This window comes from Chanodichthys erythropterus, chromosome 24 (genome assembly GCF_024489055.1).
Source record: "Chanodichthys erythropterus isolate Z2021 chromosome 24, ASM2448905v1, whole genome shotgun sequence".
Taxonomy (NCBI): Eukaryota; Metazoa; Chordata; class Actinopteri; order Cypriniformes; family Xenocyprididae; genus Chanodichthys; species Chanodichthys erythropterus.
In genome coordinates, this window is record NC_090244.1 from 3,768,005 (window position 1) to 4,056,362 (window position 288,358).

Genomic DNA, 288,358 nt, shown 5'->3' on the forward strand with positions numbered 1-288,358 from the left:
TCCGTTTCAAAATACTATTTTTCAAAGTATAACCCTAGTGAAAATAATTATATAATTAAATATATTCCCTTTTTTTCTATAGTACATTGCAAATATACTAACAAAAAATTTACTATCTTTAAATATAGGCCTATAAAAAGTATATTAGTATTTTCACAATACAACTTTTAACACACTTTAGAATAATTGTACTTTAGTATATTTTCTAAAAATATATATTTTAGAAAAATATACTTAAACTGAAAGTTCAGTTTACTTTTTAAAAGTGTATTTATTTGCACTTTATAAAAATATATTTGAGGTATATTTTAACTGTGTGCTGAAAATTATCATTGTATGCACTGAAAGTATATTTAAAAAAATACATTGTTTAATATCCTGAAGTTGTAGTGTATTTAAAGTTAAATTTTAGTATATATTTTTTAAGTTTACTTGTTCATGTTTGGAATTCATTTTATTACTTGTGCTTATTTATTTCAGTATGACTAATGCATTAAAAGGCCATTTTTATATGAAGTGTAGCCTACAATTTCCAAATATGTGTAAATATGTTTAATAAGTTTACATTGGCAGAATAATTTTACAATCGTACACCCAAATCTATATTGAACAACACACCAGCAGCACAAGTAACATTACATATGTTGAGTAGTTAAAGGTGCTCTAAGTGATATCACGCGTTTTAGGCCAAAACATTTTTGTCACATACAGCAAACATCTCCTCACTATCCGCTAGCTGCCTGTCCCCTGAACACACTGTAAAAAAAAGCGGTCTCTGTAGTTGCCACAAGCTCCGAAAACGGCAATAAAAACAAACTGGTGCAACCTGGACCACTTAACATAATAAACATGCTCCAGCCAATAACCAACAAGCATGATTTTAAATGCGTGTTCATGACTGTTTCAGGAAGCACGGAGGGGAGGGGGAGGAGGAGGGAGGGTCTAGCTAGCCTCTGTTTTGTTTGACAACACTACGAACGTCAACAGGAAGTTACTCCGCCCAGGATCGCTTAGAGCACCTTTAAACTTGAGGCTTATCGGAATTCAAATGTCTCTTCAACTTGGTCTGTGACCAATAAGATTTTGTTGGTCACTGCCTTCAGCCAATCAGAGCTGCTGACGTCACGGTCCTCGTCTGAATCCCCCTCGCTCAGTCTCTCAGGGGGTTTTCAGGTGAAGTATAATGTCGCAATGTATAATTTATTTAATAAAACACTGAAAGCGCAATACATCGCTCAGTCTTGGGAATTCTGACCAGTTCAATCAAGTGACGTCGCAGCCTGACCTTGATGGCGACGACCACCGGCTAGGAATTTAATGGCCTACGCGATCCTGAAAGAACCGGAGAAGATTGTGCTGCTATCGGAGGTAAGTTGTAGACTACCAGTTAACAAACTTTTTTTTTTTTTTTTTTTTTTTTTTTGCTTTAACAAACGGAGAGCGATATTTCGGCTTGATATCTCGTTTTTGAGTTTGTGTGTGGTGGTTTATGGAACATGTTTGTATGAGCACCAAAACGCCCCGTTCATATGATTGGTCAAATCGGCCCGTATTCTGTACGATATTAATTCATAAAGTGTTGTATGCTTGACTATGTACCGAAAACAATATCGACATGCCATACTGATACAGTTCCCTGCTGCTAATCCTCATTTACTGTTCAAAAATAGTATTGGTTCAATGTAGGATTCAGACAGACTATTGTAAACCTGAATAAAAAGTTGAACATGCTGTCTGACCTAATATCTTTTGTATATTCTGTTAACAGATGTTGTTCTTCATGAGTTTCTGCAGTCTCTGTGTAAGCAGCCATCAGACACAATAATGAGAAGATCATCAGAAAATGGAATATGTGTAATCTGTATTTGTGTATAGAGGGTCACCATTGGTCCAATAGTTTTTTTTCTTTAATGAAAAACATTGTAAGTTTTGCTTAAACCATGTTAAGTTTAAATAAAAACCATTGGTCAATGAAATATGTCTCTTCATTAGTGATGTTGTTACATTTTATTTATTTTAATGGCCTTGAAAACAGATGCATTCAACTTTGGGAAAATGTGTTATTTAAATAGTAGCACAATTATAATACCGTATTGTGTGAGATTATGTAATTCAAAGTACAGTAGTCAACATTTGAAGTGGATCAAAAAAGTTCAGCAAAGTTTTCCTAATAAGAAGAAGGTTTTAGGACAACTTTGATTAAAAGGATTTGATCCACTTCAAATGTTGACTATATTATACAAAGTAGTAACAAAGTGTATTGTTATTGACTGCAAAGTGTGTAATTTGTAGTATTTGGAATAAGCCAAAGGTACTGAGCATACAGTATATATTATTACCTGTAAAATAATATATTCATTGTATATTGCTTGTGTGTTCGGAAGACACTCGTAATTAATTTGTAATGTACTTAAATCACAAAAAAGTATACTTATAACACTAAATATATTTATAACACAAAATGCACTTATTACACAAACGAAGTATACTTATAACACTAATTAAGTACACTTTAATATCACTAATCAAGCATGTAATTACTCCCTATACTGGCATATACTTAAAGTGTACTAAGTATAGCCTACTTGAAGTTGTTCCAATTTAGCACAAAAAAGTACACTAAATATACTTAAAGTTGTGTTTTTATACAACTTAATTACAACTACAATATACTTAGTACAAAATTAGTTGTTTCAAAATAGCACTTTAAGTTAACTAATCATTAACACACTTGAAATATATTGATAATTAGTCTTGCTGCAAGTATACTCTAGCATACTTTTTATCACTTGGGAATTCATGATATTAGAGGAAATAATGCATGATATTTCAGTTTTTACTTTTTACTAACACACAAAACGCCTGATGATGAGTAGAGCTGAACAAATTCAGACATACAGTAAATAAAAAGTGCAACTTATAGCCTAAACATTGCATTAATTTCAGGATTTTATATTTTTGTATTTCTGAGTTATGATTTCGGAAAGAAGTTAAATTGAGGCAAACAGAGGTTAACAGGTTTGTGAAAGTGTTTTGAATGAACAGGAACAAGATGTCATATAGCGCCATCTAAAATAAACACTTTTTTGCAACAAAAAAAAAAAAATATTTTTTTTTTTAATTATTTTGATGAAGAATCTGTGAACTTTTTTTTTCTCAGTTTTATTTCACATACAATGTTTTACATTTTTAAATAAAATTACAAGTTATAATAAAACATTTTAAAATTATTATTATACTTTAGTTTGCAGAAGCTATTAGAATTAAAACAACAGTGGATAAAAAAGTACATTGCCTTTTGGATAAATTCAGAGAAAAAACAAATCTCATCACTCTTATAGCTTGTGGCACTTTATTATAGGCCTTCAACAAGTTAGTTCATAAGAAAGTGAAATTAAATAGCCTTAGCAATAATGCATTTGCCCCAATTAAAAGCTACCATTTCAATTAAGACATTGTACAGCAGACATGTCAAATGGAAAAAGGGCAGTTTCCTGATTTTAGATTTTTCTTATGTTTTAGATTCACAAATATGTAATGAATATATATATGGTTTGGGTTTGCCACATCCTGAAGATCACTGCAACATCTCATCTTCAGTCTTCTTTACATTCTGTGGGTTCACTCAGAAAATATGAGAGAACTTTTGCCATAATATGCCAAACATGTGAGTGCAACAGTTTCATTTAAAGAAAACATGAAAAAGTTTCACTTTGATCATCGGGAAGAGCAAAATAATGGGAGAAAATATGACTATGAGGATATGCTTAATCAAAAAATAAATGAACTGCAGTCATGGGTTTTATTCTAGATTGCAGGTTTGCAGCACCACACCTTTTTACCCTTGAATTTCCATGACTTTTCAAGTCACTCGTCATTACTCCACGAGGATTTCATTTATCATTTTATAGAGATTGCAATCAACAATCTTGAGCTGAGTATATTGACAGTATTAGGCCTAAACTTTTTTTCATGACTTTTCTAGACCCACATTCTCCATGAGAACACCAAAGGGCATGTGTGTTTGATTTACCCTTTCATCCTGCAGCATTGTGTTCTCCAGACTTTATTTAGCAAGGTGTTCCTGAGTGCAGTGCAGCCCCTGATATACAATAAGGGTGTGGTGATCGCATTGAGACGTGCCAAAATGCGCACAGGGTCTGTGCCATCATTTTTAAACGGATAGCACGCGGCCCCCCAAAAAACGCACACAATTACATTAATAAACAATGGCAACCACGCGATCAGAAAACACATGGCTACTATTATGATGAGGTAAATGGACGCGCGCTTGTTGTCCCGTTCCGCGCTCGGCGGTTCGCGATCTAGCTGAAATCTGGCGATGAAAAACAGCTTGAAGTTCAAACCAATCATGATAATGACGGAAAATATGTTCGCCACAAAAGCACAATAACCTGTCACTTTCTTACCGACCCCCACAGTCACCAAATTATTAACAGCCACTATCCAAAAAGTATAAAGCCAGTAGGCCAGAATCACCAGCAGGGTTCTGTTTCGGGTCATGCGCTGCGAGTATTTGAACGGCGCTGAGACCGCGTGGTAACGGTCCGCCTGCGCGGCCAGAATCGCTATATAGGACAGACCCAGAAAAGTGGGTGCGATGTAAAGAGTGCGAGTCGGAGAGTCATAATAATCGCGTACATCCAGAACTCCAACATAATAATACGAGACGCCCGAGCAGATGTCACTGAGACACGTGCTGAGCATGTACATGAAGCGGTTCTCGCTGCGCAGGGATCTGTTCATCACGATGGACAGAAACACGGACACGTTGAGGAAAATGATGGCGGTGGCGAGGATTACATTGAAGAGAAACAAAAGAACGTTCTCGAAACTAGTAAGAGGCAGCACGGTGCCAAGACCCGCACTACTCTGAGAAATATTCATGAGTGATCACAGTGAACGCAGATGTAATGGAGCTCAGACATCGCTCACGATGAGAGCGCGCGACTGAACTCAGACGCGCGCGCGGGGCGTTTTTAAAATGAATTCACCGGGACTCACGTGGCACAGGTTCCTGGAGGTTTCAGGCCTGTTTTTTTAATTGTTTGCATACAGATATAAGCGCACATAACCATGAGTAATGAAATGCAATAGAAAAATGACTTGAATATATCTATTTTAGAGATTTTCAGATGTCCACTTGAGTGGACAGTATGCGTTTTTGGTTTATTCTGAAGAGATAGAGTATTAAACATAATACAGAAATAACAGCAATACTGTGTGTATTTAACAAACCACTCAATAAAATCATATATCTATATTGACCTATTGATGTTTTCAGACTGTGGAAAAACTAGCGATCAGGTGTTTTCAAATTTCATGTGAAATGAGCAATGTTGGGAGTAATGCATTACAAGTAACATGCATTACGTAATCACATTACTTTTTGATGTAACACGTAATGTAACATGCATTAGTAACAAGTAAAGTAATCTGTAAAGTAATGTTACAAGTAACGTGCATTACGTAATCGTACTTTTTGATGTAAGGAGTGAAGTAACACATTACAGGTAATGTGCATTACATGATCAGATTACTCTTTTTACGTAACAAGTAAAGTAACGAGTAAAGTAATCTGTAAAGTAACGTTACAAGTAACGTGCATTATATGGTCAGATTACTTTTTGACGTAAGGACAGAAGTAACGCATTACAGGTAACATGCATTATGTGATCAGATTACTCTGATGTAACAAGTAAAGTAATGAGTAAAGTAATCTGTAAATTAACATTACAAGTAACATGCATTATGTGGTCAGATTACTTTTTGATGTAAGGAGTGAAGTAACGCATTACAAGTAACGTGCATTACGTGATAACATTACTCGTTACATCAAAAAAGTAATGTTATCATGTAATGCACGTTACTTGTAATGCGTTACTTCTCTCCTTACATCAAAAAGAAAGGTTATCATGTAATGCACGTTACTTGTAATGCGTTACTTCTCTCCTTACATCAAAAAGTAAAGTAACAAGTAAAGTAATCTGTAAAGTAACATTACAAGTAACGTGCATTATGTGGTCAGATTACTTTTTGATGTAACAAGTAAAGCTTTACAAGTAACGTGCATTACGTAATCAGATTACTTTTTGAGGTAACAAGTAAAGTAACAAGTTACAAGTAATGCATTACAAGTAACATGCACAATGTAATCAGATTACTTTTCTGATGTAATGAGTAAATTAATGCATTACAAATAATGTACATTATGTAATCACGTTACATTTTTGATGTAACTACAAATTACATTTTAATACATATTACAGCCAAAAAAGTTACTGCACATGAAGTATTTTCAAGAACAACAGTCACAGTAATAATATTAATTGTAATCTAAAATCAGTACTTGGAAAATTTAACAATGATATGATTCAGATGTTACTTGACACTACAATTTATTTATTTATTTATTTATTTATTTATTTATTTTACCTGCAAGAGTCTCCTAGGATAGAAGGAAATGATTGATATTCTGGAGCAACTTGGCATTTTCGTCGGCCATATTGGTTCAGAGGGAAAAAATACCACATACAACATCTTTGCACTAGTGTCCACTGTACAGGTTGATGTCCAACTATGCCATCAAAACCCATACATACATAAGAAGATGCTTTTTAGCTGTCCACTGTGACCTCTATGCGTGTAAGTGTTTGCCATTTTACGGAGCCCAAAGTTTTTAAAAACATCTCATATATTTGGCCATTTTATGAAAAAGGCTACTATTATGGATCAAAATATCATACATGATCCACTAATCTCTTATTGCAGGCCCAAAATCTTTCCTATCAAACACAGCACAAGAGTCTCTGACAGCAAGCAAATAAAAATGTCTAGTGCAGACTACTATTCCCATGTGACATTATCTGAATAGTTCGTCTTTCAGTCTCATGGGATTGAGCCTCATCTACTTAAACACTGTTTAATCAGCACCAGTGTCGTCCATCAACTAAAGGCACATTACAATGCTCACCTTTAACCTAACCGTTCCACTCTCGGTTGACTTCTCGCGTCCTGAAGATTATTTAATATTTATTTTTCATATCCTGTTCGCCACAGGGTCGGCTTTCCTGGCAGGGTCAGTGGTCATCGGCATCATGAGCACCAGAGCCCTGCGCTCCCAGAACCGCTTCATCTTTATGTTAAACACCAGCATCAGTGACACGTTAACCGGCTGCTCTGTCTTCTACCTCGGCCTGTTTGACGTCCAGGAGGGTTACCCGTCCCGAAACGGCACTTATTACATTTTACCATCATTTCTAGGGGTGAACGTGTTGACATTTGTGTTTGCGCAGTTTGACAGATACCTGGCTGTGTGTCACCCCTTCTTCTACAAGCGGCACATCGCACGCGGGGTCGTGATTGGCGTTTGCGCGCTCTGTTGGATTTATACATATTCAATTCTTACTGTTCAAAGTGTCGTGCCAGTTGCACTCGCCGCGCAAATGAACGCGTTTGGGGTCATAGTCCTACAGGTGATCGTGGCCATCAAAGTGTTAATGACCATCAAATTGTACATGATCGCGAGGCATCAGCTCAGCCGAGAGCCGCCCAGCAGCGACAAGGAGAGCAAGAAAGAATCGCTGCGCATCATCATTTTTGTGGTCATTTGTTTTCTCATCTTGTGGGCTCCGTCTTTTGTGAACATCTCTGTAAAATATGTGACTAAGAACGGGGTGAGGTTCAAAAATGAAGCCACGAATCTTTTCGCGATCATGACGCGATTTAACGCGCTCAGCACGCCTGCGCTGTACATTTGGGGTAGTCCGGCTTTGCGCGCGGCTGTCTGGAACTCGGTGTGGAGTAAAATATTCAAGAGAAGAACTACAAGGTTTATTTTTGGGTCTAATTGTGTTACTGAATGTAAAATGTTCAAATCCATACACACACACAAACCTGTAAAAATAGTGTAATGCCAACTGTAATGGGCGTAGGTCTACTTCTGTAAGTACAGTTTTAAGAAAAAGTAAGTGAACCACTTGTGGAATCTGTGAAAATGTGAAAAAATGTAACAAAATAAGTGATATCATACAAAATGCTTGTTATTTTTTGTTTAGTACTGACCTGAATAAGATATTTTACATAAAAGATTTTTATAGTCCACAAGAAAAAAAAAAGCTGAATTTATTCAAATGACCCCATTCAAAAGTATGTGAACTATTGATTCTTAATACTATGTGTAGTTACCTGGATGATGTTTTTGTGTTTTGTGATGGTTATTTATGAGTCCCTTGTTTGTCTTGAGCAGTTAAACTGAGCTCTGTTCTTCAGAAAAATCCTCCAGCTCCTGCAGATTCATCAGTTTTTAAGCATCTTTTGCATATTTGAACCCTTTCCAGCAGTGACACTATGATTTTGAGATCCATTTTATCACACTGAGGACAACTGAGGGACTCAAACTCAACTGTTAGAAAGGGTTCAAGGTAAATTGTACTTATTTTTTCGTCTGGGAAACATACGAGTATCTTCTGTTGGTTCCGAAGGGCAGTACTAAATGAAAAACAACGATATTTAAACAAAATAAGAAAAAATGTGACATCTTCATCCTGTTCAAAAGTTTTCATCCCCCGACTCTTAATGCATCATGTTTCCTTCTGGATCATCAGTGAATGTTTGAACCTTTTTTAATAGTTGAGTTTGAGTCCCTCAGTTGTCTTCAGTGTGAAAAGATGGATCTCAAAATCATACAGTCACAGCTGGAAAGGGTTCAAATATGCAAAAGATGCTGGAAAACTGAAGATTTTTTGGGACCTGGAGATTTTTTCTGAAGAACAGATTTTTTTTTTCCGAACAAACAAGAGACTCATGAACAACCATCACACAACAAAAAAAACAGTCATAGATCATCCAGGAGGTAACCACACACAGTATTGAGAAATTGAGAATCAGTGGTTCACATACTTATGAATGGGGTTATTTTAATAAATTCAGCTTTTTTTGTCTTATGGATTATATGTAAACATCTTTTATGTAAAATATCTTACTCAGGACAGCACTGAAGAAAAAATAACATGCATTTTGTACGATCTCTTATTTTGTAAAAATTTTGCACATTTTCACAGATACTGCAAGTGGTTCACATACTTGTTCTTGCAACTGTATATGGTCCATTCCCTTGTTCCATTAAGAATTATACAAAATGTTTTAAAATCTTTTTTTTTAATCATTTAAAATTCTTAATTACATAATATGAATATGTAAGGATTATTCAATATAGTTTGATGGAATTTTACTATATTGCAAATTCGTACATTTTAAAAAAGGGCTTGAATTTTTTTTTTTTTTTTTTTTAGTGTTAAGGACGTTCCAAGAATGATGATCTGATCTAACGTTCCATAAACATTTTAAGAACGTTTGTCCTAACATTTAGCTACAGAACGTTTAAAAATGTAAAATTGTAGAACGTTCTGTGTTGGCCGGGTAGGGTGCAAAAATATGAGACAACCTACATTTTTAAAAATCATAAATCTTTACTATCTAGTTGAAATTATAGGGAAAATATTTTTTTTCAGTGTGGTCTCATATTTTTAACCCCGCCGCATGAATTAACCTTAGGCTACACATCTGAAAGCACGTAACACATTAACTAATCTGTTAAACATTTCCATTGTCAGTGTTTTTAATATTGTAATCATCAAGCTGATATGCAACCTTATGCGTTTGTGGGTGTCTTTTGAAACAGGGTGGACTCTGGCCATGTGAAACCCAAGAATGGAGGAGAGAGAATTCTCAGCATCACACAGAGTTCCAGAGAATCATAAACACTGAAGACTCGATTATCTGCTGAAACATTGAAATGATCCGAGCCATTGCAACAGAGCAGCTAATAATAACAGGTTTGACTCTAACAGGCTTCTTGATCTATAATGCCAAATTTCACGTATTTTCACTATATATTGTCTTAAGTTATAAGGCTCATATCTTAATGTCTTACAAGGATTTCAGCCCCTCCAAGCTTAGCTGTGGGTAACTTGTATCTTCAAATGATATTATTATTATTTTATATTATTATTTTAACATTTCATAGGTTATTGATACACTACGTCGTGAATTAACGTTACCTCATAAATTCGCGCCATTCCTGTCAACAAGTCCTTGTGCGCGCCATTTCGAATTATTGAGGAAAAACATATATCGATTAGAAATTTAATATAACAGGTTGACAATTACATATCTAATTTAACTAAATCTTCCTGAAATTACACCCCATACAAAAAAAAAAAAAAACATTCATTTTTCAATTCAGAACAACAATTTCGGTAAATAAATGGGCTGTTTGAATGTTTACATATGTAAGGACTTTTTTCGCTTTCCATTTATAAATATCAAGTAATAGAGGTCATTACATTCAGTTTCAACATTTATGTTCAATATATTTACTAGCAGCTATGCAAAATGCAAGTTAGGGGAGAGTGGGGTAATCGGGTAATGTGAGAGACACCCCATGTATCTCTGCAACGGAACACATTTGTGGTTATGTGACAATTATGTTTTAAAGCCCCTCACATTTCCCCTTGGCCATGAAGGAGAGGACCTCATGGTGCTGTGCTAAGCATGTTTTTTTTCACAAAAATAATTTTTTTTTTTTTGCATGTAAAAGTAAATTTTCTTGCGGTCAACTTAACTGTTGTGCCAAAGCAAAATGATTCAGGTAGAAAAACTTATATCATACATGTTGATGAATTATCAATATATAAAACCATGTGATGATGCTAACTGAAGATTAGCCTGAATTGCTAAGAGAGATAGTTTTTTTGTAAAATGTAGTGGTGGGGTAAAGTGAGACAAATGCTTTGGGGTAAAGTGAGACATGAGGCACAAGTTAAATTTAGCCTTAAACATATTTTAATGCAATATTACATTACATATGTTTTATTTTTAATGTCATAAACATTGTAGAAAAGCCATCATGCCAAGGCAAAACACCAGGAAGACAACCTCTGGGGCAAAACACCCCTCGAGGAGAATGTGGTGGCACATGTTCATAAAGGTGATGTAGTGAAGAAGCTGCCTCAACCTAAAAGGCCTGGAGAGATGGAGAGAGCAACTCCTCATCTTTCCCTATAACCCCTGCTAGAACAGTCCCAGGCTGTTCTAGCTGGTTCTGATTGTGCTTTGCTCTGACCTCCACACACTAGCTGGCTCTAAGGGTGCGTTCACACTTGTAGTTCGGTTTGTTTGGTTAATTTGGTCCGGACCAAAGAAGAAAAAAAAAACAAAACATTTAGTCATGGTCCAATTAGTGTTCAGATTGGCAATTTTATCACCGAACCAAAAGATACCGAACCTTGAGGCATAGGGATACATTCACAAGGTGATTGGTCAGATTATTTATGACGTATTGTCTATTTTGAACCGGAACATAACAAAAATCCCAAACAATGCAGTGTGCTGAGGTAAATGCGCTGCGTGTGATGGTATTTTGGCCAGCTGGGAACTCGTGAAGAGCTTATAACATGTGTAAAGTACTCAAAACAGTGGCAGGAATCCATCCGTCACACACACAAACGAGACGCGCGTCTGATGCCTGTGATAGGCAAACTCGCGACTATGACAAGATAAACCGACATGCATGAGGATGCTGTCCTTTTTAGGGTCTCTTTTTAGGGCAGCGTTCACATGTTCTCAAATGAACCAATTACAAGTGTGAACGCACCCTAAGGGTCCTGTGTTCTGACCCCCAGACTGTGTTCTAATCTAACTGGTTCTATCTGCCATTTGAATGTTAATTAAAATATTTTAAATTATGTTGTATTTGATTTTGTTCCGAGTTACTTTCAAGTGTTTAGAAAAAAAAATGTGCTTAATTGACCAATCCTCATGATTCTGTTACTAGTCCGTCATTAGTTCTGGAATGTGTGGTTGTCAAGCTAGCTGTCAGGACTCGATCTGTTACAACATTGTGTTGTTATGGTAGTTTCAGTGTGGAAAAAGTAAGTGGATCAGTTTTACCCCCTTGATTTCTCTGGTCTGTCTCAGTTTACCCCTAAGCTGGGGTAAAGTGAGACACAAGATGACTTTTTTAAAAACAATCATATTTTCACTGACCTTCGTCCTGAATGCATTCTGATAATTTCTATGGCTAGGAAACATCCTGAATTAATGGGAAATGCGTGAATTTTACTGATATATCATTTTAGCTCGCTTAGAGGGGAGCAAATGTAAAAAGTGTCTCACTTTACCCCACTCTCCCCTACTTAAAGTCAAGTCTGTGTATTTAATATACATTTTTTTTTTTCAATTTCAATGAATTATTGAATGTATTAAATTAATAAACTAAACTGAAGTTACAAGTCAAAACCAAAGTTTTTTTTTTTTTTTTTTCAAACAAACAGAACAAAGACCACGTGTACATCCTAAACTTTATTGGACTGTTTTAATAAAACTTTTTAAAAAATATTCTCAGATATAAAGATGAAGACTAAATACTGTAACTGAAGGGGTTAACAGCATCAGATCAGTGTTTATTCCAAAAAACGGAAACTGAAAGGTTAAAAATAATACAACACGAACTGAATATCACATCCAAATAAACGGAAAACGAATCAGGAAGTAACTCAAACTTGAGACAATACGGATCACAAAGCAGCAAGTTAAAGCCCATTTTCAAACTCAAAATGTCAAACGGCTTTGCAAGGAGTCAATGAGAGCTGTGAGAACAGCTGAGGACTCTTCCATAAAATTGGGTTGAGAATGAAGCTTTACAACACAGAGACCCTAAAAAACAGCCAACATGAACTCAAAACCGCTATGTAGAGTAAAACCAAACAAAGTTGTTAAACTGCAGGTTCTACGAAACCATTTGAATCTCTCATCACCTGCAGCCCACAAGTTCAATCTGCTCCAAGGCTGAGCTGATGGCCTGAGTGCCGTTTTGAACCGAAAATTGCGTTGAAGTTGGCAATGAAGCTCTTGCTGCATTACAGAGTTTTGTCACAGTATATAGGGATGAAGATGCGGCCGACCAGCAATCATCTCCAGTCTTCCGCTAAAACTCTTAGTATGCATGAAACACAAATGTAGGGAGTGAGAATGAGGATAATACGGAGGAGATGCAGGGTTTCACTCTCCCTTTGTGACCAAATCTTCAATGTAGGCGTCCAGCTCATCATCACTGCTGATCTCAATGTCCTGTGGAACAAAATACACACATGAACAAATTAACTTCCAAACATTCTTTTCCCACTGATAATTCTAAACAGTAGTTTAAACAGCTTAGTAAATTGAAAGTGTGCGTGTTTCAGACCTCCTGGACTTTCTGCAGAAGAGCGACGATGTTGGTTCTTAGTTTGCGGAGTTTCTCTTCAGATTCTCTGAGTTTGGCTTCTGCCCCGCTGCTCTTCTCCTCCACGGCTCGTGCCCGTGACTCCGCCCGAGTCTGGTAGGAATTACACAGACTCTGCAGTCCGGCCTCATACTGCTGGAAGTACTCTTTCTGCAATGCACAAGACACTCAAATAAGCACTCAAATAATTAAGGTTTGATATAAATATCTCTAAAAAGCTTCCGTACAGCAGCGACTATGGTCTGTACTCACGATGGGAAAGGCCACAAGGTCCTCAGCACTCATAGTGTTCACAGAATCTTTAGGGATTCGGAAGTCCGGAGGGAAAAAATACCGTAGCAACGTCCTGTGCCAAACAAACCATGAATGTGGGGATGAAATTCACACACACACAAAAAATGCACACATGATTAACAGAAACAAACCACAAACACACCTCATCATGGTCACAAGGCCTTCTGTCGTCTCTCTGCTCGGCCCGCTCTGAGTCGTGTCTGGCTCGGCAGCGGTGGGCGGAGTTACAGACCGCGCTGGACCCTGATTGGTGTCTGGACTTCGTGACTCTGGAGAGGCGGGACGCATAAGACGGACATCATCGCTGCCCTTAAACACCCTGAAAACAATCACAAATCAAACATTAGGGTCGGAAATTAATGTGGGTTTGGGATAAAAAAAAAAAAAAACATTTTCCAAATGCCAATGGGGGAAAAAATGCTCAATTAAACCAAATCTATTATATCTTTTGCAATTAAAATTTGAAACTTAATAAAACAATGTCAATTGTGGCATTTCATTTAGATGTGCTCACAGTCATTTTTTTGTATTGTCGAGGGCTTGGCATTTTCCATTCCACATTTTTCTACCATTTTCGATACTAGAGGAAAACTGCCATATAGATATTTATTTTCAATATTATCTCATAATTTTTTGATAATTTGGGTCATTTTGTTTGCAACAGCTTTCACAAAGCAAATAGAGGCTTTATTTGAAAGTTTAAATTTACGAAAAAGACAAGTAAACAGTCAGTAATAAAATAAGAACAAATAAATTGTAAACAATAGCACAAATAAATACAATAGATTAAAGACGCAAATTAAACCAACATGGCTTTAAGTTTTTCAGGTGAGTAAAAAATACTACAGAAAGTATACTACATAAGATAGGCATTTTGACAATTTTGTGTGCATTTGAGCGTTTAAAGGTGCCCTAGAACTTTTTTAAAAAGATCTAATATAAGTATAAGGTGTCCCCTGAATGTGTCTGAAGTTTCAGCTCAAAATACCCCATAGATTTTTTTTAATTATTTTTTTTTTAACTGCCTATTTTGGGGCATCATTATAAATTAGCCGATTCAGGGCTACTGGCCCTTTAATTCTCCTGCTCCACGCCCACGGAGCTCGCGCTTGCCTTAAACCGTGCATAACCAAAGTTCACACAGCTAATATAACCCTCAAATGGATCTTTACAAAGTGTTCGTCATGCATGCGTCGGATTATGTGAGTATTGTATACTGTTATATTGTTTACATTTGATTCTGAATGAATTTGAGGCTATGCTCCGTGGCTAACGGCTAATGCTACACTGTTGGAGAGATTTATAAAGAATGAAGTTGTGTTTATGAATTATACAGACTGCAAGTGTTTAAAAATGAAAATAGCGACGGCTCTTGTCTCCGTGAATACAGTAATAAACGACATTAGCAACATGCTAACGAAACATTTAGAAAGACAATTTACAAAGATCACTAAAAATATCATGATATCATGGATCATGTCAGTTATTATCGCTCCATCTGCCATTTTTCGCTATTGTCCTTGCTTGCTTACCTAGTCTGATGATTCAGCTGTGCACAGATCCAGACGTTAATACTGGCTGCCCTTGTGTAATGCCTTTCATAATGTTGGGAACATGGGCTGGCATATGCAAATATTGGGGGCGTACATATTAATGACTGTTACTTAACAGTCGGTGTTATGTTGAGATTTACATAAGAAGGACGAAACAATGGAGTTTGAAACTCACTGCATGTCATTTCCATGTACTGAACTCTTGTTATTTAACTATGCCAAGATAAATTAAATTTTTCATTCGAGGGCACCTTTAAGCGCAATAAGCCACAAAAAAAACTCAATTTGGTGCTTGTGGGCTGTTTGAGAGGCGACTTTATGTGCGCAACACTTGTATAGATAACTGGTGCGTGCTTTCAGTGCAAGTGCGGAACCTGCAGGAATGAGTAAAATTATGCGCAACACAGTGGCGAAATTCAGGCCCTGTAACAACACTATTAAACCTGAACGAATGAAAAGAGGCGGGCGAGTCAATTTGCTGTCAAAGAGAAGAGAGCACGTGCAGCTGGTATCGTGTATCGATACCTCTGGAAATTAGTATTGGATTAGTTTCCGATATTTCAGTATCCATACGTATTGAAATACTGATATTTTTAACAACACTAAATTGTAAGAGTTTCCCTTTCAGACGCAAAATTTATGGAAGGAGTATTTAAATAAGTCATGCAACATGCTTTATGCAACATGGTTAGCAGTAGTCAATTAACTGGTATTTGAGTGATTTTTTAACACCCCAAAAAAGCATGTCTTAAAGAGATAGTTCACCCAAAAATTATCCTGCGATTTACTCGCCCTCAAGCCATCCTAGATGTATCTTCTTCCAGACAAACACAACCTCAGATATATTTATACAACAAACTCAAGCTCCTTTTCTTTTACATTGAAATCCTCCGACATCGCTCTTTAAAATTTCTCATTTTAGACTTCTAACTCGTGACCGGTGTTTTGCTTTGCTCTATCCTCTGCGCTTCTGCGTTCGTCACTAAGTCACTCTTCCGCTGCAAATTGATGCATATATGGCTAGTTATTATAGTTAAGTTTAATAAATATGGATATTTTTCCTCTCACAAAAATCCATTGCTTCACTTCAGAAGGCCTTTATTAACCCCCTGGATTACTTTTATAATGGATAGACATTTTTTTGGGCTTCAAAATCTCGCCCCCCATTCACTCTCATTATAAAGCTTGGAAGAGCCAGGATATTTTTAAATATATCTCCGATTGTGTTCGTCAGAAGGAAGATAGTCATATACACCAAGGATAATTTTTGGGTGATCTATCCCTTTAACCAATTTTGTGCTTAACATTGCTGCAGTAGTGGCTGTAGGAGGAGGCACCGCAGAGAACAGAGAGCGTGTGGTAGAAGAGCTCCAGAGGAAGACGTTATCGCTGCTCTTGGCAGACTCCGTTGGTCATTATGGAAGTAAGCTGCAGCTTTATTTTGCGCATTGTCAGTAGATCACCTGCAGAACTTTCCAGTCCCATCTGAGCTTTTATGGGAGTGCTTCCTCACGCTAATTTAGTAAATCACGCCCTTGGTGTAGTACATGTGTCACATATTGATTTGTGTATGACTGTGCATGTACCAGCGGTCTCTTGGAGTGTTCATGGGAACGTAGTCGAACTTGACTTTCCAGCGTACATTGTCCTTTCCCGTCTCTACTGCGGTTACACGACCCGTGAACCACTCGCCGTTCACCTTTGCCTCTACCTGCATGCCTTTATCTACAACACACACCGTTTATTAGATCTCTAAATCATACCACACAATTCCATGCATCTCTTTATCATCCAAAATGACATACATATATTACCTTTCTGTGCATTTTTTGTCACATCTTTCTTCAGATCTTCATTAGTGCTATTCGTGATAACCTGAGAGAGAAATTCAGATCAATTAAAACCGTATTGAGTGGGAATGAAGTGGGAATGTGGTGTGAATGTGTTACTGTACCTCAGTGTTGGTTTGTTTAACTGCTGCTACTGCTGGTTTTTTTTCCACTGCAGTTTTCCCTCGAGCCTGAACAGATGCCGCCATCTTTGATTTTTTGGGTTGAGGTTCATCCTCTTCTGACGCACTGTCTTCATCCTCTTCGTCTTCTTCCTCTTCCTCCTCCTCTTCACTTTCTTCTTCTTCCTCATCCTCCTCTTCTTGGACTCTACCCTTCTTTAGGTTTCCTTTCTTGCTGGTTGGAGTTTGTTTGCTAGCAGTCTTGGGTGAGGATGGCTAACAGAAAAACACATCGGTTTGTTGTGATTTTTTTTAAAGCACAGTCAGTGTAAAAAAAAAGATATTTAAAGTTTGAGTTTATGTTTGTTTTTGAGCATGTATGCAAGCTGACTTACTGTAGCAGTGCGGCTCTGCATGGCAGTTCTGCGAGCCGGCGTCTTTGTGGGCGGCGGTGGGGGCGGGGCTACAGGTTTGGGGGCGGGTTTTGATGCCTTGGCTGCTGGAGCCGGCTTTGATTTGGGTGGAGGGGGAGGAGCTGGTGGGGTTCGCGTAGCTCGTGACGAAGGTGTTGGTTTAGAAGGAGGAGTTTTTGATATCTGCGGCTGACTGACAGCTTTTCTGACCACTGCAGGGAGAGGTGGTGAACGTGGGCGGGGTGCTGCTCGCTGGGATGAGCGGGTCGGCTATAAGGGTTAAAAAAATGCAAATGGAACAATGAATAGCTTGAAACCTGTCAATAACATGTCCAGGTCAAATCTACCCTCTCCAAAATAATATTTTGCATAAAGAAAATGAATCCTATATTTAGGCCAGTTATCATACTGTAATGCAAACACAAATATATCATTTAAAATAAGTAAATCAAGTATTTTTTTGAGGTGAAATATAACCTAGATGTTTTCTTCATCCACACACATGCTGTACCTGAGGCGTGCGCTCTTCTGTAGGTTTTGTACTGACATCTAGAGGGAGCCGTTTTATATCCGTTGCTGATTTTATTGTTGTGGTTTTCTGAATTAGGAGAAATAAAGCATTAAATTTACACAAAACAGACAGAAAAGCTCAGAAGAGAGTCGAGATGACAGACAGACCTGCAGAGCCTCCAGTTTCTCCTGCTGCTGACGGATTTTATCTGACAGATCTTTCTGTTTGTCCTCTGTTGTCTTGATGTCTTTTTTCAAAACGCCGATGGGCAAATTCTGCTTCTGCTCAGGCGCATCACACCTAACAGGACAGAACAGCAAACAAAACAATAAGAAAAACAAAAAACAAAAAAGCAGTCTTAAATCTCTTCTGGTGTCTAGTTTCCTAACCTGTCCTGGGTCCCATCTGGGTTCATGAGACACACCCAGCTGTCTGGGTACCGTTTGTCCACGGCATCCATCTGAAACGGCAACGTCCGCCATTTCAAACACTTATCTACAGGAAGATAAAAAAAAGAAAGGTAAGAAATTATATTTGTATGTCTTTTGAGGAAAATGAGAATGGTGTTCCTGGTCCAGACAATATGTTTTTGAATCAGTTATACATTTCCATCTGGGCAGAAGAAGTCATTTTTGAAAAAGAAAAAAAGAATAATCAAAGATGAGTCAAATCAGTGATTCTGAGAATTTAAAAAATTAAATAATACATAAAAGTGTAAAGAAATTCATTGATTGAGCCCAACTGAATATATTTAAAATATAAGATCAGATGTTTTATCAGGCTATTATTATTATTATTTTTTACATTTAGATACATATGTAAGGCAGAAGGCCATGTGACTGATAAAACATACTGTATGGGGGTTCAAGGTTTTCCTCTTTAAGTCTGGACCATTTTTGTATTTTGCTTAAATTAAGTACCTACTAAAAACAATCTTTTTTCTGGCTGAGTTAGCATTAAATCAGCAACCCTGAGTATGAGCAAAATATGCATTTAGGATGTTTCTAAATAATTGTGTTTCTGGCATGTTAAAGGACGTTTATGTTCGTACCACACTGGATGGTGACCGGTATCTCCATGGCTCTTCGTCGGCGAAACCGAACTTCGTTTGATGGTACAGAGTTCCAGTTGGCGGACAAATAACCAAATTCATCCCAGAATTTCACTATACCCTTCTGAGCTGTTGAGGGAGATATTCAATTCATGTTAAATTTATTAGGAAAATATAATATAATATAATATAATATAATATAATATAATATAATATAATATAATATAATATATATATATATATATATATATATATATATATATATATAGAAACAACAACAGATTGTCTTTAAAACGTTGAGTCGCTTCATTGAAACTCAAGAGTATTATGAGAGAGATCAACTAATCGAGTGCATTATCTGCATCTAGTTTATATTCTTCAGGTCAATCTTATATTCATAATCACAAAATCAGTTTGACTGTCTGCTGGGGAAAGTGATATCTTTGTCTTTGTCCTTTTAACATTTAAAACATTCCCTTGACAGCGTTAGTTAATGCATTTGTCAGTTGCATCACATAAGACAAAGTAAAAATGTCCTTGTTTCAGTCCATTTCAATATAAAAGTCTTTGCGACTGACTCACTCAACTCATAAAAACCGCCATCTAAAGCGTATTAATGTAACTTTCACTATAGACAAAATCACTAACGGACTCTTTCTCAATACCAAAAATATGCCAGGTTTTTTATATAAAATATTATTTATTGAACAATAATATTTAAATTAACAACAAATAGCCGGTAAAGAAGTAAAATAGTAAACAAACAAGCAAAGTTCAGTCATGTGTACAAAAGCAGCGCTCTAATTAGTACATGATTTACTTTCAATGTAAATATAAAGTTATGGAACTTAATATAGCCTTTAAGCCAAATCTATCAGGTCTGGAACAAGTAATATATTAATAAGACCAAAGATTGCCCAGTTGATATACAAAAAACTAATTATACTACATAAGGCAAATTCCCGGAGGATTGGCCGAGATGAAGCTGTTCTCTTTGGGGAAATGAGCACTGAACAATCGCTGATGACCTAGAACCCGCATCTCCGAAATAGTCTAAACAAATTTTCAAATAGGCACTATGTTTACATATAAATCGCATATCTGAGGTCTAAACAACTATATTCTCGCCTAAAAAAACTCCAAAACAACATAAAAATATGGTGGGTTTGCTCGTCCGCCATGACACTCGCAGTGAGAATGCTGAAAGCGGAGTGATTCAAACAGTCAAACGGTTCCTGTAGCGATAGTAGTAGAATATAGCATGGCTGGAAAGACCTCTCAGCCAATCAGATTTGGGAACCTGTTGTATAAACTAACTATTAAAAATCCATCATTTGAATGGATATTTAATATATGTCTGCACATGTTATCAACAAAAAGAAGACAAACACACAGACTGACCTATACCGATGTCCTTCCAGTACTGGGCGAGATATTCTCCCATGGCCCTCAGTAAGTGTCTATACTCTTTAGCGTCTGCAAAGTCCTGTTTGTTGTGTGTTGGCTCGAGCACTAGATAGGGAACATCCACCACTCCTACAACACCTCCACAGGCCCTGATACAAACACACACACACAGCGGTCATCCACACTGTTAATGCGAACACATCAGCTTGTCTAATGCAGTGTGTGTGTGATTTTCACTCACATTCCTCCCTCCAGCTGTGGTCCCGTCTTCTCGTACATCTTAATGAGACGACTACAGTTATAGACGAACATCCCATCCTGCTCTCGTCTCTCGATGTTCACGCCAAATATAAAGTTCAGCTCCTTGGGCTCTTTCAAAGCTCTGAAACGGGAAGAATTTGCTGCTTTGAAACTGTGTATTGTGAACACTATACAAATAATTCTCGACAATAGTCAACCAGTGTGTGTTTTCAAGGATATGAGGGTGTCATTATGCAGTAGACTAAAGTCAAATGTGATGAGAATTTAAAAAAAAGTAGTGTAAATAGTGCATTTGTAGCAGTGGATGTGTGTATTACTTTTGTTTGGATGCATGAATGGCTTGTTTTCTAGTAGCTTCGGCACGCAACGCTGCAGCCGAATCTTGTGCCTTTCTCAGTGAGGCCTGAAATCATATAAAGAGATCATATAACAACTTTACTAAAAACCTGCAGATCCAACAAACTCATAAGTGCAATTTATAAAGGTCTAAATTCAAATTTCTTTAATAAATAGATAATAAACTGATGAATAGTCCAGATTTCTGTTCTGGGTCTGTGTTGGGGTGGTCGTGGTCTTACTCTGGCTTCTTTGGACAAGTCATCACCAAGCTTTAACTCCAGGGCACGAGCTTTACTCTCGGCTTCCCGCGCCTTCTCCTCAGCTAGAGAGAAATTCAAACATATGCACAAGTCAAATCAAGTCACATTTAATTATATAGCACTTTATACATTACCTAAAGAAGCTTCACAGTCATAAACAAGAAAACAAAAGTAGGGATGCCCCCTAATAGTCGACTAAACAAGGCATTACAATTTTATTAGTCTGTTAGTCGCAGAAAAAAAAAGGAAAAAACTCCACAGGAAGTGGTGAAGTCATGCAGTCCGTAAGGGAAAGATCATTAACGACAGGTCCTTGTGGTAATTACAGTATGTCAGGAAGGAAATCCAAACATTCGCCTATAATCCATTGACCTTAAATATGGCTTATCATTTGAAACATGTAAGTTGTAGCAACTTTACTTGGCTGCTCACTTTAACATTAACCTAGAAAAATGTGCGATATTATTAGGCGCATATCCAAGTGTTTGTGCGGAGTGTGGAAGCTGAAGTATAGCGCGCTTTACTGCATTTTTTTACTACTCAGTGCTTCCCACACATAGACTTTACTTGGGCGGGCCGCCCAGGTATATCAACGGCCGCCCAAGTATATTTGGAGACACATTTTTACATGGATTATTGTTATCCTCTTATACTTTTTTTATCCGCCTGAGTTAATGAAACCATCTGCGATCCATTAACTAGTGAAAAATGCGCAAGAACTGTTTACTCCCGCTGACATTCCCACGTGTGCTGCAGAGATGCGGTGGATATTTCACAAAGGCGACGCTGTTACGCATTCTACAGGTTTGCGCAACAGTGCTTCAGACTGCTTCAAAGTGATTCCCAATCAATGTATAGCGCACAATTATGCCAAGCGATTGCTAATGAACTTGAGTTTTATGAATTATGCAGTGTCTACTGTATGGCTTTTATATAATATGTTTTAGAGACAGTTGAAGGAAAACATCTCTCTCTCATCTGAAGAATCAGCCCGCAATAGTGTAGACATTTCAAAATAAGAGTCCCGGTGTATTTCGAGATTGCTTATGATTAAAAGTCACACTCTAAGTTTTTTTTTTCTTTCTTCTTGGCATTACTGGTATTTTGGTTACAGAATAAATTGTATTTATTTTGATATCCATTTAATTCATAGTAAACTATTGTAGTCTCTTGCTGGGATGCTCCCCCATTGGAAGAAAAGCCTAAGAACATTATTTGACACATATTATTCAATATTATTAATATTTATTTTAATGTAATAGTAGCCTATGTAATTAAAATGAATTTCAGTAAATTAAAATATTGTTAAAAATCACAAATTATTTGTTCGTCACATGTAGTAGACCATTTTTGTGCCATGGGTAATAGGAGGATTTTTCACCTGGCTACCACCGCAAGTATATTTCAAACATGTGGGAAGCATGCTACTACTACTACATTTTTTCTGATAACAGCGGAAACAACTTAAAATACTCTGTCATTTTTGGTCATACATATAAGAATAATACATCATTTGAAACTGAACCAAAACTCAGCGTATAGACCTCACCGATGTGAGAAATACATCTATGAGTTGTGATTAGTCGACTAATGGCTTAAATGAATTTACTGCTAATGACTAATAGTCGACTAGAAAATCTTTAGTTGGGGGGCAGCCCTAAGTAACAGATAATAACTTTTTAAATTATAAAATGAATACAATTTCATCTGTAAAGAAGCTCTAAAAAGACAATAGTGTCATTATTCAGCTCGATTTAGTTCAATAAAAGTGTTCATTCACTCAATTCAACTCTAAAGCAGCTCTACAGAAGACAAGTGTCATTATCTATACAGCTGAGCTCAAAAGTTTACATACCCCTTGCAGAATATGCAAAAATGTTAATCATTTTAACAAAATAACAAAACTATTACAAAAGCTGCAAACATTCACTGATGCTCCAGATGGAAACACGACGCATTAAGAGCCAGGTGGCGAAAACTTTTTGAATTGGATGAAAAGGATAAATTATACTTTTTTGTCTTCTGGGAAACATGTGAGTACCTCAAAATAAGAAAAACTTGCACATCTTGTTCAAAAGTTTTCACCCCCCGACTCTTAATGCATCTTGTTTTCTTCTGGAGCATCAGTGAATGATTTAACCTTTTTTAATAGTTGTGTTTGTGAGAGAATTTTTGAACTAATTAATAATGAACTAACATTTATTTTCTTTTACAGGCCTAATAATAATCTAACTATTGAAATAGAGAAATAGTCACTAGGACTGAGTGTTGTGATTCAGAAACATTTTGCTGTGCTGGCTAGACAGCATCCTTTTGAGGATAAAAAAAATAGTCTTTTGAGGAATTGTTTTAACCTATTGAGTAATCTGAACTATTAACCCTGAGACATTTTTTGATGATCAGTTGTTCTAAATCTAAATTTATGCGGGACAGAGGAACTGAGATGTTTTTCTTAAATCTAAACCAATCGTTATTAAGACTGATGATAATGAGTAATAGATCATGCCATACTGACTGTGAAGTGTACCTGAAATCCTGTTAAAACCTGTGGTATTCCTTTTGTTCAGAGAGAGATTCTCTGGAATTGATAAGAATTCTCCCGGCCGTGAATAAAGCATATTCTGAGGCATAGTCTGGAATCTGTTTGGTTTTTAGGCTGCAGCCAACTAAGCACTAGAGATCTAACTTCTATACTATAGTGATAGTGTTTAGTGGAGGTGAGGAGCACTAAAGAACTTAGTATCAGGTGATAGTGCCCCAAAACAGGCAGAGACGTCGGCCGACTCGACCAGGTATTGAAGTACGCTTAGTAGAGTATAAATTTATAGATTTATAGGGTGTCTGGGACACCCGGTTTAACTAAGTCAGATGCGTAGGGAAAAATCTACCACGTTTGAGTCCCTCAATGTGGAAAGACGAATCTCAAAATCATACAGTCACTGTTGGAAAGGGTTAAAATATGCAGGGGCTCTAGGATGGGTTCTGGTCGTCCCAAACATCTTCCATTTAAGGATTATGGAGGCCACTGTGCTCTTAGGAACCTTAAGTGCAGCAAAAAAAAAATTGTAACCTTGGCCAGATCTGTGCCTTGCCACAATTCTGTCTCTGAGCTCTTCAGGCAGTTCCTTTGACCTCATGACACTCATTTGCTCTGACATGCACTGTGAGCTGTAAGGTCTTATATAGACAGTTGTGTGGCTTTCCTAATCAAGTCCAATCACTATAATCAAACACAGCTGGACTCAAATGAAGGTGTAGAACCATCTCAAGGATGATCAGAAGAAATGGACAGCACCCGAGTTAAATATATGAGTGTCACAGCAAAGGGTCTGAATACTTAGGACCATGTGATATTTCAGTTTTTCTTTTTTAATAAATCTGCAAAAATGTCAACAATTCTGTGTTTTTCTGTCAATATGGGGTGCTGTGTGTACATTAATGAGGAAAAAAATGAACTTAAATGATTTTAGCAAATGGCTGCAATATAACAAAGAGTGAAAAATTTAAGGGGGTCTGAATACTTTCCGTACCCACTGTATATCTATACCTATATCTCTCTCTCTCTCTCTCTCTCTCTCTCTCCATCTTTCTATCTATCTTTCTATCTATCTATCTATATATATACACACACACACAGTTACAATCTTTATCACGGGAAGGGTGACATGATGCATTTACAAACATGCCCATTGGCTGCAAGCCTTTGAGTTTTTAAAGCAACCAGCTACATCATCTGTCAACACTTGTGTTTCATTATTTGTAGATGTTAAAAGCAGAACTGGTCAGATAGAGGAAATGCTATCATAACCCACAAAGCCTGAGTCAGCTTCCTTTAACACCCCCCTGCAATTCTCATCCATTTTGAGCCTGTTTATGTGTGCTGGTGTTGAACTCACCAAGTTTTGAGAGGTGATCTGCCTTTTTGACCTCCTGCTCCGCACGGGTTTTAAAGCGCGTTGACGTGTATTTGTACATCCTAAAAGTCAAAAGAACAGAATGCACAGCTAAGATGAGTGTCAGGCTATTCTGTACAGGATTTGGGATTGTTTTTGCTACTAGATCTGAGAGAGTTACAAGAACGCTCCACTATGAAACAAGTACTTTTTCACAACATTAAAAGGTCAATTTGGTGTGAAAACACCCTGAGACTGTGTATATGTGTGAAGCTGATATTTTTCATGTTTACCTAGGGTTATACAAGCAACAGGACAACCGCTTGGTTCGAACTTTGTGACCCTGAATGAAGATCCTCATTCTGGGGTCGATGTACAGGACAGCAGCATATGCACGGAAGGACCTCCTCTCTGGCTTTCTGTTTGTAACACAAACATACATTCAGCATCATCAAAAAACATCCAACAATACATTAACATGCTAAAAAACGCCAGCTCAAGAGAAATATTAGGTGGGTTATGACAATCCTGCTTCTGGAGGGCCAACTTTCTGTAGAGTTTAGCTCACACCTGTCTGGAAGTTTCTAGTAATCCTAAAAATCTTTAAGTGTGCTTACTTAGAGTTGGGAATGCTATTGGAATTATGATTATTTAACACAATTATTGGTGGGTGATATGATCAAAGTCTTATTTCACAATATGAGTAATTTTAAATATCAGTGAAATTTCACATTCATCGATATATACACATTATATATGTGTATATATATATATACTTCAGTAAAAACTAATACTAGGTTAACTAATGTAAGAAAAAAGTCCTAAAAACAATAATATAAGACAAGTAAACAGTCAGCAATACAATAAGAACAAAGAAACTAATTACAAAACAAGGACAAATAAATACAACCGAAAGAAAATACAAACTAAATTAAAGAGTGTTTTATGTTTTTCAGGAAGATGTACTAACAGTGGCATTCAGATAAATAATAGCCTTCAACAAAAAAATGTAATTATCAAATGTAAAATAACACTGCATTTTTACTGATCACATTAAATATAGATTAATCCTTATTAAAGTGATTTAAGTTATTCAGTAAAGATCAGTGAGCGATTTCCCTTTGTTGTTTAATTATCATTAATGACAGAGATTTATTTGGCTGCTGTCACTTTAAGAGCTAATGCACGGCTCAAATATACTGTTATACACAATTTCTCTTTCTAACCTGTGTGCGTTTACTTAAAACTAGGGGTGTAATGACATTTTGTGCCTTGAGATCTTGCAATATTAAAATGTGATGAGATTTCTCATCGAGGTGAAAAGCTGTCCCGCGATAATCGCCATGACATAAAATTAGCATACCGCTACGTTTTCATTACGGTACCCACCGTAATCTTAAGTTGGATCTTAAGTTTGGGCTTTTAGGGAGGAACGTGGATGGAATGTGGCAGCGGCACAGTAATCATTTTACCTCGATTATTGTGTTTTAATAATCATTGGAAGCCAAAATCAAAAACTAAATCAATTACGATTACTCGCACTATTTAGAGAAGTAGCTAAGATCAGAAGAAACTGGACAACCCTGCTTATGATAATTTTTCATGAAGAATGAACTCACACTCCCTCTACGGGCGTCCCAGCCATCATAATGTCCTGGTGGTCCGTCTCCACATCCAACTCCGGCTCTCGGTTATCCATCAACTTCAAATTATAAACTACAACCAGTGTACCTACGAACACACAATGCTCAGATTTAACGGCCTCACCAGACACAGTCTGATTAACTGTGACGATTTCATTTCAGACAAAGTGCTTTAAAAACCAACCGCTGGGTCCTTCGATCTTCTTGAACTGCCGAAATAGCTGCTCTTCATTCTTAAAAGGAGAATACTTAAAGATGAGTTCAGTCTCAGTAGCGTACTTCTCAGTGTCTTGAGTCAGAGGTTGCTGGGTCTTCACGTCCCAACTGGGTAATGGGACAATCACCTACGAGAACAGGCCAATAGCACTTAGAGAGGTCTGCTCTTCGTTCAGAATGAGCGTTTGTTTATGATCAACTTCTTACCTCATCCAGACCCTCTTCTTCATGAAATGTTCGTGACAAAAACAAACACGTTAACTTGTCATCTTTTTTGGTGAAAAGAATGAAGTCCTTCCCTATACGCATGGAACCCCTAAAAGAGACCAGGACGTTTAGGTTTAAAAACCTAAATAACAAGATAATGGCAGTTCATCGGTTTGCAAGAAAAGCGCAATGATACTTACGACTTTAATCCATTTCCATACTGGCCGATGTGAGTAGATTCTGGGAATCGTTTGCTCGATTTGCCGAACTGGATGACATGTGTGGCTTCACCTATTCAAAACAGTTCTGTTGTCATCCCTGAGACCTTGTTGAGCGGAAATGCATGCATTTTGTGTTTGGTTTTCTTTGCTTTACTCACTGGGGTCCATTCCAGTGCCATCGTCAAGAAAACACAGCATAAACCCGCCTCTCAGATCTGGTCTCTTCTCTGATTGGCAGTAACAAATGATTATTAACATAATATTTTGTTATAATACAGATTTTTGCAAATTTATTTCTACAACTTAAAACCATCGTATCCAACCTGTGTAGATGTCTATCCGTGTAGCATTTGCATCTCTGTAGACAAGAAATGGAGTGGATGTTCACTTCAATAGTGCAAATCATTTTGATGATAGTAGCCCTTTTTACACCTGATATAAGATGCGTTTTGGTCGGATCACAAGTAGAGAGATACACATTCCTGTTTACATCTGGTGTTTAAATCCGTCTTCTTTGTCCACTTTCAACCACTTCTGTCCTGATTTCTTCCAGGGGAGGGTCTTTGGGCTGGTAAATGTATGTTTTTTTTTCTTCAGATCTTTCGATCTAATGGATAAGGTTGGGATTTGAGCGTGCCCGGAGACGATGGGAAAACATACAGAGAGCATCAGCTTTCATTTCTGCTCTGATTGAATGCAGTGATTGCATGTTAGAAATAAGGAATGGTGAGAGAACATTGTGCCTGGTACATTTTCCATCTTCAAACCAAACTTGGGTCTTCAGCCAACAAAGTTTAAATCCCGTCTGGCTAGCACGCTTCCAATAAAGCCTTTGGTCAGTAGTCGGAGAGTAGGCGGTCTTTAGTGGCCGTTCGAACACATTCGACCATATGAGTTTCCAATATGAATGCCTTTTCGACTACCTCTGGAAGTGGTCAAAAGTGGACAAGCTCAAAACGTTTACACCTGTATTTAGCGTCGTCCAATCGACCAAAACGCGTCTTAATACCAGGTGTTAACAGGACCTTAGTGTCAGTAATATTGTCAGTAATATTTAATATTTAAAAACTGTTTCTACCTTGAGTTGTCCACAAGTTCAGCCAAAGCTCCAAAAAGAAACTCGTGGGTTGTCCTGTTGGCCACAAAATAATCAATCAACAGCAAAAGAAATGACTTTTTTCATGGCCACTGTTACTTTTGTAGTTTATGGCGATAAATGCCCAAGTATGTGTCAAAATCGAGCTGTCGTACATAAAAGAATAATTCATACATTATTAGAACATTGTTATAAATGTCTAAACAAAGCAACATCCTCATTCAAAATGGTTCTTTGGTGTCCTATTCACAAAAACAGCCATCGTTTACATTCCCATTGATAAAGGGCGCACTTTGCCGATCCCTTGTATAAAATTGAGCTTGACATTGGCAATTTGACAGAAAATTTTACATATAACAATTAACATTTTTACATATTTAACTTATACTCAAGTAACACATACTATTCTGTAGTCCCAAAGCAGCATAATCTAAACACTTAAAACGAAGCATACAATCTTGAGAATATCACACAAATTCTTCCCAGAGTCCTTGTGGTGTAACATATCCTGTTTCAGGAAGTTTCTCTTATAGGAATGGTTTATCAAAATCCAATGCGGGAAAACAACAACACAACCCATTGCATCATTTTTTTAATCACCTTATAAGCTTTTTATAATAATGCAAAAACACAAGCATACACTCAAATTGATACTTACGAGTTTGTGTGCAGATATTCAAAGGTGAGCTGAGCTCGGTTTAGTGAGCTATAATTTGTGTAGGCCATCGTTTCAAAATAAAACAAATTAAAAAACAAAACTAGCTGATTGTATTCACGTCTCGTCTCTACATTCTTCCCATTTCATGAGAATCATGTGTGATTGTTTAACACCTAGAAAACAAACAAAAACAAACATGTAAGTACAAACTATCCATAGATCCAATGCAAAAACTCATTGGAAAAGACTATGTTCAAAATGAAATATGAACATACTGTTTACTAGGATCTATGGGATTTAAACTTTTTTAAAATTGTAAGTGAGAACAATGGGCAATATGCAACAATATGAAGCAGCATTATGCTTTGTTACTGTTAAGTCGCATCCAGTGACATTTTTTTGGAAATTAATGTTAGATTTTAGAGTGAAAATTCTTGACTTTGGGATGTCAAATAATGAGGCTGCATCTGGAATCGCATACTTGTCTACTACGTAATAGGCGAAAAACAGTATGTGACAAAAGTAGTGTCTAAATTCACAGTACTCATGAAAGAGTAGCCAAAAAGAACCCAGATAACCTACTACCAGTGCTGCCAATTTAGCGACTTAGTCGCTAGATTTAGCGACTTCCCTGCCCATTTTGAGACTTTTCAGAGCTGTATCTGAATCAGCGTGTCGAATCCGCAGTTCGGAGCGCCAAAGTCACGTGATTTCAGCAGTTTGACCCGAATCATAATTCGATACACTGATTCATTTATGCTCCAAATCTTCCTGAAGCAGTGTTTTGAAATCGGCCATCACTATATAAGCGGTTTTGTTTTTTTGGCAAACCAAAAATATTCTCAACGCTTTATAATATAAATATTGAACCACTGTACTCACATGAACAGATTTAAATATGTTTTAGTACATTAATGGATCCTGAGAGAGGAAATGTCATTGCTGGCTACGGAGGCCTCACTGAGCCATCGGATTGCATCAAAAATATCTTAATTTGCGTTCCGAAGATGAACGAAGGTCTTACAGGTGTAAAACGGCATGAGGGTGAGTAATAAATTACAGAATTTTCATTTTTGGGTGAACTAACCCTTTAAGTGTGCATTCGATAGACACTTTACTATCCCATGAGGCCACAGGAGAAGATTAGAGAATGGCGGTGAAGCGACGCAACTGACGCTAGTAGATCACATGATAATGACAGCATGGCGAATGTAGTACGTCGTTACTTTTTTATTCAAAATAAGTACCTACTCAAGAAAGTAAGCGATTTCGGACACAGCCAGAGTCAATATTTACAATGCATTCATATGGGATTCAAGTGCATTGTGGGATTCCTCAAAGTGGTATGTTGTATGCATACTGCAAAAATAGTAAAGTAGTATGTTTTTGTGAAAATAATCTTAGTACTCAAAAGTGTACAAAACTACAGCATTTGACATTTCATCTAATCATATTAAAAAGGTTTATACTTTTTGCCAATCAATACAAACTGTAAATGATGTGCCTAACCAAAATACTCGTTTGATATCATTTACTTTTGGAGGCATTTATGATGCAGTTGTTGAACCTTTACAGACTTTTGCTATTTAAAATGATAATGCATTTTTTTTTTTAAATAATAACAAAGCACCCAGGTGAGCTGGTTTGAGAGGGGTTTTTACAGTCTGTCCTTGAACTGATAAAATTTCACAGAAACGCACGCAAGGCCATCCCATGCTGCAAGGCCCTTGAGATCCATGCAACAGCAGAGACTGAGGAACTGCTAACACTTTCATTCGCCAAACACTCAAATCAGCATCTACTCTATCAAATTGAGCTCCTAACTCATGCAATGAAGCATGCACAGGAGCATTAGTCAAATAACTACGGCCTGCCCAAAAACAACCGTTCACATTTACAAAACCAACAGCCTTTGTACAGTAACACAAGCAGTAAATGTGATTTCAATAATGCAAACCATTTAACCATTCCTCGACCGCCGTTTGTTTTTATCCAACGATTTCTGCCTGCTGCATGAGGAAACCTACGAAACAAAACGTGTTTATTCCTTTTTCGTTCATAGAAAGTAGATGCAAGGCCTCGAATCGCTCCAGCAGCGCTTTCCCTCGAACAACACACACGAGCACCGACACAGCTTGTCCCGCCCTCCTTGCCGAGCTCAGCCAATCACATTGCCCGCTGCATCATCAGGCGCGTCTGATTAGTTGAAGTCGCCGTCGCTCATTCTAAAGCAGGAAGTAAGTTTGCTGGTCCATGAAGGAATGTGCTGTGGAAAAACGCGGGGAGGGAATCGTGCTAAAGCACAACACGACTAATCGATAAGCTGATCTGCTGCTATTGGTTTTTAAAATCATATAAAAGGTAATAATGATACGACAGCTTTTATGTGATATTAAAACACGGGTTAGCATGAATTCACTCGCGTTTTGTTAGATAAGTTGATTTTTCTAATGCATATATTCTTTTGTTTAAATGTGTAAAACGTGTAGGCTTTTTAGCAAATCGTTTCTGTTGAAAAAAAGGTGATGCTGATGATGAAGTTGTATGTAATGGACGAAGAGGACAAAATGTCTGCCGTCTCTACTGAACATAAAACAAGCTGTATCTCTTCAAACATATACAATTCATTGATTTCAAAGTGCTGTATGCGTTTTAATATGTATTCCACGCTTAAAATGGCCTACTCCAGTAATGGGTACGAAATCACACCTGTTTATGTGACGGCAAGTCTGTAAACCGCAAAAAAAAAAAAAAAAGAAAGAAAGAAAAAAGTTGGGGTAGCGGCCCGCACTTTTTAGCCAATAAGAAAACGCTCTCTTCCTTTTACGTGTTCGGATTGGATGATGTATCTATGGGGGCGGGGCTTGGATATTTACTTGTGGTTGATGGAGTGGGGTGTGTTGAAATTCTGTGATCTCAATATGATAACACTTAATTTTTTTTTTCTTCAACACCAGGCAATGAAATGGGTAACTATAACCTTTTAATATTATATATAATATTATACAGTTTAAACTTGTAATATGCTTTAAAGGATTAGTTAACCCAAAAATTAAAATTCTGTCATTAATTACTCACCCTCCATACCCATAAGACCTTTGTTCATCTTTGGAATACAAATTAAGATATTTTTGTTGAATTCCGAGTGAGGCCTCCATAGCCAGCAATGACATTTCCTCTCTCAAGATCCATTAATGTACTAAAAACATATTTAAATCAGTTCATGTGAGTACAGTGGTTCAATATTAATATTATAAAGTGACGAGAATATTTTTGGTGCGCCAAAAAAACAAAATAACGACTTATTTAGTGATGGCCGATTTCAAAACACTGCTTCAGGAAGCATTGGAGCGTTATCAGTTGCTGTGTCTCATTTAATTTAATTTCGAAGGCTGCATCCTCAAGAGGACGAATCCTGTGAAGGATGCGGTATATGGAGTGTCCTTAACCAGAAGTAAACGAGACGTCCTTCATAGGACACACAGGCAGGAAAGGAAACAGGAAGTATATTGTTGCTATGCCAACGAGTTCACAGCAGCCTCATTGCACTCTCAGCAAATGACTGAAAATTATTAATAAATTTGTAAAGTAATTTGAAAAGAAAATATATTAACTTGTTTTATTTTGGTTGCTTGAGGAGCTGTAACAGATATGTTACAGAGACAAAGGAGGATATTAAGAACAAAGTTTAAACAAAAACAAGCATGAAACTACATTTAAACATCTTTGCTTGTATGTACATTTGCCGACGCCACCATTTATTTTTATTTTTGTTCAAATAAATGACGGTTGTTAAAAACAACGCAAAGAATTGTGGGCTATCTGCAGCAGCGAAGGGTACACCTCATGCATCCTCCGAATTCCTGTGAAAGGACGTATTCGAAGGTCACGTTAAGTGTCCTACTTAATTTTCTGAAATGATACAGCCTCAATGACGTATGCAACCTTCAAATGCGACCTCCGGAGGACGCAGCCTTCAAAATGAAATACAGCTAGTGTGTCGAATCAGCTGTTCGGAGCACCAAAGTCACGTGATTTCAGCAGTTTGACACAAGATCCGAATCATGATTCGATACGCTGATTCATTATGCTCCGATGCTTCATGAAGCAGTGTTTTGAAATCGGTCATCACCATATAAGTCGTTATTTTGTTTTTTTGGCACACCAAAAATATTTGTCGCTTTATAATATTAATATTGAACCACTGTACTCACATGAACTGATTTAAATATGTTATTAGTACATTAATGGATCTTGAGAGAGGAAATGACATTGCTGGCCTCACGGAGTGATCGGATTTCAACAAAAATATCTTAATTTGTGTTCTGAAGATTAACGAAGGTCTTACGGTTGTGGAACGGCATGAGGGTGAGTAATAAATTACATTATTTTCATTTTGGGGTGAACTAACCCTTTAAATGCAAATGATCAGACTTGGCACAATTCATCTTTTAATGTCACATTTAGCTAAATCGTGATATGACTCCAGATGATGTTTTGCTGTCAAGCATTGCTTTCTTAGTGAATTAGTGTTCACTTAAAGATCATTCCACACATTCCAAGCTAAATTGTTGTCCACAAACGGTAAGTGCATGTTTTTGTATTTGAATTAAAAGACCAGAACACTGAATAATGTTCAGACACCATCACATTGCTCATTGCCAAAATGCCATATTTTAATACATTTTTGTTTTTAGAAAATTATGTATATTTAATGCATTTAAATAAAATTAACATTAATGCGACATAAAAAGAAAGCTTTCGATCATCAAACAGTATAGTTATAATCATATGTCTCAGGTCATGTTCTTTTGACTGTGTGTTGCAATCTCACATAGTGTTGCAACCAAACATGAAATAAAGTCACATTTAGATCTGTTCTGAATGGCACTGCAAGCAACCTGCATAACTGGTTGCAATATCTTAGTTGCACGAGAATTGTTAAATACTCAAATGCTCATTTCTTTCTGCAGCAAGTATCTTCATGCCTTCTGACAGTATGTAGTGTCAGTTCACTCTCAAATGTGGGTGTTCTGCAGATGTTTCTCATGGGCTCAGCAGCAATTCCTGTGAATTATTTAAAATGTTTAAACACTTTTCAAACGAACTCGATACATGTTATTTCATGCAATAAAAATGCAAATCAGACTAAAGATTAGAGAGCTCTTTAGAGGACATTGGTAAGCTCTGCAGTGTAAATCCACGGTACTACCTTTTGAAGATCATTCCCCTGGTAAGAATGTGGTGAATGTGAAGAGAAACTTCCACAGAGACTCATGAGGACGCAGATAACGAGCAGTGCAACACTGACCAGCAACAGGTGATACCGACACAAGGCTTTTTCATCCTAGTCAAGCAATAAAGAAGTGGAGAGGTTAGCTAGATGTTGCTTATGATGGCACACTTACAGTTATTGAATTGAAACTGAAATAACACTGAACTAATGAGCTGAATAATGACATTATTGTTGAGCTGCTTTATACAGTTGAAGTTGAATTTTACATTATTTTCCTGTTTAAAAGCTGCTTTGTACACAAAAATAAAGGCTTTCAGTGAACATCTAAAAGGAACATTTTTCCACTATGAAGAACCTTTTGTACAGTCGAATGATTCTATGGATGATGAAGGTTCTTAATGGAACCATTGATGCAAATAAAGAACCTTTATTTTTAAAGGATTCAAAATAATTTACTCACCTCCATGTCATCCAAAATGTTCATGTCTTTCGTTCTTCAATTGAAAAGAAATGAAGGTTTTTGAGGAAAACATTCCAGGATTTTTCTCCATATAGTGGACTTCACTGGGGTTCAACAGGTTGAAGGTCCAAATGTCAGTTTCAGTGCAGCTTCAAAGAGCTCTACATGATCCCAGACAAGGAATAAGGGTCTTATCTAGAGAAACCATTGGCCGTTTTCTAAAAAAAATAAAAATGTATATACTTTTTAACCACAAATGCTCATCTTGCACTGTTCTGCGATGCGCCATGCATTACGTAATCATGTTGGAAAGGTCACGCGTGACGTAGACAGAAGTACCGACCCAGTGTTTACAAAGTGAATATGCAAAGACTAAGTCAAATGCCCTTTACAAAAAAAAGGTAAAACAACGATGTTGGACAATTTTGAAGTTGGAGGAGAAAATGAGGAGTTTTTGCCCTATTGTGGTATTTCCGCCTACGTCACGTGTGAACTTTCCAATGTGATTACATAATTTGTGACACGACGTAGAGCGGTGCAAGATGGTTAAAAAGTATATTAATTTTTTTTTAGAAAATGGCCAATCTTTTAGCTAGATAAGACTCTTATTCCTCATCTGGGATCATGTAGAGCTCTTTGAAGCTGCACTGAAACTGACATTTGGACCTTCAACCCGTTGAACCCCAGTGAAGTCCACTATATGGAGAAAAATCCTGGAATGTTTTCATCAAAAACCTTAATTTTTTTGGCTGAAGAAAGAAAGACATGAACATCTTGGATGTCATGTGGATGAGTAAATTATCAGGAAATTTGAAATCTGAAGTGTATTAAGTGCTATATAAATGTGACTTGATATGGAATCTGCACACGTAGAGCACCACAGAAAGAATCCCCATCATTTGCAGTTTTTCTGCCATTTACATGTTCCTTAATTCAATATTTAGTTGATTCTATCTGAATGACTGCATTGTGTTTTCTACCTTAGTGAGCAGGACTGTCAGATGTGGATCTGGTTTGAACTCCAGACTGAAGCAGTGTGGGGAATTGTGCTTGTATGATTCTACAGCAACCGTCCTGACAGGTGAAGCGTTCTCACCTGCGTTCTCTGCGACTGTGCATTCTGGAGGTGACCTGAAAGATCAGTAAATTAGCTTGCAGGATGTTTATTCACTCCAAAAATGGCCTGTGTATGTATAAGCTTCTCACGGAGTTTGAGGGAGAACGTGGGTCAGGGCAGTGAAATGAAGACAGGTCAGCGGTTGTCTGGCCTTCGTCCCGGCAGGAGTTTGATTGTCGGGAACATCCGTGTGGAGGAGCAGAGATATGTTCACGGATGCTTTCGCTGCAGCCCCTGTGATATGAAAGGTTATGTTGGCATTAGTATAAGGCAAAACATAACTAATTCATTCCTGTTATGCAATACAAGTCCATGTCTCCATTTTATATATATGGGGGTTTGTAAATTATCAGGAAAATTTAATATAAAAGTGAACTAATCCTTTAACTTCTTGAGCAAATACATGCACACAAACCTTTCATGCCCAGCTGGCTGCCCAGCATTGTTGCACTAATGACAGTATCATCTGGGATGTCCCCTATAAACACCAGCGGCACCTGTAAAGAAACATGAGCAGTGCTCGTGGAAACATTTGTCCTATCTGCATGCTCCACCATACGGGGAGAGTCTTCCTCCAGCGGTGCATCCGTGTCGTTCAGATGTGTGCAGAACTTAAAACCCGCGATAGAGCCCAGAACCCCGTTCCAGTCCTAGAAATCAAGCATATGAGTTAGTCAGTAACCCAACTGCACAATCCAAACATCATAGCAGTGATCATCATCATACTCGCCACACTTATGTCAGGGTTCTTGATGTCGTGATTCTGAGAGTAAAGTCCAACGCAGACGAACGTTATGGAGAGGATCAGAAGACTGAGGAAGAACACAACCACTGGAGGGTGTCGAGATACCCGATCTCTCAGGTTAGACACAGGCCTCCACTTACCCATAATGCACTAGGAGTGAAGACACCACCTGTGATGTTTAAACCATGCAAAATATTTAAAGGATTAGTTCACTGTCAAATTTGAAATTTCCTGATCATTTACTCACCCCCATGTCATCCAAGATGTTCATGTCTTTCTTTCTTCATTCGATAAGAAATTAAGGTTTTTGAGGAAAACATTCCAGGATTTTTCTCCATATAGTGGACTTCACTGGGGTTCAACGGGTTGAAGGTCAAAATTACAGTTTCAGTGCAGCTTAAAAGAGCTTTAAATGATACCAGATATCGTTAGAGAAACCATCACTCATTTTCTAAATTATACCTTGGCATAGTTGAATAACAATAGTTCAGTACATGGAAATGACATACAGTGAGTCTCAAACTCCATTGTTTCCTCCTCCTTATATAAATCTCATTTGTTTAAAAGACCTCCGAAGAACAGGCAAATCTCAACATAACACCGTTACGTAACAGTCGGGATCATTAATATGTACGCCCACAATATTTGCATATGCCAGCTCATGTTCAAGGCATTAGACAAGGGCAGCCAGTATTAACGTCTGGATCTGTGCACAGCTGAATCATCAGACTAGGTAAGCAAGCAAGAACAATAGTGAAAAATGGCAGATGGAGCAATAATAACTGACATGATCCATGATATGATACTTTTAGTGATATTTGTAAACTGTCTAAATGTTTTGTTAGCATGTTGCTAATGTACTGTTAAATGTGGTTAAAGTTACCATCGTTTCTTACTGTATTCACGGAGACGAGAGTCATCGCTATTTTCATTTTTAAACACGTGCAGTCTGTATAATTCATAAACACAACTTCATTCTTTATAAATCTCTCCAACAGTGTGTAATGTTAGCTTTAGCCACGGAGCACTATCAAACTCATTCAGAATCAAATGTAAACATCCAAATAAATACTATACTCACATGATCTGATGCATGCATGCAGTATGCATGACGAACATTTTGTAAAGATCCATTTTGAGGGTTATATTAGCTGTGTGAACTTTGTTTATGCACTGTTTTATAGACTCGCGAGCTCTGAGGGTGGGGAGCACGTGAATTTAAAGGGGCTGCAGCCTGAATCGGCGCATTTATAATGATGCCCCAAAATAGGCAGTTAATAAAATTAATTAATAAAAAAATCTATGGGGTATTTTGAGCTGAAATTTCACAGACACATTCAGGGGACACCCTTATATTACATCTTGTGAAAAAACGTTCTAGAGCACCTTTAGCTAAATTGTCATATACAATATGCTAGTGTAAGTATATAACAATTAGTTCAAATTTTGACCTGTGGAGGGCAGTAATACACTTAGCAGTGTCTACACTGCTGGAATTCCAATAGAGAAGAAGAAGGAGAGAGCTAGTTCATGATGAGCATTTACGGTTAAAAAGTATATAATTTTTTATTTTGTTTTTAGAAAATGAGTGATGGTTTCTCTAGATTAGACCCTTATTCCTCATCCTGGATCGAGTAGAACGCTTTGAAGCTGCACTGAAACTGTAATTTTGACCTTCAACCGTCTGGAGGCCAGTGAAGTCCACCATATGGAGAAAAATCCTGGAATGTTTTCATCAAAAACCTTAATTTCTTTTCGACTGAAGAAAGAAAGACATGAACATCTTGGATGACATGGGGTTGAGTAAATTATCATGAAAAGTTTATTTAAAAGTGGACTAATCCTTTAACGTCTATATTCAGAATGGAATACTAGCTTACTGAATACGGTCTTTCCACACTATTTTATTTACAAAAATAATACAAAAATTACATAGTCAAAACAATAGGTATAATTTCATTTTATCGAGCCTAAAGCTAAAAACCTAAAATAATACAAGTAAAAAAAATAAAATAAAAACAGATGAAAAACTTCAACTAAATGCTTTGCATTATGAGATACAGCCCTATTCAGTGTGCTTCAGTTGTATACTTTAGCATATGTAGTGTGTAGGCTAGTATGCATCTGGATCCTTCATGTTTGTACACTACGGCAAACATAATAAGAGTAGTATGTCAGTATGCTATTGATAACATAGCCCATTTCTAACCCGCATAAAGTATAAACGTTAGTGTTATTTGCAATGACACATGACCCAAATTGTATAATCATAATTTGATCATATCATAAAGTTTACCAGCTACTTACCTTTAATTACGATCATTTAATTAGCGCGTAGGGACGTTGCACTGACAATGTTGAAATGTAAATAGTGATAGATTGCAACGCAAGCAACTTCCTCACAGGTGGGCTTCCTTCAAGACAGCTTTAATTCCAAAATAAAAGTCCAGTGGCGAAGACGCACAAATTACAAGTCTCCCATGTTAGATTTGAACTAAATCAAAATAACGCTGTGTTTAAATGCTACAGAGTTTAAATAATATAGTTCAAAGGAATTAAAAAATAGTATTAAACGCATTGTGTGTTTGTTATGTAAAAACGCCAGTCAGCATTAATAAAATCTAAATGCAAATCAGCAGTTTAAATTAAATGTAAAATGTGATCTGGGTTTCTACCACTCATTTTATGAGGAATAGATATTTTTCGGTCGAACCTTTTAGAGATCTTTTATTATGTAATCCAGTAGCGGAAGTGCTGTCCGTAGTTTCCTCCCGCATCCAGCCTGCTCACTCTTGCTGTTTGAATGACACCATTTAATTATTAAATTCATTTTCAGATACTTAAATTGGATAAAAGCAGTTGAAAGGTGAGATTTTATGCTTCCAGATTTATCGGTGAGTCTTATTTAAACACAACAGGATCCATTTCGAGCGTTTTAATTGATCTGTTGTTGCTTCATCAAGAGGCTAACCTGATAGCGCAGTTTACTGTGAATATATGTGCATATAATTTCCTAAACTAATGCATAATAAATAAACGTGCGGTGTGTATATGATATTTAAACACACATTCGACGTTTTACTCAAATCATATGAGTTATTTTAGTAGTATTTATGTACATTTATAATATTTAATAATAATTTGAATTTTATTTTTATTCACTTTTAATATTAGTTTAAGTTTTACTTATTTTGTTATGTGCTTTAGCCATTTTTATTCGTTTTTAAATAGTTCTATTTAGTTTTTAATTTGTTTTTGATCCAGTTTTAGTAAAATTTCTAATTTTCATTTAAGTTTAGGTGTGTATATATGACTGAAAACGATTTTAATAGTTTTAGTTAACAATATCAACACTGAAGCAGATTAGGTTAAAAAATAAATAAAAATTACATAAAATTGTGTAAAAAAAGTTATTTTTGGAAATTAACTCTTAATTTTTCCATTCATAATCGTTGTTCTCTGTTTTATTATGAAATATTATAGTAATAATAATACATGAAAGCATTTTTTATTCCAGGAGATTGACGTTTCTGTTTGGAGGCAGTTTTGACAACTGACAAAAAATGATCACAATGTAATTTTAAATGATCTCTTCTGATCTCTTTGATATTTCAGTCATGTCGTCAGATGCTGTGAAGAAGCGAAAGCCGAAGGTCATCCGAAGTGAAGGAGGAACTCCAGAGGCCAAGCGCGGACGAGGTGAAAGTGATCAGGTGAGCGGCTGTGAAATGCATTAGAGGTGATTTCAGCAGAGCCGTCTACTAACCCTCTAATATTCTCTTTCTCTAATAACTCTCATGTGCAGCTGAGTGCAGTCAGTTCACATGTCAAGTTCAGGAAGGTCAGGTTGAGGCAGGTGAAGGTACAATCCAGCATGTTCCACTCATTTAGGCTTCAGATGTCTTTCTTTCATGAGTTGTGTTCAGATGAGCTCCGGTGAGCAGATATGTTGATGTGAGACTCATGTGGCGTGTGTACGTAGGTCACGACTCCAGCCGGACCTCGTCTTATCGGGCAGAGGAAGCTGTTTACAGCAAAGAATCAGGTTCCTATGAGATCTGTCTCTCTCTGCCTCTCTTTTTCCCTCTCTCTGACAGCTGCAGGGTCCAAAATGAACACTTATCGAGCAACAAATATGACACACATATTGTAATTTTGCCATTATAATTTACAAATTGCAAAGAATGAAGTGGGAGATTAAAAATGATATTCTGGATAAATATCAAACAAAGTTAATGGTATAGCTCAGTGACAATATATTCTGATGTTTAGCCACCAAACTAAAAATATAATCTTGAGACAAGTTATATAGAAATTATATAGATTTTAACGTAAAAAAAGTAATAATATAACAAAAACATTATTATTAATAGCAATAAATTATATCTCTGTCTGTCTCTCTGTCTGTCTGTCTCCTAATAGCAATAATTATAATAAATATTTTAACTTCTTATATTCATTTATATAATTTGTATAATATTATTATTCTTTTATAAATTAATATTAAAATATAATTCAATTGCCAAATAGCATTGTTATAGTAACGAACAATATTATACTTATACCAAAACATGTATTATAATTAGTAGTAATAAAAAAGTTATTTTAAATTTATAATATTAGATCATTTATATAATAATAATAATTATACATAAAAAATAGCTCATTGCAAGAGTCAGTTATGCAGTTTAGCATCATTATAACAAAATACTTATTATAGTAATAGGTTTTATTATTATTATCAGTATTTTTATTTGCATAATACTATTTTTTTAAATGCATAAAATAATAATAATAATTATAATTATGTATTTTAATATTATACATTATAATATTGTTTTATTATTTTTAGCATTTTTTATTATTATTGTCTTTTTAAATGTGTATATAATAATAATATTGTATGTATTTTAATATTAGCATAATACTTTTATGTTTTTAAATGTATAAAATTGTAATAATAATAATAAAAAATTATGTATTTTAACATTATACATTAAAATATTTTATTATTATTATCAGTATTGTTATTAGCATAATACTGTTTTTTGTTTAAAATTATAATAATAATTATGTGTTTTATTATTATACATTAAAATATTTTATTAATATCAGTATTGTTTTTATTATTAGCATAATATTATTATTGTTTTTTTAAATGTGTAAAATTGTAATAATTTATGTATTATTTAATATTATATTATAATATGCGATTGACCAAGAATGAAATATTCCACAGAGTTGTAATAATCACTGCCAATGAAAAATTCTCGATTCATCCGCCATTAGTATGTAATTTTGAATCCTGCAATGCTGTCGACATCTTTTCTGTTGCACTTTCGGGTGAGGAGGGTCATATCTCACAGTTTTGTAGTTTCATCCCATTGTAAAGTAAGTGATTGGGAAGTGTTGGCTCACAGATCATGTTCAGCTGGTAGGCAGGGCTGTGTGTGTGTGTGCTTTCTGGTCACTCCGTGTGTGTGTCCTTCAGGAGGTGCGTGTGTATAATGAGGAGGTGGAGCTGGAGGGCAGAGACCCGCAGCAGGACTACATGCTGTATAAGGACACCTGTGCCGCCCTCGCCAAACTCATGGCGGAAATCCAGGAGCTGAAAGCCGGCGGCGCGAAAGACGGAGTGAGTTTCACGTTTGCCATGTATCCGAGTCGGACAATAGGATTGAATGGAACTGATCTTTTGCTTTATGCATCCTAGAATGTAGAGATCGAGGAGAGACGCAGACAGAGCAGCGTTCATTTCATTACCCTGAAGAAACTCAACCGCCTGGCACACATGCGACTGAAGAAAGGCCGAGACCAGACACATGAGGTGAACACGCTCAGGCATACTGTCTAAAATGCGGCAACAAACATTTAAAACAGTAGAATGCTACATGGTTTTCACATTGTTTTGATCATAACTTTAGCCCAGTTTTCTGTTTAACATGATTGTTTTAACCAACAATATTCCTCTCTGTCCGCAGGCGAAGCAGCGAGTGGATGTTCTCCACCTGCAGCTGCAGAACCTGCTCTATGAGGTCATGCACCTGCAGAAAGAGATCGGAAAATGTCTGGAGTTCAAGTGAGTGTTGGAGAGGGAATGTCAGGGAATTTTACAATGTATTTCCAGGCCTGGAAGTGTCTGGAGTAGACGTGGAAATATTAGGTAATGGATATAATGAATATGCACGATATTGTTATCGTGGGCACTTCAGAATACCGTAAATAATAATTTATTACCAATTAATAACATTTTTATAATGCATTTAAGAATACTTTCCCCATCAACCATTTAAAATGCACAACACCATTGCTGAATAAAAGAGACATGCGCTCTCAGATGTAAACAAGCCCAATGTGCATGAGAAGCACATGGAGGAACGAGTGAAGGAGACGAGCTGAATGAAAGTGCACATTCACTCTCTGACAGCAGATGGAGCAGCAGAAATGCAGCGGTTACCCTGGAAACCTAACAATGATTAGTTAGAAAACTAACAATTAGTTGTATTTTCCTAACTAACATTAACAAAAACTACTTTCTGTAACAAATGTAGCTATTGCTTAATCTTAGTTAATGCATTAAATAATGAGACTTTATTGTAAGTGTTACCTGTTGTTCTTTATAGCCTAATTCTTTTGCACTTTAATCTGTTAGATTTTAAATTTTACTTTATATATTTTTTGTGTATTGTAGTATTGTATTTAAACATGCAGAGTTATTTTTGTTATAAGAAAAAGAGTTCTTAAAAGTTATACTATAATAACCCTTTTTTTGCAACTTATTTCAATATCATGATAAAAGCTTCAGCAGTTAATCGCAACATGAAAATTTGATACCGTCACATGCCTAGTCTAGAGTGAATGAACATTTTTCTAATCATTCTCAGCTCTAAAAGTACTGAATCTGCTAGAATACTAGAAAATATGTTTGTTGAATATGGAAATATTTATTTAACTAATGGAATATCTTTAACTCTAAAGATATTTAATCTGCTAGAATACTAGAAAGTAGAGGTGTAACGGTACAAAAACATGACGGTTTGGTACGTACCTCGGTATTAAAGTCAAAATAATCAACAGATAAAGTAAAGATAATGAATATATAAGCTAATATAGTGCATATATTTAGTGAAATGCTGCCTTCTAGAGTTCATTTCTCTAGTGCACTAACATGCTGTGGACACTGAATGACTTGCCTGAGGTAAATGTAATGCTACGTGCAATATTTTTCTCAAGCTGTTTTATCGATATCTTTCTGCAGTTGAAACATGGTTGAGTGATTACACGCATATCTAGATCGTCTGTTCTTCTGCGCCTTCTCCTGTTGTGGTGGTTAGCAAACAGCATTGCATTACCGCACACGCCCGCTTATGGATTAGAGCGTGTGACTGACTGTATTCGTCATCGTACCGTGACGTTCGGGACGAATGCATGTACCATTACACCCCTACTATTAGTAGATTTTTATTAAGTATCCTGAACAACTGGAAAAAGTCATAGAAAATCTAAAGGTGTAAGAACTGATTATATGTCACCTGTCTAAATCAGATGTTAACGTCTCTGTGTTTCAGATCTCAGCATGAGGAGATCGAGCTGGTCAGCGAGGAGGAGTTCTTCCAGGAGGCTCCGGCCGAGATCTCACGCCCTCACGTCACTCGCGACGATCAGCACCAGCTCACGCTCGCCCGCCTGGACTGGGAGCTAGAGCAGAGGAAGAGGTAACACACATCAGCGACCCTCCATAACCCACCAATTCCTCGAAATCTTCACCAGGCGATGTTAAACATCTTTAGCGGTTCATGATGCAGGTTGGCGGAGCAGTATAAGACATCTCTGGCTAGTAAGGAGAAGATTCAGAGAGCCATTGAGCAGAAGAGAGAATATCTGAGCAGCCTACAACCTGGACTGCAGAACATCATGCAGGTGAATATTTAATGTATATAAATGTCACACTGCATCTGTCTAAGAACCGCCCACTTTAACAGGAAGAGACTGACTGACGGATCTCTCTGTCTCTCTCACAGGCGTCTCTCCCAGTGCAGGAGTATTTGTCAATGCCGTTCGAGCACATGCAGAAGCAGGCAGAGGTCGCCCGTCACCTGCCGCCCCCTCTGTATGTGCTGTTGGTCCAGGTGGGCGCGTATGGACAGGCCTGTGGTAAGATGCACATCTTTATTCTCCTGGAAGACCTCTTGTTTCTGATGAATCCTAGTTTATTCGATCATGCAATTGTGCGTTTCAGACAAAAATCTGTCTGTGAGCATCAGTGGAGACGTGGATGAGGCCAAAGCTCTGTCCAGACCCCCGGACGACTCGCAAGGTACCTGTGCGTCTTTGATTTGTGCGTGTGATGATCCGTGGAGGCTTAAATTTCATGTCTGTTTCTGTCTCAGATGACGAAAGTGATTCGGACGCAGAAGAGGAGCAACAGAACACGGTCAGAATCTAATTTTATCTTCTTCAGTTCATTATCTTGTGATCTGTGTTTGTGTGCTGATGTTCTCATTTCCTGTTCAGAAGCGCCGGCGGGCGACTGTTGGAGCTCAACTGGATGACAAGCGTAAAGGGATGCTGAGACGCCACCCGCTCTCCCTCTGCGTGGACCTCAAGTGTAAAGGTGCATGAAACTGACCCACAGTTCACTGATGCACCATAGCAAACTACTAAACCATATTAAACAACTGATTGAATTCATTTACATCATCACTCAGGGTTCTTGGAATCTTTTTGGTAGCCAGTTTGTTAAATCCTGTTGTTTATTGTTGTTTTTCATTCTTCAAGGCATATAGTAGCATTCAAAAGTTTGGGGTTAGTAAGATTTTTTAATGTTTTTGAAAGTCTCTTCTGCTCACCAAAGCTGCATTTATTTCATAAAACAAATACAGTAAATATAGTAATATTTACGGACTTTATATCTCGCAATTCAGACTTTATATCACGCAATTCAGACTTTATATCTCGCAATTCAGACTTTATATCTCGCAATTCAGACTTTATATCACGCAATTCAGACTTTATATCTCGCAATTCAGACTTTATATCTCGCAATTCAGACTTTATATCACGCAATTCAGACTTTATCTCGCAATTCAGACTTTATATCTCGCAATTCAGACTTTATATCTCGCAATTCAGACTTTATATCTCGCAATTCAGACTTTATCTCTCGCAATTCAGACTTTATCTCGCAATTCAGACTTTATATCACGCAATTCAGACTTTATATCTCGCAATTCGGACTTTATATCTCGCAATTCAGACTTTATATCTCGCAATTCAGACTTTATATCTCGCAATTCGGACTTTATATCTCGCAATTCGGACTTTATATCACGCAATTCAGACTTTATATCTCGCAATTCGGACTTTATAGCTCGCAATTCGGACTTTATAGCTCGCAATTCGGAATTTATAGCTCGCAATTCGGAATTTATAGCTCGCAATTCGGACTTTATAGCTCGCAATTCGGAATTTATAGCTCGCAATTCGGACTTTATAGCTCGCAATTCGGAATTTATAGCTCGCAATTCGGACTTTATAGCTCGCAATTCGGAATTTATAGCTCGCAATTCGGAATTTATAGCTCGCAATTCGGACTTTATAGCTCGCAATTCGGAATTTATAGCTCGCAATTCGGAATTTATAGCTCGCAATTCGGAATTTATAGCTCGCAATTCGGAATTTATTGCTCGCAATTCGGAATTTATAGCTCGCAATTCGGAATTTATTGCTCGCAATTCTGAATTTATTGCTCGCAACTCGGAATTTATAGCTCGCAACTCGGAATTTATAGCTCGCAACTCGGAATTTATAGCTCGCAATTCGGAATTTATGGCTCGCAATTCTGAATTTATGGCTCGCAACTCGGAATTTATGGCTCGCAACTCGGAATTTATAGCTCGCAACTCGGAATTTATAGCTCGCAACTCGGAATTTATAGCTCGCAACTCGGAATTTATAGCTCGCAACTCGGAATTTATGGCTCGCAATTCTGAATTTATGGCTCGCAACTCGGAATTTATGGCTCGCAACTCGGAATTTATAGCTCGCAACTCGGAATTTATAGCTCGCAATTCGGAATTTATAGCTCGCAATTTCGGAATTTATAGCTCGCAATTCGGACTTTATAGCTCGCAATTCGGAATTTATAGCTCGCAATTCGGACTTTATAGCTCGCAATTCGGAATTTATAGCTCGCAATTCGGAATTTATAGCTCGCAATTCGGAATTTATAGCTCGCAATTCGGACTTTATAGCTCGCAATTCGGACTTTATAGCTCGCAATTCGGAATTTATAGCTCGCAATTCGGAATTTATAGCTCGCAATTCGGAATTTATAGCTCGCAATTCGGAATTTATAGCTCGCAATTCGGACTTTATAGCTCGCAATTCGGAATTTATAGCTCGCAATTCGGAATTTATAGCTCGCAATTCGGAATTTATAGCTCGCAATTCGGAATTTATTGCTCGCAATTCGGAATTTATAGCTCGCAATTCGGAATTTATTGCTCGCAATTCTGAATTTATTGCTCGCAACTCGGAATTTATAGCTCGCAACTCGGAATTTATAGCTCGCAACTCGGAATTTATAGCTCGCAATTCGGAATTTATAGCTCGCAATTCGGAATTTATAGCTCGCAACTCGGAATTTATGGCTCGCAACTCTGAATTTATGGCTCGCAACTCGGAATTTATGGCTCGCAACTCGGAATTTATAGCTCGCAACTCGGAATTTATAGCTCGCAATTCGGAATTTATAGCTCGCAATTTCGGAATTTATATCAGGCAATTTTGAGAAAAAAAAAATTGAAATATAAACTCGCATTTTATTTCACTGCGGAAACAAGCTTCCACAGAAAACAGTTGTGCTGCTTCATACTTTTGTGATACATTTTCCTTTTTAAAATGCTTTAATGAATAGAAAGTTCTAAACTACAGCATTATTTAAAATGGAAATCTTTTGTAACATTATAAATCTCAATATTTTCATTTTTGGTTAATTTAATGCATCCTTGCTGAATAAAAAATATTAATTTCTTTAAAATTTATTTTTGGGTCAGATGTATACAGCTTTGTTTGTCTGTAATAGTTAAAACTATGATCTTTATATGTAGTTAAATGCATTGCCCCCTTAATTAGTTTTAATGTAATTCTCTACTTTTAGCTATAATTATATAGTTTATATAGTCATTTTTAACATTTATTGGTTGTGTTATCCCTCTCTCCAGACGGCAGCGTCCTGCATCTGTTTTTCTATTATCTCATGAATCTCAACATTCTGACTGTGAAGACCAAAGTTTCCACCTCTGCGGATCTGTCCGGGGCCGTCAGTGCCGGGTCCGTACTACAGCACCAAAATACACCTAAATCAAAAACGTACAGTGTGTAGTATGTTTTCTAACAGCAATTCATGTGTCTGTCACAGGGAGCTGCTGAACACAGAGAGTCTGCTGAACTGTCTTTATGCGTCTGATCACGGCAAAGAGACGCCCAACCCTTCCAACCGCTACCAGTTTGACAAAGTCGGGTAAGACAGACGTCTCCACTCTATATGAATATTATTATCGCCAGAGTTTGAGTAGTATGGAGCATCTAAAGAGACATGGTGGTAGAAAAATATGAGATGGGAGGAAAAAAAATTCAAAACTTCCTCCTAGAATTTTTTGTGTAAACTTTTGAGTTGTTTACGTTCGAACGGAAAAGCATTAAAGTATAATTTTTCCTCCCATCTCATATTTTCTTCCATCATTGTAATTTTAGGGGCTCTGGAGAATAATATTACCGACATGAATTAAATTACCTGAATAATACTAGCCAAAGTTTTATTCAGTATGTCAGTATCCATTTTTAATGGACAAAAATATATGGGAAAATTCTAGATTTTCTATCAAATATGAAACTGCAAGAGTTTATATAATTGCTATAATTTTACAATATTTGATGTATGAAAAATATTGTTTTGTTTTTGTTCACAAGTTTATTTATTAAAGCTTTATTATTATTATTATTATTTAAATGTATACTGCTCTGAGTTTGCCATTAAAATAGGCTTTGCTTCTGATATGGCATTAAATAATAAGCAAATAAAATGAAATTAAACGAACTTCCTGTGCAGAATCACTACATTTGCGGATTACGTGTCAGATCTCGGACATCCGTACGTTTGGGTGCAGAAACTGGGCGGCCTGCAGTTCTCGTCTGATGGTTCACAGGTGTGTGTGTGGCTTTTATAAATGTTTGTTACATTTTTTTTTAATGATATTTTTACTTTACACATTTAACGTACATTTTTTTTATGGTGTCATCATTAAACTATGTTGATGTTGTGTTAGTAAATGAGTCTTGAATGCACAACATTTCTGCAACCATATCGGTATTATCTTAAATAATGAGCCATCAGCGTGAAGTGGACAATATTGTAATGTAATGAAGTGTGTGTTTCAGTCGGGGCTGAGAGGAAGTGCTCTGAGCGCCAGTCACATGGAGAGGACCATAAAACTGCTGCGAGGAAGACTACAGGCTCGACTGTCCTTACACAAGCAGTTCAGCTCACTGGGTATGAACAACCAGAGACAGCTAGATTTACACTGCATTGTTTCTCTTGTTTTGCTATGCAGATACTGAGTGGTGTTTGTTTGCTATGTGGTTGTGGTACTCAGGGTGGTTGTTTACTGGCCAACATCAACAGGACCATATTTAGAAATAAGATACACCTAGATACAATCAAAAAAATTAATATTCAATCAATAAATATACATTATAATATAAATGTGAAGCAGTACATCTGTTTTCAACATTGATAACAGGGATGAGTAAAAAATTATATAAAATATATATTTCTTGATTTTAATTGATTCTCCTTTTTATGAACCGATATCGATTCTTGAATCCCAAGGATTGATAGTCTATCCTGTTTTCAGTTGATGACTGAACCGAAAATTGTAGTGCGCCTCCCATCCAATAAATCTCAGTAAGCTTTGTGCTTTGTTACTTTTGATATGAAAGGGATTCAAATTATGTCCATTTTATTATGAAATAAAAAAAAATAAATACCGTTTTGGTGCTCTTTAATGTGGCGTGACATCGCTTTAGCGCCTCAGTTCAAGATAAGCTGAAGCGCGTGCATGTGAAATGATCCTCTCGTCCGCTTTAATACCAGTTACAGCGTGAAATAAACATGAATGAACATCTGAAGATAAAAAAGATACAGTACAACTTACTGAAATCCGTATCACATCTCATGTAATCGCTCAGTGTTTCAACCACGAAAAGACGTCAATAAAACAGCTTACATCACGTAACTTAACCTCAGAAAAACATTTTCAGTGACCATAAACTCTTTAAATTTGCCATGTACTGTACCTGATATATATCCAAAACCGGAATCAAATCGCAAGCTTGTGAATCAAAATCACACTGAATCGGGGGATTGCGGTTCAAAACTTTTAATTATCTTAATTAATCCAAACTTTTGACCAGAAGTGTGTGTGTATATATACATAAAGTCAATAAATATATTAAGTGAACTGTGATGATTTTGATCGTTGTTATGTTTATATTAACAATGCAATGTATTTGTTGTGTCCCAGAGCACAGCATCATCCCGGTCTCCAGCGAATGCCAGCATCTGTTCCCCGCTAAAGTGATTTCTGGTCTCACACGCTGGACCATGATGAGCCACCAGGAATTCACTGTATGTTTCTTCCAATCTGGAAACACTCTTTCAAGTCAGGATGTTTAGCATATAGCTTAGTGAGATTTGGTGTCTTGAGAGTGATATTCAGTGTCTCGATGCACTTTTGATCTTGTTCAACAGGAGCTGGGCTTCGTACAGCACGTGTTGAAGGCCGGTCTGGTGCATGAGACAGATCTCTTCTTTATGGCAGTTGTGGAGAGAGGAACAGGTGGGACTTGTCACACTTTTCAATATGGACATGTCCGGTTTGCATTGCAGCTTATTCTGACCAAAAATTGCATACTTAGACAGGAAGAGACCATCTGACTGACAAGTAAAGTAGGCAATCACAGTTTTTATGTGACATTTAGGGATGTTTATGTCTCATTTACTTGCTACCAAGTGTCTCAATCCAAAGTCTTGAACATTTTTCAGAGCTGCTGTGTCATTAACTAAAACTATAAAAAATATTTTTTGTTAATTGAAATATAGCTGAAATATAATTTTAAATATTAGATGAAAAACCTAAATAAAAATGTTGCATTGCAGTGTTATTATAGTTAACTTAAAAACCTAAACCATTAAAAAACATTTTTGTTACTTAAATAAACATTAACTTAAATGCAATTTAGGCAACATCCAAGGGAACATTTCTCTTAAGTACTAAAATAACGAACTTAATAAAAAGTTAGGTTACTAAAACTTTCAAATTTAAATGAAAACAAAATATATGAAATATATGAAAAATATAAAAATAAAATCAAATTCAAAATATTAACAAAAATTAGTTTATCAATGATACCAAAGTAACAGTTACTTTGTTGCAAATAAATGAAATAAAATAAGTTTGATATTATAAGTTAAAGTATTAAAATTACTAGTAACAAGTAAAAAATTTAATAAAAGCTAAATAAAAACAAAAATTAATAAAAATGACAAAAGCACATTTTTAGGATGCGATTAAACAAACTAAAATGAAACAAAAATAAAATCTTATTAAAAATATTTATAAATACTAAAAGTACTTTATTAGTGCTGTCAATTAACTAATAAAAAAAAAAGGAACTAAATCACAACATTTTTCTGTAATTAATTACGGTTAATTGCATCCTAACATTAAAGTTTTTAATATATTTTTATATTGTAATAATTTAACATTTAATCTCCAAATGAATGCAGAAACAACATAAAGACAGTATTTTTAAATATTTGATCGAACAGGTAGGAAATAAACAGAAATTGAATAAAGGTATTAAACACTTCACAGTCTTGACTGCATAATTTATAAATTAAATAGATTAATCCTTATTAAAGCTACAAAAGTTATTCATTCAAAAGCAGTGAGTGATTTTCTCTTTGATTAACAATAATGACAGACATCATAGAAGCAGGTTTATTAGGCTGCTGTCCCTTTAAGACCGGCAGCCTATCTTTATCTGCATCATCACTGACTCAAATGCTTCTCTCATTGTATATCAGCACGTCTGATGGCCGCTGTGGTGTTGAACCCCCGTTATCCAGATGTCTCGCCCCTCTTCTCGCTCTCTCTGCTCTGGAAGGGAGAACGCAGCGGCCGCTCGGACGATAACCTGCGGGTAAGAGCGTCACCGCTGCAGCGTGTTGTAGATCTGCTCAGATATTCAACGAGAAACAGCTGAAACTCTGACTTTGTTGTTATGTGCAGGCGATTGAGAGCGAGGTGAACGTGTTCCGGTCCGAGCTGCAGGGGCCGCGTCCGGGCCTCCAGCTCCTGACCAATCAGATCCAGCGTCTGTGTGTGTGTCTGGATGTGTATCTGGAGACGGAGAGTCAAGTGTGTGACGGCTCAGAGGGACCCAAGGAGTTTCCCCGAGAGAAGATGTGCTTGCGCACTGCCAGGTAACGCACTAGGCCTACTGCAAATACACTTCTTGTTCTTGTTTTTATATTGCAACAACTTCCATTTTTATTAGACGCAATATTCAATATTGCAATATTAAGTTAAATTCACATTTTTGGAAAAAGGGAAAAAGCTTGTGTGTATTTAGAAAGAATTACAGGATCACATTTGAGATGTTTAACCTTGAATATTAACCAATATATTGAAGAATTCCTAATCTTTGTGATGGATAAAAACATGTGCTCATATGAAATCTGTTTCTCTCAGGGGTCCGAGTCGTCTGAAGCCCTTCAAGTACAATCATCCGCAGGGCTTCTTCAGTCACCGCTGAATCCAGATCTCCGGACGAGCGAGACTGCTTTAGTGTTGTTAGGAGAGGCTGTAACCTTCTCTCAGTCTGTGTCCTCTACCTTTTTACCTCTATTTTTCTCACCCGTGTTTCTTGTTTTGCTCATATAATGTGAATTAGAAAATAAAACATTGATTTTGATAAGAAAATATGTGTGTTTTCTTGGCTGTTTGATGATTCCACATCCTAACATACAATAACAACAACAAATAACAGACCAACAAACCAAAAGTGAACAAGAAGTATAACAATTACATTCAAATGTATGTATACATCTCTTGCAACATAAATATTTCACAAACAAAACACCTTGATTTTAAGGTCATATTTGTGACATGAATGAATCTTAAAGGGTTAGTTCACCCAAAAATGAAAATAATGTAATTTATTACTCACCCTCATGCCGTTCCACACCCGTAAGACCTTCGTTCATCTTCGGAACACAAATTAAGATATTTTAGTTGAAATCCGATGGATCAGTGAGGCCTGCATTCACAGCAATGACATTTCCTCTCTCAAGATCCATTAATGTACTAAAAACATATTTAAATCAGTTCATGTGAGTACAGTGGTTCAATATTAATATTATAAAGTGACGAAAATATTATATACATATTATATATTATAACAAAATAACGACTTTTCAACAATATTGTGATGGGCGATTTCAAAACACTGCTTCGGAGCTTTACGAATCGAATCAGTGACTCGGAGCGCCAAAGTCACGTGATTTCAGCAGTTTAGCCGTTTGATAAAGCACTATCGAGTGAATCGCCCATCACTATATTGTTGAAAAGTCGTTATTTAAAAAAAAATAATAATATTCTCGTCTTATAATATTGAACCACTGTACTCACATTAACTGTTTTAAATGTTTTTAGTACATTAATGGATCTCTCAAGGCCTGTGAATGCAGGCCTCACTGACCCATCGGATTTCAACAAAAATATCTTAATTTGTGTTCCGAAGATAAATGAAGGTCTTACGGGTGTGGATCGACATGAGGGTGAGTAATAAATTATATTATTTTCATTTTGGGTGAACTAACCCTTTAAACTCTTTGTGTGTATATCACTGAAATAAATATTTGTGTATATATACATATATATTTTTTAATTTGTTTACATATATTATACATTAGTACTTTTCATAGTACCATAACCTAAAAAATTATTTGTTGCGCTTATTCGTAAATAATGTATTAGTTCAGACTCTTATTTTGAATTCCGCGACGGTTTCTCTGTCACGTGACAAATGCACACAGTCTGTCAAACCTGCATGTCCACATCATCTCTGATGAAGATCATGAACGTTTATGTCGCAGATTAAACACTCATATTAGACACATATCGGTGAGTGATTGGATTTACTGCAGTAGATGAATTTGACAGATTTTATTTGTGACCATTTCGTGTTTCAAACGCCAAACAAGAGCATTTAATGCTGCATTTGAGTCATATTGTATCAGAAACACCCTTTAACAATGTTCTCATTGATAATGTAGTAGTGTTTGATAATATCATAGTGCTTTTACTTAAGACTCGAGTCTGCTATCTTTATAGCATAAACAGTGTATATATAGAGCATTATAATCCATATATGCTGTTCCTCAGACAGCAGAGGCGCTGAAATGAGAGCAGATCTGGCTTTTCTGCACGTCTGTTTGCTGCTTCCTGTTGTCAGAGGCACATTATCAAAGACAGATGCCAAAAAAGCCAGTAAGATCCAGGAGGTGGAGGTGAGACAGGTGTTTTCTGTGGCATGCACATGTTCAAATATGCTAATACTTCTGAATTTATATTTACAGTTGCAAGAATAAGATTAACAGAAAATGTGAAAAATTTTAATAAAATAAGAGGGATCATACAAAATGCATGTTATTTTTTGTTTAGTACTGTCCTGAGTAAGATATTTTACATAAAAGATGTTTGCATTTAGTTCACAAGACAAAACAATAGCTGAATTTATTAAAATAACCCCATTCATAAGTATGTGAAGCATTGATTCTCAATACTGTGTGTGGTTACCTGATGATCCACGACTGTTTGTGTGTTTTGTGATGGTTGTTCATGAGTCTCTTGTTTGTCCTGAGCAGTTAAACTGAGCTCTGTTCTTCAGAAAAATCCTCCAGCTCCTGCAGATTCATCAGTTTTCAAGCATTTTTTTTGCATATTTGAACCCTTTCCAGCAGTGACTGTAGGATTTTGAGATCCGTTTTTTCACACTGAGGGACTCAAACTCAACTATTAAAAAAGGTTCAAACATTCACTGATGCTCCAGAAGGAAACACGATGAGTTAAGAGTCGGGGGGTGAAAACTTTTGAACAGGATGAAGATGTCACAATTTTCTCATTTTGTTTAAATATCATTGTTTTTCATTTAGTACTGCCCTTCGGAACCAACAGAAGATACTTGCATGTTTCCCAGAAAGAAAAATAAGTACAATTTACCTTGATATTTGAATTCAAAAGTTTTCACCCCCCGACTCTCAATGCATCGTGTTTCCTTCTGGAGCATCAGTGAATGTTTGAACCTTTTTTAATAGTTGAGTTTGAGTCCCTCAGCTGTCCTCAGTGTGAAAAAATGGATCTCAAAAGGGTTCAAATATGCAAAAATGCTTGAAAACGGATGAATCTGCAGGAGCTGGAGGATTTTTCTGAAGAACAGAGCTCAGTTTAACTGCTCAGAACAAACAAGAGACTCATGAACAACCATCACAAAACACAAAAACAGTCGTGGATCATCAGGTAACCACACACAGTATAGAGAATCAATGCTTCACATACTTATGAATGAGGTTATTTTAATAAATTCAGCTATTGTTTTGTCTTGTGAACTAAATGCAAACATCTTTTATGTAAAATATCTTACTCAGGACAGTACTAAACAAAAAATAACATGCATTTTGTATTATCTCCCTTATTTTGTTCAAATTTTTCACATTTCTGTGTTTCTTACAACTGTATGTGTATCCAAAGACAACAGTGGCAGATCGTCCGGCGCAGGATCGGGGTCTGGTGGTGACGGACCCTCAGTGGAGGGACATCGTGAGAGAGGAGAAGAGGTTTTGTCCTCGGTGTGTGTCTACACAACACTTTAAAGGCAGTGTGCTGGGATACATCACACCTGTAAGTTACATATTATCTCTATCTATCTATCTATCTATCTATCTATCTATCTATCTATCTATCTATCTATCTATCTATCTATCTATCTATCTATCTATCTATCTATCTATCTATCTATCTATCTATCTATCTGTATGTTTGTCTGCTCATCCATCTTTCCGTCTGATCTCTTAGTGGAACTCCCGTGGATATGACATTGCTAAGTTGTTTGGTCCCAAGCTGACGTCCGTGTCTCCAGTGTGGCTTCAGCTGAGACGGAGGGGACCAGAGAGCTTCCACATCACCGGTCTTCATGACCATGACCCTGGTCTGAGCATTTCTGTGTCTTCAAATGATAAATGGACAATTTTTTTGTTTTAAAAAGATAATGACGCTCGTCTTTTTCACAGGTTGGGTCAAAGCCGTGAGGAAGGCCAATAAAAAAAACAAAATACGTGAGTGTGGATTTAATGTCGTTGTGGGTTTGATCATCACTAGCTGAAAGCATCAGGTTCTCAGTGTGTGTTTCTCTGTCAGTTCCTCGGCTGTTGTTTGACGGATGGTCCTATCAGGACTACATGAGCGTCCTGGACAGCGAGGATGAGATGGAGGAGTTGGGTCGAGAGGCGCTGGAGGTGGCGAAGGTGCTGTATTTACTGTGTTCACACCGTTACTGAATGATTGATGATCCATATTCCACTTTATGGAAGTCAGGTTTTCATCAGTCTAACAGGAAGTTTGTAGGGCGAAAGTCTAAATATCATATAAATGCATGTTAAACTGCTCTGATAAAATCGCTATTAACTGATTTTGCTCCTCAGGCTGAAGGGTTTGATGGTTACACACTGGAGTTATGGAGTCAGCTCGGAGGAAACAAGAGAACGTGAGTAAGTGTGTGTGTGTGTGTGTGTGTGTGGAGGGCAAAAAATTAAAAATGTTTGTTTTAGGTAAATGTAATATAAATATAAAATGAAGTTCAAAATTTCCTCATAATTTCCTCATCCCCATATCATCCAAGATGTTCATGTCTTTCTTTCTTCAGTCAAACAGAAATTTTTGAGGAAAACATTCCAGGATTTTTCTCCTTATAGTGGACTTCAATGGAGCCCAAACGGTTGAAGGTCAAAATTACAGTTTCAGTGCAGCTTCAAAGAGCTCTACATGATCCCAGTCGAGGAATTAGAGTCTTAAATAAAAAAAATGTATATACTTTTTAACCACAAATGCTCATCTTGCACTGCTCTGCGATGTGCCACGCATTACGTAATCATGTTGGAAAGGTCACGCGTGACGTAGGCGTAAGTGTTTCTCTAGATAAGACTCTTATTCCTCGTCTGGGATCATGTAGAGCTCTTTGAAGCTGCACTGAAACTGACATTTGAACCTTCAATCCTTTGAACCCCAGTGAAGTCCACTATATAGAGAAAAATCCTGGAATGTTTTCCTCAAAAATTTTCATTTCTTTTCGACTGAAGAAAGAAACACATGAACATCTTGAATGACATGGGGGTGAGTAAATTATCAGGAAATAATCCATTAAACGAAAATTAGAAATGTTGTCTTGGCAACTAACTGAAATGAATGTTTAAGTGCTAAAATTACTAAACTGAAGTAAAAATAAAGCTAAATAGAAATATTTAAAAAATGAATAAAAATGACATGCACATACAATTACCAAAATAAACAAAAATTAAAATGAAAACTGAAAATATAAAAATAAATCAATTATTATCAAAATATTAATAAAAACTAAAATAGTATATAAATAATGCTATACTGGTGGTTAATTCTGTTTATCTATACCAGGGATTCACAAGTTTTTTTTGTCATCTGAAAATATTTACTTGAAGTGAAATTTTAATTTGATATTTCCATCATTTTAATAACACATTTACATTTCTCTGATGTTTGTTAATGGTCATGTGACATGCAGGTGAACAAATAAAATATTTTAAAAAAATTTTAGAAATTTTTTATTTAGATTTTGTATTTAAAAAAAAAAAATTTTTTTTAATTTTTATGATTTGAAATTTTTATTATTAGCTTTTCAGCAACTTACCATAACTGATCAAACCTCACTTTTGGGACGTCTTTAAATAAATTTTTTTTGTTTGTTTTTTCCATCTAAAAATGCATAGCAAGTTATCTTTTAGGGTTAGGGTTTGTAGTATTTATAACTGGCTTGAGTTTTAAACATCAAATGACTATGGGATGTCATCATAAATATTAAGACTGGACCAATAAGATCAGTCCATAAGCATATTGTATTCTGATAATGGATCTGTTTTGTGTGTTTATGTGACAGAGAGCTGGTGCACCTGGTCACACACCTGTGTGAGGCTCTGAATGCTGGGAAGTTGACCTGTGTGCTGGTCATCCCTCCTTCTGTCGCACCGGGGTAAATAACAGTCTTTTTCTCTTTCCACCCAAGCCTTCATTATGCATCGAGTCTAATCTGTTTGTGTCGCGTTCAGCTCGGGTCAGCCTGGCATGTTCGGGCGGGAGGATTTTGAGAAACTGGCACCTGTGGTGGACGCCTTCAGTCTGATGACGTATGATTACTCGGGACCTGGCAGGTCAGACACACAAACAGGGATTTTGATGGATTTTACTTTCATTTTTGACTGGATTTCTGTGTCAAAAGCATGCAGAAACATTTTATGTTAAATTTAAAAAGAGGACAGAAAGTTTGGGTGATATAAATATTGTTTTTGTTATATTTTTTGAAGCTTTCGGTCAGTTGTGAGCATTAACATGGAGTCTTAAATGTGTTGTGTTTCAGGCCGGGTCCGAGCTCCCCGCTGCCCTGGGTCAGAGAGTGTGTGCTGCAGCTCGCCCCTCACACCCAGTGGAGACACAAGATCCTGCTGGGAATCAACATGTACGGACTGGACTTCAGCAGCCACGGCGGAGCGGAGCCACTGCTGGGCGTGAGGTACACGCTTCATTTACCATGATAAATCTTTCACTTTGAATTTAGTGGCAAAGCCGTAGTTCACTGATAAGCTACACAATATAGCGTTCATTATCGAAGGCAATACATCTGCGATAATGAACCCGATATTGCGTGGCTTATCAGTGAACTATGGCTCTATTAAATGCCGCTCCATTTGTAAGCAGGTGATGGCGATTTAGCGGTTATCAGGGAACCGGCTTTACTGACGAAATGCGCGTGACAATCTCATGTGATATATCACCCAGCCCTACTGTTCACGCCGTTTCGGGATGATAGGTGATCCATATTCCACTTCCTGGAAGTCAACAGTGCTCAAGTTTTTGTCTAACAGGAAGTTCCTAGGGTGAAAGTCTAAAGTCTGTCTATAGGCTATATATTTTAGGCAGTGTAATATCACTTTTAGGTAACCAAAATATTATACGTATATATGCATGTTAAACTGTTCTGATAAAAGTTTATGACTTTATTAGAGAAATTAGTTTAGAAATAAACTCAGAATTGTACAGAAAAAAACGCAATTCCGAGTTTATATCTCGCAGTTCTGACTTTTTTGGAATTCCCAGTTTATATCTCGCAGTTCTGACTTTTTTGCTCTTTCGAGTTTATATCTCGCAGTACTGACTTTTTTGGAATTCCGAGTTTATATCTCGCAGTACTGACTTTTTTGGAATTCCGAGTTTATATCTCGCAGTACTGACTTTTTTGCTCTTCCGAGTTTATATCTCGCAGTACTGACTTTTTTGCTCTTTCGAGTTTATATCTCGCAGTACTGACTTTTTTGGAATTCCGAGTTTATATCTCGCAGTACTGACTTTTTTGGAATTCCCAGTTTATATCTCGCAGTTCTGACTTTTTTGGAATTCCCAGTTTATATCTCGCAGTTCTGACTTTTTTGGAATTCCCAGTTTATATCTCACAGTACTGACTTTTTTGGAATTCCCAGTTTATATCTCGCAGTTCTGACTTTTTTGGAATTCCCAGTTTATATCTCGCAGTTCTGACTTTTTTGCTCTTTCGAGTTTATATCTCGCAGTACTGACTTTTTTGGAATTCCCAGTTTATATCTCGCAGTACTGACTTTTTTGGAATTCCGAGTTTATATCTCGCAGTACTGACTTTTTTGGAATTCCCAGTTTATATCTCGCAGTTCTGACTTTTTTGGAATTCCGAGTTTATATCTCGCAGTACTGACTTTTTTGGAATTCCGAGTTTATATCTCGCAGTACTGACTTTTTTGGAATTCCCAGTTTATATCTCGCAGTACTGACTTTTTTGGAATTCCAAGTTTATATCTCGCAGTACTGACTTTTTTGGGATTCCGAGTTTATATCTCGCAGTTCTGACTTTTTTGGAATTCCCAGTTTATATCTCGCAGTTCTGACTTTTTTGGAATTCCCAGTTTATATCTCGCAGTTCTGACTTTTTTGGAATTCCCAGTTTATATCTCGCAGTACTGACTTTTTTGGAATTCCGAGTTTATATCTCGCAGTTCTGACTTTTTTGGAATTCCCAGTTTATATCTCGCAGTTCTGACTTTTTTGGAATTCCCAGTTTATATCTCGCAGTTCTGACTTTTTTGCTCTTCCGAGTTTATATCTCGCAGTACTGACTTTTTTGGAATTCCGAGTTTATATCTCGCAGTTCTGACTTTTTTGGAATTCCAAGTTTATTTCTCGCAGTTCTGACTTTTTTGGAATTCCCAGTTTATATCTCGCAGTTCTGACTTTTTTGCTCTTCCGAGTTTATATCTCGCAGTACTGACTTTTTTGGAATTACGAGTTTATATCTCGCAGTTCTGTCTTTTTTGGAATTCCAAGTTTATTTCTCGCAGTATTGACTTTTTTGGAATTCCAAGTTTATATCTCGCAGTTCTGACTTTTTTGCTCTTCCGAGTTTATATCTCGCAGTACTGACTTTTTTGGAATTCCAAGTTTATATCTCGCAGTACTGACTTTTTTGGAATTCCAAGTTTATATCTCGCAGTTCTGACTTTTTTGGAATTCCCAGTTTATATCTCGCAGTTCTGACTTTTTTGCTCTTCCGAGTTTATATCTCGCAGTACTGACTTTTTTGGAATTACGAGTTTATATCTCGCAGTTCTGTCTTTTTTGGAATTCCAAGTTTATATCTCGCAGTTCTGACTTTTTTGGAATTCCCAGTTTATATCTCGCAGTTCTGACTTTTTTGCTCTTCCGAGTTTATATCTCGCAGTACTGACTTTTTTGGAATTACGAGTTTATATCTCGCAGTTCTGTCTTTTTTGGAATTCCAAGTTTATATCTCGCAGTTCTGACTTTTTTGGAATTCCAAGTTTATATCTCGCAGTTCTGACTTTTTTGGAATTCCCAGTTTATATCTCGCAGTTCTGACTTTTTTGCTCTTCCGAGTTTATATCTCGCAGTACTGACTTTTTTGGAATTACGAGTTTATATCTCGCAGTTCTGTCTTTTTTGGAATTCCAAGTTTATATCTCGCAGTTCTGACTTTTTTGGAATTCCAAGTTTATATCTCGCAGTTCTGACTTTTTTGGAATTCCAAGTTTATATCTCGCAGTTCTGACTTTTTTTGCAATTCCGAGTTTATATCTCGCAGTTCTGACTTTTTTGGGATTCCGAGTTTATATCTCGCAGTTCTGACTTTTTTGCTCTTCCGAGTTTATATCTCGCAGTTCTGACTTTTTTGGGATTCCGAGTTTATATCTCGCAGTTCTGACTTTTTTGGGATTCCGAGTTTATATCTCGCAGTTCTGTCTTTTTTTGCTATTCTGAGTTTATATCTCGCAGCACTGACTTTTTTGCTCTTCCGAGTTTATATCTCGCAGTACTGACTTTTTTGCTATTCCGAGTTTATATCTCGCACTTCTGACTTTTTTTGCTATTCTGAGTTTATATCTCGCAGTACTGACTTTTTTTCTCAGAATTCTGAAATATAAACTTGCGATTGCACGTTATAAAGTCCGATTTAAATCTCAGAATTCTGAGACAAGTCACAATTACCTTTTTAATTTTTTTTAATTCTGTGGCAGAAACAAGCTTCCATAAGATATAGTTTTCCTTCAGACTGAAAAATTATTTTTGTGATTACTACATTAGTCAATATTTCTTTCTCCGTTTTCTCATTCTGTTGTTAAATGTACAATTTATGATAATTTATATATAAAAAGTGAGTTCTTAATTATTAAAGTTTAATCTTAATTTTCATGCAGGTATATTGAACTGCTGAAGGAAGTGAAACCCAAACTGCAGTGGGACGAAAACACTGGAGAACATTTCTTCAATTATAAAAGGTTAAACACACACTGGAATGTATCATGATGCATTAAGCACACAAAGCTTTCCCAAACTGGTAAACTGCAATCTGATTAAAAAGAATAAGATGCCAAGTATCAAATTCTGATTGTCAAAAGACGCTTATTCACATTATGGTTGCAATAAAGTAAAACATTTAGATAGTATTACAGAACAAGTCTTTCTTTTGTTTCAGGAATAACGGAGTGAAGCATGTTGTTTACTACCCCACTTTAAAGGTAACTGTGATAACAGTAATAGTGCAATAATAGTACAAAATATCAAAGTGAATTGTGGGTATCATTCAGTTCTGGCCCTCTTTCTCCTCTAGTTTCTCCAGCTTCGTATCGCTTTGGCAGCTGAACTGGGAACGGGAATTTCCATGTGGGAATTGGGACAAGGACTGGACTATTTCTATGACCTTTTGTGACCGGTGATCTGACTTACATCTGTTCGATCGACTTCCAAATAATAAAGTGCGATTTATCAGAGCACTTCATGATATTTATGACAAATCTGTTGCTGAGCATGCTAATAAAGTTATTTTTAATTAGGTCTGTTATCAAGTGCATTCTTAAGAGAGAAGCAGCATTTTAATACAATTTTTATTAATTCATTTGTACAGATTTGTTTTTTCATAATACTGCATATTACATATTTGATCCCTTTTGTGGTGCAAATCAAAACATTGTTACAGCAGCACAGAAAATATTTTGGATGTTAAAATGATGTAAAAAAAAGTATTTCAGTACAGATCAGTTCCTCTTAACATCACAGCAGAGCTGCATTCATGATATTAAAAACCACAGGATTTCCTGTGTTAAACTCCTCAGTTTACACTTTAAAGGAATGTTGAAAACAAGTTACGCTTTACCAACAACATCTGACACTGTCAATAACCAATCAATATAATAATCACATTTACACTATCATTGGATGTCTGGTGCATTTAAAAGCTCAAATGTACAGCTTTTTAGTCATTGTACTAGTAATAATGTTCCAGGCTGATTTATTTTTTAAAAATGTAGTTAAAAATAAATCCTTTTATTACAGTGTAATGCTTGATATCCATTTACAGAACTTGTTTAAATCTAAAAATCATCTTGTGTTCCTTTCAAGCATTCAAATTAAACATATTTTGTAGACAGAAAAACAAACAAACCTAAATATACTTACATCAAATTTTAAGTCAAATTTCTTTGGGGTGTGAAATGCATTCGGAGTGAAGAATGTATATTTGTGGCTAACAAGTGCTTTCAGTAGTATAACACATCTGATAACACTTCTGGTTCCGTTGCGTGGTCTCTTGTTCTTTCACTTTTGATCAGCTTAAGCATTTATCTGCTACCATTACACAGAAGAATCAGATTATTGACAGCCGCTGATGTGGACTGCATGTTTTGCCCCGTCACAAGATGGCGGTCCAGGACCACATGAACGGCGTCCTCGATGCTCGCTGTGAGGGACAAAGTTAATTTAGTTAAAAACAATGCTTCACATAAAGACCAGTAGCATGTTGTAAAAAGGGATAGAGGTCACCCAAAAATGCTATATGTCACCATCTAATAAGGAACATTATTAATAGGGCTCATATTGATGAACCGATGTAACGTTAGATGGGTCATTCTACAGAAACGTCCACTTTTCTGTCCCTAGACTTTACAGAAATATTACACTTGAAAAACACTTTAGGATTACAATTTTTTTATATTTTAATATGAAACAATACGTTATTTGAACAATTAAACCTTCTTGAGCCATCAATGTGCCAATATTTGTTTTTTAATTAATTCTAAAAATTCCAAGCACCACAGAAGTGCTCGTCCCCACAGTCATGTACAGAGGGAAAGTACTTTATTTTGAGCTCACAAACAGGTTTTTCTACCATTTTAATTTCAATAATGCATGCATAACTATCAAATATATAATGTAAATAACATAAAAAAACCAAATGCCAAATAAATATTATAAAATATATCATGAATGTAGTTGTCCCCTGGTGTTGTGTCACTGGTGTTACCTTTAACAAAAATCTCTTATTTTGAAAGAAAAAAAATCACACTGATGGCATCACTTGACTTCCTTCTTCCTGTTTCCTGAAGATCAATGAAGAAAGGCAAATGGAAAGTCCTCTATCTCTTTTCAATTATCAGAAATTTTAATTAGAAAATCATAATTTCATACGAAGCTTTTAGTTGAAGTCACTGGTGTGACCTACTTTATTGCTAGGGAATTATAAAAAACTAGAATACAAATGGATTAAACTACTTGATTTAGTAAATATATCATGATTGACAACATGTGGGTTGACACCTTGCAGCAGCCATTTTGTAAAATGCATTTTTCATGAAAATTGTCACTGGTGTTACTGTCACTGGTGTTACTGTCACTGGTGTTACCTTTTTATGAAATTGTCACTGGTGTTACCGTCACTGGTGTTACCCATTTATAGATAAACTTTATTTAAAGCTATTCATTTAGTTCTTTTGCATAAAATAGCACTAAGATTACATGATTATAACTTTTCTTTCTCATTGTTAATCCTCCTCTGGTCAGATATGGCTAAATTAAGGGTATTTGGCTAAATTCAGTGCAGCGACTTTACAGACAGCGTATTTTACAGACAGTTTTAAAATGTTGTTTATGATCTTTTTCTGACTGTTTTCACTAAGTGTCAAAGATAAGTCTTTTATTGTACACCAAATGTAAAAAATTAGTCCAATCTACTTAATTCTAGTTGAAGAATAAGGATCTTTGATCTTATGTATACGTCACTGGAGATTCATTTTGTCACTGGTGTTACTGTTTTTTGTCTGTCACATTAAATAAAATGTGTCATATGTGACATGATAATAATTTTACATCCATTGAATTCTGCTACACTCAAGAATTAAGATTTAAAGGATTGCATCATTACTTTTCATAACTGTTTTTCCAAAATTTTCATTGTTATAGCAAATACATGGTTGCGAAATTGAATTATTATCATTCAATCACACTTTTAACTAACCTGATTAAAATAAAAAACACATAATCTCTTTATTTTTTGCATTATCATTATTATTCTGTAACTCTGACTGCATGTGCTGAAAAAAAATGAGAAATAATATTTCATAAAATTGTTTAAAAATGCCAGAGAAGTAAGGTAACACCAGTGACAAAAAAGGGGACATGCAGTCTTTAAATAAATGTACAAAAAAATTTAAAAAATCATTAAGCTGTCATTTATGTGTATTCATAAAGTCAAAGTGTAATATAATAATGTGGTCTAAGTTTAAATGTTAGAAAAATAAATACATTTTAAGACATTTTGTCATACCAAAAGTGGACGTTTCTGTAGAATGACCCAGATTCTTAAATCGATCTTTAGTGTATGCTGTTTTCAGCTGATGCCTGAACAAAACTTAAATAAACATTTTGTATCATGCCTCCCATCCAATAAATAGGAATAAACTTTGTTACTTATTTTATTGCGAAATTCGAACAATAAATACCGTTTTGGCGCTCTAAATATGGCGTGACATATTGCTGTAGCGCATCAGTTAAAACGGCACGTGAACCGATCATCTCTTCCTCTTTAATACAGCGCGAAATAAACATGAATGAACATCGGAAGGTATGTTGAAAGTTACAGTACAACTTCATTACATTTATCATGTCTCATGATCAATAAATCAGTGTTTCAACCGTGGAAAGACATCAAACGGTTGTAAACATGTCACTTAACGTCACTTTTACCTCAGAAGAGCTATTCAATGTCCATAACTCATTAGTATACTAGAAAAAATAACATTTTGATAAACATATGCACTGCATTACATCTTCATAATACTTTACCTGTTTTTATCAATATTTAATGTATGTTTGAATAAATCCATCATGAAAACAAATTATGACAGCATGCAGCCACTGTCTAAATGTTGATATTTAAAAAAAAGATAAACAATAATATCAACAGAAAGTTATTATGTTATTGTTATAAAAACTGCCTTATGTTTAAAAGTTTGAGTACAAATCGGTTGTTAATTTTAACCTTAAGCATTATAGTAATTTACCAGGGTTCCCTACCGCATTAGTTGAAGGGTTAGTTGTAAACAATGTCACGTAACGCTTTGTTGTGTTTGCGCAAAAAAAAAACATGATTTACCAAATTATTTACAAAATATTAATCTCTGATGTGCGTCCACGCAACAAAGTCTGTTCTCACGTCAACACAACACGAATGCGTCACAGTGATCTCGTGAACACGCGATTAAATAATAATATTTGTTAATAAAGTGGTATTTTTATGTTTGTTGTGCAAGTAAAGCACTCGCGTCGCTTCATAAAATTGAAGTTAAACCACTGGAGTCACATGAAGTACTTTAATGATGTCTTTACTACCTTTCTGGGGCTTGAAAGTGGTAGACTGTCAATGGAGGGACAGAAATCGCTCAGATTTGATCAAAAAAATGACATGGACTGTACTTGATATATATCCAAATGAATTAATATCAAATCACGATAAGAATGGAATCAAATTGCAAGTTTGTGAATTGAAATCGTATCCTGAGATTTTTGTCAATACCCATTCATGATTATTAACAACTTAAATGTCACACAAAACTATCAGAAGACTTGAAATACAGCAATATAGTCGATGACTTTTATGGTGAAAGTAAATCAAACAGATTTGGAATCACATTAATCTTCCCTTTAATAGATTTAAAAGAAACCTCACCTGTGTAAGATCCCCCACTGTCTTTGATAAAATCCTCCACAATCAGCGGCAGGTTGGCAAAATCAGGAGAGCGTACCAGCTCAAACACAGAGGGCTGTAAAAAACATCACACTGCATGAGCATTTCCATCATAAAGCTATAGTTTGTGGATTCACATGACATTATCACTCACCCCAGTCATGCTGTAGCCACTGAATATCCACTTCTTATTCACCTCTGATTCCTCCGTAGCGCAGCAGAGAGCAGCGACGCCCTGTCCCACAGCACACACGGGCTCTACCATCACACAGACGTGGATTAAACAAACCAATCTCACTTTTTTGTATCAAAACTCTGAGTATTTGAGATGCAGAGACCCTCACTTTGCTGAGAAATGAAGTGGGACAGGATTCGTGCGAGGGACCCGCTGTGGGCGAGATCATTCAGGGCTCCCGGACAGTCAGGAATCAACAGCGCCTGATAGCGGGCACCTGAAACATCACACACATCCTGATTAGCATAAATACACTTATGCACTCAGTTTCATAAGGGCGGACAGATTTCACACCATCGATAGACTCCAGTTTGGCCGGGCTGGCGTAGGGTTTGACGCTGAACTCTTGCACCCATCGGGCTGTGCTGTCATCCACTCCCGCAAAGTCGATTGTCTTCCCCTGTGAGATAAAAATGTGACACATCCAGCAAACTCTGTCTTATGTGGAAGAACAAACAATGATTTGTAAGATGATGCAGTGTGTGTTTTCTCACGCCAGGTGTCGCTGTCTGCAAGTTAAACACTGAGCTGCACAAATTGAAACACTGATGGAATGATCGAGCTGAAACTCCTGCAGGGAAAACAACACAGTTTAATGCTTTACATGCATAATAAACAGAAAACACAATAGCACAAAAGTGTCACTGTTTAACCCTCTGGTGCTCGTTTTTGACCACAAAATGGTACTTTTTTTTTTTTAATAGAATTTTTTTACTTAATTGGAATGGTACGAAACTTGGTAAAGGCATTGGAAATGAATGGGAAGCTAATTTTATCTAATGGAAGCGTTTGTTACTGCACCCAAAAACAAAATCTTACCAAAAGCTCATTTTTTGAGATATCAACCTCAAATTTGGAACACCTCTTGTTTAGATGTATGGCTTTGATTTTCGCACCATTTAAGATTAAAACATGTTTTGGAAAATATATATTTCATATAAAAATTAGTATTTTGTGCATCTTTCAGAACAATAAATAAAAACATCACATTTTAAAAGTTTATACTTTTAGCAATAATCTGCCAAGTGTCGTCTTAAAAAAGAGACCAAACTTAAGCTCCAAAGCATTCAAGATTTACGAAAGTTTAACCCTGTAAAACCCAAATATAGAAAAAAATGATGTAGAAACTAAAGTTTTTTCAAATTTTTTACATTTTAGTAAGTTTTTAGGGAAATGTTGTAATATTGCAATGTTGGGCCTAGTTAGGAGCAGAATTTCTGTATTTGTATTCACTTTGTCTGAACAGAGCATTTAAGCATTCATTTGCAGGGTTGAATGCTTACTTTGCCCCATAACAGTATATATCATTAGTAATAATCACACATTTTTTATGAATAAGCATTTATTAATAAAAATATTGAGAAAATTGAAGGGGTTAAGGGTTAAGTTTGAAAAAAATGCTCAAAAAGTTAATAAATGGATTACAAATACTGGATAAATATAATTTAGTACCATCAAATCCCCTAAAAATACATTATCGAACTAAAGTATAGTACAATTTCCTGAGCCAAAATAAAATAAATAGACAAAAATAAAAGACGCGTTTAAAATAATTTAATAACACAAACAATAAAATGACATATAATTTATTTACATAACATGCTAATTGTATATTCCACAGAAACGCTTACGACATTGTTTTAACTGTACACAAAATATGCATGTTAACGGTGATTTGACGTGATGTTTTGAGTCTTACCTGCAGATGCAGCACTGGCCACTATCAGACATGTAGGTTTAGATGTCATTATAGATACTTTTAATCGCTTAATTTACAGTTTTCTCTGTTTTTAGTGATTGACCATTAACGGGCGATAGTGGCAATACTTACGTCAACAATAACCTACTAAATATATGCATGAAAGTGTAATAAATCCAATGAATTAACAATAAAAAACATAAACTTAGATCATTTGATTAGCTGCTTGTTTTGATGGGTCCGCTGGTTTTAAAGTTCCGGGTAAAACAGTTTCTGCGTAAGTAGTTCCGACATGTGATATGCACATTTTACATCATTATTATTTTATTAATCATCCTTGGTTACAGAAAATCTACAAACACAGTAAACACCTTGAATATTACTTCCAACTGATGCAAATAAATGACAACAGAACAGATGTTACAAAGCATGTAGAAATGCATGTGTCATTTCAAGATTAATCTTCTAATAAAGATTACAAGCCATCTTAATATTGATAGTGTGCCATTAATTACCTCTGTAACTGGAAAGTATGTTTAATAATCAATGGAAGGAATATTGTTGGAAGTAATCCTTATTATTCCACTGATTTATCTGTACTGCAAAATTCAAACTTATAACAAACATTGCATCCATAATCTTTGCTTAAAACAAGACAAAGTAAAGTTCCCTTTCCAGAACGACTGTCCTGCAGCCAAGACATATTGACCTGTCATCTTGCATTATTGTGACATAATCATGACACACAGCACAATAAAACAGCACAGTAACAGACAGCAGGAGGCTTATTTGGTGTTGGTGGGAATAAAGCGTCTTCTTTCTCAGTATATTTCCTCTTTCAGACTTCGATACAGGCAGCAGGTAAAAATCATCCCAACAATCTGGAACAGACAGAAAAGGTAAAAGGTTCAAATCTCTGATATGACAAAAAATACAAATAGGAGTGAAAATATTTGCTAGATTTATATCAGAGTTGTTCACCTGAATAAATGCAATCCCAAGACCCACTGAGCCCAAAATCAGCAGATGTTGAAGAATAAAGTCCTCTAGTTTGGATATACAACCACCCTGAGAGACATAAAAAAGAGTTTAAAGGAGAGATTTCAGCAATGTCCCAAAATATTGTCAGACTTAAACATCACATAAAATGTGATACACTACCATTCAAAATTCATAAAAAAAACATTTATAATATAACAAATATATTTGCAAAAGTACTAAGGTGAAAAGTCTTAATAGGAACTCAAACATTTCTAATCAAATTCTTTCAAAGCCAAGAAGCAAAGTTGATATTTAAATGAAACATAATTGAGAACTGCATTAACAATAAAAGAACAATAAAATTGTAAGGTCAGTTCTGTCATGACAAATATAGGAGTGTTTGATATGGTAATGTATATGACAGTGTTGATAGGGTTGGTCTTGATGGAATAGATTATTGCTGCTGCTACTGTTGGTTATTGCTGCTGATGATGATCATTGCTGCTGCTGCTGCTGCTGTCGATTATTTCTGCTGCTGCTGATGTTATTGCTGTTGATTATTGCTGCTGCTGCTGTTATTGCTGTTGATTATTGCTGCTGCTGTTATTGCTGTTGATTATTGCTGCTGCTGTTATTGCTGTTGATTATTGCTGCTGCTGCTGTTATTGCTGTTGATTATTGCTGCTGCTGATGTTATTGCTGTTGATTATTGCTGCTGCTGTTATTGCTGTTGATTATTGCTGCTGCTGTTATTGCTGTTGATTATTGCTGCTGCTGTTATTGCTGTTGATTATTGCTGCTGCTGTTATTGCTGTTGATTATTGCTGCTGCTGTTATTGCTGTTGATTATTGCTGCTGCTGTTATTGCTGTTGATTATTGCTGCTGCTGTTATTGCTGTTGATTATTGCTGCTGCTGTTATTGCTGTTGATTATTGCTGCTGCTGTTATTGCTGTTGATTATTGCTGCTGCTGTTATTGCTGTTGATTATTGCTGCTGCTGATGTTACTGTTGCTGCTGTTATTGCTGCTGTCGGTTATTGCTGCTGATGATGATCATTGCTGCTACTTTTGATTATTGCTGCTGCTGATGCTGATGTTACTGTTGCTGCTGCTGTTATTGCTGCTGCTATTTCTGCTGCTGCTGTTGATTGTTATTTCTGCTGCTGCTGTTATTTCTGTTGATTATTGCTGCTGCTGATGTTACTGTTGCTGCTGTTATTGCTGTTGTCGGTTATTGCTGCTGCTGATGTTAATTATTTCTGCTGTTATTGCTGTTGATTGTTGCTGCTGCTGATGTTACTGCTGCTGTTATTGCTGCTGTCGGTTATTGCTGCTGATGATGATCATTGCTGCTACTTTTGATTATTGCTGCTGCTGATGCTGATGTTACTGTTGCTGCTGCTGTTATTGCTGCTGCTATTTCTGCTGCTGCTGTTGATTGTTATTTCTGCTGCTGCTGTTATTGCTGTTGATTGTTGCTGCTGCTGATGTTACTGCTGCTGTTTTTTGTTATTGCTGCTGCTGTCATTTATTGCTACTGTTGATGATTATTGCTGCTGCTGCTGTTATTTCTGCTGCTGTTTTTTGTTATTGCTGCTGCTGCTGTTATTTCTGCTGCTGTTTTTTGTTATTGCTGCTGCTGCTGTTATTTCTGCTGCTGTTTTTTGTTATTGCTGCTGCTGCTGTTATTGCTGCTGCTGTTTTTTGTTATTGCTGCTGCTGTCAGTTATTGCTGCTGCTGCTGTTATTTCTGCTGCTGTTTTTTGTTATTGCTGCTGCTGTCAGTTATTGCTGCTGCTGCTGTTATTTCTGCTGCTGTTTTTTGTTATTGCTGCTGCTGTCAGTTATTGCTGCTGCTGCTGTTATTTCTGCTGCTGTTTTTTGTTATTGCTGCTGCTGCTGTTATTGCTGCTGCTGTTTTTTGTTATTGCTGCTGCTGTCAGTTATTGCTGCTGCTGCTGTTATTGCTGCTGCTGTCAGTTATTACTGCTGCTGCTGTTATTGCTGCTGCTGTCAGTTATTGCTGCTGCTGCTGTTATTGCTGCTGCTGTTTTTTGTTATTGCTGCTGCTGCTGTTATTGCTGCTGCTGTCAGTTATTGCTGCTGCTGTTTTTTGTTATTGCTGCTGCTGTCAGTTATTGCTGCTGCTGCTGTTATTGCTGCTGCTGTCAGTTATTGCTGCTGCTGCTGTTATTGCTGCTGCTGTTTTTTGTTATTGCTGCTGCTGTCAGTTATTGCTGCTGCTGCTGTTATTTCTGCTGCTGTCAGTTATTGCTGATGTTGATGATTATTGCTGCTGCTGTTTGCTACTGCTAACACATACATGAGACGCTGCTGTGAGCAAGCAAGTCATGCTGCTGTAACACCGGTTATGTCACTTGCCCGCAGGGGCACTGCGCCCCACCGTCATTTAGATTTTTTATATTAATAAAAATCATTTAGTTCAGTTAGAAAACAGATACTGCAATTAAAAACCAACCATAATAACCCACCATTCAAGTAATTGCCACCCACGAATTGGCGCTATGGCCGAACGGGCATTCATAACTGTGCATGTCTACTAGCACGGACATTTGGAAGTATGGAAGTTGAGCTTCCATAGGAATGAACTGAAAACACACACTTTGCTTTGCACTGTTATGAATGCCTGTGCATGCGGCTGTGCGTATTATACTTTTGCTTTCAAATTAGAGATTTAAAAGCGAGGTCCAAATGAGGGAACCCCCCCTAATTCCCCCCTCTCAGTGATACCGGTATTACCGGTGTTGTCACACACTGATTAACTGGTGGGAAAATTTCCTCACTTTACAACCCTACAGCTATACAATATAGCATACATGAATTAGCCGTAGCAGATCTATACAGGTGGAGCTGGGGAAGGTGGAGGGTTTCGGAAAGCGCGCTGCACTCCTACAGCAAATGCTGACCAGTATTTGAAGGTTAAGCAGTGAGCTCATTGGCTACTGATACAGCAGGAACCAATCCACTGTGCTTTATAGAGAATGATGTGATTGCAAGCAGATTGAGTTAAGGACTTATCAGTCTGCACCATAGAGTTTCCTGACAGAACTTTGTATTTATCAGAATGTACCTCTACTTTGTAGATGTTGGATGGGTGGTCTCTGAGTCCACAGCGCTCTGTGGGGGTCTTACAGCAGCTGTCGGGCACCAGGCGTCTGTCAGCAAAGGTCTGTATCCAGGACCCGTCCCTCCAGTCCGCTGAGCTGTTACTGCCGCAACACTTCAGCTGCACCGTAAAACAGATGGAGAGGGAGGGGGCGCGGGAACAAGAAAAGAGTTCATTCTTGTGATGGGTGGATTGTTTTCCCATGGGCTAGTGGTGTCTGATGCTATGATGCATAAACTCACATGCTCACAGACTGAGAAATTGTGTTCAAAAGCCTTCATTGTCATGATTTTGTAAGACTATTAACTTTGAAGCAAAGTTTGTCACAGGCCTTGAATGTTGGCTTGACAAGCCTCAACATTACAAAATTTTATTTGAAGCAATAATTGAAAATCGGAGATAAAGACAAAGGTACAAGATTGCATACTTAACAGACTGTCTTACGTCTTGTTGGAGTTTGTCGACGGCTCTAGTGATGTGCTCTTGTCCAGGCTTCTGGTAATTTTCCACCATCCTCTCTTTCAGATCAGCTCTCAGCTCAGCGTTCAGCTGCAGTCACAGATAAAATCCATCAGACCACAAGCTATATCAATATATCATACTCTATATAGCAAATAAATGCTGGGAAAGCCTGTTTTCATAGATGCAAAGTAAATTTCCATATATTAAAGGAATCATCCAAAATGAAAATTGTCATTATTTTCCCTCAACATTTTTTTGTCTATATAATTGTTTACCTGGTAGCAGAGAGGAAAACACTGGAGGAAGAGGAGGAAAAGGAGGAAGAAGACAAAGGGTTTTTATAAAGATGGAAAAGCAGGAAAGTGGATGGAGAACATGCAAACATACAACACTCAACATGTGTATGTGGGTTTAATGTGAATCTGAGGAGTGGATGGCATATTATGATATTCATGGCAATATTACAACCATGTTTATCAAGTCGTTATTCGCATGCATACATAAAGATGTTGCTGAAAAATGAAGAAAAAAGGATGCATAAGGATAAGAGAGAATTCACCCAAATTGAACTAAAAGAAATATAGCATTTATTCCTCATCTTTACCTCCTGATAATAGACATAGGCCAAAATTCCAGCTGTGATCTCCAGTAGGAAGATTAACAACAACAGGACAAAGAACTGTAGGGACAAAAAGGGACAAAAGCTTTCAATAATACACATATTTGGACACCAAGTTCGAGGGTAATTTAAATTAGTGCATGATTGTTCTTCTCTCTGATGTCCATCAGCTGTTGACAAAGTGAACAAATGGCATCTGAGGAATTTTGCACAGCTGATAAAGGTCACAAGCACTATTATTTTCCTCTCAGTCTGTATTTGTTCTGTATCTCCCCTCTGTTTTCTATCATTTTGCAGCCCACCACTCTCATTTCATTCCTCTATTCTGGATTCACTCCCTTCTCATTCCTCTATACTCCCTCCCTCTCTCTCTCTCTCTCTCTCTCTCTGCTGCCAGTCATTCCTCAGCTGTGACTCAGTTTCTAAGTCTGACCTCTTAAAGATACACACGTCTTTATTTAAATCAGATATGATGACAGCTTTGAGACAACTAAGAGACACACATATAAGCACGATCAAACTAATTTAGAAAGCACAAATAGCGTGACTTCATGTTTCCAGAATAATTCCTGGCTTCTGTGTGCAGAAATCTACACGGTCTAAATCTGCCTACTATAATCCAATGTTTACATGACTCCGTACTCAAAATATTTCACTCAAAGTAAAGTCTGGCAGAGGTTTTTGAGCTGAATCTTATCACAGAGATGATTCAGCTTAAAGTTTCCAGAAGTATTAGTCACTTGCTTCCTTCCTATGTTAAAATGGCTTTTGTTGGTTGTGTTTCCTAAGACAAGCAACACTAGTATCAGACTCAAATGACACACTATACACTATGTACTTACGCACTCAACCATGTAGTGTATTAATTTTAGTTAATTTTGTAATGCGACTGCTGAGGGCATGAAGTGTGTAACATTCCACACCATTTTTTTGGTTAATTAGCTGCTCGTGTGTCGGTCAAAAATTACCAATTTTTTTTTATTTCAATGATATGAATGAATAATTTGATATATTTTAGTTCGATAATGATTTTGTTTAATATTTTGTATTTTTAGGGTATTTCATGGAAGTAAATTATATTTATTAAATATATTTGAGATGCATTTATTACCAGTTAACCGCTTTTTGAGCATAAACTTAAACTGGTAAATCTTTATATTATACTACAATTATTATTGTTTATTATTATGAAAAATACATAAAATTACTATTTTCAAATTTTATGTGAAATCTATATATTTTTCAAAACATGTTTTATTCTAAAATGGTGAGAAAATCAAAGCCATAAATCTAAACAAGTTATGTTCCTAAATTGATGTTGATATTTTAAAAAATGAGCTTTCAGTAAGATTTTGTTTGAGTGCAGTACCAAATGTGTCCACTAGATGAAACTCTTGACATGAAACCAAGTCTGCGGTTTTCCCACGGAATAGGGTTACTTTAACACTGTTGCAGCGGGTTGTTTTTCATGTCCGGGAATGCGAATTTTACTTGCGGAACCCTGCCAAAAATTTGGATTTTACCACACGCAACGCAATTTTTACTGGGGGACCCCTCTGAAATGCAACTGGGCTAGTTCTGAGCAGCAATTGGGCACATTTTGTTTCTAATCGTGTCCAGGGTTTTTTTGTGTTCACATAGCAAGTGCCAAAACCTTTACCAAGTTTTATATCATTTCAATGAAGTAAAAAAAAAAAAAAAACGTAAAAATTGTTTTGACCATTTTTGACCGAAAAACTAAAAAAATTTCAGTCAAAAATGACCGAAGATCGCGAGGGTTAAGTTCATTATCTGAATATTTAAAGAGTATTTTTCTATTTGCATAGAACAGTGCTTAAGTGCGCAAAATGGGACGCACCTTTAGCGCAAACCGCCATAAATATTATAAATATTAAACTTTCCCATGCAACTCATTCTACACTATTATAAGTAATCAGGGAGTTTTTTGCCTGGGGTTGGGATGTTTTGGCAACAAGCAACCACCTAACGACAACCCAGAATATCCTAGCAACACTTGAAAACACCCTAGCAACCACATAGCAATACTATTAAAACACTCAAGAAACAACACAAGTCTTCAAATCGTGGAAGTGACTTTTGGACAAATATGTCAGCTATCAGTGGTAGAGTTACCCATGATGCTCTCTCACCACTATAAGAAGTCCTCTTTGTTCCCTGATGGTGGCGCAGCATCCCAACATCCCAGTGAACATGACGACGGCACCCGCACCAATCAGGATGAAGGCAGCGACCATGTAGGTGCTGGAGGACAGAAGGCTGATGTAGTCGCTTTTATCCACCAGAGTCCATATTCCCACTGCCATCACAGCGCCACCTGCCAACTGGGAGGACATACAGATGTTTTTTTCTTCTACTTTTTAATTAGCATCAAAACAGTTATGAATTTCTTCTACAGCTGCTAAATAAAATAAAATAAACCAGTTTATGGTGGTTTTAGCCATTTTTATGTCAGGGATGGCAGAGGAATTTTGGCTAATAATGATCAAAATAAAGCACAAACTCACCCAAAAGAGAAGATTGAAGACGAACAGAAGGTATTTGAGGCATATTGTCCCACAGCTATTGTTTTTTTCCTCAGCATCTGCCATCCTGAAATGGTAAGAGATTTTACAAACCCTTTCAAGATGGCATCCACTTGACAGGTCTGAGAAAAACCATGAATCCCATCCCCCGAGAGGCTGGTCTTATCTACTACAGGACAGGACTAACCCTTCCTTTACACAGAACATACAATTATATGACAGCACTGACATTTGTGAGGCAAAGTTCAGTGAATTATTATTATTGGGTGAAGAACACATTCAGGTCATCTCGAAAGAAATCAGAAATTATCTTTTGATTAACAAAAATGAAGCAAAAATTACTTGTACATAATTACAGTAAAGTGTTTCATTATTGACTATAATTTACAAAAAGAAAAGAAAAATGACACATTGTGGTAATGAGGAAAAATGAGCTAAAAAAATATATACACTACAGTACGCTTTATTTAATTTTTTGAAAGAAGTCTCTACTGCTCACCAAGGCTGCATTTATTTGATCTCAAATGCAGTAAAAATTGAATTTATCTATTTTTATCTATTTGAATATATGTTAAAATGTAATTTATTCCTGTGATCAAAGCTGAATTTTCAGCATCATTACTCCAGTCTTCAGTGTCACATGATCCTTCAGAAATCATTCTAATATGATGATTTGCTGCTCAAGAAACATTTATGATTATTATCAATGTTGAAAATTGCTTAATATTTCTGTAGAAACTGTGATGCGCTTTTTAGGATTCTTTGATGAATAGAAAGCTCAAAATAACAGCATTTATTTTAAATAAAAAAAGATTTGTAATATTATAAAAGTCTTTTCTTTTAATCACTATCAATTTAATGCATCCCTGCTGAATAAAAGTATTATTAATTACCTAATAAATAACTTTTGACTAGTAGTGTGTATATATAAAAATGTTTTCTAAATGCAAAATTGTTTTTTTATTTTATTTTATTAGTGTATTCATATGACCTGGATTTTGATTAAAGGCACATTATGTAATTTTTCGCCACTATTCAAAACAAAGGCGTAGCTTGATGACGCCTTGATTTTGCGGAATCATGAGAGGTGTAGTCTTCATGTCTACAGCCGGTGGAAAAGAATCAGGATGGGACTCAGGCAGAAATCATGTCCATGGATGATATTAATAACATTACTGAAGTATGAAGCAGAGCAGGGCGAGTGATGTCGGAGCAGAAACAATTCCGCTGGAGCGATTGCTAATGAGAGACGAGCGCGACACACGTCTCGAGAGCAGAGGGACTTTTATTATGCCGCAGTCGCCGCTTCTGCTTCTTCCGGTCATTTGTATGTGGGGCAACGCAGCACAGTTTATCATATTAGATACATTTGAGTGTGTTGAAAGTTGTTATAATGCAAGTACACAAGTTAACAAAACTGTTCTAGTGGTTTTGGGATATTTCAATCCAAAAATCTTACATATTGTGCCTTTAAGTAGCAAAATATTGATAGTTTAAAGTTTGTGAAATCTGTTTTCACAGCCAGAGGGTAAATAAATGTGTGCAGTAAAGTTCAAACAGATGAGGAAACTCTGGGTGTGGATTCGGGCCTCGGTCCAGGAGTTTTGAGTCAGAATCCTGATCTAAAGCTCCTACAGTGACAGGATGAGTGACTCACAGAGAGAGGGAGAAAGTTTTACTACTGTAACCTCACCCAGCAGATATGAGTAACACCAACACGTCTTCAGTCTGGGAAACAGACGCCACTCGCTGTGACCGCCGTCCTCACATGAGCCAATACTGAGGGCTGTTTTTACACCTGCCTGCTTTCTGACACACTGCTGACAGTAAATAAATAGTGGATAATATTTAAACTGTATTATTTTATTCCGTTAATGAGGTGTTTTTGCAGATCCCTTTGTAATTGATCCAAAGATAACATTTCTTTCATACTTAAACCTACAGTAAAACATGTTATTTTATAACTTTGACTTGGCCAGCTAAATAATAATTAAAGTGTTTTTTTTTTTCAGTTAATGAGGTGTTTTTGCTGGTCCCCTTGTAATTGATCCATAATTGCTAAAAATATAAAATAATGGTTTAAAATAATATATATATATATTTTTTGCTGATCCCTTTAATTAATTCTTAATTGCTAAAACATATTTTTAAAATAGCATTGTTTAAAGGTATTTTTTCAGTTTATGAGTTTTCTGATCCCTTTGTAATTGATCCATAATTGCTAAAAATTATAATAATATTTATAATAAAATTTTTAAATGTTTAATGCTTAAAATTAATTTATATATATATATATATATATATATATATATATATATATAAAAATGCATTTTAAGCATTAATATATATTTAATGCACTTTATATATATATATATATATATATATATATATATATATATATATATATATATAAATGCTTAAAGTATTACACAAAACTTTTTATTATTATAATTTTGTAATAATAAATTATTATACATATAATTATTTAATAAATATGTGTTTTTTGGCAGCCAAATAATAATTTTTAAACAATATCATTTTATTCAGTTTATGAAGGTTTTTTTTTTTTTTTTCCTTTTGTAATTGATCCATAAAAGTATAATAATGTTTGAAAATAATGTTTTTTCAAATATGGACAAACCCCACCGTTGGGTTTAGAAATGGTTTGGTCTGTTCATATTAGACCCAAGCAAAGGTTGAAACAACCCAGCATTTTAAGGCTGTACACAGTATAATATCATATTTTAGCCAAATGTGTCTGAATAGAGATTCTGGTCATATCCATAAATTATTTTCAAAGCATCATCTGTCTCATATGAATTGTGTTCATGTCTCTGGTTCATTTTAAATCTGTCACACCTCACCATCTGAAGAGTTTGAGGAATTTGTTACAGATCCTGTTACCTGTAACTCACAGTTCTTGTCAAAATACAAGAATATAATTATAAAGTGCATCATTAAAGTGTATTAAAACACATTATTTGCAAGTTTCTGATGCTTTAAAAGAAAAACAAGTCTTCAACAGCACAATAGGCTAGAAAACAGTAACCTACTAGTTAAAAGTGTATTTTTAAAAAAAAAACCTCATAAATCACGCCATAATACAAATACTTCCCATTTATGACCTGCAAACTAAAGTTTTCAAAAGAATAATAAAAGTATTCGTGTTCAGAATAACGCACCCACCTGAAGGACGTGTTTAAATCAATCTCCCTGCTTTAGATCTTGTTTTTAAAACTGTGTTTGACAGTCCACTTTTACTCCATGTGTCCGTGTCCTTCTGCCCGTGCTTGTGGCCACTGCTCGCCTGGCGCGCGTACAGGGGGGCTTCTGTGTGCGAGGGCGCGCGCTGCGAGTTCACGCCATACTACGCACTGCAGTAATACCACAAAGCGCCGAGAGAGGGCGATGCAGGGCATTTGTTGCTCAGTCCCAAAAATTACAACAGAATAACTGTTAATGTGTGTGTTTGTGTTCCAAAATATGTTAATATCACATTTATTGTCCAAGCCCACAAAATAATATTAATAATTATTATTAAAATACAGACATATACAGTTTTAACATTACTCAACACATCATTTTGTGTAAGACTGCTTCATATCTTGATGAATTTTTTTTTTTTTTTTTAAATTCAGCACATTCAGAGGTAGCTTCTGAATATTTATCCGTTGTGAGAGTCCAGTTAATTAAAATACAAGAGTGACGCTCAGATTATTTGCAGCAGCGCCCTCTGTTGGCAGAGGCGTCCAGACGGAGCGCAGACTCGCACTGCTTGTCCTGCTGTGAGGCAAGTAACCTGAGACACATTCACAGAATTAAATTATTATTGTTTTGTCAATTAAATATACCTTTAGGCAATAAATACACAGTGATTTGATTTAATTTTATTTACTGTAGTGTAAAAAGACATGACACTTGTGGCCACAGAATTTGAAATAATGCTTTTTGTTTCACACCTGGTTAGGTGGTTCATGGCTTCTTCCACCTGGTGTCCACTCTTAGCACTGCATTCATAAAACTCAGCCTGGTACTGCTGTCAACACAAACCACATCAAAACTCCTTATACAAACAGTGACTCAGGCAAATGACTGATGATGAGCGGGTCGTTCATCACCTCCGCCAGTCTGCGGCCTTGTGCCCCAGTCACCTCTCGCCTGTCTGCACTCGCCAGGTCTGTCTTATTGCCTAGCAACATCACACACGCCCCCTCAGACATCTTTTCCTGCCAGTCGCACACACAGAATGATACATGATCTAATCCCACAAACCAATCACAGAGACATACACAGTCAACATAAACAGATTACAGCACATTCAAAATACACTCTCTTTCTAATTTCACAACAAACCTTAAATCAAAGTTACACACTGACGTGTATGCAAACAGCGTAAGCAAATCTTTTGCATACAAATGCTGCTGTAATGTATTATATAACCAGCCCAGGCAATTTATATCTCCACCTGTGAGGGTTTGTCCCAAGATTCAAAACACTATTTTTATTTGACCCATTTGTGAATGCTCAATATTGAGCAAAGTAGGATATTCAATGAGAAAATGTAATATATTATAATATATATATATATATATATTTTTTTTAATTGCCCCGCCAAAATTTTCACTGGCTCCACAACAAAAAATGTATGAAAGTAAAAGACAAGAAAATGGGCCTATAAAATAAGCATATTTATTGTTTTTGTTGTCTTTGTTACATTTAACCTCAATAAATAGGGTTATGACACCAAAAGCTACTAGATTAACTCACTTATATTTTAAATATTGTTACAAATAAACAGTAAGTAATAAAAGAGTAACAAATAATCAAATTACGAGTAATAGCACAAATAAATACACCAGAACAAACAATAAATTAAATAAATGGTGCTTTTCAAGTAGGTTTAAACAGGAGATTTTCAGGTACAGAAATTGTAATCTAATGTATAACTATATAACTATAGAATAGATTAAAATGTATTAAAGTTATTCAGTCAATAGCAGTTACAGATGCATAAAAATGTTTTTAATGTTGAAAATATAAAACTTTAAATATTGTTACTTGAAATTATTTTAAAAAATGAAGACACTTTAAATGTGAAATTAAACCTGCCAGTAGGTGGCAGCGAATCACTGATAATGAGCGAATCATTGAGATTCAACCGATTCATTCAAACAGCTGATTCGTTCGGGAAGTGTTGCTCAGAGACGCAAAACAATTCTGTGGACTTTGCAACTATTTTCGTTGGCAAAATACAGCGAAACAGATGATTAAATCAACAATTACGATATAACACACACCCTACATCACTTGCCCGATCAGTTTTATATATAAAACTGATCACAAAACTCATGGTTCGGATCATATTATGGTTTTCGAGTGACGGATCTGATCATTTTTCAGATCAGCAAAAAATAAATAAATAAATTACAAATAAAACGACAAATTTAGCTGCTTTGATACCACAGCACAAACTCATAACTAATAAAGTTCAAGCATCATTAAAGACAAGTAAACAGACGGTAAAAATAAGAATAGCGATAATAAATACTGTTACAAATAAAGTTAGGTCTAGCAGTAGTATTCATGTACACAAATGTGAAAATATAAAAATAATTGTATTTACACATAGTGTTATAAATTAAATCTAGATTAATCATTATTAAAGTTGTTTGACAATTAATGACAATTATTTTTAGGCTGCCGTCACTAAATGCACGGAACCAATGTACAAATGCACGGAGCCAATATGATGAAACACATCCGATTTCTTTCTCATGTTATCTCAACTGTTTAGGTTCACTTAAGACTTTATAAACGACTGTATACAAGAATACTTGTCGAGACGGGGATTTTGAGATCATTTTGTGTGTACGTGTCCGTTCAAGCTGAAGGAGTCGCGAAACAGAGCTCGATTATGTGTTCGCGCGCATTCTGAAAGGCGCCTCACAGAAAACAACGTGCGATTGCGAAATTTCCCGCTTCTTGCATTTTAACGCTTAAATGTTTTACATGGGTAAGACTTAGAAACACGTGAAAATAATACACTTTCATTATATAATGGCTAAATGCAGTTAATAAGCGAGTCACATGCGTTCCGAACCGTGGGGCCTGGTTCGTACGGATCAACCGCGATCCCACACACGCAAAAACCTGATTTTTGAATCAAGCTACCCTCACCTGCACCTGGTCCAACCAATGGCGGACAGCCGTGAACGACGTCTCATGTGTGACATCATACATAGCGATGATTCCATCCGCCCTGCGAAAATACTGCTGCGTGACGCTGTGGAACCTGATGGGGCGACATGGAGGTAAATAAAGCTTCTTCTAGGGTACTTTAGGCATGGTTGCCAGGTCTGCGTAACAAAACCAGACCAATGGACAATCAAAAACAGCCCAAAAGTAGCCCAGTGACTAAAGCCTATGTCAAAACACTAAATTGCCACTCTAATTCCTAAAATACATTTTTACAGTCACTGTTGTGCTATATATAATATAATATATAATTTACGCCACATTAGAAAAAAAATAACGTTTTGGTAAATCTTTTTTATTATTATTAAATCTTTATTATTATATGTCATAATTACAACATAAAAAGTCTAATGACTACTGAATGAATTATACGAATGAATTACGAATACTGAGTTTCGACTTTTTATAATTTTGACTGCTGTAATGATGAAAAAGTGAAAATTATGAGAAAGTCAAAATTATGACATGCAAAGACATTATTATGAGATAAAAAGTTGACTTATAAAGTCATAATTTTCACTTTTTAACTCATAATTTCGATTTAATTTATACTCTTTATGTCATAATTTTGAATTTTCATCTCATAATTATGATTTTGAAAGGCATGATTTTTTTATGTGGTGGAAATGAGCTTCCATAGTTCTAAATTTCAAGTTGAAAAATCACTATATAATATATATATATATATATATATATATATATATATATATATATATATATATATATATATACAAGTTTGTGTGTGTGTTATATTAATATTATATATTTTATATACTATATAGTAATCATAAACACTATGTTTTCCCAAAGGAACTCAATGGAGCTCAAAAGCTTTAAAGCAGCTTAATCATTAGTAGAGTATAAAATATTTCAGTCCAATATCATTAATGCAATATGTCAACCTTTAACCAGCAGGCGAAAAATAACCAGTGGTAACATTTGATAAAGGTTTAGCCCAGAACCCTAATCTAACAAGAAACATTTTAGTGAGATTCATTTTGCATTGTAGCTTCTTTAAATCACTTTATTTGGTTCTATAAAGCCATTTCTGGGACATCTGACCTCTCCTGTCCTGCAGTGTCCCACAGCTGCAGAGCGACTGGTGTGGAATCAAGCATCACGCTCCTAACCTGAAAATCCACTCCTGTCAATCAAACATCACGTGACTTGTCAGTACATAAAAGGCTTTAACATTAAGTGGGAGCATAATTAGGCATAAATCCAGCGTCTCACCCACAGTTGAGGCCATGTTGTTGGGGAAGTGACCGCTGCAGTAGTGATGGATGAACGAGCTCTTTCCCACCGCGGAGTTTCCTAAAAACACCACCTTAAACACACGCTGTGGGTCACACATTACGCTCTGGAGGAGGAAGAAGACAGAACGTTTTACTGGAAAGTCAAATGCCACATCAAGCAGATTAATATTTGATTTACTGATAAGATCAATAATTAAGCTCAGCTTGTTTTGTTGTGTTTGGAAGTGGCAGAACAGAATCTGTCATCATGCAAAAATCCAAGGTTCATCTCACATACACAGAAATAAGCATTTGTGAAATCTCTCTTTACAGCAAAAACAAATACGTACTGTAGTTTTTTCTGATTGGCATGTAGTTTCGTCTTCTCTCTGTTCAGCTATAGAGAGTCTCTTTGGACTTGAATCTGTTAGTGTGGTTTCTGAATCCTCTGCTTCGTCATATGAGGTTTCCATCAGCTGCCTTTAATTAAAATTGATCAAAATTATTTCAATGTGATTAAAGCCCAAAGTATAGTTACATTTTTACGCATACGCAAGGGTCAGCGTACAGTGCACGTGACTTGATTTTCATCATCAGAAGAGTATGTGAGTACTGTACGTGCACCGTACCGCGTGTGCTTGTACAAGCAGGTCGCATATGCGCAGTAATTAGTTTATCCAGAAGGTGGAACCGTGCCCTGGAGGCATTGATTCGTCAAAGAAAACCTGCATAAACAGAACAGACCGGAACGCATGCAAGCTACAGCGACAATGGAGGCCTACATAGATGAGAGATTGCAGCATTGGGAAAAACAAATATGGAAAAATAATTATGGATAATAATTTGATCCCGCTAATCACTAAAGATTGTGACTGAAAATAGCAATTGAAGTGTACATTTGCAATTGAAATTATGGCACATACACTGATCAGGCATAACATTATGACCACCTTCCTAATATTGTGTTGGTCCCCCTTTTGCTGCCAAAACAGCCCTGACCCGTCGAGGCATGGACTCCTCTAGACCCCTGAAGATGTGCTGTGGTATCTGCACCAAGATGTTAACAGCAGATCCTTTAAGTCCTGTAAGTTGCGAGTCAGGGCCTCCATGGATCGGACTTGTTTGTTCAGCACATCCCACAGATGCTCCATTGGATTGAGATCTGGGGAATTTGGAGGCCAAGTCAACACCTCAAACTCTTTGTTGTGCTCCTCAAACCATTCCTCAACCATTTTTGCTTTGTGGCAGGGCGCATTATCCTGCTGAAAGGAGGGAATACTGTTTCCATGAAAGGGTGTACATGGTCTGCAGCAATGCTTAGGTAGGTGGTACGTGTCAAAGTAACATCCACATGGATCCACATGGATTCATCAGACCAGTCCACCTTCTTCCATTGCTCCATGGTCCAGTTCTGATGCTTCACTGTTGGCTCTTTTGGCGATAGACAGGGGTCAGCATTGGCACCCTGACTGGTCTGCGGCTATACAGCTCCATACACAAAAAAAAGTTGCACTGTGTATTCTGACACCTTTCTATCAGAACCAGCATTAACTTCTTGAGCAATTTGAGCTACAGTATCTCGTCTGTTGGATCGGACCACACGGGCCAGCCTTCGCTCCCCACGTGCATCAATGATCCATGACCCTGTCGCCGGTTCAGCGCTGTTCCTTCCTTGGAGCACTTTTGATAGATACTGACCACTGGAGACCAGGAACACCCCACAAGAGCTGCGGTTTTGGAGATGCTCTGACCCAGTCATCTAGCCATCACAGTTTGACCCTTGTTAAAATCTTTACGCTTGTCCATTTTTCCTGCTTCTAAAACATCAACTTTGAGGACAAAATGTTCACTTGCTGCCTAATATATCCACCCACTAACAGATGCCGTGATGAAGAGATGATCAGTGTTATTCACTTCAGCTGTCATGTTATGCCTGATCGGTGTATTATATTTAAATTGTTTGATTAGAGAGTGCATTCATATAGCATAGTAAGTAACCCACCTCTTTGCTGATTTCCTTGGTGGGAAATAGTTGCCCAGTATGGATTCCTTCCTCTCCAAAGGGTTCTTCACTTGCACTGTCTGAGGAACAGTTGATGAGATATGAGAGAATTTTAGCTTCGGTTTTAAATTGAGAATGTAGAATGTTTTGAATGACGTAAGAAAATTCAACTAAAAATATTAGTCTCCCAGAGCAAAGTAATTAATGCAAAAATGGGTTCAGGTATGGTGCTTGTTTAAGTATTTTTTTAATCAGAAAATCTGTGAAGTCCATTGTTTGACTTTGGTCGGCAATGGTTGTGAAATGACAGCACTTGTGTGTATGTGTATGAATGTAAATCACCCAGAATAATCACAAGAATCAAGACAAATAAACATTTTTATTGTTCACCGTCATGATGATTGATAACATATCCATTTTGTTCAACTTAATAAATCTACATTTTGTTCTTTTTGCGTCAATCAGAGACCAAACACATAAACTGTCATTGGACAGAACTGCTCATTTCAAAAGAAACTACCAAATGAAACTGTATTAAATGACAAATATGAAATACAATAAGAGTTAATGAGGTAAAGTGCCCTGTTTCAAGGCCCTGAAATTTAAATGGTAAATTAGGTGTTATTTATGCTTCCTTTCTATTTTTTGACTTTCTTTGTGAAGAAAGAAAAAAGGGGGCATTATGAAAAGAAAAAAAGGGCTCTTCTGAAGCAGAAATTTACCATGCGGAAGGTTCTTTTGGAATCACACTTGTTTATGTAACAGACCAAACAAGAAACAATCTTTCTCCAAATGTGAGCCGTTTCACTGGAGAATTGGCTAAATTCCATATTCACAGCCTCAAATGTTCCACAAGAGGTCTTCTCCGAGACGTATGCGGTGTGACGCGTTAATCCATACAAAGTTTCCTTCAAGTCATTTGTTGTTGTTCCTCTAAGAGGCTGATGAATGAAACAGGCTCTCCCAAGAATAACATGAACAGAGCTGCGCCTGGAAAATGTGAATATTCCAGAAGAGGGTGTGGCTGGCATCATCCGGAAGCTTTCGAATTCCTGAGGGATCATGGGCTCACGGAAACCCAGAGAAATACATCCAGCTGAATGGATCCATTCACATTTTAGCTGCACGTGGGTAATGTTACATGCACATAAGGCAGGGTTAATACGGATAAAAAGAACGCGCCCACGGCGAGAAGGCGTGCACACAGCGGCATGGTGGGTAATGGGTGAGGGACGTGAAGGGGTGTTTTTGACTAACCATCTTCTGTGTCTGATGGGCATCTTTATCATCCCGAAGACGCTTGTTCATGTCCCTAAATAAAAGAGAGTGAGAATAAGTTACATTTCTACTCAGAAGACTTTTACAGCCTCAGAATGTAGATAGCAAATGTTATCAATAAAATGGACTAATGACTGATCAACCATCCTAAACCTGCATCTGTTCGGTTTGTGTTTTGATTGGTCAATTCTTATGGCCTTATCTTTCAAAAATTCACACACGCCTACACTTGAACACTTGAACTCATCACGCTGCACACTAAAAGGTGAGACCAGGTCAGTCTGCTCCGTCCTACCTGAGCAGGTCCAGCTGTCTTATGAGGCTTTCCCGTTCCTTCTGCATGTTTCGGGACACTTTCAGGACTTCTCTGTTGTGACAGAGAATCAAACAGTGAGACATGGAAAATACACATGCTTATCAGCAGGAAATAGCAGATTATGTTTGCTTGATCACTACTTTTTAGGGGTTCAAGCGTGTAGCGCTGAAACCCTATTGTAATTGTTAAAATTTCCAAGGATCAGCATTCTCCCATAAAAGTGACTAAACGGTAAGTTGTAGAGACTTGAAACTTTGAGGACTGGTAGTACTCACATCATCTACAATGTCAACAAGGCTTGTCCTGATCGGCCTGACAGGGGCGCTACAGCGGTTAAAAGTACTTAAACCATTAGGCCAAGGCTGGAATCCTTGGCTCAAGACGGACAAGATGCATGTGTCCGAAATTTTCAGGTATTTTGGATTTTTTGAAAAACATACTTTTGCAAACTACTCCTAGGTTTTTGACCGGATCGGAAACAAACCAGTGCAGCGAGATTCTCTGGAGTCTGATTGTTAATAGTTATTAAAAAAAAAGTAGTTGAAATTCCGATTCATGGTCCCTAAGAGCCGCCAAAACGTTTGAAGTGGGTGGAGCCACTTTTACTAAAATGGCTATAACTCATGAACATAATGAGTTATTTTCACCAAACTTAGTACAGCTATGTAAGAGCTCATTCTGTGGTCGTGTGATAAAGGACATGGCGACTGGCCACATGATGGTGCTATAACAGGGAAAAAAAACCATCAAAACGGCTAAAACTACTTCACCGTTGGTCTGATTGACTTGAAAATTGGCATGCAGTGTCTTTGTCCGAGGTGCCATGACTGCTTATGAGGACATTGACGCGTCTCAAAAAACATGTCTGCCATCGGCCACTGAAGTTTGAGCAACTATCAGACAAGGTTAATGGAGGGCGATCGAAACGAAACTAGCTGGGCCTGTTTGACTCATGACCCTAGAGTCCTGTGAGAAATTCGAAACAAATTGGCCGCCGGAGGGTGCCTTCGTGTTTTCACATGCGCAAAGGGTCGTGTATTCCACGACTTCTCGTGCACGCCCACGACATTCGCACCACATGGTAGAACTCCTCATTCTGGGGTGCGTTTCCCAAAGCGAACTATGGTTGCAAGTTCCGTCGTTACCAATAGAGTTCAATGGGACTTACAACCATAGTTGGCTAATGATGCTTTCGGGAAACGCACTCCTGAGCAACTTTGCTTCTAGGACCGCCGCTGCCCATCCAATCATTTGTTAAATATTAGAGATTATTTAAAAAAATAACTTTGTTGAACTAGTCGTAGGTTTTTGGCTCAACCTCGATAACTGTTAAACTTTTATAAACCATAAATTTCCTATGGTAAATTGCCTGTATTTGGTGTAAATGGTCTATTCCATCTATGATCGAGATGGTTACAGGCTTGCTAATTAAAACCTTATACCTTTTTACACATGTGCTTAAAGGGCTTAAAGCGTTTGAACCCTGATAATTGCTGCTCGCAGCTATATTTATTATTACACTCTTAAAACAAAAGGTTCTTTATTGGAATTGATGATCATCCATGGAATCTTTCCATTGCACAAAAGGTTCTTGAGTGGAAAAAGGATCCTTAGATTCTTAAAATGTTCTTTATACTAAGAAAACACAAAGTTCTTTTTAGAATGTTCACTGAAAGGTTCTTTGGGGAACCAAAAATGGTTCTTCTATGGCATTATCGCAAATAAAAAACCCTTAAGAGTGTAGTAGTAGTAGTAATAATGCAAACAGTGCATTTTCGTACAGTAATTAACACTTGTTAAAAGCCACCTCTCTTTGCCCCTCTGCTGTTGTTTGATGGTGTTCTGTAGTTGTTGCAGTTGGCTCAGAGCATGCTGAAGTTCCTCTCGGCTCTGGTCAAGTTGATCCTGCAGTTCCTGGTTGATGTTGTGCAGTCGGCGGTTCTCCCCACGAGCGCCAGCCTGATCACTGCTCAGAGTATTGATCCTGCTCTCCAACTACACACACACAGGTAGGTTGAGATAAACCTCCAGCAGGTTTAATAAATCACACATGTTGGCGAGTGAATGAGGAGTCTGTACCTCTCTTTGTTTGGTGAGTGTGAACTCAAGTTCTTGTTCTCGCGTCCTCAGTTCCTGTAGTAACTGCTCTTTCTTGTCTCCCTGCCTCATGCTGTCCTTCATCACAGAACAGACCAACATCACCACCATCATCCTCATCACATCACCAAAATCACATTACCATCATCAATATTGTTATTACCTTCATTACTGCCCTTTATGAATATCATTATTACATTGCCATGAGCATCACTTCGTCACCTTCTTTATAACCATGTAATCATCACCATCACATCAATGTTATAAGTGTTATAATAATCACCATGAACAAGAAAATAAATCACCATGATAATCACAATCATTAATATTACAATCACTGTCATCAGTCACCATTACTATCATAATCACCATGAACTAACTATAAGATTATCAACCACTGGTATCATAATCACCAAAAACAATATTATTATCACCATCATTATCATAATCACCAGGAACAATATCATAACATAATAATTTGCATCATTAATACCACTATAATTGTCATCACCATTACTATCATAACCACCATGAACAATATGATTACCAACATCATAAGCACTATGAACATTATCTCCTTCATAACAATCATAATCAATATCATTATAATTATCACCATTACCATTATTATCATAACCATCATGATTACCAACATCATAAGCACCAAGAACATTATTATCTCCATCATAATCAAAATCAATATCATTATAATAATCACCATCATCAATACCACCATTATTATCATCAGAATCACCATGAACAATATTTCCTCTAATATTATTGTTCTCTAAATAAAATAACCACAGTTCTCATGCCAGATGTTTGTCACACGGCTTAAACCTGTACTTCATATTTATACTGTGTGTGTATTTACCAGAGCTTGTCGTTTCTCTCTCTCTTCTTTTAACTGAGTCTCCATGTCTTCATACATGGACCGAACCACTCTGTCATGATCTTCCTCTCTCCTGCAGGACATTTAAACACTCAGAACACTTCCTTTATCTCAAGACAGATAATGGATGTGTTTAATTTACATCAAGGAATCTGAAATCGCATACTTCCCTACTATATAGCAGGCGAAAAACAGTATGTGACAAAAGAAGTATGTCTGAATTTACAGTGGGTGACCTACTACTTCCGGCAAAATTCTGAAGTGTGCATGTGATGGACACTTTACTGTCACATGACAACATGGCTGATATAGTATGTCTGGATTACATTCATACTATTTAGAATGTACATTTTTAGCGGTCACAGAGTGATTACTTGAGAGCATGCCATTTCAGATGCAGATGAAGAGTGCAATGGGGTCCGAGGACCCGAATGAGGGCTGACCTGCGCAATGCCTGTTCTAAATTGTCTCTCTCTTTGAGTGCGTCCTGAAGATGAGAGACAGTGTAGGACAGAACCTCCTCCAAAACACCCAGCAGCTCAGGTTTGTCTCTCTGGAGCTCACTCCACAGAGTACACAACTCCCACTGACTAACACAACAACAAAATCATTAGACTTTCGGTAGATTGAAAGCCCAGAAACCTTAACCCAAATGTTAACAATAACATCATGTTAGCTTTTTCAAGCTAGTATTGATTTAAACGTCAAACATACAAGCAAGTTTATTTGTTATCTTATCTGTTACACGGTAGTGACCACAGCTGTGTGTATTTACTCACTCTTTGAAGAGTTTATCAGCTCCCAGCTCCATGAGGATGTGTGAGAATCGGATTTCTGCCGGCTCTATCTGCTCCTCCCCGACTATCTGTCCTTCTCCGTTCCTCGTTCTCTCCTCCGGCCCGCAACCAACAAGCTCTCCTTATTTAGAGATTTTAATGAATGTATATTAAACATAGTATACTATACTGCATACTACTTTTTTTAAAAATAGTATGCGAGATGGTAAGCAATATTTATATTTAAAAAAAGCTGAAATAAAAGAAATTTTAAATATTAGATGAAAAACTTGAAAAATGTTGCCTTTACTACTAGCTGAAATAAATTAAGCTGAAGCTCAAGATTACTAAAAAAATGAAAATTTATATTTTTATTAGTTTATACATATTATATATATAAAAACTATATATAAATATATATAGTATATTTAAGACTTTAATATTTTATTTTAATTAAGAAATAGAATAATAGAAATAATATAAATATTTATAAAAAATAAAATAATTTTAAAATAATTTATTTTAAAATAAATTTTTAAATATATATATATATATATATATATATATATATATATACACACACACACACATGCTTTATAAAAAATAAATGCACTTTTAAAAAAAATATTTTAATAGTCATGCACACTAACCTAGACCTGTGTGGAACTCAAGGGGTGTAAGGTAACCATTTTTGTCTCTGTCCAAACTCTCAAACACTGATTCCAACTGCTCAGGAGACAGAGGAAGCTCTTGCTGTAGCCACTGGTGGATTTAAACATAATTAGACACATTAAACAGAGTTAAGAGCACTGAAAAGCATTATCAATATGGTCACTGATATATCGTACATCCCTAGTACAGCTTTGGAGCTATTAAAGGAATCGTATAACGTCGATTAACGCCACCACCCTGTCCTGTCTCACCTGCATGTCTCTCTTCGTGATGAATCCCTTCCCCTCTTTATCACAGAGCTCAAAGAGCTCTTTAGCTTTGCTCATTCTGTCCTGCCTGTCTGAGCCAGGAGAGGGCGATTCGCTGGATGACTGTAACCTCGACTTTCGACCCGGCAAGGGGCTCCGCAGTCTGGATCTGGGGGACATCTGACCGCTGCCCGTCCCCTCCAACACCTCACCGTCCTTCAGCCAGCTGGACATGACTGCAGAAAGAGACGGAAAGCTTTCTTTAGTTTGTAATGTTGCTGTTTGAGCTTGAGAAGTCCCAAAACTCCTGCAGGAGTTATTCTCTATATCAGTGTCACTGTTTCTGAACTCTTGCATACTCTTGAGTTTTCTTCCAGGAACGAACACGTCACAATGTTCCTCATTTACATAATCCCTGCCCATGGGGAATAAAGGGGCGGGGCCTGGTTGAGTTAGTTAGTAGTGTGTTGAAACTGCCATTTATGGTAAGGGGCGGGACAATTCACAAACACGCTTGACCAATCATAACACATTGATCCAGCCAACCTATCAGAGCACATTGTGCTTTTCAGGAGGAGGGGCTTCATAGAGACGGGAATTAAACAGAGTGTTACTGACAGACTGGGAAGGGAGGAGCTGCAACAATGGAAAATATGAGGAAAATAATGCTTTTTTTTTTTAATATTCAAGCATGAAAACCATGCCAAAAATCAAAACTTTATAAAAAGGGCTTTATAAGATAAGGAGCTTGTAATAAATGTTGCTAACATGGTCAAACAATGATAAGAAAACAATCTTATCTCATAGTTCTTGTCCTAATCAGCCACAAGCGTGACGAATAACATAAAACAAGACATTTTGTTAGTCTCTATTTTTGATCTGTCACATCCACAGTGAAATCTCATTAGTCCAAAATCCTTCTCCAAATACCTATACAGTAGACATACAAACTATAAAAACTGTAAAACTATTAAAAAATGTTTTAAATATTGCATTTCATCTTTAATAAGGATGGGAAAAAATACTTTATGCAAGAAATTTGTTGTTTTGCAAGTGGTTAGAACATTGACCTTGCATTCAGCTAATGTTGCATTATTATTATTGCACTTTAAACTGCGATTTGGTCTGAGGTTAAACGCTGACTTGAGTTAATCAATCTTTATTAATGGAATATGCTGAAGGCATATCCTCAAATAAACATTAACCAGGATGTTAAACAGTCCTTCAAACAGGTGCCATGCTGCTTTCTGACCTGAATCACTCAGTACTGTATAGCACACGTCATATCTAAATGACATCTGTGTTTGTCTGATATTATGCAGCAGTTGCGATCACATGGATGGTTTTGTGATTTGGGAGCTAAAGAAAACAGAACTCCTCCCTCAGTAAATGTCCAGGCTGCCTGAGTGACCTGCTCCACATTTCTAAGAGCTGGGAAATTCACAGGATATAGTCTGAAAACTGATACCACTGCTGACAGAATCAGTTATTTTAATATTATTTATATATTATTATAATATGTATTCATATTATTAACATAACATATATCTAGTTCAGTCATGAAACTCTAAAGCCTGAGGCTGATCAGTCCTTTACATGCAATTTGCAAACAATCACATCATTACTGCATGGCACAAGCTGATTGGCCTCTTCTGACCCTGTAGCCAATGAGATTGCTTGCTCAATATTTAAAGGGATAGTTCACCCCAAAATGAAAATTCTGTCATCATTTATTCACCTTCAAGTTGTTCCAAACCTGTATGAATTTCTTTCTTCTGCTTAACACAAAAGAAGATATTTTAAAGAATTTAATGGGCCCAACTGACTTCCATAGTATGAAAGAAACCCCAAAGAAATTCATACAGGCTTGAAACAACTTGAGGGTGAGTAAATGATGACAGAATTTTCATTTTTAGGTGAGCTAAACCTTTAAATAGTCTGGTTCAGTGTTTGCTGTAAGCTGCAGTGCACTATCAGAGTTCCTCTGAACCCCTCCACCTCCCCAGCTCCACCTGCCTAGATCTGCTATGGGATTTATGTATGTCTATTTATGCAGCAGCAGCAGCATTTCTTACATACTCACAACAGCGTTTCTGTGTATCTGTTGGCAGGAGCAAGTCCATACTTGCTCTGCAGCAGCAGCGTAGCAGATCTAGTCCGCTAAGACCAAATACATTAAAGGAACACTTCACTTTTTTTGAAAATAGGCTCATTTTCCAGCTCCCCTAGAGTTGAACAGTTGAGTTTTACCGTTTTCGAATCCATTCAGCCGATCTCCAGGTCTGGCTGTACCACTTTTAGCATAGCTTAGCATAGTTCATTGAATCAGATTGGTCATTTTTGAGCGAGATGCTAATGGTCTAAAGAGTTTCGATATTTAAAACTTGACTCTTCTTTAGTTACATTGTGTACGGACAGAAAATGAAAAGTTGTGATTTTCTAGGACGATATGGCTAGGAACTATACTCTTATTCTGGCGTAATAATCAAGGAACTTTGCTGCCATACCATGTGTGCAGCAGGCGCAATGATATTACGCAGCGCCTGTGATCGCCTGCTTGCATGGGAAGTGTGCCTTGCAACCATCGAGACATTTGTGAGAGACACTGCATAATATCATTGCACCTTATTACGCCGGAATGAGAGTATAGTTCCTAGCCATATCGTCCTAGAAAATCACAACTTTTCATTTTCTGTCCGTACACAATGTAACTAAAGAAGAGTCAAGTTTTAAATATCGAAACTCTTTAGACCATTAGCATCTCGCTCAAAAATGACCAATCTGATTCAATGAACTATGCTAAGCTATGCTAAAAGTGGTACCGCAAGACCCGGAGATCGGCTGAATGGATTCGAAAACGGTAAAACTCAACTGTTTAACTCTAGGAGAGTTGGAAAATTAGCCTATTATGAGTGTTCCTTTATGCCATATTTAATAACATGCTAAATCTATTCCAAGAGTTGTCATGATTGAAAAACACACAAACGCACGCACACACACAGTGGTTTCCATGTTTTATGGGTACATTTCATAAACGTAATTAATTTTATACTGTATAAACTGTATATTCTATCACCTAACCCTACCCATCACAGAAAACTTTCTGCTTTTTTAGATTTTCAAAACATTTCATTCTGTACAGTATGATTTATAAGCTGTTTTCCTCATGGGGACCAAAGAAATGTCAAAATTTACTGGTATTACTATCCTTTTGGGGACATTTGGTCCCCATAGGGAATAACAGGTAACTGATAACACATTTACACAACATGTTAATTCAAGAATCAGTTAATATAAGATAGAAGAATCAGTTAGAAAATCAGTAAATTGGCATATTGTCTGATATATTATCCTGCCACTCTTTATCTATTGACCTGGATGTTGGTAGACTTCAAAACGGACACATTTGTGTTTATCAAAGAAGAAACGGTTATCTGCAAATGCTAATAATCTCAAAATGGCCAAATTCGTTTAACATTTATTCGATGATAGGCCACAACTGTTACATAATCAGCAGGCTGGTGGGAAACATTGCAGAAACAAAGCACATGGGAATTTCACATGGATATATGGACGTGGCATTAAGATTTACGCCCAGGACACTCCCTCTCATGCCATGAACAAATACGTCCACCTGCTACCGATGGTCATCTCTCAAATTACAATAAACATGTAGAAATCCAGTAACTCTCCAAACAAGGCACAGTTTCATTTCTCTCTCCAGGATGTGCACTGTAAAACAGGATGAAGTCATGTGACAGGACTGTGAGAGGGAGTGTGTGAAAACAAAGTAAGATGCAAATAAAGACTTTAGCTCAGTTTACATAGACAGAGCTATTACTCACAATCACGAGTTTATGATTCCCATGCGGATGAGGTCAGGACGCTGGGGAAATACCTCCAGACTAAATGACCACAGGTCGTATGCAACATGGAATATTTGCCTAATGAATTAATGGATTGGGTTGTGGTTGGAACAATCGCTCAGAGCGATGATGAGTGATTTGAATCAGTGATATCTGGGAAGCCATATATACACAGATCATATAAAACTGGCAAGAAGATAAAACAAGACACAATCACAAGGGCCCCAACAGTTAAATAAAAAATTTTCATGCAGTTACTTGAAGGAACAATTTGGTTGAACCTTATTTAGGTACAACATACAATATGTAGATGGCCCCAATTTTAAATGAAACGCTTTGCATTATTCAATGTGTTGATGTAATTTCAACTGAAAAAGGAGGACAGGGCGGGACATATAGAAGAGCTCCTCCCCTTTTAAAAAATAGCCAATAGCGTTTAATTATCGCAGCTCAGCCAGAGCCATTCAAATTTTAAATGTCATTCTAATATCTAACCGTTTATCTTCCTAGTCTCCTCCATATTGATTTTAAAATAAAGCATTCTGTGCAGAATTCAAATGGGTCTGATATGTTTTATAGTCTGCGCTGACTCGTGCATATGATCAAAGACTATAGAATAACACAATATGCGTCACTCGTATTGTTTTGAATGGGAGAAAGTGAAACGTGCAATATGGCGGCAATCGACAATTGGTAAAGTCATTGTGTCGCTGCAGCGGCCATTAGAAGCTCCGGTTTCTATAGAAACAGTCAGACTTGCACCTCCGAAACAAAGAGTATACAACCCAAGAGGCGACACTTTGATATTTTTTTGGGTAACAGCCACTAGATGGCGCTCCGGTAGTGCGGCCGCCATTATGGGGTTAAAATACTGGACCATAGAATCCTTCACATCTTACACACCCAAAATCGGCGAATTTCACTGCCAAATCAGAAGCGCAATAGAACAGTTTTTTAAATTAAGTCACCAGTAAATTGTATGGCTCCTACAGTAAATGTTGTATTGTCTTATATATGTTTTATTTTACCAGTTGTGGAATCCAACCATTCAACCATCTGAGGTAACGTCTTCTTTATTGAGTATTTCCATTTTATGCAACTTTACCCATTTATTAATAGTAAATTAATAATGAATAAATTTAAGATCATCATGTTTGCATCAAACAATATATTTGAGACTTAGTGGAGTAATTGTAATGGTCTGAATTGAAATAGGCTATATTACGGAAGAGGATTAGGGCCAAACAATAATAAAAAATAAAACCATCTTGAGATTAAAGTTGTTAAATTTTGAGAAAAAACTCGTTAAATTTCGAGAAAAAAGACGAAATAAAATGTTGAGAATAAACTTAATAAATTACGAGAAAAAAAGTTGTTAAATTATGAGAACAAATTCGTAATTTAACAAATTTGTTCTTGTAATTTAACAACTTTTTTTCACGTAATTTAATGACTTTATTCTCAACAGTTTATCTCAACTTTTTTCTTGAAATGTAACATGTTTTTTTCTCGTAATTTAACAACTTTAATCTCGGTTTTATTTTTTTATTATTTCTTGGCCCTAATCCTCTTCCGTACTATATTGCATGTTTTAATGGATCACGCTACAAACATAATGATCTTATAATACATGATGCATTGCTGTGTCCGTTATCGCATAATTCACACTTTTGGACACTTTTGCTTTAATGGACATTAGACAACAAAATCAAGCTGTTATATTCATATATTTATTTGTCCAACATTCCCAATTTTTTCTGATGCATGTCCTTAATTTAATTCCATATGTTGGTAATAATTCAGTATTTATAAGACTTTTAAAGAATTTTAACCCAAACTGACTGGGTTTCTAGAGAGCAAAGGTTTTGTGAAAAAAGTGGAAGACTTAAACACAAAGTGTGTAAAATAAATTGTTAAAAGGATCTGATGATCACTAGTGATAGTATTTTATTCTGTATTGTCATCATTCAGATTGGATTTCAGCTTTAATGTACGTTTTGTTTTAACAAAGCAGCTGATATTGCCATAGAAACTAGTGGACTGCAACTCGCTTTCACCCCAAAATGGCGGAAACGCAGGGCTGCTGCTGGGCGCTGGTGTTTCAATGGAACGTTCTATTGAGTGTCGCTTCTTGTTAGTGTATATTCGTTGATAGCAGTAAACTGTGTGCGCGCTGCGGCGGTTCACGTGACACTAACGCGAAAATGGAAAGCATTATTTACACTGAATTTACGTCTGAATCGTATATAGTGCACTATGTGCCATTCACCATGTAAAAAATAGTAAATGTGTGAACAAATGACCGATTTAGCCACAGCTTCAGCGTCTATTTATAATGTACGGGGCGGGACGCTTTAGATTCTAAAGCGCATTTGATTGGACAGAAAATCTGAAGAGAAGCTGAAGTGCAGCATGATGTCATCAAAATCATTGATCCATTTAGGCGGAAGTGAGAGACTAAGTTTTGAATGCTTATATCTTCTAAATACGAATTTTATCATTGTTTTAGAGCACACTAGCTTAACTAAGCCTAAAATATTCATACAATAAGCATTTAAATGCCATTGCAGGGTATCTGTGCTACAAAAAGTGTTGTCACTTTTAACACATTTATGAAAGGTTCTGTTTGGAAAGGGAGCTTGTGTTGTTCTAATGCACTGACATGTTTAAGTGTGATTTAAATAAAAATCTTAGAGGGATTAATACAAATAAATTATAGCGATTTTGTGACTCAAGATATGTGCGAATACACCAAAATATATGGGCATGGCATGTTTACACCTGCAATAAAGCCATAGAGGAATTGCAACACTGAAGGTCAAACAAACTTCCCGAGCTTTACAATTACACATGAAAATCACATGAGAGATAAAGTCTGACAGCCATATGTCAACTTCAGATAACAAAACATAGTTTACACATGTATTTTTGTTTGCTCTGTGTTGGAGAACATCATAGAATGAAAGCCAATACAACATAAGTATTTTATCCTTCAGTCAATCAAACTGAAGAACTAACAAGCTCAAGTTAAATCATTAATTTGTTATGATGAAAATGCAAACCCAGGAAGAAATAACTCAGATATGCCCAAGAACAGGTGCAAGGATTCAATTTCAGCACAGTACATAAACATTTAACATCTGATAAATTAGTATATTGTCTACAGAATTAATTTGGACTCAAACACTTGAGCTTTACTTTATAAATAAATGTTCTGTTGTGAAACCATTGTAGTGATGGTGTTGGATAGTGGATAAAGCATTTACTATGGTCTTTAAAAGGCATTGCAATCTACTTAACATGGTATTTGCGTGGTATACGTCCAAAAGCATGGTAATACCTTTGTAAATTAGATGAAAGGTATCCATAATATCATTTAGATTTTATAAGTAGAGTTTTACAAGACACTGTCGATCACTTTAGACCGCAAATGTTGGTGTCATACATAATTTAAACCATATGTCAGCACTGCCAATGAACTTTTCATGCGTTAAGACAAACTGAACGAACTTAAAACTCAAGGAACTGGTGTTAAATTGAATATATAATCAATTAAACTGCCATTTAAATAAATAAAGAAAATAAAGAAACAGAACATACCAGACCTGTGGTGCGATGTTGCTCGGGTGTGTAGCGTGTCACCTGCAGACGACAGGTGTCTTATACAGGCTGTGTAACACCGCCACTGTCATCCAGCAGGGGGCGGTAGAGCATCAGAGTACCGTAATTCTTATAATAAATCCTCATTACTCTCTAAGTCCCGCCCACCTAACAAAACAACATTATTAATCAGCAAAAGCTTTATTTATTTAGTAAATATATAACAAATATATAACATTTCTTTAGTGTTACATACACATACATATTAGTCTCCCCCTTTATTTCAGTCTTTACGGTAACCGGATCCTCAAGCCGTTGCCATGGGAGACGCGGCAGCGCTCGTGCTCTGCTGTGTCTCGCGTTCAGCTCAAGATTGTAACTGTCCGTTACAATCACGGGAAATCAGGAAGATTTTAATATTCCGACGGATGATTTTATGATTCATACGGGATACGAAACCTGCATTTCGACTCGCACGGGTTTAAAGGTGTGTAAACGTTTACAGATATATGCGTTTGGTTAGCAGTTAGCTGATCAGAGTAAACAAGCAGCTCAATACTTTGGATTTAAGTAGTCTGAACTGTTTTGACATGGATTTTATATCTTACTGTAGAATTTAATTTCACTTAACGTAATCTGTTATTACTATCAGTATGTCACTTTCTTTGTTAATGTGTTGGTAAACAAAAACACACTCAACACGATAGACAGATGGGTAGAAATAAACAGAGATGTGTTTACCATCACGAGCTATAAGAGATTTCTCAGCTCAAAGCTAATCTCGTGCCTTCTGTCATTATGCACAATCTAATTAATTCATAAGGACCGATGCTTATTGTTACATATTGTCGATATTTCTTGTTGAACGTCTCGAGTGTTGAGAGAAGTTGTTGTCTCGGTAATCTCTGTGTTTAGGCTCTGTGGAGTTTTGAATCAGACGGAGATTAGAGATGCCCAGAGCGTCTCATCTCCTCCTGCACTCAGTGAAATTAACCCGTAATCCCCTCAGTGACCTGCTGCTCTTCCTGTGTAACACCTTGGATAACACGAGCTGAAGGACTCTGACTCACAGCTCAGTCCAACACGAGGCCAGTGTGACAGGACACTTCTGCTGGAGTCCAGCTCCGCTTACTACACAGGTGAGTAGATGGACAGACAGATAGAAAGAAAGACAGCCAGATAGATAGTCAGACAGACAGATAGATAAAAGAGGTTTTGTTTTTCAGTTGTTTATGGTGATTTCTCCTGTAATTTTTCTTATGTGATTTTATCTTCTCCACAATCCGTTCAGGAGGAACATCTCGGCACTCTGATGAGGAATTCAGCTCTCTCATGTCTTTAGGCACATTAATACTCACCTGAGGATCTGAATGTTTACTCATCACTGTGTCCAGCATGGCTGACGCCTGGATTAAACGGCCTGTGGAACAATTGTCCTTGTCGTCTTTTGGTTTTTTATGGAGCAGCCAGAAGTGAGATGGAATTTCCTCCATATAATCGGCGTGGAATAATCTCCATGTCAGACGTCTGCTGAAGAGATTCGTATGGCGGAGGGTTGTGGTAGCGTTGTGTGCTGATATATTCCGGATCGTTACAGATATGCTTCAAACCAATAACTACTCGCTGGTGCTGCTGATCCAGCTGGCACTGCTGACCTTTGACCTGTTCGTCAACTCCTTCAGTGAACTGCTGCGGGCCGCCCCGGTCATACAGCTCGTGCTGTTCATGTGAGTGTGGATGCAACATTTTCTATAGCATCAACCTGATTAGCTCGATATTGAAAGCAGATCATATTCAGAAAATAAGTGCTTTAAAAAAGATATATATAACATTTATAACTTCACATTGCTTATCTCTGACCTTTCTTTCCGCAGAATCCAGGACATTGGCATCCTGTTTAACGTGATCATCATTCTTCTCATGATGTTTAACACATACGTGTTCCAGGTGGGGCTGGTGTCCCTGTTACTGGAGCGATTCAGAGCGCTGCTGATACTGTCTGCTCTCTACCTGACCCTCAGCATCTGCTTTCACTGCTGGGTCATGGTGTGTACTGTCTCTCTCACACACACACACACACTATATATATAATTATATAAAATATAATACATAAATTATTGTTTTTATGTGGACATTCCATAGACATAGTTGACTTTTGTACAGTGGCTCAGTGTCAAAACACCTCAGTGAAAAAGCACAGAAAATTGAACCTGATTCAAATTCGGAGGCACGGTGTAAACGTGATTGACACAACATGAGGTCGTATTTATTTTTTAACGTGCGAAAATTTAGGACGAGAATTTCGGACTCAGTGTGCAAGGACATTGAACCCTAAACCGACCCACCAGAGAAAACTTTCTGCATTTTTACATTTTCAAACATCACTGTTTGTGTGATTTATAAGCTGTTTTTTCGGATATTGCCATCTCTGTAGGGACATTTTGTCCCAATAATGTAGGGTTTACTAGGACCACACGCACACACAATATATAATAGACAAAATTAAAAATAAAACATTAAAATATATATTTAATATTTAATAAATAATATATATTTAAAATATATAAAAAAACAGTAAAAATGTAAACAAAACAATCCATTAAAACCATCTGCTTAATTTTTGCAGAACATTATTTTTGTATATATAAATTAAAAATAAATAAAAATGATTTATATTGTGTCCAACATTCTGTATATTTGTATTTCTAAAATACTATAAATTTTCCTTATTCTGTTCAGAATATTATTTTTGTAATTGAAAATACAATTAAAATGAAAACTTAGTGTCCAAAATTGATTCTGTATGTTTCTAAAATACTCCAATTTTCCTTATTCTATTAATTTCCCATGTTTAAATTCATTCTTCTGAAATTTTGCAGACAATTATTATTGTATAATATATAAATTAAAAATAAAATAAATAAAAAATGTAAAAACATAAATTAAAAATTGTAACGTCCAAAATTGATTCCGTACATATTTCTATTTCTAAATTGCTTTAGTTTTCTTTTGTTTCCCATGTTTTAATCAATTCTGCTTAGATTTTGCAGAAAATTATAATATATAAATTAAAGATAAAATAAAAATAAATTAAAACAAAAATGATTGTTCAAAATTGATTATGTACATATTTGTATTTCTAAAATACCCCCATTTTCCTTATTCTGTTAATGTTCCCATGTTTATACCCATTCAGTAGATAATTATTATTGTATAATATATCAATTAAAAATGAAAAAAATAAAAAAAAATAAAAATCCATTAAAAAAAAATGCTGAAAATTATTATTGTATACTATATAAAATAAAATTAATAATTATATTATCTAAAATTCTACACATTTGTATTTCTAAAATGCTAATTTTCCTTCATCCTGTTGATTTCCCGTCAGAACCTGAGGTGGATGGAGTCCAATCGTTTCGTGTGGACGGACGGTCTGCAGGTTCTCTTTGTGTTCCAGAGACTAGGTAAGCCACCATGAGACGTTAGCCAAAGCTTGAATTGGATTTCACGTGAGGCGAGGGTCACTGTCAATCTCGTCAAGAACCTCTCAATCCCTTTCCACACGTTTAGAGATACAGGCCTTACCTTACTCTCTCTCATGACACAAAAGGTGTTGTTCTTCCAATCAAACTGTTAATCACAAATCCATATTTTGCAGTTTTACTGTATCACAGAAGTTAACCTTTGCATGCTGATGGTTCTGTCTCCTCAGCTGCTGTGCTGTATTACTACTTCTACAAACGCACAACCGAGTACCTGGGAGACCCAAGACTTTACGAGGATTCCCCGTGGCTTCGTGACGCATTCGCTAGAGCGCGACAGTGAGACTGAAGAAAAAATGACTGGAACCCAAGGGATGTTAACGTGTGAAACAATCCAAAAAAGTAACCAAAGCATTTCATGAAACAAAATGGATGGACTCGGTCAGAGCCTCACCACCTTAAAACAAACCTCTGAATTGTAGGAAGGAGCCAAGATGACTTCCATGGAGCAAATGAGGAGATCTAATTTTGCGATTTAAATCACTGATGTCTGAAGGTCTCGATTAAGATGTCTGTATCATAGCAAATGATCTTACTGTCATCAACAGGTGTAAAGCTACATTTTTACAGTGACTTTCCAGAAATGACTTCTTACCTGTTGGTTGCATCGACATCTTGTTGTAGTAGCATGTACTAAATGTTCTTTTTATATTGTTTTGGATCACTGCTGGAGCAGCGTTTGATTGTACAGTCGATCCACGAGTGGTTTCGTTCACTTCAGATTGCCTTTGAAAAGACGAGTGGAATTTGGTCTGAAGGATCGTCATATTGGAGTTGCTTTTTGTATACTGTACCAGCTTTTTTTTTAAATATTTTCATAAGAATCCTAAACTTGTTTTCAGTAAATTGTCGACGGAGCATCAACAAAGTGCCTCACTGTTCACCCAACACTACGCAAAGTGAGGAAACAGCAGAGCGTCAGTGCACTTGTTATGCTGTTATCTGTGACTGCTAATAAACATTTTCCATTGGACTGACTCACGTCTTTATCGAAGCTTCTTCCCGCCAAGTTTCAGTCATGTCTACACCTTGGGGGCCTCATTTATTAAGCGTGGGTATGCACAGATTTGATCTTAAAAATGCGTACGCTTAAATGTACACCAGCGCTCATATTTATAAAAACGGTCTTTGACATGGAAAAGTAACATGTCCAAACATTTTATAAATGCGCAACATTTTATAAAAGAGGCCCCGGAATTCTGTTTTTTTCCCCACCACGAAAAAATAAAGACGGTAATTGCAACTTTTGTTTCACAATTCAGACTTTTTTCCCCCCTCGCGATAGACCCTTTTTACATTTCCGGGTTTCTCAGAAGCGGAAGTTGTCATTGTTGGGTAAATGACAGACTTAGCTAAATATATTTGTGTTTTCATTTGCACAAATAGCAAAATAAAAACTACAATAGTGTTTTCATAACTTTAAAAAAGGGGGAAAAGACGGAGAGCAATTAATAACGGCAGTCAGAAGAGAGAACGATGTACTTTTTACCGTCACTTCCATAGCCGCGTGCCTCAGGGATGACGTGTTTTTTTTAGGCAAAACCCGGAAGCGAGTTAGCATTTTACGACTTCCAGTACCATCGCCCTGAAGTCAATGGTTTTTTTGAATGGGTTTTTGCTAAATCGCCTGAAATAAGGTCTGGGGTTAACAAAGCCTCTAAATATTTTCACGTTTTGATCTATGGCATAAAACACACCAGTTGTGATTATTTAAACCTTTATTGTGTCTTAAAAACGGCGGTTGCTGACAAGTTGCTAAAAGGGACTACTTCCTTTGGTGGGGACTTTAGACATCATCATGACAAACAGGACATTTGGACAGCATTTTCTCATTAAAAAGTGGATAAATATTCATACACAGCTCAGATCATTATCAGCGAGCATGTATTTAAATAAAGTTGTTTTTTAAATAAAGTTTGAGTAAGTTTGGTGGTGGTGACGTTGATATGCGACCATGGCGTGCTGTAGTCCGTTTATAGCCTACTGTTAACTTTTTATATCTGACCACTTTATTTAGGCTTCAAAATGTATAAATGTTGTGTTAACTTGCAAAGATTATCTTGATAGACAAAACGTGTAAGTGTCATAACCCTTTGTTAAACACAGAGCTTAGTTTTTGCGATTTTCCAAAATATGGGAAAAATGCATAGGCTTTCGATCGAGGGAAACCGTGCGCAGCTAACTCCCGGCTTGGCCTACAAAAACACGTCATCCCTGAGGTACTCTCACAGCAGTTAACTAATTTTTGGGTAAATTTAACCCTAAAATAAAAATAAAACTAGTAGGACATATTGTTAAATGACCATACATTTAAAAAAAAATGAAAATATAAAAAACTTTGCAGGATTTACGATATTGATGACCGTTAATGCGTCATCGCAGTCTGTGAAATTTCCCGCCGCAAAATAAAAAAAGGCGATTTAGACTTTTTCTCACAAACCTGAGTTTTTATCTCAAGATTCAGGAAGAAAAATTCTCACTTCTGAGATATAAAAAACCGTTTTTTTTATTCTGTGGCGGAAATAAGCTTTCATATGCTTTACCTCAGTAGTCGCTTTAGCTCCGAGACAGGCGACGATCTCACCGCTGACAGACTGTTCTATTCTGATCTGTCAGATTAAGCTCGGATTGAGGTTTTACGATCCACAAACAGCCCGCAGGACACAAATAACATGCTATGTTTTCAAATAGCCAGCCAACTCACCTCTCGCATCGTGTGTGAACGTAAGTAACATACTTGTTATTCTAGGAAACGTAGTCTGTGAGCAAAACAATGATTAACGCTGCTGAAGCTTTATTACATAATGCTTTGTGAAGAAATAATGACAGAAATGTGTTATGATTATATATATTGAATATAATTTACATTAATAAATATATAATTTACATATTTTATTGGTTAGGGTTAAAAAGCATGGAATATGGAAGGTGAACCTGGCCAAAATGGGATATGAAACCCATTTGTATGTCTGACAGTGTGAATGATAAAAGAAAATGTATTTCAAAACACATCAAATGAAAAACAAGAATCATTTTAGATTTTCTAACAAAAAATTTTATTTGCGAAATATTAACCCACAATCCCATCCATCATGCCAGTGTAAACTCCATCCAAAATTCAGCTTGAAGTCCCGGAAAAAACGTTCTGATCAACCTGGAATGTTTTCCTGTACATGTCATTTCCACAACCTGACAAACACAGATATAACAGATGACATAAATAATGATCTCAGAATGTTAAGTTTGCATGTCCAGCCTGCAGAATTCAGGGACTGTAAATACTGTAATTTCAAGGATAATATGTAAACTGGTCAACCGGCAAGACTAGGGTTATTAAAGTGAACTAAAACCATAAAAAAAAAACCTTGTTACTTGATATAAAATAAACATTACATGAAATAAAATGTAATAAAAAAACAACATTTCTCATTTTCAAGTTTAACTTTGTACTAAAATAGCCAAAAACTAAACAAAAATTTAATACACATTTTTAAAAAAGAAAATAAAAAAAGGATAACAATAACTAAATTTAAAATGAAAAAAAAAAAAAAAAAAAAATTATATATATATATATATATATATATATATATATATATATATATATATACATACATACTACTAAAAAGTACAATAGTCAGTAATAAAACAGACACTCACTTTCAGACATAAATGCCGACCCACAGTAAGAGGAACAGAACGCCAAAGCCCATGAAGAGCGACGCCACCAGAGAAATCAGCAGCTCTTTGTACACGTCTCTCGTGTACTTCGTGGACGTCACTTCATATCTGAGAAAGTGTCAAGGATGCAAATACACATACGCATCTTTTTAGGTTAAAGTTTCAGTTTTTCTTTCTAGCAATTGCGAGTTTCACACAATTCAGACTTTTCTTCTCAGAACTGCATGTTCATATCTTGCAATTCTGACTTTATTTCTCATAATTACGAATTTACATTTACCAATTTTGACTTCTGAATTTACATCTTGCAATTCTGTTTTTTGTTTCCATCACAAAAAAAAAAGGTAATTCAAAACTTTCTTGCATTTGCAAGTCTCAATTCGGACTTTTCTTCTCAGAATTAAAACGTTTATACAATTCTGATTTTATATCTTGTGAATCTGTCTTTTTCTCACAATTGCGATACATGTTTACATCTCACAATTTTGACTTATTTCCTCAAAATTCTGAGTTTAAATCTTGCAATTCTGTTTTTTGTTTCATTCACCAAAAAAAGGTAATTGCGACTATCTTACAGTTGTTTTTTAGTAATTGCAAGTTTTTTATCCCACAATTTGGACTTTTCTTAGAATTGCAAGTTTATATCTTACAATTTTGACTTTTTTCCTCAAAATTGAGTGCATTTCTGTTTTTTGTTTCAGTCATGAAAAAAAAATGTAATTACAACTAACTCACGATTCTGCTTTTTTCTAGCATTTGCAAGTTTTTTTTTTCTTCTCAGATTGTATGTTCATATCTTACAATTCTGAGTTTATACCTCGCAAACCTGTCATTCTCACAAATGCGAGACGAATTTACATCTTGCAAATTTGATGTTTTTCCTCAAATTTCTGAGTTTACATCTTGTAATTGTGTTTTCTGTTTCAATCATGAAAAAAGGTAATTGCGGCTTTATCTTACAATTCATACTTTTTTTTCATTCAATTTCAAGTTTTTAATCCCACAATTCGGACTTTTCTTATGCTGCGTTTACACCAGACGCGACTTGCGCGAATAAATTGCGCTATTCGTGCGTAGTTTGACGCTTGAACATTTTGGGTTTACTCGCTTCATTCGCGCGTGAAATCCCTTCACAACAGACTCAAATTCGCGTCATGAGAGGGGCTCTCCCGCTCCTTTATGTGTCCCAGACTCTCCCACTGCTTTCTGCACACTTCCTCTGAATAAATACAACTTGTCAGTGGGGAAATAATTGTAAATTACAGTGAATAAGCTCAATTGGTCATCTTTAGTTGGCTTGTAGTCTTATATATATATATATATATATATATATATATATATATATATAGCTGTAACTGAGTAAAGACCGTTTTTTACAACTTATCAGATTGTCCGACCTCCTCACTCACTTTCTTTCAAACACGATCCTTTTTATTTCTGTTTCTATAAATGTATGTAGATGTACAGCGACGATGATTTTGTCCTCCATTGTTGTTTCGAAATTCTGCCTCAGCTCGCTACTTCACTACTAGAGCAAGCTCCTGATTGGTTAACGCAGCGCAGAAATTCGCGATTCGCGCAAGTCGTGCCACAGGATGTCAATTTGCGTCTTTGCATTGACTTAACATGCAAATCACTCGCGTTTACCGCTTCATTCGCGTCTAGTGTGAACGCACCATTAGATTTGCAAGTTTATAACTTATAATTTTGACTTTTTTCCTCAAAATTGAGTGCAATTCTGTTTCAGTCACGACAAAAGTTAATTACAACTTTATCTCACAATTCTGCTTTTTTCCTAGCATTTGCAAGTTTTTTTTTATCTTAAAATTCTGACATTTCTTCTCAGATTGGAAGTTCATATCTCACAATTTTGACTTTTTCCTCACAATTCTGAGTTTATACCTCACAATTCTTGCAAATTTGATGTTTTTCCTCAAAATTCGGAGTTTACCTCTTTTAATTGTTTTTTGTTTCAATTATGAAAAAAAAGGTAATTGCGACTATCTTACAATTCTGTTTTTATTTTTAGTAACTGCAAGTTTTTTTTATCTCAAAATTCTGACATTTCTTCTTAGATTGGAAGTTCATATCTCAACTTTTCCTCACAATTCAGTTAATATTTCACAAATCTGTCTTTTTCTCACAATTGCAAGACGAGTTTACATCTAGCAATTTTGTCTTGTAATCGAGTTTTGTTTCTGTTTCAGTCATGAAAAAAGGTAACTGCGACTTTATCTTACAATTCATACTTTTTTCTTGCAATTTCAAGTTTTTAATCTCACAATTCAGACTTTTCTTCTCAGAATTGCAAGTTCATATCTTACAATTCTGAGTTTATATCTTGCAAATCTGACTTTTTCCTCAATTATCAAATCAATTATCTTATTTTTTAAATTCTGTGGCAGAAACAAGCTTCCATACATTTCTGATGGAATTGGGCGAATAGTGAAGGATACACAAAGAACCAGGCTGTAAAGAACATGCCGATGGCCAGCAGCACTACGGTGAGGTGGGGGAACACAGCCGGGTTCACCGGGCTGGTGTATCTTGTCATGGCTTCCAGCTCCTGCACAGACAATCGGACATTTACACATTTAATTCATCTCAAGATGCTCGTCATCACGTGATAAAATCAAATAACAATAAAAAAAACAACACAAACATGACAAAGAAGCTGGAAAGAACAGGTGTATAAAAGTGTTGAACTGATCTGGTTATTTCCAATATGGAGATCTAAAAAAATAATATTTTTTTTCCTACAACATTTACTCAAAATTGACAAAACTGTCAGTATATATACACACAGTACATGAATGTGAATACAATAATAAAACTGGCACACACTTACTAAATTAATAGTGCAACACTTCTTTCTGCATAACATCTATTACAAGTCAACATGAAGCCTACACACATATACACATACGTACTTATGATTAAAACATGCATAAGATATTTTGTATAACGTTAATATCCGTGTCTGTAGTGAAAATCATCCTGACTGCGGCTAACTGCTAAAGCTGCCAAAGTGCTGCAATTTAACAAGACAAGAGCGATAAAAGAAACACTACGTTACACGTATTTGCAGTTTCAATTCATTCCTGGACACTCGGAGGTTTAATAAATATAATAATTTGCTGTTAAATCATGCGTAATTTACCATCGTGTCACAGGTAAAGCCAGAATCTGTCCGACCGGAAGAAGAGTAAAGAACAGCCACGTAAGTGAAGAGTGACCGGAAAAGGATTGACTGACATCGACATGCAAAATAAAAGTCCTCCCAGATAGATAGATAGATAGATAGATAGATAGATAGATAGAGGTCGCTTCATAATGACTGTAACACAAGGAAGAATTTAAATTTAGTATCCAGAAAAAAAAATATTTATTTAATTTATGCATCATGCTCGCATACATTTGTATTATGATATCAGTACACATACATGTCAAAAAAGTGAGACTGAAATTATGCAGCTGAACTAAAAATAATGATTATGTATCAATATACAACAGGCTTTCAGAAAGCGAAAGAAAAGAGAAAATGTTCTGGGACATAAACACAAGAGTGAATTAAGAGTTTTTAATATTTTAGTTCTTACTGGGCTTTGAGCCATAAAGACAAACATAAAACAGACAACTGAGAAAAAAATATTGTCCTTTGGTGGTAAAATCAGTTTATGTAATTTTACGCTAGTCATCGATGAACAAGAAATGTTTTACCCCACTTAAGACAAGTTATTTAAAATGTTTAAAAAATAAAAATGTCTTTAATCAAACATGTTATGATGGTGAACAATGCACCAACAAATCATAAATTTAGTAAAATTACATGTTATAAAAACGAATTTAATGAAGAGTAAAAAGAACAGAAATAAAGGATATGGTTGTACATATAATGAAAGTTATAACAAACAATAAAAACCGAACTGAATTTTCACAAAAACATTTTATATATTACAGATTATTTAAACAGTTTTAGATGTCACAGAAAACATTAGAAAAATATTTACAGTGCATAGTTTGGAAGTGCTTCCACAAGAGGCTGGTTTACTCAGGACAGAATATGTGATATAAAAAATAACAACCATATATTAGATTTCAAAAGATCATCCCAACTGTGTTTATACTCAGAATCAGTATCATCCATTAGTGTGGTGTTATGGAAATTATTATTTTAGTGCACAACATTTTCAGTCAACACTTTCCAGGTTTTCTTCATGATTTGACCATCATAATCACATACTGACCAAGTCTACTTTATGGCTTTACTTATTGCTTTAAAATATTCAAACAATATCTATAACATCAACATGTTATGTGTACAAGGATAATAAACAAACAAAAGACAAAAAGACTGCACGAAGGTGTTGAAATTTACAATTATTATTTTTTAAATGACCATGAATCTATTGGGTTTTGTTTAGTAATACTCAAAATTTGGGACATTGTCTGACAAATTCTCTGAGAAACCACCGAGATGCTTCAAATGTTTAGACAAGTAACGTTCAGATAAAACTATACAAGAATATACTGCATATAAACTGTTCAAAAGATCTATTTGGAACAAAATCATTGGTTAAGGCTTATTATAAAGTATAGTATGCATAGCAGTTGAAACAATGCATTTAAAAAAGGTGTACAAGGAAAAGGAAATATTAAGTACCGTAGTGTTTCCTGACAGTTAATGAGAGTATGATCCAGTGTTTTTGCCACAGTGTTTGACTTACGATTGCTTTTGTTCCAGTTTTAAAGAGAAATCCAGTGGCTAACTCTCAAATCCAGTCTTTCTTGATATGAGCTGATATCTTTACTACAGTAACTTTGCCAACCATATTAAATATACTTTCAATACTGCTTACATTATATCTGTCTCTTTACTGTATCTCTCCAGTGGACGTGACCGCATAAACGAGGCTGTTGAACGTGGCAACCCTGCCTGTTTATTCGTATAAATGGGAAGTTTAACAAACCGTGAGGCAAATAACCCAATTTGTGTCTCATTAATAATGAGCTGGTGCAGTTAAAGCCATTTCCAGTGTATAAACAGCAAGAAACGTAAAAAATAAGAGTTTGTGAGCATGCAGATCTATTATAAAGACATTAATAACGCAAAAGCAAACGTTTCTAGCCAAGCGAGTTCGGTTTCATGAATTGTTGGAAGAGGCGGGAAACACTTTAATTTTCTCCGTCAGCTCAACTCATGTCATGGAGAAGCAAGATTTTCTTCAGAGCGGGTTAGGTAAAATTCATTAAACTGTCAAGATGTAAGAGTAGAAACATGTTTTAAAGAGGTAATATGATGCTTTTAATGCTTTACTTTTCCTTTAGCATGTAATAGCCTATCTGTTTTAGCATGTAGCCTAAAAGATCTACCAAGTTACAAAGCTCATAGTCTCCCACATTAAGGCCCGTTCACACCAAGAACTATAACGATAACTATATTTGCGTCCACACCACTGAACAAAACAGTCTGTTTACAACATGTTTTTGCTGTTCTTGTTGCATTTACATGTTTTAATCAGCAGATGTCCTCAGCATGATATGTTTTGAGCGAATAGATCTAATCTAACAGTGAATTTAAAGGATTAGTTCACTTTCAAATAAAAGTTTCCTGATAATTTACTCCCATGTCATCCAAAATGTTTGTGTCTTTCTTTCATCTGTCGAAAAGAAATGAAGGTTTTTGATGAAAACATTCCAGGATTTTTCTCCTTATAGTGGACTTCAATGGGCACCAAATGGTTGAAGGTCAAAATTAGTTTCAGTGCAGCTTCAAACAGCTTTAAACGATCCCAGATGAGGAATAAGAGTCTTATCTAGCGAAATGATTGGTCATTTTCGGAAAAAAAAAAAAAAAAATACAACTGTATATGCTTTATAAACACAAATTATCATCTTGCACATGCTTCCGCTTTCCGTATTCTTCAAAAAGCAAAAAAAAAAAAAAAAAAAGGGAAAAAATGAAACTGGCGCCACCTTCATTCTGTAAGTAGAAAAGACATCTTGGATGACATGGGGGTGAGTAAATTATCAGGAAAATTTTATTTAAAAGTGGACTAATCCCTTAATAAATATCCTGACGCATCCGAGCTTTATAATGTCAGTAAACACGACTAACGGAATCAAGCGATGCGTTTGTGTAAAAAAAACCCCACATATTTAACAAGTTATGAAATAAAATATGTATCTTCCACCAGACAAAAAAAAAAAAAAAAACGGAACTGATGTCACATCAGTTACACTTTTTCCGTAAGTTAAAGGTGTAGGATCATAAGCTGTTTTGAACTGTGAGAGTTTCACTTTCTTCATAACTTGAATATGGAATAGATATTTTACTTCATAACTTGTTAAATATGAATTTATTTTTTTTACACAAACGCTTCGCTTCCCTTCAGAAGGCCTTTATTAACCCCCCCAGAGCCGTGTGGAGTACGTTTATGATGGATGGATGTGGATGGAGGCACTTTCTTCAGCTCACACTCGTTCACAGCCATTATAAAGCTCAGATGCGTCAGGATATTTATTAATATATCTCAGATTGTGTTCATCAGAAAGAAGAAAGTCATATACACCTAGGATGGCTTGAGGGTGAGTGAAGAATTTTTATTTGAAAGTGAACTAATCCTTTAAATTCGAATGGATTCTGATTGGCTGTTAGCATTTTTATCTTTCAACATCTGAAAAAAAAATCGTTCTGAAAGTGATCCCAACGATACTGTTCCTCTATATGTTATATTTATAGCTATCATTCTTGATGTGAACGGGCCTCTATCTAACAGAGAACACTGATCCAGACCTGCCTAAAATGTCCGGACATTTCTTCCACACACATCTATGTCACAATGTGAAGCATTAGCGTAAAGCTAACTCAGAGGCATACGCAAAGAAAGAAGGTGAGGCTGTTGTTGTCATGCTGTGTGTTTTGATATGGAAGTATGTTTGGCCTTCCGAAAATGGATGAAATTAGGATTTAAAAGTTTGCTTCAAAAACAGCTTCATGAACCTCAAGACGTGCTTGCAAAGTTGATTCCAGTTGATCCGCCTGATCATCTGCATTTTCAGAATCTGCTCAGGCTCGAACTGAAACAGTAAAACTGACGAAGTTAGAATTAACTGTTTGTGTTTACAACTGCTTTATAAGCGTTGGAAGCTGAAGCGCGATTATGGTAAGGGGCGTTACATTTCTGACACACACTTGAGGTTTTTAGCCAATCACAACGCAGAGCACTGGGCTTTTCAGAAGGAGGGGCTTTGAAAAAATAAGACTGCAATAATGTACAGTATGTGATAAATAGAGTTTTTTTTTAGCATTAAAGCATGTTAATCTATTCTAGTACATCCAATGAATAATATAACTTTTAAAATAGCATCACATGACCTCTTTAAGAAATTAAATAGGGTTGTTTTTGGTTTCTTGTTGACTGTTCGTAGTGTAACAGTGGAGTTTACAGAAAGACAGAGAGAAAAGAACATGAGCTCCACCCAACAGCCGCTCACTGGTACCTGTTTATATTACATCTTGGCAAATCAAAAGAAATGTGTGTGTGTATAAGCAGTGATATGCTATTGAGGTTAAATTATTTTTGAAATATGCTCATTTTCCTTTCGTCTTGTACAAATATGCGCAGAACAAACACAGATAAGACGTCTTTAACAGCCCGCCCAGATAAAACAGTCTCTGAATCTGAGGAGGCGATATGAGTGGACACAGGAGACGCTGAAGCTGAATGGCATGAATCTTGACACTCTTTAGCATGCGCTTTGAATGAGGAAACTGTACTCAGAGCACTGCGAGGACACATCATCTTCAATGCTGCATCCACTTTGACTCTGTTAACAGAGAGGTTAAATGGTTAACGTACCCACAACACTGAAACACAGTATCCTAAGCTTGCACAATGAAACTGCATGAGAGATTTTTTCTCTGGTTTGGACACACTGAAAGAGCGAGAGATGAACAGTTATGTCTGAAGTCCACTCACTGAATGTGACACTCTGAAATGATAGGTGACCTCTTGAAAAGGCATAACAGGAAGTGACCACAGGTGGCTGGTCCCCTGTCAGAAAAGAAGTTTGCATGTGACAACCGAAGCATATTTAAGGAGTGACGTTCTCAGTTACTGCAGGTGCGATTCCACATAAACTAAGACCAATAATCTCACCGTTGTAAAAGTGCTCCGCTTTAATGAGAGAGAAGCTTCAGGGTGATTTGAACAGAGACGCCCCCTGGTGGCTCCACACTGCCACACCCACACCACCTCAGGGGAGCTTAAAGGAGAGGAAGAGATCTCCGTGAGTCAAATGTGTGTGTTAGTATCAGGGGTGATTCTAGGGTCATCTGTGGATGTGTCTGAGGACATCAGTTGATGAAACACTGGAATATGACACACTTTAAAACACATCATATCAGTGAGGAGTCATTTATTATGAAGCAAATATCTTAACATTACTGGGATAAAAGCTAAAAGCTGCATGTGTTTATACTCACATCATGTGCAGAGTAATGTAAGACATTGATGAGTTTCTGTCCCCATTTAGAAACACAGTAAAGCTGCAAATGAATAAAACACATCAGCTCAGAGGCCTGATAACATGGCATTGTGTGAGCCAATATAGTGAACTCAAACACACACCTGCAGCTCTCAGGTGAGGAACAATCAAGTGTTCTGATCTCCTGATCCATCTCGAGGATGTGAAGTTTGCTCAGACAGGTTAGTGGATTTCCACCTGTGGATAAAACATAAATAAAACGAATGAACACATCACAATATTCCTCATTTAAATAATTAAAGGCATATGCAGAATAAAGGGACGGGTCTGGTTGAGTTTGTTAGTAGTGTGTTGAAACTCGCAGTTATGTAAGGGGCGGGACATTTCCCAAACACGCTCTAAGAGCTTGACCAATCAGAACACACTGGTCCAGCTGACCAATCAGAGCAAATTGTGCTTTTCAGGAGGAGGGGCTTCATAGAGTCGGGAACTAAACAGAGCGTTACTGACAGACTGGGAAGAGAGGAGCTGCAACAATGGTGAATATGTAAAAAACATGAAAATCTATTCTAGAAGAGCCCCAAAAAACTTTGAAACTACCATCAAAGGCAGAACGTTTTAAAGTTCGTTTTTTCAATTAAATTGAAAAATAATTAAATATAATTTAATATATTATAAACTAAACTAAATAAAAGTAAACCATGTTTAGCTCTATGTGTATGCACCATGTGTGTTGACACTGCGCTGTCTCCGGGACGGAGGCTGTTGTCCACCAGGCAAGCGTTTGGTTGTTCCGCTCATCTCTGGAGGCTGAGGCGGCCGTTTGACTTTGCTGAGATTCAGAGGAGCCGACGTGTGACTCAGACGGTTCTTGTTCCGGCTGTCTTTGTCCAGCGGCCGAGATTTTGCCTTCTTATTAATAGTGGCCTGGGTGGGAACGGCAGTGCTGGAGTCTGAGAGAGAGAGAGAGAGACAGGGAGAGAAATTATACTGTATTTTCTTTTTCTATTTAATCTGACAAAAAGAGGAGTATAGAGGAGCTTTCATTATCATTGATGTGTGTGGCGACCAGGGCGGGCGAGAGCCGTGAGGGAACGGCGCGAGGCCGGTGGCGCGAGTGTTAATGAGCTTCACCTGGGAGGCGCACCGGCCTTGAGTCTCTCACGGAGGGGCTTCGGGAGCATAAAAAGAGGAGCGACTACAGTGAAGGATGAAAGAGGACCAGGCCTGGCTGGCAGACTTTATTTCACGTTTCATGATGTTTGTGTTTTATTATGTTTGCATTACTTCCGTTTTGTTCTTTGTTTATTTTGAATTAAACTTTTGTTGAAAGTTCGCCGGTTCCCGCCTCCTTCTTCCCACATTTACGAACCGTGTTACAATGTGTCAGTTCACTGATTCATTCATTCATTAAACTGATTCAATGATTCATCCTGAAAAAGTGTTTCCCTTTATAATGTGATGTATTTTTGGAAAGTCTATTTTGACCAGAAAACATTTATTAAGAAAGCTGATCAACTTTAAATTCATGTTAATGTTTAAAGAGTCATTGGTAACACTTTACTTGAAGCCTTTATATATAATATATGGAAGTTTGTTTCTGCCACTAAATAAAAAAATGAAAATTGCAACTTTTTATCTCGCAATTCTGACTTTATATCTCGCAATTCTGATTTTATAACTCACAATTCTGACTTTATATCTCGCAATTCTGACTTTATTTCACACAAATTTGACTTTATATCTCGCAATTCTGACTTTATTTCACACAAATTTGACTTTATATCTCGCAATTCTGACTTTATTTCACACAAATTTGACTTTATATCTCGCAATTCTGACTTTATATCTCGCAATTCTGACTTTATATCTCGCAATTCTGACTTTATATCTCGCAATTCTGACTTTATTTCACACAAATTTGACTTTATAACTCGCAATTCTGACTTTATAACTTGCAATTCTGACTTTATAACTCGCAATTCTGACTTTATAACTTGCAATTCTGACTTTATATCACGCAATTCTGACTTTATAAATCACAATTCTGACTTTAAATCAAGCAATTCTGACTTTTTCCTCAGAAATGCAAAATATAAGCTCACAATTGCGAGTTATAAATATAAAGTTATATATTCAAATATAAATATGCGAGTTATATATTCAAAAAACTTTCAGTGTTGTGATGTTGACATACCTGGTGTGGATTGGTTGTTGCTTGGCAACAGACTGATAGTGGCTGATTGGTTGGTTGTGGCAGGTGTTGGAGGGCAGCAGGGTGGGTGATTGGACAATGATGGGGAGGTGGAGTCTGTAAGCAGATAATGAACTTCTATAAAACTAATATTCAAAATATGCATATTGGAAAACATCTGCACTATTTGTGTGACTGTGTTTTCTGGGACCTGGAGAGAGAGTGGATGTGGTCATTCTGGCAGGTGAGAAAGAAGCCTTTCGAGCCGAACCCAGAGCAGAACGAGACCTGTCCAGGCAAAGAGATATTATACCATCAAAAAGAGAAAATAATTCACACGAGGCCTTTTTAATATCTCAATAGCTTCTCCCAGAAAGATATTAAACAGAGAATAACTGTCCCAAACTTTGCTCAGATTTGTCAGTCAGAGATCTCAATGTAAAATCAAACATTTCTCCTCAATTTTCCCAATATTAAATCATCTGAGCTGCTATACACATTTGTTTTATAGCTTGATACTCTTATGGCAATTATTGTCTTGCGTAATTGCATAATTGTTATCAATTGTTTGCAATTGCGAGATAAAAGGCAAAATTGTGACATAAAAAGTTGCAATTACCTTTTTAATTCCAAAAAATTGTAATAATATTTCACAATGTTACTGTATTTTGATCAAATAAATGCAGCCTTGGTGAGCTGAGGAAACTTCTTTTAAAAACATTGAAAAAAATTCCAACCCCAAACTTTTGAGCGGTAGTCTATGCTCGAGCAACCTCTGATTACTACAATTTTCCTGAATAGGTTCTCTTTGGAAATGTAGGACTGGAAATCTATCAGTGCTGGACGGGAAGATGAAGTGATAGAGGAACAGAGAGAAGGAAAGTGGACAGCATACCACAAACAGAAGGATGGACAGAATGTGACTGTTGTAGTGAGGAAGGGCGTCCAAGAGACGAAAAGAAGGCAGTGGGACGCAGAGCTACAAACAACACTAAGAGAAATAAGCAAGAGGGTATCAAACGAGAACATACAGAAACCAAGAGAAAGACGTGTGAATGGATGCTTGTGTGTGAAGATGTACATACCCCTCAACATCACTTATGCTTCCATGGTGTTGAAGATTGAGCACATAGAGGATGGACATGGATATGACACTAGAGAACGAGACAGAGAGAGATGATAATGAGCATGAAACGGAGACTCAAAATCTTCATTCTGAAGTTTTGGGGTGAATGATTTCCTCTCTCACCTGAAGGCCATTATGATGACCAGCGCCAGGATGGTGCCCTGCATGAATCTGTGACTCAGACAGCTCTGCTCTGTGACGGACCTCTGCAACACACATCTCAATAATCATTCTATCCCATTCCATCTCACATTACCTCATCTTATCCCATTCTATTCAATGTTATTCCATTCCATCTCATCTCGTTCCACTGATTGACTCTATGCAATCCAATTCTTTATGACTGTATCCTATCCCATTCTATGAATCTATCCTATCCCATCTGATTTGATTATATTCCATTCCATATGGTTCTATATACCATTCTATGATCCTACTCCATTCCATATGATTGTATTCAATCCCATCGATCCCATCCAATATAATTCTCAATATAATGGAATCTATAATTCCATTGGATTCTCTCTCATCCAATACGATTCTACTCAATACCACATGATTCTATCCAATCCTATATGATTCTATTAAATTCCATATGATTCTATTCCATTCCATAAGATTCTATCCCATTCCATATGGTTCTATTCCCTTCCAAACGATTCTATCTCCTTCCATATGATTCTATTCCATTCCATACGATTCTATTCCATTCCATAAGATTCTATCTCATTCCATATGATTCTATCACATCCCATTCCATATGGTTCTATGATTCTATTCCATTTTATGATCCTATTCCATTCCATATGATTGTATTCAAATCCACATGATTTTATCCAATCCAGTATTCTATTCCATTCCATAGGATTCTCTCTCATCCAATATGATTCTACTCAATACCATATGATTCTATCCCATCCTATATGATTCTATTCCATTCCATAAGATTTCATCCCATTCCATATTATTCTATTCCATTCCATAAGATTCTATCCCATTCCATATGATTCTATCCCCTTCCATACGATTCTATCCCATTCCATATGATTCTATCCCATTTCATAAGATTTTATCCCATTCCATAAGATTCTATCCCATTCCATATGATTCTATCACATCCCATTCCATATGGTTCTATGATTCTATTCCATTTTATGATCCTATTCCATTCCATATGATTGTATTCAAATCCACATGATTTTATCCAATCCAGTATTCTATTCCATTCCATAGGATTCTCTCTCATCCAATATGATTCTACTCAATACCATATGATTCTATCCCATCCTATATGATTCTATTCCATTCCATAAGATTTCATCCCATTCCATATTATTCTATTCCATTCCATAAGATTCTATCCCATTCCATATGATTCTATCCCCTTCCATACGATTCTATCCCATTCCATATGATTCTATCCCATTTCATAAGATTTTATCCCATTCCATAAGATTCTATCCCATTCCATATGGTTCTATTCCCTTCCATATGATTCTATCTCATTCCATATGATTCTATTCCTTTCCATAAGATTCTATTCCATTCCATACGATTCTGTTCCATTCCATAAGATTCTATCCCATTCCATATGATTCCATCCCATTCCATAAGATTCTATCCCACTGAATATGATTCTATCCCATTCCATAAGATTCTATCCCATTTCATACGATTCTATCCCATTCCATATGGTTCTATTCCATTCCATAAGATTTTATTCCATTATATCCCATTATCCCATGATATTTCCCATTATTTTATCCCATCCAATATAATTCTATCCGAATCTATATACTATATGAATATACATCCTATTATTCACCCCCTAACGGTTTTAAAATGTATTTCTAAACCCACTGTAAGCCTGCATGAAGTGTTTTTTGAGACTCCAGTGACTCCAGCAGCTTCAGATACAAATCTGAATGTTTATTGTACTAAAATCCTACTTCATGTCACTTGCATAATAATTTGGAACACAGTATATGTATATATTTTTAAAAGAGGTAGGCTGACATAAATCATACCTTGCTTCCTGGCTTAGTTGTTTTTTTCTTGAGTGGACCACTTCCTGTTCTGCTAAAATAGCTTCCTGATTGGCTAGAAAAAAGGAGCATATTTCTTCAGACTTTGAACTCACTCAGACAGATGCACCTGTGATTGCACAGCTTCATACACAAACACACACACCTGACCGTGCTCCCACTGACGGTGCTCTTCATGCTGTCTAGCCGACGCAGTTTGGCTAGTTTTCGGCTCCAGCGTTCGAGCTCGTCAATGCGAGTCTCCAGATTATCAGTGAGTTTGCAGAGCTCCTTCACCGCTCCCACGTTCTCCATGAAGATCCGATCCTGTAGCATCAAGCACACACATGAGAGGGAGGCAGAGAGACTGTTTGGGCATCTGTAAGAATGTGTGTGAGCGCTCGTACTTTATTGACCACCAGTAGATTAGGGATGGTCTCTCCGTTAGCACACACCACATCTCCTCCCTCTTTCACAGCCTCCGGTAGAATCTGCTGGACCTCCTGAGCGATCACCCCTGATAACACACACACACGTTGGGTTTCCATGTTTTAAGGCGATATTCCTCAGACAAAATGATTTTTGTACTTTACAAGCTGTATATTCTATCCCTTAACCCTAAACCTGGGATTGATCTGTGGGGACAGTACCGGTCTCAGCGGTGGTGTCGATGCCCACTGTGGCTGCAAACTCAGGCTTATACTGATAATGCACCAGCCTCATTTGAGAAATCCGCCTCAGGTTATCAGTGGTGTCCACCTGGAGAAAGAGAGCAAGTGTAAGAGATATTTGTGCACTGTCTGAGCAAAAGCAGCTAAATCATTCCATTATAGGAAAGCATGATGGAAATATCCTCAGGGCCAATAAAAAATGTTTTCTATTCCCCCACCATTGGTAAGGGAAGTTCGGACCTTGTGTATGTGTAAGGAGAGCTATGCACACACATCAGAATGTACCTCCTTCACATTCTCCTTGGCTCTAATATCGGAAGGATGCACAAGGGATCCCATGACCTTCACATTGCCGTGGACAACCAGGGCCTCGTCCGGCCGGTCCGTGTTAATGCCCACTCGGCCGTGATGATACACAGAGTCTGGCATCTGCCCTCTCTGCCACAACACTTCACTGTCACTCTCAAACTGACCTGGATTAGATGCCTGAGAGACAGAGGAAGAGAGACAGAGAGAGAAGAAAGAAAGAAAGAAAGAAAGAAAGAAAGAAAGAAAGAAAGAAAGAAAGAAAGAAAGAAAGAAAGAAAGAAAGAGAAAGAAAGAAAGGACTAAGTAATAGAACAATAATTTTTGTAATTGGCTGGGAAGGGAAGGTCTTGTGTTACTGCAAATTCAGCTGATTTTTAAATAAGTTTACACATAAAATATTTATATATACATATTTACATTTAACATATAATAAAGATTAGGGATGCACTGATACCGTGAACACCGTTACTGACAATCCTCATTTTGGCTGCGTGAGATTCTCCAGCTTTGTTGTTGTTGAGCTGTTAAAGCTCCGCCCTCTTATACAAATTTGACAAGCTATAATAAATGATCTGTGGGGTATTTTGAGCTGAAACTTCACAGACACACCAGTGACTTATATTATATCTTGTGAAAAGGGCTTTGTAGGTCTGTTTTAAATGAAAAATAAAGTACGACAGAGCAACAGAATGAACAGAAAAAGTAACATACGCTTGTACAATAGATTTTTTTTAACAGGCATACACCGCAAAACATGATTTTCTTTAGTATTTTTATCTTATTTTCCAGTACAAATACCTAAATATCTAAATATTTTTACAACAAGATACTTTTACTCAGGAAGCAAAATTACTTAACATATTAAGTCTTGTTTTATGAAAAATGTATTAAAATGAAACCACTTAAAAATATCTGCCAATGGGGTCAGAAAAATAAACTTAATTTAAATGTGCTCTATGTAAGAATGACAGCTAGTGGTTGAAATGGGTACTGCAGTCTAAATTCAAAATATTGTTAGCCCCGCCCCCTTCCCCTCAGACTCAACGCTCTCACGGGTTGCCAGTTTAAAGACACGCAACAGGAGCAAGATCAACTAACATTGGAAGGCGAAGAGACATACACACTGTAAGATAATTAGCTGATTTATTGATTTATGATGAGCTGATATCGTGTTTTAAAATGCTCCCGTTCATAGAGATTTTTAGATGGATGCTGAGGCTTTTTAGGTCGGGTAGAATCTGCGATCCCTGAACCAGTTTGTTCACTGGCTTCCATGGCTGCAATTCACTGCATGTTTTTTCCTCCAACTGGCAACCCGGGGTGGCGAAATACTATTGGGTAAATTGGCAATGTGCGGTCTTGCACAGACCAAAACAGAAACAGAAATTCCTACACGGAACGCAAATTTCAAAGTAAAATAACTGGCTGTAGCAAAGGTTTTCAGAGAAATGAGTATGTGAACTCAGTATGTTTAATAAATATCTGCAAACATATTATGGTATTTTTATGTAAATGTGTCTTTAAGATTTAAGAATGTTTAGATATTTGTACTGGAAAAAAAACAACTGAGAAAGAAAATATTTTTTGCAGTGTAATTACTGTAACCAAGAAAATGACATCTATTCAACAAATTAAGCCAGTTAATATGGTTCCTATTCTTTTGGTTTCTCTACCCAATATTTGTAAAAATCACAAATTCATTGAAAACGCAGGTATCGATAATCAGTATCGGTAAGTGCAAAAAAACAAAGTATTGGTATCGCACTCATTCTAGAAAAAGTGGTATCGGTGCATTCCTAATAAAGATTTATTATTTCCTCAGAATCTTTTCTCATTAAGAATAAAAACTCAAAAATACCATTAAAAAATGTAATACACAAAAAAACACTGAAATAAAGAGGCAAGAAATCAAAAACATAGGCAAACTCAAGCGTCAAGAGCATAAAAACGAATCATTTGAGCACGGCAGGCTTTAACAGTAATATTGATTGGTCAGAGGCGGATAATTGACACACAGAAACAGGCTGTGATTGGAGGAGGTCGGTCAGACAGACACGACCAGACTGACAGCGGTTACCCTGACGATGATCCTCTCGGAGACGTGAGCCGCCACCGTGAAGCTCTGACTGTGACACTGAGCCTGAAGAGCTACCACCAGCATGAAGTACCTACACCAACACAAATTTAAATGTTTTTAATGAAAATCAGAAGAGATTTAGAGTGCTATTTTGATCTTACGGAATCAATCAGACAGTCAGGTGTTGTCAATAAACAATAGGGGTGTAATGGTACACAAAAGTCACAGTTCGATGCGCACCTCGGTTTTGGGATCATGGTTCGTTAAGAGTTTGGTACATTTACATGTCCGCCCCTCCATTATTGGTTAAATTAAACGTGTTGTGCGTAGCCTATACTGTAATTTCCTTTGCGCGTGAGAATTCATTAACATGCAGTGACAATGGCGGATGCACAAAGTTCAATATTGAGATAGATGAGCGAGAAGGAGAAAAAGAGTCTTCTTCACCTTTCCACGAGGAGACGGCAAGCGAAGCAGCACCTGAGGCTTCCCATTTCCAGGACACGCATATTTCATCACTGGACTGTAGTATTGAGACTTCCCCAAAATCATGACATAGATCGGCGCAATGCTAGATGAATTTGTCTCATTATAAGTGGAAACAACTTAAAATACTCCAATCCATACAGATAAGAGTAAGACATCATTCTAAACTGTAACGTATGTGTCTGGTTTTATTTCTGTACACTCTACACTCACAATAAAAAAAAAACTTTGTGCTTTTGAAAAATAAAGTAACAAACAGGATGTAGCTTTCTGCCATCCTGGACTCCTTTCCGTAAAGTTTGTGGAACGCGTCACAAAAATGTATCGAGTCACAGCGTATAGGCTACTTGCAAGCTTTTGTGTGCCATCTGAACTCTTGTTTTTGGTTGTTTTTTCTTGTCGGGGCGAATACATGTACCGTTACACCCCTAATAAACTATAGTTGTTGTAAATAAACCTGGTTAGTTTTTCTTTGGCATGGCCATATTTCATACCTCTGGTCGGGGTTCGGCTTGCCTTTCTTTCTCATGTTATTGGCTGTGGTCTCGCTGAAGTGGAGACGACCCACCGTTACCTTTGTAACCTGCTCTGGCGGCAATGTCACTCTGTGAAACAAATGGTTAACATTAATATCACATGACTCAAATCCACACTCTTAACACGTGATATTTCACAGAAACTCCCACAACTGGTGTAAAAAAGACTTACAACACTGGTTTAAAGGGTCGTTTGCTCCGGTCAGACTGCGACTGTTCCACATTAATGGACTGATTCATTGCTTCCAGCTGGAAGACAGGTAGATAAAAACATGCTACATTATGCAAGAGTTTACAGACATTAGTAGTTATGACTGGTTGTTAGACTCACCTTGACCCCATTGAGTTTTAGGTAAAAGCATTCGATGGGCTGCAGCCCCTCTCCGGTCTTCACGTATTTGGGATCTCCTGGCATTCCGATGTACACGGTCACCTGGAAGTGGTTCTTCTTCTGACACACAAATGCATCATCAGCCAAGGAGAAGTTAAAACCCTTATCTGCATCCACCCTATAGGTAGGCATCGGACTGGAGAAGCAGAAAGATAAAAAGAAAAGAAAACAGCATGGAGAGGGTTTAAAATATCTTTACTAACATAAGAGGACTTCAGAAGGATAATATATAATGAAATAAATTATATATAGGCCCAAAAAATCTGTTCTTTTATCTATTATCTTTCTGAGCCCCTTCATTTTTGGGTCACACTTCACGGTCAAAAGTGACTTTGAAACGTAACTTTTTTTTTTCCTTCAGGAAAATCAATGTAATACATATTTTTTTTTCAATAATATTTTTTGATTATTATTTAGAATTTTGAAGGGATTTTATGATACTATGCAATATTTATACAATTTTTATGAGCTATTTTTTCTAATTAATTTATAATTTTTTTTTTTAAATAGAGTTTTAAAGTTATCAGAATGATGTCCATGAATTTTTTGTGTGTTCACATAGCAAATGCGACACAAGTCACCAAGTGTCATCCCATTCCGATGAAGCAAACTATTTTAAAAATTAGAAACGTAAAATTTTTCGGTCAGTTCTTATCGAAGAGGCCTATTGGGTTAAAGAGACATTTCACCACAGATACACATAAAATAAATAAAGTAGATATAAATATTAACTTACTAAATATATATTATATACTAATATATAATAATAAAATATATAATATTAACATATTAAATTTATAATATGTTAATTTATACTTAATTTATATTTATCAATAAAATATTTATCATAAAAAGTACTTAGAATAACCTAAATTCTGAGCTATTTTTTTTAATTATCGTGGTACAAAACCTAAAGTCATGCCATTTTTTCATTATAATTATTCTCTCTCTGTTCATTTTCATTCCTCTCTCTCATAAGCCAGATCTCTGCTCTTGCTCTCACTCCTACATGCTGCTCACCTCATAGGAATTCCCTGGCCGCTACCATCCATCTCTCTCTCTTTTCTATCTCTTTCAGTACAGCCTGATACCTCCCTATACCCCATTAAATCCCAAACACACACTTTTGCCCTCAATGCATTTCTCATTCCTCTGTCATAAATCTAAGTGCAGAGGTGTGTAGAATTAGGGCAGCACCCACAGTTCTTTTCCATTGGAGTCGTATAACGTAGTCCATTTGTTCTGCTGGTGCGCCTGCCACTTTATGCACTGATAGTTTGGATCCAGGTATGAGTTTTCTGCATCCTGCATCAAACCTGTGAAAGCACGAATGCATATACATCATATAGCGCTGAAAATGCAATCGTGCTTGTGTACCTGTGTGTGTGTGTGTGTGTACCTGGCTCTTGTTTGATGATGCCCGTGAGTATCTGGGAGTTGAGAGTGCTGTTGGGAGAGTCTGAATGTTTTCTCTTCTTTGCCGGATGTACAGGAATCCCACTGGAGAAACACAAAGCATGCGTTCGTTGATGTGGAAAAGTTTGGCCTTTGACACTGCTGGTCCAGGGGTCTCAAACCAGGGGTCCGGGGCTCACTAAGGGGCCTTAGCAAACTTTTAAAGGGGCCACAGGATGACTTAAAAGCATTTGAATTAATAAATTATTATTAATATATTTAAATAATGTAACAAAATTTAATTAAATTAATTTAAATCTAAATTAAAATGCTAAAAGAAAAACACTGAATGTGACACTGCTAAATGTAAACTAAACTAAACTAAACTAAACTAAACTAAAATAAAACCAGCAGGCCGGGGCCCAAAAATGACTTAAAAGCATTACAATTAATACATTTTTATTAATATGTTTAAATAATCTAATTCTAATCTAAATTAAAATGCCAGAAAATACCACACTGAATTTGAGACTGCTGAATGTGAAATAAAATAAAATAAAATAAAATAAAATAAAATAAAATAAAATAAAATAAAATAAAATAAAATAAAATAAAATAAAATAAAATAAAATAAAATAAAAAAAACTTCAGCAAACTTCCAAGCGGGCCACAGGATGAAAAATTATATTAAATTAAATTAAATTTACATGCATTAATTATTATTATATATTAAAATAATCTAACTCTAAATTAAAATGCTAAAAAAAAAAACACGTAAAATTTATATTGAAATCATATTTTTTTTCAGTTCATGAGGTTTTGTAACAGTACCGTTGAATGTGAAAAAATAAAATAAATATTTTTGTTTTTTATTAATTTTAATGACATGGAACGACATCACGCAAACTTATTGTAAAATAATACATATAAAATGTATTAAAAGTTTAACATTTCATAAAATCTCAGAGGGTCCTTCAGGTAAATAATTTTGGTCATACTCATTGAAGTCCCCTGAGCTATGAAAGTATAATTTCTGAGTGATTACTCTGGTCCTTGTGGATGTTGCAGGAGTTGATGTAGCATCTGAGTCTGTTGAATGTCTCCGCCCCCGCCGCTGGTCGGACCAATCGGATACTGCGAGATCATGGGCTCTGGCTTAAGGTACATGTCCCGGTGCATGCTGGGATAGAGGGGGTGTGTTGGGAGAGGCGGAGGACTGGTCATGTGACACATGTTCTCGGGCGTCATTGTCCTGAGCATGTGCGGATCTGGGATGGAATAATTAAAAAGCATGTTATGTTTCCTTAAATTAGCATCATAAGTTCTTATTCGTCACCATGCTAATAGTACACTTCATTATTAAGCACAAAAAAATTAACAAAATCCAGCAGTCAGCTGTTTTAAATAATTGTTTTTATGTCCACATTTATCGACAATATATTTAAAACTAAAAGAATAAATAAACAACTTTATGTTAATGTTTTTTTAACTTTCAGTCTTGATTATTTAACGCTGCTCAAATGGTTTGATTAAATCATTCAGGTGGATTGAACTTACCGTTGGCTTGCTGGGGTGAATACGGCTCTGAGCTGGAGTCTGGAGGGGACTCGGGAAGTGTTCTGCAAAAGTAATAACATTAAACCCAATGTATGCACATTACACACATTAAATACACAACATCATGAGTGATTGTCAGTGTTTTGTGATTGCAAGTTATTCTGAATCATTTTAATGTGTTGATATTAGGGGTGTAACGGCATGGACGTAACGGTTCCATGCATACAGTCAGACGACGAATACAGTGAGTCACAGGCGAGCCACACTCCAATCCAGAAGGGGGCGCGCGCGGTAATGCAATGCTGTTTGTTAACTGCCACAACAAGAACAAGCGCAGAAGAAGAACAGGCGATCTATGCACAGATATGTTTACGTGTAATCTCTCAACCAGTGTTTTTTGGAAAGACATCAATAAAACAGCTTGAGACTAATATCTCATGTAGCATCACATTTACCTCAGTTGAGTCATTTAGTGTCCACAGCATGTTAGTTCACTAGAGAAATGAACTCTAGAGGGGAAATATATGCGCTATATTAGCTTAAATATTCATTATATTTACTTTACCTGTTAGTAATGTCTTAATTTTTTAATACATATGACCCGAGCTGGCAAAAAGAGTCAGAATGCGCACAGGCAAAGCAAGTGAAAAATGTCAATTTTGGTCGAAATTGAGGTTTTCACAAAAATTAGTTCATTAAGCCCTCGCCTAGGGATACCAATGCTCCAAATAGCAATTAAACATCTAAGAGTATCTTTATTTGTGTGTTTTCTGAGAGGAGTACTTTTTGACCATGAAAAATTACGTTTTTCTCTGCTCGCTTCTCAGGGACTGGCCCTTCCTTCAACACAAGTTTGGTATCGTTGTGTTACAGATGTAGGCTAGTAAGAGCTGTGTGTGTAAACCCCTGAGAGACTGCGGCCTTTAGCCTGACAGGGCACCTGACTCCCATGCAGACGGACCCGGGTTTGAGTCCCGTTTTGAGAGGGCGTTTTGAACCGGAAGGGCTTCAGTTGTAAAACACTAGAGAATTCGTAGAGAATTCTCAATGGCATGAGTCTAAACCAATGAAATGTGATTTTCAAACTTATGCTGATGTAAACAAAAATTGGTGGCATTCAAATTACGGAAAAAACGGAACTGGCGTCACGTCAATTCCGTAAGTTGAATAGGGAAGGCGTAGGACGTACAGCATAAGCTTTTTGAAGAATACGAAAGGCAGTCTGGCAGAAGCTAGATATTTTACTTCATAACTTGTTAAATATATATATTTTTTTACACAAATGCATCGTTTCGCTTCAGAAGTACTTTATTAACCCCCGGAGCCATGTGGAGTATGTTTATGATGGATGGATGTGGATGGAGACACTTTCTTCAGCTTATATTCGTTTGGTAACGCATTACTGCCATTATAAAGCTTGGATGCATCGGGATATTTATTAATATTTCTACGATTGTGTTCATCAGAAAGAATAAAGTCATATACAGCTAGGATGGCTTGAGGGTGAGTAAAGCTTGGGGTAATTTTCATTTGAAAGTGAACTAATCCTTCAACTCAATTTTTCTCAATTGACTTTCCAGACTCTGTCGATTTTAAGCAGGTGTAGCTCAGTCACATTTTTTGTCAGATTTTAAACAAATCATACATCGTTTTAAAGTTTTTTTTAATATTGATTGTAAGAATAACAAAATGTTGCTCATTGCGACTCATTTTGTCACACAATAAATGTGTCATGAAAACAAGTTATGACAGTAACTGTGTAAATGATCATATATATAAAAAAAAATGAATGATGCACACACTGAAGTTTATTAAAAGTGATGCCTTTGCATGCAGCACTAAACATAGGACCACTGTAGTGAATCAGTTCTTGTTTTAATTGGAAACCCATCAAAAAGCTCACTAATGACATACCTGCCGCCTCCTTTCGGGCAACATTATAAAAGAGCATTACTGATTGCACAATTCCTCACAGGATATCAGGCCTGACCCATTCATCTTATGTCTCAGTGCTTATTCCCAGTTCACTCCTCCGTCTGTCTTACTCAGCCTTAGGAAACTAAGTATACTTTGGGTTTTACGCGCCTGACGCAGATTTAGGGGTAGATTTTTTTATACTGAAAATCATATGTTTACATACAAATCACTTACATATTTATGCCATATTTGCTCCTCTCGGCTCTCTTTCTCTTACCCGGGTGCGTACTGTCCGCGGTGGTCCGGTTTGACGTGTGGCTGTTGGGGTGTTTGGCTCTGCTGTTGCCCCAGGCAGGGGTAGTTGTGTCTGAGGTGGCCCAGTGGTGGTGGAGGTGGATAGGGATTCTGGCAGGCCTGGGGCAGAGAAGGGACGGCGCCCTGGCGCAGGGGGATGGGGGGGCTCACGCCACACCCTAACCCCCCTGAAGAGGATGCCCCGGCCTGGGGTGAAGTATACTGGGGTCCTGGGGTGCTGTGGACCTCTGTGAAACAACTGGAGGGAAAAAAAAACAAATCACCAGCTGATGGCCAAAATGACTCATTATTATCAAAATAAGCACATAATCATAACAAATTTGGTGTACCGAGTGGTACAAACAGTCTCCAGATTACACACAGAAACTCAACCGTACATACATGTCAGTGCTGTCGTCCTCTTTGCTGATGTATTCCTCCAGGATACTGGTGTCAATGTTTGTTGGCTCCAAAGAGCTGTTAATATCATGACCTATGAGGGAAACAGAGGGAGAGAGAGACAGAAAAAGGTAGAAGAAGAGAGTGAGAGAGGAGGATGAGTATCGTGTTCCTACGCACCGTTTCTACAGTGATAAAATAACAGTTTCACAACATCTTAACAAAAAAAGACAGACGGTATTATGATTCATGTGGCTTGCAACACTTCTGATTTGCTTGTTTAATAGCCAGATTAATGACATAAGTTCATATGGGGAACACAGATGAGGTCAGTAAAGACATAAATGTCTTGCAAGTTACACATAACATGAAGAAGGTCTGTCACTTTCAAAGAAAAGCTACTTACAAAGTAGCTTTTCTCTCTTTTCCAATCCTTGCCTCTCTCCTCTGCCCCCCTTGTCCACTTCTTTACCAAATCTCTCCAAATCTGCACCACATGACCCGTCTGTAATCACTCTGTTTGCAACACCTGCAATACGTCACTCTCACCCAGGCCAACTGACCCCGCACACTTAAACCAAATAAAGCATCTTTTCTTGCACAATCTGTGTTTCTCTTTAGGCAATTTACCAGTTATTTAATCAAAAAGTATGTTCATGTTCTTATTTTTTTTTAATTGAATGAATATTTTAAAATTCATCATTATGAACATATATGAATGTTATTTAACTTTTAAAAAAACATAATTTTTAAATGAATAATTTTGTATTTTAAAATGTATTTAATGTATAATTAATTAATTCATTTTGCTTTGGGTCAATATAAATGTAAAGAAAAAAACTTTAAATTTTGAAAAATCAAACATTAAAATAACAACAAAAAACAAACTAATATAAAGTTGTAATTCCTTTCCTTAAGTCCACTGGGGAAAAAAAACATGTATTGTGAGATATAAAGTCCGAATTGCTTCATATAAAATCAAAATTGCGTGATATAAAGTCAGAATTACTTGATATAAAGTCCGAATTGCTTGATATAAAGTCCGAATTGCTTGATATAAAGTCAGAATTGTTTGATATAAAGTCAGAATTGCTTGATATAAAGTCAGAATTGTTTGATATAAAGTCAGAATTGCTTGATATAAAGTCAGAATTGCGTGATATAAAGTCAGAATTGCGTGATATAAAGTCCGAATTGCTTGATATAAAGTCCGAATTGCTTGATATAAAGTCCGAATTGCTTGTTATAAAGTCAGAATTGCTTGATATAAAATCAGAATTGCGAGATATAAAGTCCGAATTGCTTGATATAAAGTCAGAATTGCTTGATATAAAATCAGAATTGCGAGATATAAAGTCCGAATTGCTTGATATAAAGTCAGAATTGCTTGTTATAAAGTCAGAATTGCTTGATATAAAATCAGAATTGCGAGATATAAAGTCCGAATTGCTTGATATAAAGTCAGAATTGCGAGATATAAAGTCAGAATTGCTTGATATAAAGTCAGAATTGCTTGATATAAAGTCAGAATTGCGTGATATAAAGTCAGAATTGCTTGATATAAAGTCAGAATTGCGTGATATAAAGTCAGAATTGCTTGATATAAAGTCCGAATTGCTTGATATAAAGTCAGAATTGCTTGATATAAAGTCAGAATTGCGTGATATAAAGTCAGAATTGCTTGATATAAAGTCAGAATTGCTTGATATAAAGTCAGAATTGCGTGATATAAAGTCAGAATTGCTTGATATAAAGTCCGAATTGCTTGATATAAAGTCCGAATTACTTGATATAAAGTCTGAATTGCTTGATATAAAGTCAGAATTGCGAGATATAAAGTCAGAATTGCGTGATATAAAGTCAGAATTGCTTGATATAAAGTCCGAATTGCTTGATATAAAGTCAGAAGTGCGTGATATAAAGTCAGAATTGCGTGATATAAAGTCAGAATTGCTTGATATAAAGTCCGAATTGCTTGATATAAAGTCAGAAGTGCGTGATATAAAGTCAGAATTGCGTGATATAAAGTCAGAATTGCTTGATATAAAGTCCGAATTGCTTGATATAAAGTCCGAATTGCTTGATATAAAGTCCGAATTGCTTGTTATAAAGTCAGAATTGCGAGATATAAAGTCCGAATTGCTTGATATAAAGTCCGAATTGCGAGATATAAAGTCAGAATTGCTTGATATAAAGTCAGAATTGCGTGATATAAAGTCAGAATTGCTTGATATAAAGTCAGAAGTGCGTGATATAAAGTCAGAATTGCATGATATAAAGTCAGAATTGCTTGATATAAAGTCCGAATTGCTTGATATAAAGTCCGAATTACTTGATATAAAGTCTGAATTGCTTGATATAAAGTCAGAATTGCGAGATATAAAGTCAGAATTGCTTGATATAAAGTCTGAATTGCGAGATATAAAGTCAGAATTGCTTGATATAAAGTCAGAATTGCTTGATATAAAGTCAGAATTGCGTGATATAAAGTCAGAATTGCTTGATATAAAGTCAGAATTGTGTGATATAAAGTCAGAATTGCTTGATATAAAGTCAGAATTGCGTGATATAAAGTCAGAATTGCGTGATATAAAGTCCGAATTGCTTGATATAAAGTCCGAATTGCTTGATATAAAGTCCGAATTGCTTGATATAAAGTCAGAATTGCGTGATATAAAGTCTGAATTGCGAGATATAAAGTCAGAATTGCTTGATATAAAGTCAGAATTGCTTGATATAAAGTCAGAATTGCGAGATATAAAGTCAGAATTGCTTGATATAAAGTCAGAATTGCTTGATATAAAGTCAGAATTGAGAGTTATAGTCAGAATTGTGTGATATAAAGTCAGAATTGCGTGATATAAAGTCAGAATTGCGTGATATAAAGTCAGAATTGCTTGATATAAAGTCCGAATTGCTTGATATAAAGTCTGAATTGCTTGATATAAAGTCAGAATTGCTTGATATAAAGTCTGAATTGCTTGATATAAAGTCAGAATTGCTTGATATAAAGTCAGAATTGCTTGATATAAAGTCAGAATTGCGAGATATAAAGTCAGAATTGCGTGATATAAAGTCAGAATTGCTTGATATAAAGTCAGAATTGCTTGATATAAAGTCAGAATTGCGTGATATAAAGTCAGAATTGCTTGATATAAAGTCCGAATTGCTTGATATAAAGTCCGAATTGCTTGATATAAAGTCCGAATTACTTGATATAAAGTCTGAATTGCTTGATATAAAGTCAGAATTGCTTGATATAAAGTCAGAATTGCTTGATATAAAGTCTGAATTGCTTGATATAAAGTCAGAATTGCTTGATATAAAGTCAGAATTGCTTGATATAAAGTCAGAATTGCTTGATATAAAGTCAGAATTGCTTGATATAAAGTCAGAATTGCTTGATATAAAGTCAGAATTGCTTGATATAAAGTCAGAATTGCTTGATATAAAGTCAGAATTGCGTGATATAAAGTCAGAATTGCGTGATATAAAGTCAGAATTGCTTGATATAAAGTCAGAATTGCTTGATATAAAGTCCGAATTGCTTGATATAAAGTCTGAATTGCGAGATATAAAGTCAGAATTGCTTGATATAAAGTCCGAATTGCTTGATATAAAGTCAGAATTGCGTGATATAAAGTCAGAATTGCTTGATATAAAGTCAGAATTGCTTGATATAAAGTCAGAATTGTGTGATATAAAGTCAGAATTGCTTGATATAAAGTCAGAATTGCGTGATATAAAGTCAGAATTGCGTGATATAAAGTCCGAATTGCTTGATATAAAGTCAGAATTGCGTGATATAAAGTCAGAATTGCGAGATATAAAGTCAGAATTGCTTGATATAAAGTCTGAATTGCGAGATATAAAGTCAGAATTGCTTGATATAAAGTCAGAATTGCTTGATATAAAGTCAGAATTGCGTGATATAAAGTCAGAATTGCTTGATATAAAGTCAGAATTGCTTGATATAAAGTCAGAATTGTGTGATATAAAGTCAGAATTGCTTGATATAAAGTCAGAATTGCTTGATATAAAGTCCGAATTGCTTGATATAAAGTCAGAATTGCGTGATATAAAGTCAGAATTGCGTGATATAAAGTCAGAATTGCTTGATATAAAGTCCGAATTGCTTGATATAAAGTCCGAATTACTTGATATAAAGTCTGAATTGCTTGATATAAAGTCAGAATTGCGAGATATAAAGTCAGAATTGCTTGATATAAAGTCTGAATTGCGAGATATAAAGTCAGAATTGCTTGATATAAAGTCAGAATTGCTTGATATAAAGTCAGAATTGCGTGATATAAAGTCAGAATTGCTTGATATAAAGTCAGAATTGCTTGATATAAAGTCAGAATTGTGTGATATAAAGTCAGAATTGCTTGATATAAAGTCAGAATTGCGTGATATAAAGTCAGAATTGCGTGATATAAAGTCAGAATTGCTTGATATAAAGTCCGAATTGCTTGATATAAAGTCTGAATTGCTTGATATAAAGTCAGAATTGCTTGATATAAAGTCTGAATTGCTTGATATAAAGTCAGAATTGCTTGATATAAAGTCAGAATTGCGTGATATAAAGTCAGAATTGCGAGATATAAAGTCAGAATTGCGAGATATAAAGTCAGAATTGCAAGAAATAAAGTCAGAATTGCTTGATATAAAGTCAGAATTAATATTTTTATTTAGTGGTAGAAACAAGCTTCCATAATAATCTTTCCTTTATACAATCAAACAAATTATAATCTAAGATCTTGATGTTGAAAAATAAAGTCCATGTATTCAGTCACTGAAGTACAAGTTTCAACAACAAATACAGAATTACACAAAGTAAGCGGATGGAGAGAATGAGGGGATTCAGCCCAAGGTCAGGTGGAGGTATAGTCGAGACCCCCACTAAACCCCTGATCTCACTCGCTCTCTTGCTTTCTTTGATAGATTAGACCACTAACGAAGCCGGAATGTGAAGAATTCCTGTGTTAGTGTTGGGAAAACTCTCTGGTCCATCAGCCTCCCACAGCCTGAGAGGGATCACATCCCGCCTCAGTGGATGTCCTGACCCAAACAATATGCCACACAAAGAAACGACACAATCCTGACTCTCAAAATATCCCAAAGCTGTTTTCTTCGTGACCAAGAACAGCATGGACAGTTCTGACACCTGATCCACCTGTGAATCCTCATGGATAATTTCTGTGGTTGTGAGATTACCAAAGCAGTCACTTACCATAAACCACTTGAGTTATCTCAACTGTGATTTACGAAACACTTTTTTATAAGTATAATATCAAAAATTATACTGAGTAATGAAACTGCTGCTCTGCAGTGAAAAACCAACCGATCGGGGTCTCCGCTCTGACAGTTTTATGAGTGTGCCAGCAGGGCAAATAGGAACGGAGAGGGATGATTTTACTAAATATGATCCAGATGTTTCTATCCTCCTGCTGTAAATCTGCCAGGCCAGAGCTGATAACGGCTGCTAGATTGACTGACAGGAATGAGAGTGGGGGAAAAGAGTGAGAGAGTGATGTTGAAAAAGAGAGAAGGAGATGATTTTAACAAACACATGCGCTCTGTGTTGTTTTGTAAAATGGTTTAGGATGTTTTTATGATATTTATGATGTTAGGATCAGGGTTTGTACATTTGTATGTTCAAATGTTTGTATGTGTATGCATGCACATGGTCTGTGAAGATCACTAAAAACGTGTTGTCTTGGCATTATTTTCTGTTACACTGTGAAATAATCGTTTTATCTCATCACATTCAATTAAAACCACAAGCTCACAAACTTTTTCCCCCACTCAATATTGCTGAATATATGTGTGTTGACATTTGTTCAGTGTAAAAAGATTAAATTCATATGCTTGTTTCAAAACTTGTAAACACCACTAAATCAATTTAAAATGCCAGAGCTAAACTAATCTCAACTGTTGTTGAACAATTCAAAGCTTATTAAAATATAACCATTCAAACACAAACTCACCAGCTTGACAATACTAACAGAACACAATCAAAAGTTTATGAATTGGATAGTTCCAATTCCGCACCAGAAAAATCCATCAATTGATCAATCTCTGTCTATCTATCTATCTATTTGGAAAGGTCACATGACGTAGGCGGAAGTACCACGGTAGGGCAAAAAACTCCTCCAACTTCACCTTTACCTTTTTTGACTTAGTCTTTGCATATTAGCTTTGTAGACACTGGATCAGTACTTCCGCCTACGTCATGCGTGGCGGACCACAGAGCAGTGCAAGATAAGCATTTGTGGTTAAAAAGTATATAATTTTTTTTTTTTTAAGAAAGTTGCTGATTGTTTTACTAGATAAGACCCTTATTCCTAGTCTGGGATCATGTAGAGCTCTTTGAAGCTGCACTGAAACTGCAATTTGGACTGTTGAAGTCCACTAAATGCAGAAAAATTCTAGAATGTTTTCCTCAAAAATTTCTTTTTGACACTAGAAAGAAAGACATGAACATCTTGGATGACATGGGGTGAGTAAATTATCTGGAAATTTTAATTCTGAAGCTAATGCACTGATCCAATATACTGTTACACATGTTTACTTTCTCAACTGTTTACATTCACTTAAGAAATAACCAACTATGTTTACTAGGATACTCGCCAAAACTGGCATTTTTACATAATTTTGTGTGAAATTGTCCGTTCAAGCACAAGACGTGAAAGAAAGCTGTCAGATGCGTCTTTCTGTTATCTTTTGCATCTTCTTGTGCTTGAATGTTTAAATTGGCAAGGCTTGAAAGTGCATGCAAATGATAAACTTTCATGACGACACAGCCCTGGCCCTCTCAGGACAGTGACATTTCTGTCAACGAGCCCCGCATATGCTTTCTCTAATGTTGAGTGCGCGTGTTTCACAGAAACCAACAGAGGGCGCTCTATCCGCGCTAAACTTTTTTTGCCTCTAACTCAACATCTGAAATCGTACAATTTACTAGACGTTGGTCGCATATGTGACTGATTTACTTGCATTGTAGAGGGTTGCATAGTAAAATCATTTTAACACATTGTAACTCTACTTTTTGATTGGTTTCCCTTCCATCATTGGCTGATCAAGAAGTATTTTGTATTTAGAAGTGATGATTCTGAACTAAAGCATTTGCCATCTCTGAGGGGCCGAATCAGAAACTCTCCCTTGAGAGCTCATTAATCACAGTCAACGATATGCCATACACCCCTCCTCCCTGTCTCCATTTATATCTCTATCTCTCTTTACCTCCCTCGGCATATGCCCTGTTTCTCTACATTCGTTTCCATGTGAAACCGATCATTGTATGTGACTTCTTATGCATGTTAATCATTAAGCTCTAATTCACACCAGAGTAAAGTATTATAGAGCGAAGTCCACAACATTATCAAATGGTAAACACTACCTTAGAAAGACAAAAACACACACAGCATCACAGTGATCAATACAGCATTCATCTGAGTATCCACACAGTTAGAGAGGAAAACATGTGTCTTAGTTACCCAATTATTGACGTGATGAGAGAACTGTAAAACTGCAATCAGAACCAGACAAAACACACACTGATATTGTCACTGCTCTCTTAAAAATAAAGGGTGTTTTTGCAGTGATGTCATAGAAGAACCTTTCAGTGAACATTCTAAAAAAGAACCATTTTTTTCTTAGTGTGAAGAACATTTTAATGATCTAAAGAACTTTTTTTTTCACTATAAAGAATCTTTTGTCCAGTAAAAAGGTTCCATGGATGATAAAGGTTCTTCATGGAATCATCGATGCCAATAATAAAGAACCTTTATTTTTAAGAGAATCTAACAAAAACTAAGGTTTTTATTGGACACTTTACTGGAGTGTTTCAGCGATCAAGTTGTTTAACCATGATGTCAATTTGTAGGCCAACCGCCAACATGATGCTAAAGTGAGTTCTGATTGTTTTTAACTTGTTGCTATGCTGTTGCTAGGTGGCTGCTTACTGGCTCAAAGGATCCCACCCCCAAGTCTGTATGATATTAAATAGTTTGGATTCCTCCTTCAAAGTCCGTTAGTCAAAAAAAAATCGCAAATCACTTAGAATTATAACAGCAATCATTCATGTCTTTAGTACAAATAATGCAGGGTGAGTTACGTGCTAAAGCTTAATAATTAAGGTTAACATATGAAAATATTGCATTGTTCACACAGAAATACACACTCATACCAAGCATGCACACACACATATAGGCTACTGAACAAATGCATGAGGGCTGGCAATGTGAATAATAAGAAAAGACTTGAGTGTGAGAGAAAAAGAGAGACAGTACCTGCTCGAAGCCACAGCATTTTGTTTTAGGACAGACACAACCTACAAAACTGAAGATGTGTGTTTTGACCCAGGACGTCTCTCATATCCTTCCAAACAACATACACCTTTCCGTCGCGGACCTCAGCTGGCGGGTACAGGGTTACGTGAATGTGTGTGTGTGTGTTGTAATGCAGGATTAGGTCTCAGTCATGGGACAGAGCTGTACCAGGCCACCACACACAGTTCTAGTCGCCCACCAGCACTGAATGCACCGGCCGACCTGAGCAGCTTACCTTTAGTCCACGAACACGAGAGAGAGAATGGTAGAGCGGTTAGAGAGCAGTGAATGCCTTTGTACTGTCAGCAGAGAAAGGAAACATGTCGGGTAACAATAAGGAATTCAGGGAATGATACATTTTCAGAGGGGTGTAACAGTAACAGTCCCACACGCATCAACATTGTCAACAGCTCGGCCCAATTTTAACCCCAGTGCCCCAGTTTAATCCCCACTAACATGCCGAGTCACTAGCCAGATTATCTGGTGTGGTCCGATCAGCCATATGAGTTTAAATGTTCCACTGTCAACAAGTGAAAAGATCTGCATATGTTATTAGTGCTGGTGTCAGTGGCAGAGTCTATGCAGCTGAATCTCCAGTGCCATAGAAAAATAAATGTTATCTTTGCCTGTATATAATAATGATAATAATTTTTTTTCTATCAAGTTGTCCAAGAGAATTGCATATAAAAAACAAACAACATGACCAGTGTAATCTGATTCATGAGCAAATTAACTGATTCTTTTGATGATTCATTCAAAAATTAGTTGCTGCATCCTAATTCGCCTACTTATACTACGCCCTAAAACTGTGTGCTCTTTTTGTGAAGAAAAAGTACATACTTTTGAGTATGTAGCAAAAGAGTAGACAAGCTTTGGGACATACTATTACATCATTAAAGGGGACCTATAATGCCCCTTTCACAAGATTCTGGTGTCTCCAGAATGTGTCTGTGAAGTTTCAGCTCAAAATCCCCCACAGATCATTTATTATAGCTTGTCAAATTTGCCCCTATTTGGGTGTGAGCAAAAACACGCCGTTTTTGTGTGTGTCCCTTTAAATGCAAATGAGATGCTGCTCCCCGCCCCCTTTCCAGAAGAGGGTGGAGCTTTAACAGCTCAACAACAACAAAGCTGGAGAATCTCACCGGCCAAAATGAGGATTGTCAGTAACGGTGTTCAGCCTTACATTGTTCAAACCGGAGTCGACACTGATGGAGAGACTCAGGAAGAAGATACAACTTTTAGGACGTTTCTGAATGGTTAGTGGATAAATTTATGTAGTTGCTGTGGAGTTGATTCAACTCATCCAATTGACCCTCGTTTGTGAAACAGTTCGGCATGACAACAACACTCTACTACAACAACTCTTCCTCTTCTCTAAAGCAGCCCAACATGGCCCCGCCCCCTTTGTTGCATGTTCCCGGGGGCGGGGTTTATGTAAATTTTAGGGTTTGTGATGTCACTAATCCGGGAAGAAGCTTGTTGTAGTCCCTACCAGCTGTTTGTTGTAGTCCTTAAAAAGTGATTTCTGTAAAAGAAAATCTCTCCCTTTGCATTGAACTTTGAGCGTCGTAAGGCCATCCTTAAAAATATTTTGGTTTGCAGTAACAGTAAAAAAAAAAAAGGGTCGGTAGGTCGGTCTATATATTTTTTATAAGTTTCAATGTAAAAAAAAAAATACAATTTTGGTGATGGTGATTACGTAGGTATGAATTTAAACAAATTAGCATATTGTGACGTCTCTGACTGGGACGTCACTTTCAACACATGCCTTCGGGCGCAGCCGTAGGCGTTTCTCAATGTCAAGGATACTTCCTTGGCAGGACTGGTCCTTCCAAGTCACTTCTTTCAGAGTCTAGGCGAGGCTCCTCTTTAGCATTCAGAGAACACGTAAATGGAACAGACTAGCAAGTGCACGTCATTGCGTCATTACCCCCCGATAAACAGCTGCTTGTTTTCTACACGGAGACCTATGAACGCCTCCGTTCCTTGGTCCCTGTTAAAAAATACGAGAAAGCTATGAATAACGCTGTGAATGGTATAATGGTATAATATTAACGTTAAATTACTTTAGACAACATAACTAGTCATATATAAAGGATGTCGGTGATGGCAAACAAGCTAACAACGGTTTTTCAGTTAGCCATCAATAACGTAATTTGTATTTGTATAATTTATAATATCAATACGGTAGTAATTTGTACTGGCATTTAAACGTTAAACTTTATTTATCTGACATATTTACTACTGTTATATCAAATGTTTGGTAACGTAAATATACTTACATTTGAAAGCATATTGCCCGCTAACGTCCAACATTTTTTAAAAACATTTTTGAACAAGTTCGCAAAGCTGCGTGCATAGGATTGTGCGTGCATATGCATCCTTTCCTGTGTATGGGATATTTTTCGAACGAAGGACTCAGTCCTTGTTTGAAATTCCGAGGATCCTCGACATTGGAACAGTCCTTTGACGGATGTCGATGACGTAGCATCCTCGAAATTCTGGCTTCCGAGGATCCTTCCTTGACATTGAGAAACGCCTCGTGTTTCCACTGTCGGGCCTAAAGCGGGCGTGCTAGTGCGTGCCTGGGCCAGTCGCGTTTCCACTGTCACTTCCGGGGCTTGATCGTGCCTCATCGGGGCTTCCTCGGGGCTTCCTCGGGGCCAACGGCCCGGGTTTTTAGGCCTGCCGAAAAACTTGGTCCAAAGCGGGCCAGCTCGGACTTGAGGAGGGAGTGGTTATGAGCAAAGGCGGAGTTTATCTGTGTGTGGAGACGGAGGCGCCGATGATTACATGTAGGTTATCAACTAACACCAGCATTAAAGACTTTTAAAATCATTTTAGCTCAAAACTCACTTTCAGACAGCAGCAAGTGTTTTAAATAACTTATGTTTGTGATCCGATGTGGATTCTGATCACTAAGACTATGCGCGCTATTACCATAGTAAACATGGTAAATACGACGGCTTGAAGAAATCAGAGAAATATACGTAGGCTTTCACAATCGTGTAATTATTTTATCTGTCAGCACGTCTCGTCTCTCAACGGGTTGAGACGAAGCGAACGCACCGGCCATAGAGTGACATCCGTTAACTAATAATGTAAACATACATGACGGTTTTTATTTAAAAGACAGAATGTAGCCGTTCGTTCTTAACGCAAATTTACAGCCTGCAAGTCGGTCGGACTTAAAGCAAAAAAAAATTAATAATTTGAGTCGGTCCTAAATTGACAGGGTCGGTCGGGTTACGGCAAACAAGAATATTTTTAAGGATGGCCTAACTTTGCATATGTTGTTTATGATTAAACAGCAACATTACACACTAACTAAAGTTAAAAAAGTGAAATCCTAATCAACCACCCATTTAAATTGTATCTTTAACTTATTCTCTGTCGCATAGTTAAATGCATCCTGTCACTGTAAACTGGCCTGTCAACCATCTTGTCACAGTTAAAATCCTCCACATTACATTTAATTTAATTTTCCTACCGTATTGGAGATAAAAGCAGTAGCACATTGATTATTATTATTATATAACATTAAATAAATATTTTTATCAGGTTAAATGTTGTTTATTTGTCACTCAAACCTCTCTTATTCTATTCAACTGTCGGTTGCGCAGACCCGCCATCATGTTTGTGTTTTTTTATTCGTTATTCGTTAAACACTTTTTATTCGTGTTTGTAGTTCTGAGCTGAATTCTCCTGCAAAGCGCAATGGGTTGTGGGCAATATTAGCTGTTATAGTGTGCACGGATCCACACTTTGAAAATCTACTGGAAGCAGTAGACCTTCCGGTGACTTTTGGCAGACTCTTTTCAACATACTATGCTTTGGGAAACAATTATTGTAATCTCACATACTATTTAGTATCGATAGTATGCACATCGGGACGCAGGGAAACTCAGGGGTTACTGGTTCGAATCAGACTAATGAATCTTTTACTGAATGAACTCAGTGAATCAGGAAAGGTTACTGAATATAAAAAAAGGTCACTTCAATAAAAAAAATTTTGAAGCACCAATTTGTTTGTGCACATGCACTGGCAGTGTTAACTTTAAAACAAAAACAACAACAAAAAAATAATAATTTTGTTAATTGAAATAAAGCTGAAATCAAACAGAAATATAAATATTAGATGAAAAACTTAAACTTAAAAAAAATGCCGAAGCTGAAGTACTAAAATTACTAAAATTAAATATTGAGTTCCAATAAAAGGAAGAAGGATGTGGGAAGCGGATCACGGTCACCTGAAATGTGGAAAGTGTGTAATTTTTGGTTTGTTGTAATGAAACTGGCATGTGAATGTTACAGGCCTGGCTGCTCAAACACAATGCATTCCAGTGACAGCAATACACTGTTACATGAGAGAGACCACGCGCAACGGCCAAACCATTCCCTCCATCAAACATCAGCCCCGGGAACCATCTGTACCCGCACACAAGAGTGATCCATGACTCACTGATACCAGGATAAATGTGACCTAACCTGCCGGAATCTCCTCACAAAAGTCAACAAGTGCATTATTGATGTTGTAAGAACATCCCAGACACAGGAAATTTCCAAATTTCCAAATTTCAATTTATTATTTATCAAAATAAATAATATGAACAAATTGGGAAAACATTCACTTTTTCAGCTATTTCATTTTGCATTGACAGTGGTGCAGAAAATACACCTTTCAACTAGGGTTGGGCGATGTCCCCTAAATTGGCAGTTGACGATGTTTACAGTAAAACATCGTGATGGATGATGATATCGCATAGTGTCGGGGGTGGGGGGTGTATTTAAATTTTTCGTTATTATATAATTATTATTCATTATTTTACTTTATTACTTCATTTATCCCTTTGACGCGTACGATAACACCGGTGTGATTAGAACGTTCAGTGCAGTGCATCACGTGATCAATTGCCAAATTCAAATGTGCGCGTCCATCTCTAAACCAGCACTTTTCATATATCACAAATATGCAGTGTTTTCAACCACATAATGTTTATTTTAGGTTTCGGATGTTTAAATACATATAAGATGTTGTGAATCCAACAGAACCTGCGGCACAAACTAACATGGCGATGCCCATAACGTGTATAGCTCAACTAACACAATCATTATAAATTTGTTTAAATAGCAAAACACATCCACTTTCACATATTTGACAATAGGAATATCAGATATTTCATGTTATAGTTAACAAATTAGTCAATATTTTGAATAAAAAAGGAAAACTGACATAAAAGCAGATCATCAGTCATACAGTGCTGCGGTGTGTGACATGACAAGCAATGACGCGTCACCATGGAAACAATAAAGTGATACGTTCTAAATAACTGTTGCCTTGAATAACACACGCTTGGGGGGGGGGGTTGTGCTGATCGTCCATCAGCACAACCCTAATTTCAACTTAAAAGGCGACATGAAACAGAAGTTGTGATAGTCTTTTCATCCCTTTTGTGACGTACATCTGAGTGAGACTGCTTCTCGAACAAGAACAAATGTAGGGCGGAGCTTGATTTTGTTCATGAGGAATTGATTGGATGTGGTTTGCAGTTGGTCAATCTCATGAGAGTGATAGGTTGCCCCGCCCTTGTGCCAGTAAACACTTCATCAGATAAGAGAAGAGATGTCACTGCAAGAGGGAAAGCTTGGTAAGATATAAGTAGCTAAACATTACATTTTTTGATAACTGTTTTATGATGGATATGTTTAACGACCCACAGTAACATAAAGTGATGCAAACTTCTCAACTTTTTTGAATGTAATTTCTCCATTTTGAATTGAAAATATGGTAACATTTAAATTATGTCATTCATAACTGAATGTGACTAGACAAGAATTTTTTTTTTTTTTTTTGACGTATCCCCAGTGTTCAAGACATGGTTACAGCCTTGCTGTGATAAACCCAATTACTGTAAAAGGTTGACATAATTTCCCAAATAATTTTAGATGCCTTTAAGTAGAAAACTTTGCTGGCAGGCATCCGCTTGGGTGGCGAAAGGATGAGTTTCGTGTTATGGAGCTCACGGTTGGGTTGCGGTCCAAAACATCAACTCCTACGCTGGAGTTTCGACCAATCAGCTCTGTAAAACACAGCGCCTGTGTGCTTAATGTGTGCTGCTGGTGTACCAAAACTGTATGTTTCTGCTTGTGCATGTTGGCATGTGTGTGTTTGTATGACCTGTGCCCTGCCCTTATCTCACCCCACCCACAGCATGTATGAGTGTGTGCATGCATCCATCTGTGTGCGCGTCTAAGTCTGTTATCTCTCTCCCTCGCCCTGTCTGCACACTGTCTCACTAATGGAGTCAGAATGAGGCAGCGATAGTGAAAAAAGAGACGCGCAAGAGAAAGAAACATTACTCGCACCTCATTCTGTTTTTTAACAGTCTTGTAGGTATGCCAGGAATGGACCAGTGCATTAGAGAGAGGGGGCATGCGTACCCTCTATAAGCAGCTTATGGCTACACTCAATCAGGCTAAACACGCTTTCTGAACGCTCTTATGTCACAAGGGGTTTCGGTGCTAGTTATGTTAAGGAAAATATCTGAAAAATATCGTCTCCACACCTCTCAGAACCAAAGGGATAGAAGCCAGTAACCATCCATCCTTGCGAATAATGAAAACACAGAGAATGTTTATCAGGGCTGTTTGTTTACTTTGAGAATGTCAATCCATTCCTCTCAAATGAATTCGCCTGCTTGAGACAAGTGAGGTGGTACGATTTATTACTAATATTGTTCAGCTGATATTGTAGAAGACACATCACTGAAGTATTTAAATTTTTAGCGATTGATCTAATATTTACACAAGTAAAATCAGACAGTTCAAAAGAATGAAAATGTAATTATTTTGAACTGAAAAAACCCTAAATTGTCTCTACTAGGCATCAGTGAGATTAAATTGAGAATTCTGCTGAAGTCTCCTGCTTCTCAGATGTTTCTTCTGAGGAAAAGACCACAGTAATCTCACTTGTGTCTCCTCTGGTGTTACAGAAGAGAAATCAACAGTGTCTCAAACTGATTTGCCAGTCTCAATCAAAAGTCAGAGATCTCAATATAAACATTTCTCATTGAATTCTTCCAAGACTAAAATATCTGAGCTGTTATCCTTTTACTGTACACTCTAAAAAACCCAAGTTGGGTTGAAAATAGACAAACCCAGCGATTGGGTTAAATGTTTGTCCAACCTGCTGGGTAGTTTTATTTAACTCAAATATTGTTTAAAAATTACTGTATTGCTTGCTTAAAGTGAACCCAAAGTATGTTGGAAATTAACATTTATTAATATGTTTAATGAATAATAATTAATACACATTTATTAAATTACTTATTAATAAGTGTTCACCTTTTGATTATTTTTGTTGTCTCTAGTAATTATGTGTCTGATTTTTAAGTTCCAACCTGTTTTTAAGCCAGTCGTAGTAATTTTTACACAATAGTTGGGAAAACATTTAACCCAATCACTGGGTTTGTCCATTTTCAACCCAACTTGTTTTTAACCCAGGATTTTAAACCGTATGACAACCAGTGTTGGGGAAAGTTACTATGCATTACAATATTGCGTTACTCCCTAAAAAAGTAACTAATTGCATTACTTAGTTACTTTTTATGTGTTACATTACTTTTGAGTTACTTTTTCTCACCTGGGCTGGGCTTGCTTTTGTTTTTTTAGTTCTATTTTTGGCAAATGTAAAGGCAACCACCACATTCTGCATTGTACAGCGTCAACAGATGACAACAACAAGCATAATAATCGAACAGGATAATTTAAAACAAGAGCCAGAGCAAATACTTCACATTGTATCAACATTTTTATATAGAAACAGTAAAGAAACAAACTATCTGTGAATAGGATAACACTTCCATGGATATTTAAGCAAGCAAAGAGTCTCAACTGGAAAAAAAAACGCTGCGCTGCTGAACCGCTCACAGCTAACTGCTTTCAGAAGAGCGCATAGCGTTATCAGCTGGCTAAAAATGCTTTGGTGGACACATGGCCTTACTCCCGATTTCTTGCAACATGGGGACAAGAGAGCTGTCAGTTAGTAAATGGGAAAACAAAGTAACTTCCATTACTTATTTGAAAAAGTAACTCGGATTTTTTGTTGTAATTTCAAAAGTAATGCATTATTTTACTAGTTACTTGAAAAAAGTAATCTAATTACATAATTTGTGTTACTTGTAATGCGTTACCTATTCTGTGCCTATTTCTGCCTGTTTCTTCTTAGGAATTGTCAGAGAAACATCCAAAACAAACTTGATATTTTCATGAAACTCTATTACATTGTTTGAGCTTTGATAGAGCGACCTCTGAGCAATAAAATTTTCCTCTTGGACAGCTGAGGGTCAAATCAGACAAACAGCTCAATCTGCCTCTTCTTTTGTGCTTTGTGTTGCTGTACTCCACAATGGATGTTCATTTAAGATACCCCCCCCCCCACCATACACACAACACACACAAACAAACAGAGAACAAACACACAGAGCATTCATTGGGAATCGTGGATGTGAAGCACAATTAAAAACAGCAATCAGCCATCAATTCAATCCCACAAATACACACAGTCAAATAATAGAAAAACGTCAAAATCTGAATGATATGAATCAGAATCTCATTTACGTTAAATTTATTGCCTGATTCACAACAGTGTTATCAAAAACACAAACCATAAACAGACTCCTGAACAAAAACTGTGAATTTGTAATATATTAATGAAAAAAAACACCACAATTCTTCTAATTCACATTGCATACTAATACTTTCTACTGTGTCTCAGTGGAAAGGTCTGTCAGAACATCTCCAGTGTTTCGATCAAGGTCCAGAGGCACATCATGCCTCACTCCCCAAATGAAGAATGTAAACATGTGAAATTCTCGTTAAAGAGCAGTTCTTGACGGCCATGAACTCCAGAGCCCAAAGAAGTCAACAGTGTTTACAGTAAAACACTGTCATATATACAAACCGTTACACCTGCTCTGACAACACGCACTCACGCCTAATGATTCGCCACAAATTATGGTTGGAAAATCCCTCCAAAATAAACAGTTCAGCTTAGAACTCACCATAAAAAACTACGGCTTTTATCTGTCAAGAATGACAGAGAAACGAATATGACCACTCTGAGGGGACAATGAAGTTAAAAGCTTTCTGAAGAAAAAAAGATAATAAAAAACGCAGAAGGAAATACATCAACACTTTGCAGTGATGTCACTAAAAGAGCGAATCACACAAAAACATATCCAACAAATTTATATGTGAAATTGTAAATGAGATCTTTGTTTTAGGACCATCACAGATTTTACATTTTTTTTCAAAACAACTTAGCACATTTTCTCCCCAAATTGTCATTATTTTGTAATTTTCATTATTCATGTTTATGTTACTGTAATTTAAATATATATATATATATATATATATTTTACATTATATTAATAATAAAAAATGTTTTTAATTCATACAAATACTACATGATGTATATATATATATATATATATATATATATATATATATATATATATATATATATATATATATATAATTATTATTATTAAAATAATATATATTTTTTTACATTATATTAATTATAATAAGATTTTTGGCATTACCGTTTTGAAAATTGTGTGTAAAATGTATTACACTCTCATGAAAACAATGCAAAAAATCTTCATAATAAACTGGACAATGGACAAATCAGCGGAAAGTTTGTAGTTGTTCATAAATGTATGTTTTTTTTTTTACTTTTTGATATGGACCTATGGGTCTCTGAAATAAAGAATGAATTGAATTGAATCACATCTGATTCATCCTTTTGTTTTCATCTTATCTTATTTTCTTGCTCAACAGCCCCAACTATCTATTCATTAATCCATCTCTCTCTTTAGTTCTCTTATTCTCGTTGTCTCTGTCTTAACCATTACAAACACACCATTTATCACATTCCTCTGTCCTTCCCAGTGTTTCTCCTCAAACCCCTCCTCCTCTCTCCTCTGGATTCCATCCTTCGCTCCCCGCATCCGTACATCATCTCTCTTTTCGATCCTCTCCACCTTTCTGCCCTTCAACATTCCTCCCTGGGATGGCTCATCAGTGGCTTTTTATGTCTTTTTATATCATCACGAGCCAATCATGTTTGAAACACGACAAAAAACTTGTCAGTGAAATAAGCTTAATGGTAACACTTTAGTTTAGGCTTCTCCACTTCTCACTGTATTAAGTAGTTGCTTATTAGCATGCATAGACAGCAAAATCCCCAGAGTTAAATCAACTCTGCTCAGAGAACATATGAAGAGTTTGGTTCCAAAATGCGATAAACGCCTTTTTTTTTTTTAAAAATTGAGTTTCCGCCAAAATCAGTATTGTATCTGATCGGTATTGAAAAGTAATTTATAAATTTTGCGCAAAATGCGATATCCGTCATGTTATTCTGTCATGTTTTCTCCCTTTCTTTCAAAACGTGACAAACGCCAGCCTCCTTTTTCTGCAGAACGCGATATATCCACTCAACCAATTCACCCACTGTAAACATTGAAGGCTTTTTTAAAAAGCAGTTTTTTATCCCAATTTACTCGTCAAATGTGTTTATTATAACCGTGCGGTGGCACCAGATACTCATTAATCAGTAATGACAAATAATTTATAACATTAAGAAGATGACCTGTTGAATTCATTTTGGGAGCGACGGCTGAATGTATTTTTAGTAAAATGCCTGTAAGATAAATATTGGCAAAGTTTAGACTCTGTCATATATGTGAATCAACTTACTTTGTTGTGTATTTTCAATTTGAAAAATAACTTTTATACTGATGGATTAACTGCATTTTGAAAAAAAAGTGTCATGGATTTATTGCATTAAAAAATGATACATTTTTATAATAAACTTTTTAAAATCAAAATGTAGATTTGAATTGTTAATGTTTTTATAACCAAAAGATGCTATGTGAAAGTTTGAAACAGAAAATAGTGGTTTTCATCTTGCCACTTTCTTGGTAAAGAAAACACATTTTTACTCGAATGAATCAAAATGGAGTTATTGCATTTTGGAACCAAACTCTTCATTTGGTCCATCTCTAGAGTTAAAATAACACTGAAGCAGAGTTAAAGTTAATGAGATAATATGCTGTTTGTGGAGTTGTTTAATCAGATCCTGAGAGATTTAATGTCTTTTATCTTCAGTTGATTTCATCTAAGACTGTGGCTGGAATTCATAGTTATTGTGTTTCTCTTCAGTGATTCTGCTTGTTAACAGCAGGTGTTCATCACTACTGCTCAATCATAACTTAATTGATCACTTAATTATCTCATTACCTTTAACTCTGCTTCAGTGTTACTTTAAAACTATATAGAGAGGGACCATATGTAATCTGAGCAGAGTTGATTTAACTCTGGGAATTTTGCTGTGTATTAATAGCATATTGGCTGCCATATTTATACCTTATTCTGCATGACCATATTCTATATCCCTTAATCCTACCAATACCTAAACTTAACAACTACCTTACCACTATTAATAAGCAGAAAATAGGAGTTTACTAAGGCAAAAGTCGTAGTTAATAGTGAGAATTGGACTCTATAAAGTGTTATTGTGAAGTGAATCAGTGCAGAACATTAAACAATAACCATCATCACCAACCAGAGTGATTTTTTTCCCCTGAATCAGGTTCATTATAAACAAATTAACAAAAGCACCTTCATGGTTTGCTAGACATATGGTTCTTGGCCCATGCTTTGTTTTATTATAGCTTGTTCTCACACTTAAAATGACTTGTATTGGTGTAACCTAATGTAGTCAGGTTGATTCGGACATATTAAATCAGACTTTAAGTTTATAAGTTACCTGGGGGGAAAACGATAATGATGTAAATAAGAGCACCATGGTATTACCATCTGATCCAAACAGTGATCTGAACTACTTTTAAACGGTCACATCAACAGGTCACTGAACTGTCTTACCTTCGAAGAATCTTTGTAAGGCCTCCGTTTCATCAATCACTGCATCCATTCTAGCGGCTCCCGCTTATAAACTCCATGAACATGAACGGACGGATCCTCCGGCGCGCGGGAGCGGCGGGAGTCGCGTGCGCTTCAAACTCTCATCATCCCTGTTCAACAACTTGACGCACAATTATCTTTATAATAACAACAACAGCCACCGAGCTCCTCGAACGAATTCAGTACCAATATCTCCTCTGGATAATTAATGAAGGCAATTTAAAAACAGTTTAGTTGTTTCAGTTCCTTCCGTAAGTAACAAATTCCTTTTTTTCTGAGGAGATTTTACCTTTGAATGTCAGGTGGAGGCATATTCCAGTTTTCCACCCCGATGATTTCGTTTATTTGTTACTGCGACGTGTCATTACGGATTTATTTAATAAGAAATGGTCGTCTGAAGTTAGGAAAATATTTTTATTCGATAAAATTATCCTGTGAGCAGGTTTTGCGCGCACCGACCAGCGCTCGAGCCACTTTCAGTCAGACGCGCTCAACGTCTTTCTCTGCGCGCTCTCGCTCTACTAGCGCTGTGCACGCGCTCCACGAGTGAGCGCGAGAGGAAAAGACAAATGTCACTAAAATCTAGTTTTAAGAAGTATTTCCATCGCAGTTTGGCTGTTTTAATTTATTACGTATGACAGTGACTTATCAGGCCAACTACAAAGAGGTTTTCTATTAAAATAAACCTCGTTTTTGTCAACTCAAAAACGCAAACGAGACATATAAAAAAACTAAACAGACATAAACAAACATAATAGCATCACATAGGCATAACTGACAGTTTTTGCAATGTTTACAATATGTAAATGAGTGATTTTAGGTACTTATATGGTCTTTTAGGCTACTTTTATGTATAATGTACACTGTACTACTCAAAAGTAGGCTACTTTCAAGAATACGTTTTTTTTGTTTTGTTTTGTTTTGTTTTGTTTTTTTTTGTTTTTTTTTTAAGTGTATATAGGCCTAGCTGTTCCATATATCAAACTGGCATGATATTAACATCCAATACTACAGCTATTACATATTTAGTTATTTTTTATGAAGTGTAAACAAAAATGGCAATATTATGTTTTTGAACAGTATAGTGATAATATTATGGCACATGAATATTGTAATCAATATATATTTTTTTTTACTTATTTCATATTTATCTTCTCATATATGCCTATGGTTTAATCTTAAAAATATTGTGGCATCGCATCAGTTGTGTCGTGTTGTTTGAGGGATTGTGAATGAATGAGGTGTAACGCCATCATTTATCACTGCATGAGCTGAGTGATCTGTTTCTCTCGTCTCTTTATCCGCGACCTCTTTACAAACAATGACCCTGTGTCCATCCCACCCCCCTCCCAATCAAATGCAGTTTTGTTGTTTTTACTCACAGCTGGAGCATCTTTCTCTCTCTCTCTTTCTCTCACCCTCCTTTTTCCTCTGTTTGACCTGAACAACACGCCCGTTCTTCCCACGACACACTGCGTGGATTGTTTGGGAGGACGCAGGCGAGAAAAAGAGAGCTTGAGGCTGTAGAGACAAAGAAACATCTGGCTGTGTTAATGCACTTCGTCTAAATGTGAGCGTAGCTGTATATGTGTGGCTGCACACATGTGACCCTGTCCTGTTAGTCCACCACAATGAAAGTGTGTGTGTGTGTTTACACAGGAGTGTGTGCATGTGGAGTTACAGCATGTCTTACTCTGGCTGTATACTGCTATTGTTGATTAGGAGTCATTGAGACCATGTCATTCAGTAATCTATAACCAAATGATGACTGTCAGACAGTGTGGTTTGAGATTTAGGCCCTGAGCTGATGTGCTCCAGCTGCTAAAATAAGTTAGTAGCAAAATAAAACACCTTCAGCTACCATCCCTAACCTTCTAAAATCATATTTGGATCATATTTCACACGCACAAAAAATGGGGTGGTGCTAAAATGTCCCCCTCTCTCTTTCAGCAGGTGTGTTTTTTCACTACATACTGACTAATGTGTCTTATCATCATACATTCCATTGAATTACAAAGTGCGTGTGTGTTGTAGTTGTGTGTTTGTGCTCACATGAATGTGCAAGAGAATTTGTACTTGTGTGCTGTTTCTGTTTGCAGATATTTTAAGATAAAATATTGAAATAAAAAAATTATTTAGGGTACATTTACACAACAACAATGTATGAAGCCCTCACATGACAATCAAGAAAAAAGTTTAATTCCCTCGATTTGCTAAATCACGCGCGATTTACTATTCCCTCGATTTACTAAATCGCGTGCACAACTTACTATTTTATTCCCTCGATTTGCTAAATCATTCCCTCGATTTGCTAAATCACGCGTGATTTACTATTTCATTCCCTCGATTTGCTAAATCACGCGCGATTTACTATTTCGTTCCCTCGATTTGCTAAGTCATTCGCACGATTTACTATTTCATTCTCTTGTTTTGCTAAATCGTGCGCACGATTTACTATTCCGTTCCCTCGATTTGCTAAATCATGTACACGATTTACTATTCCGTTCCCTCGATTTGCTAAACCATGTACACGATTTACTATTTCGTTCCCTCGATTTGCTAAATTGCATGCACGATTTACTATTTTATTCCCTTGATTTGCTAAATCATGCACACGATTTACTATTTCGTTCCCTCGATTTGCTAAATCACGCGATTTACTATTTCGTTCCCTTGATTTGCTCAATCATGTACACGATTTACTATTTCGTTACCTCGATTTGCTAAATCGCGTGCACGATTTACTATTTCATTCCCTCGATTTGCTAAATCATGCACACGATTTACTAATTCGTTCCCTCTATTTGTTAAATCACACGTGATTTACTATTTCATTCCCTTGATTTGCTAAATTATTCGCACGATTTACTATTTCATTCGCTCGATTTGCTAAATCACACGCGATTTACTATTTTGTTCCCTCGATTTGCTAATTCGTGTGCACGATTTACTATTTTATTCCCTCGATTTGCTAAATCATGCACATGATTTACTATTCGTTCCCTGGATTTGCTAAATCACGCACGATTTACTATTTCGTTCCCTCGAATTGCTAAATCATGTACACAATTTACTAATTCGTTCCCTCGATTTGCTAAATCACGCGCGATTTACTATTTCATTCCCTCGATTTGCTAAATCATGCACACAATTTACTATTTTATTCCCTCGATTTGCTAAATCACACGTGATTTACTATTTCATTCCCTCGATTTGCTAAATCACGTGCAATTTACTATTTCGTTCCCTCGATTTGCTAAATAATTCACACGATTTACTATTTCATTCCCTCAATTTGCTAAATCATTCACACAATTTACTATTTAATTCCCTCGTTTTGCTAAATCATGCACACGATTTACTATTTTATTCCCTCGATTTGCTAAATCACGCGCAATTTACTATTTTGTCCCCTCGATTTGCTAAATCGCGTGCGCGATTTACTATTTTTTTCCCCTTGATTTGCTAAATCATGCACACGATTTACTATTTCGTTCCCTCGATTTGCTAAATCATGTACACGATTTACTATTTTGTTACCTCGATTTGCTAAATCACGTGCGCGATTTACTATTTCATTCTCTCGATTTGCTAAATCGCGTGCAAGATTTACTATTTCATTCTCTCGATTTGCTAAATCATGCACACAATTTACTAATTCGTTCCCTCGATTTGCTAAATCACGCGTGATTTACTATTTCATTCCCTCGATTTGCTAAATCACGCGCAATTTAGTATTTCATTCCCTCGATTTGCTAAATCATTTGCACGATTTACTATTTAATTTCCCTCGATTTGCTAAATCATGCACACAAGTTACTAATTCGTTCCCTCCATTTGCTAAATCATTCGCAATTTCATTCCCTCGATTTGCTAAATCGTGCTCATGATTTAGTAAATCGAGGGAACGAATTATTAAATCATGTGCATGATTTAGCCTATAATTTTTTTCTTGCATGTCATGTGCGGGGCTCAATAACGATGTACTAAAAATGTAAAAGTTTTTCCTTCACTATTTTCGTGACAGATGACAACGATTCCTGTTGACAAAAAACCACAAAAATGATTAAAAACGCTGTAAAAACGATGTCACTTTGTGAAGAAACAGAATAAACACGTAATATGCATGTACATGACATCACCGTTTTCACAAATTCGCATTTTTGTAGTTTACGATAACTTGCACTTTGAAACCCGTTTTCAAAAGTTTTCATTTTCTGGCTGCCAAAATGCAGTTGTCGTGTAAAATAACGCATAACAAAACGCATACAAATTTTTCCGTTTTTAGTTGAAAACAGTCGTGTAAACGGCCCCTACGATAAAACCCTTAATAATAAATGTTTCCATATGCACAGGATGAAGAAAATGTATTTTCAGATAACTTCAGTTGCAAATCTTTGAATTAATTAAAGAAAATATTTGAAACCCCTTAATTGTCAGTGTCCGGCTAGCAGGATGCTTGCCGTTCTTTTTCTAATGCCTTTTTTTCCCCTATAACATATTTTGGTGATCAACATGAATTAGATATCATTGTAAACACTCAGAATTCATCCTGTGAAAACCGTTTTGAATTCAGACATTGAGTTACCATGGAAATGGTACTTTAAAACCGTTTAGCGGGCTCCTCCCCTAGTGGGCGTTGTCATGTTTCAAATTACAAAATTTATATGAACTAATTTATAATCAAAACTTTTTTCTAACCTTGACAAAACACATTGTTGGAAAGGTCTGAGACTCAAGCTTATATATTTGGCGACTGTTTTATGATAGAGGTAATATTGTGACAGAAATTTAAAACATTTCAAAAATCAATGGAATGTGGGTGGCTATTTTGGGTATTACGCTTAAATAAGATCTCATAGGAACTTAAATTTTTGTGATATCAGCTTCAAATTTGGAACACGACTTGGTTAGGCTTTTATTTTGTAGAAATTCTAGAGTAAAAATTATTTTGTAAAATACACATTTTGTATAAAATAATAAATGTTTAATACAGTACATTTACTTGTCTTCTTTACAATGAGACCAACCTTATTGAATTTTCACATCTGTGCTCAAAAAGTTAAAGTTAAAGGGGTTGGAAAATCAAAACAATAAAATATTCTAAAACTAAATATATTCTCCAACCTTGAGTGAGTCTTACGAAATAATTCAAAATGACAAATAAACAAAATTATTGGGGAAAAATAGCCTATGTGTTGACCTCTCTGACATTGAACAATAAAATCTACACAGAATAATATTAAAAAAAAAAAAAAAAAAATTATTATTTAAATTTTTCATGAAACTTGTATTTTTTGGCAGATAACATTAGTAAATCTAAAGTACAAAAGAGAAAGAGAAACGTTTACTGTTACTGGACAAATGTAATCACCATAACAAATTTATACAGCAAGCCATTGTCGTCTGAGAACAAAATAAAGCAGTGCCATCAAATCTTTGTAAAAACATTTCCACACTGGTTCCACACTCCACAAGACTTCTTTTTTAAGTAATGTTTTTAATGCATTGATATTCTGTGTGTATATATATATATATATATATATATATATATATATATATATATATATATATATATATATATATATATATATATATATATATATATATATATATATATATATATATATATATATATATATATATATATATATATATATATATATATATATATATATATATATATATATATATATATATATATATATATATATATATATATATATATATATATATATATATATATATATATATATATATATATATATATATATATATATATATATATATATATATATATATATATATTTGCCTGGGCATTCATTTTAAAAACCTCAACATAAAATCCTGTAATCATGTCCTGCGTTGACTTCACTCCTGTTCACTAGGAGGCGCCAAAGACTAAACACTGGGCGAACCAGAGGAGAGGGAGCGAATCAAGATGGCGATTGGACATGCAGGTAAACCGCGCCGTTGCCATAGATACTGATTTTATTAGCGAAAATAAACGCAATTTTCCTCACATCACAGTGAAATCTTTATGTTTTTAATGGTTTAAAACGTTTCTCCGTTTTTTATATGGTTTAATTATTGCGTTATATGTCTGTCGAGGTCCTGTGATTTATGGAAAATCGGACTGTTAAATATTTTTAATATATAACTTTATGAAAATGCCAGAAATGTTTACTATTTCATGCGTTACAAGCTATTGCGCAGCAGATTTGATGTAATATGTCCTCAGTGAGCGTATTTGGATTCTTAAGGTTATTTTATTTAGTATATCAAATATAATTGTGTTTTTCCCCTTTAGGCAAACGCAACAATGTTGTATCCTTTGTGAATATCCACGGAATAACAGATCCTGAGCATTGATGAATGGATAGATGGACGGAAAAGAGAGAGGGAAGATAAGTAATACCGTCGAAAGTTTGGACAAATTACTATTTTTAATGTTTTGAAAGAAGTCTCTTTTGCTCGCCAGGGCTGCATTTATTTGATAAAAAATACAGAAAAATCAGTAATATTGTGAAGTATTATTACAATTTAAAGCTATTGTTTTCTATTTTAATATATGTTAAAATATAATTTATTTCTGTGATGCAAAGCTGAATTTTCAGCATCATTACTCCAGTATTCAGTGTCACATGATCCTTCAGAAATCATTCTAATATGATGATTTGCTGCTCAGTTATTATCAATGTTGAAAACAGTTGTGATGCTTAATATTATTTAGAAACTGTGATACTTTTTTCAGGAGTCTTTGATGAATAAAAAGTTAAAAAGAAAAGCATTTATTTAAAATAGAAATGTTTTCTAGCAATTTAAGTCTTTACTATCACTTTTTATGGATGTTTAACACATCCTTGCTGAATAAAAGTAATAAATAATTTGAAAATAAATAAAGAAATTACTGACCCCAAACTTTTGAACGGTACTGTATATTGTTATTTTAAATAAATGCTGTTCTTTCTTAACTTTTTATTCATCAAAGAATCCTGAAAAAAAGTATCACAGGTTATAAAATTATATTAAGCAGCACAAATGTTTCCAACATTGATAGTAAATCATAATATTAAAATGATTTCTGAAGGATCATGTGAATGAAAATTCAGCTTTGATCACAGAAATAAATTATATTTTAAAGTATATTAAAATAGAAAACCATTGCTTTAAATTGTTATAATATTTCAAAATATTACTGTTTTTTTCTGTATTTTTGAACAAATAAATGCAGCCTTGATGAGCAAACAAGACTTCTTTCAAAAACATTAAAAATACTAATGTGTCCAAACTTATGATTGGTTCTGTATGTGTGTGTGTGTATATATATATATATAATTACTTTTCATTTCCATTAATATTCATTCTTCTTCCTTATATTCATATTTGAATTGAATTTCTTCATCTAGTTTCCTAACACAATTAAAATTAGATTTATAGTAGCCTAATGTTTAATGACCATATTCAAATACTCATAAGGTATTCATAAGAATACTTTTGCATGTTTTAAGCCTTAATCGACACCAGCTCTCATCTGTGCTGCTCCAAATCCTGCTGTATCTCTCAGCAGCTTTCAGTGTGTTTTACTTCCTGTCCACCCTCTCCATGATCATCTACAAGAGTGAGTACTTAATATTAGTATTTATGTACTTAAAAACAGTTTTTGGAGGGATTTTAGTTGTTTTTGCTTAGTTGAGCATCACTAGAACTATTGCTCATGCATGTATACGGTTATGATTTGAACTAACCACAAGTTTTACATTTTATTGTATAACTCGTCCTGCACTATATCTAGTGTTTTTTATGCTGTTTGACAGCTCATGTGTTGAGTTATCCTGTTGGCCGACTCGCGCTAGACGTGTGTCTGCTGTTTCTTATGGCCGGTTTTGAGGTCCTGAGGGTGTACTGGGGTGAGTCTGGCAAAATCCTATTCTTGTTTTGTAAAAACATTTTCATTGTCCTCACGTCAGTCTCTCTTCTTCCTCAGGAGTCAGGGGTAACCTACAGGAGAGCGAGGGCTACACAGGTTCGAATCTGATTGCCACAGGGGCCACAGTGCTGCTGGCGCTCTATTTTGTCATTTGGCAGTCGTACGTTCTGCGAGCTGATGTCATCATTGGCGCCATCTTGCTCTGCTTGTACGGCCTGACAGGAATTGTGGGCCTTGGGACGCTGGCGCGCTTCACCAGGTCAGAGTTCACATACTTGTAGTTTTGGACACTTGGGTTCTGTATCAAAATCTAGTAAGCTCCCTTGCTTAGTAAAGCTGCATCATAACTCAGATGGATTTGAAATCCGTGTCATCCAAACATGGGACACTCAACTCGCAATTGACCCTTCACAAAGACCCGCCCCCCTTAGTTATTGTTGCTTTGTCCGACAAGCCATGGCACTGTCACGCCACACACAGTGACAAATACATCGCAGAGCAAAGAGGACACAACAACACATCGACAGACAAGACAGAGCAGGTTACTATGATATTAAACAAAGTCCCAGCTTTCAAATTGTGTCATTTTTTTAAGAAATTCGAACAATAAAAACTGTTTTGTGGCTCTTTAATGTGTCGTGACAGATTGCTGTAGAGCCTCAGCTCAAGCGGCTCGTGAACCGATCATCTATTCCTACTAGTTCATTTATAGCATCAAATAAACATGAATGAACATCAGAAGGAATGTTGTTTCAAATGCGGAAAGATGTCAGTACACACCATTTTTCAAGTTCAAGTCCACCGAGGTTAATCTTCTAACTCCTGACTGCTTTGTCAGACAAAATGGCAGATTCAGCGTTATGATTGGTTAGATCACTTGTCAATCAAACTCCCGGCGAAGGGTCAATTGATATCAGTTGAGTTTGTCTGTTAGCATGTTGGTAAACTTAAATGACACATAATAAACATAAAAACATATAACACACATGGATAATTAATTATAATTATGCTAAATGATTTCCGTTTCAATACATTTCGTTATGTAAATTATATTACACTGTTTTACACAAGACATTTTTACCTTACTGTAGAGTATAATGTGATTATCTCAACAGAAAAAACTTTCAGTCTCATGTGTTTTATGTAATGAGCACTGTGCAATTGTGAGTTGTTGTGTCTGTCTTTGTAGAGCATTTTGTTCAGTTCTAACTATGTAGGCAGCTTGCTAGGTTTTAGAACAGAGCCTGTAAGTTGTATATACACTGCCCTCCAAAAGTTTGGAAACACCCCTGGCAAAGTGTGGTTTTGGACGATATCAGCATAAATCCTTATCATTTTTTGGTGCAAATACATTAAAGTAACTTGACATTATCATTGAAGACCAGCAATAATAATTTTCATTTTGATTACATAATAATGGCAATATATACATGTCAAAGTCAGACATGCCCCTTTGCCAGCTGTGATTACTGGTTTAAACTTGGCCCAGGTTTGTAAAAGATTTTTGGTCCGCACACCTTAATAGCTTCAACAATTGATTGTCAATTAAGTTTAGAATCCAATGATCCAATCAGAACCCAGTTTAGGTCAGATAGCTGCTAATGGTGGATATTTTGATGAATCAAAAATGTAAGTTTTTTCTATGTATAAACTGTTTATGTAATAAAATATGTTTTCGTAGTTTGTGTTGTCCCTTATCAGTGCAAAATTATCACAAATTAAAAAGGATTAATGCCAATATTGTCCAAAACCCCACTTTTCTAGGGCGTTTCCTAACTTCTGGAGGGCAGTATATATGTTTATGTCCATGGCTTGGCTATCTGACGGTAACCCAGACGGTAACATCATTGTCAGAACAAAAGAATCGTAAAATGAGCGTGGGGACAAAGCAAAGTAAATCCGTCGACCCACGCCGAGCTGCAGTTACAGTGAACGGCCTCCTGAATGAACAAGACTTTAATAATTCAAACTCAGAGACTGGCCCTCAGAGTTTCATTCACGGGAAAAACACAGGAAACAAAAGAGAAGGACAACATTAGTAACATTAGGCTCCTTAAAGTCAAACAGCGTAATCTCACGTAATAGTTTCCGAAAGTCTACACGCAAAAGTCAGATATCTCAATACAAACTTAAAAACAAATCATATGAAATCTGAGCTGCTCTCCACATCCAATAATATCTGAGACACAGTTTGTACTGAGGTGAATCATAACCATCATGTCTTGTGCTTGCTTTAGCCTGGTTTCTCATGAGATGTATGCGCACTATTATTAAGTGTGCTTTATATTGAGTAAGTGTCTGTGGTGTTGATTGTGTGTCTTGTTCTCTTTTCTAGTGCTTACTCCTGACTCACAACATCTCTGTGGCTCTACAGCTGATAGGCTGCCGGAGATTTTAATTGCTATGCAACGGACTACAGTTTCCTGATCTGTAAATCCAAGTTTGATTACAATTTGTAATCTGTCATATATATAAAAAAGTATTTTCATTAAAACTGTTTGTTTTTAAACAATACCCTGATCTAGAATTGAACAGATTTCTCTGGAACACTTACTTTTGCAGGGCCTAAAACGAACTTTTTGCCACACCTGCCAAGGCCGGTAACTTAAGAAAATGTAACCGGCCATAAATATTTTACAGTCCATTAAAGTGTTTTGCCAAAAATGGCCGATTATGACACCAAAATTTTAGATACCATAAAAAATTTACCACAGCCAAAACTACTAGCCTAAATAATATACATTTAAAACATTATGAAAGACAAGTAACAGTAGTTTTCAGGTAGAGACATTGAATAAAGTAATCAAATGTAAAATAACACTAGATAGTTTTCACTTTATTAATTAAACATAGATTAATCCTTATTAAAGTTTCAAAGAGCAGTGAGTGATTTTTTCCTTTTCCTTTTTTGTTTGATTAACATTAAAAACACAGTCAGCAGCAGAAACATTAGGCTGCCATCACTTTAAGACCTAATGCACAGATCTAATATACTGAAACTGTACACTGTTTACATTCACTCAAGCCATAACCGACTATGTTTACTAGGATACTCGCTGAGATGTGCATTTTTCGACATAACTTTGTGTGAATATATCCGTTCAAGCACAAGACAACGTGAAACAGAGCTCATTTCTGTATTTGCACGCTGTCTGGACGTGCACTTCGATGGTTTGCACAAAACGAGCACAATAAACTTCCCACACAGCGTGTGGGTAACAAATTGAGTTCTCTTTTTGTGTCTTGAATATTTAAATTGGCAAGGCTTAAACTTTTGTGATGATGACGCACTGGCCTGTCAACTGTCCCGATCGTCGTTCATGTTTGTTCACGTTCATGTTCTCACAGCAATGCATTGTTAGAATTTATAAAAATGTTACCGGCCAACTGGCGATTGACACCGTTTCATACACTCGCCAACATCAATTTTTACTCTCATTTGGCGCTTGGTTAATTTTAAAATAGTTAGTTTTAGGCCCTGCTTACCTGTATAGGATTGGAGTTTGCATGTCTTGTGTACGTCATTTAAAAATGCATTTGTCAAAAAATATTATTTATTTTCTTTTTGAAGTAGACCAAGTTAGCAAGTACACTTTTAATGTGTAAGATTTCTGTTTCTTTTTTATTATAAAGTGTATTTTATAAACTCATTTTTAATAATCTATTAAGAATAATTACTTTTGTCTTTTGCACTTTTTTGTTTGTTTCAAAGACAAAAGAAAATAAAGAAGACCTTATCCAAGCATAAACTTGTCTTATGCTTTGTTTCCTTTGGTGTGACAAACAGAAAGGAAATATGTTTTTATAGTACATAGATAAAACTAAAACAATTATTACAACAGTAAAATTTTATAAATAACGTCACGTTTTGTTAAAATGTCCCTACATTTCACATTATCTAGAGAAATTATGCTGCATTTTTTATTTAAGTTTAAAACTTGTTGTTGACATATAATTTTACATTATAAATAGATTTAAAGCGATACAAGGTGTTATTTGATATCATATTCCCTCCATTACTCGATGATCCTCATCATCACAATGAGGTACAAATTCAAAAGGCACTTCCTGTAAATCAATTCTGTTAAAACACTCTTATTGTTTCTCACTTTAACTTACCTGCATACGTTTCTTTGGGTTAAAGAGTCCCAAAAATGATAAAATGTAAACATATTAATTTCATATTTTTTTATTTCAGGTTTGCTTTTACTGGCTGGACGGACACCCAGAGCTCTGACACCAGAGTGGATGAAATGGGGAGCTCTGATACCCGGACATCTGGGGCAGCCATGACATGAACACCTGCCACTGGGACAGATGAGATCTGGCAATTGAACAGCCACTGAGGTAGCCGTGACACAAACTTCTAGGACCAGGCAGTTATGACAGGAAGCCTGGAGACCAGGGTGGCTGAGTTGAGGATATCTGGGATTGAGATGACCGTGAGACAACAACAGGAGCCTTTGAAGTGCCTGTGGCAGGAACTTGGGCTGCCAAAACTGGGAGTACTGAGACAGAGCTCTGAAGCAGCCATGACAAGGAACCTGGGCAGGAACCTCTTGAATGACTGGAGCAGACATGAGGTGGCCATCACAGAAACCTTTCGAGTGGCCATAGGAGGATTCTCTGAGGGTGGACAGACTGGAATATCTGGGACCAAATGGCCTTTGGTGCTTGCTCTGCCTGGGGCCCTTGCAGGAATATCTGTGGAGGCAACAACACTGTTAAGTTGCCTGTGTCAGGACTTGCTGGGATTACTGGCATTGAGGAGGCATTGACAGAATGGTCTGGAAACCTCTTTAGTACCTGTGGGTGGCCATGATGGGGAAAACAACACCCAAAAGAAGGATGTACACATCCCTCCGGGAGCAGTACGGGCAGACGCAAATACTGCTCCCCCAAGCCAAAGCGCAAGACGCAACTCAAGGCTTGCTCGCCCCCGCAAGATGCAAAGGCGAGAGGAGGGATGGAAGCGTCTCCCATTGCATCCCTCTGGGAGCAGTACCGCCAGACGCAAATACTGCTCCCTCAAGCCAAGGCGCAAGACGCAACACGAGGCTTGCTCGCCCCGCAAGACGCAAAGGCGAGAGGAGGGATGCAAGCGTCTCCCATCGCAGCCCGCAAGACGCCAAGCTGCCACGAGATACGCCAACTGGAGTGGCCTTATGTAGCGACCTGAAACGAAACAGAAATAAGACTTGGCAATGTCATCCCCTGAGAAAATCAATTGCTTTTTAGCCAATCTTAGGTTCACTACCTTAAACCAGTTGTGGGACAGGATTAGCCCAAGTCCAAGTCGCCGGCTTGGCTTGTCCTGCAGGAGAGCCCTGAGTAGATGACAGCATTCTGTGCAGGAAGACGGGAGGGACGTATGATTGTTACCTTAAACCTTACAACTGCTCTATTTGATCATGTTAAGACATGATTTTGAATGATTAACTCACCGGATGACAGGCCAGGTTTGGACCAGAGCTTCCTTTTCAGGAGCAGCAGGTCATAGTCACTAGGGTAATGTCCAGTTAACATTACGAACATTAAAACCCCTAGTGACCATGCCGTCGCCTGCCTGCCATAATACATCCCCCTTTCACGGTACTCTGGAGGGGAGTACACTGCTGTGCCTGGAGGAAAGAGATTTTGTCTGATTTTGGCTCATAACTCATGAAGCACCAAACTGCAGCTTTGAGTGACAACACTTACCAGAGTATGACCTGTATGGTGAACTCCTCAACATGTCCCCACATCCGAAGTCAATAAGCTTGACTTTGGACGTCTCGCTGTTAATTAGTAAGTTGCTCAGTTTTATGTCCCGGTGGAGGACTCCACGAAGGCAGCACATGTTTGCGGCTTGAGCCGCCTGCCGCATGATCTGCCTTGCTTTCTCTTCGTCAAGTCTTCCACCGTGACGCCTCATGAACTGAACAAGATCCTCACAGGGAGAGGGACATTCGAGGATCATTATGAAGTGGTCAGGGTGGTCCTGCCAGTCCAGCAGCCTTATGATCTCTGGCACACTTGGACCTTTATTTGCCAGGATGGTGAGGGCGATCTCTTCTGGAAGGGGGTTTGGATGATCAGGCTAGAAGACAAACAGTTTATATCATCAATAGATGGAGGTGGGTTTTTGTTATTAATATGAGATGTTTTCTAGTGTAATGTACTTACAATTAATAAACATTTCATGTCCTTGGTCTTCGTGACGTATTTCAAGGCCACCTAAAGAAAAAAATTAAAAGATACACTAAGAGGACGTAGAGTAAAAAGATAAGACAGGGCAAACATTTGCTGGCTTGATGATGGGTTATGTGTTTTTACTTACTTTAAGATCATCATCCAAACGTCTCCCTTCATACACCACACCAAAACCACCTTTCCCAAGCTGATCGCCAACACTGTAGCGGCTGAAGATGTAGTCTATTAAATGATAAAATAACATTCACAGAAGTCAGAGGAGTGTCTTTTGACATGCAACATTTAATCCAAAACTACTCCAAATTTAATAGAGAATATATTGAATATTTAGAGTTTTAACATTTGTACATATAGACATGTAAAGTTTTTAACGTGTCATGGAATAAAGATCTCATCATGGCATCGATGTGGATTTTTTGGTATAATATTTACTGATGTATATTTGATTTTGTGTGCGATAGCATTGATAGTTTGCGTTTTTACAAGCTCAAAGTAGAGATGTAGTAATTTATATGTTGTCATAAGATGGTCGTGTCATTTACCATCACTACTTCTTCCTGCCCATGCTACCTTCCTCTTCTCTCCCTCAACCTGCTGCGGCTTCACCTCTCCCTGAACTGAGCCGCTCTCTGGAGGCTGTTTTTTGGCAGCTCTGAAGAAAGAGGTCAGCCTCCTCCACAACTTCTTCCTCTTTCTTTTCTCCTGCACTCTCCCTGACTCTTTCCTCTCCTCCTCCTCACCTCCTTCTCTCTCCATCTCCCTCCTCTCCTTTTCACCTCCTTCCTCTCCTCCTCTCTCCATCACCCTCTCCTCCTCTTCACCTCCTTCCTTTCCTCCTCCTCCTCTCTCCATCACCCTCTCCTCCTCCTCTTCACCTCCTTCCTCTCCTCCTCCACCTCCTCTCTCAATCACCCTCCTGTCCTGGCCGTTTCCCTCACCAGCACCAACAGGGGTCTCATCGCGAGGATGAGGATGTTGAACCGCCGTGTTGATGCTGGGTTTTGGAGGTGTACTTGGATGTTCATCGCACACCTCGCCAATCATCGGACTCACTTTACAAACGCGCTGTCCCATCGCTGTGAAAAATCACTCTCGACCACTACATTAAACCCACAGAGTGTAAGAATATCTCGCACTTATAAACCCCACGCGTTCTATTCGAACGCGCTCTATGACATCAAACACACAGCGGCTTTGAGCGTCTCGATACTGCATTAATAACTCCATTTCAGTCCCATTAATAAAGTATAACATTGAAAAATGTATGTTTTAAAAATAAAACATGTTTCCAAGGTCAAAAATATTTCAAAACAGTGAGATAAGGAAAATATTAGATATATTATAAATGCTTAATATATGCACATAAATATGTATTATCCAGGTGTTTTCGATATTTTTAAATAGGCCTATATTTAAAAATTTTATATATATATAATTGCGAGTTTTTATCTCACAATTCTGACCGCAATTGCGAATTATAAAGTCAGAATGCGAGTTATAAAGTCAAAATTGCGTGATATAAACTCGCAACTGCGAGGAAAAAAAGTAAAAAAAAATTCAAATTCTGACTTTATAACTCACAATTTTGAGTTTAAATCTCGCAATTCTGAGATAAAAAAAAGTCATAATTGTGAGATAAGGCATTAGATATAATATATTATAAATGCTTAGTATATTCACTTAAGTATGTATTATCCAGGAGTTTTCGATGTATTTAAATATATTAAAACTTGTATAATAGATATTTTTCCTACAAAAAAGCATATCATAGTCAACAAATAATATATATATATATATAATTGCGAGTTTTTATCTCACAATTCTGACTTTTTGGCAATTGCGAGTTATAAAGTCAGAATGCGAGTTATAAAGTAAAAAAAAGTCAGCGTGATATAAACTCGCAATTGCGAGCAAAAAAAGTAAAATTAAAATATATTCAAATTCTGACTTTATAACTCTCAATTTTGAGTTTTTATCTCACAATTCTGAGTTTTTTCTCACAATTGCGAGTTATAAAGTCAAAATTGCGTGATATAAACTCGCAATTGCGAGAAAAAAGTCAAATAAAAAAATTCAAATTCTGACTTTATAACTCGCAATTTTGAGCTTAAATCTCGCAATTCTGATGCAAACTCGCAAATGCGAGGAAAAAAGTCAGAATTGTGAGTTAAAAATTACCTTTTTAATTTTTTATTTAGTGGAGGAAACAAGCTTCCATGCATTTCTACATGTGGCCAATTAACTTCTACAGCAGTCAGTGTTTTTGTCAAGTTGTTAGTTTCTCCAGTAGAGGGCGTCTGTTTAACATGTAATATGTTCAGATTTGATTTTGTCGTATGCAGTGTTTGGTTTCACCATGAAAGATTTATTGGTTAAATCTCTTCTTTACCATATTGAATTGATTTTACTGTGTGAGTGAATTCGTGGCAGTGCCCTACAGTCAACTCTTTTTGCAAACTGTACATTCAAACCCACATGCAAATCTCTCTAGGCTCTCCTAGAATTCCCAGTTTCATCAAACCTAAAAGTCATTTGCTTCTGAATTTGCCACTCCTTGAGAAGTCATTCTTTTGTGCAGTTTAATGAATAATGTTTAACTGAACTTGTTTCTTTCAGCAGTCAATGTAATCCTGAGAAAGTGAGTTTTTCTTGTGTCACAGTTCTGTCCTCTGTTGTTAATTATAAACCCAAACTCAAGGTTCTCAAAATCAAACACTCCACTGGTCTGTGCGCATGTACTGCGGTTCAGCAACCCGTCTGCATACCAGTGGACACTTTATGTGTGTGTGTAAGTGTTTCTGTTAAATGCTTTGTGTATTTTCACATTGAAGGGATAGTTCGGTGAAACATTTAAATTTTGTCATAAATTTTCCCTCACTTTCATGTCTGTTTTCCTCCTCAGAACATAAAAGGAGTCATTTAAATCAGAACGTCCAGGCTGCTCTTTTCTATACACTGAAAGTGAACAGTGACCACATCTGTCAACTAATGCCTTATTTAATTTTATTAAATAACATCTTTGGTCTATATGACTTCAGATGATTTATTAGTCATATAAATTTATTTTTTAAAGATTTATTTTTGGCATTTTTGCCTTTATTCTGATAGGACAGTAAGCAGACAGGAAGCAAAGTGGGAGAGACTGGATCGGGAAAGGTCAGCGACCGGGACTTGAATTCGGGTCGCCCGAAGTGCAACGGCACCACATTTCGGTGCTACCCACAAGGCTATCGGCACCGACTAAAAAACTATTTGTGTCCTTTTTAGAGCTTGACAGCTGGTCCCCATCCACTTTCATTCAACAGAAGAAAGTTATACGGGTTTTTTTCATTCATAAGTAAAATCCATCCTGTTTACACTCATCAGGAAGAGAAAAGTGTGTTTGTAGGGCGAGTCGTACTCCAGTGACATCCAAACCTTTCCGATGTTCCAACCGGTTGCTCTTCTTCCACTCCATTCTTTGAAGATGCCTCTCCTTAATCATACAGGGTTACAGAACTGGACCAGAAACAGGAATTTGATTACACTCCTAAACAAAAATCACAGGATGCCTTATTGTTCTGTTATAAATGCAGAGGTTTTGTCGCGATTTCAACCATGTCCTTTGCATTGCCAGCACACGTGATTCATAAAGGATGGCGATAAAATAAAAATCTTGCTCAGGTGCACTGTAAAAAATTATTTTCATGATTTGTTATCACAACATTTTTTCTTTTGTCAAATCAACTTAGATAATTATTGTAGTTTAGATATCTTAATATTTTGAGTTTTTGTTGATTAAACAATCGCTTTCATTGTAATAACTCAAATTTTAATTTCAATGAACTCAAAATTTTAAGTCAACTAGGTAATTTAATTTTTTAAGTTAAAGGGTTAGTTCACCCCAAAATTAAAATTCTGTCATTTATTACTCACGCTCATGTCGTTCCACACCCATAAGACCTTCATTCATCTTCAGAACACAAATTAAGATATTTTTGATAAAATCTGATGGCTCAGTGAGGCCTCCATTTCCAGCAAGATAATTACAATTTCAGATGTCCAGAAAGCTACTAAAGACGTATTTAAAACAGTTCATGTGACTACAGTGGTTCAAACTTAATGTTATGAAGTGATGAGAATACTTTTTGTGTGCCAAAAAAACAAAATAACGACTTTATTCAACAATATCTAGTGATGGACGATTTCAAAACACTGCTTCATGAAGCTTCGAAGTTTTACAAATCTTTTGTTTCAAATCAGTGGTTCGGATTGTGTATCAAACTACCGAAGTCACAACTCTTGAAGTTTCAAAACACTTATGATGTTACTCCAAACCACTGATTCGAAACAAAAGATTCATAAAGCTTTGAATCTTTTGTCTCGAATCAGTGGTTTGGAGTGCCAAAATCACGTGATTTCAGTAAACGAGGCTTTGTTACGTCATAAGTGTTTTGAAACTTCAATAGTTCACATGACTGGCAGCTTGATACACGATCTGAACCACTGATTTGAAACAAAACATTTGTAAAGCTTCAAAGCTTCATGAAGCAGTGTTTTGAAATTACCCATCTAGATATTGTTGAATTAAGTCGGTATTTTAGTTTTTTTTTGGCGCACAAAAAGTATTCTCGTCGCTTTATAATATTAAGGTTGAACCACTGTAGTCACGTTTCTTTAGTAGCTTTCTGGGCATCTGAAAGTGTTAATTATCTTGCTGTCAATGCAGGCCTCACTGAGCCATCGGATTTCATCAAAAATATCCTAATTTGTGTTCTGAAGATGAACGAAGGTCTTAAGGGTGTGGAACGACATGAGGGTGAATAATTATAAAGTAATTATAATAATTTTGGGGGTGTAAAAACTACTTTATATTTATATTGCTAGTAAATTGCATGAACAGAAAAAAATGTGAAACATTTGCAATCATATACATTTTCTTATATATATGTGTGACAGTGAAATGCATACAGATGCAGCACTGCTTTTTAATATTAAATCATTTTAGTTCACTTTTAAATATTATTTACCTTTTAACTTTTTACTTAATGTTACACTAATGCTCATTGCAATGCATTTTTAGTATTCCGATATAAGTAAATAATGGATAGTCATTCAATCTCAATGCAAAATTTCACTAAATAACCTGCCTTTTAAGTTTTTTTTTTTCCATTAGCACAATTTTGCCTCCATGCGTTCCCCCAAAAAGCAACATTTTATGTTAGAGAAGTGAGTCAGTTTTATTTGAACATTCCTTTCATAATGTGTGCAATAGAGAGGAAAAAGGGTGAAGCTCTATAAATACTCCATGACTAAAATGTTGTGTATGTTCCAGAAAGACTGCATTAAAAGTGCATGCGTTCATATGCAGGCTCCGCCCCCATCTCGCGCTGCAGGTAGAGTTACGAGCGCGAATCATCTGTCACTCGCTCGAGCGCACCTGTTGCATCGTTCTAGCCTTTTTGTCCTCTCCTTTATATTTTGTTTCTACATTTTCTGTCTGTATCAGCAAGGTCGCCTTGGCTACCCAAATCGCGTCGTGTTTGGAGCAAAGTTCACTTCTGTGAGAAAACGGATTGAGATGGAGATTTGAAGAAGAGTTTACCTCAGGAGTTTTTTGGAAACAGGAGGAACTATAAGCGAACTGAAGAACGGGATCATAGATTCTCTCTGCTGAGGGGTAAGAGAACGTTTCTTTATCAACCCACCATCACTACTAACCGCGACGCGACGCGTCTTGAACGCAGCTATACCGCGATGTAAAACGCTCTTATTTGCGTTTCTGTGCAAATATGAACGCAACGCAAATACGTGAAAATGTCCTTTGAGTGCCTTTGGTCATTCATGCGTTTAAAAAACATCAATGAGACTTTGTCAGCATCAATTTTGGTTTTATTAATAGAGTGGATTTCATATTAATAGCTTATTTCTAGGTGTGGTTTATTAAAGACAAACTATTGAAAGAAGTGACATTGGGTTTGTGGGGTATTTGGGTGACCTTTTTAATACTCATTCATAATTATGAAGTCATAATTTTACCTGCCAAAATGTGGTTACATAAGTTTTTTTAGTCTGTCTGTGGTGACAATTTAATAGATGGAGCTAAAAATCAGTCTCAGTGCATTCATTTATTGCATGCAAACATATTGTGAACACCTGAACAAGATTCAAAATAATAAAATAATCATGTTTTTTGAGTGATACACTCTAAAAAAATAAAGATTCTTCTTTGGCATTAATGATTCCATCAAGAACCTTCAACATCCATGGAATCTTTTCATTCCACAAAAGGTTCTTTAGATAAAATGTTCTAAGAATGTTCACCGAAAGGTTCCAAAAATGGTTCTATTGCTGCAAAAACCCTCAAACCTTTATTTTTAAGAGCGTAATGTCCTAGTATTCAAGAATCAGTGATATTATGTCATGTGTGTCTGGTTTTGCAGCTTATGTTGGGTGTTGTTTCACTACAGTTGACTGACAGTACTTAGAATGATATATCAGATGTGTCATATGTTGAATTGTTTTTATATTCCTTTGGAAAATATTTACAAATCAGGATCAGTTCCAGGCAGTCGTGACATTGTGACCCAAATGAGAGTCCTCGATCAATCACGAATTTTCACCTTTCCATCTGACAGGCAAACAAGTGACACAAACGTCCCTCTTGTTACTCTCGTCTGATCACAATACGAGACAAACACACAGAAAACCATCATCATCAATACAGATGGGGAATAAAAGCTTTTAGCTGGCACTCAGGCTTTTTTGCTCATGGCATTATAAAGCCAGTTCAGCCCTTATCTCAATTTGCACATCTGTTTGAGGAGGCATTACATCATTTACCGAAGTCAATAAAGGTGAGCTTAATGGTCATGGATGCTTGATGTTTTTGTTTATAGCTTTTGAAGATCTCTGGTTTTGCGGTTTTATTCGGGCCTGGCTGAGGTCACCCAAAATGTTTCATTGATGAATCCATCTGCTGAATCTACTGATGCACAATGCACAATAGAGCAGCCAAAGCGGAAACGCTCCCATCAGAGGCTGATTGTTTTTGCTCGGTCACCTAAGTGAAAGCAAATTAAATTACATATCGTGTTCCTCATCAAAAGACGGCTGTTACTTGGGTGGGTGGTTTGCTGTTGCACATTTGCTTGGAAACCGAGGTGGTCATTAACATATTCTCTGGTTTAGATGTGACAGTTCTGAGTGTTTGTGCATGTGTGGTTTTGATTGGCGGCCAGGTTAAGCTCAATTTAGAGTTAGAAAGTGCCTGTGAGTTCTCAAATAGGAATTTGAATTGATTTGCATTGAATTGAATACAGTAATTTGCCCACAGGATTTTAAGTGGAATGACAGGAAGAGGAATTTATTGAATTGCAAATCAGAGAAATTCAGCACAGTCATACAACAGGAATTGTTTTAATCCAACAAAAAAACTCATAATTGCATCATTAATTGTGACTAATTTTGGCCACCAGGGTTTCATTCTATTCCAATTCTGCCGCCTTACATTCAAATTCAAATTGTTCAGCATTCTTTTTTCTACCGTCTTAAAAACGGTTCTAAATTTTCACAGCAGTTCCATAGAATCTTTTTTTTTTTGCTTCCCCAAAGAACCGTTCAGTGAACAGTTCCAAAAAGAATCTTTTTTTTTTCTTAGTGTGAAGAACATTTTAATAATCTAAAGAAACTTTTTCCACTATAAAGGGAAGTTTTCATGGATTTTAAAAGTTCCCCTCACAAAAAAATGAGTATACTTCAAGTTCATTTGATTAAGTATGCTTATATTTTAAGTATACTTTATATAGTAAGTACGCTAATATCAATGTACTAATAGTATACTTACTATTTCAGTACTAATTGGTACTAAATTGGCCAACTTTTAGTGTATAAAAGTATACTTTTAAATATACTTTAGGTGTAACAGTACTAAACTTTGAAAACACGACTACATTTTTTGTTTGTACTGCAACTATACAACTAACTATACAATTGATAGGTATACTGATAGTCAAACACTTTTTTTTTGTTTTTGAAAGTACACTTTGAAGTATACTCTCAATAAACTAGTAGTTTTATACTGTAAGTATACTTGTAACTTTTCTTTAAGTGAACTTAACATAATACTTCTAGTTTACTATTTCTATATTATTTTTGCACTTTAAGTATACTAACATATTGCTATTTAGGTCTTAATTTTTACACTTGAAATATACCTAAATATACTGTACTTTAAGTATATTTGAATTAAATTCCTATGTACACAAAAATTCACATACTCAGACTTAAAAACATATCTGTTTTATGTAAGTTTATAAGACATATGTGATTTTTAATAGGCTACTCAATCAAACAAGTAAACACAACTGTATACTTAGAATACTTAATTTGATCAAAAGAGTACAATATAGGCCAAATATACTTATACTTTTCTGTCAGTATAAGTTAAGTTTACTTAAGTGTAATTTTAAGTATATTTCTGAGAAGTACATAAAAAGTATACTTTCTTATTTTTTTAGTTTAAAAGATGGTATAAACTTCTTTTTTTTGTAAGGGTCTTCAAGGAACCATAGATGGCAATACAAAACCTTTATTTTTTAGAGTGCATCTCTAGAATTGTGTAAGCTTGTCATGTTGTTTTTGGCAGACATTGTTTTTTAATTAAGAACGTGTGCCTGTCGAGAGCCAGATTTTTGCACACGTTTCCAAATCCCCACAGATTCCTTTGAGCTATAAATGCTGACGTTTGTTTATCATGCATGGAAACGTCATTGTGGTGAACAGCCGGTCAACCATGACACCACCACAGCGAGACTCCTGAGTGGGAGAATATTTTACTTTTGGGTACAAAAGACCTTTCAAATACAAATATCACTGTTGTGAAATGACTTTGTGTTTTTAGTATTAAAAATGAACAATGTGAATTCAAGAATTGCTGATAATATCCTCTTTAATTTATTATTACGACAGGCTTTTCAAGAACTATAGACTTTGCTCGTTGTTGACACGTCACACACACTGACTGTAAGCGCTGATATTCTCGATGATGACACACTTTGCTGTCACTTTTAAAGTCCTGAATTAAGATTTGTCTCAGTTGCTCTTTAAGATGCTCAAAGTTCAATGCAAAGGGAGATATTTTCTTTTACAGAAATCACTTTTTAAGGACTACAATTAACGGCTGGTAGGGACTACAACAAGCTTCTTCCCTAAAATTTACATAAACCCCGCCCCCGAGAACACACAACAAAGGGGGCGGGTCATGTTGGGCTGCTTTAGAGAAGAGGAAGAGTTGTTGTAGTCGAGTGTTGTTGTCATGCCGTCATTTTACGCTGGACTGCTTCACAAACGAGGGTCAATTCAACACAAAAGATGAACATGACGGCACATGCTAGTGGATGAGTTGAATCAACTCCACAGCAACTACATCAATTTATCCACTAACCATTCAGAAACGTCCTAAAAGTTGTAACTTCTTCCTGAGTCTCTCCATCAGTGTCGACTCCGGTTTGAACAATGTAAGGCTGAACACCGTTACTGACAATCCTCATTTAGGCTGCGTGAGATTCTCCAGCTTTGTTGTTGTTGAGCTGTTAAAGCTCCGCCCTCTTCTGGAAAGGGGGCGGGAGCAGCAGCTCATTTGCATTTAAAGGGACACACACAAAAACGGCGTGTTTTTGCTCACACCCAAATAGGGGCAAATTTGACAAGCTATAATAAATGATCTGTGGGGGATTTTGAGCTGAAACTTCACACACACATTCTTGGGACTACATCTTGTGAAAAGGCGCATAATAGGTCCACTTTAACTAAGATCTCACATGTGTCTTGGTAGAGATCTCAAAAATATCTTAGCTCATTTTATATTAGCTCATTATGACAACAATTTACTCATTTGTGTCTGATTTTATTTAAGCCTTTATTTCTTAAGATTTAAGTCTCTTGAACTATAAAAAAGCAACTACGCATCAATTAAATTTTCTTCTGGCAGGTTTTGAGGAGTGTGGCGGATACAGGGAACTGGACTCTGATGCAGTGATAGATTAGTGTTAGATCGGGTTGCTGAATGGACACGGTTCAGTCACTTGTTTTGGCTCAAAACTTCATGAAATATGAAGCTTAAATCAACCATGAAACTTGTTTGGTCGTCATCTGCAATTGTTTATAACCTGGATACAATCTCATAATCTATATATGAACGTGTTTGGAAGTTAAAAGCAATAATTTCCCAAACACAGAACAATACATCTGGAGAAATGCAGATCAACCAAGGCAAACTGTGGTCATTAAACAAAACAGCCTGGACAAACAAAGCTAAAACCCAAATGAAAGGTGGAGTGGGTGAACCAACAATGAGCGCTTAGGGTTAAAAACAAGTTCAGGAGTGGTGGAGGTGTGTGACCCGGCCTTAAATAGAGACGCTGTGAGAGGAAATTTTGGAACGGCCTCAAAATGCCAGTTCATTCATCCGCTTAGGTGTGTCAAATACCACAAAGACTTGCAGTCTGTATAAACCTGGCATATAAATTCACCTTGAGAAAACATGAGATGTGGGAAATGCCTTTAACCGGATGACATAATATCCAACCAGTGCTGTGCATTATTGCATTACCCCTAATAAAGATAACCAATAGTGTTATGTCAGTACATTTTATGTTAACCCGAACTAGATTTTAGTTTCTTTCACCTGTTGAACATGGATGTTGTTAACCAAACAGCTGATGGGCCCACAATGGAAGTCAATGGGGTCTATCAACTGTTTGGTTACTAAAATTCTTCAAAGTATTTTATTTTGTGTTCAGCAGAAGAAGGAAATTCATACAGGTTTGGAGCAACTTGAGGGTGAGTAAATGATTACAGAATTTCATTTTTGGGTGAACTGTTCCTTTAAGGCAGGACGAGTCAGAAAGGTGATTTTTTTTTAATGTCGCTACAGTTTTTCCTCACCAGTAGGTGGCTGAGACTTTCAGGTGACTTGCCGGTGTTTTTTTAGTCAAAGTGGTGTTTTCTTTTGCTGTGAATAAGTTTGCCTGTGGTGAGTCACACTGCGTGCAGAGTAGACCGTTTTCATTGTTTATAATGACAACAATCTGTTTGGAGAACGGTTATCTTTTCTTTTCTTTTTTTATCTTTAGGGTTAAGTTATTCAAAATGTTTATCTTTGTAACTTGACATCATTAAGATATGAAAATGTTATTTCCGAAAGTTCAAATCATCCAGATTTTTTAAATGTTTTAAAAATGTTTTGTCTTGCAAACGTTAAAGCAACATTGCATTATGGGATTGTTCTTTCAAATGTTCTCTGAGCATTCTGAAACAAGTAGTCTAATAACATTTAAAAATGTCACTACTAAAACGTTTTAGAATTAAAAAAAACATTCTATGAACAATATATAGATAATATTTTACTAGTTTTTAAAAAAAATGCTTTAAAAAGGTTTTTTATTGGTTATGCAAATGTTAAAGGGTTACTTCACCCAGATTTTTAATTTATGTAATTTATTACTTACCCTCATGCCGTTCCACACCCGTAAGACCTTCATTAATCTTCAGAACAAAAATAAAGATATTTTAGTTGAAATCCGATGACTCCGTGATGCCTGCATAGCCAGCAATGACATTTCCTCTCTCAAGATCCATAAAGGTACTAAAACAGTTCAATATTAATATTATAAAGCGACAAGAATATTTTTGGTGCGCCAAAAAAAACGACTTATTTAGTGATGGCCAATTTCAAAACACTGCTTCAGGAAGATTCGGAGCATAATGAATCAGTGTATCGAATCAGCTGTTCGGAGCGCTAAAGTCACGTGATTTCAGCAGTTTGGCTGTTTGACACGCGATCTGAATCATGATTCGACATACTTATTCATTTATGCTCTTATGCTTCATGAAGCAGTGTTTTGAAATCGGCCATCACTAAATAAGTCGTTATTTTTTATTTTTTTTTGGCACACCAAAAATATTCTCGTCACTTTATAATATTTAATATTGAACCACTGTGCTCACATGAACTGATTTAAATATGTTTTTAGTACATTAATGGATCTTGAGAGAGGAAATGTCATTTCTCCCTATGGAGGCCTCACTGAGCCATCGGATTTTAAATAAAATATCTTAATTTGTGATCTGAAGATTAATGAAGGTCTTACAGATGTGGAACGACATGAAGGTGAGTAATTAATGACAGAATTTTCATTTTTTGGGTGAACTAACCCTTTAAGGGAACATTCCATTTTGCAGACGTTATGACATTGTTACTTCTTGGAACATTCTGAAACAAATAGTAACATTTAAAAAATGTTCCATGAATGATGTATAGATCATATTTTGGTGCCAATGTTTTGAGAACATTATTATAGATCAGATAACTTTGAACGAATGTGCTATTAAATCAAGTCCCCCCAGGAATCAGGTCTCCTTCAGGACCCAGGCGGTAATGCCTGATTAAAAGTTATCGTGATTATCATGACAAATTATAGCCTATTTCACTGTTGTATGATGTTTATTACATTAAGTGCACAAACAACATGCTTGAAATATAAAATGAATGCCTATGTATTGCACAATAAAACAAACTGGAAACACAACCATGCCTAAAAATAAGAAAGGATTTCTAAGAAAGGATTGTTGCAACATGCTATGTTCTGTAAAAGTAATTTAATATTAATTTTACACAATAATAGCAATGTGGTATAGTATATAATAAAACTATAATAAATTCGTCATGCTAAGTACACATAAACATCATTCATTTGAAATGTGTAATTGGGAACTATATTGGAAGCAAAAAAACCCCTAATATAATATAAGCTAAGCTAGCAGGCTAATCAAGTAGATGCATGCTATGCTAGTACATAAAAAAACAGTAAGAACGAGAAATGCTTGATTTCACAAACTACAGCTTCAGTTATATACTAGTATATGAACCATGTAATTTAAAAGACATTAAAGGTCATTATAATGCATTTTAAACAATATGAATAATAATATGATTTTGCAGGAATTATAATCAGGCGCTACAAATACTACCCATTAAAAGTCCATTGAACCAATGGGGTCACTCTGGGTTTTAAAGGAGACCCGATTCCTGGGGGGACTCGATCCAGGAAGTTAAAGGTTTCTTACTAGAATATTACAAGCAAGTACTTTACATTTCTCATTTCTGCACTTTAAAGGTGCAGTAAGCGATTTCTGAGAAACGCTGTTGATATTTGAAACAAACACACCCCTATCCAAAAGATCACACCCCTATCTTTATAGCTCCGCCCCCAAATTCACGAACACGCTATGCAAGACAGGCACCTCCCCCCTATTGAGTGGACACGCCCCTTATTTCTGATTGGCTACAAGTGTGTTGTGGTGCTCAGAAATTGCTTACTGCACCTTTAAGGTTTCAGACCAATCTGAGCATTGAATCACACACTATTCTATTCAACGGACGTAGGTGTGAAAATGTTCCGGATGGTATCAGCTTAAACACACGCCATGTGTTTGTAGGAAACTGATAAAATCTTTACATAGTCAAATGCTTATGCTCTGAGAACAGCCTTTGTTTTTCTCTTTGCTTAAGGTTCAGGATTTCACTGATGTAACAGCTTTCAGATCATTGGAAAAGGACTCAACTGATACTGTTTGTGTGACTCTAAGCGGCCTGATGAGTGTCATACCGAAGGCTCTGGTTGGTCAAAGCAGGCGGTTTATTGTCTGGCCCAAGTGATCTGTTGTAGTGTGTGTGTTTGTCTAGTTCTTTCTCTTTGAGATGAATGGACAGGTAATGGACAGATGATGGGCACTGCTTTCAATCATAAAGCAACAATTGACTGTAGCTGGCATTTATTGACACAAGAGGATTGGAAAATAAATCAGAGTATATATTGCAAGTAAACCGTTGTTTGCACTGTATTCGATTTTTTGGACAGTGTGTCTTTTGTGTGGATGATGGACGAGTCGAGTGAGTGATTGTTTGAGGCTTATATCTGCTCTTCACACACAGATATATTGGAATATCGACCAGAAGTCTTGGTGATTATCACAGCGAGTTCATTATGTAAAAACAAACTCTGGCAATTTTCTTTTGTTTGGTTTTGACCAGGAACTAAAGCACTGGAAAGTGAAGCTAAAATGTTTGTTTGCTGGTAACATACACTTCTCGTTTTATTGCTGTTCAAGTAAATGTTTAATGTTGACATGCAACAGGTCTTCTCATTTTTTTTTTTTTTTGAAGGAATGGACAGTTTCGTGTTACTTTTTAAACGTTTAGGCTCATAGCATCAGTTTTGTTTTCTCCGAACAATCCCAGTGATACCAGATATCATCTAAATTAAGGCCAATGAATAAAACATCCTGATAAGAGATACACCAAAGATTACGAGCTCTGGATGCGCAGCTGTGTCATTGAGAGGTGCTGCAATAAAACCAGAGCATTGCAATCTGTCTCACAGTCACTCATTTACACACACTCACAAACATGCGCACATGCACGTTTGACTAGCTATCTAAATAAGGACATACCATAGAACTTTATTGATTTTATTGTATATGGATTTAAATGTATAGCTATTTACAGCTACTCATAAAGCTATTTATACTTACTAACTCATTTGCTTCACTGCACGTGAATATGTTTAATTGAACAAACCTGTTTAAAGGAACACTGATCACAATAACGGTGACATTAAATGGAAAGTTCTGTGTGAGATCTACTGACTACGCGCAAATTAAAGAACACAGACGCAGCTGGAAAATTTCAATAATGACCAACACAATCTCAGTGCGGCTGGTTTAAGACGTGCTTTTTTGGGCGTTAAATAATGGTGCAAATACCAGTGAACTGACAAGCGCAAACCTTAGTAAATCACCTTGCGTGATTCATTCAAATATTTTCCTCCCATACATTTGGCATCTGAAAGGGAAACTCATACAAATGCATATTCAATAAGGTCAGCTTCAAAAATAACCCTGTCCACGCCTTTTCAGTGCTAATTTTTTACTGTGTGTCTTTAGTAAATCCTGACAGTCATTTTTTTAATGCCAAAAGAGGGTTTGTGCTTGCGCAAACTATTAGTAAATCTGGCCCTGTTTGTTTTACAGATGCTTTGAAATGTACAGATCCTCACAATTCCCAATGTTTTGATTAAACAACATGTCAGTCACAGCATGTCACACTGTTTGCATGCTCAGAAATACATGCAACAATATGAGGTTCAAAGTACTTTGCTTTTATAGCTTTGTAAAAAGTAAAAACTCAACTTTGTAAAAACTCAGACTTCCCACTTTATTGGTAAATACAATATTTACATTTCATAAATACATTACATATTGAATATGAAACTATTAGTATATTTGTAGAAATAGCTAACAATACATTTTATAGGTCAAAATTATCAATTTTTCTTTTATGCCAAAAATCATTAGGATATTAATTAAAGATCATGTTCCATGAAGACTGTACACCGTAAATATATAAAAAATGTATTTTTGTGAGTGGATATGCATTGCTAAGGACTTCATTTGGACAACTTTAAAGGCGATTTTCTTAATATATTTTTTGCACCCTCAGATTCCAGATTTTCAAATAGTTGTATCTAATATTGTCCTAACAAACCATACATCAATGGAAAGCTTATTTATTCAGCTTTCAGATGATGTATAATTCTCAATTTCAAAAAAATGACCCTTATGACTAGTTTGTGGTCCAGGGTCACATATTTACAGTATGTACTTATTCTGCAATTGTCCGTTTGTCTGGTATACTTAAAGTCTGCTAAATTGGAGCAACTAATTTTATACTTAATGCACTTTAATTGTGTGGGAATAGTGCTGAGGTCCAACTAAAGATATACTTAGGTATATGTGATTGTGCTAAAGTGGACCTATTGCATGCATACTTAAGCACACTTTAAGTATCTTGCATTTAAAGACTAATATTATTTAAAGATCATACAACCCTTATAAATATTGACATTAAAACACATTTTAGGCTTAATATTAATGCATTGTGCACAAGTAGTACTCCAAAGAAAGTTTAATTATAATTTTTATATCAGTAAGTCTCAAGCGATATGTCAGTAAATATTTGAACTAAGTATGAAATAAAGGTATTTTAAATATATTGCTTTTTCACTAGGGGCATCAGCATCACAAACTAAGACTAGACTATGTTGCACGTCCTGAATTAGCATGTCAGTATGTTTGTTTGATTGAACAAACCTAATCAAAAGGAACACTAATCAGAATAATGGTGATCCCTCAAATCTGATTGGATGATTGGAATGTTGTTCAAGGATTAACAAAGATGTTCATCCTGGAACATGTTGTACTTCAGGTTCTGTGTTCGGAATCTAATATTAGTGTACTGCATGTTGTCTGATGTTTTTAAAAATAAACATTAAACAGTAAACATTTCAAACAAATGCTGAATGCTGCATTGTTGTCACAAGACATTGCATATCAAATTTTCTGTAAAATTGAGGATATGTTGAAAATTCAAGATGATTTTGCTTTTGGTTCATTCATTACACTTAAAATGCATTGTGGGATCCATTACCTCAGAGAGTGTGCTCTGGTTGTATACTGTACATTTTGGCAAATGTCTTCCAGGTATATCATGCATGCAGAAAATTTGCATTTCTGCTGTAGAATAGTAGTATGGCATGACATTGCAAACACAACAATAAAACGAGATGACATGTTGAAGCCAGTTAATGTGGCTTAACATTCCTGAAATGAGTCATGATCATTTCATTCAGTAAGTTCAGCTCCTGGCATCAGTCAGACTGTCTCCTGTACCTCTGACACACCTTCCTCAAGGATTTTAAAAGCAGGTGGACTCCACAAACACGAGTTCAAAGTCCTTTTATGTTGATCCTCATCTGATTCTGAAAGTGACTTTAATATTTTATGGTTATACACCTATGATGGCATATACTGTTTTGATTGAATGTACGTGTTTTCCATATCATGTCCATGTTTCCTTTAGTCTATAGTCCACATCTGCTCAGCTGATGATGCTTGTTATTTAGTGATGTCAGTTTGTGCATTATACAATGACATTTCAAACCTTTTATTTAGGGTGTATATAAGTTTTTTTTTCCCCTATAATATTTAAATGCATATTGTTATAAACACACTCACACGTGATGCAGAATCCACACATGCGCTCTCATCAGTTAAGTGCCGAGCCAGCGAGTTTATTTGTGTGTAAAGCCTCGGAGTGTGTAATTAATTAAGCGTTTGAAAAATGTCCGTGTGCCGAGGAGAGGCAGGTCTTGTTTCAGGCTGGGCTGCCTGCCTGCTGTTGTCTGGTCCAGCATCTTTACGGGACAGCGGACAGAAGAACAGATACAACCAAAACAACACTGCGGTTCATCACACCCCTAGTACTGTGTTAAAACAGGCTTAGTGAGGCATTTGATAAACTTTACAACATACAAAAAAAAAAAAAAAAAAATACAACATACACTGAAAATAATTGTGTTGGATTTACTTTGAAACTCAGGAAATGCTTGTAAATTTCACAAATTATAACAAAGAAAGATATTGAATTAAACATGATTTGTTTTATTAACTTATTTTCATGTCAAATCAACTTCAATGATTAATGTGGTATTTTAAGTTTCTGATGATTCAACCAATCTCCTTCATTGTATTAACTCAAATTTTTGAGTTATCAACTTAAAATTTAAGGCTACCTGGTAACTTGCTTTTTTAAGTTAAACCAACAATTCTTTTTTACAGTGTACAAGTTTGAAAAAAAATTACAGTGTAGGAAGACTGTCCATGTAACATTAAGTGCATTAAACATTAAATGTATATGTACGTTGTTTTTAAATGTTCCTAAAATGTTAATGGAACGTCTTTTTGATGTTATTAGTATTTGATGCAAGTTCTCACAAGGAAATGAGAAAACATTCTTGGTACACTCTACACTCTTAGCCCGGATTTTATATTTACTTAAAAAAATAATTACAATATACTTAAAATATTTAAGTTTGGTTGCATTACTTATAAAACATTAGTATATTCTACTAATTTGTGGGTGTATTTGAATGTTTTAATAAATGTAAGTTAAATGCACTTAAATTATGAAGTTTTTCTCCTGACCACGCCTCCTTCACACTGGTTTGCGGCAGGTAATGACGCCATTTTGTCCTGGTGTGTGTGAATTCAAGGAGCTGTTGATGAGCAGTTGGAACATTTGTTTTGGCTGTTTTACAGACATTTTTCCTAACATTTACCTTTTTATAGTTTTTCATCAAAGGAGAAAATCACAATTTTTAAGTTACCATCATCGAGGGTCAGGGTTTGTTTTAGTTGAGCTCTTGACCCTTGACGTTTTAATATTAGATTTTGTTTGGGCAGTTTTAACTGCATTAAAACCAACCAGACAAGCAACGTTAAAAGATGATCAGGTGGTGTTGGTTATGTTTTCACATAATCATTATTTGATCTGAACTCATTTAGAGCCCAATCTTTGAGTTAGATTTACATTATTGATTACAGCAGCACTGTGATTCTACAGCGGAAGATCAACTTTTACAATACAATTTTTTTTTAAGTTGTCCTTATCACAAAAAAAAAAAAATTAGGCACACACAGACATCAAGAATCAGCGTATGAATCTCAACTACGGTGAAAAGCAATATATTCTGATAAACTGATCAACTCTGAACATTAGAAAACAAGCTACTAAAAAGTCACAGAAAAACAGCAAAATTTAAATTTCAGCTCATAATTTATTCATGCAGCAATGCATGATGGGAGGCATGGATGCATTTTGATTGGTGGCAAGTTAACTTGCTTAGTACTTTGAACTTAAATAGGTGTAATAACTACAAAGTAATATTACAAAACATTTTAAGTTAAATGAACTCGAATTTATTATGTTTATTCAATTTTTTTAAGTAAATTCAACTTATCTGAGCTAACAGTGTAAAAATGCTGGGTTAAAAACAACACAAGTTGGGTTAAAAAATGGACAAACCTAGCGATTGGGTAGTTTTATTTAACCCAACTATTGTTTAAAAATTACTGTATGTCTGGCTTAAAATGAACCCAAAATAGGTTGGAAAATAAAAATCAGACACATAATTACTAGAGGCAACAATAATAATCAAAAGGTGAACATTTATTAATAAGAAAATGTTTATTGTTTAATTGTTGTTCATTAAAATTCCAACATACTTTGTGTTCATTTTAATTAAGCAATACAGTAATTTTTAAACAATAGTTGGGTTAAATAAAACTACCCAGCAGGTTGGGCAAACATTTAACCCAACCACTGGGTTAAAACAAACCCAATTGCTGGGTTTGTCCACTTTCAACCCAACTTGGGTTGTTTTTAACCCAGCATTTTTTATAGTGTACAACATTTGTTTGAATTTTTCCCCCTTCGAAAATGATTAATAACTGTTAAATTTATGAGTTTTTAGATTTGAATAATTCAAATAATGAGGACGGTTTGGTGTATTTTAAAACACTAATTTTCCAACTCTACACTGGGTTAAAAACAACCAAAGTTAGGTTGAAAATGGACAAACCCAGCAACTGGGTTTGTTTTAACCCAGTGCTTGGGTTAAATGTTTGCCCAACCTGCTGGGTAGTTTTATTTAACTAAAATATTTAAAAATGAACCCAAAGTATGTTGGAAATTATTAATATGTTTAATAAATGAACATTTATTAATACATTTAATGAATAATACTTAAACAATAAACATTTATGAAATTGCTTATTAATAAATGTTTACCTTTTGATTATTATTGTTGCCTCTACTAATTATGTGTCTGGTTTTTAATTTCTAACCTATTTTGGGTTCATAAGCAATTGTTGGGTTAAATAAAACTGCCAGCAAACATTTAACCCAACCACTGGGTGTCACAGATCCCTTGTCTCCTGAACTCCAATTCCCATAATCCTCCTGTTCTCCACACCTGCACTCACTTCCCTCGTCACCTCCCCATCATCACAGATCATCAACACCTGGACTTAATCATCAGCACTCCCTATTTATATGGACTCACTCCCTTCACTCCTTGTCTGTTCTTAATGTTGCTATGTGTGTTTGGACGTTGTCTCTTCTCGTTATATGAATAAAACCCGTCTATTGTGTGTGGAAAGTCCGTATCAGCCAGACCGTAACACTGGGTTTGTCCATTTTCAACCCAACTTGGGTTGTTTTTAACCCAGTTTTTTAGAATGTAAATTCTGAGGTTTTTAAAGCTGTTGAAAAATGCTGAAAGACATTATTCTGAAGTTAAATTGATTTTCTACTCAAACTAAAAAAACTGGAAAATGTAAAGTTACTTGGAGTGATTAGAAAATGTTTTTTAAGATACAGTTGTTTGTAATGACATGAGCTAAGCAAATAGCAGACAGGACACAGACAGTCGCTTCATGCTCTATTTGATGCATTTACAGTTCTTCAAAGGAGTCATGTGCCTCAAGAGTCACACAGAGATCAATTATTCACAGCGGCCAGGACAGGGAAAGAAACAAACAATGGAAAGGCCTTTGAAAGAGAGAAGGGTGGAGGTGTGGAAAACAAAAATAGCATGGTGTTTAGCGAGAGATTAAGACGCTGGCAATTTGTGACAAAGAGGCCAGAGTGATGATGCAGGTCTTAACCAACCTTAAATTATTCAAATTAAGAGTCATTAGTGCATTACTGCACAATTCATACTGATCAGACACACCCTGCAGGATGTTTAGAGAGATATTATAGTACAAAATACAGTGATGTGGTGATTTACTGTAATTGCTGTGAAATGTGTTTCATTTCCTCCTTGGTGTCAATGACCCTGTGTCTCGCTCTCTGTCACAGGTGGATGTCGTAGAACATGAATGTTTTGGGGACCCCAACAAAACCAAGCAAGTAAGTTGCTTGCTCGAGTCATGGAGATTCTTCTAACTATGCAAGCTAAACTTTATATGTTGTCACAATTCATAACCAGAGGTGTAAAGAGTACCTGAGAACCATACTTGAGTAAAAGTACTGATACCTTACATTGAAAATGACTCCACTACAAGTTACAAGTAACTAATTCCAATATGACTTGAGTAAAAAGTATCTGATTTTAACAGTACTTAAGTATTATGCTGAATGTAGGCTTTAGAGATGCACAAGTCCTGAGAGACATGCCAGTGAAAATAAGAAACAATTGATTTGTAAGATCAGAAATCAAGTTTATTTTCTAAAATCAAAATAAAACTGAACACCTCAATGTTGCAATAAACCAAGGTCGACAACCTTTTAAACGTCTACAAGTCTCAGTTGAGCTCAAGTGGCCATAATAAACCAATATCCTTCAAAACGTTCTTGTCAATATAGTGGATAAATAAAACAATGTTTAAGGATTAGTTCACTTTCAAATTAAATTTTCATGATCATTTATTCACCCCCATGTCATCCAAGATGTTCATGTCTTTCTTTCTTCAGTCGAAAAGAAATGAAGGTTTTTGATGAAAACATTCCAGGATTTTTCACCATATAGTGGACTTCACTGGAGCCCAAACGGTTAAAGGTCAAATTACAGTTTCAGTGCATCTTCAAAGAGCTTTAATGATCCCAGACGAGGAATAAGAGTCTTATCTAGAGAAACCATCACTCATTTTCTAAAAAAAAAAAAAAAAAATTATAACCATAAATGCTCATCTTGGACTAGCTCTCTTCTTCTCCATTTGAATTCCAAACACTGCTAAGTGTATTACTGCCCTCTACAGGTCAAAGTTTGAACTAATTGTTATATACTTGCACTAGCATATTGAATATGACAATTTAGTTCAAAATTTGACCTGTGGAGGGCAGTAAAACACTTAGCAGTGTTTGGAATTCAAATGGAGAAGAAGAGAGCTAGTTCAAGATGAGCATTTATGGTTATAATTTTTTTTTTTTTTTTTAGAAAATGAGCGAAGTTTTCTCTAGGTAAGACCCTTATTTCTCATCTGGGATCGCTGGGAACTGTAATTTTGACCTTCAACCGTTTGGGCTCCATTAAAGTCCACTATAAGGAGAAAAATCCTGGAATGTTTTCATCTAAAACCTTAATTTCTTTTCAACTGAAGAAAGAAAGACATGAACATCTTGGATGACATGAGGGTGAGTAAATTATCAGGAATTTTTTATTTAAAAGTGGACTAATCCTTTAAGTAAAATGAAATAGTCACAGTCTACTGTATGTGCTGGTTTATCACCAGCTGCAGTCATTTCCGCGATCAGAAACTCCCTGCTAATGCACTCACATTCACGTAAAGTATCCTTGTTGACAAGTTTTGGGTGAGTAAAGACAAAATGCACAAGATATAGTACCTTCAATGCCCTTAGATGGCGATATCGCTTCTTTATAGCAAAAATAAACTGCTGCAGAAAAAGTTAGGTGTCATGAAATATGTAATTTGTAATTGCATAACTCATCACAAATGTAGTGTAATAAAAAGCATATTTTCTTGCTCAAAAATGTAGTCAAGTAGAGAGTAAAAGTTGCCAATATCTTTGATACTCAGTACAACTACAAAGTAGCCAAAAAGATACTTAAGTACAGTAACTAATACATTTACTCAAGTACTTTACACCTCTGTTCATAATGCAACACAAGTACTCAATGCTTTCCACCCTATAGTGTGCATTAGCAATAACAGTCACGGCGGAGCAACAGTTTAAAGTTAATTGTGTCTTTTACAGTATTTTACAAAACATAAGAGGACATGTTCTTGTTGCATTGCATTGGCTAAATGCATTTGTGTACTTTCAAATAACATGTTTCTAGCATTATATGCATGTAAAATGAATGCAGTGTTTTTTTGGGACCTACACACACCTAGCCAAACATCCCGTAGATAGTGATTTTTTTGTGAGATTGTGTGTGTGTATGTATATTACAGTCTAAGTTAACAGAGCAGCACTGTTTGGGAATGTTTGCCTTTCCTGCCCTGTTGGAAACAACCTGTCTCTGTGTCTGTGTGTCTCACTCAAACCCCCTTCCCTCGCTCGCATATGCTCTCACAACCTGTAGATCCTGCTAATAAGTCTTGCACAATCTGTGCACAGCGTTCACTTTAGACCAGTGCAGCGAGCGTGTGCCGTCTAGAGTATTTAAAGCAAAAGACTGGACAGCAATGAAGAGCAGACATCGTCCACCACCCTCCTCATCCTCATCTTCTCTTCTTTGCAGTGGGGTGGCCAGATCGGACAGCAAGATCAGTGCCAAGACCCTGTTCGGTAAGTAAACATCACATTTATTTGGGCTGTGAGCAATTTCTTATGGTGATAGAAAGCCAATAAAATAAAGTGAAATGAAGAGTTTGGTTCCAAAACGCGATAAACGGCATTTTTTTTTAAAATTGAGTTTCCGCCAAAATCAGTATTGCATCTGCTCTATATTGAAAAGTCATTTATTAATTTTGTGCAAAATGCGATAACGCGACAAACGCCAGTCTCCCTTCTCTGCAGAACGCGATATATCCGCTCTCAACCAATCACAGCGCACCATTCCACATTATGTAACAGTAATGGCGGCGCTCTGAATACACCCGACATCCTAGTTTTCCTTATCTGCTTTGTACTTTGTGATCAACAAAAAGAGAAAAGTGGTGGTTTCTGCGGTGGGGAAGAAATGCAAGTCATTGAATTTAATCATTTACGTGAGGAGATGAAGAAGATGAGGCACTCGTGTCGTGAGGAGGAAAAATGCGGCTGTTGCTTGTTCCACGACAGTCCTCAAAACTGAAACATGAACTGTTTTTAAAAGCCGTTTTTAATGCCAATGTACTCTGTAAATGTGTTTATTTTAACCGTGCGGTGGTGCCAGATACTCTTTAATCGTTAAACAGACATAATTCATTTATAACATTAACAAGATAACTCTTTGAATTCATTTTGGGAGCGACGACTGAATGTATTTTTAGTCAAATGCCTGTATATAAGATTAGTATTGACAAAGTGTCATATATGTGGATCAACTTACTTTGTTGTGTATTTTCAATATGAAAAATAACTTTTATATTGATGGATTAATTGCATTTAAAAAAAAAAAAAAAAAACTGTCATGGATTTATTGCATTTTGGGGGAAAAATAATCTGTTTTTATAATAAACCTTTTAAAATCAAAATCTAGATTTCAATTTTTAATGTTTTTATAACCAAAAGATGCTATGTGAAAGTTTGAAACAGAAAATAGTGGTTTTCATCTGGCCACTTTCTTGCAAATTAAGATATTTTTAATTTGCAAGCATAATGAATCAGTGTGTCGAATCAGCGGTTCGGAGCACCAAAGTCACGTGATTTCAGCTGTTTGACACGCGATCCGAATCATGATTCAACACGCTGATTCATTTGTGCTCCGATGCTTCCTGAAGCAGTGTTTTGAAATCGGCCATCACTAAATAAGTCGTTATTTTGTTTTTTTTGGCGCACCAAAAATATTCTCGTCGCTTTATAATATTAAAATTGAACCACTGTACTCACATGAACTGATTTAAATATGTTTTTAGTACATTAATGGATCTTGAGAGAGGAAATGTCATTGCTGGCTATGCAGGCCTCACTGAGCCATCGGATTTCATCAAAAATATCTTAATTTGTGTTCTGAAGATTAACGAAGGTCTTACGGGTGTAGAACGACATGAGAAATAAATGACATTATTTTAATTTTTGGGTGAACTAACCCTTTAATCAAAATGGATTTATAGCGTTTTGGAACCAAACTCTTCAAATTATTGTCTGTGATTGGCCATTGCGTTCACGCATTCATGCGCATTGTGTTGAAAGCAGACGTCTATCAGCAGATCCCTAATATATCCGCTGTGTGTGTCTGTGTAAGTGTTACTGAAGAGTGTCACTGATGTCTATTCACAACATGTGTTTGAAGCGTTGATCATTGTGGCCAATCACAGACATAGCTGTTGAGCTTGTGAACATAATGGCCAATCAGAGGCGTTTAAGAATCTGCTCAACAGCGCTCAAGAAGCTAGGGGAAATGCTGGTATCATCGCATTTTTTTAATTTTAGTACCGACTTGGTACCGAAGTCGGTACTTTTGACAACCCTAAGTGTTACTTTTAATATTTAAATTCAGTCTTTTGCTGTTTTTTGCACTGAAATCAATGCAGCAATTTACACAATTGATTGTATTTCCTGAATGGGGAATGTTGATTTCACCAAGTACAACATGTTCCAGGATGAACATCTATTTTGATCCTGGAACAACATTCCAAATAATCCAAACAACCTTTGATTTTAGGGATAACTTATGGTTATGGCTAGTTTTAGGGGTTAGAACTAAATTTTCTGATTGAATTATCCTGGATCAACAAAACATGCCTTTCTTGGCAAAATCACAGTGACCTTCACGAATAATGCCCAATGTTTACCTGTGCCATAGTTGTGCACGGATGTGGTTTATTGTGTGTGTGTTTGTATGGCTCTTCCCCCTTCTATGATATCACATCCTGTTCCCTGTTTCCTTTGAAATGGCAGTCCTCACGTCGTACAGTAGGATATTTGCATGCATATCACACACACTCACAGCGCTCACAGGCCTTGCTGCGATTCAGCTAAACCAGAACAATCAGACGTTTGCCTTTCAAATGAGTGTGCCAGGATATTTCATACTGACCTCACACTATTGAGGTCATGAGCGACAAAGAAATCACTTCTAGTGGGAATGATTTGCTTTACCTGTATTTTACTTTTGGTGTTATTGATATAGATTTAAAGAATGGAAGGTTTTTAAAAATAAAGGTTCCAAAAGGGTGTTTTTGCAGTGATTCAATAGAAGAACCATTTTTGGCTCCACAAAGAACCTTTCAGTGAACATTCTGAAAAATAACCTTTTTTTTTTCTTAGTGTGAAGAACATTTTAATGATCTAAAGAACTTTTTTTTTTCCCACTATAAAGATTCTTTTGTCCAATAAAAAGATTCCATGAATGTTAAAGGTTCTTCATGGAACCATCAATGCCAATAAAGAACCTTTATTTTTAAGAAGATATCTATGTTTATACTGACATGAGTGTTCAATTTGAATAATGCCAACTTTAAATGAATGCACAGAGCAGGGTGTTTATCGTGCACCTGTCGTCATGACAACAAGGTGTGTGTGTGTCTCCGGGGGTGTGCGTCTCGACATAAATATACACACAGTCTGCCTCTGTGCCCAGCCGGGTGTGTCTGGAAAAAGGGGGCATGTGCTCAACACAGTCTGACATGTACATAAAAGAGGCTTTTGAGCTTTTAAGAAAATGAGAATGAAAGTAGGAGAGGGCAGCATGAAGGAGAGGGCAGAGAGATACATGTATCATTTTAGAAGCTCAAACACTTATTTTTGGCTAATGGTTTATTGCAGTGAGGTCGAGAGAGAGAAACGGTGACAGTGTTTTAACAGGTGATTGATGAGTATTGGAAGCTGTACAGTAATACTAGCTGAAGCTGCGTGTGACAGAGAGAGAATCTCAAGAAGAACCAGTTCAGATTTCACCCCGAACTCATAAGAAAAGAATAAGTTATATTTTGCTTAAAGAAAATGAAGACTGTTTTTAAAATTTTTTAAATTACTTTCATGACATAAGTACAATTCAATTTCACATTTTTAAAATTGTCATTATCATAATGCAAAAACGAACAAACAAAAACAACCAAAACATTACTGCAACATAATTTAATGTTTTGTTTTTAAATAATTCTCATTCTTCAATCTCAAATTGGAGTTTTTTCCCCCCTATGGGGTAATAGTAATATATTCAAAATCATGCGACCAGGACAGAATGTTTTTAATTTAATTTAATTTAAATATTTATAATGTAAAAATATATAATTATTTTCGCATTACAGTAATGAGAAGAAAAATATATTTTGCATTGACTTTAATAAAAAAAATTGTATAAAAAGTCAGAATATTTTAAAGGCCTTACAAAAAAAAAATATATATATATATATAATTTCAAAATATAAATTATGCATCTCTTTAGATTTTGGGGTAAAATATGACCAGGGCATGTTCTTGTGCAATTAATCTGTGTGTTTATGTGATGACTGCATTTATTCACCTGAGCCTTACATAAGAGACACAACATGTTTTTGTGTGTTCTGCACTCCGGCAATGACCCATGGGACACAGGAGCTCACACACACACACACACACACACACACACACACACACACACACACACACACACACACACACACACACAAATCTGATGCTCTTGCAAAGTTTCACATTTCTGTTTGCTCATATGCACTGGGCCGTGCCTTTAAATCTGTTCCTGTGGTTTGATTTTATTGTGTCGTGTCCTTGGTTTAGCTTCCCTTCCCATCAGCCCCCTGCAAACCAGCGCATGCAAAAAAAAACCTCCCATCTATTACCAGATTCAAGCTTGCGGAGAGGCAATGCAAATGAGCAGGAGCGCTTCAAACCCCACACTTTTCACACCATCATCAGATAAAAGAGTGAAAGACATTGTCCGTTAGGATTGACTGGCTCAGCCGAGTCCAGACAAATCATTTATACAGTGCTTTAGATTGTTTCAAAGCAGTAATTAACAGAAAAATAACAACATAATCAATCATGCAAACTTCATCAGATATGATGCAAGTTAAAAATGTTTAACACAGCACTAAAAAGACAGTAGTGTCATTATTTAGCTCAAGTCAGTTCAGTGTTTGTTCAGTTTAACTGACCGTAGCTACTGAAAAAAAAAATGGTGTAGAAACAGTTTTTACTCAGAAATTGGTTGTAAATTTCACAATTAATTACATAGAAGTGGCAAGTGACATTGAATTAAATTTGAAATTTTAAAGTAGAAAGACTGAAATAGTATTTTCTTGTAAACTTACATAATAATTACAATCATATTTTGCAGTGTGTGTAAAATTCTTCAGTAATGAAACCAGTTTAATTTAGCCATAAACTATGGAAGCTAATTTCCGCCACTAAATAAAATAAAAAAGGTAATTGCGACTTTTTATCTCACAATTCTGACTTTTTTTCTCAGAATTGTGAGAATTAAACTCAGAATTATGAGTTATAAAGTAAGAATTGCTTGATATAAGTCAGAATTGCAAGTTAGTCGAAATTGCTTGATATAAAGTCAGAATTACGAGATATAAAGTCAGAATTGCGAGATATAAAGTCAGAATTGCGAGATATAAAGTCAGAATTGCGTGATATAAAGTCAATATTGCGTGATATAAAGTCAGAATTGCGAGATATAAAGTCAGAATTGCGAGTTAGTCGAAATTGCTTGATATGAAGTCAGAATTGCGAGATATAAAGTCAGAATTGCGAGATATAAAGTCAGAATTGCGAGATATAAAGTCAGAATTGCGAGTTAGTCGAAATTGCTTGATATAAAGTAAGAATTGCGAGAGATAGTCAGAATTGCGAGTAAAAAAGTCAGAATTGCGAGTAAAAAAGTCAGAATTGCGAGTAAAAAAGTCAGAATTGCGAGTTATAAAGTCAGAATTGCGAGTTATAGTCGAAATTGCTTGATATAAAGTCAGAATTGTGTGAGAAAGTCAGAATTGCGACTTAGTCGAAATTGCTTGATATAAAGTCAGAATTGTGTGAGATAAAGTCAGAATTGTGTGAGATAAAGTCAGAATTGCGAGTTATAAAGTCAGAATTGCGAGTTAGTCGAAATTGCTTGATATAAAGTCAGAATTGTGTGAGATAAAGTCAGAATTGCGAGATATAAAGTCAGAATTGCGAGATATAAAGTCAGAATTGCGAGATATAAAGTCAGAATTGCGAGATATAAAGTCAGAATTGCGAGTTATAGTCAAAATTGCTTGATATAAAGTCATAATTATGAGTTATAAAGTGATATATGAAGCCTTTCTGAGCAATTCTGACTTTATATCTCGCAATTCTGACTTTATATCTCGCAATTCTGACTTTATCTCACACAATTCTGACTTTATATCAAGCAATTTCGACTAACTCGCAATTTTGACTTTTCTCACTATTGAGAAAAAAAGTCAGAATTGCGTGATATAAACTCTCAATTCTGACTTTTTCTCGCATTTCTGACTTTATATCACGCAATTCTGACTTTGTAACTCAGTTGTGAGTTAATATCTCGCAATTATGAGAAAAAAAGTCAGAATTGTGAGATTAAAAAGTCGCAATTCCCTTTTTTATTTTTTATTTCATGGCGGAAACAAGCTTCCATAATAAGCAGTTGTACAGCAGACAATCACAACTAACCGGGAACGTTCTCAGAACTAAACAGTAACGTTAAAACATTTGTTCGAACATATCTGATCTTTAATAATGTTCTCAAAAAGTTTAAAACTTTATAAATTGTTCATGGAATGTTTTTACCTTGAATGGAATTTTTTTTTTTTTTAAATATTACTGCTTGTTTCAGAAGGTTCAGAGAAAATTCCAAAGTAACATTCCCATAACATTTGAAGAATGATGAAATGGAATGTTCGCGTAACCAAGAAACACGTTTTTAGAACATTTAATAAACTGGGCGTTTTGAACATTCAGAGAAATTACATTTTCATAACATTAACAAAACGTTCTCAGATCATTTTTGTATAGTGTTATTTGACTCAAGTCAGTTCAATAATTTCGTCAATCATCAGCTGTGAAGCAGCTCTATAGAAGACAATAGTGTCATTATTCAGCTCAATTCAATTGTAGTATTGTTCTCATCTGATTTGTTCTCAGGCTCAGGACAGCATTACGACTGTAAACAGTAATGTAATATGTTAAATCTAATCTGCTTTTTGTTTCTTCTCTTCTGTCCATTTTCCTTTCTTTTGGATTTTTTTGATGGTCGGGATCTTTGCTGATGGTAGTTAGAGTTCACAATCTCCACACAACACAAATTTTCAGTAAGCAAACACATAGCAAAAACCTAAAACACATTTGTAACTGCAAAGCAATGACCTTGTGGTTTAATATACGTGGTTTACTGTGCATGTTAGAATGGCGCTTTGAAACGGTGTGTCTGTTTGGAAGTTTGTGTGTAGTTGTTGCTGTTCATGTGTAACAGATGGCGTTCCCTGAATTGTGTCCAGATGGGACACCATATCCGATTGGCACGGCAGCATCACAACAGGTGATGCTTGGAGCTGCAGAGGGGTTGTGAGACAGGTTTGGTCTTGATGGTTACAGTTGGATGGTTCATGTTTGCTCGACACCAGAATATTACGCATCTTACGTCTATGATGTATTTTTGAGGGAAACATGATATTCAACTAGTAAAAACTGTTGGCTAGGACTTGATTTTATCCTTCATGAATGGGTGAAATGTATTACTGGCGGTTGAAAAATAAGAAGGCTTGTTGAGGTTAAGAAAATGTTTAATAATTTTATTTTTTAATTGGTGAGCAGAAGAGACTTCTTTCAAAAACATTAAAATCTTACCGTCAAACTTTTGAATAGTAGTGGAAATAAAACAAATGACTGTTGTTTTGTTAAAGGGATAGTTCATAAAAAAGTAAATGAAATGGCATCCAACGTTGTTTCTGTTCACAGAAGAAAGTCAAACAGTGAAAGACAGTTGTGCATATTGTGAAAGAGAGACGCAGAGGTGAGAGACGCTGAGAGGTGAGACAGATTGCGTTACTAGACCTCCAGCAGTCATGTTAGGACAACGGTTTGCCTGACGGTGTGTGTGTGAGTGCAAATATGTTTGTGTTTGAGGGTCAAAAGTTTAGAGATTTTCATCTTTTCATTCTGTTTGAATTGAAGTTTATATGTTGTAAAGTGTGAATACTGTTTGGAGAAGAAATGTGCTTCTGTCATACAGTTAGACCTAAAATCTACAAGAAATAACCCAGATCAAAAGGAAAATATTGCTCTTTCATATAGCTTGGGATTTCTAACTTATTTTCAAGTAACTTTGTATTGGATGTTTATCCTGAAATTCCTTAAAGGGGTCCTCAAAGTTCAATGCAAAGGGAGAGATTTTCTTTTACAGAAATCGCCTTTTAAGGACTACAACAAACAGCTGGTAGGGACTACAACGAGCTTATTCCCGGGTTGGTGACATCACTAACCCTAAAATTTACATAAACCCCGCCCCCGAGAACACACAACAAAGGGGGCGGGGCCATGTTGGGCTGCTTTAGAGAAGAGGAAGAGTTGTTGTAGTCGAGTGTTGTTCACAAACGAGGGTCAATTCAACACTGGATTTGCACAAAAGATGAACATGACGGCACATGCTAGTGGATGAGTTGAATCAACTCCACAGCAACTACATAAATTTATCCACTAACCATTCAGAAACGTCCTAAAACTTGTAACTTCTTCCTGAGTCTCTCCATCAGTGTCGACTCCGGTTTGAACAATGTAAGGCTGAACACTTTCCTCATTTTGGCTGCGTGAGATTCTCCAGCTTTGTTGTTTTTGAGCTGTTAAAGCTCCTCCCTCTTCTGGAAAGGGGGCGGGGAGCAGCAGCTCATTTGCATTTAAAGGGACACACACCAAAACTGGGGCAAATTTGACAAGCTATAATAAATGATCTGTGGGGGATTTTGAGCTGAAACTTCATAGACACATTCTGGAGACACCAGAGACTTATATTACATCTTGTGAAAAGGCAATTTCTGTAAATGAAAATATCTCTTTGCATTGAACTTTGAGTGTCGTAACTTTGCAGATGTTGTTTATGCTCAAACATCAACATTACACACTAACTAAAGTAAAAAAAAGTGAAATCATAATCAAGCACTCCTTTAAAGAGATCACATTGGTGATTTTCTTTGTTGCCGCTCTGGTTACGAGAAAAGTCGGTCAAGGTTCATCTCAGGTAAACTGCAGGTGTTTAGTTTAATTGCTAGTGTTAAATTAACACAAGAATTATCATGGAGCCAGAATGCCTCTCTTCCGTGAGAGGCTGGAGTTTGTCCCGTGCAGCATTTAGATCTCGCACGTTGCAAGCTGTCGACATGCTGCGAAGCGTTTGGAGTAAATGTCAGACATGAATAACACATGCACGCAGCTCAACTTACACAAAGATGCCGTGGGTGCGAACCGTTCGGACTCTCTCCATCTAACAGGAAGAGAGGAGAGAGTGTGAAGAAGACTTCCTGGAGAGATGGAGAGAGAGATAAACGGAGGAGGGGCTGTGAGAGAATGTACCTCTGATATGTGATCCCGTAAAGCGGCTGATAAGAACATGTGCTCATTTAGTGGTAATGATTAGCTTTGGTCATTTAACCCCTGAGACTCACACAGGGTGATGACCCTCTCCCACTATCTCTGTGAAAGAAGAGACTTCTTTCAAAAACATTATTTTTTTTTGCCAACCCCAGATTAGATATAAAATAAAATAAAATAATAAAATAAAATAAAAGTAGGGTTGTATATAGGATTATTATGGAAGAGGATTAGGGCCAAGCAATAATAAAAAATTAAAACCATCTCGAGATTAAAGTTGTTAAATTTCGAGAAAAAAGTCGAGATAAAATCTTGAGAATAAAGTCATTAAATTATGAGAAAAAAGTCGTTAAATTTAATTTAACAAATTTAATGAGTTAATTCTCAACATTTTATCTAGACTTTTTTTTCGAAATTTAATGACATTTTTCTCATAATTTAATGAATTTGTTCTCAACATTTTATCTTGACTTTTTTCTCAAAATTTAACGAGGTTTTTTCTCGTAATTTAACGAGTTTGTCAACATTTTATCTCAACTTTTCTCGAAATTTAACGAGTTTTTTCTTGCAATTTAACGAGTTTATTCTCAACATTTTATCTTGACTTTTCTCGAAATTTAACAAGTTTTTTTCTCAACATTTTCGCAACTTTTTTTCTCAATTTAATGACATTTTTCTGATAATTTAATGAATTTGTTCTCGTAATTTAATGACTTTATTCTCAACATTTTATCTCGACTTTTTTCTCGAAATTTAACGAGTTTATTGTCAACATTTTATCTCGACTTTTCTCGAAATTTAACAACTTTAATCTCGAGATGGTTTTATTTTTTTATTATTGCTTGGCCCTAATCCTCTTCCGTAGATTATTTATATTTGTGTATATAAATAAATTTACAGTATATAGTATATAAAACAACCATAGTACATATAGTGCATGAATTTCATTAAATTTTATTCCAAATAATATTTCCAAAATACTTTAATTTAATTTTATTGTATTTTATTTTATAAATAAATAAAAAATAAAATGGAAAATGATTATCATTAGAAATAGGAAAATAGCTCATAAGAAATTGAGCGTAAATAAATGCAGTGATTCATTCATATTTCCAATATCACATTTTTGACGTTATCTGAATGAATCAACCAGTGGAGGGACAACACTACAAAACATTGTCACCATGACAACACGCTACCCGTCCATACTGGTGTTTATGTAACTCTTTTAAACACAACATAACCTTGTTATCATTATTCTTACAGCGAACTAGAACTTTATAACTAGAACACCATAAACATAGTCCTGTACTAAAACATGTTTTCAAGAGAGAATCGCCTTTGATTATGCACTTTAACCTTTAACTAAACTTAATACGTCTGTTAAATGTCTTAACTGAGTCATTTACTGTAGCCTTCAAGTGTTGCCCAAGAGAGACGTCTCAAAAAAAGTCCCGTTTCTCCTTCTCAGAAGAGATTTCAAGAATATCTAAAATTGTGCAAAAGATACCAAAGTTTGCAATGAAACATCTCCTAAGCAACATAAGAGCACTTAAATTTGGGTACGACTTGATCCGTTGTGAAGCAAATGTGAAGTCAAGAAACATGCAGCCCTGAGCTGATTTATAGGACTGCTGTAAAACAAACAGTGATATGATATTGAAGTCATAGTCAGAGAGTAGGAAGGGTTTATATGTTACACAGTTTGACCTTTGACCTCGCATAAAAGAGGCAGGTGAAACACGATTCCATCCTGTCAGAACATTTTCTCTCCGTCAGTACATCAGAGCATTACAGCTGGAAGGAAACAGATTTTTTAACAAAATGGAGATGTTTAACGCAGATTTGTAGACAGGATTTGTTGGTTTGAAAGGTAAGGGTGAGAATTTTTCTCATCTCATATGATTCTGACTCATAAACGAGCATTGTATTATTATATCACTATATCACTGTATTAATGCGTCATGGTGTTTCATGGAATCAATTATAATTCAAATGCTGGTGTTTCATCAGTTTTTCTGTTCGTGTACTTGAAACGTCTTGCTTAAGTGATCTAGACGGTCCTTACACCAAAATGTGGCACTATTCAGGTTAGTGTGTGTTTGTCTGCACATACAACTTGTGCATTTATATTCATTGCATGAATATCTGTCAAAAAAATTACTTTACATATGAGGAACTCAAGATAGCGTCTTTTTCCTCTAGCAAGCCTGTGTCTCATATGTCATTGTTTGTGTCTCTATTTCTTTCAGAGCAACGAAAGAAGTACTCAAACTCGAATGTCATCATGCAAGAGACTTCACAGTACCATGTGCAGGTGAGCGAGATGCTAAACTCTTTTAATTCTGCTTCTTCTCTCCAAGCTTGTTGAGTAGCTAAACCTCACCACCGAGAGATTGGTTTAATATTTAACGTGATTCAACTGATGACTCGATATCGTAATAAAGCAATCAGGTCAGTTGATCAGATTTGCCAGGGCAGCATTAACCTCCATCTGAGCTGTTGTCAACCGAGATAACTCAATCTGAAATCTGCATTATACAATGGCTAGTTCCTGTCCTCGAATCTGATTGGTTGAAATGCACTGATGCCTTTTATGCACCTGCAACCTGAATGAACCCCAGCAGAACAACTGATTTAGCCATGCACAAATGCATAATTTCCACAAACGCTAATCAAATGATTCAGGTCTGACTCGAGATGTTCTGTTGAACTTTGTTCTGATCTAGATGCATTATTTTCCGTAGTCTATTTTTCTCACTTTCACCCTTCACTTATTGGCTATATTGTGTCTCTTATCTCATTTTCTCGCTCTCATACACGCATAATGTTGATAAAACGTCCACGCCAGCAGCAGTCATATCAGGTCTTGCTGTATTATCAACAAATAGCATGTACTAGAGTAACTTCAATATTACATCAGAAGAACATATTACATGCTTCACGATACAATAGAAATTACAAAAAAAGAGAGAGAAGGAAAAGAGAAAAAAAATCAACAGAGGGTACATATTTATACATTGTTAAGCCATAAGGCTTTCATTTGAAACCAGATTCACAGTATTTCTTTAAAAATCGAAACAGAACTGAAATGGACTTTTTAAAATTAATTCTATTTTTCTTCTAATATTGAAGATTAATTGAAGAAAATATCTATGTAGAACAACTCACCACCAAGATATTGATGTGTTCTGGGTTGTTTTTAGGTTGCTAGGGAGTTTGAGTGGCTTTAGTCCACTGTTAGGGGGTTGCTAGGGTGTTTGAGTGGCTTTAGTCCACTGCTAGGGAGTTGCTAGGGTGTTTGAGTGGTGTTTGATGGGTTTGAGGTCATTGATAGCTGGTTCTTGGTGTGTTTGAGTGGTTTTAGGCCACTGCTAGGGTGTTTGATGGTTTGAGGTCATTGATAGCTTGTTGCTAGGGTGTTTGAGTGGTTTGAGGTCATTGATAGTTGGTTGCTATGGTGTTTGGCTGGCTTTAATCCACTGCTAGGGGGTTGCTATGGTGTTTGGCTGGCTTTAGTCCACTGCTAGGGAGTTGCTGGGGTGTTTGAGTGGCTTTAGTCCACTGCTAGGGGCTGCTAGGGTGTTTGAGTGGCTTGAGTGGTGTTTGAGTGGTGTTTGAAGGGTTTGAGGTCATTGATAGCTGGTTCTTAGGGTGTTTGAGTGGTTTTAGGCCACTGCTAGGGTGTTTGATGGTTTGAGGTCATTGATAGTTGGTTGCTATGGTGTTTGAGTGGCTTTAGTCCACTGCTAGGGGGTTCCTAGGGTGCTTGAGTGGTTTGAGGTCATTGATAGCTTGTTGCTAGGGTGTTTGAGTGGTTTGAGGTCACTGCTAGGGTGTTTGATGGTTTGAGGTCATTGATAGTTGGTTGCTATGGTGTTTGGCTTTTTTTTATTCCACTGCTAGGGGGTTGCTAGGGTGTTTGAGTGGCTGTAGTCCACTGCTAGGGGCTGCTAGGGTGTTTGAGTGGCTTGAGTGGTGTTTGATGGGTTTGAGGTCATTGAAGCTTGTTGCTAGGGTGTTTGAGTGGCTTACGTCCACTACTAGGGGGTTGCTAGGGTGTTTGAGTGGCTTTAGTACACTGCTAGGGAGTTGCTAGGGTGTTTGAGTGGCTTTAGTCCACTGCTAGGGAGTTGCTAGGGTATTTGAGTGGCTTTAGTCCACTGTTAGGGGGTTGCTAGGGTGTTTGAGTGGCTTTAGTCCACTGCTAGGGAGTTGCTAGGGTGTTTGAGTGGCTTTAGTCCACTGCAAGGGAGTTGCTAGGGTGTTTGAGTGGCTTTAGTCCACTGCTAGTGGGCTGCTAGGGTGTTTGAGTGGTTTGAAGTCATTGATAGCTGGTTGCTAGGGTGTTTGAGTGGATTTAGGCCACTGGTAGGGAGTTGCTAGGGTGTTTGAGTGGTTTTAGGACAATTATAGTTGGTTGCTAGGGTGTTTGAGTGGATTTAGGCCACTGGTAGGGAGTTGCTAGGGTATTTGAGTGGTTTTGAGGTCATTGAAAGCTGGTTTCTAGGGTGTCTGTTGGGTTTGAGGTCATTGAAAGCTAGTTGCTAGGGTGTTTGAGTGGTTTTAGGGCAATTCTAGGTGTTTGCTATGGTGTTTGAGTGGTTTTTGGACAATTATAGGTGGTTGTTAGGGTGTTTGAGTGGTTTTAGGTCATTGATAGCTGGTTGCTAGGGTGTGCGTGGTCTTAGGGGATCGATAGCTGGTTATAAGGGTTTTGGGGTGTTTTTTAGGCCACTGCTAGAGGGTTGCTAGCATGCTTGAGCGGTTTTAGGGCAATTTTAGGTGGTTGCTAGGGTGTATGAATGTTTTTTTTTCCTTCTTAAAAAAACATCTACATTCTGGCACTTTAAAAAGTACAGAAACCAAATCATTGATCTGAAGAACCAATAATGAAACATCAAAAACACTGACCTACCTTCTCGTAAACAGATTATATCTGTGCAAATATCTCAAAGCAAGCAAATGTAAATTTAACTTCCCATTGTTCAGTTGAAAGTTGGTTGGACTACATCCTGTTAAAGTCTTTCCACCCCCTGGGTAGAGTCTGATCAGACGTGTCAATAAACATGTTTGTGGTTAGATTGTTTGGTTAATCCACGGCAGCCATGCTGAGATCTCCTTCCCTTATATAACTAGTGACAAGACTTAATCTGCTTATGAATCATGCATGATGCTTTGAATAATTTCTTCTCTTTGATGGGTAGGGATCACTGTTTGTCACATAGTATTGTGACATGTGAATGCACACCCATCAACACACACACACACACACACACACACATGCTCACACACAGGTGTCATTAAAGTGCTGAAGTGGATATAAAATATTATAAGGAGGTGTGTGCTAACATTACTCACTCTATGAAAATAACAATTAATTCTTTTAAGATGCCGACACACCCAATGACATTTAGAAAGAGACAACATGTAGGTATGTATTAGACAAGCAGGACATTCACATGATTATCTATTTCTGAAAATCAATAATAAGACCTCTTTAAAATCTCAGTTTAATATCTCCGAAACAGCAATGGAATTGAATGGAAAGCAGGAAATTTGTTTAGTTTTTGTAGTTTTGGAAAAACAAAACAAAACACGAAATCCAGTGTTTACAATCTCTATCCAATTACGATCAGAGTTTTTGATATGAGTCTAAATGGTCAGATCAAATGCCAAATAGTTTTTGCATCATTTTTGATGCAAAACATATTTAAAAGTGTGCCATATTGCCTTTTAATTGTTGAAATGCACTCATTTTTGCTCTCTTTTTCCTCTTATAGTCAGTTATGTGACATTTACCGAAGAGAGAATATTGAATAAATGAACCAGTTAGTAGCTTTGCACATTTTATACATTTATAAAACAGTTGCTTATGTTCCCTTAGGTGGCTCGCCAAAATTTTCATTTGTCTCTCAGTTATTGTATGAGAAACTCTTGGCATTGTGTGGACATAATTACTATAGCTCTATAGCTCAGTGCCACAGTCCATCATATAGATCGGATATGATGAACCAAATTGCATTTGTTTGCGTTGCATCAATCTAGCGATGACCTTACACACTCGACTATGTGTATGTTTGCAGCATCTCTCTACGTTCATCATGGATAAAACCGAGTCCATCGCTACGGTAGACGATGCCATTAAGAAGCTAAAACTCCTGGACTCCAAAGACAAAATATGGACACAGGAAATGCTGCTGCAGGTGACGGACAAATCCATCAAACTCCTGGATTGCGAGACCAAGGTGAGCGTGATCTTTCCCTGTGTGTTCAGATATAGGTAGAAATCACAAGTGACCCTATTTACTTTCTTAATCCATGTTCCTGGTCTTATTGTTGAAGTTTTATTTGTGCATGATATTTCAGTCTTTCTACATAATGCACTGTCCTTTTCCGCTAACGTCATCTATTACCCAATTATTGACTATACATTACAATATACAATATACATTTCCTAATAGAGGACCGAACTGTACCAATGTTAACAAGCCGCCTTTTCACAATCCAGCCAGTTCTGGTCCATTTCGTCTCATTCAAGATTCTGTATGATTTTGGGCTTGTAAGTTTGCATCTTAATTCTCAATAAAAAGTTAAACGCACACTTGAGATCTTGGAAACGAGAACCGATTTAAGCATGTTCCACACCTGTCCTCTGAACAAAGCCTCCTCTGACCTATTGGCCAAGTGTAATCCGATCTGATCTGGAATAACTGGATAGGGAGCGTTTCATCCGTGTGAATCATGTGAAGTGAGTCTTATTGTGACGTCATTATTCTGGTAATATGTGACTGTAAGTGCCAACATTACCAGATCTTTGACCTCATATAATTAATGATTATAATCATTGTTTTTATAGTCAAAGGTCATCAGCTTTTTTTTTTATTTTATTTTAATTTAAATTTATTTAATTGTTGGCAGTTGCATTAATATAAAATAAAATAATAACATTTTTAAGAAACATTTTGTACATTTAACATACTTGATATACATTTGATATACATTTTGAACTACATTTTATCTTTATATTTTTATCTTTTTTTTGCAAGCCATTTAGCGTTAGATAATATTTAAGTTAGTTCTGAAGGTCTAATTCTCCTGATCTTTGTTTCTCTTTCTTTCTCTCAGGAAGAGCTTGAAAACTTTCCTCTGGCCACAGTTCATCACTGTCAGACGCTATTGAACCAGACAAGATACCCTTCTGTCCTTCTGCTTATCTGTCAGGACAACGAACAACACAAACCAGACATTCACTTCTTCTACTGTGACGAAGTGGAGGTTAGACTCACACAAACACAAACTTGTATACGTATACTTCCATAACAAATATAATATCATGGTACATTGAAATGCATGACATTTGATATATTTTAGGTTTAATCATGTGCTGTTATTATTCTGCAGACATTTTGAGAAATGTTGTGTCTCCAAGTAACAGCGAAACATAACACAATGATCACCCCGTGAAATGTCATCTCATTAATTTCCCAGAAATACCTGAACATTATGAAAAAGCTTTGTAAAAGGATATTTACACCCCCATGGTATAATGATAAACAATTGAGAGCTTGCATATGTTTTTGTGTTTTAGGCCGAGATGGTGCACGCTGACATTGATAGCGCTCTGGGAGACAATGCACGTGGCAAGAAGATGCGACCACAGACACTAAAGTGAGTCTCAGACCTCATAGACACAAAAGCTACTGCAGCGGTTTTTAAATAACTCATTACTAGTCAGAATGATTGACACCGTTTCACAACACTTCTACCTGATGAACAGGCTGTATGTCTGTTGATGACACTGAGAAGACCTAAAAACACGTAACAGGATCAGCAGATAGTAAAGACACATTTACCTTGAGGTTTCTGTGATCTTGTGTGTAATAGTTGTTCATTTATTAACAACAGTGGGTGCTACAGTATCAGCACTGGTCTTTGGTTACATGCAGACTCGTGTTTTGGAAGCACTGTGATTTTCTTCGTGAAAAACCAGTTGCAGGGTCATCAGAGAAAGAAGATTGTATAGTAGGGGTGTAACGATACATTTATTCGTCCCGAGCGTCACGGTACGGACGTCACAGTTTGGTGCATACAGTCAGTCAAAGACAATCCACACTCTAATCCAGAAGGGGGCGCATGCGGTAATACAACGCTGTTTGCTAACCGCCACAACAGGAAATAGTGCAGAAGAAGAAGAACAGATGATCGATGCATAGAAATGTTTACGTGTAATCTCTCAACTAGTGTTCCAAACGCAAAAAGACATCAATAAAACAGCTTGAGAATAATATCTCACGTAGCATCACATTTACCTCAGGCAAGTCATTTAGTGTCCACAGCATGTCAGTTCACTAGAGAAATGAGCATTTTGCTAAATATATGCACTATATTAGCTCATATATATTCATTATATTTACTTTACCTGTTAGTAATGTCTTTATTTAATATGTTTAAATACATTTGTCATGAAAACAATTTATGACAGTAACAAAAATAGAATAAATAGATTTAGAAGGTAATGCAAAACATGCCTTCTGTGCAATTTATGCTTTTTTTTATTATTAAAGTGTTGATTATTATATCTAAAAATAAATAGTAACTGAATTTAATCGTTTGGGCTCTGTTGTTAACTGTAACCTTTAATATTATAGTTATGTGCAAGAAAAGGCTTCCTGTATATAGTTTACAGCATTAGCTGAAATAGATTTGTTTTATCCTTAAGAAAAATTTAAATATAATCAAATATATTTAAAGAGAGAGACACAATTTGTTCAATAAACCACTGTTTAATAAAAAAATAAGAAAAAAGAAGCAATTTTATGTTTAGTTTTCTCCCCCCTGCTGTACCGGACCCGTACCGAACCATGACTACAATACCGAGGTACGTACCGAACCATCATGTTTGCGTACCGTTACTCCTCTACTTTACAGCTCTTTACACACACATAAGCTTCATTCCAGATCCCAGTGAGCTGCCTTGCTGTCTACTTAGGCAGCCTAACTGAAATGCAACCTCAAGTGCACAGGAGATGTGACTTGCAATTGATTTCCTTAGTTTGTTAGAGTTAGCATTTTGCTAAGCTAACAAAGCAATACACATAAAAATACACGCCACATGCAAATATTGAGTACGAACGTACATTTTTAATTGGATTAAACCATTATGATTCTTTTTAGTATTAGTTATGTTTATAATCAGCACTGCCCGCATTCTCCACCATCTAAACTCGTCACAATGCATTAAGGGATTGTCTTCACAAATTATACGTGTTGAGAAGGCAAAGCTTACAGTTTGGCCAAAAATGAGCTGTCTTTAAAGGATAGAGTGTCTAGGTAGTTTTATGCTATTGCTAGGTGGTTGCTAGGATGGTTTAGGGTAGTTTTAGGGCACTCTAAAGGTGATTTCTGAGTGGTTTTAAGGCATTTCTAGGCGTTTGCTTGTCATTAGTGTAAACAATGATTCTATTCAGTATTGAATTAATTATATTTATAATCAACATTGCCCACATTCTCCACCATATGATCTTGTCACAATGCATTAAGGGATTGTCTTTGCAAATTATACATGTTGAGAAGGCAAGGTTTATCATTTAGTCAGAATGAGCTATCTTTAAAAGCTCATTTCTTTAGGTAGTTTTAAGCCATTGCTAGGTGGTTGCTAGGAGGGTAGTTTTAGGGCACTTCTAGATGATTGCTGGAGTGTTTGAGTGGTTTTAGGGCATTTCTAGATGATTGCTGGAGTGTTTGAGTGGTTTTAGGGCATTTCTAGGTGTTTGATAGTCAGTTTTTAGTTAGTGTAAACAATTTTGATACTTTTCAGTATTGAATGAATTATATTTATAATTATAATTCCTGGCATTCTACATCATTTGAGGGATTATACATGCTGGGAAAGCAAAGTTTATAATTTGGCCTATATTTAAAGATTGCTGGGAACCTTTTGGAACAACCCCTCACATCCGGACCTCCTAAAATGCTTTAAAATGTTGCCTACATAGGGTGCTCACTAGGTTTTAGAACACATGCATTCTCTTTTTATCTCCCTTCCATCAGGTTGAACCAAGAAAAGATGAAACGCCAACGGGAGACCATCATCCCGGCCTCTGAGACTAGAAGTCCTGGCCCTGGGGTCAAAGGTCGAGTAGCAGCTACGGACATGAAAGGTGCCTCAGACACAATTACGCTTGTATGCTTACAGTTAAAGTAAATGCATTAACGCTAAATACTCTGTGTGTTTGTCTCAGATGAGCTGTCGATGCAGGACCCCGAGTCCAATATGAAACTGGCCCAGCGGATCGAGAAGGATGTGGTGAGTGCCGCTGCGTAACACTGGATATCCGCGCGCACACACATCTAAAACACACTCAACCACTGAGTGTATCAGATTAGTGGTTACATCAGACTTGTGTTTTCACTTTGTGTGTCATTCAGCAAATCCTGAACTGCGCTTTAGACGACATCGAGATCTTCGTGGCGCGTCTTCATAAAGCTGCAGAGGCTTTCACACAACTCAACCAGCGCAACAGGAGCAAGAAAAACAAAAAGAGAGGACCAGCAGGTGTGTATACTTTTTTTATGAGTCATGTTTAACACATTATTTGTTTATTCCTAAAATTAAGCTAGTTAATAAACATTATTCTCATGTTACTTGTGTGTGTTTCAGAGGGAATGCTAACTCTACGAGCCAAGCCTCCATCAGAAGGAGAGTTTATTGACTGTCTTCAGAAGCTGAAACTCTCTTTCAATCTTCTGGTGGGTTTCGCCTGTCTCTTTGTTTCATGCACTCTGTTTTAACTCATGCAAAACTCTGTCTTGCTATGGTTTCATTTGAAAGATCATCTGGAATATTTGCCCATTCAAATCATGGATGTGCTTTAACTTTTTACAGTATGCAGAAAGAAACATTTCTGTGCAGAAAGAATGAAGAAAGAAACAAACTGCTTGTAAAAAGAAATTGTAAACTCAAGTTCAAGTGACAATTTGTAAAATATTTTTTTCTGCTCAGTGTCATGAAAGAGGCCAATAATATGTGAATGAACCTTGTTGATTGTCTGTGTGCGCCCTCTACAGGCCAAACTGAAGAAACACATTCAGAACCCCAACGCTTCAGAGCTCGTACACTTCCTGTTTGGACCTTTGGAGATGGTGAGGAACTGAACACATACACAAAGGCCCGGTTTCACAGACAGGATTAGACCTTAGTTCAAGAAGCTTTTATAAATGTACACTAGAAAAAAACATTACAGGTGTGCATCTTGAGGCAAAACAATAGCAGTGATATATTTTAAGATATGTCAGTACAAGTTGCTTTCAGTTAAAACAACTCAAACATGCATTTTAGTCTAGGACTATGTTTTCCTAGCTATCGAAATGAAAACATACCAAAAACTTCTGCTGGTTTTATTATAAAACTGGATGCTTATGTTTACTTCATAATAAACCAAAACCTTAATGCTAATGCTACACCTAAAAAAAACGCTTTGAATTAATGAATGAATACATACATATATAAAATGACTTTATATATGAAGACTCACTTCAAAGGTAAAAAATAAGCATCCTGTTTGGTACAATAAGAGAATGCAAATATGGTTATTTTAGCAATTGCTCCTTAAAAGCTCATCTAATCAGAATTAAACCCAAACTATCTGTGTGAATTCAGATACTGCAGAGTTGTGGCACTCCTGAGCTGCCGCGTGCGGTCATCTCTCCTCACCTGTCACGGGACACAGTGGACTTCCTGAGAGGACACCTGACTCCTAAAGAGATGACCATCTTTGAGCTGCTGGGAGACGGTTGGACGAGGCCCAGGTGATGATTCAACCAACAACTGTAGATGTGTTTCAGGAGTGTGTGATAGTGGTAAACTGATATATCCAGCTGATATATCAGCCAATGTTTGGTCATTTTGAGATTATCAGCATCAGATGATGGTATTTCCCCCTCATAGGAATCCTAAAATCAGATTTTGAATGGATAAATAAAAAATGTATTGGTTTTAACTAGTATTCAACCAGCGCCCCTATTAGTGCCCCTATTATGAATGCAAAAGGTGCATAGTTTCAAAGATCAAAGTGCAGATAAATGGAGTTTGAATTCAGATATGGTAATGGGTGTTTGGTTTCCGACACAAACTGTTAGTGGTAGACCAATCACAACAGACTGAGCCATCTGACCAATCAGAGCAGAGTTGACAAATCATAACAGACTGGGCCAATATTATAATATATTTTATAAAACATTATTGGATATATCTCATTTTATCTGTTAACCTTTTCGATCGTGAGTTTAAAATATTCTAACTGTCCCCCCAGAGTTAGTTTTTTTTTTAAGGCGACCGTTATTTTAGAACGTTTGCCTTTAATGTTTCCATAGCGACGCGTCTTGCGTGTCACGAGCGCTGAGCGCAGCCACAAAAATAACACTGTATGACGGGTGGATCGCTATTATTTTGTTTTTCCTTTTTTATTTAAAATATTTACAAACGTGCTTACCATGTCATCAACTATATGATATTCCGATCCTCAAATATGTGTAAGTGAGTGTGTTTTGTCGTTTAAAAGCCTTTATAAAAGATCTTTATCTTGATCTATAACGCGAGATGGGCGCCGCCATCTTAGTTTGCCCCTCAGTTCGCAGAGTCCTGTCAGTCGGATTTACAGCAGGTGAATTCATCAGTTAATCCCGAAATATATGCAAGTAAGTGGGTGGTGAACTGGAAGAATAATAGAGTGTAGTTACTTGGGCCCATTATGTGTGTCTGATATGAATAAATGTCGGCAAATTGTTTATGAATGGATTGTTAATGCTCCTTCCACTGATGTCTGACATCAGTGTGTATTTTATAAACTCTAAATATATTGTTTTAATGGTACTTATGCGTATTTAAATGTCTGAAACCTTAAAAGAAACGTTATGTGGCTGAAAACACTGCATAGCTGTGATATATGACAAGAGCTGTGCGCGTCCGTCTCGCAGCCAGAGCGCGAAAGCACAGTTTGAATCTGGCAGTTATGTGACGTTGCTGAACGTTCGAAAGCCCATATGTGGGACCATACCGCTCAAAGGTTAATAATAAATAAAATAACTAAAAATTAAAGTATCTAGATCATAGACTGTAAAAAAATATGGACGACGCGACGCCGCTTCCTTCCATTGTATTGAACTGAAGCCAAAATGGACGCCGATGGGCGCTGACACGTTACGCAAAAACGTCAAAAAAAAAAAAAAAAAAAAAAAATTGCAAACAGCGCATGCGCAGAAAGACTCGTCAGTGGAGCCCGGAGGCGGAGTCGCGGTATCAAACTTCCGCCCAGACGACTGCGTCATCATTGATGTATTTTAAATAGTCTATATAAATTATATGTAATTTAAAATTCTACCTATAAAATAATAGGCTATTCTTTTTTTTAGAGCAATAATATTTTTGAAACAGCAAATTCAGTAGATGAACTCAATATATGCCTCTAGAAACTCTAAAATGTCAGAAACAGTCCTGCCATTTTACATAAAATGTTTAAACTAACGTTACAGGAGATCGATTGCTGTAGACAGTGCTCTATAATTAATAAGAGTAGGCTATCATTAGTTTTATCCTGCTAATTATTATTTTATACCCATAAAATAATTATAACTGCCAGATAATGATCACCTGTTTTTTTTCCGTCATGGCTAACGTTAGGCATGTTATCTTAACTAATAACGTTAATTAATTAGCTTATGAAGTCCACATTTAACGTTACCGAGAAAAGCTCAGATATCCGTCAGATCCTGTAGGTCAGTTAGTACAGTTTACTGCTGAACAGCTCATTTTGTCGGTGTGAAATAACAAAGGAATTGAAAATTAAGTTATTTATTTATCTTCAGTCTTCCCTCGAAGCTCCGACAGTCCTCCGAGAAGCTGTCAATCAACTGTGAGTCACGACGACACGCCCTGTTTGAGCACCAAATTGCTAGCTAAAATCAAACTTATCACAAAAACGAACAATTGAATATATATCAGCGTGATAACAATTACCTTAAATGACCAAAACCATCTTTCAGAAAATTTTATTTGAAGCATAATTTATTTTTATGTTTTAACTTAAGTCTCATTCGACTGCATTGAGAGGGTGGGGTTTATGACCTGTACTGCATCCAGCCTCCAGGGGGCGATCAAAGAGGTCGTGGCTTCACTTTTCAGGACGTATGAGGCACACCCGATCTAGATCAGCATCAGTCAACCATTAGTTCACATGTTTATGTTGTCTAATTCTGGGCGTGTCTTTGTGTGTCCTAGAGCTGATTGGCCAAAAGATCAGTGCGCTCCTCTGTATGTCCCAAAGTTCCGGAATGGCTGGGAGCCGCCAGTGGAACTCTTCCGCACGTCACCATGGGAGACGGAGAGCGCTGGTGTTCCAGCGCAGTCAGAATACAGGCCAAAAGAGGTGAGAGAGAGAGATGAATCGATATATGATGCTATGTTTAAACACACGCTGCGTCTGAATGCAAATACTTCCCTACTATATAGTAGGCGAAAAACAGTATAAAAATAGTAATTCAAAAAACAGTAGGCGGATGACCTGCTACTTCCGGCGAGATTCTGAATTGTGCATACGATGGACACTTTACTTTAGTGAAGAGGAAGAGTTATTTACGCCGGACTCGAGGGTCAATTCAATGCTGGATGAGTTGAATCAACTCCACAGCAACTACATCAATTTATCCACTAACCATTCAGAAACGTCTAAAAGTTGTAACTTCTTCCTGAGTCTCTCCATCAGTGTCGACTCCGGTTTGAACAATGTAAGGCTGAACACCGTTACTGACAATCCTCATTTTGGCTGCGTGAGATTCTCCAGCTTTGTTGTTGTTGAGCTGTTAAAGCCCCGCCCTCTTCTGGAAAGGGGGCGGGAGCAGCAGCTCATTTGCATTTAAAGAGACACACACAAAAACTGTGTGTTTTTGCTCACATCCAAATAGGGGCAAATTTGACAAGCTATAATAAATGATCTGTGGGGGATTTTGAGCTGAAACTTCACAGATGCATTCTGGGGACACCAGAGACTTATATTGTTAAAAGGGTAAATTCAAATTCGATTGTGATTTTCTGTGTTAAAATCTCTGTATTAAATGGATACCATCTATTTCTTCTTTTCCATGTCAGTTCTTTGGATCACAGTCGTCACTCTCTTCAAACGGGTGAGTTAGTTGTCAAGAGGTCTATCTATATCTCAGTACCTTTGAGATTTGGAGTAAATTACAATTAAATTAAATTTTATGTTAATTCTGTCTTTTTTCATAACTATTGAGTAACAAACGAACAAAATCAAACCACACTGACATAGATTCAGACAAGAGTCAACTATAATTTTTTGTAAATGTCAGGTTAGGGCAAGTTGTCACATGTTTTATTGTCATTTTATACAATTTTTCTCAGCCAAAACAATGTTGGTATTCCACAAATCGGCCATTTTTACCCTTGAAATTAAGCCCAAAAGTGATTAAATAGCATATACTCCACATTAAACTTATGTTGATGAAGATTTCTTTTTGTTTACTTCAGATAGTACTTCAAACAAAGTGCTTGTTCTAAATTCATTGTCAATAAACAGCAGGTTTTCATTGTGACAACTTGCCCCTATTAGTGTGACACATGTTTCTGACATCGGCTTGTTTCGCTCACGTTTTTTTCAGCTCTTTCTCTGCGCCTCCTGCTCCTCGGAAATACGCAAAGATACGCTACCACTTTGTGGCACGTAATGCCAACGAGCTGTCAGTGCTACAGGACGAAATTCTGGAGGTATAAACAGCACAAAAGACATCTTGTTAATATCTCAAAGACAGCAATGAACTAACTGAAGTGTGTTTTAAGGTGTTGGAGGATGACAAGCAGTGGTGGAAGTTGAGGAACAGAAGCGGTCAGGCGGGATACGTGCCCTATAATATGCTGGATGTGGTCAAACTCGAGGACCCTCAAGTCGTGAGTGACCCGCCCTACAGTCCAGTAACACCCTACAGTCCGGTAAACAAACCAAATGGACTAAATTTGATTGAAATGAAGGTTAGATGCCCTTAGTAATCATTATTTGTCTATCTGCTGCTCTCACACAGTCATACCGAGGACAGTCGCCCTCCGGCTCAATGGGCAGTGACAAAGACGGTGAGTCTGAGAAAACTATACGAGATTAATATGGAAGAGAGTTCATCTGGAAATGTGATTTAATGTTTCTCCATCATCGTTCTCTCTCAGGTCACACTCATCAGATGGATAAAGTGAACGATGAGCTGCTCATGTTGATCACTGGGAATAAGATGAATCAGCCCACGAGAAACTTCAAGGTGGTGCGTCAGTCGGCCGTCCCGCTGACCTTTGACTCCAGCCCAGCAGAGGTCACCACCTGGCTCAATGCCAAGGGCTTCTCCAAACCGTGAGTTTTTACAGATTGTTACTGAGAACTCATGAAGCCTTATAAACCATGAAAAATATATTAAATAAATAAAAATAAAATGTGTTTACTATTAACTTAAGCTTTCTAAACTATCAAAAATAATTATTAAAATATAATAAAACTGAGTTTTAGTAATAACTCATTAAGCCTTATAAACTGAGACATTTATTAAAATGAAATATTTTACTGAAAAATCATGAAACCATGAAAAATGTTTTAAACAAAAATAAAATGTATTTACTTATCATTACTAATTTATAAAAAATATTAAAATATAATAAAATATTTTTTACTAATAACTCATTAAGCCTTCTAAACTATCAAAAATAATTATTAAAATAAAATATAATATATTTTACTGAGAACTTTCTAAACGATTAAAACTATTAAAATTAAATAATTTATTTTTATTGATAAGTCATTAAGACTTATAAACCATGAAAAATATTTTTAAATAAAAATAAAATACATTTATTAATAACTCATTAAGCTTTTATGAAAGAATATTTTTTTAAATAATAAATTAATGTATTTTTACTGGGAACTCATTAAACCTTCTAAACTATGAAAAATATATTAAATAAAAATAAAATATATATTTTAGTAACTCATTAAGCCCTCTAAACTATAAAAATGTATTAAAAATAAAATGTATTTACTAATAACTTATTAAACCCTCTAAACTATGTAAAAAATTATAAATATAATAAAATAATTTTACTAATAACGTAAGCCTTCAAAATGATGAAAAATGTATTTAATAAAATAAAATAATGCATTTTTAATGAGAACACATTAATCATTATAAACTATGAAAAATGTATTAAATATATACAATTTATTTCAAATTAACCTAATTAAAATATAGTAAATAAAATGTATTTTTACTAATAAATAAACTATGAAAAATTGCATTAAAGTAAAATAATTTATTGTAACTGATGTGTCATAAAGCGTTCTAAACTATGAAAAATGTATTGAAATAAAACAAAGTAATAATCAACAAAAAGACCCAATGAAGTGCAACGACTCTCAGAAGTGACACTGGGACACACTGAAGGGTTTGTCCCTTTTTCCTAATTATAGCCAATGGCCTTTAGTTTGTCAAAGTCGGGGAAAGCACATTTGACAGCTTGTACAGTGGATAAAAGCTTCTCAAATAACAAGTGTCAGTACAACCGTGGAGACTTATTTTACTACAGTTTGATTTCATGGGGTCTGAAAAACACGCATTAACAAGGATAAAGTCGAGAAATAAGACTGTGACGCGTCTCTGTGTCTGTCAGGACGGTGGATCGTCTGGGAATCCTGACAGGTGCTCAGCTCTTCTCTCTGAATAAAGATCACCTGAAGGCCGTGTGTGGAGACGAGGGCTCTCGCGTCTACAGCCAGATCACCGTCCAGAAGGCACAACTAGAGGTCAGAAACACTTCAGCACATATTATACATGCAGCACCAATAAATCTGACATATCATACACTATTGAATTTGTATTAATTTGTCTTTTTTCTCTCTATCAGAAGAGTCGAGGAGATTCCGAACTGCAGGAAATTATGAGGAAACAGCAAGAGAAAATTGAATCTGCCCCATGAACTGTCAATCAAACTGTCACCTGGCAACAGTACCTGTCAAGCAAACCCACCAATGAACTTAGATGACGTAGATTCTGCCACACCGTCGACCAAACGTCTAATTCAATATATTTTTTAATTGTATATTTATTGTTGGTGCTTTTTGTTATTAGTGTATGTACGGACCTTGTCGTAATTTATGCATGTTCATGCTGGAACACACTTGTAAGCTTATAAGACTCTTTATTGCATGAAAACAATGTATCGCTGAATCTCACAAAAACATGTACAGGTCACACCTCAACAACAAGAACAATGACATTAAAAAACAACATTAGGACGTTTTTTGGGTTAAATGACATTTTAATGACATTTGAACTTCAATTTCTCAAATGCAGATTTTTTTTCTTCATAATGTTCATTCTCAGTTACAATTTCAGACTTCAAAATCAAAAGAACAAACAAAAACATTAAGGAACATTAACTTTTTTTATTTTATTTTACATTTTCATTACATTTTAACTTCAATTTCTCTCAATTATTCACACCTCAAATCAAAAATAAAATTATTAAAAAAAACCATTAGAACTATTAACTTTTTTTCTGGATTTTCATGGCATTTTAATTAAAATTTTTCAAAGTAATGCAGATTTTTTTTCATAACTTTCATTCTCAATTAAAAATGAAATTATGAAGAAAAAACCCTTAGGAACAATAACTTTTCTTTGGTTATTTTGCATTTTCATGACATTTTAACTTAAATTTCTCAAATATCCCTCATAATTTTCATTCTCAATTATTCACACTTCAACAACAACAACAAAAAACATTAGTAACATTAACTTTTTTGGGTTATTTTGCATTTTCATGGCATTTTAGCTTCAATTTCTCATTTTTTTTCCCCCTCATAATTTTCATTTTCTATTCACAACTCAAAATCAAATTATGAAAAAAAATTCTCATTAGAACCATTAACTTTTTTTTCTGCATTTTCATCAATTTCTCAAAGTGATGCAGATACATATATATATGGAAGAGGATTAGGGCCAAGCAATAATAAAAAAATAAAACCATCTCGAGATTAAAGTTGTTAAATTTCGAGAAAAAACTCGTTAAATTTCGAGAAAAAAGTCGAAATAAAATGTTGAGAATAAAGTCATTAAATTAAGAGAAAAAAGTCGTTCGATTATAAGAGCAAATTCGTTAAATTTCGAGAAAAAAAGTTGATAAAATGTTGAATAAAGTCATTAAATTACGAGAAAAAAGTCGTTAGATTATGAGAGAAAATATGTTAAATTATGAGAAAAAAAGTCGTTAAATTTCGAGAAAAATTTGTTAAATTATGAGAACAAATTCGTTAAATTATGAGAAAAAAAGAAATTTCGAGAAAAAAAATTTGAGATAAATGTTGAGAATAAAGTCATTAAATTACGAGAAAAAAGTCGTTAGATTAGGAGAACAAATTCGTTCAATTATGAGAAAAAAAGTAAATAAAATTTTGAGAATAAAATCATTAAATTACGAGAAAAATTTGTTAAATTCTAAGAAATTCGTAATTTAACGACTTGGTTTTATTTTTTTATTATTGCTTGGCGCTAATCCTCTTCCGTATATATATATATATATATATATATAATTAGATTATTTCCCTCATAATTTTTATTCTCAGTTGAGACCTCAAAATTAAAAGAAAAATTTAATTATGAAAAAAATGACATTTCATGTTCATTTTCCTTGTAATTTTCATTCAACAATTCATAAAAACTACATAAAAGCAATAAAAAATATAGAAATCGGCATAAATGAAAAGCAGTACAACACAATAATACAAAAAAAATAAAAAAAAATGTTTTAAGTTGATGTAAATTGAAAAAATGCAAAATGCAGATTTAATTTTAAGCTCAATGTTGGTTTTGTGCTTAAATGTGACCCGTACATGTTCTTGACAGGCTGAGATCCACCGTGTCCAAAGGATTGAGCAGAGTTAATGTTTTCTCGGGGTTTGATGTATGATTGTTCAAAAGAAACGTGACACCACATGTAAATAATGTGCTAAATTCTGTCATCACGCATGTTCTGACGCTGATGGATATGACGAATGAATGAAGCGAGAACAGTAAATTCATCAGATGGATTCATGCGCATCTTTTCTTGCTCAACACTGTGTACTGAACAAGTGTTTTTAATTTGTATAAAGGCATTTAGAGAGAAGGATAATTTGGTTTGATCTTATAGTATGTGGTTGAAATCACAACAGAGACACTTTAAAAAACCTCAAACACACAGACGAGGTTTAATCAGTTTATTCGCATACCAATAGTAGGAACACAAGTACAACCTCTTAGTATTATCCTCTGCTAGTTTGTCCAAATGTTATTTATAAAAACAAATCACTGTATTGTAAATTTAAGAAATAAAGTGACTACTAAAAGACTGTGCCTCAAAAATCACCCTCAAAATATTCTATGCATCAAGCAACTATGCAAATCTAAAATGCAGCGATTGTAATCCAGCAATCACAACTTTCACGTACATTCATGCACATTCACGTTCCTTCAAAGGCATCCTTTATAAGGACTGAGACACACATCTTTGATCAGTCTTTAAAAACACATTTCAAAGTGCCACAATTATGCTTCAAATATCAAAAATAAGTGCTAAATGTCATTTTAGTGAACTGATTGCCTGGCGGTTAAGTTACGAGACTTCTTGCTGTCTAGTCTAGGGAATTCTCGCTCTGATTGGTGGATAGAGCTCTGCTTCTCAAATGAGGTTTTTATTTGTTGAGGTACGCATCCAGCCAGAGTTCTCCAGATTTTTCCAAAGACCTGCGAGGAGGATAATAATACAGTTAGTGGTGAACCAGTAAATACACACAAAATGCAACACATTCTCACTCCCAACTCATCACATATGGACGCCTGGTCAGGACCCCGTGGCGTCACGGGATACTCCATTTCTTTCAATGAGAAAACCTTTGGCGTCAATACACAGGGCATGGGAATTTTATATTGGGGTATCATTTTGGCATTGTTAGGGGTAAGCGATATGATTAACCGTTGTCCTACTGCACCGTCATGAAAGCTTATCATTTGCAATTGTTTTTTGAGCAACAAGTGGTTTTAAACTATTGAAACGCATTAAGCAGAGCTCCTTTTGTTATATGAAACTGCTGCATACAGCGTGTGAGTACTGAAATTAGTTCTTTTTACCACCTATATTAGGATTCAGTGGTTAAATACACATACTTATGTGTCAAAATGACCATGTCTTTGCATGTAAACACAGTCATTTATGTCTTAAGTGAACGTAAACAGTTGAGAAAGAAAACACGTGTGTAACAGTATATTGGATCCGTGCATCAGATCTTAAAGTGACAGCAGCCTAATATAAACCTGCTGCTGTCTGTGTCATTAACGTTAATCAAATGACAAAATCTCTCATTGCTCTTTATGCACTTTAATAAGAATTAATGTCATGTAAGTTTAATTTACACAGTGAAGATATGCCGTTTTATTATACATTTGATTACTTTATACAATTTATGTAGTTTAGTAATTGTTATTTCTAGTGCTTGAAGTTTCTTTGTTCTTATTTTATCACTGACTGTTTACTTGTCTTCTGTAAGCTTGAGAGTTTTCTTTTTTTAGGTTGACTAGTCTATATATTAAATATTGAAATTGGTGATAAGAATTATGAAATTTCAAAGGTATCAAAAATTTTAAAAACCTTATTTAAATAAAAATAACTATATTGTGATATATCATTATCGTGAAATAAAATGACTAAAATGAGGATATGAATACATTATTTAGACATTTTTGAACACGTAACCCAACCCCTATCCCTAAATCTATATTATATAATATAAAACACAGGATATAACAGGCAGATACAACTACAGTCACAACTTATTCAAAAAGTAAAATTTTGAGTTTTGATAGTCGGGATACGGTTATTGGGGTAGTTTTGTTACGTAGACCTGGCAACCCTGGAGAGGGATCATTTTCAGCTATTAAAACCTTAAGTTCACATAAAGATATTGTTTGTAATACTTTTTTTGGTCATATTTTGCAATGCATACCTGTGCCTGTACTTTTATTTGCTTGTTACATCTTTTATTTGTGTTGAGAAATGGGTAGGATTAGGGTAGGAATTAGATTAGGTGCTCCAAAATATCTATGAAAGTATACATATTTATAAAATCTTTTGCAAATGCATATAAAGAATTAAATGGATCTTGATCTGAAGCATAAGGGAAACAACTGATAGCAAAGGATTGCCATCGAAAAACATTGTTTGTACAAACATGTTGCTAAATGGCATATAATTAAACATTATTAATAATGAAAAGGAATCAAATAATATACTTTTCACTATCTAAATCAATTTACAAATGGATCAACCTACGTTTTTTCTCATTGAATATTGCGTTTTAGGTCATTTATCATGGTAAATTGGTTGTGAATGTCGACTTTTTATAGGAATATTTCCTGAATCAGTGCAAGAGCTTCTTTTGAAGGTGAAACTAAGAGATGTTCAGGTGTGCGTCATACCTGACGACGTCCGCAAAGGCCCCGTACAAGGTCTTCTCTTGGTACTTGACTCCGTATTTGGCACATAACGCTCGAACGTGTGGGGCGGCGCGCCAGTAATTGTGCCGAGGCATTGTGGGGAAGAGACTGGGACAAGAACAAACCCCAGTTATGAAATGCCAAAGATACACTGAAGACTTTGCACTGAACTTGGGTTTTTCTTACTGGTGCTCGATCTGAAAGTTGAGGTGTCCGCTGAACCAGTCGTTGAAGGCGGATTGCTCAATGTTACAGGTGGCGACCAGCTAAATGAGAGAAATGTAAGCGTTGGCATGCTATATTGACTAGTTTATAAACCCAGTGAAGGTGAGGCGGGTCAGAATGTACCTGCATACTAAGCCAGTCTTGGTGTTTCTCATAGTCGATGTCCATGGGGATGTGGCTCATCTGGGTCACCCACACAAACCAGTGACTCTCCAGGAACCTGCAACCCACAGGAACAACACATTCATACTGACATCATGTGATTTACGATTGACCCCCTAACCAAGGGACTTCAGTGAAGATCTTTTAATCTATGCTGTATTCGCTTGATGTGTGTTTTAGTAGAAACAAAAGGCCGATACAGTATAAAAACAGCCTTATGTGAAATTTAAATGTTTATATACATCTTTTTATGAGTTTTGATTATGAAATAAATTTCCAGTAAAGATCTTCATTTTTGTTCAGTAAAAGAAAAGCATGGTACTACATGGTAGATGTGCAAAACACACGGCAATACTAAGTGTGTATATTTGTAAGTGTGCTTCTCGTCCATTGAAAACGCACTTGGAATATAAAATCTGCAAAAAACATGTTCAAAGCAGTAGTAGTAGATGAAATGATGTTTTGTACCTCACGAAATTAAACAGAATCACCGACCAAAACACACCGTAGAACTGTGTGTAACACAGGAAGTATCGAACGTAGTAACTTATACACCACGCAAGGTCCTAAAACAGATAAGACGAGGGGAGATAAGATAAGTGCTTATAATAGCACATACAGCTGCAAGAACATAGCAAGAGTCAAAGTGATCATGGTAACCTACCACCCAAAGACCATGTGTGATCATATTGTGAAATATCTGGAACTGGAAATAAACTGGAATCAGCAGAGGAGGTCCAACTGAGGAAGAGCGACAGAGACGTTACACATACAGACACAATGAACATGGCAAGCATAGTTGATGGTCAAACCCTCTGAGATATATATGTGTGTGTGTGTGTGTGTGTGTGTGTGTGTGTGTGCATATATATATATATATATTGGATATATGGTAAAGTATATGATAATGTTGATATGTTTGATCTTGGTGGAATAGATCTGCTACACTGCTGCTGTTGATTATTGCTGCTGCTGTTTTTGCAGCTGTTATTGCTGGTGCTGCTGTTGATGATTATTGCTGCTGCTGCTATTCCCGCCTCTATTGTGCTGTTATTGCTACTGCTGTTTTTGCTGCTGCTGTTGTTGATTATTTCTGCTGCTGCTGTTATGGCCGCTGCTATTGTGCTGTTATTGCTGCTGTTGTTGATTATTGCTGCTGTTGTTGTTAATGCTGCTGCTGTTTTTCCTGCTGTTATTGCTGCTGTTGTTTATTATTGTTGCTGCCGCTGTTATTGCTGTTATTACTGCTGCTGCTGCTGATTATTGCTGCTGCTGCTGTTATTGCTGCTGTTGTTGATTATTATTGCTGCTGCTGATTATTGTTACCGCTGCTATTGTGCTGTTATTGCTGCTGCTGCTGTTATTGCCGCTGCTATTGTGCTGTTATTGCTGCTGTTGTTGTTGATTATTGCTGCTGCTGCTGCTGTTGATAATTGTTACTGCTATTGTGCTGTTTTTGCTGCTGTTATTGCTGCTGCTGTTGATTATTACTGCTGCTGTTATTGATGCTGCTTTTGTGCTGTTATTGCTGCTGCTGCTGTTGATTATTACTGCTGCTGATTATCATTGCTGCTCTTGTTGATTATTGCTGCTGCTGTTTTTGCTGCTGTTATTACTGCTACTGCTGCTGCTGTTATTACCACTGCTATTGTGCTGTTATTACTGCTGCTGCTGCTGATGATTATTATTGTTGCTGCTGCTGATTATTGTTGCTGCTGCTGTTATTGATTATTGTTACTGCTGTTGATAATTGCTGCTGCTGCTGTTATTGTTGCTGTTGTTGATTATTGTTGCTGCTGCTGCTGCTGATGATTATTATTGTTGCTGCTGCTGTTATTGCTGCTGCTGTTTTTGCTGCTGTTATTATTGCTGTTGTTGTTGATTAATGCTGCTGCTGTTGTTGTTATTGCTGCTGCTGTTTTTCCTGCTGTTATTGCTGCTGTTGTTGATTATTGTTGCTGCCGCTGTTATTGTTGTTTTTGCTGCTGCTGCTGTTATTACCACTGCTATTGTGCTGTTATTACTGCAGCTGCTGCTGATTATTGTTGCTGCTGCCGTTATTGCTGCTGTTGTTGATTATTATTGCTGCTGCTGCTGATTATTGTTACTGCTGTTGATAATTGCTGCTGCTATTGTGCTGTTATTGCTGCTGATTATTATTGCTGCTGCTGCTGTTGATAATTGTTGCTGCTATTGTGCTGTTATTGCTGCTGATTATTATTGCTGCTGCTGCTGTTGATAATTGTTGCTGCTATTGTGCTGTTATTGCTGCTGCTGCTCTTGTTGATTATTGCTGCTGATGATGATTATGGTTGCTGCCGCAAAGCAAGTTCGGGACTTGCTACTGCCAATACATACATGACACACTGCTGTGAGCAAGTAAGAAATGCTGCTGCTGTACAATATAGCGTACATGAATTATCCGTTACAGATTTATACAGCTGGAGCTGGGGAAGGTGGAGGGTTTCTGAATATTTACATTAATATTTACAAGTTTATAAAGATTAGGCAATATTCAGCAATATCCAATGGAACTCGTAGCGTAGAAATGTCAGTTTATCTAGTAGGTTCTTATTTGATTCTCATTACGATCCTTTACAATCTAAATCATGATATAATCCTGTACACATTCCTGTAGGTGCTTCTGACTTAGACAGCCACTGTGCCACAAACCCACTTACTGAAGAAGAAGTACTTGTGCTGATGGTTGTAAGGCAGATGCTTGATCTTTTTAACGCCATACTGTAGTAAAGACAGACAGAAAGAGTAAAATCAGAGCCAATCAAGTGTCTTCTTCATGTAGGTTTCATGCGGATAGTGTGTTTGTACCTCCACAGGCTGCACAGTTCCCACTACAAACGCACTGAGCATGTTGACGTCCGGGTCCTTTTTGAACACGTTCGGTTTAGCATGATGCTGGAAGTGGCGATGGTTCCACCAGCCCGCAGATGCTCCCTAAAAATGCCCAAAACAACACATATGTATACAGGCCAATACAGCATGATAACTCAAATAGAACTTCATAAGTGACCAAGCAACTTTCACAGTAATGCAAACAGCACGTCTCATGCAAAAGTACATGTTTGTTGTTAGCATGCTGCTAAGTTAATGATATATGATACTGTAATAAGTAGCATAAATAGTATAAAAATACAGAGCACATAAAAATATATGGTTAAATAGCTAATTTTTAATTAGACTGATCAGAATATTTAGGTATTGAGTGAATTATACTGATCTTATAATAATATTTATAAGCATTTCTCTCGCTTCATCCTCTATCTTGTATGGATTATGACTGTGAATTCAATCAATTTTCCTAAGCCGGACATCATCCACTACTGTATACATGCTGAACAAAGCCAAGTTACAATTGCAAATCTAGGTCTGCAAGGGCGACCTCAAAAAACAGATGATTTCAGTCAGACTAAAGTATTTATTCATTATCATCATGGTGATATATATTTATACATGTTATATATGTTTGTGTATCTACTGTAGATGGCTGTGTTATTGAGTGCAAGACAAATTTCCCAAATTTGGGACAATAAAGTGTATATACAATTCAAATATTCTACAGCCAGGCTAATGAACTGTAATAGTTGGTTATTAATAAATTAAAGAACATATTGGTACCTTCAGGTGTCCGATGACAAATTTGTGCACTAAGTGATTCCATCGAGAGGTCTTAAACACGGACAGATGACCAAAGTCGTGCTGCAACCATCCAGCCTGCGACTACAACAAAAACCAAACAAACAAAAAACATGAACAACCCAGCTGAAAAAAACAAACTAAAACCAGTCTGCACTGGTCTTCACAGGTTTCAGATGGACGTAGCATTTATATAGTTCAGTTTTGTTCCCTGTTATGCTGGTGCTAATCAAGCACACAAGCATCCAAAATGTAACATATTTTAAACAACAGCTTTTTCACCATGGTTTAATGACCGTCTTAATTATATCAAACGTGTCTGTCGTACCTGTGCGGTACCCAGTAAAACAGCAACGATGGCTGTGTTGATCCAGCCGGTTCCCCAGTACCACACCATCATCAGGGCGATGGCCTCCAGGAGCAGGATGTGACTCAGATGCAAGAAGAAAAACAGCGGCTGGGCTTTGAAACACCCCTCAGCCTCCAGACGCTCACGCAGGGCTCGGAAATCCTCCACAAGAGCAGCCTCAAAAAAGAAACACACTCAACTATGGCTGTGTTATGGCTGTGAATCGACTAAATGTTTTCATGACCCACATTTTTAAGATGTGAATGTAGTAGTTGTCACTAGCTATGTTTCCATCAAAAGCTCCAAACTTATGCACAAAATTGGAACATTGCACAAAGCATTTGCAAATAAAGCACTGTTTCCGTCCCATGTGCTCAAGAAAAAAGAAACGTCACTTTCTGGGAAGAAACTGGGAGAGAATTAAACCAAATCATTCTGATGACAGACTTTGACTCAGGCATTTCAGAATGACCAAACCAATATTTGGGATGCTGTGCGATTTGATTGGCCCGCTGGTTATCCAATCAAGTCCTCTGTTGAGGCAAAGTCACATGAGTTTTTTTGTTGTGCATCGAGGGAATTTATTTGGTAAATTTGTTTCCATTGAAATTAATGAGCGATAGGGTAATTAAATTTAATTTAAATGCTGATTAAAGGCACAATATGTAATTTTTTGCCACTAGAGGTCGCTTATTCAAAACAAAGGTGTCGCTTGATGACGCCTAAGAGTTGAAAGTTGTCATAATGCTACTCTGCGTTCGCTCGGCGGCTGCTATGAGACACTTGTTGCACACTGAAGTAAGCTAGATCGATATTAGTCATGGTAAAACATGGTACTCACAGTAAATCAAGAAAACGAGATTTAAACAATAAGACTTACTGTATTGAGCTAAATAACATGATTAGTTTTCTGTCGATGAATGTATCCAAACAGTTGCTCACCTGTCTAATAAAACAATATATTAAAGCATCTTTGGTGTTTCCATGGTTTCTACAAAATAAAACGAGGGTAACGCAGGTATGATGTCATTGATAGTCACGGTCTGTGTCCTAATTAAAATTGCTTATTTCTCTGGAATTCTTGGAAACATCTGGGATAATGTAAGTACACAAGTCAACAAAATATATAACACTGTTCTAGTGGTTTTTGGGTATTTTAATCCAAAAATCTTACATATTGTGTCTTTAATGTTTGATGATCGCGTTATTTTACATGTGCGTCAGCAATGCTTCTTAATTCTGCTTCTTCTTCGCCTGTGTTTTGATCAGGAGATTCTGTACTCTTTCGGAAGATGCGTAATAGCACCCCCTACCATATAACAGTGAAAACATGGATTGCTGGAAACTCCGTCAATGGCGGGGAAAGAGTTAAATTGCAATTAAATTATTCAATTTGAACTGAGGTAGGAAACAGGATGTAGATTTTGAATTAAAGGAAGTTAAATTACTGTAACCGTGAGCAAATGTTGTTATCTAAGGAGACTTACAAAATATGTTGTTTTAAAGGTGCTAAAGAGGATCTTTTCGTCGACTGAGAAACCAAAGACTGTTACTGAGTTTTTGGGAACGCCTCCCAAAACTCGTGCACGAGTATTGGAACACGAGTGTTTGTTTACCACCGGCATTCGCTGTATCGTGTTAGGTGATTCATTATGTCGGACTCACCGCAGGTAACTCATAATCTGCAGTTGTTACTCCTGACTCCTGACAAAACTATTGCATGCGGCGCCTGTGGAGTGTGGAAAGTTACTGGAGCGCGCAGCCGCGCTCGTCTCTCACAAGGAACGTCACGGCAGTGATTGACAAGCCAGAGGGCCAATCGTTTACGCGATGATCGTGTAAACGATTGGCTGATGTTTTTAAGGCCCTACCTCGTGCACAGATGATGTATATTAATATTATTCCTTTCAGTTCACCTAATAAATAGTCTTTTATCAGTTAGTAAAGACAGTTTCAAGTAATATTGCAAAAATGTATAAAACAAAACATCCTCTTTAGCACCTTTAACTGCAAAAACTGTAAATTTAGAAAAGGGAAGTTCATACTTAGAAAGATCGTTTTGACAGTCTTGTTTAAAAGTGTTAAAAAAGTTAAAAATGTCTTACAGGAAGACAAATGCATTTGTTTCCCAGAATGCAAAGAACTGATCAATTTCTTTAAATTGTAATTCAGTGAATTCCACTTCCTGTCATTTCAATTTAACTTTCTGTGTGATTTTTCAACTTTAGATTTGGCACACCTTTTTTTAAGGACTGCCCCTTTAAATGCTCTCACTTTATTTTATATCTTTCTTGTAATTCCTCATAAATATGAATATGCGTTTTATTTTGAAAATTCATATTCTAAGTGACTAAGGTGTCAAACCAATATTTTACACCCAAACCTCACAGGATTTATTCATCCTTTTAGTTAAGGTCTTTAGTTTAGTCTCTATACTCACATTTTTCTGCCGATCTAGACTGGGTTCAGACGCCTCAAGCTCCCCGATTAACAGCGGCTTCATGTATTTTCTCACCAGCTGAAGGTCTGGATGAAATGCAGTAAACGCCTCCTATCATACCAGATAAAACAATTTCAACACTGATAATCTTTATTTGAAGCTTATCTGAAACAAATACAACAACACAAGAACAAATAAGAGCTTGAAGATTTTTTAATATTGAATGAGATTCCTACCTAGACAGCACTATGTGACATTAGAAACACATGCTTAAAATGCTATCTCATTGTTTTGCAGTAATCCAGTATAAGCTGTCATTTTTATGTTAAATTTGAATATTCATGCATATTAATCCGGCATGATTCATAGTTACATTATTTTTTGCATGATGCCTACAAAGAGACTATATAGTGCTACATATATAGTACTACTATAATGCCTACAAATCATACAAAATAAGCAATTTATATAGCATTTTAAGCGTTATGAGTCATTGTTTTACAATAATACAGTCTACAAAAATATTTACATTATACAACATTTTTGGACATGATGCCCAAAAGTCTAGGCAGACTGCTCACTAGATTTTGAGCCTGTTTTGCAGTAATCTGGTCTGCATAATTCAGTAATTAGGTGTATATAAAAGTTCTTCCATGTGTGTTAAATGTACATATGTTTTACCGTTGCATCTTCTCCAGCATAGTGTCCGAGGATCCTGAGTCCTCCGGGGTGTTTCTTCACCCACTGGCTCACATTATAAACCTTCCTTTCAACCACGATCCACTGATCTCCATACTTGGTGTGTTTCTGCACCTCCTCCCACGTGTAAGCGCTGAACCTCCCATTGGTCCCGGTGATCCGGTCCGTCTGCTGTCCTCCTCTGCCCATCGCTGATCAAACTCTGACTGCTGCTTACTTTGCACTGTAAGACCAAGTGTCCCGATTAAACACTTTAACCAAAAATAACAGTTTAATATGAACATTTCAGACATTTAATGTTCACTTCTGCCAGTAATTATGCGCAACTTAATGCAAAAATCCACACTGTAAAATGTTTAGTCAGCTAACCTCTCTCTCAAGTCTATATTGTTGCAAGAACTGGTCATTTTTATGCATAATTCACAAAATGGATGCCCAAAAGGTGTCTAGATAGGCAGTTCACTAGGTTATGAGACACATGACGGTTTGATATCCACACTATAAAATGCTTTCAGGCAGTGTTGGGTGCAGGGTTGCCAGGTTTTCACAACAAAACACGCCCAATTGCTACTCAAAACTAGCCCAAAACCAGCCCAATCGTTGTAAAAATCGCCTTAAGGGGTTAAAATGTGCAGTTTTGCCAGGGTTGCCTTGGTAAAATTCACTTTCCAGGGGCTAAATATTATGTTATGGTAACACTTTATTTTAGGGTCTTTTAACTATTTGCTTATTAGCATGCATATTACTAGAATATTGGCTATTTATTAGTACTTATTAAGCACATATTAATGCCTTATTCTGCCTGACCTTATTCTACATTCTTAATCCTACCCAATACCTAAACTTAACAACTAACTTACTATTAATAAGCAGTAAATGAGGAGTTAATTGAGGGGAAAAATAGATTGTGTTCCCTATACTAAAGTGTTACCCATGTTATTTAGGGTCACTTCAACCTGCGAACATGAAAAACAATAGACCAATTCCACAGGAAAACCGCTGACTTGGCAACACTGGTTGGGTGTAACTCATTAGGTACTATGTAAATAATTACAGTAATTTAATTACTTTTCCCTTAAAAAAGTAAAGTAATGGATTATTTTAATTTTTCTGTAATTTAATTTCAGATGTAATTGCGTTAAATACTATAAAGACTACAGAACAATTCTATATAAAACAACAGTGGATTTAACATCGAAATTGAATGTGTTAAATTTAAAATGAATGTTTTAATATAACTTTCTCCCTTTAAATACTTTGGTCAGTTCAAGAATAATTTATTTATTTTAATATATTATTTATTTGAATCCTTGTATGTTCGAGGTTGATATGGGACTGAGAAAGTAATTGGTAATGCTTTTTTGAGAGAGTAATTAGTACAGTAATCTAATTACACTATTGACGATGTAATTAGTAGATAGTAATTCGTTACTTTTTTAGAGTAACGTACCGAGCACTGTTGTCAGGTTGTCACTTTAGGGTAAGGCCAGTCTGAAATGTCTCCTTACAGCACAATTTTTTCTTTTTATAGTGCACTGAAATACGATCCTAGTCTTAGTTTAGGAATGAGACAATGAATGCTCACATAATCTCATTAATTATGCATATACGTGCTGAAATACACGTACCAAAAGATTTTTGATTGCTTCCTTATTTTGCGTTCGTCGTTTTTTTTTTTACCACTTTACATGACACTCAAACAAAGCAGGTGCAAAGCAAAAAACAACTCTAGATTCTTCAGAGCTTTCTACTGAAGCATTTCAAATGAATAAACTGTTGAAAAAACAAAATTAACTTGATGAACTAATTCTGTCAATTCATGTGCATGCATTATATAACATGAGAAGCAAAAAAAAAAAGTACATTGAGTTTAAACTTTCAATAATTTACTTACCTTCTCTGCAAGGACTTTGATCACACACTCATTTAGTTTGTGTGTGATGAGAAAGAGAATCGGATGCGAGGCTCATACTGTCTTATACACTCACTCTACATCACTTGTACTTCTGCTGAATTCCGAACAGATCATTCGAGCTCAACCGGCCAATCAGCGCGCAGACTCCGCGCCAGTCTCGCGAACCATCAGCCAATAGGAAGAGAGAGAGAACTTTGGAAGGGAGGGGAGAGCGCTGAGATAAAGAGAAGTTACTCAGGTTCGAATCCCACATCAGCCAGCAAAGTGCAGTCATGCTATTACAATGTCAGCCATTTGAAAGGAAATATAGTGTAAAAGTTCTGCATTAAAAACCTGTTTATTGGTTATAAGTTACTTACTTTATCAATTTCAGTGCAATATCAAATAATGTGTAATAATACAGTGACCTAATTTGGATGGAAGGAGATAATAATGCATGTTGAATTTTACTCTTAAATACTGTAAAAAAGAAAAAAAGTATACATACTCATATATGTATTTTTACTGGAAATCTATATTCTGCTATTTCCTGTTTTTAAAAAAACAACTAAAAGGATTTTGTCTTTGTGTGTGGATAACGCTTTGTCTATTTTTAATAGCGATGACTTATTAAGTTTTGAATTTAATAAAAGCATCATGATTCTCATGATTATATCAGTTAATTATGAATAAAGTTTTATAATATTATATATAGTCACCAAAATGCCATCTGTAATGCAAAATATAGCCATTTACAGTTGTTGCAATATGAATTCATACACATATTCAACACAGTTCCAGCATTTCACATGTTAGGACTCCTTTACTTAAGTTTCTTTGAATAAATAGGCAAAGACTGGTGACTGATCTGACTGTTAAAACATTTCAAATGAAAAAAGGAAGAACTTTGGACTTTTCCATGCAAAGAAAACACCACAGACTTATTCTGAACCTGCGTTTATTACAGCTGCATTTACCATCCTTAATTTGTATCACGACTTCACAAGTTGAATTAACGCGTAGAGTACAAATGATTCTTTATTGTCAAGCATATAATCTCTGATAAAACTCATAATACGATAAGATAATTAGATGCTCATAAATGCACATTTAAAGAGATCCATAAAAGATCACTTTGCAGCTGCAGCATTACTTTGCCTTTTTTTTTTTTTTTTTGCTAAATTTTGGCAGACCTTAAAATTTTCAGCTATACTTAAATTATTAATAAAATATCTCTCTATACCTGTAAAAATATATCTGTACATTTAAATACAAATAACATTCCCAATCCATTCAATAAACATACTAAGCAATACATAATGTCATCTTGACCGGAAACGTTTCAAAGTCTTTGGCCTTTATCATAGTTGTCAGAGCAGGAACACATTATAAACCATATAATTTTGGCTCATGAATATTAATAGGTGACATACCATTAGCAATTGATTGAGGACTTCTTTCTAATTTCTAAAAAGTGGTTTAGAAATTATTGGTCATAAATAGAGTCATGCATAAACAGTTGTAATGGTTGCTACACCCCTGGCCTTCATACATTCATAAAGTTATAGATGCAGATAGAAGATGCAGACTATTGTTCGCTTTTATTACGTGTTTATCCACTTAAACATTTAACACTGAATCGAATAGTTCATTTAGTTTACATCACAGTGTCTTGGAAGCAAAACACAACTTTCAAAAGATGGATATAGCTCCGTGTTCACTGTTATCCAAAACATTCACACTGTCCTCTGTTCGCTAAAGAAAGCCTGTATTATCAAAAAAAGGTGTAAATAAAGTGAATTAACAACAAAAACCTGAACCTTGTGAAGTCCCACCGATTATTAAAATACAAGTGTTTAAAGTCAACATGAAACGGAAGTTGCGATAGTCTTTTCTTCCATATTGTGGCGCATATCCGAGTGAAACGGCTTCTCAAACAAGAAAAAATGTAGGGCGGGACTTGATTTTGTCCATCGAGAGTTGATTGGATGGTTGTGGTTTGCTAGGTCTCATGTGAGTGACAGGTTGTGACTCGTGCCGGTAAACACTTCATCAAAGAAGATCAGAGTTAAAGATGGAGGGTAAGTTATTATGAGAACACATGAATTAAAAAAACAAGGTTCATGGATAAATCATTTAGAATAAATACTGCATCACAGCAGAGTTAAATCAACTATGCTTAGAGTACATATGGTCCCTCTCTAAATAGTGTTAAAATAACACTGAAGCAGAGTTAAAGTTAATGAGATAATTAAGCAATTAATGATTGCGCATTAGTGATGAACACCTGCTGTTAACAAGCAGAATCACTAAAGAAGTAAGAAAAAACAACAAACTTCAAGTGACTTAAGTCACAGCCTTATTAATTGCTAATCTCATTAACTTTAACTCTGCTTCAGTGTTACTTTAACACTACTTAGAGAGGGACCATATGTACTCTGAGCAGAGTTGATTTAACCCTGGGGATTTTGCTGTGATTACTCTATATAAAAAAACAAAACAAGAACCAACCATTTTGATTTCATGGTGACTGTAAATGATGCCAAAAATGGACCATTTCATAACGGAAGAATTGAAAATATGGTTGTGCATTAATATTGAGAAAACTTCAAATGAAGCATAAGTATCTCAAGCATAATAAACGAAACTGATCTTTAGTCTAGATTTCTGACCGAAGAATACCTGGATGTCAACGCTCCCCCTCAGGTTCACAGGGCTTATGACAAGAAATGGCCACTAGGGGGTTGTGCTGCTCTGACACCGTGGAACATCAAGACTGAACTTTGATGCATTACATCAACACTTCAGCTGAAAATCACCTATATAGGGCAGAGAGTGATTCAGACACTTATCAGTATGTGTAACACCACAAATCATAATTTGAAGACGCTATACTCTATAATGTACTCTGTATTAATAGGACTTTTGGTGAGACTTCATCAATAATCCAATAACAACATTATATAATGCTTTACAGATCAATAGTTCACAATATAGTAGCCTATATATAATTTTGAACAGCCTCTGGAGTAGACTTCATCCAAATATCATATAGTTTTGAATGTTCGTTTCAGAGCAGAACAGCTGAGAGTGAATCATCTCACTAAAATTAGCAGTTTGTTCAGCCTTCATCTGTCTGTCCTCACTGTGCCACCTTTAAAATACATTTATTTCTTTATTTTTGTGTGAAGATATTATGCAATTATGCATGTCCTGAGCAGCACAGAAAATTGTTTCGGTTGATTTGCTGACACCAACGATTTTACTAATTACTAATTTTACTAATTTTTTTAGTCCACTAGTTTTCCTTTCTCCCCATGAAGGCTTTTTTTGTTTTGTTTTGTTTTACTTCCATCCATACTAATATATTTCCTTAATATATGTGGCAAATAACTTTTTATGCTTTTAACTTTTACAAATGTTATTATGCTTACAAGTCAATATATGTAACATATTTATAAATATGTATTTTCATATATTTATTAAACATTAATGCAGGCTATTTAGTTTAAACCCCTTAATAATTTATACAATCACGTTTTATTTTACAATAAATATACGAATGTTTAATATTAATAAATATATTTAATAAATATTTCATACAGTTTAAAAAAAAATTATAAATACGTTTCTTTATTGCGTAACGTGAACTTGGAATAGAGGAATTTGACCGCCTCTCTCTCTCTCTCTCTCTCTCCCCCAGGACCACGTGACAATCGTGTGTAAGTCGCATGTCCCTGTTTTGGTTGCTAAGGGAGAGAGAGAGAGAGAGAGAGAGAGAGAGAGAGAGAGAGAGAGAGAGAGAGAGAGACGGTTCATGGCAACGCTTTACTCAAACTCCACACACACAGAGAGGGAGAAACGCGAGACTGCTTTGATCGCACAACGTTGGAAAGAAACGCAGAAATCGCTTCTGGAAACTTTACACTGACATCTCCAGAGGATTTTTGTCTGATTTTAGGACCACGCAAACCGGAGTTACAGTTTGGCATCATCGGTTCGGTTCACATTGCCGCCGGCCAGGTCACAGCGAGCGAGTGTACGAGACCGGGATCCACAGACCGGGCGGCCGGGACAGGAGCTGTGTGTGTCGGCAGAGAGACGCTCAGCACCAGCGTTCACACAATCAGAACTGACAGACTGAAACTGAAAGTTTGTGACTGTAATGTGAGTCATTTAATGCTTTTAACAAACAATTTATTTAAAAAATAAACAATTAACAGTGAAAACGGGAGTAATTAGCTAATATGTTGGCAGCTACTTTTGAGTTCACATTACAGAGACAAAATTAAGCTTCATTCCTGTTACAGTTATACTTATTTTTACAACTACTACTACTACTATTATTACTACTACTACTACTACTATTACTATTATTACTATTACTATTATTATCATAATCTGTTTTATAGCATATAATAAGACATTCTGAGGAATTTTATTCAAAGCTATCCACACAAACACACAGAATGGCTCCAAGCTGGTATCACTGCCGTGTTTGCTGACGTTGGACCTCGTTGTACTGGGACTGAGGGGAAGTCGCCTGTAGTCAGAGCACCATGTGTCGCTGTGCTGGCTCTGTCACTGCCGGGTCAATCCTACTGAGTGAAACTGACACGGGGAGGGGGGGCCAGCCCCACAGACCGCCTCACCCTCTTACCCCGTCCTGAAACACACTCTCACGACACACACGGACAAACGCCGGGCTAGCCGGCTGAGGGTATGGGCAACTCGTCCCGAAAAGAGGCCGAGGACGAAGGAGGTGAGGAAAAGGAGAAGAAGGATAAAGAGAAGGGAGATGAAGGAGAGGAGGAGGTGGAGGAAGAGGAGGTTGTGGAGGACGAGGAGCTGCCTCTCGGAGTCGACGACCTCTTGGCGAGCGGAGATCCCGTGTTGGACCTGAGCTACTACAAGTTCCGTCGACTTCCTCGTCAAGTCTTGGATCTGGAGTACCTGGAGAAGCTCTACGTCTGTGGAAACCGTCTCCGCGACGTGCCTAAGGGCATCGCGCGGCTGCAGGGTTTGCGTACTCTGGCGCTTGACTTCAATAAGCTCGAAGATGTTCCCCTCACTGTGTGCAAGCTGACCAATCTCACGTGTCTTTACCTGGGAAGCAACCGGCTGATGAGCCTCCCACCTGAAGTGAGGAACTTGCAGAGCTTGCGTTGCCTCTGGGTGGAGAGCAACTACTTCCAGCGATTCCCCAAGCAGTTGTACGACCTTCCCAATCTACGCTCTTTGCAGATCGGGGACAACCGTCTGCGCACCCTTCCCTCGGACCTATGGCGCATGGAGGCCCTGAGAGGACTCTGGCTGTACGGAAACCGCTTTCAGGAGTTTCCGCGAGTGCTCCTCAAGATGGAGCAGCTGGAGATTCTGGACATGGACCGCAATCGGATATCGGAGTTCCCAAACTTGCATCATCTTCCTGCGCTGCGACTCTTCTCCTACGACCACAACCCTGTGAAGGAGCCGCCCCGTGTAGGGGAGGAGGTGCTTATCGTCGGGGAAGGGGCTGAGGAGGTCTTGCAGGCAAGAGAGAGAAGGAAAGAGGCAAAAGAACGCGCAGAGAAGGAAGCAGAGGAGGCGGCGGCCGCTGCGGCAGCGGCAGCTAATCCAGTCATTCACGGAATACTCAAGAAACTCCGAATGAGCTCCGCCCTGAACTTGGCAGCTGCTAAGGAGAAAGAAACAAATGGGTCGGGTCCATCAACAGGGGATGAGGATGGAACACAAAGTAATGACAAAGAGGCGGAGTCTGAGAGACAAAGTGTGGCGTTTCATGAGGCGGAGCTTGGGTATGACGATGACGGCTTGGAGTATGAAAGGGAGGAGCTAGCCTACGAGGGGGAGGGGTATGAAGGCTACGAGGGGGCGGAGTTAGAGTATGAGAGATCTGAAATGGATTACGAATATGAAGGGGAGGAGCAAGAAGAACCTTGATACTCGCACCTCTTCTATGGGTCATGGTAGTCTGAAGTGTGTACTTTCTGCAAACAGAAATGCAGGTTCATCAGTTTCAGCCAACATTCACTATTTTTTGCAACTCTGGTGCAGATGCTACACAATTCTGCTTTACTCATCTGAAGTATTAATGCAAGGGTTGCAGGTTCAATCCCTAACTTAAGAGTTATTGGGGCCCTGATATTGGCACTTAAGTAACCCCAGAATGCTTTATGGGGTAAAGAAAGCGACTGCAAGTCGCTCTAATAAAAAGCATGTGCATTAACATAAACATTAAATTGATGTCTGATTGGTTGCAAAGTAGAAGGATAGTTGACCCAAAAATGAAAATTCTGCCATCATTTACTTAACCTTGTGTCATTCATAACCTGTATGACTTTCTTTCTTCTGTGAAAAACAAAAGAAGATATTTATCCATACAATGAAAGCCACTGAGACGTTTTTTCAAAATATCTTCACTTTTGCTCAGCAGAAGAAATAAAGTTTGGAACGGCCTGAGTGTAAGTAACTGATGCCATTTTATTTTTGTGTGAAAAATCCTTTTAATGCACTTGAAACATGAAAATGTAGCCTCTCAATTTGGCAGTGTATCAATAACACAGTTTCTCAAATAGTTTATAAAATAGCATCACTCAAAACCCCATGAATTAACTTTGCAAATACGCAACAGTTTCTTCCACACAAGTATAAGCAAGTGTTGCTATTATTAGAAGGCATTATTGTTGGCCAGACCATTGTTGCAGTCCTCAAACACAGGACTCTCTTCAATGATTACAGGGTTTAATCTTGTGATTTGTAAAAATCAACTGTGAAGACCTGTGAAACTGCACAACTTGCGTCAAAACTACATTACTGTGTGCTGTGTATTTCTAATTAAGAGCAGGACTCAGATATTTCTGTTTGTGAGTGTGTGTAAGTGTGTCTGGAACTCTACCCTTACACGAGTGTACTGTTTATAAGAAACTTGATGCTGCAATTGCAGCGATGTGTGTTGGTGAAACCAAATATTCTCTTATTAAATAACCAATGAGTTTGCCAAACATGTTTCAATGATTCATGTCTAGTTGGACTCTGATGTCAGTCCTGACTAGGACTGGGCAACATAGCTATACTTTTGCAATATATATGCCCATATGCCAGCCGATACATATTTATCTTTGACTTTGACTAATTTGATTTTCACAAATAGATTCAAATGTTCAATGTCAACACTAAAAATCTAGTTAAAATGAAACAAGGCAAGTTTTACAAATTAGGCAGGGTTTTTGCTAAATAATAAATTAATTAATAACAATATTTAATGATACACTTTTACAAAAAATATATTGGCTAAAAAATTGTGTGATAATGCAAAAATAGATACAATTTTTAATCAATTAATTGAAACTGATTCAGAGAAATAAATCAAAATGACCCAAAAAATCATCATAAGAATATTTTCAATATTCAAAATATATTTCCAAGTCCTAGCCCTGACCATGCAGGAAAAATCCTACACTAAAGTTTCTAGAAGGCAAATTAAGTTTCTGAATTTACTGAGTTTCCACTAAGAATCCTAGCTGTCTGGCTGTGGAGCAGCACTGACATGATCTGAGACAGATGGGAAGAGCTAGCCAAGCTAGCACTAATAGAAGTAAATGTTCTCTCTCGTCTTTTGCTTGAAGGACTCGATGTGCGAAAGTTAGAGAGGAGGCGTGCGGACAGAAGAGAAACATCAGGGAGAGGATAGTAGTGGGGGTGCGCTCCATAAAAGGCCTGGGTCGTTAGTCAGTGATTTGGGAGAAAGACTGAGACAGAGCAGCGCTTAATGTGTAAATGATGAGATCCCAGAACAAAGACTGTAACAGATCCAGCAGGTTGGTGGGTTGGGTGATGGTATAAAAATGAAAATAGTGTTTAACACCAAATTAACACTGCAAGCGAGCCATGTGACACAATGCAAAGCAAAGTAGATCACTCCAACCGGTATCAAAGACTGTGTATCCACTGCAAGAAGATGTCTAGCTTTATTGATTATGATGGGCAATCTTGGAGAATATTATCAATGAATAACAACTTGTGTCTGTTCAACACACAAAACTATGGAAGCTTGTTTCCGCCACAGAATTAAAAAAAAGGATAATTGTGACTTTTTGTCTCATAATTCTGACTTTTTTCTCAGAATTGCGTGATATAAATTCACAATTGCGAGATATAAAGTCAGAATTGCATGTTATAAAGTCAGAATTGTGTGATATAAATTCACAATTGCGAGATATAAAGTCAGAATTGCATGTTATAAAGTCAGAATTGCATGATATAAAGTCGCAATTGCGAGTTATAAAGTCAGAATTGTGTGATATAAATTCACAATTGCGAGATATAAAGTCAGAATTCCAAGTTATAAAGTCAGAATTGTGTGTTATAAAGTCAGAATTATGTGTTATAAAGTCAAAATTGCAAGTTATAGTCAGAATTGTGAGTTATAAAGTCAGAATGGCGAGTTATAGTCAGAATTGTGTGATATAAAGTCAGAATTCCAAGTTATAAAGTCAGAATTGTGTGTTATAAAGTCAGAATTATGTGTTATAAAGTCAAAATTGCAAGTTATAGTCAGAATTGTGAGTTATAAAGTCAGAATGGCGAGTTATAGTCAGAATTGTGTGATATAAAGTCAGAATCGCGAGTTATAAAGTCAGAATTGCGAGATATAAAGTCAGAATTGCGAGATATAAAGTCAGAATTGCGAGTTATAAAGTCAGAATTGTGTGATATAAAGTCAGAATTGCGAGATATAAAGTCAGAATTGCGAGATATAAAGTCAGAATTGCGAGTTATAAAGTCAGAATTGCGAGATATAAAGTCAGAATTGCGAGTTATAAAGTCAGAATTGTGTGATATAAAGTCAGAATTGAGAGTTATAGTCAGAATTGTCTGATATAAAGTCAGAATTGTGAGATATAAAGTCAGAATTGCGAGTTATAAAGTCAGAATTGTGTGATATAAAGTCAGAATTGTGTGATATAAAGTCAGAATTGCGAGTTATAAAGTCAGAATTGTGAGATATAAAGTCAGAATTGTGAGATATAAATTCAGAATTGTGTGATATAAAGTCAGAATTGTGTGATATAAAGTCCGAATTGTGTGATATAAAGTCAGAATTGTGTGATATAAAGTCAGAATTGCGAGATGTAAAGTCAGAATTGCGAGTTATAAAGTCAGAATTGTGAGTTATAAAGTCAGAATTACGAGTTATAAAGTCAGAATTGTGAGATATAAAGTCAGAATTGTGTGATATAAAGTCAGAATTGTGTGATATAAAGTCAGAATTGCGAGATGTAAAGTCAGAATTACGAGTTATAAAGTCAGAATTGTGTGATATAAAGTCAGAATTGCGAGATGTAAAGTCAGAATTGCGAGTTATAAAGTCAGAATTGTGAGTTATAAAGTCAGAATTGTGAGATATAAAGTCAGAATTGTGAGTTATAAAGTCAGAATTACGAGTTATAAAGTCAGAATTGTGAGATATAAAGTCAGAATTGTGTGATATAAAGTCAGAATTGCGAGATGTAAAGTCAGAATTGTGTGATATAAAGTCAGAATTGTGTGATATAAAGTCAGAATTGCGAGTTATAAAGTCAGAATTACGAGTTATAAAGTCAGAATTGTGAGATATAAAGTCAGAATTGTGAGATATAAATTCAGAATTTGTGTGATATAAAGTCAGAATTACGAGTTATAAAGTCAGAATTGTGAGATATAAAGTCAGAATTGTGAGATGTAAAGTCAGAATTGCGAGTTATAAAGTCAGAATTGTGAGATATAAAGTCAGAATTGTGAGTTATAAAGTCAGAATTACGAGTTATAAAGTCAGAATTGTGAGATATAAATTCAGAATTTGTGTGATATAAAGTCAGAATTACGAGTTATAAAGTCAGAATTGTGAGATATAAAGTCAGAATTGTGAGATATAAAGTCAGAATTGTGAGTTATAAAGTCAGAATTGTGAGTTATAAAGTCAGAATTACGAGTTATAAAGTCAGAATTGTGAGATATAAATTCAGAATTTGTGTGATATAAAGTCAGAATTACGAGTTATAAAGTCAGAATTGTGAGATATAAAGTCAGAATTGTGTGATATAAAGTCAGAATTGTGAGATGTAAAGTCAGAATTGCGAGTTATAAAGTCAGAATTGTGAGATATAAAGTCAGAATTGTGAGTTATAAAGTCAGAATTACGAGTTATAAAGTCAGAATTGTGAGATATAAAGTCAGAATTGTGTGATATAAAGTCAGAATTGCGAGTTATAAAGTCAGAATTGCGAGTTATAAAGTCAGAATTGCGAGTTATAAAGTCAGAATTGCGAGTTATAAAGTCAGAATTGCGAGTTATAAAGTCAGAATTACGAGTTATAAAGTCAGAATTGTGAGTTATAGTCAGAATTGTGTGATAAAACATCAGAATTGCGAGTTATAAAGTCAGAATTGCATGATAAAGTTGAAATTGCGAGTCATAGTTAAAATAGCATGATAAAGTCAGAATTGCGAGTTATAAAGTCAGAACTGTGTGATATAAAGTCAGAATTGCAAGATATAAAGTCGCAATTGCGAGTTATAGTTAAATTTGCATGATAATTTTGTGTAATTTTCCTTTATAACAAGTTTAAATCTCACAATTGTGAGGAAAAAAGTCAGAATTGTGAGAAAAAGTTGCAGATCTGTTTTTAATTTTTTTTTATTTAGTGGCAGAAACAAGCTTACATGCAAAACTGTATTTAATTCAACTTTTGTGTTCTACAGAAGAAAGCCATACTTTCTCAAAACTATTTGTTACAAAACACTTAAGTGAAACAATGAAGAAATAAATCTTTTGAATTATAGAGGTCATCTGTAGAAATCACTGCCCTCCAATTTGCATTTTCCTCATTTGTTCAGTCTTTCCCTCCGATACCAGTCTTATATGTACCTACTTTTCTGTTCCATTCACATCTGCCAACTCTCTTATTCTAGTCAAGAAGTGTTTTTATTGCCCTTTCCTCCTCCTTCCCCTTTTCTTCCTTCATCAATCATTGTGCTGTTTAAATTTTCTCTCCATCTCCTGTCACTTCTCATCTCTCCCTGAGAGTGTCGAATCCCATCTGTTAAAATATTTACGTAATGCAATGAGTCTGTCATTATTGCTGCGAAGAGTCTGAAACAAGTGTTTTGGCACAACCTGTGACAGGAAGTGGAGAAAAGCGTGTCTCCGCCCAGATCTCCACTCCAGAATCAACACAACCCATCACGTATATGCAAATGTGCACGGCTCAGGTGTCTTTAAAACAGCCAGTTTTCTATTCGCAAAAACGTTTTTATTCATATCTGCAATTGTGCAAATACCTGCAGTATTTTATTGTGAGATCTGAGATACTTTGTGGAAGGCAAAAAGACAAGGCTGGCAGATGAAAATAAAGGAATGTCTTTGCAAAGTGAAACTTGGCTGTTTCAAAGACATCTGAGCCATTTGCGTATATGACGGGATGGGTTGTGTTGACTCTGGCAGGTAGATCTGCGATCTCTTTCAGCTGTGAAAGACATTTGATCAAAAAGTGCTTTGATGGTTGCTGAAGTGTTGCAATTTTTGTATTTTAAGGTAAACAGGCTCTGCCTTTCTTTAAAACTTACCATTTGTTGTATTTACTAAAACAAGAATGACTATTCCCTGGTTAAGTTGTGACTTAAGGAATACTGTTTCCTTGTACAAGCCTCTACTTATAACAATTGAGAATACTATTTTAACAATCATTTGTATTCATATCACACATTTAAGCTTAGCATGTAAGAAAATCACACTGTACGCTACAGTCCCCAGGCTCACGGCATCCCAGACACCAATATTTTAATGATTCATAAAAGATGAATCACTGTATGAGATTTCAGTATGGAGATAAAAGTTAGGATCACTATTTTTCAGTAGTATTACAGCACACAATGAATGTACATTAGCACTGTTTGTTGTTTGATTTTGGCAGTTGATAGAGCATTTGATCCCGGAAATGGATCCAATGTCAGACTTGAACAGATTACAATTGCTCAAACTTCAGGTTAGTGATTCAAACAAACTCATAACCAAAATTAAGGCCTGTTCACACCAAGAAAGATAACTATATTTGCTTCCACACCAACGAACAATAACAATCTGTTTATTCTAAACTCACGCGCTGTGGTTTCAAAGTGTACAACATGTCTTTGCTGTTCTTGTTGCATTTACACTGTTTAACCAGCAGGTGTCCTCGGCATGCTATGTTTCGAGTGAGTAGCTAGTGTAATCGATCTAATCTAACAGTGAATTTAGCTGACAAAGTCAATATAGTGGAATAAAAACAACGCCTAGTCTTTTTCACTGCATCTTCAAATGAAGCAAGATAGCATGTTGTCGAAACTAGAACTGGATAACTGAGGTAATTTTATTTTACACTGTTTGCTAGCCTGACATAATGATCTCATCGTTAATACTTCTCAACATTTATTCCGAGGGTAGGACGGATTGTCTTCCATATATCCATTTTCTTTAAAGTATCTTTGAAAAGGGGGTTTGACTTGTCAAACAGTGGTGGCTTTGCTGTACCTCAGCGATTAATTTAAGCAGACACAGATGCATCATTTCCATTATAATCAATGCATTCTACCAAGAGCAGTGCAAACTAGCATCTGGTTTAAAACATGCTTTTTTGGGTAAATAATGCTGCAAATACCAGTAAATTGAGTAGCGCAAACCTTAGTAAATCACCTTGCGTGATTCATTTAAATACTCTCCTGCCATAAATATTTGCGTGTGAAAGGAAAACTCATAAAAATGCATATGCAATAAGGTCACCCTTATGAAAAATAAGTTTTCGTAACAGTAGGGGGTGCTATTATGCATCTTATGAAAGAGTAAAGAATCTCTGGATCAAAACACAGGAGAAGAAGAAATGTATCCGCAATGACATCTGCCATTTTAAATGTGCGAGTAAAGTTGAACGGATTCTGATTGGCTGTCAGTGTTTTATCATTTAACAGCTGGGGAAAAAAATCGTTCTGAAAGTGATCCCAGCGATATTGTTTCTCTATAACGTTATTGTTATAGTTGTGGTGTGGTCAGTGGAACTATATCTTTATCGTTATCTTCATAGTTATCGTTCTTGGTGTGAACGGCCCTTAACTCGTCCTGCTACGTTTGTTACAGACATGAATGACACCTCAAATTAGCTTGGCAGCCAAAAAAAAAAGAAAAAGGAAAAAAAGAAAAAGGAGACAAGAACATGTCGAATAATCTCTCATCTCAAATGACTTGATTTCTTATTATATGACATCTTTAAAGGCATACTGTAAGTCTGGCTCAGAGATTTTGGCATAGCTCTTAGCCCTGGATTCTTGGGCGCAAAGTATCGAGTATCTCTGGAGCGGCTGAGCGCTCTGACACAGTCCAGGCCCGAGGAGGAGAACATAGTCTCTGTGCTTAATCATTTAGCGGCTTACTGCTAGTTTACGTTAACGCCATTCTCTCAAGGTCAGCCGCATAGCAAGCCGTGAATGAGCACCGGACTGCCTCTGCGGCGCTTGAAACTTCATACCCTTGTTACAGGCACTCACAGTTATATCTCTGTCACTGCCAGATCTCAGCAGAAGTCATCTGGTGTCTGAAATGTAATCCGAGCCATTGTGACAGCGTGTCAGCACAAGAGAGGAGGGGCCATCATGGTCGAGCGAGTATGATTTTGCTCCTAAGTAGGGCATGTTTGCAGGTTCTATATGCCAGTTGGTCGGTTTTACACTGCAAGCCATTAAAAGTGTTGTTACAAGGCTAGGAAACTGCAATGTGAAAACTAGATTTTCATTTACTTAAGAAAATGTGTGCACTTATTGCCTGAATGTTCTGGGTGGTTGCTAGGGTGTTTCTATGTGGCTGTTACTGCATTGCTAAGGTGCTCTGGTGTGGTTGCTTACTGGACCACCTTGAAGTCTTATGATATTCTGGTCTTTTTTCAACCAGTCTACCATGCAAATCTGAGGTGTCCTTTATGTCCATATAGTGTAAATGGTGCAGCAAAAGTCAAATAGTGTTTAATACTAATATTCAGAAGTCACTAAACTGAAATATGGACAATAATAATATTGGTGACGCTTGACTGCTAATGTTCAAATTGCTCAATTTACTGCAACACCTCAGCAACCGTTAAACCACTAATAGACAATCACTTTTCAGTGTTAACATTAAGCACGAGACCAGTGTTCCTTCATTCAATCAGTCCCTATTCTCTCTTTCTCATAAGGATTATTAAGGATAATGAACGATCTGCCTGCGTGGGAGAGTGAACATTGGCCCTGAGATGAGAGAGAGAGAAGCGTACACACATGCACACACCAACCTGAGCGGGCACCATAACTGTGCCCATATGCCAGACAACTGAGCTTTCAGTTGGTGCCACTCCTTTCTCAGCATGGCTAGGGGCTTGTGTACATAAGTTGTGCATACATATGTGTATCGGGTGTATCTATCTCAATCTGCTGACCAGGTTTATGTAAATGATATAAACATTCCTGGTCTTGCATTCAGTCTTACAGAAATAATTTTGTTGCTCATCACTTTTTAAATGACTTGCTGTCAAAATGATTGCTGATGTTAATTATTCACAGCTCAATGCATTCTACAACAGTGTGTATCCAATTAAAATGTTAACATTTTGAGCAAAAGTCGCCATCAGCTGGTTGCCAATGTGTTGATATGCATTTCTTAAAGGGTAAGTTCACCTGAAAATGAAAATTCTGTCATTTATTACTCACCCTCATGTCATTCCACACCCGTAAGACCTTTGTTCATCTTCAAGAGATCATCAAGAGATTGTTGAATAAAGTCGATATTTTCGTTTTGTTTTTGCGCGCAAAAAGTATTCTTGACACTTTATACATTAAGGTTGAACCATTGCAGTCACATGACTGTTTTAAGGATGTCTTTAGTACTTTTCTGGACCTTGAAAGTGTATATTGCTGTCTATGGATGAGTCATATGAGGTGTTCTCTTAATTTGTGTTCTGAAGATGAATGAAGGTCTTACGGGTTTGGAACGACATGAGGGGGAGTAATAAATGACAGAATTTTCATTTTTGGGTGAACTAACCCTTTAAGGGTTAAGAGTGTTTTTAGAACGTTGCTATGCGGTTGCTAGGGTTCTAGGTGGTTGCTTATACAGTCAAAGCCAAATTTATTCAGACACCTTGAACATTTCATTCATTAATACAGTTTATTCACTATGGTTTAAAAAATGGTTATAAAATTTGACAAGATCTCTGAGTTAAACTGAGTTAAACCATGGGATAATTTCAAAATCTGGACATTTTCAGAGACAGGAGAAGAGATATTCTGATGATTGCTGTGAATTTATCGGAGAAAGCCGTGGCTCGTAAACACACAGGATTATTTCATCACACGTGTCAGTTCTTGTCTAAATAATGACCGCGACACTGCAGTGTGTGAGACTTGATGAATGATTATCAACATATATGTTATTCATTTGAAATAAATATTTTGGTCATTATTTTGCATAATTTTTCATTGACAATAATTTCACTGTATGTATTTACAACATTTGTCAAAATTCATAATTAATATTCAAAGCAATCACGCTGTCAACGCATTTCTGATTAAGATTACTTAACACATCATTACATTTCTTTAAGGCAGTTAGGCGCATTCATTCAACTTTTTAAATATTGCTCTTATGAAACTTAACCATGGTTTTACAACAAGTAAAACAAAAAACTTGGTTATAAACCATGGTAACCACAAATCAACCATGGTATTTGCAGTAACACTGTGGTAATACAAGTGGTAATCATCCTGCGAAAAAAAACATGGTTACTACATTTTTTTTCTACAATATAACCATGGTTAATTTTCGTAATAGATCTCATCAGTCAGATTCATTTAAAAATGTAAATTCAACAGGTATGAATTATACGGAAGAGGATTAGGGCCAAGCAATAATAAAAAAACATCTTGAGATTAAAGTTGTTAAATTTCAAGAAAAAAGTCGAGATAAAATTTTGAGAATAAACTCATTAAATTACGAGAAAAAAATTGTTAAATTTCAAGAAAAAAGTTGAGAATAAACTCATTAAATTATGAGAATAAAGTCATTAAATTACGAGAAAAAAGTTTGTTAAATTGTGAGAACAAATTCGTAATTTAACAAATTTGTTCTCATAATTTAATGACTTTATTCTCAACATTTTATCTCGACTTTTTTCTCATAATTAAACGACATTTTTCTCATAATTTAACGAATTTGTTCTCGTAATTTAACAACTTTATTCTCGTAACTCAATGACTTTATTCTCAACATTTTATCTCGACTTTTTTCTCGAAATTTAACACGTTTTTTCTCGTAATTTAACAAGTTTATTCTCAACATTTTATCTCTACTTTTTTCTCGAAATTTTACGAATTTTTTCTCGTAATTTAACAAGTTTATTCTCAACATTTTATCTCGATTTTTTTCTCGTAATTTAACAACTTTAATCTCGAGATGGTTTTATTTTTTTATTATTGCTTGGCCCTAATCCTCTTCCGTAGAATTACGATCAATGTCTGAATAATTTTTGGTTTGACTGTAGGTCCAATCAAACATGGAGCCCCTTTTCAATGTCTGTGAGATTTATTCATTGCTTTTATTGTCTTCCACGAAAAAAATATCCTTGGTGTTTTGAAAGTCACTAAATGTAATACTTAGGGCCAGCTTTACTAAACAGGGTGAATTACCATGACAGCACAATTCCTAAAAAGCGCAGGTCTACTGACGACATGCAAATTAAAGACGCATCATTTCCATAATGAACAATGCAATTTACCAAAAGCAGCGCAGATCAGCATCTGGTTTAAAACATGCTTTTTTGAGGGGGTGGTAAATAATGGCGCAAATACCAGTAAATTGACTAGCTCATACCTTAGTAAATCACCTTGCGCAATTCATTTAAATACTCGGCTCCCATAACTATTTGCGTCTGAAACGGAAACTCCTAAAAATGCATATGCAATAAGGTCAGCCACAAACATAACCCTGTCCATGCCTTTTCAGTGCTAATTTTTCTCTGTCTGTCTTTTTAGTTTTTTAAAGCCAAAAGAGGGTTTGCGCTGGATCTGGCCCTTAGTGTTAAGGGTTTGTTCAAATCACAAACCCTAAGTATGATTAATACTATAACAGTTCTAGTGAAGCCTAGCAAACACCTCTAAATATAAGCATTATCATTTTGTCTGAAAATGTCAAGTAGAAATGATCAGGCTAAGTTTGACAGTATTTTATATGAACCAATATTTCATATTTATTGTGAAGCCAGGACATTATATCCACTAAGATTAAACCTGTGTGAAAGAGAGAGACAAACAGAGGATGTAATTAACAAGTGTTCAGATGTACATGAATGAGAAATGTACATGTGTTTATGTGTGTACCTATCCGTGTCTCGTCCACTGTACCCGCTCTCTCTGTGTCTCTGTATGCCTCCTCTCACCCAATCTGATCTCTGCTGCTCCACTGATGATTTGTCACAAAACCTACAACAATTTTAAGGATGAAAACCTTATTTAAACCAACCAGGACACACTCATCCCCACAGCAACCAATCACAACACACTCATTCCCCCAGCAACCAATCAGAGCAACCCTCTGGTTTGGAAGAATACTTCAGCATGTCATGCAGTAGTTGCCCATGTCTGCAGGACACTGACAGTCAGTTTAAATAAATGAGCAATCAGTTTTGCCAGTCAAGTACCAGGAGCACACACACAGAGACAGACATGACTCACTTGCTTTGGTAGTGTGTGAGGAAGTGTTGTGGGTCGGCTGGTGTATGTGAGAGGCTTGTGATGTTGGGGGCGTTCAGGACGAATCCTGATGAGCCCTGTAGAATACAGAACAGACAGTACACAAAACCATTCTAGAAATCCCTCTTAAAGCAGCAGCAGCATGCCAAAATATAGCAGATTTCCAATCATCTTTCAAGTGGATGACTTTTGTTGCTGAGGTTAGACGTGTTATCTTTGAGAGCTTTTTGTGACATTAAATCGGAACTGGCACAGAACAGACTGTCTTTCAAATAGCTTTTCTATGGAGAACACATCTTTTTTTTTTTTTTTTGACAGTGTAATATAAAGGTACAGTGCATCCCGCAACATCATTTACAGAAATACATCACCCTTATGTCATTCTAAACCTATCTGACTTTCTTTCTTAATATGTTACGCAGAATGTTCCCCTTCTTTAATATAATGGTGCAGTGTCCAGGCTGGCTGTCAACATCCCAAAAGGACAAACAGCATTATAAAAGTGGCCCATATGACTCCTGAAATTAATGCATTACAATGTTGCATTACTCCCTAAAAAAGTAACTAATTGGATTACTTAGTTACTTTATATGGAAAGTAATGCATTACATTACTTTTGCATTACTTTTTCTCATCTGGACTGGGCAGTTTGTTTTTATAAAAACAAAAAAAGTTATATTTTTGGCAAATGTAAACGCCCTTTCAGACCAAAAGCCTCAGGCTGAAGGGAATGCAAACTCATGCCTGTACAGTCGAGGGCACAGCTCAAACAAACAAGCCCTTCAGCTGTGCTGCCATTCTGGAATACAGAAGAATAGGATGCAGGAGAAGAAGTAAATGAGTAAAGGCCCATTCACACCAAGAACGATAACTATAAAGATAACGATGTAGTTCTAAAAATCATTCTAAACAACTATAACGATAATGATGTGAGGAATGATATCGTTGGGATCACTTTCAGAAAGATTTTTTTCTAGCTGTTGAACGATAAAACACTGACAGCCAATCAGAATCCATTCGGATTTAAGTTCTCGTGCATTTAAAACTATGATTTAAAATGACAGACAACATTAAGGAGAAGTTAATTGCCGAGGTCCAGAAAAAGCCACCGCTGTCTGACAAGTCAAACCCCCTTTTCAAGGATACTTGAAAGGAAATGTATATATGGAAAACAATCGGTCATACCCTCTGAATAAACAGTGAGAAGTATTAACGATGTAATCAATTTGACAGGCAAGTAAACAGTGTAACACAAAATGACCTCAGGTATCCAGCGCTAGTTTCGTGTTGCTTCTTTTGAAGTTGCAGTGAAAAAGACTAGAGGTTCGTTCCATTCAACCGTAAGTGGACTGTGAAGTGGACTTCACACGGTATTTCGCCATCTTAAGTGAGATTCCATTCCGAAGGGAGCGAACATGTTCCGTTCGAAGGGCACTGCGAACGGCATAGGGAATAAGGGAACATCGATACATCACTTCACAGGAAGTAGAGAGGTAAAATTACCCAACTGTCATTGCGCATCACGTTACATTCAGAACTACGACGAAGCAGAGCCGTTGAAAGAGTTTAACGGCTCTCTGGTTTTGAGTATTTATTTATACATTTTATATGAACGAAAGTATGAATGGTTATGGCGATGAGTGTTACATTTGTATATTTTATTGTATGAATAGGCATGACAAAGTAAAAGTGTTGAAAAGCTCTATCATTTATTTTATTTAATGTTACCTCAGGAGTGTTTATGCGGCTGTGCGTGGAAAAGAAAGCGCATGAGACCATGGATTAAGAATACATTTATACAGTTAACCAAATAAGAATTTATTTTCATATGGCATGAGTTACAGCTAAGAGCTCTTACAGTTAAGAGTCGATTTTAAATTCGAAAGTAAATTAAAATATCTATTTATTTATGTCATCAATCTCCGCGACACTGTCGACTTTCTTTGATGACGTTTGCAGGGCGTTCCAAATGAACGATTATTGTCAGCGAAGTCCACTTCAACTGATATACCGTGCTCAGGGAGTAGGGAGCAGTGAACACTGCGTAGGGACCCTGTCGAATGGAACACAGCTTAGGTGTTGTTTTTATTCCACTATATTGTCTTTGCAGCTAAATTCACTGTTTGATTAGATCGATTACACTAGCTACTCACTCAAAACATAGCATGCTGAGGACATCTGCTGGTTAAGGCCGTGTAAATGCAACAAGAACAGTAAAAACATGTTGTACACACTTTGAAACCGTAGCTCGTGAGCTTAGAATAAACAGACCGTTATTGTTCATTGGTGTGGACGCAAATATAGTTATCTTTCTTGGTGTGAAGGGGGCCTTAAATGTATACTCACATTTAGTCTAGAACTAGCCTACAATAACCATCATGTTTACACAGCACACACAACGCCTCTGCACACCTGATTTCTCTCAACGGGGACAGGAAAGCCGTCAGTCAATAAATGGGAAAACAAAGTAACTTCCAACACTGCTTAGCAGTCTTTAACCAATGAATTCTCAGTCATTCAAAATGAACGTAACTAGAAATGTTCATTGCCTATAGAAAAAACTTTCCATGATCCCAATTTTGAGATTCCCTGATATTTCCAGGTTTCCCATGACTGCCATTGGCTGTTCATTTAAATCTATTTGAACAGTCATAGCCAAACAAATATATTAGATTTATTTACCGTTGGCCCAATGGACAATCTAGTTACAGCAGGTCCAGTTTTCTGTCTGCTGTCCTCACTAAAGCCACCCTGCAGAGAGGCCTGTGGGCAGAACATCCTAATAATTGGTCAGAGAACTTGATGTTGTCTTAATAGTATAGTTTATCTAAAGAGTGAAAGATATACTCACTGAACTGGTCAGAGGCCTTTGGGTTTCTCTTGTAAATCCAGTTTCTCGAAGTGCACGGGAGGCAAGTTTTGGTAATGCTTCACTGCCCTGAAACACACACACATTAAATGCAAACCTCATCCAGCTGACACACATTATAAAAATCACATGAATGTGGTGGTGTTGATGGAGAGAGTAACAGCAGAGAATGAGAGAAACAGAGAGACCACCTGTAGGAAAGATCCGGGCAGGAAGTCAGTCCTCGTCACACTTTCCTGTATCCTACGAGCGTCGTCCTGACAACCATTATCACCCAATCAGAGCAGAGAGTCAGTATAACAATGGAAAAAGGATTTGATATTGTGACTCTCATGAATACAACATTAAGAATTATGGAAACGTGCAGCTAAATAAATGTCTTGACAATGACTTTGCCAACAGGATGATGAACTGACACACACACACACCATGTTAATGTGTTGAGGAAGGAAGGTGTTTGGCTGTAGATTGGTTCCCTCAGTGTATCCACTCTCTTCTATGGGTCCAACTAATACACAAACACAGTGATCTGAGACACCTAGAATGCAACATCAAGAACCTTTGAATCTACAACAAACTAAGTTAGGAAGCTAATTTTTAAAACCACAATACTTACCTAAAACTCTGAGGCGGTGAGGAATGTAAGTGCCTTTATATTCAGTCTGATGGGACGCTGCTCTCTAAGAGACAGACAGAGAGAAAGTAAAAGAACAATGAGGCAAGGGTGAAGTGACATGGCATGGTGCCACATTTCTATGTGTGTGTCTTTGGCTCTCACGGGTCTTGGCTGAGTTTGGAGCTGCAAATATCCACTCTCTCTGCGTCTGGACCCCGGGCAGGCCAAAGGCGCCGTCCCGTCAGGCAGAGCCAGACGCTGGTAATGACGCTTCGATTGAGACTCAAAACTGTCCAACAGTGAGAGACTAAGAGAGAAGAAAAAGGCGAAAAGTGTATGTGTCTAAAATGATTTAGTGAGGTGCAAAAAGGATGTGGAGTGTATGTGCAATTTCAAACACACACACACACACACACACACACACACACACACACACACACACACACACACACACACACACACACACACACACACACACATGTTTGTTTTTGTGAAATGTGGGGACATTCCATAGACATAATGGTTTTTATACTGTACAAACCGTATTTTCTATCCCCCTACACTACCCCTATCCCTAAACCTAACCATCACAGGAAACTGTGCACACTTTTACTTTCTCACAAAAACTCATTCTGTGTGATTTATAAGCCTTTTGAAAAGTGGGGACATGCTGAATGTCCTCATATTTCACCTTTTTTTGTAATACCCATGTCATACCCATGTCATTATACACATTTATGTCCTGATATTTCACAAAAACAAGTACACACAATCTGGGCCATACCCAAACTGTGGATTATCATAGCGGTCCAGGCTGGAGCTGTAGTACAGAACAGGACGGTGGTTGGCAGAGTAACCTGTCCCAAAATGATGACCTACACTTGGCAGGAATAACTCCTTACCTGGATAAAAGAGGACACGACTCAGGACAGATTCGACATCTTATATTCTACAGCGCAAATAAATTTTAATGGATATCTACAGTGGAACTAAGGGGCTGTTTATACGACACCATTTTCAACCAAAAACGTAATACGTTTTATGCGTTTTGGTCATTCATTTACACAGTAAAACTGTTTTTGGGGGCCTGAAAATGCAAACTTTTGAAATTGTGTTTTTAAAGTGGAAATCATTATCTAAAACGCTAATTTATGACATCATGCACATGAAGTGTTACGTTTATAGGACGTTTTCGTGGATTTGTGTAAACGGGGATCATTTTAACAACTTTTCAGTTTTTAGCACATTATTGTCGTTTAAACACACCCTAAGGATGCACCAATATTGACATTTTGGCCAATAATTATTTTTAAAACTATGTCAAGTAAAGTTTTTTTAAAATAAAGGTATACTTTAGGCCATCCAAAAAATTAAATTCTGTTTTTATTTTCTCACCCATGTCGTTCCAAACCTGTATGATGTTATTTTTTTTCTGTAGAATTCAAAAGTAGATGTTTTGAAGAATTTTACAGAGCTTTTTTAAGTAATCAGTACAACTGACATATACGTTATATTCACTTAAATAATTATTCACTTGGTCCAGGTTTGATGTTTACAACTTCAAGTTGCATGAAGATTCTTCAAAAATTCTCTTAAAAACAACATACAAGTCTGAAACAGCATAAACGTGAGTAAAATAATAATACAAATGGTCTTGAACTATCTAGAGTTTTGAATGTTTCAAGTAAAACAAAGAATCAAAACATTATAATGTGTGGTAGAAAAGATGGATGGCTGTTTATATTTCAAAATGTGGCATAGAAAAAGACTATTGTTTGAAATTGGAAAAATGTGACCTAATATTATGTGGCTTCAGAAGCAAGTCTAAACAGACCAATGTCTATAATCATATATAAAAAAACAAAGTACAGTTTGATGAAAAGTTAGACTGAATCTAAGGTTACTGTGTGGTGTGTATGTGCGTTATCACCATAAGACTGTCTAAAGGTGGTGCAGTATTGGTCGAGGCCAGCGTTGGTGGGACGCCCCCCTGGTCTGCCCGTTCCATGCGAAGGCTTGACTGCACCCAAGGGTCCAACCATCTGTAACTGTGACTATAACCCAACACAATAGACCTTATTCAAAGCAGCGCCATGACAGGTATGAAAGTGAGGCTGTGAGGGATAGACTTGCCCTGTTTTCACTGGCATTCGCTGTATCAAGCTTTTAGATCACTTATTATTTTCCACAGCTCATGCTGTCATATTTCTTTGCATAGATTTTTGCAGTGTTACGTCAGCAGAACAACCCAAAAACACATACAACCCACTGAAAAGATGTCTATCCCTCACAGCCTCGCTGTCATTCTTGTTAAAAATCAAAGATGGCGCTGCCGTGAATAAGGTCTATACCACTGCACAAACACACTGTATTGTTTACATGTTTTATTTTAAATATCATACTGGAAGAATTACAGTGTGATATAAACAAACATTTTCCAGTAGAGTCACATTAACACTAACCAGCAGAAAAAACATTTGACGTAAAATGTCAGGTTTAAGATTTCATTACCATTTATTTACCTATTCATCTTAATAGCGTCATTTAAATGCGAACTTTATGGGTCTTTGAATCATGAAACAACAACATATTTATAATATTATTGTTTTACCATGATTTAAATAACTTAATACTACTTAAGTTTTATTAAAAAAAAAAACGGTTCGTCCGTTACCTGTCGCCCCTCCGCGAAGTAAAATACATACATGTGTGCCGTTGCTCTTTTATCCTCGCGCTCGTTACCAGGTAACCGTTACCAGGACAATCACAGACGAGTTCGTCACGTGACAGGTATGTGACAAGACGCGGGAAGGTGAGGTAACGGCTTTACAGTACATTGCGCTACTGTTCAACAACAAGAAGTTTAAATAATATTCACATACATTTTACTGGTGGAGATTAAAGGTAAGAGAGACACTCGGACGCGTAAAGGGACACTTTCACGGCCTGCGAATCGGTGCCTTTAGACTGAATACCACACTTGCTTAATGATCGTAGTTACCATATTAATATACCAACCAAGCTAGCTATAGCTATTACCAGATAGATAGGTTGGCCGACAGCTAGACATTTAACCAGAATAAATTAAATTTAAATGGCTAAAGAAGCGTGCACAGATGTATTTTAAATTTTATGCAGTATGCCCAAGAAAAGGGACATTCTAAAACGCTTAATGTGTCTTAATGTACTAAGACAGTGATATAAACAGACCAAACTCAGTAAACATCATGTAAAGAAAAGCAGTTGAGCCCAGAATGTGAACACAACGTGTTTATTTTCACATTAAGCGTTTTCCTTCCATAGAAAAAACTTAATATGGCTTAATGTACTAAGACAGTGATATTAAAAGACCAAACTTAGTAAACTTCATGCTAATAAACCATACTATGTACTGCAAAGCAGATGAGCTCAGAATATGAACGCAATGTGTTTAATTACACATTAAGTTTTGCCCATAGAAAACCGTAATAAAGAAAATGCTTAACGTCGCTTAATGTAGCCTAATATTAAAAGATCAAATTATGCCAATTTTTTCTGTATAGTAGGCTATGCTTTTATTAGTATAGTGTTTACTAAGTTTGGTCTTTTAATGTCACTGTCTTACGTTAAGCCACGTTAAGCGTTTTCTTTATGGGAGGAAAATGCTTAAAGGGTTAGTTCACCCAAAAATCAAAATTCTGTCATTTATTCCACACCCGTAAGACCTTCATTAATCTTCAGAACACAAATTGAGATATTTTAGTTGAAATCTGATGGCTCGTTGAGGCCTGCATAGGCAGCAGTGACATTTCCTCTCTCTAGATCCATTAATGTACTAAAAACATATTTAAATCAGTTCATGTGAGTAAAGTGGTTTAATATTAATATTATAAAGCGATGAGAATACTTTTGGTGTGCCAAAAAAAACAAAATAACGACTTATTTAGTGATGGTCGATTTCAAAACACTGCTTCAGGAAGCTTCGGAGCGTTATGAATCAGTGTGTCGAATCATGATTCAGATCGCGTGTCAAACTGCCAACGGCTGAAATCCCGTGACTTTGGCGCTCCGAATAGCAGATTCGATACACTGATTCATAACGCTCCGATGCTTCCTGAAGCATTGTTTTGAAATCAGCCATCACTTTATAAGTCGTTATTTTTTTTTATTTTTTTGTCGCACCAAAAATATTTTTGTCGCTTTATAATATTAATATTGAACCACTGTACTCACATGAACTGATTTAAATGTGTTTTTAGTACCTTTATGGATCTTGACAAAGGAAATGTCATTGCTCCCTATGAAGGCCTCACTGAGCCATCGGATTTCAACTAAAATATCTTAATTTGTGTTCCGAAGATGAATGAAGGTCTTACAGGTGTGGAATGGCATGATGGTAATAATAAATGACAGAATTTTCATTTTTGGGTACATAGTATGCTTTATTAGTATGATATTTACTAAGTTTGGTTTGTTAATAACACTGTCTTAGTAAATTAAGCCATGTTAAGCGCTTTCATGTTAAGCATTTTAGAATGTCCCCAAGAAAAGAAGTTAGATTAGTTAACAAAATAATAATAAGAATGATAATCAATCTCAGAAACTTCATTGTGAATTTAAATGAATTAAAACAAGACTTGCATTCGGCTTTCAAAATATTTCATAACTGCTTTAATCTTTTTCTTGACTCTTGAGAATTTACCTGAGATGTTGAACGTCATCAGATATTATCCAGCGTCACAGATGTCGAGCTTTTTAAGTGGTTCAGCCACACATATCTTGGTGACTGTGGATGTCACACAGATATGTGACCACAGGGTGGCGCTGTTGTGCTGTTCAAATGAAGTACTGGACTGGAGTCTGCAGCCTTGCCATTTCACGCCCTTTGTTTCACATCATCATGTTCTATGTCCCATGATGAACATATGTCTTTATGAAATAATCACTCTGTTGAAAGCGTGCTTATATATTATTATTACATCCCAGACATACCTAACAAACTCTGTACAGTCTGTGTGGCCTTGTCCGTGTCACAGCTGAAGTTATTTGCATAATCACCACGGCCTCCGCCGTGAGTATGGCAATAACACGTCACGGCATTAACATTACTCTCCGCTCTGGAAAGATAAAGTCAAATCCATCATTACAGCAGCTATCAGCACGTCCTCGCTGTCTACCTGTCTCCCACATTAATTCTGTCTCACCTTCACTGAGAGGGCGTTGTCGCTCCTATCTCTCAGCGAACGAATGCAAATATATTGCTCCTGCAGGGTGGCCTGTCGCTCTCCCGGGAGCCGGCGTTTATTGAGCGGTGTATGTAGGCATGACTGCCCTTGCGAATAACGGCACTGTTGGGGTTGCTCAAGCGGCACTGTGATGTGTCCATGACCGAAAAACTCTCCCCCTTTCTGCAGTCATCTCCTCACATGGATTAATCTTTGTGGCATGCAACAGGATATGGAACGGTGAGCTACATTGAGGGCCAGTGCTGGGTTTTATCAGTGCAGGTGAGATGAGGTTGGTTCAGGTAAGTTACAGAGCTTTTTACAGGGCCAAGGTAAGTGTTTACCAGCCGGAGGTGATCTTTGGCCCTAATCTACACCTTTAAACTGCAATGCATTTCTGAGTTGACCCACAAACTTGTCCACCCTCTGGGTGGTGACCAGCCGAACCACCTCAAAAACAGCTTTGAAAACATTTGCTGACTGTTTGTCAGGGCTAAATGTGACTTCTTCTGCAAGCTCAAAGTAGGGTACTTGGCATGAAATACCATGCAAAACAAATCTATTTAAACTTAACATGAAAGCAGGGCGTACATTTCATCTAACAGTTGGGGGTGACAATAAACATAAAATTATCTCAAGAGCAGTTTTTGAAGGGAAGACAATTAATACAGCCAAAATTTATGTCAGTTTTTCTTTTCTCTGTCATTTTATCTGGCCAACAACAACACAAGGTGATAGTTGTTTAAATACAAGGTTCATAGGTTCACCATGTGGTCATATAATTATTATCTTACATCCTCCACATAGTATTTTAGGTTTTCTTTGGGAAAAAGAAGGTATCTTATTATATTCAACTGCAGCAAGCCCACGTATCTGCACTTAAGATCATATTGAACAAAACCCAACACAACAGTAGATCCACAATATAATATCAGTTCACACATAGGCTTTTCACTGTGTTATTTTGGCGGTTTGTCATGTTTTTCCAAGTGAAATGGTGAAGAAAGCTCTGAAGTTCATGTAACACAGTAAGCGTTGAACGTGTTTGAGTTGGCAACCCTCAAAAAATCACCCTATTTTTAGGGGGACAAAAATAGGGCGCCGTTCCATACCAGAGTTACAAGATTGCTAAAATACTGCCTAAATACTAGTTTGGCTATTGGTTAACATTATCCAGTGGCCTGCGAGTCCTAATTGACATCAGCCTAAGTAGTAAGGATTACAAAGTGCACAACAACAACAAGACTAGTGTTAGGAAAAGCAGATGAGATATTTTGATTTCATATTGACATTTGTCTAATTCTTGTATAATTATAATATATAATGTTATCTAATATTATTTTAGAGGCTATATAAAATATATGTACTTTTAAGAATTCATTTGTTTTATCGCAGGACCATTTAAGTACAAAAGGCTAAAAGGAATAAAAATTGCAAAACATAAAACCTAAATTATGTGCTTTCCCTTGTACATTCAGATTACGTTTAACCTTAAAAAAATGTTCCTGTACATGTTATTTGTCAACTGCCCAGCTGTCTTTACAGACAAGGCCAGCGTTTTGAATTTGCAGCCTCATGCTAATCAGTCAGTCATATCCGATAAAGTGTTGAGTGCAGACAGAATGTCACACTCAGACCTGGACAGGAACATTGTGTTCCAATCACTGACCCAGAAGCCATTTACCTTTAACATTGCTTTGCTGATCTCTTTAGTAAAGACTGGCATGGGTGATTGACATCTGCCACAAGTGACCAGTGCAACTACCTATCTTTGACATTTTCAACTAAGAAGAAAAATTATGGGATATAAAAACAGCACCTCAGAAGCAGCAAGATTATTTTCCCTCCTCAGTCCCAACATGCTCATTCTGTTCCAAAACCCACTGAGCTGCCTACGGAGTCAGCATTTTAAGGCGTCATAAGTCCGCAAAGACCTTTCCAAAGGTGCCTAATTTTAGCCAAAGACAGCACTGCATGCATCCTTTGTGGAGAAGACCGATGCATTCAATACTGAATAGTATTGATTAAAAAAGAGTTCTGTATTATTTTATCCAATATTTTTATACTAAGTATTTTTAAACTCGCCATTATCCTAGCAACAACTACTGTAATCAATTGTCAAATCTCCCATGTGGAGCACTGTATTTTGAGTTGATGCCTAAGAAGATCACTCCAAATCAATCACTCATGCCAGTTGGTTGCCGTCTTAGAAGGAAGCTGCCTATGTAGGCAGCTCACTAGGTTTTGGATCAGAGCTACTGCATCAAAATTTTATCATTTCCCAGCTGCAACCACAGAAGTTTGGTTTTGTGATTACAGCTGACAGTAGACTCTAAACTTTTACCCAGAAGCTACGTCTCTAATAGCACCGATCCGTCTTTCACAAAACCCCGAAACCGACACCACTCATCTCACAGTTGGCGGCCTAGAAGAGAGATGCCCTTTCCAACGCCACATCTCTGTCTGCATCCCTTCGGCGACACCAAATGAGGTCAAACGTAGCTCTTCTTCAAGGAAAAGTAATCGGCATCTTTTAAAGCAACCCCGGAATCTGCACTGAAGAATTGGCATTATTTTTTACATCCATCAGCCCTTATGTGTTCATATTTGGCTGAGTATACACTGTATTTAACTCCAAGGTCCATTTAATGACTTTTTTTTTACCATGTTAAAACCCATTCCACTGATTTCACCCTCAAATCAGCATAGAAGAAAGTCTGCATATTCCTTCTGAGCCGATCCCTGAGCATGAAATAACACCATTTTAAAGATGAAAGAAATAATTGATGGCAACAAATTATCGTCAGGGCTCAAAAGTAATATTTTAATACCTTTAGCAGTAAATGTGTGCACTGATCTCTTAATTTCAGGTACTTTTTTGTTCTTTGTTTTTATGCAGCTCTGTCATGGTAGATCAATCATACTGGGTGCATCAGAAACTTGGATTATAGCCTCTCTCTTTCGCTTATCTGCTTTTTATCTGCAACAGCTCTTTCTTAAACATTTTTAACATATTCAACAGTTGACATGAAATTATTAGCATGTACTATATACAATTCTATGACCTTGCATTAGTTAAGAGGATATATTTGTACTTAACCACAAGATTATTTAATGTCCACCCTAATTTGACAATTTTGTCATCATTTACTCACCCTCATTTCGTTCCAACACCTCAATGACCTTTTTTCTTTTGTGGCTCACAAAAGGAGACATTTTGAAAAATGTTCATGTTGTTTCAAGATAATAGGGGCTTTCGCACCAGAGGAACTTTTTTTTGTGTGTGTTCTTTTAAATGCAAATTAGCTGCTGCTCCTGGACCACTTTCCAGAAGAGGGCGGAGCTTTAACAGCTTAACAACAACAAAGCTGGAGAATCTCACGCAGCCAAAATGAAGATTGTCAGTAACGGTGTTCAGCCTTACATTGTTCAAACCGGAGTCGACACTGATGGAGAGACTCAGGAAGAAGTTACAACTTTTAGAATGAAACTGGACGTTTCTGAATGGTTAGTGGATAATTTTATGTAGTTGCTGTGGAGTTGATTCAACTCATCGGCTAGCATGTGCCGTCATGTTCATCTTTTGTGCAAATGCAGCATTGAATTGAACCGCAGCCCTGCATAAAATGATGGCATGGCAACAACACTTTACTACAACAAGGTTTAGGTAAATTTTACGGTTAAGGCCCAAATATACTTCAAACTAAGTTCTTTATCGTTTTTCGTTTAGGAGTAAAATGAAGTTCGAAATGCGTGACCAGCGATATACTGTAATCGAACATCTAACACCGCCCACACTGCTGAGAGCGATGGTTAGATGAATATGTAAATACATGCTGTACACTTTATTCTCAGTAATAAAATAAACACAACAAAAATGAGAAAAGAAAGCATAAGAAAAGCGTCTCATAATTGGTATTTGGTCATTGGTATGTTAGCACGAGCTCTGCAAATTAGTACTCCAGTCACGTCATGTTTATTTATATAGCACTTTATTCGATTGCTTAAAAAAAAGCAGCTTTACAATATCAAACATGAAAAACAGTGTCAGTGCCTCAGTTCATTAGTAGCACAACTTCATTTTGTACTATAAAGCGGCTATCCATTGTGTTCATGTTTTCACCCACGGAGCTCTTACCTCAAGAAACTACAGACGAAATGAATCAGAGATTAGTTCCACGCGAATGAAGGCGGAGCCTCGGCACACACCTCTTATTACATTATCATCTCTGACCAATGGTAGTACTACGGTGTTTTGCAACTGGAGCAAACTTTTCCTGAAAGTTTGCTTCGGCAAGCCGTTTCGAACTTCCAATCAGAACACAAAATGAACTCCGTTTTGGCCTGATTTTGTTCGAAATTACGTCACATCAGTTCGTTTTTCATTTTCGTTTGAAGTATATAGGGGCCTTTTGTGATGTCACTAACCCGGGAAGAAGCTTGTTGTAGTCCCTACCAGCCATTTGTTGTAGTCCTTAGGGTGCGTTCACACTTGTAGTTCGGTTCGTTTGGTTCATTTGGTCCGGACCAAAGAAGAAAAAAAAACATTTAGTCCTGGTCCAATTAGCGTTCAGATTGGCAATTTTATCACTGAACCAAAAGATGCCGAACCTTCAGGCATAGGGATACATTCACAACGTGATTGGTCGGATTTTATGACGTATTGCCTATTTTGTGACAGAACTTACCGAACATCCAAAACAGTGCTGTTTTCTGAGGTAAATGTGCTTGTTGTGTGTGTGTAGCGGTGCGTAGCCTACATGTGATGGTATTTTGGCCAGCTGGAAACTCGTGAAGATGTGCAAAGTAGTCAAAACAGCAGCGGGAATCCATCCGTCATACACACAAACGATCTGTTGTGTGGAGACGCGCGTCTGATGCCTGTCATGGGCAAACTCTCATCTATGACAAGAAAAACCAACGTATGAGGATTCTGTCCATTTTAGGGTCTCGTCTTCCTGTTTTGGGTTCGGTTACATGTCTTTGGTCCATGTTGCGTTTAAATATCATTCGAACCGCACCACAGTTCATTTGGAAGCGGACCGAGACCCATCTTTTCAGCGGTCTCGGTCCGCTTGTTTGGTGCGAACCAGGGTTCGGATGGCAGCGTTCACATATGTTCAAATGAACCGCACTAACCGAGCAATCGCACCAGGGTTCGTTTTAATCAAACCAAACATGACAAGTGTGAACGCACCCTTAAACAGCGATTTCTGTAAAAGAAAATATCTCCCTTTGCATTGAACTTTGAGCGTCGTAACTTTGCAGATGTTGTTTATGCTCAAACAGCAACATTACACACTAACTAAAGTTAAAAAAGTGAAATCATAATCAACCACACCTTTAAAATAGTGTTGAACATATAAAAATGTACAATGTACAACAACTGCTCATTTTATGTCCTTGTTTGAAATAAAAAAAAAATTCCTCACACATTTCTTTAGTCCTTTCTCTTCATCTCTGGAGTGTATTTCAGCACCTCCACTTTCCTCTCGATTGCTTTACATTTTCACACTCACTTCTCATGCTTCTTTTATTTTCTCACCCTGTCTCCCCCTTTCTTTCTCTGTCATATATCTCTCTCTTTCCATCTGTCCTGTGGGGCTGTGGGTACTTTCAGTGTTTCTGGACTCCTTGTTTCCAGGAAATATCATGTCAGAGCATAATAATGCTTGTGTCCTTCCCAGCACATAAGACAGATGGAGAGAGGAAGCAAGAAGGAGTGAAACACAGAGAGGTTTGGCTGTGGCATTCAAAAAGATGCCTTTATTCAGAAGCCACAGAGAGGATAAAAGAGCAAAATTAGTAAAGTTTAAGTTTACTAAATGAAATGAAATTACTAAATGAAAACTAAGTTAAATAGAAACATTAAAAACAAGAAATTACAAAAGCACATAAATAAAGTACTAAAACACTTTCATAACATCAGAAAGTTCTCTTATCGAACTTATAAGCTAACAATGAAGTCATGAGTTAATTTGCTTGTTAGCAAAGCGTTTAACATAATGAAGTTTCAACAATAAAAAAAATGAAATCAAACAAAAACAAAATCTTTAAAAAAAAAGATTTTACTTATAAGCAATATCTCTATTATAGTAATCAGAATCACTTGTGAATAATGATACAGTATTTAATAATAATTCAAGGGTAAAAAATTTGATTTATTTGCATTATGCTAATGAGTATTTTGGGGGGGGGGGGTGCATAACTGTAACAAAAACAATGTCAGAATGAGATTGTAGTTCTCTCATAATCAAACTGTACGAACCATATTTAGCACTCCAAACAACACTGATTTGTGAACAGAACCAGAGAAAAACAGCAGAGTGGAAACTGGAGAGACAGACGGAATGAGAGAGGTGTGGGATAAAGGTGTGGATGGAGTGTGTCTAATATTAGTCTGCCGTGATGTCATAATGGAGCTCCAGCCGTGCCGGGTGGGTTTGGATGTGTGCTGCGATTCAAAGAGAGTCGAGAGCTCAGCGTCTAGTCTGCATGATCCTGGAACACGGTGTCTGTGCAGCTTCTTTATTCACTCCAGGATGTACTTTACCCTCCCGTTCTATTTATAAACCCTTCTCCGACTCTCCTTCCCCTCTTCTTTCTCTTGCAGCCTGCTCTTCCTCTGCTCTTTTTTCCCACTCGGACAATCATTCAGCTGTTTTGACAGGCCTCAGCTTGATAATTACACAACCAACTGTTCGCCTGTGCATCGCCTTACATCACTCAACCAAACACACTCACGAATCAAGAACTGATTCGGAACGTGTTTCATCATATTTGGTTTCCGATAACAGTTAATGGATTGTCAGCAACTTTCCGATGATGTGTTCATGCTGAGGTCGGAATATAATTATGAGAGTATGATAGTATGATAGTTCACGAAAGCGTGAACACAGTATTTGGATCGTTAACCGTGTAATTTTCTGTTGGCTGTTTGAGCTTGTTCTTGGGATTTGGAGGCCTTGTTCCTGGAGGCACACCAACAGCAGACGTTTTTGAACTCTTCCTAATCAACTCATCAGCACATTAGTAGAGACTCCAAGACCTGAAACGGATGGATCAGATAAGCAAGACTAAAATGTGTACTGTTGGTGTGCCAAAACCCAAATCCATATGAGTTTAGAAGAGATTACAAACATGGAGAAGTTGCTAGACACAACAAATGTGAATGAGTAAAATGTTGTTTTATTTGTCTAAGCACTTTTTACAATTTATTTTGCATATGCTATCATTGTTCTTCTGAAGCTTAAAATCTCTGGTGTCCCCAGAATGTGTCTGTGAATTTCCAAGTTTCCAGAAGAGGAGATGAGAGAGATGTGGGATAAAGGTGTGGATGGAGTGTGTTTAATATTAGTCCGCTGATGTTGCTCAACAACAACAAAGCTGGAGAATCTCACGCAGCCAAAATGAGGATTGTCAGTAACGGTGTTCAGCCTTACATTGTTCAAACCGGAGTCGACACTGATGGAGAGACTCAGGAAGAAGATACAACTTTTAGACGTTTCTGAATGGTTAGTGGATAAATTTATGTAGTTGCTGTGGAGTTGATTCAACTCATCCACTAGCATGTGCCGTCATGTTCATCTATTGTGCAAATCCAGTGTTGAATTGACCCTCGTTTGAGAAGCAGTCCAGCGTAAAAAGACGACATGAACAACACTCTACTACAACAACTCTTGCTCTTCTCTAAAGCAGCCCAACATGGCCCCGCCCCCTTTATTGCGTGTTCTTGGGGGCGGGGTTTATGTAAATATTAGGGTTTGTGATGTCACTAACCCGGGAAGAAGCTTGTTGTAGTCCCTACCAGCTGTTTGTTGTAGTCCTTAAACAGCGATTTCTTTGAGCGTCATAACTTTGCAGATGTTGTTTATGCTCAAACAGCAACATTACACACTAACTAAAGTTAAAAAAGTGAAATCATAATCAACCACTCCTTTAAAAATGATCTGACATCAGGCTTTTGAGGGTGGTAATTGCTATTGTTTTCCAAACATAGTCCATTAATGGAGCCATTAAGGGTAGTTCACCCCAAATGAACATTTTGTCATTTACTCACCCTCATGTCGTTCCAAACCCAAGTTTCTGTCTTCCATGTATCAGAGAAAGTCAATTTCTGAAGAATGTCCAGGGGCTCCTTTCAAGAACCGGAATCGTTAAATGGAATCTGAACCCTTTTTTTTTTTTTATGATTCCCATTCTTAATAAAACTACAATTACAGAAATATACGACACACACCCAAGAGTGCAATCAAACTGGGGGAAATGAATATGCCATTCTAAAATTAATAAGACACTCAATCTCAATAATACTTGAGCATGACAAATGATTTCAAATGCATTACCTTGTGTGGTGGTAAATTCAGCTGTACTGACTTGCAAATGATTCATTGATGTTTCTATTTATAGACAAATACATTATTAAGATTACAAAAACCCATTATTTACCACCAAGCTATGAATGAATAGTTAAATATGCAAACCACTCTCAATTTTATTTTTGGCAAAAAGCTTGAAGCAATGATAAAGTAGTGAAATTACTGCGAATAAAGACTCCACGCCAGATGAAGTACAAATTATTTAGTCTATTTTATTATGGAACATAGTAAGAACTGTGCTCCTTAGCTCCGCCCACCCTCACATCCACTCAAGTGGAAGGGTTTGGGTGGGACAGGAAAACAAAAGAAAATTCAAACAATAAGATCACAGTCCGCTCGGCCAAAAAAACAGGAGAGGCTCAAAATTGGGAACGCGTTACTGTCACGCAGGTGGACGAACGTCTCAGATGCCTCTAGCTCAAACCACGGCCCTCCAAAAAAAAATAAACTCTCTACTGCCCAATATATACGAGTTCCCAAACATTCAAACCAGCTCCGGAAAGCGGAGTAAAAGGTGTAGACGCAACATCAGGAGCATTTTCAGGAGTATGACGAATAAACCCTGACTGTGTGTTATACACCTGTATGATACACTCTTACAAATAAAGGCTCCAAAAGGGGTTTTTCTCAGTGAATCCATAGTAGAACCATTTTTGGTTCCTTAAAGAACCTTTCAGTGAACAGGTTCTAAAAGAACCGTTTTTCCCCAAAGTGCAAAGAACATTTTAAAAATCCAGACCCTTTTTTTTTCAATATAAAGAACCTTTTTTGGAATGGAAATGTTTTAAGGTTCTTTCTGGAACTACAGATGCCGATAAAAACCTTTATTGTTATAAGAGTGTACATTTTTAAAACTCTACAGTGGCTTTCTGTCCAAGCGTTCATGGAATGTTCGAAGTTTTTTGACAAGTATGAGATTAACGGAAGAGCTTTAGGAAGAGCGAGGCGTCTGAAACACTAGCCCAACTTCAACACTTCTTCGCACACGTGTACATCGCGTCTCATGAAGACACAAACACTCAAGACAAGCAACATTAGGAACGAAAATGGAAATGAATGGGAAGGAAAAGAGACACAGGTTGCACACTTAGACAATAACAGGTGAGTTAGATAAGAAAGGTAAGTTCTGACATACTAACATGAATTGTGGAAACAGACGCAAATTCTTCGCCAACCGCTCTGCGTTCCCAAGCACTCTCCCGGGCGCCTGAACCTCGCTGTGTTCATCAACAAACAATAAACGAACAAACATACAACCAATAGAAAGGAAACAACACATGCCGTATGATGCCACAAGATCATTTACAAAAACATTAAAAGAAACAAATGACAACAAGGAAAGAATGCGAGGATATAAAAACGTGTGGCATCCCTCGGCATTTACAGAAAGCATGTTTAACTGGCTTTAGATCGCATCTATGCTGTTGTTAACCTCTATCGACACTATTCTGTGAGTCGCTCACAGGCAGCTAAATCTATACAGTACCGTTATTCTTCATAGATTTATAGGTTGTTTTTTACACTGTACAAAGTTGGCAAAAAAATACATGAATAAATACATAGAGTCAGATTGTACACATCAAGCGTGTGTTGAGACTTCGAGCGCTCTTTGTCGGAGAGGTGTATCGGGGAACGAGAGCGAGCAAGAAGGACGTAAGCCCTCCAGACGGGCGAAATAATATTGTGTTATTGAAGTTTCATTACTAGAGTCGTCTTTCACCGGTCAGCACTCCTCCGTGTAGCATAATGAACATGCAGTAAAACTTTATAATTAAAATGTGTGTTTGTGTTACTGAAGTGGCTTCAAGGCTGCAATGCGGATTAAACTCAAAGTGCTGAGTGTGAGAGAAACAGATTTTATTGCCTGTAGATTATTAGAACGTGTTGTAACTCAATTTCTCTTGCTCATGAAAAAATTGGTGGTGGCCTGACATCTTTACAGATTTCTCATGTCTCCATGATATTTTGGTGCCGAAATATGGTCCTAAAGGGTTTAGAGTTTAAACATACATTTTTATTTGTCCACATGTCGAACATCGTACAGTCTGGTTAGTTCTGAAGCCAATTGCATGAATTTTTCGGCTATTTTAGTGTGCTTAACCCCATACACATCCCATTTTTTTGGCATTTTGCATTTATTATTATAGAACAGTGTAGAGCAGACAGGAAATGAGGTGGGAGAGAAAAAGAGGGGGACGGGATCGGGAAAGGTCCACGAACTTGGGATGCCCAAAGCACAATAACTCTATATGTCGATGCTGCCCACGAGGCTATCGGCGGCGACTTTCTCACCAATTTATTTGTTTGAATTGTGCAACACTTTGGTCAAAATCTATTGATTTGAAATGTGCTATATAAATAAACTTTGACAATGTGTTAACAGAAAATTAGATTAGAGGTTTGTTCAAATCACTAGCCTTAACTTTTAAGCAATAGCAATGATGCTGGCCTTAACAAGTACCGTACGAGCCAGCTCATCCGGACTTGGATTTGAGAAAAATTTGGCCAGAGGGCTTCGGTTTTTAGGGTTTTGGCTGTAAATTTCCATGTAGAGGAGAGACTGGTGGATGATATCGTTAAGCCCTGCCAAACACACCAGGCAGCAGCATATGGGATGCAGACAGGCTGCATGTGCTTGTTCTGCATATGCTGGTCCGCAGCGAGTGTGTATCTGTCTCAGCTGGCCATCGTCATGCAGTTTTGATGCAGTTCTGATGGCTATCTACAGTAATTTTTGAAAACAGATGCAACCCGCATCAAACTAAAACAACATGGAGCCATAATGAAACTCAACACAGACTGTACGTGCGCATGTGTGTTATACAGCTATTTTTAAACTTCTTCCCGCATGTGATTGTCTGGGGTGATTTTCACCAGTGTTAAAATGAAAAGATCATTTAAACTGCATGTTGTCGATTTCCACAGAGTCAGACTATAATTTCGGCTCCGTTGCAAATACACAATGACAGAAATACATACATTTCCAAATGTTTTTGTCTCAGACAAGACACATTTTTGTTTGGTTTTACAAACTGAGGGATGAAATCTTTTTTTTGTGGTAATTGACATGGTATCTAGCCAAGAACACTCTTTTAAAATGAGGTTTGTGACCTTTTGGTGTATATTATCTATTATCATTGGCTAGCCCTGCCCACAGTGAAATCTCATTGGCCCAAAATAACTTATTTTGATATTAAACACCAAATATCTTCAAATTGGCTGTGATTTTGGAGCATTTCGGTTTTGTTTAATGACGACAGGAAAATCACTCCTGTTTAGGTCTGGGGGAATTGTGGGTAAAATTATGGGCTGGGTTTGGCAGTGTGATGATTGGCAGTTGCTTTCTTGCTCCTTCATTCCCCCTCAGCCTCAGCAAAAATACGACAGATGTGAAAATCCCGCATTCAAGAAGGGTTCGTCATCAACACACGGTTCATCAATATCTGTTTTCAGTACAAGTGACAAACAGAAACATGTACAATAATTTTCTTTCATTTTTGCTCAGTTATTTACAAAAAAGTTTTTCAAAACATGAAATCAGGAGACTTCTTCCATATATCATCAACATTTATCATCAAGAATAACAGAAAAACACAGAGCACACACACATACAGACGCACAGAGAGTCGAACGGAAAGAGAAGAAGAATTATTACTTGTAATGTCGTTTTTAACGTCATTCAGAAGAAGTCGCACTAAAACCCTGACAGGGAGGAGTCACGCTTCCTGACGGACAGCTCTTCAAACCAATAAAGAGAAGCGAACGGGGAGCTGGGGCTGGAATGACAGAGCTGAAGTGAGTGAGACAGATAAAGAGAGAGAGACATCCAGAAACTGACAGACATCATTTGGAATATGTCACAATCGCACTATGATTGACCATCACACACACACACACTCACCATAGAACCAAATCCGCTCCAATAAAGCTCTCCTGTCATCAGAGTGAGAAGAGTTACCCATCCACAGATCAGATGAGGGCATTAAGATCTCTACTCAAGATATTTTCCAGAGCTACAATTGCATAAAAGTTAATGTCAACAAACTATATTACAGCTGGCTTTGCACAGAACAAGATAAAGACAAAAATGCTCCCCAAATCACAAACTAGATCTCTTTATTACCTCAATTATTTCTCTGAGAGAAATTAAACTAAATGGAGATTTGTGCTGATATTTCTCCTTAGAAAAAGACTCAAGCAATCGCCCATGCATCTCATCAAGCTTACATTTTGTAGTGTAAACTCAGGAAATTACAGATTAGATCTCTGCACTATCTCACTTATTTCTCAGAGACAGAAATGAGATTAAAAGGAGATTTGCGCTGATAATTCTCTTTAGAAATAGACCCAAGTAATCGCACGTGCATCTACTCTAGTGTACATTTTGTAGTGTACGCTCGGCAAATCACAAACTACATCTCCTTATTATCTCAATTATTTCTCAGAGACAGAAATGAGATTAAATGGAGATTTAGTTATTTACACATGCACTATTGCACATGTGTCTCATAAAGCTTACATTTTGTAGTCTGTGCTCGGCAAATTACAGATTAGATCTCCTTATAATCTCACTTATTTCTCAGAGACAAAAATGAGATTAAATGGAGATTCATGCTGGTTTTTCTCCTTAGAGATAGACCCAAGTTATTGCCCATGCATCTCCTCTAGTGTACATTACGCTCGGCAAATCACAAACTACATCTCCTTATTATCTCAATTATGTCTCAGAGACAGAAATGAGATTAAATGGAGATTCGCACCGATTTATCTTCTTAGAAAAAGACAGAAAAAAACATAAATCTCATCAAGCTTTTGTAGTCTGTGCCTGTCAGATTTCAGATTAGGTCTCCTTACTATCTCACTTATTTCTCAGAGACAAAAATGAGATTAAAAGGAGATTCGCGCTGATAATTCTCTTTAGAAAAAGACCCAAGTTATCGCACGTGCATCTCCTCTAGTGTACATTTTGTAGTGTACGCTCGGCAAATCACAAACTACATCTCCTTATTATCTCAATTATTTCTCAGAGACAGAAATGAGATTAAATGGAGAATAAGTTATTTATACATGCACTATTGCACGTGTCTCATAAAGCTTACATTTTGTAGTCTGCGCTCGGCAAATTTCAGATTTGATCTCGTTACTATCTCACTTATTTCTCAGAGACAGAAATGAGATTAAATGGAGATTCATGCTGATTTATCTCCTTAGAAAAAGACAGAAAAATACATAAATCTGATCAAGCTTACATTTTGTAGTCTGTGCTTGGCAAATTTCAGATTAGGTCTCCTTAATATCTCAATTATTTCTGAGACAGAAATGAGATTAAATGGAGATTCGTGCTGATTTTCCTCATTAAAAAAAGACCCAAGTTATCGCCCATGCATCTCCTCTAGTGTACATTTTGTAGTGTATGCTCGACAAATCACAAACTACATCTCTTTATTATCTCAATTGTTTCTCAGAGATAGAAATGAGATTAAAAGGAGATTCGCGCTGATAATTCTCTTTAGAAAAAGACCCAAGTAATCGCACGTGTATCTCCTCCAGTGTTCATTTTGTAGTGTACGCTCGGCAAATCACAAACTACATCTCCTTATTATCTCAATTATTTCTCAGAGACAGAAATGAGATTAAATGGAGATTTAGTTATTTACACATGCTATTGCACGCTATTGCACATGCGTCTCATCAAGCTTCCATTTTGTAGTCTGCACTCGGCAAATTTCAGATTTGATCTCCTTACTATCTCACTTATTTCTCAGAGACAGAAATGAGATAAAATGGAGATTCGTGCTGATTTTCCTCATTAAAAAAGACCCAAGTTATCGCCCATGCATCTCCTCTAGTGTACATTTTGTAGTGTACGCTCAGCAAATTACAAACTACATCTCTTTATTATCTCAATTATTTCTCAGAGACAGAAATGAGATTAAATGGAGATTCATGCTGATTTATCTCCTTAGAAAAAGACAGAAAAATACATAAATCGGATCAAGCTTACATTTTGTAGTCTGTGCTTGGCAAATTTCAGATTAGGTCTCCTTAATATCTCAATTATTTCTGAGACAGAAATGAGATAAAATGGAGATTCGTGCTGATTTGTCTTTTTATAAAAAGACCCAAGTAATTGCACATGCATCTCATCAAGCTTACATTTTGTAGTCTGTGCTTGGCAAATTACAGATTTGATCTCGTTACTATCTCACTTATTTCTCAGAGACAGAAATGAGATAAAATGGAGATTCGTGCTGATTTTCCTCATTAAAAAAAGACCCAAGTTATCGCCCATGCATCTCCTCTAGTGTACATTTTGTGTACATCTCCTCCATAGTGTATGCTCGACAAATCACAAACTACATCTCTTTATTATCTCAATTGTTTCTCAGAGATAGAAATGAGATTAAAAGGAGATTTGCGCTGATAATTCTCTTTAGAAAAAGACCCAAGTAATCGCACGTGCATCTACTCTAGTGTACATTTTGTAGTGTACGCTCGGCAAATCACAAACTACATCTCCTTATTATCTCAATTATTTCTCAGAGACAGAAATGAGATTAAATAGAGATTCATGCTGGTTTTTCTCCATAGCAATAGACCCGATTAATTGCACATGTATCTCCTCTTGTAGTGTGCACTCTGCAAATCGGAAATTAGCATAGAGATCTCAGTGACGTCTCAAACTGTGCTTTGAAGTCTTCAAACTAAAGACACAGATCTCAATATTCTCATCACATTCTCCTGCTGCTGTCCACATTAATTTTACAGCTCTACACTCTTACCTACAGCCTCATTTGTGTCTATTTTTATTTGAGATAAAGTTGACGCTTAAATAAAACATGGCGTTTTACTGAGAACTGAAGCACGAGCAGCTGCTAAGCAATAAAATGTGCAGTTTATCTGCAGCTCACCCCGAACACCTCAGACTGTAAGTGTCTCCAGCCGAGACCTGCATGATGCAACCCGCTGCAAACATGCGCTAAACTCATTTTTATGATTTTTTTTCTTTCTCGCTCTCATCTCTGAAGAGCAGCTAATTGGACGGAGGAGTGACTGATGTACGGTGCGTGAATTCGTCTTTCAGATTTGTTTGTGTGTGTAGGAGCGAACACGGCAACTGCTGATGTGTGTGTGGGAGATGCGTGACGTGCTCATGCATGTGGAAAAATAGTTTTTTTTTTAAATCAGTTATTTGGTAAAATGAAGAACTGAAATTATTGTTGCTGGTTAATGAGCTGAAAAACAATCGCATGTGTTTGTGATGCTTCAAACGAGCGTGAGTGCGCATGTGCATGTGTGCGAGAGAACTTTAGCCCAGTTTTCCTAAAAAAACAACCCAAAAAGTCCAAGCAGAAAATAATTCACAGTGACACTGGCTGCCAAAACAATCATACTGCTCTATAATACACACACAGGTGAACACACGTGCTCACACACACATGCTGTGCAGACCAAAGGTGCTGGTCAGCACAGGGGTCAGTGACCGTCACACACACACACTTCAGACTGCTGACTGAGTCTCATGAGAATAACTACTAAATAAAGCTCATCTGTCCCGCAGCATTTACTGCATTTATTCTGGGATTATTAAATGATTTTTACAACTGATGAAGTGTGTCATTTCTGCACAGCAAGCAGCAGCAAACAAAACTGCAAAAATAGCTACATTTTTTTAAGGATGTTCTGGATGGTTGCAAGGGTTTGAACCGTCCTCCATTGTTAATAAAATAAGTATCCCAATCTCACTCCATTGGTTGAGCGAGATGTTGACATATCGGGCTGTTCCAACAACATACTCACAATGATTACAGGACGTCAAACTACTAATGGCTTACTTAAAGTTGACTCTGAACATTAAACATCACCTTTAACTTAACAAGACTCAATATTTGACTCAACAGTCAGCAGCTGCGTACGTCACACATGCATACATGCACAAGCACACGTACAACTAGCTTCGATTGGTGAGGTGAAAAACACATGACTGCACACACATACAGTACACATTGAAAATGTGCTCAAATTTTGCTTAAACAAACACATGCATGTGCACACACTCAGCAGATATGGCGTCTTGCACAACGTTTGTGTACGCTAAAGGGTTAGATATGGAGAACGAACACAAACACACGCAATTTAAGCTGTACTATTATCTGATTACATCGGGTGCATTAGAGCGCTCTATTAAACGCTCCACTGATCTGAAATGGCTCCTGGCTGAAAGCAGATGTACTGTGGACCCTTAAATACAGTCTGGAAGATGTGCTGCATCGCTGCCTCCGATCTGCCAAAGAACGGCACGGACACGCACACGGGCCGGGTCTATTAAAGATGGCAGAATCGAACAGCGAAAATCATTACGAGGCCTTCTGGAGTTTTTATGCAGCTTGAGTTTACTGGTGTTACTTGAACACTGATAATAAAACGTTAACGTCTAAAGATATGAAAAGTGCATAGCCTCATTTGAGATTCGCCAGGTTGAAGTCACATGACCAGCCGAATACTACTTGCTTTAGCTTAGTAGGATCGTCTGAATATAACAATTAGACTTTGGACAATTAGACACTAGACTTTGAACGTGCAAAATTTCTTCGGATGTGGTAACGGTCGTGATATGACGTCACGGTCTACAGCGTCTTTTTTATAGACATGAATTCAACACATAATTTATAGTAATACATTAAAAATATAGAACCTACTCGACTTTACTGCAAAAATATCATTCTTTTAAGTCAGCCAAGAGGTCATGCCGTGACAAATCGATCTTCTACTGGTCGCATATCTTCATGTGATGTGAATGCGCAGGTCAGAGTTCACCAAACTTGCGAATTTTTTTCGTACAAGTTTGCATTTCCGGTGTGACGCATTCGCATGCGTTTGAATGGAAGTCAATGGAATGAAAAGTGCAGCGTAAATCAATAATAGGTGACAAAGACGCCTGTGAATAGAATATTTTGATCATGGTATCTGTAATGCTACATCCACACCAATAGGTGTCAGTATAAAGTTCAAAGCCTCATTCAGACTGTGAGTTCAAATCCAATTTTTATGCATATCCGATCAGATTTAGAAAGTGTGAACTAGTGTTGTCAAAAATATCAATATTTCGATATGTATCAATACTGGAATATCTGAATGGTTCCAATACTCCTCACATGAGATTCGGCAGGTTGAGGTCACATGACTAGCCGAATACCACTTGGTTTAGCTTAGTACGTTGTGTGAATATTCTCAAACTATTTTTTTGCAGAATAAATAAATAATAGGTGACAAAGACACCTGTGAATAGAATATTTTGAAAATGCTATCTGTAATGCTACATCCACACCAATAGGTGTCAGTATAAAGTCCAAAACCTTGTTCAGACTGTCAGTCAAAATCAATATTTTTGCGAATAGTGCTTGTATTGCACATCATTTTAGTCATTCCCACACTTAACCGCCTCTCAAACAGCTCGCGAGTACCAAATTGAGCTCTTTTTTGTATACTACACTTTTTACCCATAAGCAAGGTTCAGCGTACAGTGCGCATGACGCAAATTTAGTCATCAGAAGAGTATGCACGTATTGTACGCGCACCGCCGGAGTTTTGTACTTTGTGCACGTTTCATTTAGTTTATCCACAAGGTGGCAACCATGCCCTGTGGGCGTCAATTCACAAGGTAGTCAAAGAAAACCTGCATAAACAGAACAGACCAGAATGCATGCAAGATATAGCGACAATGGAGGCCTACATAGATGACAGATTAGGTTAGAACAAGGTTTGTACAATTCTAGCCTGAAAGAATACAAAGATGTTAACATAGGTTGTAGAGATTTTTTAACTAGGCATGTGTATGCGTACGAGTCAAATGAAGTATACTTTGCAAGGCTGTGCGTTCGACTGTGCGAACGCGTAAAAAAAACGAAGTATACTCAGGGCTTTATTGCGCTTAAATGGTCAAATATGTGCAAAATTATGTCAAAATGCCTGTCCTGCCAAGTGAACACAGTTTTGAAACGTAAATAGTTGAGAGAAAACGCATGTTGTGTAAAAGTATATTGGATTAGTGCATAAACTCTTAAAGTGACAGCAGCCTAATAAACCTGCTGCTGTCGGTGATGTTGATCAAAGAAAAAAAGACAACATCTGAGCAGCATGGACACACAAATCAGATCTGAACAGTTGCGATACACAGTCAATAGTTTAGATCAGATTAGATCAGTTGGGCTGACAGTGTGAACGTAGCCCAAGATCACTAGCATTCTGGACACATTTAAGTGAATTTATGTTTCTTTGTGATGTTAAAAGGCATTTCATCTAAATGCTTCTTTAATAGTTTGATTTGACTTTAATAATAAAAGAAGTACATGGTATAAAGAGTACAGTACATGTGTCCAAACTTTTGACTGGTAGTGCAGATAAAAAATAGTTAGTACACCTTTAAATTAGCATGCAACTACTGATTAGTGTTAGTAAAATACAGTACTATCAACTAGTTATTATTGAAAATACTATTGGATTCAACAGATTAGCTTCTAATCTAACCAGTCTTTAGAAATCACACAGGCCAAAATGTCAAATTAACCAGATGCATGAACTGTGCTAAATGAACAGTTAATTTAATAATTCTCTTGGGATAACGCACCAAATTTGGCAGCCAGATATTTTGTTTATGCACTACTTATGTTACTAAAAAACTTTTATAGCTCAGGTCTTTTAGGTGGAAAATAGTCTGTCCTGTTCAAGGTCTCTGCCCAGAATAACTAGTTGTTCTTGAGAGGGAGAGAGAGTTTGGACAGCCGTCCTCTGCTTCTGTGTCTCGATGTCATGCTGAGCGTCTCTACCGAACTGCACACTCACTCCGTCCCCATAGTGACCCCATGGCAACGACACCCTCCACGGAAACGCCACACCACATGCTAACACATGCCTCGTCATGCCGCAAGCATCCGGCCTGCATAAATGACACAATCTTGACAAACACACACACTCATATCACATATACAAAAAACAAATGATTCGAGAGAGAGAGAGAGAGAAACAGAAAGATTGTCTGTCCAGCCCAGTCCAGCCTCCCCGAACGTGCCGTTTGCTCTTTAAAACGCTCCTCCCTTAAAATACAAAAACTATCTATTATTGTATTAACAATTACTATTATATTTCTCAGTGTTACACCATTAAAAAGTGCAGCTCACATTTCTCCAACTCTTTTCAGAGGAGAAAAAGAGTCTCATAATAAGACGGAAGGAAGCCATGAGAAAATAGAGCAGCATATTCACACACTTTGATTATTTTTAACATCAATGAAGATACACATTAATGCTGTAATACACGCACAGCAGAATCTCACAAAACAAAAAACACGTCTGGGTCGTATTTCACCCCTAAATCAAAAGAAAGTAATGGGAAATTATTTTTTGCATAAAGAAAATAAAGCCTGTAAATAAAGCCCCCCAAATCCCCAGTACCAAAATAATGTAAAAAATAATGAAATGTTTAATTATTCATGCATTGTGTGCAGTAGTATTAATTGCACAACTTATTTTAGGTAAAAAAATAGAAACAAGAATTACAGAAAAAAAATCTTTGATACATTACATTAATGAAAAATTTGGGGAAAATGTGCTTAAAACCCCACCCAAATATTTTACAATTAAAACAAAATATTTAATTAGTGCTGTCAAATATATATATATATTTGACAGATTGTTAGATTAATCACATCTAACAACCGTTTGTACAAAAAAAAAAAAAAAAAAAAAAAAAATATATATATATATATATATATATATATATATATATATATATATATAGTGTGTGTGTGTGTGTGTCAAATCAATTAAACGCGATTAATCACATCTAACAACCGTTTGTAAATATATAGTGTGTGTGTGTGTGTGTAAAATAGATTAATAGCATCTAACAAAATATTGTATATATAAATATATATATATATATATATATATATATATATAGTGTGTGTGTGTCAAATCGATTAATCGCGATTAATCACATCTAACAACCATTTGTAAATATATAGTGTGTGTGTGTGTGTGTGTGTGTGTGAAATAGATTAATCGTGATTAATCACATCTAACATAAGCGATCAAGCGTATCTAACAACCGTTTGTAAATAAATAAATATATATATATATATATATATATATATATATATATATAGTGTGTGTGTGTGTCAAATCGATTAATCGCGATTAATCACATCTAACAACCATTTGTAAATATATAGTGTGTGTGTGTGTGTGTGTGTGTGTGTGAAATAGATTAATCGTGATTAATCACATCTAACATAAGCGATCAAGCGTATCTAACAACCGTTTGTAAATAAATAAATAAATATATATATATATATATATATATATATATATATAGTGTGTGTGTGTGTCAAATCGATTAATCGCAATTAATCACATCTAACATAAGCGATTAATCACATCTAACAACCATTTGTAAATATATAGTGTGTGTGTGTGTGTGTCAAATAGATTAATCGCGATTAATCACATCTAACATAAGCGATCAAGCGTATCTAACAACCGTTTGTAAATAAATAAATAAATAAATACATAAATAAATATATACATATATATATATATATATATATATATATATATATATATATATATATATCTATATTGTGTGTGTGTGTGTGTGTGTGCTGTCAAATCGATTAATCACGATTAATCACATCTAACCTAAGCAATTAATCACATCTAACAACTGTTTGTAAATATATAGTGTGTGTATGTGCTGTCAAATCGATTAATCGTGATTAATCACATCTAACATAAGCGATTAATCTCATCTAGCAACCGTTTGTAAATATATTTGTGTGTGTGTGTGTGTGTTAGCTTTTAAGTTAGATGTGATTAATCGCTTGTAAGATGTGATTAATCGATTTGACAGCACTTATATATATATATATATATATATATATATATATATATATATACAAACACACTGTATATAACCTAAATAAAAATATTATTTTAATTGTAAAATATTTAAACATGGTAGTTATTTGCTGTTTACATTTAAAATAAAAAATGCTGTATTAAAAAAAAATCTATAAAGTTAAGTTATAAATTAGTTATTTATGGTAAGAGCATTTGGGGGTAAAATATGTTTAATTATTATGAACATCATCTCACAAAAAAAAAAAAAAAAATGTAATTGTCCTAATTGGCAAAAAATTATTTCTTTTTTTCTCTCTTGATTTTGGGATAAAACATGACCATGACATGTTTCCGTGAGATTCATCCCCATCAACCTCTGACACAGTCTCATACGCACACATACGCGGGTAAAGGCAGATTTTTGATGGGGTTTCTGTAAAACATGAGCCCCTATTAGTGCACACACACACACAAAGAAACACGTCACTAGAGCAAAGTGTGGCGAGAACTATCCGGCGCAAAATCAACAAACTCTTTGCTTCTATAGTTCACAGCAAATCTGGAAGAACAATTCTGATTGTTTTTCTTCAAATGTCCTTTTTATGAAAGAAAAAAAAAAAGATGACATCAAGTTTTTTTTCTATGTGTGTGTATTTTTTTCCCCTTAGATCTGGATTTTCTTTCAAAAGTCCCAGAAGACCTGGAACGATCCTTCGAGGAAGTTGTTTTCTTTTCTCCGCCCTGGTGGTTAATGTTTTTAACGATATTTCGGTTGGATCTACAACACGTCACTCACAGCACACGGACAACAAGGGATCCCAAGAAAAAGAGGGACTTCACTACTATTGTGCCAGCGATAAAGAGAAACCACAGAGAAAAAAGCAAAAGAGACAAGGATGGTGGAGTCCATTTGCTGTCTGTAAGTCTCCAGATGGCGTAAGATTTCAATGTCTGCGGCTTTCAGCTGAACCAATTGGAGCTGTTTACTTAGAAGAAGAAGAAGAAGAAGAAAGAGAGAAAGGAGGATAGATAGAACGAGAGATGGAAGGAACAAAGATACAGAAAATCAGTTCAAGTGGGAAAGATGAGGAAAAGGCTTGGAGAGGTCAGGGATTTCGAGAAAAACAACTATAAATGGTGACGAGAAAAAAATGAGACTGTTAATGGCAAGAGGGCGTCGCATTTCCCCTCATGGCTTTAATTACAGCGGCCCTCCGGGGCTGTCGGACGCGCATGGGATGTCTGAGACCTGGAAAAATACAATTCCCAGAGTTCCTGCGACTTGATCCGTTTCAGCGGTGGCCAATTTAAAGGCTGCCAAATGAGCTCCCACGAGCCTCCGGGTCTAGACGAGGGGTTGGTTGAATGAGACGAGGGACGGGGCCGAGGTGACGCGTTCACACATCAGAAAGATGTCAGACCTCTCCAGCCTGAGGAACACGGGGGAATGACAGCTAAAAAAAATAAAACAGGAAGAAAACATCATCCTGGTAACGTGTAGTTGCGGCACGAGCGCTCTCGGAGCATCTTTAAATGGCTTTGTTGGATTTCGCGACTATCCCAGAGTCCCGAACGGATGCTAATGCACAAAATATCAAAGAACCGTTGTGTAATTAGCAACTGGTAAATATGCAGGCCTTTATACTACATGTTACCAGAGTAAATCGAGATGAAAGTGGAGGAGAGATTCAGAAGCTCAAAGGTTAAAGGTTACAAGAGTGGATGGCTAAAAGTACCCGTGTTGTGCCGTCTGGCAGCAAGTTAGTCTTGTGCATAAGGACGGGGTTTCGGGTCAAAGGTCAAATGGGGTCGGAGGGAAAAATGGGAGATGGAGAGGGCGAATCAGGCTTTGAGGGCGTGCCACTGCGCCACGTTTGTGCGTGGCCGGCTCAACATGTCCTTCCAGTGTTTGACCTCAGCAGGACCGCTCTTCCATGACAAGTAGATCTGAAGGAGAAAACAAGAAAGAGATGATGGTAAACAAGAATGAAGGACACAGCAGGGTTCCCGCTCTTTTCAAAACGCCCTTTCCAGGTCGAGAATCGTAAAGAATTTAACGACTCGTTTCCAATTCCACTAAAAGATTCCAATTCCTAAATGATTCCATTAACGATTCTTTTAGTACTTTTGAACAACCTTATTTTCAGTTGTCGTGCCGCTGTTGATTCAGTATGAGCGCTGAATCATGAAACATGACTTTGAACGACTTTGAACGATTTTGTTCTGCAACAGTGAACGAATGCAGACGAATCGTTAATAGAATCGAATGTTAAATAAAATCTGTGTTTTTTTCTTTGAATAGAACCCGTTCCTAACCCAAGCATATTATATATTAAGAATTATATTTTGACCAAAGTCCCTTTAAGACAAGTCATTTCACTCGGCGGCCATCTTTGAAACGCCTCTCGGGCATCCTGGGCATCTTGCAGCTCCTATCTCTTTGAATGGGGAAACATCAAATTCTCCAAAACTGTTCGCCAACCTTACGATTAAATTTCATATTTGAAATCACCAATGAAATCTGACAAAAACCGTCTCATAAATGTTTTTTCCAAACTCTCGAATCATGACAAAAAACTGTATTTTTCAGGCTGGATCAAGCTAATGCGCATGCACAGAAAATGCGCATCTCTTGCGCCTCATTTCGGAGACGCATGTCTGACTGTTTCTGTAGAAACCAGAGCTTTTAACAGCTGCTGCAGTGACGCTATGACTTTACCAGTTGGCGATTGGCTCTTATTTAGAAGGCGGGACTTATTCCGCCATATTGCGCGTTACACTTTCTCTCTTGTGTTATTCAATTGTCTTTGATTTTGACCCTCTTATTTTAGCATCTATGTCGTTTCTAGTTTTATATAAATATATATATACACATACATATATTAGGAGTGTAACGGTACATGTATTCGTCCCGAACCGTCACGGTACGGACGTCACTGTTCAGTGCATACAGTCAATCTACACTCTGATCCAGAAGGGGGCATCCGCGGTAATGCAACGCTGTTTGCTAACCGCCACAACAGGAAAAACCACCGAAAAAGAAGAACAGATGATCTACGCATAAAAATGTTTAAGTCTAATCTCTCAACCAATGTTTCAACCGTGGAAAAACATTAATAAAACAGCTTACGTAGCATTACATTTACCTCAGGTCAGTCATTTAGTGTCCATTAGCATGTTAGTTCACTAGAGAAATGAGCTCTAGAGGGCAGCATTTCACTAAATATATGTTTGTTGATTGTTATATCTAAAAATAAAGAACTCAATTTAATAGTTTGGGCTGTGTTGTTAATTGTAACCTTCAATATTGTAGTAATGTGCAAGAAAAAGTTTCCTGTATATAGTTTACAGCATTAGCTGGGATAGATTGTTTTTATCCTTACGAAAATGTTAATTATAGTTGAATTTATTTAAAGAGAGAAACACAATGTGTTCAATAAACCACTGTTTAATAAAAAAGAAGAAAAAAGAAGCAATTTTATGTTTAGTTTTCTCCCCCCTGCTGAACTGAACCCGTACCGATATGTGACTTCAATACCGAGGTACGTGCCGAACCGTCATGTTTGTGTACCGTTACTCCTCTAATATATGTATTATATCTATCTGTACACATTTTTAAAAAATCTTTTCAGTTTTCCTTTCTAAAGCATACTGCTTTTATACATGAATCTCAAATCTCTGATAAACGAGTTAGGTAGTAATTTAAAAGTAACTTAATTACATTACCAAAAATCAATGACTACACTTTATTTCATGTAATATGAAATCAGTAGCGGATTATAATTTGTAAGTAATTTACGCATTACACAATAGCTTAAACAGGATGCACATATTGTCACCTTTCCAATGACATCATTGCGGCTCAGTCGATCCTTATCCATGACGGTGATGATGATGGTGGTCTCTCGGAGAACATGTGCGGGCACGTCAAAAGGGAAGGATTCGTTAAAAACGGGGTTCAGGCAGCGTTTTATGGTCACTGTCTTCTTCTTCTCCACTCGCTTGTCTTTGTGCATTAGCCATACTTTGACATAGGGGTCTACAGCCAATCAGAGAACGAGAGGGCGTGAGTTATGCAAATGACACATGAAGCTATTCAATATTCATTCAACCAGAGTATTCGTTAATGTTATTATATGTGTGTCTGAGTACCTGAGGTGCCCCCGATGTCCATGGCTTTGAGGTTGCGAGCTTTTATGATGTTAACAGTGATGGTGTTGGCAGTGGGGTTATAACACAGAGATAACAGCAGATCGCCACGTCTTCCCTACAACACACACAAACAGACCACATGTCTTGACACAAGCTTGAAAGAGGTTTGAGAGTTACGGCAAAGCTTGGAATATAGTGCAACAGTCATATGGACTACACATAATAACAGATTTTTATCCATATAGTGGACTTCAACGGGGATCAACGGGTTTCAGTGCAGCTTCAAAGAGCTCTACATGATCCCAGATGAGGAATAAGGGCCGAAACGATTGGTCATTTTCTACAGAAAATAAAAATGATATACTTTCAAACCACAAATACTCATCTTGCACTGCTACGCATTGCGTAATCACGTTGGACAGGTCATGCATGACGTGATTTCCATTATATGAATCACTCCACAGTTTCAGCTAAAAATCTCTGTTCAAATGAAGAAAAAAAGTCACCTACATCTAGGATGGCCTGAGTGTGAGTAAATGAACAGCAAATGTTCATTTTTTGGGTGAACTATCCCTTTAAGAGTCCACATTTTCCATTGTATGGAAAAGTCCACTCACGGCTCCATCCATGCAGGGTTTAAGATCCTTCCAGAAGGACTTCAGCTGTCCGAGCTCCACTTTATTCAGAGGGATGGAGACCTCTCCGATCGGGTCGTTACGGCTGAACCGATCGTAATCCAGCACCTGGAGATACAACGTTCGTTCCCGCACCTTCTCATACGGGAACCCTGAGGAGGTGTAATGAAGGCAAGATTAGAGTCAGATTTACCAGTGCCATTAACATTTTTGCACCGAGACAGTATTTTCCTGATGATTCAGCATGTTTCCCTCCAAATTCTCATTACTGTCATGTAAAAATTATAATAACAAACAAAAACCCTCTCATTATTGTAACGAGACCTGACAGTTTACTTTTACAGCCTTTTTTTTGTCATTTTCATTCTTCTCATGCTGTTTCTCATTAGATTCTAATACAGTTTTTTCATCAGTATTACAGTAAATAATTATAATAATTGAACCCATCATGACCTTAGTGTTGCAACTGTCTTGCTCTAATTTTTTAGCTACAGAAATGATAATATAATTTTTAACACTCTATCGCCGGCGATACCACCGCGTTTTTTTTCTAACCAGTGTGAAAGAGACTCAAAATACTCTGTCAATGTTGCACATACAATTAAGAGTTATACACCATTTTAATCTGTGGAATATCTTCTTTCATTTGTGTACACTCAGAGTAACAACAAAATGTTGTGCTTTTTGTAAAATAAAGAAAACTAACATGATGCGTGATCTCTCGTCTCCCTCTGAACGAAGTCCAATCTGATAGTTCCCAGAAAATATACTGTAACTTAGTAAATACTAATCACAAAAAAATTAGACTTATGTCTAAAAAAAAGTTGAAATGTCAGGTTTTAAATCGAAAACAAACATTCTGTGTTTATGTAATCTGTATGAAAAGAGAGCCATGTCAGAAATCCGTGATTCAGCTCATTATCCACTAATGCGGCCACGCCCACGGAGTCAGCGCTATTCAGAGGCAAATTCTGAGTCAATGCATGCATTCATCGTCTCAATCGTGTATTTATTGTCTTCAAAAGTGTTTTGAATAGCCATAGTTAGCGATCTCTGGCCTCTGTTAGTTCGTTTAATTCCTGGATTGCCTATTCTTCTTTAGCAGGCATTTGTGGACTAAAGGTGTACAGAGCACCCTCTGGTTGCAAGTATGAATTGAAAACACAGTATCCAGCGCTCATAGTAATGACAATAAATCCTGAATAAATATTACTCCTCTGTATAGAAATTTGACATAAACATATAAGAATCCATCAATATTTCTCCAAATGTGCATGCTTTAAGCTAAAAGCCTATATGAAATGCCATAGAGGTAACATAATTGTTCAGACACTTTGCATCACACAAATACATTATATTTTAAAGAATATAATATAATATCATTATTTTAAATTGTAATAATATTTCACAGTATTGCTGTTTTTTCTGTATGTTTGATGAGCTTTGAGACATGATCACAGAGGGTTTTTTCACAGCCTACCTGACTGAAAGAGCTCATTATTTATGCAGCTCATTAGAGCTCTTTATGCGATTCTTTTGTCTTCTCAGGTGAGAATCACCCATTATTCATGGTGATTCACGCCTCCACGCATACTGTGTTTCTTGACCAAAGATGTTTTAGAAAATGTAAATCTCTCTATTGTTTTATATGAAGGAGTAGGAAGAATAAATTTTACATAATTTTGAAGCAAAAACTCTAGTTTACAACCTCCAATACCCTAAAGTATTGTAAACTCAGATTTACTATACTTTTTTTGGCCTTATTTCAGTGACTTAAGTTTTTTGTTTTTTCAATAACCACGCATAAATGTTATTCCTTCAAAAACACAAACATGTACATACATGTTCCTCACATATTATTGTAGCCTAGTTTGTGCTGAATACAGTGTAATGACACTTTTGTCATTAATATGTTTATGAACAACTGAAAAAAGCACAAATGTCAGGGCATGTCAAAACTTCACCAGGCCCCAAATCAGCCTCAGAGTCCAGAGGGTTAACAGTAAAATGTATTATTATTAATATTAAAGTAATTATAGTGTTTAAAGCAAAACATATTTCCCCAATGTCTTTCTTCAAGTTTTGGGATGAACTATGACCTAGACATGTACTTCACAGGTTTTGTGAGACATATTTTTACTAAGCAAGAGATTTCATCCACAGCTGACCTTCAAAAAGGAAGGTTTCATTCCAGTGAGGGTTGAGATTTTTCCTCTTGACTTTGGTCTCGAGTTTGTGCTTTCTGTCGGGCAGTAGGTAGATTTTGACGAAGGGGTCGGAGGTCCCAGAGAAGTCTTTAGCGGGCAGGTCTTGACCTTTGAGTATCTTCACCGTCAGAGTCGTGTCTTGGAAGCTGTAGCCCAAGCTGAACTGAATCCGGCCCAGTTTCTCGCTCACTGGACCTTCGTGATCGTCGTCTTCCGACCCCGGAGACAACTAAAGAGAGCATGAGAGAGAATGATGAATGTGAAGATCGGCGCTGTGACAAAAGCACACACACTTCAGCCTAACCAAAGATCTGCTATAAAGAGTCTTTTTAACACCTGACATTATTATTGATCAACACACAGGCATGTCTTAAGATATTAAAGACGTAAGACAGCCCAGGTGAATATTGGGTAAAAAACAGATCATACTTCCCCAGCTGATTGATTGCATAAGGACTGCAAACATTTTTTGTCTAACAAGTGTTCTGAAATGTTGTTTAAATATGCAAATGAGGCATTATCTATTTAAACATGGATTAATTTGAATTCATTTATAGAAAAGAAATCTAAGCACTGGATAAAGCCAGGTTCATTCATTTTGTTGACAGATTTTAGATTTCTCTTTTTTAACACTTCATAAATCAGAAAATACTGTCAACAGCCAGAAAAAATACATCTTCAGCATGTTTTAGGAATAAAATGTTGGGTGAATGACATATGAACAAACCCCTTCAGAATATAGACAGGAATAAAGTGTGGAGATTGCTGACTTTTAATGTATTTTGAGAATACAGCCTTTAAAGATATGTTTTAGAATTGAAATCTACAGATGCAAATAGATAAAGTGCAATAAAATGAACACTTAAAGTGTATTTTGGTCTGAAACAACACGTTATGAAAGACAAAAATAGCCCAAAATCTCAAAATTGACCAGTGCGTTAAAAAACAATGTTTTTGCCTGTAGTGTCTTGCCTTAAAGTGCCGCATTATGTTTTTTAAAAATGACCTTTCATGTAGTGTAATATGGCTGTTTGTGAATGCAAAAACTCTGCAAAGATATAAAAATCAATGTGCGCGACAAATAAAGTTATTGTTGCTAAAAGAAAGTACCGATTCTGAACTGCCTGAAATGAGTTGTCAGTAATTCCAGTTCAATTCCTGCATGCATAGGCGCCAATCAAATGGTCGAGCACCCACGGAAAAATACGAGATATTCTGCATTGATTTAACCAATGAAAAATGAATTAACATGTTTACATGGCAGAGTTTTTATTTTGTTCGCCTTATAGTTCGCCTTTATCAAACCGACCAATTGACCCTTCACCGGGGGTTTGATTGACAGGCGATCTAACCAATCATAACGCCGAATCCGCCATTTTGTCCGACAAAGCAGTCAGGAGTTAGAAGATTAACCTCAGTGGACTTGAACTTGAAAAATGGTGTGTACTGACATCTTTCCGCATTTGAAACAACATTCCTTCTGATGTTCATTCATGTTTATTTGATGCTATAAATGAACTAGTAGGAAGAGATGATCGGTTCATGAGCCGCTTGAGCTGAGGCTCTACAGCGATCTGTCACGACACATTAAAGAGCCACAAAAAGTTTTTATTGTTTGAATTTCTTTAAAAATTACACAGTTTGAAAGCTGGGACTTTGCTTAAAGGTGTCCTAGAATTAAAAATTGAATTTATCTTGGCATAGTTGAATAACAAGAGTTCAGTACATGGAAATGACATACAGTGAGTTTCAAACACCATTGTTTCCTCCTTCTTATGTAAATCTCATTTGTTTAAAAGACCTCCGAAGAACAGGTGAATCTCAACATAACATCGACTGTTACGCAACAGTCGGGATCATTAATATGTACGCCCCCAATATTTGCATATGCCAGCCCATGTTCAAAGCATTAGACAAGGACAGCCAGTATTAACGTCTGGATCTGTGCACAGCTGAATCATCAGACTAGGTAAGCAAGCAAGAACAACAGCAAAAGATGGCAGATGGAGCAATAAGTTTTATTAGCTGTGTGAACTTTGTTTAAGCTGTTAAAGGCAAGCGCAAGCTCCAGGGGCGTGGAGCACAAGATTTAAAGGGGACGCAGCCTGAATCAGCGCATATTTAATGATGCCCCAAAATAGGCAATTAAAAAAATTAATAAAAAAAATCTATGGGGTATTTTGAGCTGAAACTTCACAGACACATTCAGGGGACACCTTAGACTTATATTACATCTTTTAAAAAGACGTTCTACGGCACCTTTAATATCATAAGTAACCTGCTCTGTCTTGATTGTCAACGTGTTGTCAGTATCCTCTTTGTGATGTATTTTTCACTCTGTGTGGCGTGACAGCGCCATGGCTTGTCAGATAAAGCAACAGTAACTAAGGGGGGCGGGTCTTTGTGAAGGGTCAATTACAATGCTCCATGTAAACGCACCTACTGTGTATCAAGTGCTGAGGAAGCCTCTGACCTGAAATTTAGATGTGCGTTTGGTTTTTGACACATGCTGTAAGTGGTCGATCAATTACAAACAGACTGGGCCATATGACCAATCAGAGCAGAGGAGGGGTTTAAGGAGACAAGATCCTTGATCGATCAGTTTTCAGACTCTTTGAAGTGATGTGAAAGGTATATTGTGAGAAAATTAAAGTGTTTTTTGACACTGAATGCATGTAAACCTGTTGTAGGAGATCCAAAAAATTTAAAATAGCATAATGGGGCACTTTAAGAGTTTTATTTGAGACACTCAGCAGCTATTTGAAGGCTAAAATGCACCTATTTACCAACGTCAGCCTTTTAGCAAATTAGTTAGGATTTTCACCTAATTAATATTCATGAGCAACACTTTTAAAACGCCCCTGGTTACTTTACATGTTGTTCAGACGTTTCTCTTCCTGTCTAAAGGGGCCGAACGAGCTGCAGTGCGATTCAGTCAGAGAGACTATGCAGGACCAGGATGCTACATGCAAACACACTGTCCTACCATCACCATGTCTCCAGTGAGCGAGTTGGCAAGGTCAGACACTGAAGAATGGCCGTCGGCATCTGGCGGCTGACCCTTAGGACTGTTAGCCGGCTTATTCCCCATATTCCTACTGCAGGGTGAGAGACAGACAGAGAGAAACAGGTTACTAAAAATACCAGTCATGTGTGACTTGCCCTGCGTTTCTTTCTCTTTGCCACAGAATCAAACCCAGATGACCTTTTGACCTCTATGAGCGTCGACTCGTGTTATTCTGACCGGCTTCATCACACATTTTAGAAACGGACAAGAATATGAAGAAGACAAATTAATAACAAGCATGAGAATGATTTTTACTTTCGATCACTTGAACACAATAAAATAAAGCCACAACAGAGAAATAGAAAAGAAAAAGCACATAGTTCAAACTGTGACACATTTCCTGTTATAAAACATAAAAACATTGTGTTACCTCAGTTTATAACACAGCCAAAAGACACCATAAACTGCCAATATTCAGGGTTATTAAATATCTCAGCAAACACATAAAGTTGTCGATTCATCACGGCGCGGTGCGGTCCGTTTCGCTTTCCAGGGGTTGGTGTCCGAAGTCGGATTTGGGCGGCTGGCCTGGACTGGAAAATTGACTTAATATGGGAATAATATGGGTTAAGTACAAGTAAAGCCGATTTACAGGCATTTGTAGTATAATGCTTATTACCACAGACTATAATTTTGACTTAAATAAATGTTTATTGCCACAGAAAATAATTTTGACTTACAATAAAATATTTGTTGCAACAGGAAATAATTTTGACACATTATTCCGTTTAATAAAATTAATTAGATAAAATAAAAATTAATCTGTGACTTAAAATAATTGTAACTCATTGCTCAGTTAAAGTAAAAATAACTTTTTTTTTATTTACTGCCACAGGAAATAAATTTGACTCACTGCTTCATTTTAAAAAATAAAAATAAATTTAAATAAAATGTGTATTGACACAGAAAATAATTGCTACTCATTGTTTAGTTAAAGTTAAAAGTAAAGTAAAGGTTTAATGCCAAAGAAAATATTTTTTACTCACTGCACAGTTGAAGTAAAAAAAATAAATAAATAAATAAATAAATAAATAATAATAATAATAATAATAATAATAAAATAAATAAAAATAAAATAGATTTAAAGCTACAGAAAATATTTTTGACTTATCGGTCCATGTTTAAAATAAAATAAAATAAAATAAAATAAAATAAAATAAAATAAAATAAAATAAAATAAAATAAAATAAAATAAAAT

At 36.5% G+C, this 288,358-nt stretch overlaps 18 protein-coding genes and 1 pseudogene across 50 annotated transcripts in view; 7 read left to right on the top strand and 12 right to left on the bottom strand.

Moving 5' to 3' along the window:
* Positions 1-4,029: 4,029 nt before the first annotated feature.
* Positions 4,030-4,908, bottom strand: LOC137015592 (adenosine receptor A1-like). Its single transcript, XM_067380641.1, has one exon. It carries the CDS (start codon positions 4,906-4,908, stop codon positions 4,030-4,032), a length of 879 nt encoding a protein of 292 aa, XP_067236742.1.
* A 2,078-nt stretch (positions 4,909-6,986) lies between these two features.
* LOC137014652 (G-protein coupled receptor 15-like) lies at positions 6,987-9,782 on the top strand. The gene is made up of 2 exons (XM_067379073.1): positions 6,987-7,852; positions 9,704-9,782. The coding sequence occupies exons 1-2, from the start codon at positions 6,987-6,989 to the stop codon at positions 9,780-9,782; spliced, it is 945 nt and encodes a 314-aa protein (XP_067235174.1).
* Positions 9,783-10,940: 1,158 nt separating this feature from the next.
* On the bottom strand, positions 10,941-31,405 carry morc2 (MORC family CW-type zinc finger 2). 2 transcript variants are annotated; one of them, XM_067379953.1, is made up of 27 exons: positions 31,308-31,405; positions 29,281-29,453; positions 28,605-28,658; positions 27,850-27,884; positions 27,685-27,753; positions 27,506-27,596; positions 27,306-27,414; positions 27,067-27,226; positions 26,859-26,970; positions 25,533-25,658; positions 25,243-25,322; positions 21,326-21,408; positions 21,065-21,150; positions 20,728-20,868; positions 20,481-20,635; positions 19,080-19,208; positions 18,418-18,523; positions 18,196-18,328; positions 18,029-18,115; positions 17,500-17,787; positions 17,108-17,380; positions 16,968-17,028; positions 16,740-16,878; positions 13,743-13,919; positions 13,559-13,652; positions 13,268-13,456; positions 10,941-13,152 (listed from the first exon to the last, which is right to left on the bottom strand). In XM_067379953.1, the coding sequence occupies exons 2-27, from the start codon at positions 29,346-29,348 to the stop codon at positions 13,084-13,086; spliced, it is 3,114 nt and encodes a 1,037-aa protein (XP_067236054.1). In that variant the 5' UTR covers positions 29,349-29,453; positions 31,308-31,405; the 3' UTR covers positions 10,941-13,083. The 2 variants fall into 2 exon arrangements, with proteins under 2 accessions (XP_067236054.1, XP_067236053.1); XM_067379952.1 differs by having other exon boundaries at positions 31,238-31,399.
* Positions 31,406-33,518: 2,113 nt separating this feature from the next.
* On the bottom strand, positions 33,519-39,255 carry zgc:158398 (uncharacterized protein LOC568894 homolog). Of its 3 annotated transcripts, XM_067378845.1 has the most exons (7): positions 39,146-39,255; positions 36,824-37,007; positions 36,509-36,743; positions 36,183-36,327; positions 35,957-36,107; positions 34,493-34,627; positions 33,526-34,347 (listed from the first exon to the last, which is right to left on the bottom strand). In XM_067378845.1, the coding sequence occupies exons 2-7, from the start codon at positions 36,980-36,982 to the stop codon at positions 34,327-34,329; spliced, it is 846 nt and encodes a 281-aa protein (XP_067234946.1). In that variant the 5' UTR covers positions 36,983-37,007; positions 39,146-39,255; the 3' UTR covers positions 33,526-34,326. The 3 variants fall into 3 exon arrangements, with proteins under 3 accessions (XP_067234945.1, XP_067234944.1, XP_067234946.1); XM_067378844.1 differs by having other exon boundaries at positions 33,519-34,627; positions 36,824-36,988; positions 39,146-39,249; XM_067378843.1 differs by having other exon boundaries at positions 33,520-34,627.
* thoc5 (THO complex 5) lies at positions 36,820-52,855 on the top strand. 10 transcript variants are annotated; one of them, XM_067378835.1, is made up of 23 exons: positions 36,823-36,955; positions 39,675-39,704; positions 40,454-40,551; positions 40,644-40,700; positions 40,821-40,883; positions 42,330-42,473; positions 42,552-42,665; positions 42,820-42,917; positions 44,407-44,553; positions 44,644-44,758; positions 44,860-44,992; positions 45,078-45,155; positions 45,229-45,272; positions 45,353-45,452; positions 48,064-48,172; positions 48,261-48,362; positions 48,951-49,047; positions 49,280-49,391; positions 50,425-50,528; positions 50,652-50,739; positions 51,990-52,105; positions 52,195-52,388; positions 52,657-52,855. In XM_067378835.1, the coding sequence occupies exons 3-23, from the start codon at positions 40,456-40,458 to the stop codon at positions 52,718-52,720; spliced, it is 2,175 nt and encodes a 724-aa protein (XP_067234936.1). In that variant the 5' UTR covers positions 36,823-36,955; positions 39,675-39,704; positions 40,454-40,455; the 3' UTR covers positions 52,721-52,855. The 10 variants fall into 10 exon arrangements, with proteins under 10 accessions (XP_067234937.1, XP_067234943.1, XP_067234936.1 ...); XM_067378836.1 differs by lacking the exon at positions 39,675-39,704 and having other exon boundaries at positions 36,820-36,955; XM_067378834.1 differs by lacking the exon at positions 36,823-36,955 and having other exon boundaries at positions 39,608-39,732.
* A 1,104-nt stretch (positions 52,856-53,959) lies between these two features.
* On the top strand, positions 53,960-62,639 carry chid1 (chitinase domain containing 1). 2 transcript variants are annotated; one of them, XM_067380559.1, is made up of 13 exons: positions 53,960-54,090; positions 54,352-54,476; positions 55,717-55,866; positions 56,041-56,173; positions 56,256-56,300; positions 56,383-56,489; positions 56,667-56,728; positions 58,151-58,243; positions 58,320-58,421; positions 58,628-58,780; positions 62,007-62,087; positions 62,285-62,327; positions 62,420-62,639. In XM_067380559.1, exons 2-13 carry the CDS (start codon positions 54,369-54,371, stop codon positions 62,516-62,518), a joined length of 1,176 nt encoding a protein of 391 aa, XP_067236660.1. In that variant the 5' UTR covers positions 53,960-54,090; positions 54,352-54,368; the 3' UTR covers positions 62,519-62,639. The 2 variants fall into 2 exon arrangements, with proteins under 2 accessions (XP_067236660.1, XP_067236661.1); XM_067380560.1 differs by having other exon boundaries at positions 53,985-54,090; positions 54,356-54,476.
* Positions 62,640-62,744: 105 nt separating this feature from the next.
* Positions 62,745-68,900, bottom strand: gatd1 (glutamine amidotransferase class 1 domain containing 1). The gene is made up of 7 exons (XM_067380566.1): positions 68,761-68,900; positions 67,556-67,632; positions 67,356-67,461; positions 67,171-67,278; positions 66,981-67,084; positions 66,809-66,902; positions 62,745-63,544 (listed from the first exon to the last, which is right to left on the bottom strand). Exons 1-7 carry the CDS (start codon positions 68,807-68,809, stop codon positions 63,426-63,428), a joined length of 657 nt encoding a protein of 218 aa, XP_067236667.1. The 5' UTR covers positions 68,810-68,900; the 3' UTR covers positions 62,745-63,425.
* Positions 68,457-79,893, bottom strand: cd151 (CD151 molecule). 4 transcript variants are annotated; one of them, XM_067380564.1, is made up of 10 exons: positions 79,680-79,805; positions 78,187-78,310; positions 76,476-76,560; positions 76,101-76,292; positions 73,936-74,010; positions 73,607-73,627; positions 73,314-73,418; positions 72,834-72,989; positions 69,742-69,828; positions 68,457-69,641 (listed from the first exon to the last, which is right to left on the bottom strand). In XM_067380564.1, the coding sequence occupies exons 3-10, from the start codon at positions 76,557-76,559 to the stop codon at positions 69,582-69,584; spliced, it is 780 nt and encodes a 259-aa protein (XP_067236665.1). In that variant the 5' UTR covers position 76,560; positions 78,187-78,310; positions 79,680-79,805; the 3' UTR covers positions 68,457-69,581. The 4 variants fall into 4 exon arrangements, with proteins under 4 accessions (XP_067236665.1, XP_067236664.1, XP_067236662.1 ...); XM_067380563.1 differs by lacking the exon at positions 78,187-78,310 and having other exon boundaries at positions 79,676-79,893; XM_067380561.1 differs by lacking the exon at positions 78,187-78,310 and having other exon boundaries at positions 68,459-69,641; positions 79,680-79,881.
* Positions 79,894-80,455: 562 nt separating this feature from the next.
* On the bottom strand, positions 80,456-92,823 carry cracr2b (calcium release activated channel regulator 2B). Of its 4 annotated transcripts, none has more exons than XM_067380555.1 (16): positions 92,268-92,823; positions 91,995-92,106; positions 91,348-91,486; positions 91,012-91,158; positions 90,551-90,641; positions 89,659-89,754; positions 89,387-89,574; positions 87,559-87,630; positions 87,243-87,297; positions 85,986-86,065; positions 84,334-84,463; positions 83,982-84,108; positions 83,811-83,892; positions 82,671-82,785; positions 80,612-80,751; positions 80,456-80,529 (listed from the first exon to the last, which is right to left on the bottom strand). In XM_067380555.1, the coding sequence occupies exons 1-15, from the start codon at positions 92,685-92,687 to the stop codon at positions 80,692-80,694; spliced, it is 1,914 nt and encodes a 637-aa protein (XP_067236656.1). In that variant the 5' UTR covers positions 92,688-92,823; the 3' UTR covers positions 80,456-80,529; positions 80,612-80,691. The 4 variants fall into 4 exon arrangements, with proteins under 4 accessions (XP_067236656.1, XP_067236657.1, XP_067236658.1 ...); XM_067380556.1 differs by having other exon boundaries at positions 80,480-80,526; XM_067380557.1 differs by lacking the exons at positions 80,456-80,529; positions 80,612-80,751 and having other exon boundaries at positions 83,986-84,108.
* Positions 92,824-100,009: 7,186 nt separating this feature from the next.
* tmem138 (transmembrane protein 138) lies at positions 100,010-104,251 on the top strand. 2 transcript variants are annotated; one of them, XM_067379881.1, is made up of 6 exons: positions 100,010-100,217; positions 100,646-100,869; positions 101,022-101,457; positions 101,605-101,776; positions 103,122-103,197; positions 103,446-104,251. In XM_067379881.1, the coding sequence occupies exons 3-6, from the start codon at positions 101,330-101,332 to the stop codon at positions 103,556-103,558; spliced, it is 489 nt and encodes a 162-aa protein (XP_067235982.1). In that variant the 5' UTR covers positions 100,010-100,217; positions 100,646-100,869; positions 101,022-101,329; the 3' UTR covers positions 103,559-104,251. The 2 variants fall into 2 exon arrangements, with proteins under 2 accessions (XP_067235982.1, XP_067235983.1); XM_067379882.1 differs by having other exon boundaries at positions 100,740-100,869.
* A 2,056-nt stretch (positions 104,252-106,307) lies between these two features.
* tmem258 (transmembrane protein 258) lies at positions 106,308-110,178 on the bottom strand. Its single transcript, XM_067379966.1, has 4 exons — positions 110,114-110,178; positions 109,410-109,519; positions 106,933-107,061; positions 106,308-106,464 (listed from the first exon to the last, which is right to left on the bottom strand). The coding sequence occupies exons 1-3, from the start codon at positions 110,114-110,116 to the stop codon at positions 106,935-106,937; spliced, it is 240 nt and encodes a 79-aa protein (XP_067236067.1). The 5' UTR covers positions 110,117-110,178; the 3' UTR covers positions 106,308-106,464; positions 106,933-106,934.
* Positions 110,179-110,331: 153 nt separating this feature from the next.
* On the bottom strand, positions 110,332-151,242 carry myrf (myelin regulatory factor). 2 transcript variants are annotated; one of them, XM_067379128.1, is made up of 26 exons: positions 151,105-151,242; positions 130,823-130,913; positions 130,404-130,679; positions 128,210-128,271; positions 127,698-127,920; positions 126,657-126,757; positions 126,459-126,573; positions 125,198-125,393; positions 125,039-125,115; positions 124,825-124,935; positions 123,845-123,935; positions 121,744-121,944; positions 121,438-121,546; positions 121,195-121,304; positions 120,954-121,114; positions 120,791-120,863; positions 118,887-118,969; positions 118,723-118,791; positions 117,849-117,925; positions 117,641-117,754; positions 116,169-116,396; positions 115,587-115,680; positions 115,442-115,504; positions 115,116-115,221; positions 114,936-115,010; positions 110,332-114,783 (listed from the first exon to the last, which is right to left on the bottom strand). In XM_067379128.1, the coding sequence occupies exons 1-26, from the start codon at positions 151,151-151,153 to the stop codon at positions 114,703-114,705; spliced, it is 3,036 nt and encodes a 1,011-aa protein (XP_067235229.1). In that variant the 5' UTR covers positions 151,154-151,242; the 3' UTR covers positions 110,332-114,702. The 2 variants fall into 2 exon arrangements, with proteins under 2 accessions (XP_067235229.1, XP_067235228.1); XM_067379127.1 differs by having other exon boundaries at positions 123,836-123,935.
* Positions 151,243-151,298: 56 nt separating this feature from the next.
* Positions 151,299-163,404, top strand: LOC137014681 (transmembrane protein 80-like). Of its 2 annotated transcripts, XR_010893882.1 has the most exons (8): positions 151,299-151,394; positions 157,032-157,103; positions 157,454-157,470; positions 158,671-158,764; positions 158,961-159,053; positions 159,131-159,332; positions 161,409-161,503; positions 163,272-163,404. XR_010893882.1 is itself a non-coding variant. In XM_067379130.1 (7 exons), exons 2-7 carry the CDS (start codon positions 157,085-157,087, stop codon positions 161,419-161,421), a joined length of 438 nt encoding a protein of 145 aa, XP_067235231.1. In that variant the 5' UTR covers positions 151,299-151,394; positions 157,032-157,084; the 3' UTR covers positions 161,422-162,827. The 2 variants fall into 2 exon arrangements, 1 of the variants encoding a protein (XP_067235231.1); XM_067379130.1 differs by lacking the exon at positions 163,272-163,404 and having other exon boundaries at positions 161,409-162,827.
* Positions 163,405-164,482: 1,078 nt separating this feature from the next.
* LOC137015593 (serine/threonine-protein kinase pim-2-like) lies at positions 164,483-166,339 on the bottom strand (annotated as a pseudogene).
* A 4,305-nt stretch (positions 166,340-170,644) lies between these two features.
* eps8l2 (EPS8 signaling adaptor L2) lies at positions 170,645-215,443 on the top strand. Of its 6 annotated transcripts, XM_067380347.1 has the most exons (22): positions 170,646-170,924; positions 186,069-186,119; positions 188,416-188,462; positions 199,368-199,444; positions 199,607-199,671; positions 203,441-203,602; positions 204,483-204,632; positions 204,946-205,025; positions 207,408-207,517; positions 207,599-207,663; positions 207,786-207,912; positions 208,018-208,106; positions 208,425-208,499; positions 209,017-209,165; positions 211,633-211,780; positions 212,500-212,534; positions 213,030-213,135; positions 213,208-213,357; positions 213,447-213,495; positions 213,586-213,763; positions 215,071-215,203; positions 215,305-215,443. In XM_067380347.1, exons 4-22 carry the CDS (start codon positions 199,429-199,431, stop codon positions 215,374-215,376), a joined length of 1,959 nt encoding a protein of 652 aa, XP_067236448.1. In that variant the 5' UTR covers positions 170,646-170,924; positions 186,069-186,119; positions 188,416-188,462; positions 199,368-199,428; the 3' UTR covers positions 215,377-215,443. The 6 variants fall into 6 exon arrangements, with proteins under 6 accessions (XP_067236443.1, XP_067236448.1, XP_067236445.1 ...); XM_067380342.1 differs by lacking the exon at positions 199,368-199,444 and having other exon boundaries at positions 170,645-170,924; XM_067380344.1 differs by lacking the exons at positions 170,646-170,924; positions 199,368-199,444 and adding an exon at positions 176,058-176,086.
* Positions 215,444-218,044: 2,601 nt separating this feature from the next.
* Positions 218,045-229,491, bottom strand: fads2 (fatty acid desaturase 2). Its single transcript, XM_067380348.1, has 13 exons — positions 229,353-229,491; positions 227,441-227,681; positions 226,760-226,870; positions 224,299-224,496; positions 223,953-224,054; positions 223,146-223,271; positions 222,998-223,058; positions 220,981-221,057; positions 220,785-220,882; positions 220,278-220,374; positions 220,116-220,195; positions 219,912-220,037; positions 218,045-218,183 (listed from the first exon to the last, which is right to left on the bottom strand). The coding sequence occupies exons 2-13, from the start codon at positions 227,645-227,647 to the stop codon at positions 218,132-218,134; spliced, it is 1,335 nt and encodes a 444-aa protein (XP_067236449.1). The 5' UTR covers positions 227,648-227,681; positions 229,353-229,491; the 3' UTR covers positions 218,045-218,131.
* A 2,399-nt stretch (positions 229,492-231,890) lies between these two features.
* saxo4 (stabilizer of axonemal microtubules 4) lies at positions 231,891-252,663 on the bottom strand. Of its 3 annotated transcripts, XM_067380305.1 has the most exons (11): positions 252,552-252,663; positions 251,406-251,523; positions 250,784-250,928; positions 250,622-250,685; positions 250,434-250,513; positions 250,197-250,262; positions 249,988-250,074; positions 249,819-249,899; positions 247,119-247,213; positions 246,765-246,866; positions 245,947-246,674 (listed from the first exon to the last, which is right to left on the bottom strand). In XM_067380305.1, the coding sequence occupies exons 1-11, from the start codon at positions 252,661-252,663 to the stop codon at positions 246,635-246,637; spliced, it is 990 nt and encodes a 329-aa protein (XP_067236406.1). In that variant the 3' UTR covers positions 245,947-246,634. The 3 variants fall into 3 exon arrangements, with proteins under 3 accessions (XP_067236407.1, XP_067236406.1, XP_067236405.1); XM_067380306.1 differs by lacking the exons at positions 245,947-246,674; positions 246,765-246,866 and adding an exon at positions 231,891-232,171; XM_067380304.1 differs by having other exon boundaries at positions 245,947-246,866.
* Positions 233,177-236,508, top strand: LOC137015067 (leucine-rich repeat-containing protein 10B). The gene has a single exon (XM_067379730.1). It carries the CDS (start codon positions 234,075-234,077, stop codon positions 235,293-235,295), a length of 1,221 nt encoding a protein of 406 aa, XP_067235831.1. The 5' UTR covers positions 233,177-234,074; the 3' UTR covers positions 235,296-236,508.
* A 24,572-nt stretch (positions 252,664-277,235) lies between the features above and the next one.
* The window catches only part of syt7a (synaptotagmin VIIa), a 172,826-nt gene continuing 161,703 nt past the window's right edge, over positions 277,236-288,358 (bottom strand). For 3 of the 4 annotated variants that reach the window (XM_067379722.1, XM_067379725.1, XM_067379723.1), the window contains 6 exons: positions 287,080-287,191; positions 284,055-284,322; positions 281,869-282,038; positions 281,252-281,366; positions 280,939-281,138; positions 277,236-279,046 (listed from right to left, as the gene is read on the bottom strand). In XM_067379722.1, the coding sequence (XP_067235823.1) occupies positions 278,942-279,046; positions 280,939-281,138; positions 281,252-281,366; positions 281,869-282,038; positions 284,055-284,322; positions 287,080-287,191 (970 nt within the window). In that variant the 3' untranslated portion in view covers positions 277,236-278,941. Of the gene's footprint in view, positions 279,047-280,938; positions 281,139-281,251; positions 281,367-281,868; positions 282,039-284,054; positions 284,323-287,079; positions 287,192-287,530; positions 287,842-288,358 lie in introns of those variants that run through there. The other variant, XM_067379724.1, reaches the window with a different exon arrangement.

Bases quoted from the DNA above. Each gene is read 5' to 3' on its own strand.
- zgc:158398 (XM_067378844.1), bottom strand. From the start codon at position 36,982: ATGGGTAAGTGGAGGCCTGTGTCTAACCTGAGAGATCGGGTATCTCGA. The intron at 36,744-36,823 runs GCGAGTATGATG...CTTGATTTCTAG, and splicing joins AGAACCCTGACATAAGTGTG to GACTGGAACGGGGTTCTGGG. The intron at 36,328-36,508 runs GTTTGTGTGCAT...TTCATATCACAG, and splicing joins CAGCCAGCTGGGCATGAAAG to GGGCTGCAGCGAAAGCATCC.
- cd151 (XM_067380563.1), bottom strand. From the start codon at position 76,559: ATGGCAGATGCTGAGGAAAAAAACAATAGCTGTGGGACAATATGCCTC. The intron at 69,829-72,833 runs GTACATTCTGAT...TATGTCTCTCAG, and splicing joins CCAACATCTACAAAGTAGAG to GGTGGTTGTATATCCAAACT. The intron at 69,642-69,741 runs GTGAACAACTCT...TGTCTGTTCCAG, and splicing joins TTGGGATTGCATTTATTCAG to ATTGTTGGGATGATTTTTAC.
- tmem258 (XM_067379966.1), bottom strand. The intron at 107,062-109,409 runs GTATCCTTCACT...ACACTTTCTCAG, and splicing joins TTTACAGCCTGGTTCTTTGT to ATATGAAGTGACGTCCACGA.
- morc2 (XM_067379953.1), bottom strand. From the start codon at position 29,348: ATGGCCTACACAAATTATAGCTCACTAAACCGAGCTCAGCTCACCTTT. The intron at 27,885-28,604 runs GTAGAAACAGTT...TCTTGTCTACAG, and splicing joins GAACTTGTGGACAACTCAAG to AGATGCAAATGCTACACGGA. The intron at 18,524-19,079 runs GTACGAACATAA...ATCTTCCTGTAG, and splicing joins ACCGGTCACCATCCAGTGTG to ATAAGTGTTTGAAATGGCGG.
- eps8l2 (XM_067380341.1), top strand. From the start codon at position 188,360: ATGAAGAGCAGACATCGTCCACCACCCTCCTCATCCTCATCTTCTCTT. The intron at 207,664-207,785 runs GTGAGTGCCGCT...TGTGTCATTCAG, and splicing joins AGCGGATCGAGAAGGATGTG to CAAATCCTGAACTGCGCTTT. The intron at 208,107-208,424 runs GTGGGTTTCGCC...CGCCCTCTACAG, and splicing joins AACTCTCTTTCAATCTTCTG to GCCAAACTGAAGAAACACAT.
- cracr2b (XM_067380555.1), bottom strand. From the start codon at position 92,687: ATGGGCAGGGATTATGTAAATGAGGAACATTGTGACGTGTTCGTTCCT. The intron at 91,159-91,347 runs GTGAGTAAATAC...TTGTTGTGTTAG, and splicing joins GCTGATAAACTCTTCAAAGA to TCAGTGGGAGTTGTGTACTC. The intron at 84,464-85,985 runs GTGGGTTACTTA...TTTTAATTAAAG, and splicing joins CCAAGGAAATCAGCAAAGAG to GCAGCTGATGGAAACCTCAT.
- LOC137014681 (XM_067379130.1), top strand. The intron at 158,765-158,960 runs GTGAGTACTTAA...GCTGTTTGACAG, and splicing joins CTCCATGATCATCTACAAGA to CTCATGTGTTGAGTTATCCT. The intron at 159,054-159,130 runs GTGAGTCTGGCA...CTTCTTCCTCAG, and splicing joins GGTCCTGAGGGTGTACTGGG to GAGTCAGGGGTAACCTACAG.
- fads2 (XM_067380348.1), bottom strand. From the start codon at position 227,647: ATGGGCAGAGGAGGACAGCAGACGGACCGGATCACCGGGACCAATGGG. The intron at 224,055-224,298 runs GTACGACAGACA...TTTTTGTTGTAG, and splicing joins TTTTACTGGGTACCGCACAG to TCGCAGGCTGGATGGTTGCA. The intron at 220,038-220,115 runs GTAAGAAAAACC...TTCTTGTCCCAG, and splicing joins AACTTTCAGATCGAGCACCA to TCTCTTCCCCACAATGCCTC.
- gatd1 (XM_067380566.1), bottom strand. From the start codon at position 68,809: ATGACATCTAAACCTACATGTCTGATAGTGGCCAGTGCTGCATCTGCA. The intron at 67,633-68,760 runs GTAAGACTCAAA...TTTTCCCTGCAG, and splicing joins GGCCAGTGCTGCATCTGCAG to GAGTTTCAGCTCGATCATTC. The intron at 67,085-67,170 runs GTGAGGGTCTCT...GTGTGATGGTAG, and splicing joins CCACTTCATTTCTCAGCAAA to AGCCCGTGTGTGCTGTGGGA.
- LOC137015592 (XM_067380641.1), bottom strand. From the start codon at position 4,908: ATGAATATTTCTCAGAGTAGTGCGGGTCTTGGCACCGTGCTGCCTCTT.
- LOC137014652 (XM_067379073.1), top strand. From the start codon at position 6,987: ATGCTCACCTTTAACCTAACCGTTCCACTCTCGGTTGACTTCTCGCGT. The intron at 7,853-9,703 runs GTTTATTTTTGG...CTTTTGAAACAG, and splicing joins TTCAAGAGAAGAACTACAAG to GGTGGACTCTGGCCATGTGA.
- LOC137015067 (XM_067379730.1), top strand. From the start codon at position 234,075: ATGGGCAACTCGTCCCGAAAAGAGGCCGAGGACGAAGGAGGTGAGGAA.
- myrf (XM_067379127.1), bottom strand. From the start codon at position 151,153: ATGGATGCAGTGATTGATGAAACGGAGGCCTTACAAAGATTCTTCGAA. The intron at 126,574-126,656 runs GTACACACACAC...GTGCTTTCACAG, and splicing joins CATCATCAAACAAGAGCCAG to GTTTGATGCAGGATGCAGAA. The intron at 121,115-121,194 runs GTACGAGCGCTC...TTGATGCTACAG, and splicing joins ATCTACTGGTGGTCAATAAA to GATCGGATCTTCATGGAGAA.
- chid1 (XM_067380559.1), top strand. From the start codon at position 54,369: ATGAGAGCAGATCTGGCTTTTCTGCACGTCTGTTTGCTGCTTCCTGTT. The intron at 55,867-56,040 runs GTAAGTTACATA...CTGATCTCTTAG, and splicing joins TGCTGGGATACATCACACCT to TGGAACTCCCGTGGATATGA. The intron at 58,244-58,319 runs GTAAATAACAGT...TGTCGCGTTCAG, and splicing joins CCTCCTTCTGTCGCACCGGG to CTCGGGTCAGCCTGGCATGT.
- thoc5 (XM_067378833.1), top strand. From the start codon at position 40,423: ATGATCTCTTCTGATCTCTTTGATATTTCAGTCATGTCGTCAGATGCT. The intron at 44,554-44,643 runs GTAACACACATC...TTCATGATGCAG, and splicing joins GAGCTAGAGCAGAGGAAGAG to GTTGGCGGAGCAGTATAAGA. The intron at 49,392-50,424 runs GTATGAACAACC...GTTGTGTCCCAG, and splicing joins CAAGCAGTTCAGCTCACTGG to AGCACAGCATCATCCCGGTC.
- saxo4 (XM_067380304.1), bottom strand. From the start codon at position 252,663: ATGGTTGGACCCTTGGGTGCAGTCAAGCCTTCGCATGGAACGGGCAGA. The intron at 250,686-250,783 runs GTGAGAGCCAAA...TCTGTCTCTTAG, and splicing joins TCCAAACTCAGCCAAGACCC to AGAGCAGCGTCCCATCAGAC. The intron at 247,214-249,818 runs GTAAATAAATCT...TGTATTCTACAG, and splicing joins GATTGTCCATTGGGCCAACG to GGCTCATCAGGATTCGTCCT.
- tmem138 (XM_067379881.1), top strand. From the start codon at position 101,330: ATGCTTCAAACCAATAACTACTCGCTGGTGCTGCTGATCCAGCTGGCA. The intron at 101,458-101,604 runs GTGAGTGTGGAT...TTCTTTCCGCAG, and splicing joins ATACAGCTCGTGCTGTTCAT to AATCCAGGACATTGGCATCC. The intron at 101,777-103,121 runs GTGTGTACTGTC...ATTTCCCGTCAG, and splicing joins GCTTTCACTGCTGGGTCATG to AACCTGAGGTGGATGGAGTC.